This window comes from Puma concolor, chromosome C1, assembly GCF_028749965.1.
Source record: "Puma concolor isolate L17-30 chromosome C1, mPumCon1.1.hap2, whole genome shotgun sequence".
NCBI classification, from domain to species: Eukaryota; Metazoa; Chordata; class Mammalia; order Carnivora; family Felidae; genus Puma; species Puma concolor.
In genome coordinates, this window is record NC_141674.1 from 7,974,139 (window position 1) to 8,256,817 (window position 282,679).

The 282,679-nt window shown below is 50.0% G+C and overlaps 7 protein-coding genes across 13 annotated transcripts; 3 read left to right on the forward strand and 4 right to left on the reverse strand.

Annotated features, from left to right (window-relative positions):
* Window positions 1-21,206: 21,206 nt before the first annotated feature.
* On the forward strand, window positions 21,207-34,670 carry TARDBP (TAR DNA binding protein). 5 transcript variants are annotated; one of them, XR_015254471.1, is made up of 8 exons: window positions 21,213-21,480; window positions 22,450-22,701; window positions 24,608-24,771; window positions 25,885-26,025; window positions 27,040-27,210; window positions 27,588-27,714; window positions 28,674-28,813; window positions 29,547-34,670. XR_015254471.1 is itself a non-coding variant. In XM_025934818.2 (7 exons), exons 2-7 carry the CDS (start codon window positions 22,464-22,466, stop codon window positions 28,727-28,729), a joined length of 897 nt encoding a protein of 298 aa, XP_025790603.1. In that variant the 5' UTR covers window positions 21,213-21,480; window positions 22,450-22,463; the 3' UTR covers window positions 28,730-29,526. The 5 variants fall into 5 exon arrangements, 2 of the variants coding, with proteins under 2 accessions (XP_086571797.1, XP_025790603.1); XR_015254472.1 differs by having other exon boundaries at window positions 30,598-34,670; XR_015254470.1 differs by lacking the exon at window positions 29,547-34,670 and adding an exon at window positions 29,348-29,526.
* MASP2 (MBL associated serine protease 2) lies at window positions 28,548-45,589 on the reverse strand. 2 transcript variants are annotated; one of them, XM_086715669.1, is made up of 10 exons: window positions 45,073-45,589; window positions 44,703-44,880; window positions 43,860-43,991; window positions 41,742-41,938; window positions 41,521-41,668; window positions 38,458-38,576; window positions 36,776-36,854; window positions 34,893-35,027; window positions 34,317-34,391; window positions 28,548-33,045 (listed from the first exon to the last, which is right to left on the reverse strand). In XM_086715669.1, exons 1-10 carry the CDS (start codon window positions 45,415-45,417, stop codon window positions 32,282-32,284), a joined length of 2,172 nt encoding a protein of 723 aa, XP_086571795.1. In that variant the 5' UTR covers window positions 45,418-45,589; the 3' UTR covers window positions 28,548-32,281. The 2 variants fall into 2 exon arrangements, with proteins under 2 accessions (XP_086571795.1, XP_086571796.1); XM_086715670.1 differs by lacking the exon at window positions 28,548-33,045 and having other exon boundaries at window positions 33,760-34,391; window positions 45,073-45,563.
* Window positions 45,590-50,471: 4,882 nt separating this feature from the next.
* SRM (spermidine synthase) lies at window positions 50,472-54,531 on the reverse strand. Its single transcript, XM_086715672.1, has 8 exons — window positions 54,274-54,531; window positions 53,548-53,668; window positions 52,938-53,030; window positions 51,960-52,113; window positions 51,332-51,415; window positions 51,094-51,239; window positions 50,887-51,009; window positions 50,472-50,780 (listed from the first exon to the last, which is right to left on the reverse strand). The coding sequence occupies exons 1-8, from the start codon at window positions 54,438-54,440 to the stop codon at window positions 50,760-50,762; spliced, it is 909 nt and encodes a 302-aa protein (XP_086571798.1). The 5' UTR covers window positions 54,441-54,531; the 3' UTR covers window positions 50,472-50,759.
* A 4,807-nt stretch (window positions 54,532-59,338) lies between these two features.
* EXOSC10 (exosome component 10) lies at window positions 59,339-84,176 on the reverse strand. 2 transcript variants are annotated; one of them, XM_086715673.1, is made up of 25 exons: window positions 84,020-84,176; window positions 81,316-81,452; window positions 79,024-79,147; window positions 77,375-77,479; window positions 76,920-77,085; window positions 76,428-76,542; window positions 74,555-74,630; window positions 74,239-74,349; window positions 73,896-74,039; window positions 73,180-73,370; window positions 72,018-72,174; window positions 71,715-71,863; window positions 71,482-71,532; window positions 70,722-70,833; window positions 68,876-68,926; window positions 68,618-68,696; window positions 68,422-68,531; window positions 66,594-66,689; window positions 66,199-66,273; window positions 63,800-63,887; window positions 62,638-62,711; window positions 61,941-62,112; window positions 61,119-61,180; window positions 60,136-60,212; window positions 59,339-59,476 (listed from the first exon to the last, which is right to left on the reverse strand). In XM_086715673.1, the coding sequence occupies exons 1-25, from the start codon at window positions 84,128-84,130 to the stop codon at window positions 59,446-59,448; spliced, it is 2,664 nt and encodes an 887-aa protein (XP_086571799.1). In that variant the 5' UTR covers window positions 84,131-84,176; the 3' UTR covers window positions 59,339-59,445. The 2 variants fall into 2 exon arrangements, with proteins under 2 accessions (XP_086571799.1, XP_086571800.1); XM_086715674.1 differs by lacking the exon at window positions 81,316-81,452 and having other exon boundaries at window positions 84,020-84,160.
* A 3,036-nt stretch (window positions 84,177-87,212) lies between these two features.
* Window positions 87,213-222,283, reverse strand: MTOR (mechanistic target of rapamycin kinase). Its single transcript, XM_086715675.1, has 58 exons — window positions 222,128-222,283; window positions 219,758-219,933; window positions 218,901-219,009; window positions 217,966-218,198; window positions 216,271-216,471; window positions 214,927-215,061; window positions 207,044-207,319; window positions 206,853-206,961; window positions 203,897-204,083; window positions 203,078-203,206; window positions 202,120-202,364; window positions 200,830-201,045; window positions 200,324-200,529; window positions 192,671-192,793; window positions 191,971-192,060; window positions 191,762-191,854; window positions 190,941-191,075; window positions 190,570-190,699; window positions 189,013-189,263; window positions 177,927-178,013; window positions 175,215-175,382; window positions 174,623-174,735; window positions 174,131-174,293; window positions 172,914-173,006; window positions 172,054-172,200; window positions 166,423-166,565; window positions 163,655-163,817; window positions 163,403-163,548; window positions 131,524-131,599; window positions 128,430-128,569; window positions 121,989-122,089; window positions 120,036-120,151; window positions 118,504-118,581; window positions 118,189-118,296; window positions 114,475-114,600; window positions 114,217-114,348; window positions 109,832-109,947; window positions 108,748-108,865; window positions 106,263-106,514; window positions 105,516-105,616; window positions 104,768-104,864; window positions 104,420-104,518; window positions 104,008-104,130; window positions 103,468-103,650; window positions 102,925-103,059; window positions 102,538-102,712; window positions 100,888-101,023; window positions 99,952-100,099; window positions 99,197-99,319; window positions 97,494-97,576; window positions 96,294-96,366; window positions 95,693-95,767; window positions 95,179-95,314; window positions 93,684-93,749; window positions 91,595-91,675; window positions 91,236-91,316; window positions 88,850-88,955; window positions 87,213-88,157 (listed from the first exon to the last, which is right to left on the reverse strand). The coding sequence occupies exons 2-58, from the start codon at window positions 219,917-219,919 to the stop codon at window positions 88,142-88,144; spliced, it is 7,653 nt and encodes a 2,550-aa protein (XP_086571801.1). The 5' UTR covers window positions 219,920-219,933; window positions 222,128-222,283; the 3' UTR covers window positions 87,213-88,141.
* On the forward strand, window positions 149,964-156,141 carry ANGPTL7 (angiopoietin like 7). The gene is made up of 5 exons (XM_025934828.2): window positions 149,964-150,627; window positions 153,039-153,139; window positions 153,717-153,911; window positions 154,573-154,771; window positions 154,986-156,141. The coding sequence occupies exons 1-5, from the start codon at window positions 150,258-150,260 to the stop codon at window positions 155,153-155,155; spliced, it is 1,035 nt and encodes a 344-aa protein (XP_025790613.1). The 5' UTR covers window positions 149,964-150,257; the 3' UTR covers window positions 155,156-156,141.
* A 4,139-nt stretch (window positions 222,284-226,422) lies between the features above and the next one.
* UBIAD1 (UbiA prenyltransferase domain containing 1) lies at window positions 226,423-236,489 on the forward strand. The gene is made up of 2 exons (XM_086715676.1): window positions 226,423-227,027; window positions 234,045-236,489. The coding sequence occupies exons 1-2, from the start codon at window positions 226,502-226,504 to the stop codon at window positions 234,530-234,532; spliced, it is 1,014 nt and encodes a 337-aa protein (XP_086571802.1). The 5' UTR covers window positions 226,423-226,501; the 3' UTR covers window positions 234,533-236,489.
* The last annotated feature ends 46,190 nt before the right edge of the window (window positions 236,490-282,679 follow it).

Consider the following 282,679-nt stretch of genomic DNA (forward strand, 5'->3'; position numbering starts at 1 on the left):
GGAATGTTGAAATGAATTTGCAAATAGATCCGAAACTGGCTTCTTCCTTATTCTGCAGAAGGGGATGGAAGTCAATTGAACCGCCCCGATGCCATTGATTTGCCTGTCCAAAGACAAGAATCACTTGCATTGCCATAGGAGATCTACATCTTATCACACTAAAATAGCTCTGAGTCAATAGCATCAGGGGAATCAGCAGGAAGGGTGTCCTATAAACAATACAGTTTTCTACTGGAGGCATGCGATAACTTTTGGGTTTTTGGTTTTTTTTTTTTTTTTTTTTTTTTTTTGCTTATTCCACATTGTCTCACGTCAGGTAAAACATCACTGAGAAGTGACATTTGAGACAAGATGGTCTTCCAAAGAGTTCCATGCAGATATTTGGGGAAGGGCATCACCAGCAGAGGGAACAGCAGGTGTAGAGCAGGGAATGAGTTTGGTGTGTTTAAGCAACTAAAAGATCAGCCGGCCTGGAGCCAGTGACAGGGGCAAGTGGTGGCCACAAGGTGGGAAGAACAGGCAAGGAGCAGAGCCACAGAGCACAGAGATTTTAAGAATGAAGGGAAGCCCTAGAGAGATCTGAGCAAGGAAGGAACAGGATCTCACTTACGTTTTAAGAGAATCTTTCTGGGGGCTCCTGGGTGGCGCAGCCGGTTAAGCATCCAACTTTGGTTCAGATCATGGTCTCACAGTTCGTGGGTTCGAGCCTCGCGGCGGGCTCTGTGCTGACAGCTCAGAGCCTGGAGCCTGCTTCGAATTCTGTGTCTCCCTCTCTCTCTGCCCCTCTCCCGCTCGCGCTCTGTCTATCTCTCTTTCTCTCCCTCAAAAATAAACATTTAAATAATTTTAAAATAATAAGTAAAAGAATCTTCCTGGGGGGGGCGCCTGGGTGGCTCAGTCGGTTGGGCGTCCGACTTCGGCTCAGGTCATGATCTCGAGGTCTGTGAGTTCGAGCCCCACGTCGGGCTCTGGGCTGAGAGCTCAGAGCCTGGAGCCTGTTTCGGATTCTGTGTCTCCCTCTCTCTCTGACCCTCCCCTGCTCATGCTGTGTCTCTCTCTGTCTCAAAAAATAAATAAATGTTAAAAAAAAAAATTTAAATAAAAGAATCTTCCTGGGGACACCTGAGTGGCTCAGTCAGTTAAGCATCCGACTTCAGCTCAGGTCATGATCTCATAGGTCGTGAGTTCAAGCCCCGCGTCGGGCTCTGTGCTGACAGCTCAGAGCCTGGAGCTGCTTTGGATTCTGTGTCTCCCTCTCTCTCTACCTCTCCCCTGCTCATGTTCTGTCTCTCTCCGTCTCTCTCCCAAAAATAAATAAACATTAAAAAAAAATTTTTTTTAAAGAATCTCTCTGGTTGCTGAGGCAGTAGCTATTTAAAAATGACTGTAGGCAAGAGCCTGAACTTCTCAGGAAGATGTTTCCTTTGGGGGAGTGTAGGAAAGGATCTTGGACCCAGAAGCTGGAAAGAAGAAAGACTGACAACAGCAGGAGAAGTAGGAGGGTAGGAGCAGTGAGAAAGCTCCCTCCTCCTGGTGAGAATACATTGGTTCAACCACTTATGGACCCTCATAGAATCTACTAAAACGGAACCTCTCCAGCGTCTGATCTGCAGCAGAAATGCAAGCACATGGGCATCAAAGGACATGCACAAGATTGTTCGCCACAGCATTTATTTCCTGAAACTGGGAACTGCTCAAATGCCCATCAGTAGTAGAGTGGATACTGCGGTCTCTTCATCCATTTCATCCAACGGACTCCTATGAGGCGATAGAAAGCAGTGAGAGACTGATGAGTGTATACAACACAGATAAACCTCAGAAACATTTTGCCGAGTGAAAGAAACCAGACGTTGAAGCATACGTGCTCTTTGGTGACACGTATCAGAGGTTTAAAAATACACACAACTAGCCCTTGGGTTTGGAAATCTGGACAGTAGTTACCTTCGGGAAGAAGGCAAGAGGAATCAATGGTTGGAAGGAGCCCAAGAAGGGCTTCCAAGGAGCGAATGTCCTATTTCCTATCCTAGGTTGTGGTTCTAAGAAGGTTCTCTTCGGGACAATGATTTGAGCCATACCATAGAGCTGAGGAGAAAAACAGTGAAAGCTTAGAAGTGGATCCCCCAAACTACGAGGTTTCTTCAGTAGAAAACTGGGTGTTGTCTAGGAATTGGAATTATTTTATTCTATGCAGCTCTCATCATCTTTGAGCTATTTTACAACTCAGTTGTTGACTCTTGGGAATAATGCAAATGATTCTTCTTTTCTTTTTTTTTTTTTTTAATTTCTTTTTTCAACGTTTTTTATTTATTTTTGGGACAGAGAGAGACAGAGCATGAACGGGGGAGGGGCAGAGAGAGAGGGAGACACAGAATCGGAAACAGGCTCCAGGCTCCGAGCCATCAGCCCAGAGCCCGACGCGGGGCTCGAACTCCCGGACTGCGAGATCGTGACCTGGCTGAAGTCGGACGCTCAACCGACTGCGCCACCCAGGCGCCCCTCTTCTTTTCTTTTTTAAGAGAGAGTGCATGCGCGCAAACATGAGTGGGGTAGGGGCAGAGAGAGAGAGAGAGAGAGAGAGAGGAAGAGAGAGAATCTTAAGCAGGCTCCGTGCCTAGCTTAGAGCCCGACGTGGGGCTTGATCCCATGACCACCATGAGATCATGACCTGAGCTGAAATCAAGAGTCGGACGTGAACACACTCAACCAGCTGAGCCACCCAGGTGCTCCTGCAAATAATTCCCGTCCAGAAAAATATACACTGTGTCAGACAGAGTGACAGTTGGCTCTGGACTGTGGATGTTGACCAATGTTGTATCTGTGAGGCTGATCTGTCCTGACTGCCTTCAAACCGATGGTAACATGGTACCCGCTCCTCATTCGTTAATGAATTGAATAAAATCCCTGACACATGGGGGCACCTGGGTGGCTCAGCCGGTTAAGTGGCCGACTTCAGCTCAAGTCACGATCTCGCAGTTCGTGGGTTCGAGCCCCGCATCGGGCTCTGTGCTGGCAGCTCGGAGCCTGGAGCCTGCTTCGGACTCCGTGTCTCCCTCTCTCTCTGCCTCTTCCCCGCTCACGCCCTGTCTCTCTCTCTGTCTCCATGTCTCTCTCTCTCTCTCTGCCCCTCCCCCACTTGTGCACACACTCTCTCTCTCTCTCTCTCTCTCAAAAATCAGTAATTAAACATGTAAAAATTTTAAAAAGTTTGTTTAAATCCCTGACACATGTTTATTTCATATTTGTATGAAAGTCATACTTACAGCCTTCTTTAAAATTTCTCCTTTAACAAGGTCTCTATCTTCCCCCCCCCCGTAGGAGTGTTAGATTCCCATTTACAAAAAGTGAATAAAACAAGTTACATTCAAAAAGGCAGGAAACATCACCATGGTTCTGTGCAAGGCAGTTACCCTCCGGTCCTTCAGTTCCTGGGTGGGACAGGGGGCCGGGCTAACTGCCAGGAGTGGGGCTGGCAAAGAATGACAGGTGATGTCCCCAGCCTGGAATCTGAGCAGAGGGCAGAGTCCCTCTCCTAGGAGGCGGGCCGGCCCTGCTCTTCAGGCGACTCCTGAGGCTGAACCTGCTGCGGGCCTTCCTTCGGTTCCCCGCAGCGGGAAGCGCTATTATTATTCGATTAATTCGCAAAACAAAGACCTGGCTGGGGCAATTGGGCTTGAAGTGAGGTTCTCCAAGGGCGAGCAAATCTGACACCAGGGCAGAGAAAGAAACCGGGGGAAGGAGAGGTGGCTGTCCCTGACATTTAGCAGCCATCCTCCCTGGGGGAGATTCCTACCTCTGCCCTTACATAAAGGAAGGCTGCGCAAAATCGAGCTTGCAGGAGGCCACGGGCGCCTCCTTCCCTAGCTGCTCTGATTCTCCTCCTCGAGCTTCTGACCCCGCCGAGGATTGACAAACGGTTAGGAGGAAGGGGTGAGTTGTGGGCTTTGCCCCCTGGCTTCTGCAACCCAGCGGAGGCAGCCCCTGACCTTGCCCGTCCCAGCCTTGGAGTGGAACCACATTCCATCCTACAGCTGAGCACCCTTGTTGGGCGTTCTTGAGAAGCAGATGGGATCCAGGATCTGCAGGAAGGAGCAAAGGGACAGCGCCCAGGCCTCCTCCCAGCTGGCCCTTCCCTGCCCGCACCTCCTGTGCCTTCATTGTCATCAGACTTACCAACCTCACCCACCGGAGACCAAAACCCTGCTGCGATTGCCACCGTCCCCCCCCCTCCCCAGGGCCCCACCCCCCTCAGAGAGTGGCAACCATCAACTATTGTTGACAATTCGAGCCCTTGGAGACCTCGCTCCTGATTCCCGGCTCCCCTGAAGGAGCTTTTCAAAGTCTTTCTTTCTTTCTTTCTTTCTTTCTTTCTTTCTTTCTTTCTTTCTAAATGTTTATTTTTTTATTTTTGAGAGTGAGAGAGAGACAGAGCATGAACGGGGAGGGGCAGAGAGAGAGAGGGAGACACAGAATCCGAAGCAGGCTCCAGGCTCCCAGCTGTCAGCGCAAAGCCCCAAGCGGGGCTCGAAAGCACAAGCTATGAGATCATGACCTGAGCAGAAGTCGGAGGCTTAACCGACTGAGCCACTCAGGCGCCCCTCCTTTTTTGTTTTTTTAATGTTTACTTATTTTTTGAGAGAGAGAGAGAGAGAGAGAGAGAGAGAGAGAGAGAGCTCTCGTGCTAGTGGGGGAGGAGCAGAGAGAGAGAGAGGGATAGAAGATCCCTCCAAATCTTTCTTAAAAAGGGGATGTCAGGGGCGCCTGGGTGGCTCAGTCGGTTGAGCACCTGACTTCAGCTCAGGTCATGGTCTCGCAGTTCATGAGTTCAAGGCCCACGTTGGGCTCAAAGAAAAAAAAAAGGATGTCAGCAGGGGAAAACAGGCAACAATTCTGTTGCAAAGGAAATTGAGATTTTCTCTGTATCCTTACCATTTGGTAGCTCATGACCACAAGCCCATCATTTGAAAACTCCTTGAAATCAAGCATCTTTTGGCCAACTCGAACCCTAATTTGTCTTAAGAACCCCTCCAAGAAACACAAGGAGTGCTGTTTCCTTCGTGTTCTGGGAGGCAGGTGCACCTGAGAAAGCCCGCCTCTTCCCAAAGCACCCCCAGACCTCATCCAGCCTCACACATTTGGGCCCCTCTCCCCACTATGAAAAAGGAGACAAGAGGCCCCAAATGGAGTCATTTGTGCAGCAAAGCAAGGCTTAATTCCTCATCTAATTTCTGTTCCCGACCTTCCTCAGAAACCTTTAACCAGCCAGCCTGGAATTTCCTGGCCAGCACTAGGAAATGACGGACAGACCGCCCCTCAGGACGTGGGCCTCGCCTAAATGCCTTCTCTGCTAAGGAGTTCCTCTTTTCTGTTCCCTCTCGGCCTTAAAAGCCTTTCCTTTCCTTCCGTTCCACGGGGCTCCTTTGCATTTGCTAGATGGGTGCTGCCGATTTCGTGAATCACTGAATGAGGCCAATTTGATCTTTGGATTTACTCAGATGAATTTTGGTTTTTTTTTAACACCACTTAGACGTGAGGCTTCAGGCCTCTGATGGAAAATATTTGGCCTCTGCTCCAAGGCCTGTGGGGATTTTCAGCACTCCCCTGGCTTTTCCCAATTCCCACAGGGACCAAGGAAGACCTTTCTGGATGACCTAGTTAAGAGACACTTCGCAGACAACTGCTGGGGGCCCTCCAATCCTCAGGCTTGGCCACTCTCTTCTGCCCTGGACGGATTTAAGAAACAGAGCCAAGAGCACAAAGGTCAGCCTCTTCTTTTCCCCTCCAGTGCAGATCTCAAGGGTCACTGTGGCACCAGAAACCACGGGTGGAAGCCACCGTATCTCAACCCTTCCCTGCCCGCTTTGGTGACATCAGCTGCTTCAGCCCTGGGAGCCCCAAGTGAAAGATGCTAAGATTCCCCGGAAAGGCAAGGCCTCCCCCTCAGCTTGAAGGAGAAGGTTGTGCAGGGAGGAGAAAAAATTCCCTCTACTTCTTAGGGTCCCTGGCCACACTAGGGTCCACACATCAAACCACCGACAGAGACGGATCGTAGGAGAAAACACACACGTTAATATAAGTTTTACGGGACACGGGAGCCTTCCTAAGGAAATGAAGACCTGGAAAAAATGGTTAAACCTGAGAGTTTGTATGCTAGGTTGGATGAAGAGAGGGCAGTCGTGGAAAGATATTACAGGCAAAGGGGTGTGCGTGCAAGATAGAGAACTGGGGGAGACCTGGCAAGGCCCGTTCGCTCAGATCCCTCTCAGTGTCCCTCTGTCTCAGGGGTAAGGATGTTCCTTTTTTCCAGGCATACAGAGGACCCCTCTCTCTCAATGGTTCTGTGACCTGCTTCAGGAGAAGGTCAGAGTGTCTCCTGCCTCTGGCATTTTCTCACTCCTTTACAGTATTCAATACGCCAGAGTGCCACGTTTTAGGGGAGCATGATGTCCTGAGCCCTGCCAGCTGTCTCCAGGCCAAATGAAGAAAAGAAAAGAAACTCAGAAGCCACGTATAACTTGAGGAACAGTCGTGTTCTCTTGACCCAGCTTCCCAGAAACCTCCCCAGGGCCCTTCCCGGTGGAGGTCAGAGGTCGCTGAGAGCAGACACACAAGCCAGCTGAGGCTTAGAGGGTTTCGGAGAGAATGAATGGAGAATTTCTGAATAAAGCAGCTGAGGCGAGAGAAATCATGAACAGAGGAGGGAAATGAACTGACTTGAGGTTTTTAAGGGGTCACTCTGGCTGCCGGGTTGAGAATGGCCTAGAAGTGGGTGAGGGAAGAGGGAAGGAGACCAGCTGAGAACATCCTAACACCCCCCATCCAGGAGACAGGTGTTTCCCCATCCCCAACCCCGAATACACCTGGTCCTTCCTGCCTCAATCTATGCTCTGCTCTCCCACCCCCACCCCCCGCCCTTGGCAAGACTCACTCAGCGGAGTGAGTGTTCTCCAAGCTTTCCAAGACTAACAGCATGTGCCTGGATCTTGTTGTTGGATCTTTTTGTTTTTTTCAGTTTATTTATTTTGAGACAGAGAGAGTGTGAGCAAGCAGGGAGGGACAGAGAAAGAAAGAGAGAGAGAATCCCAAACAGGCTCTGCTCCGGCAACTCGGAGCCCAATGCGGGGCTCGAACTCACAAACTGTGAGATCACGACCGGAGCTGAAACCGAGATTTGGACGCTTAACCGCCTGAGCCACCCAGGCGCCCCTGTTGTTGGATAGTTTTAAGCATGTGATGCTTTAGCCTCGCAAAGCAAGGCTGCAAACAAGACTGGGAAGAAGAAGAAGGAGAAGGAGAAGGAGAAGGAGAAGGAGAAGGAGAAGGAGAAGAACCAGACCAGAAATTGGGAGACGCATCTTGGTCCCAGTTCTGCTGCCGATGAGCTTGGGCAAATCCTTTCCACATCTGCTGTTACGGGCTGAGCTGTGTCCTTCTGAAATCCGTAGGTTGGGGTCCTAATCCTCAGTACTTCAGAACGTAACCTTATTCAGAGGTGAGGCCTTTCCGGAAGTCATTAAGTTCAAATGAGGTCGATAGGGTGGACCCTGATCTAGTCTGACCGGTGTCCTTTTATGAGGAATTAGGAACCAGACACACGCGGAGGAAAGATCGCGTGAAGACACAGGGAGAAGACGACCCACAAGCTTGGGAGAGAGGCCTCAGGCGAAAGCAACTTTCCAGACCCCCTGATCCCGGACCTCCAGCCTCCGGACTGTAAGAAAATCCACTTCCGCTGTTGAAGCTGCCTAGTCTGTGGTACGTTGTCATGGCTGCCCCAGCAGACAAGTGCACCTGTAAAGTGACGACTTAGGACCCTTTGGCTCCTGATGTCCCTTGCAAGTCAAAAATATATGTCTCGATTCTAACTGTGCCCATTTCATCTGTACCTGTAGCTTCTCCCCGCCCCCTCCCCCGCACCCCAAGAGTTGGCATCGTTGAAAAGTCCAGGACCGGGGCGCCTGGGTGGCTCAGTCGGTTAAGCGTCTGACTTCAGCTCAGGTCACGATCTCGCGGTCCGTGAGTTCGAGCCCCGCGTCGGGCTCTGGGCTGATGGCTCAGAGCCTGCAGCCTGCTTCCGATTCTGTGTCTCCCTCTCTCTCTGCCCCTCCCCCGTTCGTGCTCTGTCTCTCTCTGTCTCAAAAATAAATAAACGTTAAAAATTAAAAAAACCAAAAAAGAAAAGTCCAGGACCTTCAAATCCCAGCAGAGTGCTGGGCACGCCGTAGCTTTCAAAAAACACTGAATGAATGAAGAAAAGTAGCAAGAGGGCAGAAACAGTAGGGAGGGAAGCGAAATAGAGGGGACCTTTGACAGACACTTGACAGGGCCTGGCACATAGTAAGCACTTGTCAAACGGGGACCCGCAAATCCTCAGGCGTGGCCACTCTCTTCTGCCCTGGACGGATTTATCCAGAAACGGAACCAAGAGCACAAAGGTTAGCCTCTTCTTTTCCCCTCCAGTGCAGATGTCAAACCCATTCCTCCTACACACACGTACCCCTACACACATAGCTGCACACTCCTCTGCACACCCTTACGCAAACCTGAAGCACACCCTCACACACACAAGCGCACAGACAAGTCTCCTGTGTTGGAGAGGCTTAGATTCACCCGGCTCTTTTCAGTGGGGCTCAAATTGCATTTCTCCATTTGGGAAAAGTCACATTTTCGAAACTGCTTTTACTCGATACACCGGAAGCCCCGGGATTGGCTGAACCACAGCCCCTGCACGGTTTCACCGCAGTTTTATTTACGAACACCCTCCCTCTCTTGCAAATGAGAAATTGCGAAATCCTTTTAAAACTAAGGGCCCTTCTACCTACTAACTAAGCCGGTTTTTCAAAAGCAGAAACCACTGACCCACTCATGGGTTTCTTTTGATATTTAGAGGTCAAAGATTAATAAAATATATTTAACTCCCATTGCCAAGCTTCCAAGGCTTTTTAAATGTGCCCATCTCAGTGAGATCTGGCATCATCGTCACCACTTTATAGATGTGGAAACTGACATTTAACCAATTATCAGGCTTGCTGAAAAGCTCCCTGATTAGTCCCTTAGAAAACACACACAGCACCCTGGGAACCAGGAAATGAATGGTCAACTAGTTGTGATGCAGAAACAGAACTTTCTTCTTTGCTCTATTAGAAGGAGTGATTTAATCCATTCTAGGAAACAGTTAGTTCCCTCTCCTCCTGGAACAGAATGCAAATCTTTGACTCTCCTTCCCTCTCCAAGGGGGCAGCCCGTTTTCTGCTGCTGGAAATCATCATTTATTGAGTACCTCCAGAGCCAGGCCCCGTTCTGAGACCTAGAGCATCTAATTTGGGGATTCTTACCCCAGGGTCCACCCCAAGGCATATACAGAGTCTGGGGGTTCTTGAATTTGGGTGGGGAAAAAAATTACTTCTTTATTTTCACTAACTTCTAACTGGAATTTAGCATTTGCTTCTGTTATGAAGGTAGGCAATACGCCAGAGCGTTGTTGTAACTCTGTCCCCAACAGAAATCCCCGATAGTTTGTTTTGTTTTATTTTGAACTAGGCTTCACGCTCTTTGAGAAGCCCAGCACGGGGCTTGAACTCACGACCCTGAGATCAAGACCTGAGCTGAGATCAAGAGTTGGATGTTTGACTGAGCCCACCCAGCACACCTATATGCTTTTTTTTTAATGTTTATTTATTTTTGAGAGAGAGAGAGAGAGAGAGAGAGAGCGTGAGCTGGGGAGGGACAGAGAGAGAGAGGGAGACACAGAATCCGAAGCAGGCTCCAGGCTCTGAGCTGTCAGCACAGAGCCCGACATGGGACTCAAACTCACAAACCACGAGATCATGACCTGAGTTGACTGAGACACCCAGGCGCCCCCACTATGTGCTTTTTAAAATGTTATTTAGAGAAAGGGTCCATAGGTTTCACCAACCATAGAAGGGATCCATATGTAACACACAAAAGATGAAGAAGCCCCATGAGACAGACAGACAGAAGGATGGGCTCAGAGAAGTTAAAACACTTGCCCAAGGTCACCCAGCAGGGATTCGAGCCCAGCTCAGTCAGACACCAGAGCCCGTTAATATGGTATGACTTCCCTTTCAGTGAGACGACTTCAACTCTGGTTTCAATGGGCATTCAGGGTCTTTCCGGATGGGCCCTGAAGGGAACAAACATATCTTACATCCCAGCACAGAAGCCCCAGGCATGGGTCAGCATTTGTAGGAAGAAGGTCAAGCCTGTTCTCCACTCCCACTTCTTGGGCAGTACCCATTGGGTCTGGGTCTTTACTCGGCCTCTTTCAGACCCCCTAGTGAGGATCCCAGGACAAGGAGCCCCAAACGGACCCCTGGATGCCTCCTACGGCACCCGAGCCCCCAGATCTGGGACAGTGGGGAGTGAGCATCCGATTATAGCCCCAAGCCTGTGAGCATATGGCTGGAATACCCTTCTTCTTTTTTTCTCTTTTCAAAATTGTTTTAATGTTTATTTATTTTTTATTTATTAAAAAAATTTTTTAGGGGCGCCTGGGTGGCGCAGTCGGTTAAGCGTCCGACTTCAGCCAGGTCACGATCTCGCGGTCCGGGAGTTCGAGCCCCGCGTCAGGCTCTGGGCTGATGGCTCAGAGCCTGGAGCCTGTTTCAGATTCTGTGTCTTCCTCTCTCTCTGCCCCTCCCCCGTTCATGCTCTGTCTCTCTCTGTCCCAAAAATAAATAAACGTTGAAAAAAAATTAAACAAAAAAAATTTTTAATGTTTATTTATTTTGACAGAGAGAGAGAGAGAGAGACAGAGCATGAGTGGGGGAGGGTCAGAGAGAGAAGGAGACACAGAATCCGAAGCAGGCTCCGGGCTCCCAGCTGTCATCACAGAGCCCGACACGGGGCTCGAACTCACAGACTGCGAGATCATGACCTGAGCTGAAGTTGACGCTCAACCGACTGAGCCACCCAGGCGCCCCAATGTTTATTTATTTTTGAGACAATGCGAGAAACAGAGTGCAAGCAGCAGAGGGGCAGAGAGAGGGAGACACAGAATCTGAAGCGGGCTCCGGGCTCTGAGCTGTCAGCCCAGAGCCTGATGCGGGGCTCGAACTCACGAACCGTGAGGTCATGACCTGAGCCGAAGTCGGACGCTTAACTGACTGAGCCACTCAGGCACCCCTGGAATACCCTTCTTACGTGACAGCTGGACGAGAGCAGTGATCCCAAACCCCACATGAAACCATGCTTTCCAACAATCGTGTTTTACTCCCGACCTAAACTTTCGGGTCCTGTAATGCCTTTCGTCTAGCAACATCTCCCTCAGAAAAAAGCCAAGTACCCAGATTATTCACACTGTCATGGGAGATCCTCTGGAAAATGCTAAACTCTCTGACATCACCGCATAATGACACTTTTTCCCTTTCTCATGAGCACTGACAGGGTTAGAAATAGTAGCTAATACTGACTGGCACCTTTTACGTGCCAAGCACTTTGCTTCTCCAGCAATCCCATGCGGCAGTGGCCATCACTAACCCCACTTTACAGAGCAGGAAGTAGAGGCCCAGAGCATTTTGTGATTGGCCAGAAGTCACAGGGCTGGTGAGAGGTTTGCACTTTGACCCCAAGCGGTCCGCATGAAGCACTTCATGCCAAGACCTGTATGTCCCCTTTCTAGAACACAAGCCTCAAGCTGCGACTTCCTCAGGGAGGAAGGCACCTAAACGCCTGGGAGTTTCTCTGTTAAAACATTTTTTCCCCCCGCTTTGTTTAGAAAATATGCCAGTTGCAGAAGAAGAAGATACACTCGTTGGATTTCAAGAAGCAAATGAACAGGAGTCGAGAGCCCAGATTCTAGAAATACTCAAATTCACTAGAGATCAGAGAAATGCAAATGAAAACGACATTAGGAGAGAGCATTTTATACTCATCAGAATGGCAAAAATTAGGAAGGTGGAAATTAAGGGTGGAGTGTTGGCAACGCTGTGCAGAGTCAGGAGATCAAAATGCTGAGAGCCACAACCAGTCAGGGGTGGAGTTCACGTCCTACCCTGGCATTTCTTTTTTCTTCTTCTTCTTCTTCTTCTTCTTCTTCTTTATTTACTTATTTTGAGAGGAGGGATGGGCAGAGAGAGGGAGAGAGAGAATCCCAAGCAGGGTCTGTGCTGTTAGTGCAGAGCCCGGTGCAGGGCTCGATCTCACGAACCGCGAGATCATGACCTGAGCTGAAATCAAGAGTCGGACACTCGACCGACTGAGCCGCCCAGGCGCCCCGCCCCCACCTTGGCATTTCTGTGCCTGTCTCTTCATCTGGCAAACGGAGGTGACATTGCCTACTTCACACCCTCGCGTTGTGAGGGTCCCAACGCTGTTGACACCAGGTGATGAGAAGGGCACCCGAGCGGGGTAAGGGCCCCATGAATACAGCACTGGCCACCGTAAGCTCCCAGAGGGCAAGGACTTTTCTCTGCTCGTTTGCTGTATACCCACTGCCCAGAATAATCACATGTTCTGTAAGTGAAGTGCTCGGTTAATATTTGTTGCATAAATGATGCGTGTGACTGGTCTAGAGAGAGGAATAGCTTGATGGAATGTCAAATAGTGAAAAGAGAAAAACAAAAGGAAAATCTTGGAAATTGTTAACAGCACAGAAGAAAGGAAAATGAAGTGTGCAGCCACGGCATGAGCCAACTGTCTCACCTCGATGTAGCTCAGGGAGGTTTGTGACGGGGAAGCCAGGGGGCAAGCCAGAGGCTCACAGGGGAATGAACCAGTAAGATGAGGGGGTCACACGACAGAAGACCGCAGCAGTTAGAAGCTGTCACTCAGAGCACGGCTTGGCAAGCCTTTTTGTAAAAGGCCGGATAGTAAATATCTTGGGCTTTTCAGAGCATAGAGTCTCTGTTGCTTTAGGCTTTAGATGATATACAAATGGACGGGTGGACACTGAAATGTGAATTTCATGTAGTTTGTGTATGTCACAAAACACTATTCTTCGTTTGATTTTTTTTCTTTCCTCGACCATTTAAGAACCTTAGTTTGCAAGCTATACCCAAACTGTCGTGGCCCAGATCTGGCCCTAGTTTGCTGAGAGTTGTGTATCCAACGACACAGCAAATTCTAAAAAATGCGATGAACAAAGCCAGTGATCTCAGGCAGGATGACAGCTGGAGAGAGATGACCACACATCCTGTTTTTCCAGGGATAGACTAGTTTACCCCAAGTCGTCCCAGAAATTAACAGCTTCTTTTTCACTCTCAAAAGTCCCAGATGGGATGATGAATTACATGCATGCCTCCACTCCATTAAACCCTCATTTGTTTTGGAGTGCTTGGGTGGCTCGGTCATTTGAGCAGCCGACTTCGGCTCGGGTCACGATCTCATGGTTCGTGAGTTCGAGCCCCTTGTCGGTCTCTGTGCTGACAGCTCAGAGCCTGGGACCCGCTTCGGATTCTGTGTCTCCCTCTCTCTCTCTGTCTCTGTCTCCCACTCACACACACACTCTCTCTCTCTCTCTCTCTCTGAAAAATAAACATTTAAAAAATTTAAAATAAAAAAAAACACATTATTTGTTTTATATAAGTTAAAACATATGTTAAATCTGCACCCTAACATCTCAAGCAGGGGTCAGCAATTATTTTCCCTGTAACGGGCTGGATAGTATATATTTTAGGCCTTGTGCCATAAAGCCGATGCAGCATGAGAACAGCTATAGACAAGATATAAATGAACGAATGTGAGCGTGTACCCCTAAAACTTACTGATGGACAATTTGCGTATCATAAAATAGTCTTCTTCTTTTGATTTTGTTTCAACGAATGAAATATGTGAAAACCATTTTTAGCTTGTGTGTCTTACAAAATCTGCCAACAGGCTGTAGTTTGCTGACCCTTGGTCAGGAATAACACCTCACACCTGGTAGGCACTGCATAAGTGGCTTGCTTTGCTGAGTACACTCACTGAACAACCATGCATATCCTGCAAGGACCGGTGCATGATTTAAGGTGCAGGCGGCAAACACCAGTGTGAATGTCCTGGGGCAGGGTGAGAGGGGCTAGGGATTAGGAATACGTGGGGAAAATAAATAAGAGAAATGGGGAAGAAATGGGGAAGAAGTGAGATGCGGGGCAATGGTGGATCATGAACTGAGAAGGTTGGTAAACCCAGCTCCACTTCTAAGGCCCAGAAAGAAAAAGAGGAAAAGAAAAAGAAGTGAGGGGTCCGGAGCCGGACAACCTAGAGTTGAAACCCTGGTGCTGCCTTGACTATCTGGTGATCTTGAATAAGTTTAACCTCTCAGCGGCTCTTTGCAACTCAAATACAACTAAATACAGTACGTACTTCCTAGAGACGTTGGAAGGATTCCATGAACCCACGCACATAAAGTGCGCAGAACAGTGTCAGGCACTTAGTAAAGGGTCAATAAATGTTATGATGTTGTGGTTGTTTTCTATAAAGAATAGAGAAAAGGGGTGCCTGCGTGGCTCAGTTGGTTAAGCATCTGACGCTTGGTTTCAGCTCAGGTCGTGATCTCACGGTCGCGGGATCGGGCTTCACGCCGGGGCTCTGCACTGACAGTGAGGTGCCTGCTTAGGGTTCTCTCTCCCTCTCCCTGCCCCTCCCCCTGCTTGTGCTCTCTTTCTCTCTCTCAAAATAAATAAACTTAAGAAGAAGAAGAAGAAGAAGAAGAAGAAGAAGAAGAAGAAGAAGGAGAGGAAGAAGGGAGAAAAACTTGTTCCAGAGGATGGACAAAATGGAGTCAGAACAAAAATCCCCTGCGAAATACTCCAGAAGTTCCCAGAAGTTGGGCTGGGGACTCTGAGCAAAGACTCTGTGGAGGAAACCTCTAACATGAAAGACAAGACCAAAACAAACAAACAGAAAATAATTATCCTGATGAAACAGACATAATGCTGAGTGCACGAAAACATCAAGGAAACTATCATTAGCGTCTTCCGAGAGTTAAATAAAAACGTCAGTTCTGTGCAACAACAGTTGCTGTCATTGAGGAGCAATCAAACAATGAGAAAGATCTTTTGGAAAACAAAAATATAGATGCTGAACATTTTTTTTTTTTTGAGCCAATAGAAGGATTGAAGGTAGGGTTGGAGAAATTCCACAGAAGGTAGAACAAAAAGGAAAATTTGCACAATAGAAGAAGAAATACCTTTTTAATGGTGGGACATTGCAGGAGATTCGATAGCTAGCTAATAGAAATTCCAGAAAAGAGAACCAAGAAAGGAGTAGGGAAGTAATTGTCAAAGTAATACTACAACAAACGTTTCCAGGACTGAAGAACAAGAGAATCTAGAATGAAAAGCTCTCCATGTGCCCAGAACAGTGAACAAAAAAAAGATCTCCAGGAAAACAAAGTCACCATCTTGAATTTCAGGCTACGAATAATAAGGAGAAGATTATAAATGATTCCAGAAAGAACACACAGAGTACGTGAATGACCAAGAACGCAATAGACTGCTCAAAAGCAACAAGAGAAGCTGGAGGGCGGTGGGGAAAAATGTCTTCAAACATGTCAACCTAAAATTAAAAGTGTCTTTCAACCTAAAATCCTGTTGCAACTGACTACCAGTCAAGTGTGAACATGGAATAAAGCCATTTTCAAACATGTAAGGAAGTCCCAGGATGACAGCTGAAACAAGGTCCAGAAAGGAGGGCTGAAGTCTCCAAGAAATTTTTAAAAATGTAAATTATCTGATAGATTTGACTGTAAGGAAAACCTTGAGAAGTTTATACATCTTTTGGAGAGTGTAGGGGGAGATTTGGATGTTCAAAGAGTACGAAACAAATGAAAAAAAACCCAGGCAATTATTAACGCCAGGGAAAAGAAAAAGTTGCACAAGAAAGGATACTTCTTGGCTCAGTATTGAATGAAATGTATTTAGTTATAATAAGGAAAACATTGAATGTGTACTTAACTAAAAATTGTGAGGGCGCCTGGGTGGCTCAGTCGGTTAAGCATCCGACTTCGGCTCAGGTCACGATCTCACAGTTCTTGAGTTCAAGCCCCGCGTCTGCTATCAGCGCAGAGCCTGCTTCAGATCCTCTGTCCCCCACCCCCACCCTTCCCCCACTTATTCTCTCTTTCTCATTCTCTCTCAAAAATAAATAAACATTAAAAATCAATCAATCAGGGGCACCTGGGTGGCTCAGTCGGTTAAGTGTCTGACTTCGGCTCAGGTCATGATCTCACGGTTCGTGAGTTCAAGCCCCGCGTCGGGCTCTGCGCTAACAGCTTCACATTCTGTGTCTCCCTCTCTCTCTCTGCCCCTTCCCTGCTCATGCTGTGTCTCTCTCTGTCTCAAAAATAAATAAACATTAAAAAAAATTTTTTTTTAATCAATCAATAAAAATAAAATTGTGATATTTTAAGAGGATGGAGGAAATGATAAAGGAGCATGTGTGAGATGAAAACCTTCACTGATAGTAATAGGAAATCAACAAAATCATCTCTAAAGTGGATACATCAAAGTATCGTAGAATAGATTTATTATTTAAGTATGTATAAGTATAACTATGGGGAAAATCAGTTTTTTGTTTTGGGTATTTTTGCACTAATTGGCTGTTCACAAAAAATAATTTCGAAAGTCTAAGACCTCAGTCAAACAGGGGAGGCATATCTTGACTTTGGCAGGTTCTAAGATACTGAAATTAAAAGGAAAGTCAATCATAATGAAACTGAAATAGCTTGCAACAATATTGTTATTTTACCTTTCAGAAATGCTCGTGACAACCAAAGTAGCAATAAGTACACCTAAGGTCCAGATTCTAGTTTCTAAATGCCTTTTCTCACAAAAAGGAATCAGGGCTCTTTAGAGGAATTCATTCATTCCAGGTGAACCTGGAACATCTTGTACCAGAAACAAGAGCATGCTTAAAGACTAATGGAGACGCGTTCAAAGGACCCGAAGCTAGTTGAAAGGGTTTCCCCGGCCATCATCAGGACAATCTGATCATTAAAACCACTAATGACTGTAACTTATTGTAAAACATTGAATAAATAAAATCCAAGAGTTCATAGTGACTATCAAAAGAGAGAGAGAGAGAGAGAGAGAGGTGGGGGGCACCTGACTGGTTCTGTTGGTGGAGCATGTGACTCTTGACCTCAGAATTGTGAGTTCAAGCCCCACATTGAATGCAGAGATTGCTTAAAAAATAAAATCTTTAGGGGTGCCTGACGATCGAAGTCAGTCGATCGTCTGACTTCTTATAGTTTGTGAGTTCAGGCCCCAAGTCAGGCTCTGTGCTGATGGCTCAGAGCCTGGAGCCTGCTTCGGATTCTGTGTCTCCCTCTCTCTCTGCCCCTCCCCTGCTCATGCTCTGTTTCTCTCTGTCTCAAAAATAAATAAAAACATTTAGAAAAAAAATTTTTTTAATTTGCCATTTTGCAACCCCAACAAAGTGACTGAATCAGGCAACTATCACCAGTGGATGCAAAACCATGAAGTGAAAGGTTGTAGGCAAACAGGATATTTGCCTGTGTCAAAGTATCACCCAGAGATTACTTGCAAATTGCAAAGACAGAAAATATGTTTTTCCGGGAGGGATGTGGTGGTCATACTCTTAACCAAGAGATCAAATTTAGCATCACCGAAAATAAGACAACCAGGCATAATGTGTTCCTGATGGGGCGCAATGGAACATACGTAGCTTTACTCACAAAGTGTTCAGGCCATTATGTCTAACCTAAATGTGATCTCAGGAAAAATAGGGGAGAGAGGAATGAGCTAAGTAATGCCATGAGGAACCAATCTAATGAATCCAAAATGCACCACCTTCTACAAACTATCTGGCCAGATATCTTCCAAAAGTCAGTATCTTGGATGGGGAGATTATTCTCGATTTAAAATGACTAAAGCATGGGGCGCCTGGGTTGCTCAGTGGGTTAAGCGTCTGACTTCGGCTCAGGTCATGATCTCGCTGTTCATGTTTTCGAGTCCGCGTTGGGCTCTGTGCTGACAGCTCAGAGCCTGGAGCCTGCTTGGCATTCTGTGTCTCCCTCTCTCTCTGCCCCTCCCCTCCCAAAGATAAACATTAAAAAAATTAAAAAGACTAACGAACACAATAACCAAATGCAATGCATGCAACTTAACTGGATCCTGATTCAAGAAAACAACTGTAAAAGACATTTAGGGGAATAATTGTGGAAATTTGAATACGGACTGGATACAAGGTGCTATTAGGAAATCATTGTCAATTTTCTTGGGTGTGATAGCAGCATTGTGATTATGTAGAAAAATGTCCTTGTTCTTAGGTGATGCAGGTTGAAGTATTGAAGAGTGAAATGTCACAACAACTTCAACCTACTTTGAAATGGTCCAGCAAAAAATGGAGAGCTAGCTAGCTAGCTAAACAAATAGGGCAAAATGGTAATGATCCTTGCATCTGGGCGGTGACTATGCTAAAACTCATTGTAAGTTTGCTTCAATTATTTCTAGTTTCACATTTTTTGAAAGAAAATTTTCTTAAATGTTTATCTAGTTAAATTGAGAGAGAGAGCATGTGGGTGAGCAGGGGAGGGGCAGAGAGAGAGAGGGAGAGAGAGAATCCCAATTAGGCTCTGCGCTGTCAGCACATAGCCTGACACAGGGCTCAAACTCACGAACCAGGAGATCATGACCTGAGCTGAAATCAAGAGTCAGATGCTCAAGTGAAGGAGCCACCCGGGCGCCCCTATTCTCACAACTTTATCGTAAGTTTTCAATGATTTCAGAGGGGGCAACTGGATGGCTCAGTCGGAGGAGCATGAACTCTTGATGTCCAGGTCGCGAGTTCGAGCCCCACGTGGGGTGTAGAGATTCCATCCATGTACACTTAAAAAAATATATTTTGGAGTAAAAAATTTTAGAAAAATCTAAGTCAGACCTAGACCAGTTGGAGGTGCGGCTTCCAATTTAGGGACCTAAAAACACCAGGACTAAGTAAACCTTGACAAAGTTGCCCTTATTTAAATACTTGTATTGTCTTAGTTCTTTCAGCGTTCAGGAATGTATGTACACTTTCTGGAGCTGGCAGAGCTGGGAATCTAGGGGAGACACAGCCAAGTGACTAGAGTGAAAACTGGGGCCCTTTCCCAGACATTCTGGTTCTCCGCCTAGTGTCCTTTCTTTCCAGTTGAGATTCCTCATCCTTGTGCTTGGAAGCTAGCACCCCAAAGAGCTATTGGGGAGCCCCTCGGTCCCTCAGCATCTGCCTAGCACTGGCACCGGTGTCCTTTATGTCCTCTGGGATTGTTTCCCAACTACTCTCTGTCCCAGCCCCCACCTGGATTGTAGACCACTCCATGCAGGCTGTGGCTGGCTTTCATTTTCCTCGTGTGTCTTTACACTGTAATTTTGGCACAGTGCTGGATGAGCCGTGAGAGCTCGGTATATCCTTTCTGATCCAGTATCTTCAGAAAGCATTTAATAAATGCTCAGAAGAGAGGAGATGGGTAAGAACAGGAATGTCTGGCCTTCTAACAAATCCTCAGGCTTAATGTGTGCAGGATATGAACAAACAAACCAACAAACCAAGGGAGCTTACGAAACACATTTCAGGGTGCCTGGGTGGCTCAGGTGGTTAAGCCTCTGACTCCTGGTTTCGGCTCAGGTCACGATCCCATGGTTGATGAGTTTAAACCCCACGTCGGGCCCCGCACTGATGGTGCCGGAGCCTGCTTGGGCTTCTCCCTCTCCCTCTCTCTCTGCCCCTCCCACACTCTCTCAGACTAAATAAATAAAATAAAATAAAACACACACACATTTCAAACAAGTAGAATGTTTGATATGATCATCGCTGTAAAGCTGAAGCTCAGAGATGAATTGCAATTAAGAGCAGAAGGATCCCACACTGTCCAGCCTCCCTCTGGCCTTATCGATTCTCTTCCTGAAGGAGCATTTGCCCTCTTCAAGACGGTGTTCACTGGTCTTCTCAACTGGCCGCGAAACTTCTGGGGGGAGGGACGGCTTTTGTGGTTTTGTCCCTGCTTGACTTTTCTCCAGTTTCTGCATACCCTGCTCCACCCCCCTATGGCTGGCATCCAGGGCCCACAGAGCTGCCCACACTAAATGCCTCAGTCTCAATCATGGCACAGAGAGTGGGCCAGGCTGGAGGATGGAACACAGCTTCAGGGTCTGACAGAACGGGGGAGAGCAATTTACGGCCTGGATGACATATATGGGCAAGTGTGTGACCTCAGGCAAGTCACTTGGCCTCCGAGCCTCAGTTTCTTCTTCTGCAAAACGGGAATAATAAAACTAACTTCTCTCCCCAAATGACTGGGTGGATGAGTTTAGATGACTCAGGCCTCTGCGCTTTATCTGGTGCTGCAAAACGTTAGTGACCATCAGGAGCCACATGCCCAGCTCTGCCGTCCTGTGTGTAGGGCCGCCTCTGGGTGTCTGTCTGCCCCCACCCTCTCTTCCCTTATCCCTGCGAATTGATTCACGCATAATCTGATTAACATGAACAGCAGGCATCAGGACTGGCAGGTCTTGACATTTACTCCCTAGGAAGCTTCAAGGGGGTGGCCGTGGAGCTCCTCCAGCCCGGAGCCAGACTGCCTGGGTTCAAATCCCAGTTCCACCAGTTACTGGCCCTGTGAGCTTGGGCAAGGTGTGTCCTAATGTAGACAAAGTACAGTATTATCATCAGAGGCCTGGAGCTGGAATATTTTAGCATTAGGGTTAGAGTTCAAATCCCAGGTCCACCATTTACTACCCGAGGGACTCTATGCAAGACAGTTAATTTCTCTGTGCCTCAGTTTCCTCCTCATCGGCACAGGCGAATAGAATCAATAGTACCTACCACACACAAGACTGTAGGGGCAATCGGAAATGTGAGTACGTGGAAAACACCTGGCACATAGTAGGCTCCATCATTTGACTATTTCAAACAAGGTCATTCTTTTCAGGTGTGGAGATCGGCTAGGGGAGGGAGGAGTGGATGCACTTGGCTGGCTTTATAGACAAAGGGGGCTGGGCTCCCGGGCTCGCTCAGGCCTCCAGAAGGTCAACCGGACCGGGGATCCAGCTCCCAGCTCCGGTCTGGCCCCGCCCCGCCCCACCTGGCGTCTCCCGGCCCCGCCCCGCCACTCCTAGCCCTGCCCCTGCGCTAGTCTCGCGCACTTTGAAAGTGCGCGAGCTCGGCCGAGACCCGGGGCCGACGGTTGGCCGGGCGAAGCCATTTGTTACGCTACGTGGGGGGAGCTAACAGCCTACGCCTCCATATTTTTGTCAACTTTTAGCCTCTCAGGCTCAGGTGCTGGTTTTACTGTCGCCTTTAAGTCCGCTCTGTTTGCTCAGCCTCCCGGAAGGGAGCTGTGCCGCTCTGGGGAGAAGGTCGTTGTGCCTCGGTGCGGCGTCCTTCCCCTCCCGACGGGGAGCCGGTGGGAGAGGACGACGGCCGGCGGGGGGAGGAGGCGGCCCTAGCGCCATTTTGTGGGAGCGAAGCGGTAGCTGGGCTGCTCCTGGAACCGTCGCTGCTTCGGGTTCCCTGTCGGGCTTCCTAGCAGCGGCCTAACAGGTGAGTCGCGGCCGCTTCTCACCGAGGACGCCCTGGGGGTCTCGGCCTCCGCACGCCGCGGCCCGTGGCGGACGCAGCGGCTTCCGCCCCCGCCCGGGGAAGGGAGCTGTGGGGCCGGGTCCGCCTGGTCCTGCCCGAGCGGGCTCGCGCGGGCGCGACGTTAGGGGCCTGGCGCTGGGTGGCAGCCGGCGCCGAAGCCGGGACGCTGGGCCTGCGGTGCCGTGCAGCCCGGGGCGGAGCTTCAGGGCCCTGGCAGGGCTCTGTGCTTTCGGCGCTTCGCAAAGCGCCGGGGGACGCCGCCAGCCTGGGCCCTGTGCCCCTGCGTCTGGTCCTCGGGCCGCGCCGAAAAACCCCTCCCTCGGCCGCCACGCGCTGGCTTGTGGGAGGTGGCGGCCCGCGTCGCGAAGGACCTGTTGTCTCTGTCCTTGCCCGAGTGTGGGGAGCCCCCGGAAGTCCCACAGTGAGGAACAGGGAGGAACTTTTCTTCCTGCTCTCTTCACCTGGCTCGCTGCCGCTGTTTCTTAAGACACAGCTTCTGCATCTGGTTTTTAGGGACATCAGCTTTCATTCCCACACACGTCTCAGCCCCCAGGATGATTATTTACTTCTTTCTGGCAGCGTATATCAGGGCCGTAATAAATAACTGCTTGTTTGGTATCCTCTCCGGATGTTCCCCCGCCCCAGTAACCACCTTGCCACCTGCGACTGACTGTTTTCAGTTGAGCATCTGATGCCTAGTAGGCACGCGGCAAGTGTTTATAGCAGGACTGAAATAGCAAGGCATCGTGTTTTGTTAAGAATCACTGGCCTTGCCTTTGCCTCGTTTCGGTGGTAACCCGCGCGTGTAAGAGCCCAAACAGCAGAGATGTCCCCGGAACAGGGACGTGGTGGTGGTGTTAACCAGGTGATGATAAGGAAACAATTACTCTGACTCGAGTGTCGGTCATTAATGGTTCTTTTTCCTTTAAGAAAACTAAGAGAAGATGTCTGAATATATTCGGGTAACCGAAGATGAGAACGACGAGCCCATTGAAATACCATCAGAAGACGACGGGACGGTGCTGCTGTCCACGGTTACAGCCCAGTTTCCAGGGGCCTGTGGGCTGCGCTACCGGAATCCAGTGTCTCAGTGTATGAGAGGCGTCCGGTTGGTGGAAGGAATTCTGCATGCTCCCGAAGCCGGCTGGGGAAATCTGGTATATGTTGTCAACTATCCCAAAGGTTCGTTGCCGTTTGGCTTTGCAACGCTCAAGCGTTTGTTTCTCATTCTAAGTCCGATCATGGCCTCGTTTCACGGCGGAACATCTCCTATAACCCAAGTGTTTCTTTAAATGTTACTGTTAGCTGCTAGTCCTAATTAGTGAAAATTGGAAATACAGAAGTTTTTTGAGAGAGAAAACTGTGTATTATGTGAACAGATGCTGCCAAGTTAATGCCAAATTTAAGGAACCGCTGAGAATGCTTTGCAGTAATCAGCCTCTTGTAAATAGATTCTTTTCAGGTGCCCTGATGTTTTGCTTTGGTTTTTGGTCCTTGCAGGCTTCCATCAGTCATTCAGTTGATCTGATGTTTTTGCCCCTTAAATCGATGGCTGTAACCCAAATCTGAATTAGTGCAACTATAATTTGGGGTTTTGGTCTTATTCTCACTGCCCCTTATCACTGATGTTCTAAATCAAAAAAAAGGAAATATGAAGGAATGGTGCCAAGGAAGTAGGTACATTTCAGCAGAAGGGATTTGCTGTAGTTGATCTCTTTTGTTAAAACGCGATACCAACACAGTATCATTTTTGATTAGTATGCAAGACTTTGACTTACACTTTGAGAACATTTTTAACAGCAGCTTGGGTTTTTTTTTGTTTGTTTTTTGTTTTTCGTATGCTGTTTTTCGAGCCATTGGCTATAGATTAATATTTACCCAAATTTAAAATGTCATGTAAGGGCACCTGGGTGGCTCAGTTGGTTAAGTTCTTGATTTTGCTTCAGGTCATGATATTGCAGTTCTCAAGATCGAGCCTCGTGTAGGGCTCTGCGCTGACAATGAGGGGCCTGCTTGAGATATGCCCTCCCTCCCTCTCCCCTCCCCATGCTCGCTCTCAAAGTAAACAAACATTAAAAAATAAAATGCCATTTAGATGATAACGTGTCAATACAGGTTCATCGGTTGTAACAAATGTCCCATACTGGTTTGGGGGGTTATTGATAATGGGGAGAAGCTATCCATGTGTGAAGGTAAAGGGGGTGTGTGGGAAGTCTCTGCCATCCTTTCAGTTTTGCTGGGAACCTGAAGCTGCTCTAAAAAATAGTCTTTCTAAAAATCTCACTTAGTTCCTTTCCTCTTCCAAATACTGAGGATTTTTGTTTGCTTTAATGTTAGTTTATTTTTGAGAGAGCAAGAGCGAGAGTGGGGGAGAGGCAGAGAGGGAGACACGATCCCAGAAGCAGGCTCCAAGCTGTCGGCACAGAGCCTGACAACATGTGGCTCTAACTCAAACAGATCATGACCTGAGCCAAAGTCAGACGCCTAACCGACTGAGCCGCCCAGGTGCCCCCCAAATACTGGTCTTGAAAAATAACCTAAGATTTTGGTTTTTGTTACAAAATCAATGTGAGTTCACTGTTGAAAGTTTATAAAAGAAAGAAAAAGAAATTTGAAATTACCCTTAAAATCCACAGCTGGAGATAAAAGTTGATTGTGTTTTGGTCCGAAACTTTTAACTTACAGGCATTAAGGTAAGCAGATATGTTTAGTAGGCATAAAGATATTACAGCACTGTTTTTTAACCTGTTTTTTTTCCTTCTTAGTGTGTTTTAAAGTCCAAAATGAAGTAGAATTAGTTTTGTTTTGATGTGCCTTTTGAGAGGAGAGAACAAACCATTGTAATCTTGAGATCCTGCAAAACCAGAGGTGGGAGGGAGTCCCTGCATTCGCACCAGAAAAGCCCTTCAGCCACTTATTCAGTCCCTCCTTCTGTCTTTGAGAGCTGATGTCACTCCTTGCCAAAAGTTTTCAGTATCTTATTGTTCTTAGAATCTTTTTGCTTGTCGTTGTTAGGTGTAGGAGTTAATACGTCCTAAGAAGTGTTAAATGGGGAGTTCACTGAGAGATTTCTGCTCCTTTTGTTCAGATAACAAAAGAAAAATGGACGAGACGGATGCTTCTTCAGCAGTGAAAGTGAAAAGAGCTGTCCAGAAAACATCTGATTTAATAGTGTTGGGTCTCCCGTGGAAAACGACTGAACAGGATCTAAAAGAATATTTTAGTACCTTTGGAGAGGTTCTTATGGTTCAGGTGAACTTTGATTTCATTTGACAGTTTTTCTTCTCCAGTGAATTCTTTTCCTCAAATTCCTGCAGTTTAGTGACACTGCCCTTCATGTTCAGCAGATGGTATCTTTAACATTTGTTACATGCATGCATAGGGGATGCCGAAATGGTTCGGGTGCCTGGCGGGGTTAGTTGGTGGAGTGTGTGACTCTTGATGTCAAGCCCCATGTTGGGTCTAGAGCTCACTTAAAAAATTTGGGTTATACTCTTTCCCTTTATGCATATATTCTATATTAACTTAGATTGTTGGGAGATTAAAAAAAACTTTTTAAGTTTATTTACTTTGAGAAGAGAGCGTGAGTAGGGGAGGGAAAGAGAGGGAGAGAGAACCCCACGCAGGTGTGGACCCTGATGCAGGGGTTAAACTCAGGACCCTGAGATCATGATCTAAACTGAAATCAAAAGCCAGGCAACCAATTGAGCCACCCTGGGTCCCTAAAAAAACACCTATTTTTTTTTTAAAAGGGGGAGCCACCTGGCTGGCTCAGTTGGAGGTGCGTGCAGCTCTTGATTTCCGTGTCGTGAGTTCAAGTCCCATGTTGGGTGTAGAGATTACTAAAATAACTTTTAAAGAAAGATAAAAACACATTTCCTCTTTTTCCAATTTAAGAATGTAAACATTAGAGGGGTGCCTAGGTGACTTAGTTGGTTAGGCATCTGACTTCAGCTCAGGTCATGATCTCACTGTTCGTGAGTTTGAGCCCTGCGTCGTTCTCTCGCTGTCAGGACAGAGCTGGCTTTAGATTCTCTGTCTCCCACTCTCTGTGCAGGCACGTGTTCTCTCTCTTCCTCTCTCTCAAAAATAAGTAGTTTAAAAAAAAACGTAAATGTTAGATCTGATTTATCTTTGCATTGTAAACCAAGTTGTTAAAATTCTGTTTCATAACATGATTATTAACATGATCTGGATTCAACATTTACTCTCCTGTTGTTTTTACTTCAAGAATAACTTGGTTTAAATTTTAATTAAGCAACTCCATCCGAGTGAAGCCATTCAAATTACCAAGGAACTCTGATTTGGGTGTGTGTGAGTGTGTGAGATTTTAGTAAATTTCAGTGATTTTTTTTTTCCCCCTAGGTCAAGAAAGATCTCAAAACTGGTCATTCAAAGGGGTTTGGTTTTGTTCGTTTTACGGAATATGAAACCCAGGTGAAAGTAATGTCACAGCGACATATGATAGACGGACGATGGTGTGACTGTAAACTTCCTAATTCTAAGGTACTTTACTCTTTTTTCCTCTGCTTTGGGAATTTTGCTTTGGGAATTTCCTCTGCTTTGGGAATTTTTGTCAAATTTTGACAAAACTCCCTTAGAAGACACTGTAGAATAATAGTAAATGTACTTGGAAAAGGTAGTGGCGGGTATATTCCTGAAACATTTTGTCTCGTTAAAGCCTTAGGACCTTAATGCATGCTGAATGTTTTATGTTTGTTTGAAATACTTAGTTTATTACCTCTCTTACTAAAACTTCGTTCATTTTATTCTTTTTTTTTTCTGTTATTTCTGGTGAGTGAACAGTTTCTTACGTGGTTACGTGTTAAAGCACAAAGACAGTGAGAACACATTAATCTTGTCACAAAGGCCTAATTTGTTCCTAGCAAGCAAGACTTATTTGGAGAGTTACCATCTTTGCTAGGGCGTTCCTCAGTCATTGACTTTGCTTAATCCAAATAAACCTTTTTGAACTTGAAACCTTAAGACTTTGGAGGCACCTAGCTGGCTCAGTCTGTCGGGCGTGCAACTCTGGATCTTCGGGTTATGCGTCTAGGCCTCGTGTTGGGTGTAGGGATTACTTAAAAATAAAATCTTTAAAAAATAAAATGTTACTCTTCACTGAAGCATTAAAGAGAAGTGCTAATACAGAAGAATGTATCTCCTTTTTTTTTTTTAATTTTTTTTTTCAACATTTATTTATTTTTGGGACAGAGAGAGACAGAGCATGAACGGGGGAGGGGCAGAGAGAGAGGGAGACACAGAATCCGAAACAGGCTCCAGGCTCTGAGCTGTCAGCACAGAGCCCGACGCGGGGCTCGAACTCACGGACCGCAAGATCGTGACCTGGCTGAAGTCGGACGCTTAACCGACTGCGTCACCCAGGCGCCCCAGTATCTCCTTTTTAATGACTAATCGCATATAAAAGGCAGATTGCTGTCGTTACATCCTCTATCATGATGCTCTTTTCATAGCTCCTAAAACATTTCTCATGTTTTTCTTCCCTTTCGATTTGACCAGCAAAGCCCAGATGAGCCTTTGAGAAGCAGGAAGGTGTTTGTTGGGCGCTGTACAGAGGACATGACCGCTGATGAGCTGCAGCAGTTTTTTTGCCAGTATGGAGAAGTGGTAGACGTCTTCATTCCCAAACCGTTCAGGGCTTTTGCCTTCGTGACGTTTGCAGACGATCAGGTACTTTTTTCTTTAATGATAGTCCTCTGACTGGGTAATTTGTCGTGAAGATTTCCCATCCCGCTGATTGCCGTCCTCAGCTGAGCTTTCTCACCTTGTAAGCTTTGGGATATGTATGGGTCTAGATAGTCGTCGTAAACCCTTTAGGTATTTTTTCAGGATGTGGCGCTTAAGTGGGAGTGTTTTATATCTTTTGAAAGTAAGCTGAAAAAGTCCGTGCTGCTGTTACTACAGCCAAAGTCCATTTTACGGGTTTAAATGAAATGAGCTTATTTTTCCTCCCGCGTAGACACTGGCTTGAAATCTAAGTTGATTGCTACTCTGGTGCATGAGTCAATGGTTTAATTTCCTTTATTTACATCCCCTATTTCTTATAGGTTGCCCAGTCTCTTTGTGGAGAGGACTTGATCATTAAAGGAATCAGCGTCCATATATCCAATGCTGAACCTAAGCACAATAGCAATAGACAGTTAGAAAGAAGTGGAAGATTTGGTGGTAATCCAGGTGGCTTTGGGAATCAGGGTGGTTTTGGTAACAGTCGAGGGGGTGGAGCTGGTTTGGGAAACAATCAAGGTAGTAATATGGGTGGGGGGATGAACTTTGGCGCTTTTAGCATTAATCCGGCAATGATGGCGGCTGCCCAGGCGGCACTGCAGAGCAGCTGGGGCATGATGGGCATGTTAGCCAGTCAGCAGAACCAGTCAGGCCCATCGGGTAATAACCAAAGCCAAGGCAACATGCAGAGGGAGCCAAATCAGGCCTTTGGTTCTGGAAATAACTCCTATAGTGGTTCTAATTCAGGTGCAGCGATCGGTTGGGGATCCGCATCAAATGCAGGGTCAGGCAGCGGTTTTAACGGAGGCTTTGGCTCAAGCATGGATTCTAAATCTTCGGGCTGGGGAATGTAGACGGTGGGGTTGGTAGAGACTGGTGGGAATTCAAATTTTTCTAAACACATGGTAAGTATATTGTAAAATACATATGTACCGAGAATTTTCAGAATTGGTCTGTTCAGTGTGGAGTATATTCAGCAGTATTTTTGACATTTTTCTTTAGAAAAAGAGGAAAAGCTAAAGGAATTTTATAAGTTTTGTTACATAAAGGGTTGAAATATTGAGTGTTTGAAAGTGAACTGCTGTTTGCCTGATTGGTTAAAAAAAACAAAAAACCCAACACACTACAATTGATATCAAAAGGTTTCTCCTGTAATATTTTATCCCTGGACTTGTCAAGTGAATTCTTTGCATGTTCAAAATGGAAACCATTGATTAGAACTACATTCTTTTCTCCTTGTTTTAATTTGAACCCCACCATATGAATTTTTTTCCGTAGGAAAATCTCCTTTTTTGGAGATCATGGTGTCACAGTGTTTGGTTCTTTTGTTTTCGTTTTTGTTTTTTTTTAACACTTGTCTCCCTTCATATGCAAAAGTACAATATGAAGCCTTCATTTAATCTCTGCAGTTCATCTCATTTCAAATGTTTATGGAAGAAGCACTTCATTGAAAGTAGTGCTGTAAATATTCTGCCATAGGAATACTTCCGTCTACATGCTCTCTCATTCAAGACTTCGTCATCACACTGCACAGGCTGCGTCTTTGACGGTGGGTGTCCCATTTTTATCCGCTACTCTTTATTTCATGGAGTCGTATCAACGCTATGAACGCAAGGCTGTGATATGGAACCAGAAGGCTGTTTGAACTTTTGAAACCTTGTGTGGGATTGATGGTGGTGCCGAGGCATGAAAGGCTAGTATGAGCGAGGAAAGGAGAGAGCGCGTGCAGAGACTTGGTGGTGCATAATGGATATTTTTTAACTTGGCGAGATGTGTCTCTCAATCCTGTGGCTTTGGTGCGAGAGTGTGCAGAGAGCAATGATAGCAAATAACGTACGAATGTTTTTTGCATTCAAAGGACATCCACATCTGTTGGAAGACTTTAAGTGAGTTTTGTTCTTAGATAACCCCGTTAGTTGGATGTGTTAAGTGAAACGATACTTGTATTTCCCCTCCCCTTTTGTCAACTGCTGTGAATGCTGTATGGTGTGTGTTCTCTTCTGTTCCTGATCTGTAAGTGTGGTCCTGTGAACTGAAGCTGGTGGGTTGAGAACATGGACTGAGCTTGTGGTGTGCTTTGCAGGAGTACTTGGAAGCAGAGTTCACCAGTGAGCTCGGGGTGTCGCCACGAAGGGTGGAAGTTCTAATGTCTGTCAGCTACCCATAAGAATGCTGTTTGATGCAGTTCTGTGTCCTGTGCTTGGATGCTTTTTATAAGAGTTGTCAATGTTGGAAATTCTTAAATAAAACTGATTTAAATAATATGTGTCTTTGTTTTGCAGCCCTGAATGCAAAGAATTCATAGCAGTTAATTCCCCTTTTTTGACCCTTTTGAGATGGAACTTTCATAAAGTTTCTTGGCAGTAGTTTATTTTGCTTCAAATAAACTTATTTGAAAAGTTGTCTCAAGTCAAATGGATTCATCACCTGTCATGCATTGACACCTGATACCCAGACTTAATTGCTATGTTCTTGCATTGTCCAAAGTGAAAAGTTTTTTTTTTTCTTTTTAAACCTAGTTTTTAATAAGTCTGGGTGACCGCACCTAAAATGGTAAGCAGTACCCTCCAGTTTTTTTATTAGTGCCTCTGTGCATTTGGGTGATGTTCTATTTACATGGCCTGTATGAATCTCCATTGGGAATCATGCCTTCTAAAAATATTCTTATTTGGGGGGAGTGGGAAAAACAACGTTGATTATCTTCAAATGCTTTGTAGCAAAGCATAGCAGTTGGAAAGGAGGGCATTTCAGCACCTTTCTAGTTTGGGATTTGAAAAGTGGAATTAATTGCAGTAGGGATAAAGTAGAAGAAACCACAAATTTATCTTGTGCCTGAAATCCATTACAAAGCCTGATAGCTTTAAGAACTAGCAGGGTGGGATGTCTGTCTGAAAGTGTTAAGTGAAATGGGCTTTGTCCTCCACAGGTGGGGGAATAGAGTAACGTTGAATGAAATCGTTGATAGAAAACTCAGATTAGACTCTCACGGCTCATTGTGCAGTATGTAAAAGCAATAATCTATGATTCTCTGTTGTACTTTTTATGTAACTGCTGTGAGAGTTGAGCTTGTTTTCTGATGGAAGAATGTTAACATTTTTGTGTCGGTAGCTTACCTGATGCCCTTCTCTAATTAGATGATGATAACTAGGTTTGTCATTTTTCAAGTTACGTGTTTTAAGCTTTTAGAAATGAAGTCGTCCTTTAGACTTGTGATCGCCACGTTGTTTCGTTACTCAGTTTCCTCTGTAAAAGGATCTTGCATTGTTTTAATTTTTTTCTGCATCTCCATTGCATGATTTCCAAACCCTGTACCATCTGAATTTTGCATTTTAGCACTTGCACTGTTACTCAGCAGCAGTAACTTGGTAACACTTAAAATGGTATTCGGGGACCTCCAAAGACTAAACTGACAAGCCTTCAAGGAGCCCAGGGGTAAGTTCACTTGTCAATGGCATGGTTTTAATCCCTTACTTGCACTTGTTGTGAATCTAGTTTCCGGTCTTAGAAGGCTTTCAATGTGCAGCAGCCTTCTGTTAACAATGTTTGTGGTACTAGTAGCTGTGGGTATTTAATTCTACCCTTAAAATTAAAAAAAAAAGAAAGAAAGAAATGAAGTCTAGAAGTAAAACTATTTGGCAAAGATTTGTTTTTAAAATTAAGTCTTATTTGGTCATCTCAATGCATTCATTCTTAAAACTTTTTTGAACCAGTTGAATAAAAAATTTGTTGCCACCACAGTTTAGTGTCTGGAGTCTTACTGGAAAAATTCAATTTCTTTTTTATATGTGACAAAGGTGATGGAAAGTTACTTTGGAAAAGTCTCAAGAAGTTCCCCTTTAATATGCACAAAAGGAATCAGGCAGAAACTCAAAATGAATTTTTACATGAGTGGTAAATATTTGGCTAGGATGAAACTCTTTGTGAAGTGTTAGCTATTAAAACTTGAAAGAGGAATAGCCAGCCGAAATGACCTGAGGTCTTTAAGGTTAGGTGAGCTTAAATTGTGTCCTTAGGGAAAGTATCTTAACCGCTTGATAATTCCAAAGATGTATGTGATAATTAGAATGATTCGTTGTTGAGTGCCAGGAGAGTAGCTCTTCGTTGTGTATGAGTTCTGTACTCAGCTCTTGTGATTTGTGATCTGTTGTTTTCAGTATGCCCAAGGATTTTCGTGTTCATTGTGAGAATTAAAAAAAACTACAGACTTACCTATGCTATGGCCACTTAGTTCTGATGTCGTAGTTCTTCTTAAGGAATTGCCACATTTGATTCAGCTGTCTTCTGAATTTGAACATTATTTAGGTTATTATTTCCAAGTGCCGGGAACATCCTCACAGCTGAATTAAATTCTTAGCGTTGGCGTTACTAGGTCAAAGACTGCGTGCTTTCAGGGCTTTTCAGATACATTGCCAAGTTGTCCTTTAGAAAACCTGTGTTGTCTTTGACAATGTGAAATGGTGCTGTTCTGTGTTTTTCTTGTCTGCCAGTTGGATAAGTGAAAAATTATATCTCGCCAGTTGATGGCATTGGTTTTGCACATGGGAATCAGTCAATACCTAACCCGAAGTATTGATGTTTCCGTTTTATCTACAAAATCACGATTCTAGGTTATCCCTGAACCAGTACTGCTATAATATATAAAGCTCTGTTAGAGATCAAGAACAAGTCCCCAGACAATGGAAGAGTTGTCAGAGAACATGAACGGGCAATTTATAGAAATGCAGATACCTGGTGCAGATACTGCACTTTGTAAGTCATGAAATGCAGATTTAACTGGTGATATTCTGTGGGATTGGCACAGGTGATCTCACTTGCCTGTGTCCCCTCGAATCCAGCAGGAAGCGGTGAGAAGCCCCAAGGGAGGGGCACCTGTGGTGGCCTTCTTCCCCGAAGTTTGCTTTTGGTTTTGGCGGTAGGGCAGTAACTGCCATGTTAATGTCTCTCGGGTCACGTTGCTGCTACGGTCTTTTAAAGGGGTTTCTAAAAAGAATCCTTTTCTGATTGAAGACACAACAAATTAAAAGTTATTAATTATGTTCTTGATCCAGGGAATATAGTTAACAACTTTTGTGTAGACCCCATACTGGTTTGCTTCCCCACAATTCATGGAACCCCAGGACACTATTCCTCCCACAAACCATGTCTGTGTCTCGTTATCTAGAAACACTAATGCCCCTCCACTGTCCCCTTTGCAGCTGTCCTTGCCCCCGCCTTCTAAGCCAGCGCAAAGCATGTTTTCTGTCACCCTTCCCCCTGGATAGGGCTGCTTTTCATATGCAGCGGTACATTTCTGGTGATCGACAGTTGGAATGTCAACAAACATTAGACTTCTGGCAAGAAAACCCCTTTGGGTTAATCCCCATCCAGACACGGTTCCAATGTCATTTGTCCTCATGAAGGATTCGGCTTCTTTTCGTGGCAAACAGATAGGCAAGATGTTGCTATTGATTACAACTCTGTTCTTCAACTTAATCAGTGCTATGTCGTTATCAAAGCCAGCATCATGAGTATAGCCTTCATGTATAAAAATGGCCTCGGCCCAGGCTTGTGTATAATGAGCTGACAGTCTCTTCAGGGCACCCATTCTGATCTCTAAGGAGGAGGCATCTTCTTTTTGCTCATACACGGCGTGAGCTGCTGTGAGGATCCAGTTGTCCTGTAGGAGTGCGCCTGCAGCCGTAGTTCGACCTAGTAATAGGACTTGCCAGGGAAAATCGCCAAGCTTTGCGTTTTGCCCTCCATATATACGCCCTCTTACGGTGCGAGTTGATATTCCACAAACTAGGGAAAGAAGCAGATATATAGAGCCTTTATAGAAACCCAGTGGTGTTTTTTTTCCGTAATCATTCCCACTTTGGAATTGTATCTATTTATATTAATCATCCAAAACTATCATCGGGTGAATTGGTGGGTGTCCACCCACACAGGCAAGTGAGACTGCTTTAAAACGGCACAGTTCGAACCTGAGGAGGAAACCTTTTGGTATTAGCATTAGCTCCTCAGAAAATGAGGTGTATGAAAATTAGCTTTTAGAAACTAATTTGTTTTACTGAAATAATTTGGCCTACACGATAGGGAGTATTAATAGGGCAGACAGGAATTGTCTGGGCTGATGTACTGGGGTGATGTGATTACAAATCCAGTGAAAGGAAATAACCTTTTCATTGCTTCTGTTTTCCTGCTTGTAAAATGGGGTATTTACCCTGTAGTTCTGGGAAAGCAGGAACTAAGGTCACTGTTGCAGGATTTGCAAAATCACTTTCGCCTTTGAACATTTAAACGTTTTGCAAATCAGAATGTTGGCAGTTGTAGCCAGGAACCTTCAGGTTCGGAAATTACTATTTTAGTCTAGTTGGTTCTTCCAAACTAAATTTTCCTGTGTGTATTGCTAACTAAATACACTCATTAATGTAGCAAATATGTCTCCTGTTGTGGCAGAATACTTGCACTAAAACGTACAAATGTTGTGTCAGCTAAGATGTAGTTTTTTTAAGAAAACTAATTTAAGCCAGATAACGCAGGAGTAATGAATACATTATTACCTTTCTGATTTTTTTTTTTTTTTAATCGCTGTACTCAACTACATCTTCAGAGCCAATTCTGGCAAAAAAAAATTTTTTTTTGGGTACTATTCAAAAGGCAGATTGCATTAATGTTTAAAAACTAGATGTCGTTGAAAACAGTTGCTTAGGGAAATGAGTTATTAGCTTTGGGTTTTAATAGTTTCACAGAGAAGAAAAAGTTAACTCCACAGCAGGACTTGTGTTTATAAATGTAAATGGTTCAAGATAATTCTTAAAATCGTTTCATTTTTTACGCTCGCCTAGTTGTGAAGTCAAAAATAGTCCAATGACTGACGTGCAGTCGGCACCTAGCAGCCCCTCCGCATGGAAAGGGGAGAGTGAGAACGTGTTATCTGGAAATAATAACTTGGTGTAAGAGCCAAGTGCTGAGGTTCCATTTCTGCCCAACACCAGCCAGAGCTCCGCTCGCCTCCCGCCCAGCTGTACTTTCCATCAATTACGCGTCTCTTGTGTAAATGTATCCATTACCAGGCTCACAGACTGGGAGCGATTTTTCTCCTTTGGAGCTCGTCCAGAATCCATCAGCCCCACACACATATTTACCTGCAAATCATTGGAAAAGCAAAAATGTTTAACTGCATGGAGAAGGTGGTTGTCATTTGCTTGAATAGCCCCTTGAAGAATGTTGATTCTGGAGCATCATCGGGAAAGAGAGGTGTCTGAATAACCATTTTACATGATTTCATAAATAGGAGGTCTCTGCATTAACCATGTTTGCTCGCAAAGTGGAAACCTTTTAGATGTGTAACTTGAATATGTATCAAGATCTCAAGTGCTTAATGATAAGGTTTTGACTTGTTAAATTAAACCATTTGGAATATATTGTGTGTTTGTAGTAGTCATTTACTAGATAAGATCTGTTTTCAGATTCTTGCAAATTGACATTAAAGTCACTTGAGCTGTAATACTTCACTTAGCGGGTGGGGGTAGTGCCTTTTAATCTTCCCTGCAACCTTAGCCAAAAATGTTGGCTAAAGTTTATTTTCACATCCCGAGGGTTTAGGTTCCAAATCACTCACCCCCAACTTTGAGCACTTTGCTTACCATCCTCCGATCTCATCGTGTAGAAGATCTCGTTACAGCGGTATTGAATCTCCGCCTTGTATGTGGTCACTTCGGGACCTGTGACGTACTGCACTTGGCCGTTGGGTAAATCTTCCGGCGGGCCACAATCCACAACTGGTAAAGGGAGAGGGAGGAGTCAGGTCGCACTAACCTGATTTGTGTCCAGCGCTGACCGCGAGAGGCCAGACGGGCAGGTGGCTGTGCTGCCGGGCGCTGTGGCCCGAAGCTCCCCCTGTGTGGGAACAACGCTGACCCTCTTAACTGAAAATGGATAGGTCGGCCTTACTGTGATCGTAAAGCATCGCCTTCCTCCTGTTCCGACCTGAACGGCTAGATTGCGGTGAGGCCCCTGGGGTGGGAGCCGCACGGTGCTTTCCAGAAGGAAGGGGTTTGAAGCCACCTGGGGCTCCTTAGTGCCCGTGCCCTAACTTCTGACGGAAATTCTGGGGCCAAAGGGCCTCAAGGAAGGAAGAACGGGGCACGGCCCACGCGTCCCTGGAGAGCAGTACTCCGTTTGCAGTTTGGCCCTGAGAGTCAACAATAGGACGGAGGACTTGGTTTGTGCTAAGGCTCCTGGTCCCAAATTAACTTTTTAGGAGATCTGGAAGTCCTAGTACCTTGAATTTGCATTAGAATGCTCACCCGTTAGGACACGAGTGTGATTAGGACACGAGTGGGAACGATCTACCCAGGTTCGGAGATGAAGTGATAGGCCAGAAGCCCTACTTCACGCAGGAGGTCGAAAACTCGACACTGGACGTTCTTTCTCCGAACATTTAGAGCTTACACTGAGATAGCAACTTAGCCGTGAGCCTGGTTCTGTGCCGAGTGCTCCTCTGATTCTCCGCAGAGAGGTGCCCACGGCTACCTGGCTTCATTAAAGTGGCCGCGCTGGGGTTCCGAGCCGGACTCCCAGCTCCCAACGCTCCCGTGGTGCCGGCTCTCCTGCTTTGGAACTAAGCATTGGTAGTCTCGGTGGTGGGGCTGAAGCTACGAAGTGAAAGTGTTTCAATTGCCTGTGAATTCTGTGGGAACCCTTGCACAAAATGTGCACAAATACATTTACAGGGGCGCTGACCACAGCAGTGGATGTATTCGGAAAGACCTGGGCACAGCACACAGGCCGTGGCGGGGGTGCCACGCAGCCACTAACGAGGGCGTGATTCTCCTAACCCTTGGGTTGACGTGGAAAGAGAGCCCAACAACACGGGGGAGTCCGTGCGATCAGAGCGAGTCTCCTTTTGCTTAAAGAGTGTGGACTAGTGAGATACGTTAGGATACACACACAGCATGGGAGCTAAAGCACGTGAAGGCACGGACCTGCAAACTCTCAGGGGTCGTTTGGGGACGTGGGCAAAAGAGGCTCTCGCTGTAGGTTTCTGTAAACTTAGGTTTTCGACTTAACTTGCATTTTATCGCTGGGAAAACAACTTACGATGTGATTCCTAACTCACAGGCTGGTAAGTACACCCTCGCTCCAGTTTGGTGTGTATGTGGCCGCGCAGTGACCCCCGTCCCTACAGTATGGTGGCCTGTACCTGTGCACACGTGTGAGAGCGTGTGTGACCGCGGGCGTGTTCTAACAGTGGGATCGCGGGCCTTAAAGTGCCATTTTCTCTTTCCCATCCTGCACGGAGATTTCATACTTGGAAAAAACAGTTTTAAAGATTACGCTTGTCCAAAGGCGATAACTTTTTTCCTAGTGGCTTGGTTCCCGTTTAACCTGTAAGAGCGCCCGGAGAGGCCGGGGAGGAGGAGCAGGTTTGGAACCCGGTCCCCGAGAAGCGGACCATTTCAGAAGAGACCGGAAGCAGGCACGGGCGGCAGAGGCCGCGCGGGGATCTGGGGTCACGGGGCCTTACTGCTGCACTGCGGCATCAGCTTGTCCCAGGATCCGTCTTTCTGGCACACGGCAGCAAATGACCTGAGGGGCAGACGACCCTAAAGAAGAAGCCGGAAAGGGTTGCGTTACTCGTTTGTATCGGGACCCCACTCCCCGAAGCTCGGCTCCCGCAGCAGTGCCGGGGCGGGGGGGGGGGGGGGTGGTCAGGGGGTGCCGCACCCACGTGACCAGCCACACCCCCGACTCTGCCTCGGTGCCCATGCGCGCTGGCTGGCGGCCGACAGCTCTGCCCGTTGTGTCGCCGATGCCGCAGACCTCCTCTCCCTCTCTAAGAGAGGTGTTGGCGCTGCAGGGATCAAATGGTGACCTCTGCGGCAACTGCGGAATACTTTTCGCTCTCCACTGCAATCCAGGAACCCAACACATCCAGTGCCTGCTGCCTTTTCACCAGTTCTTTACATAAAGGGCCAAAGGGCGGTGGCCGAACTTCGGGGAAGGCCAGCCGTCTCCCGCGTGGAGCGAATGTGCCCGGAGTTTTCTAGCCTTGTGGCCATCAGCTGGGGGGGACAGTTACTAAAAATACTTTCCTAGGCCTCGCCTGTGCGTTCTCAGTGATCGCTAGAATGGTTTGCAGAGAACGTGTCTGACTTACTGAAACGTTATTTTAAAGTTGGAAGTGAAAGATCACTTGGGCAGAGCAGAAGAAGCCTTTATGCTTTCAAGGAAGCAGGAGGGTTTTTTGTTCGTTCTTTTTCCCTTCCACCCCCCCACCCACCCCCCAGCAGAAACTGAAGAGGTTTGCAGTCCCAGGAGCTGCGGGCCAAGACCCTGGCCGGGAACTTTGCAAGGTGGGAAAAGTGCCGGGTTTTGTTTTGCTTCTTTTGGACTCACTCCTCCGCAGGACTGGACTGAATAGCTAACTATCGTTTCCGTGTTATTACTTTGTACCGCTGGGATTCAGTGACAATTTTGAAGAACATAAAGAGGACGTGTTAATCTCTTACCTGTGCCCCTGAAGCAACACAGTAAGCATTTTTAAAAAAATTATCCTCCCTCACCCTTCACAGAGGTCACTATTTATAACTTTGCAGAATGTACCGTTTCCTAGTGCCGTTTAATCTTTGGTGCGCCCGGGACTTGTGGCACGGAAAGGTCGTCACGTGACCGGGGGCGGGGCCTAATTTAATGCCAGGTGGTAGCCCGGGCCTCTCGAGCTGCCATAGGGTGTGAACAGGGAAAAAATCCATTTTAATCACCAGCTTCGGAGAAGAAAAGGGCTTCGTCTTTTCTTCCTTTTTTTTTTAAAGTTTATTTTGCTTATTTTGAGAGAGAGGGTGGGAGGGGCAGAGACAGAGAGGGAGAGACAGAAACCCAAGCATGCTCCGCATGGAGCCCGCTGTGGGGCTCAAACCCAGAAACCGTGAGATCACCGCCTGAACCGAAATCAACAATCCGGGGCTTAACTGAGCAGCCCCAGGTGCCCCTTAGAGCTTTTTGCATAAAGAACGAAAGAATTCTCCATAGACCTCTGTCTTCTAGGCCAGCTTATCTCTTTGAATGTTAGTGGCTAATCGTGGGCCAAAGAAAGCCCCGTGCTGACCACAGCTATTTCTCCACTTGCACCCATCTGCCGATACGAATATGTAGCCACGTAAAAACCGGTCATGATCCTGCTGCGCTTGGAGCTCTGTGCTAACTTACCTGCAGGAGCTCGTACCCAGTCTCGCAGAAGACGGCGAAGCGGTCTTTCAGGACGTACTGGGCTTGCACAGGCGCGAGGCGGCCATTAGGTGGAGCCACCGGACCAGGGCAAGGCCGAGCTGCGCGGGGAGGGGGGGGGGGGGGTTGGAAACCGGGTTTAGGGGTTTTGATGCGGCCTCTCGAAGGCCAGTCTGAATGCAGCCATTTCAAGGTCTTGATTTCATAGCCGGAACACTTAACACACAGAGCTCGCCACAAGTGGGGTAGACCGCTTCAGAGTTCAAACCAGAGGCCAGATGACCCTGTGGGGCGCGTATTGCACCGATCGGGATTAGTAGCCGCGCCTGGGCCTCCCGGAAAGCGGCGTTGCCGAGCCGGGAACCCGGGGGGCGTCTGCTCTGCCCCGGGGACCTTACAGTCCCTGCCGCAAACCAAGAGAGAGTGTCGCTTGGAGGAAAAGAGCTAGACCCGCATTCGCAGCAATTACTTTTAGCCTCTCTGGGCCTCCGATTCCTCTAGGGGTCGTGAGGGCCGGATGTAAAGGCTAGTGCCTTGCTGAGCGCTGGGCCAGAGTGGGTGCGGGTGACCGCCCACAACAGCCCGGAGACACCTGGGGTTCCGATCCCCACCGGCACTCAGGGAGCCTGTGCTTCCCCCTCGCCAGCACGTGCTCACAGCGCTCAGCCCCCTCCCCCCCCCCCCCCCCCCCGGGACACTGCCTTCCACTCCGGCCCCCAAACCCCAGCCTGGTGTCACCCTCCGCTTCCCCTCTGCCACGCCAGTGGTTTGCTAAGTCTCCCCAGCAGCTGGTCTCCGTGCCCTGGGGTGGCTCTCAGTCCCTTGCTGTCCCAGAGCCCTGCGCACCTCCCACCCCCCCACCCCTCCCCCGGTCTCCAGGGACGACCCTGGTGGCTGCCCGGCACCCAGGCCAGAGCCCTGCTCCGCTCTGCCTTGGCCCTTCACCCACCAGCCCCGCAAACCTGACTCCCCCTTTGAGTTGCTCTGAAAGCAGCACTTCTGTTGAAGATGTGTTATGACTCTGACCTACAGGAGAATGAATGAACCGGGGACAAACCAATCGGTCTCCTAGCTCCGGTCTCCCTCCTCCCGACCAGTCTCGCCCCTTCTCACGTTTCTAACCGAGGTGGCCCAAGGGTCAATCTTTTCTAATCCAGTTTCCTCGTTTAAAAAATGACTCCAATCCCCATCATCCCAATTATCACTTCCTCCAAGCCACACCCTGTGCTCAGCGCCTTCCCTGCATCAGCCCAGGAAGGAACGCCTTTTGAAGGAGACATCGTTCTTAATTGGGACGACTGGGACATTACGGCTCAGAAAAGTTATGTGAGAGGTTCGGCGTCACATAGCCAGGCAACAGGTTCGTGCCCGGACACACACCTAGGCAGCCTGACACCAAAGCCTGCACTCTGATTTCCTGGATGGGTGGGTGGTTGGAGAGAAGGATGGATGGATGGATGGATGGATGGGTGGATGGGTGGATGGAAGGAAGGCAGGCACTGAGGATGGAGGGAAGGAGGGAGACATACTCTTTCCCCTAAGAGAAGGTGATCTTGCCTGGAACAATCTTTTCTTTTCTTTTGCTTATAACTGTCTTGCCCCCTCTTTCTTCCTATGTTTGTACACCCCCCTTCAGAGCTCCCCTCCACTTGGTAGATGGGATGCTGCCCAAATCATGAATCATTTAATAGAACCGATTAGATCTTCACATTCGCTCAGTGGGATCTCGTTTTCTGGTTTTGATGGCTGGACGTGAGGGGTGGTGCAAGAGGGCACCCCAAGATATGACTCTTTAGCATAAGGATTGTTTTGAGCTGGTTATTTCCAGACATTGCAGACACAGGAGAGGCTCTGAGAACAGAGTCGAAGTTTTCCTTTTGTCAGGGAACTTTATGTTTACAAAAGACACGTCCATTTTGTAAGCGTGTCCCCCTCTCTGCCCTAGAAGAAGGATGAATACGTCACTAGAAAACTCATCACCGGAGAAGGCAGGGTCTTAAATCTGTATTACGGACCTTACTTTCATTTACCATACTTTTCCTGGTCACACCACCTGCCGGTAACTGGCTCCCCGCCCCCCTCTCTTTTCTCTTTAGCTGAAGATGTTATCGAAGCCTGAGTTCTAAGTCCCCATTGTCCCCTGGGTAATCTCCCACGTGTGCATGAGACGTACCTGTTAACAAACTTGTTTGATTTTCTCTTGTTAATCTGTCTTTTGGTCCCAGCTAAGAATTTAGGAGGGAATTATTTTTTCCTCTCTTACAGAGGAAGGAGGGCTGGTCGGGTGGATGGAAGAGGGAGGGACAGGAGGAGGGGTGAGGAGAGGGATGGACACGTGGGCGGATGGCATTTCCTCTTGGGGTACCATTGTCTCTCACAGGCCATCCCCCCCACCCCCAAGCCTGCTTTGTCTTCTGGTGGAATTTGGGACATACTGTCCCAAACTACAGCACCTTGGCATGTTGAATATCTTTTTAAACTGAAGGAGTTTGAGAAAACAGAAACAGGGAGATCCCTCAGACCTCTGCTCCCCGGCCCTTTGTCATTGTCACAGTCAGAAGACCCTCATGTACTGTCATGTGACAGGTGGCCTCCTTGTGCCGGGAGGGAAGGAGGATCCTTATCTCTAAAGACAAAGGGAGCCAAGAAGAATCCAAATAAACAGGCCTAAGTCCTCCTCCCGGCCCCCCACCCCCCACCGAGTCTACCGCACTGACCTTAACGTGTCATTTTTTTCCCGTGACCATCCATCCACCTTTCTGCAAACCCGGCACAAAAGTACACAGGCCTGTTTCTTTGGGTCTTTCTTTCCTTATGACGTCTCCCATGTAGAACTTCCGTGAAAGAAATCTGGACGTGTTTCTCCTGTTGATCTGTCTTTATCAGTTTACTTTTCAGACCCAGCCAGGGACCCTAAGAGGGTCAAGGAAAACTTTTTCTCCCCCTACACTTCCCAGGCCCAGCTAGGAAAAGTCCCATCCCGTGTGGCTCCTTGACTCTCCCGAAACAGCTTCCTGCTGGGATCTGAGACCCACTGGCCCTCACCTGTGCTGGTGTAGTGGATCTTCCAGCCCGTGTGGTCCCCCGACCGATCCGTGACAAAGGTGATGGTCACCGCGTTGCTTTTTGTTTCAATCCTGCTGGGCAACGTCGTCCCGCAAAATGGGCCATATTCCTCTTTGTCTGTTTGAATCTGAAGGCAAAAAGGGCCCTGTCACCTCAGGACCTGCCAGAGCCAGATGAGGTCCAAATCCCGGGAACCTGACCTTGAGGGAGTCGTAGGGGCACAGGGTTTCAGGGTGCGTCTCCACGTCGAAGGACCCCACGAAGTCCAGGATGATGCTGAACCCCTCCTCCAGGTGGATGCTGTAGGAGCAACTGGACAGTTTGGGGTACGGCTGTGGGTATTCAGGGCTGCTGAGCACCCCCGACCGGCCGGTGAAGACCTGACCTGAACACAGGGCTGAGAGAGGGGGTGTTCCTGTGAGCCGGGGCACAGGCAGCCTGGCTCCGCCCCGTCCGGCTGTCCTCACTGCGGTCCGGCCCGGGGCCCCGCGCAGGCCCGCCCCACAGACACCTCCTCGGACCGAACACCCCACCCCAGTGGTGAAGGGACAATCTGGAGTTTCTCGGGCTTCCTGGCTTTGGCTGAAACAGGTGACACCCGGATGTACATCCTCCAGGCCCCACTCACACCCCTGGGGCTCCTGGGCCAGAGTCACAACCCCGGGGGGTAAAGAAGTGAGCGAGGTCACCGGCGGGGTTGGGGGGGGACAGAGGGGGGTGGAGACGGGGGGGGTGGTGAGGGATCCCTTCCTTATCTACCCCTGACCCCAGCAACTCCCAAGTTCATCCACCACGGGGCTCCCGCCCACACCCGGCCCGGAGCAGTCCAGCCTTCCTTGGTTCCCCACGGGGAACAGCGGGGCCTTCTCTTTTCCACTTCCCCTCCCACCCTGGGCCTGGGCTCTGCCCCAGGGGGGTTGGTTGAGGAAAGTTCAAGTTCACACTGATCAAGCGTGTCTGGTGCCCTTTCCCCACTGGGCCAGCTGATTGTGCACTTGCTGAGGGAGCGTCTATACCAGCCATGGGAGGTGTCCGACCACCCCTGCCCCAGGCTGTAGACAGGGGGTGTGGGCATTTGAGCCAGGAGATTTCCAGAACTGAGGAGTCCCAGCACGGCCTTCCTTGCTCTGTGTGGCTGCTCCCCAGGGGCAGAGGGAACAGCCCCTGGGTTTGGGGGACCAGACCCCCCATCAACACAATCTCGCCGGGCCTCTGTGCTCGGGGTCAGGCTCCCCCAGCCCAGCACACGTGGGACAGGAGCCATCCTCTGAACAGGAGCTGGTCTCAGGATGCTCCCAGCTCAGCCCCTGGGGACCTAGTGGGGCGTAGAGAGAGCTCGGTTTCCCTGTGTGAACTCAGGCCAGCCCTCGCCCCTCTCTGGGCCTCAGTGCCCCACCTTCCAAATGGATTGGGGGCTGCTGAGTAAGCCTTTCTATCAAAGAGGCCCGTGGCCCGTGGAGGGGACTCCCACTGACCGAGGTGCCTCCAGGCCTTGATGAGGGTAGGGAGAGAGGGGAGGCGGCCAGGGTGCACACCACAGCCCTCTCCCCACAGGGCCCCCCAAGAGACACGAAGCAGAAGTAGAGGTGGAGGCAGGTTTATTGTTAGGTCCGGGGATGGGGCGGTCAGGGGGGCTGCAGCAATCTCGGCCCGACCCAGACCGGAGCCGGAGGTGAGGCTAGGGGCTCTGCTCTGGAAGAGAGAACAGAGAGACAGGGAGAGACACTGGGAGAGAGACACTGAACAGGGGGAGGCGGGGTCAGCACTGAGGCTGGGGGCCGCCCTCTCGCCAGGACACCCCCGGGTTTCCTGCCGTCTGGCCACCTGGCGCCTGGCAGGAGTTCAGAGGGGGCGGGCAGTAGAGGCCGAAGGGGCTGGCCTGCTGGGAACCAGCCGCTTTGAGCACGCCCTGTCCACACTGGGAAGTTTTGTGCAGGGAAGCTTGTGTGAGCCAGGCCCGCGTCCCCCACTCTTCCCATCTGGGGGCCCAGGGCGGCTGTATGGGGGCGGGGGATGCCCGGAGCCCAGACGGGATACACGGTGGGGGCCTAACACATGCGATTTAAGGGAACGGGCTGAGGACCAATGGCCGAGCCGAGGGCAGAGGGAACGTGAGTGGATGGGACACACGGCAGGAGGGGACAGAAGATCAAAGGTGGGCCGGCGGCCTGCTAGAAGTGCCCAGTGGGCCAAGGCCAGGGGTCCCCCCGGAGCCCCGGGCAGAGCGGCTATGGCCTTGAGGAGCTGGCTGTATCCTGGGCCAAGGTGGGGGCTGGGCTGGGCGCCGTGTCCGCCCCGCCCCCACGGCCACAGCTCACCTGAGCACGTGCGCTTGTTGCGGTGGAGAACGTAGCCCGCGCGGCAGGAACAGTAGAAGCCACCCAGGTGGTTGTGGCAGTGGTGGTCGCAAGGAGGCGCCTCTCCTGGGGGCACCTGGCACTCGTCGATGTCTGGGGGAGGAGCGGGCCAGGCGGGTGGTCAGAGGGAAGGAGAGGAGGCCGATCTGGGGCCTCACGGCTGAGCCGAGAGGAGTCCCCTCATGTCTCGAAGAGGCTGGTGCCTGGCCAAGCATGTTCTAGGCCCAGGGGCACCGTAACGTCCCCGGGACGCTTGGAGGTAGACATCAGCACCACCTTCTCCAAACCAGGGACAGGTGAAGCATCCTGCTCCGAGTCACCCAGCTAGCGGGTGATCGGTCGAACCCACCGAGCAGGTTCCGCCAAACCCCGCTGCACCCTCCTGGGGAGCACAGAGAGGTTGAGCCACGTGCCCAAGGTCACACAGCGGACCCCCTCCACCCCGGAGCCGCCATGCGAAATCAAGGGTCAGGCTCGAGGCCCGCGCACAAGTACAGTGTTCCGGGCCGTCCGTTCTCGGCGGAGTAAGTGGGCTCCCTGGGCCCTTGCACCACAGGGGGGGCTGTGGGCATGTCCCTGGCTCAGCACCGTCAGGCTCAGTCGGAGGGCGGAAGGCATGGCTGTCACTGATATTTGCACCGGGGATGGTGTTGGACTGATCTGCGGACTTCTCTCCCGCTGGCTTGGCAGGAATCCAGCCTCGGGGAGGTGAGGAGGCTGAAGGGAGAGCTGGCCTGGCCCAAGACAGAGTCGCCCCCGGCCCGCAGATGGGCCCTCCCCCGCCCCCACCTCCTCTCGGCTCACCCTCTGCCGCATAGAAGGCCTCAAAGCCCGTGAAGGGCTTCTCGTTGGAGTAGTCGGAGTGGAAGGTGACATCCAGGCTGGAGGCCGGCGAGTAGAAAGTGTCGTTGCCGGGGGCCCGCTCCGTGTCTGTGCTCTCCTGCCCGCACAGCGTGGCCAGCACCTTGGTCCCTGAGCTCAGCTGTAGGGTCGGGGTCACAGGGAGGGAGGGCAAGACGCAAGGCCCGCCGTCTCTCCGTTCCTCCTTCCCTCCCTCGGAGGCCAGACCCCGCTCCCACGTGTCCCTGCCCAGCCACCCCCCGACCACGGGGCCCCTTCGTCGGGAGCCCCCAGCCCCCGAGAGGGTCCGGGTCACCCCCCGCTCCGTCGGCACCTTGACAAAGTCATACTCGCAGAGGTAGGAGAGCTCCAGGTGGAAATGGGTGAAGTAGAGGCCCAGGCGGTAGCCGGGGGGAGCCCTCAGGGTCCAGCGCTGGTCCTGGTTGTTGCCATACTCCCCGGGGAAGCCAGGAGACGCCAGGCGCCCGAACACGGGCTCGGGCCACTGCGGGCCCTGGGGTGCGGCTGCCGAGCCCCACAGCAGGCCCAGGAAGATCAGCAGCAGCCTGAGGGCGGCGGCACGGGGGTGGGTGAGGGCCCGGAGGCCTGTCCTCACCCCTCGCCCCTGCGGGGGAGGCTGGGGGGGGGGGGTGGTGGTCCACTCACCTCGTGCACCCATCCAGCTGACCAGGCCGGATCTGGAGCCTCATGGTCTCACCTTTGATCTGTTTGTCCAGTGCCCGGCCCTGCCCCCAGCCTCCCTGACCCTGGGATTCTGGGAATTGACCCCGTGACTCCTGCTTGCCCCAGCTTTCCGGCAGGGAGGACAGGACGCTCCAGGAGCCAGGAATTGCACCTGGATGACAGATGGCCCTGGAATGAATCTTGGCTCCGTCCCTCACCCTTAACTTCTGTGTTTCCTCCTAAGGCCGGAGGGGGGCCTCCGTGACAACGATGGCTTCTGGACGGAGGTGGGGGATGCATTTATGTTTGCTCCCTCCTGAAACCCTATGCAAGATGGGAGAGAGAGGTTTCTTAAATGTCTTTTATTTTTGAGAGAGAGAGACTGCAAGTGAGGGAAGGGCAGAGAGAGAAGGGGTGGGCAGAGGATCCGAAGCGGGCTCCACAGGGACAGCAGAGAGCAGCCCAATGTGGGGCTCAGACGCACTAATGGTGAGATCGTGACCTGAGCTGAAGTCAGACGCCAACTGGCTGAGCCACCCAGGCGCCCCGGGAAGAGAATTTTTAAAAACACATGAATGTATGAGGACGGAGGCTATGGGAGAGGAGGCAGCGTTCCCATTTTGGAAGCTGGGGAAGTGGACAGGTGAAAATAACCCTCTAGAAAGCAACTCTAAATCGGCAACGGAAGGGGAAATCGGCTTGGGGATTGGCGGCACTGAGTCCTTCTGGAAGCATTAAGAAGCTAGCCAATCCCAGGATGCCTGGGGGGCTCAGTCGGTTGAGTGCCCGACTCTTGGTTTCAGCGCAGGTCATGACTCCAGTGTCATGAGAGCGAACCCCGTGTCGGGCTCTGCACAGTCCTCTGCCAGACTAAAGCTTGGGGGTACGATACGGCTGAGATGTGTGTTACTCTGTGGCCAGGCCCTAAGGGACGCTGCAACTTCTGTCTGGCTCTTTTTGGGATCAGTTGCTCTGGGGGAGGCCAGCTGCCATGTTGTGAGGCCACTCAGTATCCCTATGGGGGCCACATGGGGGAGGAACTGAGGCCTCCTAGCAACCACTGGCGTAATTTGCTGGTCACCCATCAAATCACCAAGATGGTGAGGGACCCGTCTTGGAGGTTGATCCTCCGGTTCCAGTTAAGGCCAGGTGACTGGCCGACGGCTTTGCCGCAAACTTACGGAGGAGTCTAGACTGCACCAGCTAGCTAAGCCACTCCCAAATTCCTGACCTGCAGAAAAGCATTTCAATCTGCCACCTCTGAGGTACTTTTCAACACAGCAAGAGATAATCCATAAAAATGGAAAAGAGCAAATCTCAAAATGCTAAAGGGAGATGATTTCCAACATAGAATTCTATACCTATCCAAATTCTATGCCCATCAGTCAAGCAGTGGAACAGGGACATTTCATGTGTGTCAGATTTTTCAAGCATCCCCTGTCCCCTTTCTCAGAAAGTTACTAGGGAATATGCTCCACCAAGACCAGGGAGTAAACCATGAAACGGGAAGGCATGAGGTCCAGGAGACAAGACTTCTGATAGGGAGTTCCACCAGGGGTGGTCCAAGGCTCAGGGGCAGTCAGAACACTTGTTGAGTTTAAACATTAAAACTTTTTTTCAGGGGTGCCTGGGTGGCTCAGTCGGTTAAGCATCCGGCTTTGGCTCAGGTCACAATCTCACGGTTCATGAGTTCAAGCCCCTCATTGGGCTCTGTGTTGACAGCTGGGAGCCTGGAGGCTGCTTGAGATTCTGTGTCTCCCTTTCTCTCCTCCCCTCCCCCACTCACACTCTATGTGTCTCTCTCTCTCTCAAAAATAAATATACGTTAACAAAAAAACCCCACTTTTTCAGTAGTTATTGTTTCTCAAAAGAGTGCTATGTACTTTCTGGTATAAATCATAATGAACAAATGCATATTAGGTATGTTAATATTTCCTGTTACTGAACATTCCATTGAACATAATCATGAATGAACTATAAATTATAATGGGGCAGTTACTAGGGTCTCATAGCAAAAAACTGGTTAGCATTCTGTCCAGACCCTCATGAAGTATATTGAGTCCAAAGATCTTAAAAAGAGCTCTCAAGATTTGGTAAAAAGTTCGGGGCTGAACTGGCGATGAATTTATTAAAAATTAAGACAATGTGAGGGGCGCCTGGGTGGCTCAGTCTGTTAAGCGTCAACTCTTGATTTCAGCTCAGGTCACGGTCTCACAATTTGTGAGTTCAAGACCTGCACAGGGCTCTTCACGGACAGCGTGGAGCCTGCATGGGATTTTCTCTCTCCCTCTCCCTTTCTGCCCCTCCCCTGCTAATGTGAGAACACACACACACACTCTCTCTCTCTCTCAAAATAAACTTAAAAGAAATTTAAGCAGATGTGAAACACCCCCAGGGGAAGTGAGGTGTGCAGATGAAGTTGGTCTCCTGTCCCAGCCGAGAGTGACGTTTATAGAGCTGTACTGGCACCCGTGCTGAATGTGGCCCCAAGATGATCGTTTAGTTGTTGAGAGTGTGGCTGGGTCAGGGAAGGGAAAAACGAAATCCTCAGCTTCCCTAGTGGAAAGTCAACAGATTATGACTGAAGCTGCCACGCTGAGAGGCTCCAGGATGCTCCAGACGTGAAGGCAAAGACCAGAAGCCTTGGCTGAAGAGGTACACGTGGCTGCCTCTGCGAGAAGTGCAGTGGCCGAGGAGGCCCGCTATTTTCCTTCCAAATGGTCCACCTACTGGAATCCTTACACCGGAGCAGGGCTAGTTTTGATAAATAAGTAAACTTCAAAGCTACGGGGTGCCTGGCCGGCTCAGTCAGTAGAGCATGTGACTCTTGATCTCAGGGTCACGAGTTCAAGCCCCGTGTTGGGCATAGAGCTTAAAAAAAACAAAAAACCCCAAACTCAAACAAACAAAAACAACAAACGAAAAAACAAAACCCCAAAACGTCTTTAACCGCCATGCCACAGAGGGGGCGTTTGTGGCCCTCTCCGGCATTTCTGGGGCCTCGGGGCTCAGGCCACGTCTGCACTGAATGCCCCCCTTCTGCTTTGGCCCATTAGTCTGTGTCTACATCACACCCACCTCGATGTGGGGCCCAGTGCTAGTCCCTAACTAACGTGCACCCCTTCAAGGAGGCTTTATTAAAAGTTGGGTAAGTGGAGGGATTTACGCTGTGGACAACTTCAACGTCCAGGAAAGGCATTCTTGTTTCCCGATGGCCTCCCTCTTTCTACACCTTGGGGCCTCCTCTCCTCTTTCTCTGTCCTGATAGGCGATCCTGATTGTCACCTACTCAGCAAGCACTGTGTCACCTACACCCCTTAATAAGCCCGTCATGGGTAAGGGCTATGAATGCTCCCATTTTACAGGCAGGGTAAGCAAGTCAGGAGCAGAGTGGTTCAAAGCCACAGAGCCAGCAGGAGGCAGGGTTGAGATTCAGATCCAAGTCCAGAGCCCCTGCCAGCAGCATCCCTCGGGTTAACCTTGGGACAGACCTTCCTGGAGTCTGGTAAGATGGGCTGGGGCAGGAGGCGCCCTGAGAGCAGAGGCCCGGTGATGTCCCTGCTGGGGCCCGAGGGTGCTTGGGCTGAGCTGCAGAGGCATGTGGGGCGGGCAGAGTGGAGTGGCTCTCAGAAGGCCAGGTGCCTGGTACCCCCCACCGTGTGCTGACTAGATGTGTGGCCCTGGGCAGCATCCGCCTCTCCTGGGCACAGTACCTTACAGGCAGCTGTGAAGGTTTAAGGAACGAAGACCTGTGCTGGGTCAGGGCTTTGTAATTGGCCACCGCATCTTCTTTTAACTGACACTCTGCCTTGCGGCCCAGACTTGTCGTGACGCCACCCGGCCTCCCTGGGAGTGGGGAGACCTGGGGGAACAACGCCCATCCCCAAGCCTGGGTTTCTGGCAAAGTTAGCGATCAGGTGTCAGAAGGTGGTCCGGGTCCAGTGAGGGTGTGGGGTTGGGGTGCGTGGAGCCCAGAGCAGGGAAGTGACCTGCCTGCGGCCACTCAAGGAATTATCTGTGCAGCTGGAGGCTTGCTCCCCAACCCCGTGATGACTGCAGTTCCAAGCCCCTGAAACTGTCGGGTCTGGGGTAGCTGCCCAGGGCAGGTGCAGGTCAGGGGGGTGTTCTGGCATCCTTCCTCCCTGCTGGAGCCACTCCCTTGTCACCGCCCTGCCAAGTCCCCTTCCAGGTCAACTCATCCTCTGGCAGTGCCTCTGTCGAGGGCGGAGAAGGCGGTTGGTGAGTTCGGCTTTTCCAAGGAGCAGGGCTCTTTCCTGTAGACCCTGAGATGGGGGTGGGCTGGAGGCCTCCCCCCTGAACCTGCACCGTGTTGTGGCTTCTCTCGTACCAGCAGAGCCTCAGTGCAGGTCATCGGGAAGGGTAAGGTGCCTGGGGCAGAGGATGGAGGTTCAGCACCTTGGAGAGGGGACAGTCCTGCGCCCACAGTCCTGGTATAGCCACCCACACCTGTTTTCTCAAGCTCTCTCAACGCTCGGGGGAACTTCTGGGAATTGACCACAGCACACTCACGGGTTGGCAGGCAGGATCGGAACCTAAGTCTGAATCCTGAGCCACGTTAGGGCACCTGATGTGTTTACACAGGCCCAAGTAACCGGACCCCAAGCATGCCCCAGCCAGCTGCCTGGAGTCATCTCCAGCTTCCCCACCCCGATCCCCAGGATGGCACCTGACAAGCCTGTGAGTGACCCAAATTCTTCTGAGACGACAAAGCCTCCGAATGGCCCCGCCATGATCTTGTCAGCCCCACAGCCCCGGCCCCAGGGGTCTGTCACCTCTGTCCTTGTGGTGTTCACTGAAGGAATGACTAAGGCAGTGTCTCAGGACAGGACAGATGCGGGCCCAGTTTGATAACTGCTGTGTCCCCCGGTGCCTGAGGTCGAGGGCCAGTCCAAGGCTACACAGGGAGGGCGTGGGGCAGACACCTAGAGGCCCGACACTGGGGCCGCCTTGGAGCCTGCTACACAGGAGTGTCCAACCGTGGCTGAGGTGGCGCCCGCCTGGGCCCACTCAAGATCGGGGGACACACGATTCAGACTTTGTTATAAATACACGTGTTTGGTGAGTGAGGGTGACAGAAGGCGGAGAAGGTGCCATACACAGCTGCCATAGGCTTGGAGGCTGAACGCCACATTGAGAGAGACAGACAGTCCGCCCAGCGGCGCAGGCTGGGCAGCATTCCGGGGCCTGTAACACTTGCTTGGTGGGCGCGCCGGTGGGGCAGGGTCGGGGGGGTCCTGTCCAGGGCTTGTCACACCCAGGCGCCCCGGAGGCTCCCTGGACTGAGGTCCTGGGCAGCACGGGCGGCGGTACCTGGGCTCAGCTCACGTCATTCAGGGCCTGGGGGGACAGAAGGCCTCGTCAGGGGAGTGCTGGGTCACGTGGGGGCTCAGGAGGACCCTCGGGAGGCCCCAGGCCCCCCTGCCCGGTCCTGCCAGCGGCTCACCTTACGGGCAAACTCGGGCAGGACGAAGGCTGCCTGGTGCACGTCGGAGTTGTAGTATTTCAGCTGCATCTGTTCAACCTGCTTCCGTGTCAGCTGCTGCACGGGCTTCCGGAAGTTGGTGCCCTGGGGGCGGGGGACGGGGGCGTCAGGGAAGCGCCTTCGTGCCCACCTGCCCCCCTCCTAGCCCCAGGAGGGAGCGCAGCTCACCGGATTTTTGCTGCACAGCATGAAGCCTATCTGGCCGCTGGGGTAGGTGGGGATACTGCAGTAAGCGTAGGCCACCACAGGGAAGAGCGACTTGCAGAACTGTCGCATCTCCTTGATGAGGTCCAGGTGCAGCCACTGGCACTCACCTGTGGAGAGAGCAGGGCAGTATCAGCGCCGGCAGGCAGCGCCCCCCAACACTGGAGGACCCCCGCCCCGCCCCCGACGCCGGCCTGCTCACCCTGGCAGCAGAGGACGCCATCATCCTTGAGAGCCGTTTTCATGAGCTGGTAATAGGATTCCTTGAAGAGACTCTCCGCAGGGCCTGCAGTGGTGGGGACAAGGGACAATGGCTGAGACCTCCTGAGCCTGGCTCTGGCAAGTACCACCACTGCCCCTTTACACGTTCACAGCTGCCAAGGGGGCAGGGCCGGGATTTCAGCCCAGGTCTGTGGATTCAGAAACCAACCACAAAGAGAGTGCTTTTGAGGAGCGCAAGGATCCATTGTCCGCCTGAGGAGGGCTCCATGTTTTCGTCCCATTCCTGGGCAGGGAGGTGGGGGGTTCTCATTGCCATTTTGTTGGGGGACTCTCCACCCTGGGCCCTGGGTTGAGACTAGATCCCTGCCCTGATGCTGGCCTATTAAGACCAGAGAAGAGGCTGAAGAAGAAACTTAGGCCTCAGTGGGCCAAGACCAGAGCCCCACCCTCCTCTAGGAAACCAACCTGTGAACTTTGGGCAACAGCGTGGTCTGCCTCTGCTGAGCCAGGGCTGGGTTGGGGAGGTAGCAACCAAGACAGGAAAGACACAGGACCCCCGCCTCTGGACAGTGGCTGCCAGGGGGGCCCAAGGCCCATCCCTCGCTTACCCATGGGGTCTGAGGAGTCAGTGATGATGACATCGAAGGCATCCTGGTTCTGTTTCATGAACTCAAAACCGTCACCCACGTGTAGGGTCAACTTGGAACTGGAGTAGCCCACGGCCATGCCCGGCAGGAACTTCTTAGAGACCCGAATGACGTCCTGAGGAGGGAGGAGGGACCGGGCTCTGCCGTGGGGGTTGGAGGCCCTCCAGCAGTCCCTCTAATCGCCCGGTCACTTGGGCAAGCCATTCATTTTGTGGAAACCCGGCTTCCACATCTGTAAGATGGGGGGCACTCTGGTACCTCCCTCTCAGTCATGGCAGGATGGCTCCTCCCTGCTCCCCGGCCCACATCCCACTGTCCCTGTTCTCTGTCCCCAGACCAAACTGTCCCTTCTGAGTGACTTTCTTGCTATCTCAGAGGGAGGCGAGTCCAACCTCCTCCAGGAGGACCTTCCCCTGCCTCCACGTGGCCAACTGTTTTCCATCCGAGCCTCAGCTGAAATCTACCTCCTCGGGAGGCCTGCGCTGACCAGCCTTCACCCGTGAGCTCTGAGCCTACCTTTTCCTTTCACCCCCGGCTCCCACCACGCCTTCACCAGATCACCCTCTTAAGTCTCTTCCTCCCTGGAAGACAGACTCCAAGGGGGTGGGGACTGGACGGGTCCATTCACCACTGTGCCCCAGCATCTAGGACGATGGCTGCTGCGTACTAGATGCTCATTAAAAACAAGCTGAGCGTAAAGGGTAAACGCACGCACGAGTAGTTGGAACGCTCCTGGATCTTGACTTGAAAACCAGCTTAATCTTACTAAGAGCCAGCATTGAGGCACACTTATTACGTGCAAGGCCCTTTACTACCCAGATCTTCTACTGAATCCTCCCAACGAAGAAAGAGGCTGAGCAAGGTTAAGCAACTTGCCCAAGGGAACACAGCCAAGTCCCAGGGCGGAGCTGGGACTTGACCCCAGAGCCCAACACTCACCTCATCAATCTCACACTGGACCACGGACTCCACAGAGGAATGCTTCAACACCTCCCGCAGGACACCCCCGTCCCCACCCCCGATGATCAGCACCTAGGAGCGGGAGGAACAGTCAGAAGCAGGGCATCAGCTGAGCATCAGCCTCACCAAACAGGCTCCAGCAGGACTCAGCGGCCTGCGCCCGCACGGGGCAGATACGCTCACGCAAAACCATCTGAACAGGGTAGGTTTCTCAACCCCGCTGATGCACAGACCTTATTATTTCATCTGCTACTCTCAGCAACGCTGTCCTGCCTCAGGAACCTGGCACGAGGCGTCCCCTTTTCCTGGAAACTCCTCCCAGGGCTGCTGCTTCTTAAGCTTCGGGCCTCAGTGAGAAGGGTTTGCTCCTCAGAGGCTGTGTCAGCCCCCACCCTGTGAAGTGGGCCGGCCGCCACCCCCACCCAACTTACTCCCCTTGTGCTTTGCTAACACTTTCTGACAACCATTTAGGAAGCAGCTGGGCCGAGCATGGCCACATCCATGCGCGTCGGGGCCTCCCGCACTGTTCTGCGGGACACTGAGCAGTGGGCTTCCTGTGTGGGGGCTGAACCTTGCCGAGCGGGGGTACCTTGCGTGGGTTGGGGTGGCTGCAGAGGGGCAGGTTGGCTATCATCTCCTGGTAGGAGAACTCGTCCCTCTCTGTGCACTGGATGACGCCGTCCAACACCAGAACGTTGCCGTAGCTCTTACTGAAGGCAGGAGTGACAGTTAGGGACCTGGGTCCCCTGCAGTGGGGGCGATGTGCCCCCACTCGCCCTGGGTGAGAAGGATCTCCCCCGACCTGCCAAGGGGTCCCAGGGGGGAGTACTGGGGATGACACGTGGCGAAGCTGGGCAGGCAGGCAGGCCCGCCGGGTGGGGGGTGGGGGTGGACTCAGGGTCCCGGCTCTGACGTGTCCGGGACTGACACGTGGAGCTCGGCGCGTGGGGTCGGCGCAGACTCCGACTCCCTCCCCGCGGAAGAGGACCGCCCCAAACGGCGGCCCCCCGGCCCAGGGAGACGGGGAGCAGGGTGGGGAGGGCATCGCGGCAGGGGACGGGACCGCGGGAGGGGACAGGCCTAGTTCTTCAGAACTTCTGACAGTTTTGCATGGGGAGGGGCGGGGGGAGAGACGGCCGGGGGCGGGGGGCGAAGTAAAGGGCGCAAGGCAGGGGTCGGGCAGGAAGAAGGGTGGTCGGGACCGAGATTCGGGCAGGAGGAATCCCGGCTGGCTCCGGAGCAGCGGGCGGCGGGCGGTCTGGGCTGAGGGCCGCCGCAGGCGCTCGGTGGCGCGGGGCCGGGTGGGCGGTGGTACCTGCGGAAGACAAGGATATCCTGGTACCGCGAGCGCTGGTGGTGTAGCAGCTGCTCCACCTGCAGCGACAGGGCCTGGCCTGGCCACAGGCTGCACGTCTCGCGGAACCAGCCCTCGCGGATGTCAGCGGGGCCGAAGGCGGTGGGGCCGTCGGGGCCGGGCTCCATGGCGGGCGGGCGGGCTGCGCGGGGCGCGGGCCCGGGACTGCAGGCCGCGCGGAGCCGCAGCACAACGGGACCAGCTCCGCCCGCCGCCCGTGAGGCAACCTAACCCGGCCGGCGGGGCGGGGCCTGCCGGCAGGGGCGTAACCCAAACTCGCCAATGGCGCCGCGGGTACGGGAGCGCGGCGGCCCGGAGGCACCGCCCCCACCGGCGCTCAGAGCGCGCTCATTGGCTGCCGGCCCTCAGCGCGGTGTCAGTGGCTGGACGCGCTGTCCGTCGGCGGCAGCAGGGTAGTGCGGCCCGCTCCGAGGGGCCACGTGGGGACGGGCCCGGGCGGACGGGCCCAGGCAGCGGGGAGGGTTCCGGCTCTGGGGGAGCCGGGCCGGCGGCGGGGGTCGGGTCCGCGTCCGTCCCCGGGCCCCGCGCTGGCCGGGCGGTGCAGGCCCCCGGGCCCCGCCCCTTCTCCGGGGTCCGGGAGGCGCCGGGGGCCGCAGGGAGGGAGCGAGGGGGCGCCCCGGCGCGGGAGGGGAGACCGGAGCGGGCGTCTCGGGCCGGGCGCGGACCCTCCGAGCGCTGGGACGAGCGGACTGCCCGCCTGAGCCTTCGGTCTGCAGAAGCGGGAGCGGGCGGCTACACTGCAAGGCGCAGAGTTACGTTGTTGAGCCAGGGCGGACGAGGAGAGTGTAGCTCTCGCCGTGTCCCCAAATTTGGCTCCTTGTTGGACGGAAAGTGTGGCTTGTCGCCAGGCGCACTGTTGTTGTTGTTGTTTTACTTGAAAAGGACCGACTTAGCTCCCTGACTTAAGCGAGATCTAGCCATTTTCTCTCCGATTCTCCTCCGACCCATGAGCCGTGTGGCTGGCTGCTGGATAAGGCGTCTTCTTCGAAACGAGTTTCTAAATTTACGAGCAATGTCCCGTTAGAGGCCAACCCACGTATATTCAGCACCAAATAAGACTGGCACGCGACTTTTTAAATTTGTCTTTTTATTTTTTCAAACAAACTGGGCTTTGCTCTTTGAAGGGGTGGGCGGGAACGTGCTGTTTTTAGGAAAATGTCAAGGAACTTATCTGAATCACATTAAGCATGCTAATTACCAAATATTACATGCTAATTGCTCTACACGCATAGGTCTTTGCACGCCAAGGAAGGGAGCTGAAGCTGGTGTAAAACTACCGGTGGCATGAGAGGGATGTCTTTTGACTGACGTTTTGCGGCCTCCCCTCGGAGGTGGGAAGCATGTTCTCTGTAACCTCAGATGAGTAACAGGCTGGTGTTTACCAGCTGGTGCAAGCCTCAAGCCTTACAGCAACAACGTATCTTGGTTGGCTTTAAGCTCCTTTTACAGGGAAGGTGAGCCAAGACAAAAGAATTGCTAGGAGACGTCTCATACAAAGCTGTTTCAGGACACGAGGTCATTCAGTAGAGGGTCGCACAGCAGGTAAGATTCGGTCAACCCCTCTGTCCAGTTACCACAGGCTTGCCTGCGTTCAGTCCTGTACTGGGGTCATGGCATTTGCCTCACAGCCTGTACAACCTCCGTCAAGACATTTGCACCTCTGAGCTCTGATCGCTTGTTTACTTCTGTGCCCCGAGGCAGACTGTAAGCTCCATGAGACTAGAGCTGGCAGCACTGGGTAACAGGCTGAGTTGATGCTGGCGGCCTGGGCCCTAGTCCAGGCCCCTCGTAGTCAGCTGTCGCGGCTTTCTTCCAGGGACTGCACAGCTGAGACCAGACAGGGGCCCTGGCATTCCTGGGGCACTGCAAGGTCAGGATGTGGGGGGAGTGGAAGATCAAGTCCATCCCATGCCCCCTGGGAGCTGAACAAAGCTGCTCCCAGCATGCGTATCCTCACAAGAGAAGGAACATAAATGACATCTTATGGCCTCCTGTAGAGGAAGTGAAACCACGGTCTCCGCCTCAACACCAACAGGGAATGGGATCTCTGGGATGGTGTGTATAAGCAGTAGCTCAAACCTTCCAAGTTCAAAGAAGACAAAGGCCCTGAATAAAATACAGGCAGAAAAGTCCCTAGATGTACAGGACCATGATCCATCCCATAAATGCCACTCGACTTCAGATCACGAGGAGGAAACGCAGTGGTTCTGCCAGAAGTGGCCATATTGTGGAGCCCAGTTATTTAAAGCAGGCGGGGAAAACCAGGATGGAGGCAACCAAGGTATAGCATGAAATGTTTCCCCGAATTCAGACCAACGTGCATTTAAGATTCCGTTGTCACGTGTCACTGTCTAGCGGGTCAACTATCCCAACCTGTTAAAGTGTAGATAATATGTAAAAGGGGGGAGAGGGGAGAGGACAGAGGTGGGCGACTGGCCACTGTCCAAGGTGGAGCTTCAGGGGGACCGCCGTGGGAAAGGTATGTGTGTCTGTCACCGGAGACTTTTAGCAGCTAGCACCTGAGGCATGTTTTAGGCACTGTGTTCGGCCAGGCTGACAGCTGTGGCCATGAGTGGGAATGAATTTGGCCACCGCATGGTATTACTTGGTGAAGATGTTTATGGCAAGCTGACCAAAGTGCCATAAAGAGCAGCATGCCTCCTTGAGTGAAGAGCCCTCCTCATAGATCCTCTCTCCGCCGCCAGCCCGCTGACCCTGCAACCTCACTCCTCCAGAGCCCAGGCGCAGTCCTCCGCGATTCCAAATCACCGAGCCTTTCCTCCGCAGGCTTACCCATCCTCCCACGGCCTTGGGGATCCACGTGCTGCCCCCATGGCTTGACACATCAGTGAATGGAAATAGAGCTGTTCTCCAAACATCCCCAAGGTTCAGGTCTCCATCCCGTGGCTCAGGAGTCCTGGACTTGTGGTTTCAGGGCCCGGCCAAGTTTCAAAAAACCCATCTGGGGACTGACGTTCAGGTTTTGCCAGCTCTTTCTTTTGCAAGGAATGACACTTAAAAAGACCTCAACTAGTACTACTGTTCATGGTCCCCATCTTTTTAGAAAACAAACGCACCAAAAACCATTGCCACAAAGACAAAACTAATAAAGATAATTTCCAAGTAAAGGACAAGGAATCGTTTTAGCCACGGAAGAAGCTGAACACATGGTCTTTGTTGTTCTCATTTCCCCCTTGGCCTGCGTGCGGGAAGCCCACTGCGGCCCGCTAAGCGAGGCCTGGGGCCCACCGCCCCGCTTACCGTGGTGGTCCTCTGACTCAGGCCACTGTGACAATCACCCGGAGAGTTTGCCGAGCCCGGCTCCCGAGGCCGCAGCTCCAGCCTGGTTGGCAGCTGTGGGGTGGAGCCTGGGTTTCTTTGTATTACAAGGTTCTCTGGACTTTCTCCCTTCCTCTTCCAGGTCCGACCCAAATGTGCCTTTCACGAAGTCTCCTCGGGCCATCCTCAGTAGAAAATGATTGCTCACTCTTAAAAATTCCCATCTGTCCATTTTTTAATCGCAGGGACTCTGAGATTTGGGGGGAGACTGCTTATTGTGCCTCACTGTCCATTCTCTCCAAACTGCATCAGAATCCTGGACTTTTAGGGGCACGTGGGCACGGAAATGACTTTCCCAGTAGCCCTTGCTGTGGCATGTGACCATAGGCCGGCCAATGGGAAGTGGAAACGGGCAACTTCCACGTAAAGGGAGGTGGGTGTGCATCTCCCACTCCTTCCAGCTGAATGGAATGCAGATGTGATGGATGGAGCCATGGCAGGTCCCCGTAACCCATGCGGTGGAAGCCCTACGTTCCTGTTGAGGATGGCAGCGCCACACTTAAGTGCCAGAGGGAGGACTGCAAAGTTGTCCCACTAGCTCTGGACCAACTAGGACTGAGGAGAGAGGAAAAAAACATCTGCTTTGCTAAGCCACCGACAGTTTGGCTTTCCTGTTGGTTGCGACCGTTCCAGTCCTGACTAGGCCAAATATCAGCCCATTTTGGGCCTGGGCTGTTCTTCGCTGTTCTGCCTGACTGGCTGCTCCCTGGCAGTGCGCCTGCTTTGGCTTCACGGCCCCTCAGGGGGTCGCACACAGCCAGCCCTCTCGATGATCTCTGGGAAGAATTTCTATGAAAATATGTTCTTTAAGTAGTTGCGAAAACAAAAATGATGGTATATTTTGTGCCTTCTTGGCTTAATATCCCATCTCGATATTAAAATCAAATGGAATTCTGAAGAAGTTCAATGCTCCATTATTAAGAAGAACATAAAAATGCAAATATACATGTTCAATAATGGTGCTTAACTAGAATGAATTTTGGAATGAGAAAAGATAGAAACTTTAAAGGTGAAAAACTGCAGAAGCATAAATCCAAGTTTGGAAATGAACACACACATAGTAGAAAGCCTTTCTACCAAAGCGTGAAAGCTTATCTCTGTGTGGTAGGATTACAGATGATATAATTGTTCTCTTTTCCTCATTTCCTACAGTGAACATGCTATTACTTTTTTAATTGGGGAAGTTAAAAAAAAAAAAGGGGGGGGGGGGGGAGACAGGTACAGGGAAGAGACCGGGCCCTCTAGAGGCCACAGTTGGCTCTAAAGCTGTACCAGCCGCCCCCCACCCCTGCTCCACCCCGCCCCCTCACCCCCCACCCCCACCCCCCACCCTGGCCCCATGGGGTCTTTACCATTTGGCTTTCACTGGCATGACTGGAAGGCATGTGAAGGAGGGAGCACGGCTCATGGAACCCTCTTAAAATGGAGAGTCGATGCTCCATGAACAGGGTGCTCTGTGTTTTGTGGGTGCTGCCCTTTTCTGAGTCATAGGAGATTCTCCTGTGTTCTCTCTCAGGAATGATTCTGGACTTCTCCAGAAATCACAGTGTCCTCAAGGGCACGCTTACCCACAGACAGCCGGAGACGGTGATCTGAACAGGGTGGGATCTGTCCTCTCCTGCCGGAACTGTGGTGGCAGCAAAGGAAAAGTCAGGAACCCGCTTCCTTCCAGTAAGAATTATTTTTAATGGTTTAAAAATGAGTCTGTACAAAACCAGCACCACCGTCTGGTGCTTCCGGTCCGCTGGGGAATTCCAGGGGTCTCTTCCAGCGCTATCTCTTTGGCCAGCTGTGCCTGAGACCTCTGCGGAGACAATATGAAAACAAGAGTTACTTCTTCCAGTTTGGCTGGAGAGCTGCTCTCAGCTGTTCATAAAACCTTGCAAACCTTAATGCACAACCGGGGGAGCCTGGTTTGTTGGGGGGGGGGGGGGCGGTGGTCCTGGACAACTGAGCTTGGCAGTAGGGTGCCCCCCGACCCTGGCAGACGAGAGCGGGCTGGGGCAGTGCCCTGGGGCCCAACGAGGGTGGCTGTGCTGGCTAAGATCTAAAGGCAGATTCCCTCATCAGGCCACCCCCCAGGGGTGAGTCCTCTGGTTTCAGGGTCTGTCCTGAGGATAAGCGTTTCAGGTTCTTAACTAAAATTTTCTTAAATGACAACCCACATTTACTTCACTGATTTTTTTCCCCCCCATTCCTCAGAATTGGGCTGATCTAGGAAAATTCCAAGCCTATCTGCTCGGAGGTGACCCCGAGGCAGCTGCATGGCGATAGGTGGTGAGTGACAGGAATCTGAGTCTGGGACACAGTAACAGCACTCGGCAGTCCCTTCCCCTCCTCCCAGCTCGGCTTTCCTAGAGTGACCGGGAGGGATCTGCTCCAGTGAGGCTCTCTGGGTCTTTCCAGCTGAGACCTCTGAGCCGCTGCTGGGTTTGCGGGGCCACGCCGGCCTTGGCCACATACCTGTCTGGCTTTCCGCTTGGAAAGGACATGCTTTTGTTTCCCACCGACTGTTTAAGTTTTTTGGGTATGCCGCATTTCTGAAAAGATAAAAAGAAAAAAAAAAAAAAATCACTTCGGCTGAGTGATAACCTGACGGCAGGAGACACAGGAAACAGCTCAGAAGGCCCTCCCGAGACACCAGCGCCGCTGGTTTTCTCTCCACTGGACGTTTCTGGGTGCTCTGAAGAAAAGGCCGTCCGGATGAGCTACTAAAGGGACAGGAGGGCTCCACACGGGCCTCAGCCTCCGCGTGCAAGTTTTCGGCCACTTTTGGCTCCGACTGGCACCAACACCCACGGGGGCGAATGCAGGCTTGTGCCGGCACAGAAAGGAGTGTCTGTGGCCTGCGGCTGTGATTCCCATGGTAGCAAACCGCATGCCAGCCTTTACGGCCTCTTTAAAAAAAGCTGTTTTTTTTTTCTTTTTCTTTTTATTGCTGGAAGAGCTGACGGGTATTGTCCGGACTTGGGAAGGGATGAGGTGAGGGCAAAGATATGCAAAGGAAGATGACTGATGATTCCTAGCTGGGCCCTCTTCCCAGCAGTGGAAGAGGAAAAAAAAAAAAAAAAAAGCACCACGAGCACGTGAGAATTCTCAAGCAGATTTCTATTTTTCATGTAAAAATTTTTTTATTTTAGAGAGAGTGTGTGTAAGTGGGGGAGAGGGGCAGAGGGAGGCAGGCAGAAAGAGAGGGAGGGAATCTTAAGCAGGCTCCACGCTCAATGCAGAGCCTGACGCGGGGCTCGATCCCACGACCCTGGGATCACGACCCGAGCTGAAGTCAAGAGTCGCATGCTTAACCGACTGAGCCACCCAGGTGCCCTGTCTTTCCTTTTTTCTTTTTTTTTATTAGCTGTATCTTGTGTTTTGTTTTTTAATTTTCAATCAAAATATAGCTGACATACACAATCTTACTAGTTTTCGGTGTCAAATACATGTCTTACCTTGCCAGATGGCATCTGCTTATTTGGATCAAACTGAGAGGAAGGTTTCGATTTGCTGTTTCCTGGAAGGTAAGAGAAGAGAGACGCCAGTGATCACGTACAGGAGTTAGTACACCCAATGGGCGGACTCCTGGGTGGGTGCCCGGTGTTCAGGAAGGGTGGGGCTGTCAGCCTGCTGACCCCTTTACGAGGTGGGCCGATGGCTGACACATTTCCACGTGTCACGCTCCCAGTACAGAAGGACAGCCCGAACACTCGCTTCTCACAGATCTATTCTCGGCTCAGGGCAGGTGGCTACAGCACTGGCTCTTTTTCCACCGAGGAGACCCGTTCTAGTCTGCGTGCTGGTCAGATGCCACTGTCGGGAACTTGGGCTCTGAGGTGACAATCCTGCGCTACCTTCTCTCTTCAAAGGGACGTGGTGCCAAGGAGGCTGCTCTAGAGTCAGGAACGCCGCCTGCAGCCCCTCCAACGTACACGGACTCTGACGGGCCAAGGAACCGCAGAGCACCTCACGGGCGTCAGGTTTCTTCAGTAAACTCCTTACCATGTTTGTGTGTCTGAGAAAATGTGTTTCTGGGCACAAGCTACAGTGAGGAAAGACCACGCGTGCCATCTCGCTCAGCTGCCAGAGAGGCCCCGGCAAGTAAGGCCCAGCACGGGAGGGCGGCGCTTTCTGTCCGGGCGCTGCAGGCTCCTAGGGCGCCGCTGCCTTGTCCCTCTCGGGCTTAGCCGGTGCCTAGGGCACACTTTCTTCGTGCTACAGTTCCTCCCCCCTAAGGCGGCCAGACATTCCTTAAAGGGCACCAGTCCCGGCCTCACCAGCAAAAGCCTTGAAATCCGACTTGCTGTAGTCGTAAGGGGTAAAATCTTTTTCTGGCAGATCTGGGTCTTTTGGCTTCTTAGAAGTTTTGAGTCGTTTCTTCTCTTGTTTCTGCTCTGTGGTCCTCGGGCCACTTGTCGTTCGCTCTCTCTTCTTGGCGGCGCTTTCTAGCTGTAGAGGGAAGGAAGGCGGGGGTGGGTGAGAAGACGGACGGTCCCACTAGGGACTCCGCCGCTGTGCTGGCAACTGGAAGGGGAGTGCGGGCCGTGAGTCTGGGCAGGGCTAGGGCCACGTGGAACAAATCCCTCGCTGGAGAATGACGGCGGGTCACTGAGGAAAGATGGGCTATGCGCTCTGGAGGGCTCTGGCGGGGTGGAGAACGAAATACATACTAGGGCAGAGCAGGACGGTAAACAGGCTTGGCTGTTAGAAGCTTCAGCACCTTATCTACTACTAGAGTCAGGGGTACGGTCTGTTGAGCGTAAATTCAACAGAGGAAATCATCTAAGAGGAATTACGGTATAAGCTTTTTCGAGGGGAAATAAGGCAGGCGCTGACTTGACAAGCCAAAATGGACGGGGAAGACATAGCATTTAATTTGAACCACAGGACAAGCCCTCCTGCCATTCAAGGAAAATCCTGGCCACAACCAGGGGCATCGGGTTTCCTAAAAGAAAGAGAAGGGCCGGCACGTACGGCAGCCTGCTGTCGGACGGACACGGCCTGTTCCGCTGTTGCTTTGTACTCTTCCCTGGCCTGGTCCCGGGCGGCTGCAAGAGAGAGCACTGTCTGTGGAGCTGCTGCCTCCGGCAGCCAAGCCTCCTTCCTCATCCGGCTGCCCCGGCTGCCGGGGCCGCCACAGCCAGGGCGCCCTCCCTGCTCCCCAGCCTCCCGCACCGGCCCCTCTCCCCCAGGCTCGGAAGAACGGCTGCCTTGAGGCTCAGGCCCGGCTGCTCTGCCCACACTCTCAATCTGACGGCCCACCTGCCCCTCTCCTGAGAGCCCAAGCCAGACGTCCACCACCTACGTGACTCCTCCCTGAGGACGTTTCGGATGGACCTCAACCACAGCACATCGAGGACCAGAACGAAACCCAAATCGGCGTCCTGTGCGCTCTTACTCTGTTGCTGGCCACCCTCGTCTTTCTAATCACTCAGGCCCAAACCTTCTGGCGTCCACGGCTCCCTTCCTCCTCTCACGTGCCTCACCCGACTCGTCACGAAGTGCTGTCAGTGTCCCCACCGGAAACGTCGGCTTCCAGCCGCTCGTCCCCTCACCTGGGTTACCACCCTGTCTCCTACCTGGGCTCCCACTCCTGCCCTCTCCACTGGGCCCTCCGTGGCCCCTGAAGATCAGTGCAGGTCACTGCTCCGCTCAGACCCTCCAGAGCTTCCCAGTCCGCTGGGAGTATAAGCCGTGTCCTCACGCCAGCCCTTCCTGCTCTCCTCCCCTCAGCCGCGCTGGCTTCCCGGCCTCTCTCTGTGCGCGCCCGACAAGCGACCGCCTCGGGGCCTTGGACTTGTGGGGCTTCCCCTGGAAGCAGCCCGTCTTTGCTCAGTGTCACATTGATTAGACTGCCTTCACCAAACGCCACACGGAAGCAGCCACCACTCCCCCGTGCCCGCCCCCAAGCACCTCCTACCCCTCTCCCCGCGGAAGTGTCTCTGGCCATCTGAAAGGACAAACGTTCACGGTAGGCTGTCCACTGTCCCCCAGGAAAAGGCAAGCCCCGCAGGCAGGGGCCGTGCCGTTCTGTTTGCTGCCATACGGGCACTTTGTTGAACAAACAGAATGATGTCCAAGGCCTGTTCTTTGACAGACACACTGACGGGCTGACTTACAAGGAAGTGAGCGCTACCTGTTTGCTCCGCTGCCTTCTCCTTGGCAATTTCTTTAGATTCTTTGCGTACCTGCACCTGGCTCGCCAGCTTCCAATGGTTGCTGATCTACAATGAAAACAAACAAGACAAAAACGCTCCGAAACTCAGCCACCTAGGAACGCTGTATTTTTTTAATGGGGTGATACCGGACATGCTAACCTAACAACTACACACGTTCTAAGTCAGAAGTTCCAAATCTGATGACACACACACAAAAAAATCCATTTTATTTATAAAATCTTTATCAAGAAGGACAAAGGGCAACTGTATTGCAGGCACTGAGCCGGATGCTTTCCCGTCCGTTGTCTCATTCAATCCCTTCTAATAATCCCCGGGACAAAGGCATTATCATCACCCCCACTTTGAGATGGGAAATAGGTTCAGAGAAGCTAAATAACTCGTCTGAGGGCACACGGTTAGCAAATGGTGGAGCTGGGATTCAAGGCAGGACTTCTCAGGGCCGTTTGCTTCTGTATGAACATTTGCCTGCGGGTCGCATCTCGCGGACATTAGACAGAAGCACGGTAAGGGACATACAGTTGCCGAATGGGCCACAACTGGTGGGGGAAGAGGGGGAGAAGGCATAAGATCCACCTGACTCCCCATTTCTAAAGGCAGGAGGCTAACCACCAGCGACAGGGCAGGGGCCCGTCAGGTTTCTGGCCTGACCCTTGGTGCCTAACGAAAGAGCGGGAGGCAGACGGAGCCAGGCCGTCCATCTGACTGGAGCAGGAACTTCCTGCAGGAAGGAAGAAGGCTTTTAACAGACAATTAACAACGCTGGCTCCCAGGAACATCTCTTGGGGCTCCAGGGAAGGTATTTCCTTATTCCTCATTATGCTATTAAAAACAAACCAAACAACAGAAGACAGAGTGTTTTAAAATTTAAGCTGTCATCTATAAGAGCCTTAAAGTAATATTCATATATAAAATGCATCAAGCTGATCCACAAAGAACTTATCAAACTCAACACCCAAAAACCAAATAATCCAGTGAAGAAATGGGCAAAAGATATTAATAGACACTTCTCCAAAGAAGACATCCAGATGGCCAACCGACACATGAAAAAATGCTCAACTTCACTCATCATCAGGGAAACACATATCAAAGCCACAGTGAGATACCACCTCACCCCTGTCAAGATGGCTAATGTTAACAACTCAGGCAACAACAGATGTTGGCGAGGATGCAGAGAGAGAGGATCTCTTTTGCCTTGTTGGTGGGAATGCAAACTGGTGCAGCCACTCTGGGAAACAGTATGGAGGTTCCTCAAAAAATTAAAAATCAAACTACCCTACGACCCAGCAATTGCACTACTAGGTATTTATCCAAGGGATACAGGTGTGCTCTTTCGAAGGGACACATGCACCCCCATGTTTATAGCAGTGCTGTCGACAATAGCCAAAGGATGGAAAGAGCCCAAATGTCCATCGACGGATGAATGGATAAAGAAGATGTGGTATATATATACAATGGAGTATTACTCGGCAATCAGAAAGAATGACATCTTGCCATTTGCAGCTATGTGGATGGAACTGGAGGGTATTATGCTAAGCGAAATTAGTCAGAGAAAGACAAATATCATATGACTTCACTCATATGAGGACTTTAAGAGACAAAACAGATGAACATAAGGGAAGGGAAGCAAAAATAATATAAAAACAGGGAAGGGGACAAAACAGAAGAGACTCTTAAATATGGAGAACAAACAGAGGGTTACTGGAGGGGGTGTGGGGGGGGGGATGGGCTAAATGGGTCAGGGGCATTGAGGAATCTACCCTGAAATCGTTGTACTATATGCTGACTAACTTGGATGTAAATTAAAAAAAAAAAAAAAAAAAAAAGGAAAAAAGGCATCAAGCTGTACACCTAACATCTGTGCACTTTGTGACATATAAATTAAACTTCAATTAAAACCAAAAGCCTCAGGGCACCTGGGTGGCTCAGTCGGTTAAGCGTCCGACTTCGGCTCAGGTCATGATCTCACCGTCCGTGAGTTCGAGCCCTGCGTTGGGCTCTGTGCTGATGGCTCAGAGCCTGGAGCCTGCTTCAGACTCTGTGTCTCCCTCTCTCTCTGCCCCTCCCCTGCTCATGCTCTGTCTCTCTGTCTCAAATTAAAAAACAAAAACAAAAACAATAACAAAAATTAAAAAAAACCCCGAAAGCGTCTTTCTTAAAAGGTTCCCAAATGCTTCTGAAAGTCAGAATAAAGTTCTCGCCCCTCTCTCTAGAAACTATGCTTATATGTATTTATATGTAAAGCGTTTTCTGTATTCAGGAGGTTCAAGATGGGCTTAAGACAAGGGCTAGTTCAGATAATTAAGAAGTCTCCTTTTCCTAGAAAGTCACTCTTGGAAAGGATGGTGAGTCCACTTACTTCATAGATTTTTGATGACGGATCAAACTTCGCTGCCTGAGAAACGTGAGCGCGGCGTTCGAAAGAAGGCAGAAACTGGAGGGACGGAAACAGTCGTGTTAAAGGCGGTCAGGAACTGGACGGGGGGTTTCGGTTGGTGTCAGCATGGGAGGCCTCGTTCAGAGCATCAGCCGAGCCATAGCTCACTGGCATTTGAGCGAGGTATCCTTGCCGGTTTCATCTGAGAAGATCCCGACTCCATCCCAACCTGGACACCAGGGACAACGGACACACTGGATTCAGGGGCTCCCTCTTTCCTGGGCTGTCGGCCTCTTTTCCAGGCAAAAGGCCCCTACAGCGGCAGAAACCTCTGCCTGTTCCGTCAGCCCTCAACTAGATGCACAACGCTTACTTACCATCCTAAATGGATTTTCAAAGGACTCCATTATGTTCTGGGCTTTCTTCTGTGCAACTGTTAGTGGGCCCTTTCCACTCTCTTCAGCACTAGGTTCCTGCAGGGACAAACAGAAAACGATCAACTCGTCACCGTCATCATTTTGTGGCAATACGATACAAGCAACGGCATAATCGTAACAGTAATAAGAATACTGGCTAATTTTTTAGGGCTCTCGTCTGCAGAAAGCACTGTAATAGCCTGTAATAGCACACAGTGGGGTGTACTTAACATCTATTTATTAAACCAATGAACTCTCACTGTGTCCTTACAGACTATTAAAGTATGTGGTATTATTCTCCCCATCTTACAGATGAGGAAACTGAGGCACAGAGAGGCTAGGTCTTCCAGACCCTGACGGCTAACAGCGGCACAATGAGGACTTTAAACTTAGGTCCATCTGGCTCTAGAACTCGAGGTTGTAACCGGACACTCACAAATGAAAAAAATTACACACTTTTGCGGGGAATCAGGACAATTCTGCACCAGGGTGTTGCTTCCAACTGGGTTCAGCATGCATGCTATCCTTCCGCGTGCTCTGTGGTAGCAGTCTTGCCACCCAGGGCACAGAGACACAACGGTCTGTTAAGTACAGCGCTTCCGTGTTCACACGGCCCCAAGTTCACGCTCGGATTTGTAGCTGCTGAGTCACCTTGATGACTCAGTTAAAGCGCCCAGATTTCTCTGGTCACGAGTTACTGAAGCCAGACCCAATCTAAGTTTATGTGATTAAGTGAGAAAGTTAACTCTCAGGCACCACGTCTCGCAGGCGGCATTTTGTCTCCCTGGCTGCGGCCTCGCGCTCCGGGGTGATTCTGGAATCTACGGAACCACCCAGCTGTTTCTCACGTGAACACCTGCTAAGCTCGATCCTCGTCTTTGTCCAAACGGATCAGACGCTTGCCTCTCTTTCTTTCTGGAAATTCTGAATTTTTCCTCTACCACCTCTGTTGTTGGCAGTATTCAGTCTTACCTGTGTATTTTCCCTTCATCCTGGTCATTTTGGTATCTACCTATCTTGACCAACAACCACACCGTTCATCCTCCCTTTGCAAACAGCCTGAAATTCCAGTACTGGCAGAAACACCCACTAGGGAGGACAGACCGGGACAGGCCCCGTCACAACCCAGTGCGTATTCCGGGAACACGGCCTGACCCAGGTTGGCCACACTCGGTCCCATACTGGACGGGGTCACGACCTACCACGACTCAGCCCCTCTTTGGGAGGGGAAACACCTATCTCCCCGTTTCCCAGTGCCCTCATATCCTGCCCTTCGCTTTCCTTAATCGGCCAGCGTAGAGAAACGGGTTTCAAAGCCGCCTCTTTTGCACCCAGAGCACACGCGGATGGCACCGGGGCGTGCTGGGGCGCAATGAGCAGCGCATTACGCTCCCGAGAGTGCTCAGCCGGCCCCTTCCGGGACTCAGGCCGAGCCGCCTCCACTGTGGCTGTTGGGAAGGTCGAGCCGCCTCCACTGTGGCTGTCGGGAAGGTCCTGCTTACCGATCGCCGTGGCCCACGCCCTCCTCCCCGCCAGGCGTTAGCGCTCTCGTCAAGGTGTTAACCCTTCCTCGAGGATCTCTTCACACAGAGCTCAGGAGACAATCCTCCGCCCATCTCTCACAGACTGCTTAGCAGATCTGTCTCCACGCCTGTCCCCTCCGGCCTGGGTTTTACTTTTGGCATTAGCGTCCACAGTGGATGCGACGCTCCAGGCACACAGCCTGTCTGATAAAGCCAACAAATCCCTGCCGGTCTACATCACCTCACCGGCGAGTCCCACTACTCACGTTAAATAACGTGATGACAGCGGTAGCGATCAGGCAGTTGGTCTCTGGAGGGGCGTCCTCTTCTCTTTGGTCAGGGAAGAGGCTTGCCTGTTTCTGCACGGGCACGGGCCCTACAGGGATGGAAGTCAGTAAGGTCAAAGCCTAGCGGACAGCGTGCAAGGCAGTTTCCAGGACATTCCAGAGGCCTCTACGTTACCGTCGCTTGCGACGACAGGGTAGCCATCTGAAGGGGCGTGGGAGCAGTCGTGGGGTCCAAAGAGAACATTCTCCAATCTCTGTGTCAGAAAGAAACCGACAGGCCTCATGAAAGCCTTGCAAGCGTGCAGCAGCTTTTCACTACCGTGCTGGGGCCTGCCTCGGACAGGGAGGTTTGTCCTGCACCGGCTCTGACTGGTGTTTCCCCCCCCCCACCCCACCCGCCCACTGGAAAGAGAGGACAGATGCAGGACCATACCTCGGGACTGGGCAGCGGGCTGGTCTTTTTCACGCCGGTTGCCACTTCAGACTGAGGAGGAAAAATAAAAAGCATCTGAGGAAAGGTACGCCAGTGGGGCGCCCGCAAGTGTTTCCCTGGCATAGACTGTGCCCTTCACTAGACTGTCGTTCACGAGCCCAGAGATTTTCTTTTGTCCTTCATCCCTTACAGCGCCTGGCGATATGATCAGTTGGTACTCGGTAATTATCTGTTGAACGAAAGAATGAAAGCCTTTCTCATGGCAAGGGACGACGCAGCAGATTTGCAAGAGCTTGAAAGAGATTCTTGTCTAGAGACCAGGGTTTCTCTTTCCCTGGACAAGCTGTAGAGCCAACAAAGGAAACTTTAACATGAGGACTGAGATGTGTATATCTTTACACATCCTAAAGGAATTGATTTTAAGTCTTTCTGGGTCAATAATCTTTCAAAAAAATTACAAATACGGTTTACCATATACCAATATTACTACTGAGGCAACACCGTTAAAAATTGTCCCCTCCTAGCTCGGAGCCTGGAGCCTGCTTCAGATTCTGTGTCTCCCTCGAGAGGAGGGGAGGGGAATGTGCCCCTCCTCTGTTCACGTTCTGTCTCTCTCTCTCTCTCTCTCTCTCTCAAAAATAAAGATTAAAAAAAAAACTGCCCCCCCCCCCAAATACAAACCAAGACACGTAAATCTATCTGAACATGCTGTAGCATCGACACAGGCATGTGCACACACACACACACACACACACACACACATCCACCACGTGCCCGCATCCGGGCGCCACGTGTGTGGAGATGCAGGTAACCGGACTTTCGGCTGGCTAGCCTGCCTTCGCCTGAGTTTGTCGAAAGTTTGGCATCTCCTTCACAAAAATCAGCTCTTCCTGAATTCCCCATTTCTATCCGAGGCCCTCCTATTTTCCCAGTCACCTAGGCTTTATATTTGGAGTGAGTTGTCCTAGACTCCACTTCCACTATCCCCAGATCCACAGTCTGAGAACACGCCGGGGTACTTCGCCCGGTGCTCAAACAAAATGGCAGTCGCTTTCATCGTCTGTTACTAATTCCCATCGACCTTTCTTCTGATGGCGCTTCTTGTTCGTGTCCCTTTCCTTCCATTTCTGGGACCGCCAAACTCACAAGACATTATCACTTCACATCTTGGACCCCTGCCAGGCTTCCAAAACATGCTCCCTGGACTGAGACCCTCAATCCATTTTTTTTTAAGTTTATTTATTTAACTAATCGCTACACCCAATGTGGGGCTCAAACTCACAACCCTGAGATCGAGAGTCGCACGCCCCTCCGAGCCAGCCAGGCGCTGTGACCCCCAATCCATTTTATTCCACCAGGTTAACTGCCTCCCAACAACAGCTAACTGGCCCAGTCATTAGACATTACTTGCTGTCGACTTATTGAAGACAGGATCATAAAATAACAAAGATGAGCTTTAGCTTTTCACTGTCATCAAGAAGACATGTCTACTGGCTTTCCTAGCCCCTATTATTTTCTTGGGGTTAAAAAAAATTTTTTTTTAATTTTTATTTATTTTGGGGGGGCAGAGTGTGAGCGGGGGAGGGGCAGAGAGAGAGGGAGACACAGAATCTGAAGCAGGCTCCAAGCTCCGAGCTGTCAGCATAGAGCCTGACGCAGGGCTTGAACTCACAGGCTGCGAGATCATGACCTGAGCCGAAGGTGGACGCTGAACTGCCTGAGCCACCCAGGCGCCCCTCCTGGGGTTTCTCTTTAGCATGGAGACCAGATCATGTATGGGGAAGACCACAGGTGCCAGCAGACAGAGCCTGGTGAGCTGAGAACCTTTGGCAGCGAAGCTTCTTACCTTCAGCAGGGGCATCTCCCGAGCCTGCTGGATCAAGAGGTGCATCTCATTGATCTGCTGCCGTACGAGGGGTGGAACAGGGTTGCAGCAAGCTATGATGCCCTGGGGTTCCCTGAAGACAAGGAAGGACAAACTCATCACTCCAGGACACGGCCCTCCGAGGCTTCCAGACAAGCACGGTGATCAGGGAAGCCCGAGTGCTACGGCTGAGGGGAAGACCAGGGAGACGAGCTCCTAGCAGGGGGCAGTCGGGGCCAGCCGCTTCCGCATGTGCTCTCTGCTGCGGCAAGCTTGGAGGAGGTGGCCCCTGCAGCCTGCCTCCGGCTAACAGGGAGAGCTGGAGAGGGGCACCACAGCCCTGCCGAGCCGTTGCACTGCAACGGGGTCAACAGGAGATCACGAATTTGGATTCTCTGTGTACGCTTCAATGAACATCATACGGCATTCAAAGCCCCAAGATTCCAAATTACAGAGGAGAGCATCTGTGACACTTTCCTCCCTTCAGAGTGGGTACTGGAGGCTCAGACTCACAGCGGATCCGATCTGAGGCGTAACCATTGAAAACGGCTGCAGTTCAGAAGCTTTAGTTCCTACTGGGCAGTCCAAGGGAGGAAATTCTGAATCCTTGGACTCGTGAACTTCCTTAGAGCACTCATTTTTTCTGAGTCAACAGCACTGGGGTAATAACTATCAGAGAGGCTGATTTTTGAAGGATAAAATTTCTCTGTTGAGAAACATATTTATCAGTTCTCAGACTCACTTGGGCAGTTCTTCAGCTATCTTTAGCATCATGTGGTTTGGCAGGACGTATCTAGAACAAAACACACAGTGGTAGCACGTTAAATTCGGCCAGCGAGCCCCATTAAAAGGCTACAACCTGGGAGGGGAAAACGTAACCCACTTTCAGGGTGAAAAGAAAAGAGCCCATTATTTCCTTGTTACCCGAGCTGCTCAGTCTAGGAGCAAATACTAAAAGAACGTCTAATCCCTTACCCGTAACTTTCATCTTCCCTACGAGCTGTTTTATCCCTCCAGGCAAACAGCAGCTGAAAGGCTGTCAGCTGCTGTGTGTTGAGATGCTTCTTCTGCTTCCTATACAGTTCGAGGTAGGATTCGTCCGTGAAGATAGGTTTGATGAATTTCTGCAATGTATTACAGAACATTCAGGATCAATGGGAATCAGAATTGTGCCCTGGGGTCTTGAAAACGTTTGGCTCTTTTCCTCTGTGTAAAAGAACAAAGCAAAGCACGAGGACCCGGCCCGAGATAGGGTGGCCGTGACCGGTGACACTGTACCTTGAGGCAGATGTCCCTGCTCCGCTGCCACACCACCTGCAGCTGCACGGGCTGCTGGTTGCCTCGCTCCCACAGCTCCAGCCTCATTTTATCATAAATGTAAAGCAGGTAATGGGTGTCATCTCGGGCGTAGTTGAGCATTTCCTCAGGCAGAGGTCTAGAATTGCAACAGAGGCAATAATTTTGCTGGTTTCTGCCCCGGGTGTGGCAATGTAAGCTATGTGCTCTGAGGGTGCTAATAAGACTTTGGCTCCTTTTAGTATCACAGCCAATACTCCAGTTATAGCGACATTTCCTACATCTTAACAGGACAAGCCACTGTCTCCACGGTTGGGGACAAAGGGCAGCAGGTAACGATGTGGTTGAAAATAGAGACCCTGGGATCCCGAGTTTGAATCTTAGCTCTCAACACCTGTCCTCGGACAAGTCACTGGGCTCACTTTCCTCACCTGGGAAATGAAGGCCGGCACCTCACAGGCTGCTGTGGGGACCACCCAGCACAACATCCCCGAAGCTCTTAGCTCAGTGCTTGGCACATGGCAAGGGTTAAATAACAGGTAGTGGCTTTCAGGCTTTGTCAGTTTTCATCTTCTATCTGGGCTTTGTTAGATCCTCTTTGGAAGTTCTGGTGTGCACAACTGGAGGAAAGCTCATTGGAGGAGGCTGCAAACAACAGCTGCAAACTCAGGAAGCCGGCCACCTGACAGTGATCGAGCTGAGCCCAAACCCCGGAAAGTGTGGCAGGACTCCACCAAAATCTTACACTCTAGTAAATACTCATTATAAGGTGCGATCACCTACATACCTTAGAATTCTTTCAGACCTATGGGAATTCACCACATACATGCACACACGCACGCACCCATCCCGACTGCAGAGATCTGAGTTTCAAACGAGAGACTGGCAGGGATATAGACACGAACACGACACACCTCTTCCAACCTCTATTCCCGAGAAGCATGGTGTGATAGCCCTACACACACTCCACGTGGTCACCCTAAAACTTCCAGCTGTGCTGGAAACAGCTGGAAGAAAGACCAGCGACATTCAACTCAAGGTTTGGCTAACGTCACAGTCTGAACAAAGGTCTGCGGGGACGAGACGCTGATGGGCACCCATGCTTCCTGCGCCATCAGCATTTCCTCGTTAAGCACAAACTGACCGTATCCTCCAATCAGCCAGCTGAAACTGTTTGTTGGATTCCACGTTGCAGTAGAGTTTCAGCAGATGGTCCAGCGAGTGCCTGCCCAGGTTAAGAAGGCGTGCTGCCTGATGGGTGTCGAACATGTTCACTACATACAACCCAAAGTCTTTCTGTAGCCATTCTATGTCTGAATCAGCACCGTGGAAGACCTGAAAACAAAGCCGGAGTCAGGGGGTACAATGTGCACGAGGCCACTTGTGCCCCGAAACACACTCTACCTCTAGGGGATTATAACTCTGGAATTAGAAGCCAGAAGGCAGATTCAGATGGGTTCAGTTTTAAACGCTTCTTTTAATTTGGACCGACAGCCTTCTACACTCCTAATGGCACACTCTTCAAGTCTGAAACTGCTAACAGCCAGTGATTCTGAGAAAACAGCTCCACTAGCTTCAAGGATAGTCATTAAGTCTGCAGGATCCTGATGGCATGGGCTCACTGCAGGAATCCTTAACATGATGTACCGTCGCCCCGGGTGGTAACGAGCTGTAAGCTGTATCTTAGGCTGTTCTAATTGGGGCTTAGAAACAAAAGCAGTTTAGCGTGGGGGATCCGAGTGCAGGAAATTACAATGATTTCTCTCCACGTCACCAGGTCTACGTTGAAATAATGAAACAGTAAAACGAAAGCACTTAAATCCTGCGCTCATGCGCCGGGGCTGGAAAAGGCTGGCTGACCTTAACGATGGCGGGGTCTGTGAGGCTCTCATTGAGAATGTACATGTCACTTCGGAGCTCCAGGGTGTCGACAATGAAGTCTTCTGTTCGGGTGGAGATCTGCATCAGGCAGGTCAGCCCCAGGAAGCTCCTGTAGGAGTGGTGCTAAAACCCGGAAAGGGGAGAACAGGGAAAAATGATTTTGCTAGGCTTTCCTTTACGGATTTTAGGAGGCCAGCTATAAAAGTTACAAGGCTGATTGGTCTTTGCCAAAAAATAGATCTGTTGGTATTAATTTTATACTCCTCAAGTAGGTGCACTCATAGAGGATGTAAAATTTCACTCAAGGTCATTCACAACTTACCTCTAAGTCTACCGCAAACTCCTGACAAGTCAAGAGCTTCTCATTGAGCTCCACCAGTTCGTCCAGGGAGGATACAAAATGGCAGGGTGTTTCTCCCACAGGCCTATATAACTGGAGCATGAACGCACAGGTAGGAAGAGAGAGGAACGTTACGAATCATCCTTCGCTAAAGCACAAAATGAATTAGGAGTTCAAGAAATGACTCAAAGTTGCAACCTTCCACTTTAAAAGATATTTAAAGAAAGCCAAGATTGCATTGATTGGATTTTTCCTGGGCTACCTGGCCATCATCCATAAACTCAGTTTGGATGCTAACCTGGGGTTCTGGCTTTTGAAGGACTGAATCTGGTGGAGTGAAGTGATCTAGTTCATACTGATAAGGATGTGCGAACCTGAATAAACAAAACAAAAAGAAAAGTCCTTTTGAGGAGTTTTGTGATTCAAGGAAGAACAACTGCTTTAATCCAATTTGTAAAGACAAATGAGCAAAGAACACTGTGAAAATATCTTCTCTCTATAAAAAGCACCATTATTTCAGTGAGAATTCAAGGGCATCAAAAAAAAAAAAATCATGTCATACTGGTTCACCCTTATAATGTGATTAATTAAAAATCTACTGATTCATGGGGCACCTGGGTGGCTCAGTCGGTTAAGCGTCCAACTCTTAATTTTGGCTCAGATCATGATCTCAAGGTTCATGGGTTCGAGCTCCACACTGGGCTCTGCGCTGATAGTGTGGAATCTACTTGGGATTCTCTCTCTCTCCTCTCTCTCTTTCCCTTTCTCTCCCTCCCTCACCCTCTCCCCCTCCCCCTCTCTCTCCCCACTCTCTGCCTCTCCCCTGCTTGCATTCTCTGTGTCTCAAAATAAATAAACTTAAAAAAAAAATCTCATTTATAAAAACCTGAACTCTTATTTCAAAACACTGTATGACTGCCACTGTGGATGATAAAAAAAATGTGCAATGTAGAATTCTCTCCTGTGGAGAGAGAGAGGGAATGGGGCAGGTATCTCAATTGGTCATATGCTAAAGGCTCTATTTTTTGTTTTTCTGTCATCTACGTGCATAAAAACCCTAAATCTCTGAGTTCCTTGAGGGCAGGGCCATGAGTCATCACCTTTATTCCTTTGCACCTGCCTGTGGCCTCATGGTGCAGAGCTGGGGCCGAGGGCATGCCGCTAGGGCAGACTCCAGCTATATGTGAGAAAAAGACCAACACCAGCAAAGTCATTACCACCTTTTTCTTTCATACGGAAGGCAAGGTACCTTTGTCTATTTTAAGCAGTTAATTATTCTTTTTTAAATTTTAATTAATTTTTAAAAGTTTATTTATTTCAAGAGAGTGAGAAACAGAGAGTGTGTATGTGAGTAGGGGAGGGGCAGAGAGAGAGGAAGAGAGAGAGAGAGAATCCAAAGCAGGCTCCGTGCTGTCAGTGTAGTGCGGGGCTTGAACCCATGAACTGGGAGATCATGACATGAGCAAAAATCAATAGTCAGATGCTTAATCGACTGGGCTGCCCAGGCACCCCTACGCAGTTTTTTGCAGATGCTTACACTGCCAGTGAAAAATGCCGTCTCCCTACTGACTTTATTAGTGGGCCCCTATCTCATGCCTGGTGAGAAAGGCAGAATGTCAGAGAGGAAGGACAGTTTTTTTTTAACATTTATTTTTTTGAGAGAGAGAGACAGGGCATGAGCAGGGGAGGGGCAGAGAAAGAGGGAGACACAGAACCCGAAGCAGGCTCCAGGCTCTGAGCTGTCAGCACAGAGCCCGACGAAGGGCTCGAACCCATGAACCATGAGATCGTGGCCTAAGCCGAAGTCGGATGCTTAACTGACTAAGCCACCCAGGTGCCCCTAGAGGAAGGACAGTTTTAAGAAAACTGGAGGTTTCGAGTTCTGGTTTTGTGGGAAGTCAGCATCTCTCGGTGGGGGTGGTGGGGGTGAGAGTGAATGCTACCTCTGAGGACTGGTGACGGTTACCCAAGATGTCACCTGTGCAGGCCCTCTGTGAACACCAGCAGGAGGTTTGACCAAAGAGATCCACTGTTAGGATAGTGATAACAATCACCCATGCTTCAGATTCTCTGTTTACACGGATATATTTTACAAGAGTGAAGCCGAGTGAGAATGTGGCATAAAGGCAATAATCACTCACGGCAGAAAATCCTGACAGCCAAATACTCACATGTCCTGCTCCACCTGCTGGGTTCTCTGCTGATGGATGAAATCAGCCAGGGCAGGGGGGACATCCAAGTCCTCTGGACGATCCTGTGGGCGTTCCCTCCTTTCTTTAGAGAGTGCTAGAGACCCAAGGAGCAACGAAAACATCATCCCAGGGTGTCTGGGTGGCTCAGTCAGTTAAGCATCCAACTTCGGCTTAGGTCATGATCTCACAGTTCATGAGTGCGAGCCCCACATTGGGCTCTGTTCTGACAGCATGGAGCCTGGAGCCTGTTTCAGATTCTGTGTCTCCTACCCTCTCTGACCCTCCCCACTCGCACTCTGTCTCTCTCTCTCAAAAAGAAACATTAAAAAACAAAAACAAAAATGCCATCACAAAAGGGGTGAATATATTCACATCTTGTCTAGTTTAGGAGGGGTTAGCTGGCTCCTTCCAAGACTGGGAGGCGGGGGGAGACTTTTCCCGCTTTCTTTAGGCAGAGCCTGCATGACTTACCCTGAGGGAGGGGTTTCTGAGCGTTGGGCTTGATGAAGATCTTAGGAAGAAATGGTGTGTTGGAGTTGTCGATCCTTTCTCGGAATTTAAGCTGAGGCCGGGCGATGTTTTTGGCATGAAGCAACCGGAAAGTTTCAGATTTTGTTTTTTTGCTATATTCTCCTGCCTACGATAACAAATACAAATAGCTTATAACGCCGCAACTCATCGATGAGAAATATAAATCCCATTTCTGCCTTCCAAAAGCATTCATTTGAGAGTGTATGTTGTGGATTAGGTTGCAGGGTGCAAAGGAGAGAAGAGGTAATTAGGTTGTGCCTGTCCATGAGAACAAGTTGGGCAGTGGCCAGTTCTGTGTCCAATGAATCAGAACAGAAATGCAGACTTGCACGGCCAGGGGCCCTATTGTAAAGCTGGCATTAGAAGCTCTAGTCCATCTGAAAAGCCTCCCTCACCTTGCGGTTCCAGCTGGACACTATTGTCTTGGGGACCTGTAATCCTGCAGGGAGGACGGGCTGTTGGTTCTTATTCACACCTGAAGCTTCATCCAGTAAAATACCCTAGGGGCAAGAGACAACAGTTCAGGGTCAACAGGTTAATTATTTGACATTCTTAAGAAATACATTCAGGGGCGCCTGGCTGCGTCAGTGGGTTAAGCGTCTGACTCTCGGTTTCAGCTCAGGTCATGGACTCATGGTTTGTGAGTTCCAGCCCTGCACTGGGCTCTGTGCTGACAGTGCGGAGCCTGCTTTGAATTCTCTTTCTCCCTCTCTCTCTGCCCCTTCCCCACTTGCTCTCTCTGTCCCTCTTTCAAAATAAATAAATAAACTTAAAAAAAAAAAGAAATATATTCAAAGAATCATGCGTGGGAACATATATAAACACACACAAGAAAGTCAGCCCAAATAATTAAAACATTATTTGCTCAAAGACAGGGCAGTAATTGACCACTCCCAACCCTTGATCAGTTCCCTTGACAGCTCTCAGTTGAACTGAAAATTAAAACATGATTGAACAGTGTGATCTGGCCCACCAAAAGAATTAAAAAGACCCTAGACTGTAGCTATTAAACAGGGAAGGATGGTACTCAGAGGGAGAATGGAGGGTGTTTTGATCCATTCTGCCCCATTGAAGCAGACGTAGGGTATCAGTCTGGGCATCCAGATGACAAACGGTAGCATGGCCGGACTTGAAATCATAAAATATGAGAACTGCTGAAGGACCCGTGGACATTGAGACTATGAGAGGGATGACTTCACAGGACAGGAGTGTGTGATTTAAATATCTGCAGGGCCGTCACATGGTTAAGGGTTCAATTTGTTTTGGACGATCTCTGTGTATTTCTGTAAATAACTCTGCTGTAGAATTGGGCCTAAGTAGACAGTAAGCCAGATCATATGATCCACATCTCCTTCTAATCATGCAAATCAGGCTGTTTAGCAGATAGTAGATAACAGTAAAAAAAAAAAGACTCAATTTTGGTTAGGCTCTGTACCCAGAAGCCTCTTCTCTCGCAACGCAAATAGGACTTGCAAACCTGGAACGTGGATTTCTTAATAGGCCTCCACTGAGCAGTGATAGGTTGAAGTAACTTATTTGAAGACAACTGTGTTATCTTTGGGGAAAAAAGGCCAACTGTGAGGAAGGGAATGTCATTGGAACAAGAAATGCTAAATTTCTGGGGCGTCTGGGTGGCTCAGCTAGTTAAGCAGCTGACTCTTGATTTTGACTCAGGTTATGATCTCATGGTCGTGAGACCGAGCCCCACGCTGGACTCTGTGCTGAGTGTAAAGCCTGTTTGGGATCCTCTCTCTCTCTCTCTCTCTCTCTCTCTCCCCCAACGCTCTCAAAATAAATAAACACTTAAAAAAAAAAAAAAAGAAATGCTAAATTTCCTTTTCATTTCCTCAGATGCTGGGGTTTCTTTTCATATTTTAATAATACAAAAGTTCCTCATTTGTTAATTATCTTTTTTTTTTTTTTAAAGATTTAATTTTTAAGTAATCTCTATGCCCAACATGGAGCTCCAACTCATGACCCTGAGACCAAGCCAGCCACGTGCCCCCATTTGTTAATTATCTTAAGAGTAGGGTGAAACACTCACCACTCTTTCCAGAATGACGTCATTGGTATCGACCAGCAAATCAAACTTGTCCTCCAACTCTGTCACTTTACTTCGGTCCTTAATGTTGCTTCGACACCCGTGGTATTGCATTACTCTGCTCATGCTAAAAGAACAGGAAAACCAAGGTTAGTTTGTATACCTTTATTCATTTGTTCCCAGTCTGAGAGAAAGCTTGAAAGGCTTGGCTTAGACTGTTCCCGATACTTTGTGATCAAACTAATAGTATTTGCACCCTTATAGCAAAGTTGTGTGGCCTTGGGCAATTCCCTAAATCTCACTCAGACTCACGTTCCTCACCTGTCAATTGAAGGGATGGAAGAAATTACTGAAAGCTTCCTTTAAATTCTAAAGAATGCATCATACTATGTAAATAATACACTCCGCATTCATTGCTTTATCATGAAATCTAAAAGAGATTCTCTAACTGTCACATGACAGTTAAACAAAAACACTGTTTGTGTACTGTCTGTCCTCATACTCTTATTAAAAAGCTAATCCTCACGTCCCTGCAAGCTGTATGAGAGACTCTTGGATCTAGGCTTTCAAGTCCCATGTTATTCAAAAAGATTCACATATAGTGCAAGAGTCAATATGTTTTTTAAAAGTTAAACTCAAAAGGTACCAAATAACATTTCCCTAATCAAAATCCATTGTCTTGGGGGACCTGGGTGGCTTAGTCAGTTGAGCACCTGACTCTTGATTTCAGCTCAGGTCATGATCCCAGGTGGTGGGATCAAGCCCTGCATCAGGGTCCACTCTGAGCATGGAGTCTGCTTATGATTCTCTCTCACTCTCTCTCTCCCTCTGCCCCTCTCCTCCGCTCACTCTCTCTCTAAAATAAATAAAATTGGGGCACCTGGGAGGCTCAGTCAGTGAAGCCTCTGACTCTTGGTTTTGGCTCAGGTCATGGTCTCATGGGTTTGCAGGATTGAGCCCCACGTCAGGCTCTGTGCTGATAGCAGTGCGGAACCTGCTCAAAATCCTCTCTCTCTCTCTCATCTGCCCCTCCCCTGCATGTGCACACACTCTTCCTCAAAATAAATAAACATTAAACAAAATAATAAAAAAATGAAATAGATGAGAAAAATCCACTCTTTAAAAAAATTTATTTTATTTTATTTTTTTTCAACGTTTTTTATTTATTTTTGGGACAGAGAGAGACAAATCATGAACGGGGGAGGGGCAGAGAGAGAGGGAGACACAGAATCAGAAACAGGCTCCAGGCTCCGAGCCATCAGCCCAGAGCCTGACGCGGGGCTCGAACTCACGGACCGCGAGATCGTGACCTGGCTGAAGTCGGACGCTTAACCGACTGCGCCACCCAGGCGCCCCAAAATTTATTTTTTTAATGTTAAAATTTTTTTTAAAATTTTATTTAAAACATTTTTTTGTTTATTTATTTATTTTGAGAGAGACAGAGAGAGCATGCAGGGGAGGGGCAGAGAGAGAGGGAGAGAGAGAATCCCAAGCAGGTTCTGCACTGTCAGCGTAGAGCCTGATGTGGGGCTCGAACTCATGAACTGCAAGATTACGACCTGAGCTGAAACCAAGAGTTGGATGTTTAACTGAGCCACCCAAGTGCCCCTAAAAAAATTTTTTTTAAATGTTTACTTATTTTTGAGAGAGAGAGAGAGAGAGAGAGAGAGAGCGCGCGCACAAGTCGGGGAGGAGAAGAGACAGACACAAAATTGAAGTAGGCTCCAGGCTGTGAGCTGTCAACACAGAGCCCGACACAAGACTTGAACTCAAACTGTGAGATCATGATCTGAGCTGAAGTCGGACACCCAACCCACTGAGCCACCCAGGCGCCCCTATTTTTTTTTTTAAGTTTATTTATTTATTTATTTTGAGAGAGAGAGAGTGCATGAGTAGGGGAGGGGCAGAGAGAGAGGGAGAGAGAGAATCCCAAGCAGACCCCATGCTGTCAACGTGGAGCCCAATACGGTGCTCGATTGTGTGATCAGTGAGATCATGACCTAAGTCTAAACGAAGAGTCAGACACTTAACTGAGTGAGCCACCTAGGCGCTCCAAGGGTTTTATTTTTTTTAAGTAATCTCTACATCCAACGTGGGGCTGGAATTCACAACCCCAAGATCAAGAGTCACATGTTTTACCGACTAAACCGCCCAGGTGCCCCCACTGTCTCATTTTTATATGTTATAGGTCTTGATAGCACAGAAAAATGTGATTAAGATCAAACTAATCTAGGAAAAATTATCGTCTTCTTTATATTCATTATTCTCACTGTAATAAAATAATAGAGTACTCACCACTGAAGCAGCCTGTCTCCCTGTGTTTCACAAAATGCCTGGAAACCAGGAAAACTTCGGTAGAAATCATACTCATCGCCAAACTGTGGTAGGCCCCCAGATGCCTTGGTGACTGCCACCACTGACCCAAGAGCAAACTGTCAAAAACCAGAAAAAAAGCATTTTTTGTTTAAAGTTTATTCATTTATTTTGAGAGACAGCGTGTGTGCATGCATGCAAAGCAGTAGGGGAGGGGCAGAGCGAGACAGAGAGAGAGAGAGAGAGAGAGAGAGAGAGGGAGGGAGGGAGGGAGGGAGGGAGAATCCCAAGCAAGCTCTGCACTGTTAGCACAGAGCCCGTTCTGGGGCTCAATCCCATAAACCGTGAGATCATGACCTGAGCCGAGATCAAGAGTCAGACGCTTAACTGACTAAGCCACCCACGCACCCCAAAACAAGCATTTTATCTATCTATCTATTTATTATAACAAGCATATTTTAAACACGGGTCCCCATTCATTCAAAAGCTCATTTTTCTCAGGGCGCCTGGGTGGCTCAGTCAGTTAAGCGTCCGACTTCAGCTCAGGTCATGATCTCGCGGTCCATGAGTTCGAGCTCCGCGTCGGGCTCTGTGCTGACAGCTCAGAGCCTGGAGCCTGCTTCGGATTCTGTGTCTCCCTCTCTCTCTGCCCCTCTCATGCTCATGCTCTGTCTCTCTCTCTCTGTCTCTCTCTCTCTCTCAATAATAAATAAATGTTAAAATAGGGGCGTCTGGGTGGCTCAGTCGGTTAGGCGGCCGACTTCGGCTCAGGTCATGATCTCACGGTCCGTGGGTTCGAGCCCCACATCGGGCTCTGGGCTGATGGCTCAGAGCCTGGAGCCTGTTTCAGATTCTGTGTCTCCCTCTCTCTCTGACCCTCCCCCGTTCATGCTCTCTCTCTGTCTCAAAAATAAATAAAACGTTAAAAAAAATTTTTTTAAAAAGCTCATTTTTCTCAAGATTTACTATATACAATACATTGTGCTAGATGATGCATCTTCACACATTCAACAAATATTCATTTAGTGCTGATTTTACCTCAGGAACCAAGTTTTGGAGCTTACATTCTTGGGAGAGTGGGCGAGAAAGATTTAAATACATACAAGACTAATATTCAAAATGGCCTGGGTTTGGGGACGCCTGGGTGGCTCAGCCGGTTAAGCGTCCGACTTAGGATCAGGTCATGATCTCACGGTTCGTGAGTTCGAGCCCTGAGTCGGGCTCCCTACTGTCAGTGCAGAGCCTGCTTCAGATCCTCTGTCTCCCTCTCTGTCTGCCCCTCCCCTGTGCTCTCACTCTCTCAAAAATAAACAAACATTAAAAAAACAAATGGCCTCGGTTTGAATCTTGGCTCTGCTACCTATCAGCTGTGATCTTGGGTAAGTTGTTTAATTTATCTGGACCTTAGTTTTCTCCTCTGAAAAAGAGGCATAATAAAAGTGCGAGCCCCATAGAGCTGTTGTAAGGATTAAATGAGCTAATGAAATCAGAAATGGTAGTGCTTGGTAAGCACCTAAGTGCTACCATTATTACCACTCAAATTCAGGTCCATGAACTTTCTATGGGAATTGACTTCCATGTTTCCATTTAGGCAAGCATCTAAAACATAAGAACATTCTAGATCCTTTCACTGACCAAAGTATAACCATCACTGCCCACGACTGGACTTGTGTTTATGTTCCAGTTAGTGCCAAGTGGTTCTTTATTTTAATTGTGGTGCGATCATGAGAAAAAAAACCTGAAGTGCTGTGATAAAGAAATCATGGTTGGTAACATGAAGGCCAAACGACACCACTGTGAGTTGTGTAACCAATGGTTCCAGTTGGGGTGGGCGGGGGGGGGCTGGGAGAGAAAGGAGGTGGGACACATGGTAGCTGGTGAGCATGAACGCCACCCAATCAGGACCATGGCTAGTGGTCCAGGAACTATCCCAGCGAAACAAATGAATTAATAATGACATCTGCTAATGATGATCCACCTAGGTGAGTGGAGGTTGGGGGAATACACGGTGCTAATTTACAAATTATTTTAGTTTTGTGGATTTGTAAGAGTTATGCACGAGGCATAATTACACCTACTTTTGTTTGTTCATGTTTAAAAAGCATTACACAAATAATTTAGATGAACCCTCTCTGTGTTCCTCCAAGGAGGCAATGGTAAATGTTCTAAGGCACCCAGAGGAGGCTGAGTTGGTGGCAGCTGTTACAGGTGACATTAAACCCAGGGTCTGGGATTATATAGGACTGCACCGCATAAGAGGAAAGGAGGATCATCCCGGCCGCGGGAGAGGAGGATGCCCATGCGGCGTAAAGCAGCCGAGCCCCTCCGGGGAGTTGGTCAGGTGGCTCAGGCCCGGGCGGGGACGAGGGCCCGAGGGCTGGGGACATCAGGGTGACAAGGAAGCCCTTCCCAAGACGCTGACACGGCTCTCCACACCCGAGGCTGCATGGGCTCAATGTGAGAACGAGGGTCCTGGGAAGCGGGGCGTCCCTCAGTGTTCGCGTGCGATCACCGCCCGGGAAGGGAAGTGAAAGACTGTGCCCGGCTCGGACAGCGGCCTCTCGATCCCTACCCGGGGCCGGCAGCAGCGCGCGTGCGGCCGGCTGGGCGGCCGCCGACTGGATCCGGGCCTACCTCTGGCCGACTTCGGGCGGCTCCCGATGCCCCAGAGGCACAGCAAACTTACCTTCACGAAGCTGTCCGCGTCCGGGAAGCCCGGAAGCACCATCTCCCCGTCGGGTTTGGCCGCGCTAGTGGCCGACTGGGTCTTGGGCTCCCGGGGGCTGGGAGGCGCCATTTTTCCCAGCCTGCACGGCTCTTCTCGCGAGAGCGCCTCGGGTCGACGCGACGTGCGCGCACTACGCACGCGCAAAGTTCGTCTTCTCGGGGGACGTGCTGGCTGGGAGTGTGAGTTGCTTTTCGTCCCTGAGCGCCGCGGCGGGGGAGTTTACGTTTTCTCTTTAACCTCTTATCGTATCTTCTTGATAACCTTGTGTTTTACGGTGGGACCCGGGGGATCCAAGTATCCTCATTTAAGGCCAGCTCCTCGCAAGCTCGTCCCGTGCCCGCTTCACCCGCTTGGTCGTGTCTCCTGTAATGATGCCCTTTCTCCGCACAGCTGTGAGCCACCCAGGCTTCCTTGTAATGATGCCCTTTCTCATTCCTAACGGCCTACACGTGTGCTGGCATCCCTGCGACAGAGACACAAAACATCGCCGCACACCTCCTTCCAACAGCCGTCACGTTTCTCTTGCCCTTTTTAGGTAAACTACTGGGGAAGGCGTTTTGCTGCCACACGGGCGGGCCCTCCAACTCTCTTGACCTCCTCCAATCAGTCATTCCCCCCCATCTGCACCGCTGGAAGCACTCTTGCTGAGGCACATATGGGGAACTCACACATTTGTTAAGTGAACCTGGGAAGAGGGGCTTTTGTTCGGAGGGAGGCAGTTTTGGCAGCCCAGGAGATGGTTCGGAAGGTTAGTGGGGTGTAGCCTTTCTCCTAAGTTCAGGGGTGGCACACCTTTAACAATTCATTTGGCTTAGTCAGTGTTCAGTAAACATTAACAGATCCCATTATTCAGACTGCCCTATTAACAGGAATATCCTATTAAGAGAACACTCGTTTTCACTCTCCCCCCTCCCCACCGGCAGGGTACCCTGGCAGAACAAAGACCTAGCCTGGGTCATTTTTTTTTTTTTTTTAAACGTTTACTTATTTTTGGGACAGAGAGAGACAGAACATGAACGGGGGAGGGGCAGAGAGAGAGAGGGAGACACAGAATCGGAAACAGGCTCCAGGCTCTGAGCCATCAGTTCAGAGCCTGACGCGGGGCTCGAACTCACGGACTGCGAGATCGTGACCTGGCTGAAGTCGGACGCTTAACCGACTGCGCCACCCAGGCGCCCCTAGCCTGGGTCATTTTAACAACAAATGTTTTCGAGCACTTATTCCGTGTGGCTCAACCTAATACCACATTTCAGGCTGTGCTGTGTGCTTTACATGTATTATCTCGTCCTCAAAACAACCTTATGGGCTAGATCATACTGTTCTCCATACCGTCAGAGGAGGAAGCAAGCATAGATTGAATAACTGCACAAAGGTAGTTTGAGGTGGAGTTGAGATTTGAAACTAGGCAATTTGACACCACAGCCTTAGTTTTTTCAAACTACTTTACATGCCTCCCAGAGTTTTAAGACCTAACCTACAGGAAGGTACCAGGGCTTGCAAGGATCCTGAAAGTCCTTTGCTACATGCCTCCCTTCACACAGGGTTACGTGAAACCATCAGGGATGGATAGGTTAATTATGACTGTCCTTAAAGGTTTCCATCAGCTCACCTTCCTTGGGTCATTCATCTCAACAGAGTTGGAAGTTTTTGTTTAGATACAACCTGAAACCTGTTAGATTCACTAAAGATCTTAATCCCGGTGACTCATGTCCAAAGAGTATGTCTTTTCCATTGATAGCCACCATTTTCCCGAGTCCATTCATTCCCATACCCTTTATCTTTCACAGAAATGGTAATGTCACTGTAGTCCCTGATAGTGATTTCACGTAGAACCAAGAAAGTTATGGTGCCCGTATTTTCTGGAGCAGAATAGTTGATGCGTGGCGTAGAGTGACTATAGAAAAATCTAAGACAGGTATGAGGCTTTCTAACTGGGGGGGTTAAAATAGTATCAATATTTAAACTCATCTTTGCTTTAATACAGGAGTCCTCCAACAAATGTGTACGGAGCACCACTGTGGTCCAGGTCTCTGGCAGGTTTGGGGGATACAAAGTCTTATAAGAAATGGCTCCTGGCCTTGCAATTCTCATGCTTTCCCTAATACAGGTTCTCTGAACAGCGTTTATGACTCAGTATTTCAAACTGGGTAGCTGCGGCCCATGGGAATTTAGAAATAGGAAATTTACTTGAACTGAAAATGCTGTTCTTCGGAAGAACTCCTTAGGCATGCTCTCTCTAGAGGACTCTCTATATAGTGCTTGGCAGCTCCATGTAGAGTTCTCTCCTTCCCATTATTGTACGCCTCTTTAATAGGTCGTGTGGCTTCTAGTTTTCTCTTTACCCGTTTGACACTGGTTATGTTTTATTTTTTATTTTTTAAGTAGGCTTCACGCCCAATGTGGGGCTGGAGCTCATGACCCTGAGATCAAGAGGCGGATGCTCTACCGACTTAGCCAGCCATGCGCCCTGATCTGTTTTAAACACTACTCAGATTCTACTTCTGTTTTAGAACTTCCCATGGTTCCCTTTTGTTTCCAGTGTCAGGTTCAAACTCCTTGCTGTTGAATTGTGAGGCAGGCCACGGTCTGCCCCACACTCTACTTTTTAGCCTCCTTTTCGTTGCTATTATTCCTTTTGTTCTCCAGTGACCACTCAGCCAGATGTGCTGAACTGTGAGGTCCGACTGGGTGAAACTGCCGTTTTACATATCAAAAATGGTCTAAGACTTGCAATTCAATACAGTTCAAGTTCACACTTGCCATTCCTGCAGGATACTGTACTTTCAGACCGCTTTTCCGCAGAATGTCTTCACTTGCTTCATCTGATAAGCTCCCACTTATCCTTTAAAACCCATGGCAGATGTCCCCTCTCCATGAGGCTTTCCTGGCTCACCCGGTGGAATTAGTGCCCCCAGCAGAGGCTCACACCCTGGATGTGATTCTTCTCCCCACTTAGCTTGGCGGGAGTTACCAGTCCACTCCTACACGATGCTGACCCGCCTTGTCTGGCCTGTGAACATCCCAAGGAAGGGGACCATGTCACGAAGATCCCACATCCTGCATAGCCCTTAGTGCCACGTGCATAATGCTGACTATTGGAGGACTACCCGCTTCCTTTATGAACTTGTAATTATGAAAAGACACTCCTACATGTTTTTAAAATTCGGATGTCGTTTATTGGCACAAAAATTATTCAGATACAACATGGTGTCTAGAATGGCTACACTTGATACTTTGTGCATTTACTTTAATATTTCCTTTGCTCAGAATTCCCAGCGGGTACCAGACCTTCCCTCTCTGTGTTGAGCACCTCCACGACGGCATTTCTATTTCCAAGCCCTTGCTCTAAACACAGAGCGTTCGGACTTCACTGACAACATCCCAAAACCGTGCTGGGGAAGGCCACTGTGGGCCACCCTACCGCACCACAATCTCTGTGCATTTGCTCAGCTAAGGCCACCCAGCGACTGGAAGAAACCCCTCCTAGCGCTGGGGCCTTGGATTGAAGTGAGTTAAGTCGCGGCATCACGAGTGAGGCAGAAGACAGGCGCTTGCCACCCATTTTGGCCCATCTTACAAATGTTGTTGCCGTCCGCGGACCAGTGAGGTAACGGGATGGGTGGAAGTGACCAAGTCAGCTCCTCCCGATTTCTAACACGTGTCCTCCATGGCCTGAGGCTTCCTGACTGTGCAGAGTTTGCCATGTCCTTATCGGGAAGGACAAGGAGGCCATTCTTCCATCAGCAATGCTTATGATGAGTTCTCTTGTGAGTTAAGTCAAAACCCGTATTTCTAAGTTATGGATCTTCTGTTCCCCCAAATCAATGGCTTGATTTATGTAGTATTTCTGTGTTTACTGTCCTGGGAACCAAATCAAGCCTTGTGTTTCTGACAATATATTCTTCAACAGCAGCTAGAAAGTTGGTTCAAACCAACGTTTAATATACAGTAGTTCTTTTCATTTACATTTCAAGATATTTAACAAAGTCGAACTTCCTGGCCATGGTTGCGGTTTAGTGGAAGCATATCCAAAGTACAAAAGCCTCAAGAGAAACGCTGTGGGCCCTTCTGGGCCTCGGGTTACCAAAAAGGACACCTAGGAAGACAGAGAGAAAAGGAATATTTTAATAATTTGGGCTTTTTCAGGGCTTTACACAGATACACTGAAAGTGGAGAGACCAAGGTCTGACAACCCCTGGGGACATTCCTTGAGATCTCCCACAACTAATTGTGTCAGACACACTCATCATTTCCAGTCAAGGGCTGATGCCTGCTGCGGTCCCAGAAGGACACTTCGCCATCCCCCTCCCTCTCAAGTTTCTATCTTCAAACGTGCCTCCGGCAATTCATCAGAGCAGACCCCAGCGTGGTCCTTGAGGTTACAGTCCCAGAGCATTAATTAGTCTTTGCGTCTCCTGCTCTGTCACTGCTCTGGCTTCTTTTCTGTGGCCCTTCCCTCCATCTTTGAATTGACAGCAAAAAATCCAAAAAGAACCTCTCTCCCCACCCCTAAGGAAAGGGGGACTCACCTACTTTTCTAAACCACTTTTTAATGTAATTTTATTTCGGTGTTTGCCTTCCAAGTAGGCACCCGTGTTTCTCAAGTGGCTCCCTTTCTAGAACTGTGAGTGCACACGGTGAATACCAACTTTTAAAGAGATCTGACACTACGATTACCCTTTATGGATAACCCCCCCGACCCCAGGGTTTCTGCAGCTCTGGGACTGGGGCACAGGACGGGGCCCCACTGGCTGGTTTTAGCACAGGCGCTCCGGCACGCCCACTCACCAGCCGATGTAGCACTGGCATAGGTTTTCATGGGATGTTGCTTGCTTGATCAGCAGCTCAACTTGAGTGGGGACATCCAGGGTTTCGTCATGAGAAAAGTCCCGACCTAGGACAAGAGAAACAAAAACAGCTCTTGTGCACTTGGTTTTCAGCTCCGTCCTTGCCCCGGGGTCGGCTGACCTGTCTGTGCAGCCTGTATCAGGTTCTCCTTGCCTGTGAGTATGAAGGCTACGCGGTGGCTGGATTTTAAATTCACCTCCATGAGACATGAATACACACCAGTCTCCTCCTCCAGACAGAGACTGGGTGTGAAGAGGGTAAGGGTAAAGGTCTGCGGTTGGCTGAGCCCAGTGGTGATGCAGGTCTGGCTGATGGGTCTGCGGAGATTCCTTTATCTGTTGCCATCTTCAGGCAAGTGGACGGGAAACCCTTCCCCCCTTTCAATCCTATAACCTCCGTTGTTGAGCCTTTGCTCCCACGGGCCGGCTTGCCTCCGTCATAAACCAGAACAGGCACTCGTGGCCGGCCGATGAAGCCTCTGGTGAACGTGCCTGTCCACCTCCCCGAGGGCTCAAGATGGTCGAGCTGGCTTTTCACCGCTGGCTTCTCACTGCCAGCACGTGCCCTCGGCTCCTCCTTTACAAGTTAATTCATTCACTGAGCTCATAGTTTCGGACCCCTGATGTGTCAGGCAGCGCTCGAGGCGCTGGATTTGCTGGACACGAGCTCTCTCCTCATTGCTGCTACCGTCTGGAGGCACCTCTCCTCCCGCTGAAGGCGAAGTTCCTCTGCACTCGGATCCCAAGGCCTCCCGGTGCCTAGGGGGGCTTCGCACGGTCACTCGCCCTCCTTCCCTGTCTTTAAATTTTGTAAACTAGGTCCTCTTGCCCATTAAAGAACAAAGGGCTCCCGCCCAACTACTCCCTCTGCAGCCAGGGACCCTCCGGTCCCTGCACAGCCAGCTTCTCACACTTTTGATACTTGTCTCCCTTGTCTGGCTTCTCTCCCCAAGTTCACATCCTCTTCAACCCCTTTGGTCTGGCTGCCAGCCTTGTCGCACTCTCAGAAGGCTGCCAGTGACTCGGGGCTTCCTGGGTGCCTCCCATCCTCACGCCCCATCATTATCAGTCCCTTGGATTTTGCCTCCTGAAGTTCTAGAGGCCACCTCAGTCTAGTCAACTGTCCAGCCGTCACTTCGGCACCTGCTTCCTTCCTCCATGCAGCCTCCACATGGCAGGACAGGCAGGATTCCCCAGGGTAAACCCAGCGGACCATTCCCGCCTCTCCACCCCACTTCAAGACCTCAGGGCCTTCCCACTGCCCTGAGAATGGAGAACGAAAACGCAAGGCCCCGCGTGACCCCGCCCCAGCCCCCTCAGAGCGAAACATTTTGCGCTGTGCTCCTCCCGTGTCGCTCTCTGCGGCAGTCACACTTGTCGGCTTTCAGACCATTTTTCTTGCCAGCTTCCTTCCCACCACGGGGCCCTTGCATGTGCCATTTCCCTTACCTAGAACAGTCTGCCTCTAATTACGTCCTTCTTCAGGTGTTAGCTCAAGGGCTGTTTGCCTAGGGAAGCTTTCCTGAACACCAGCACTTAGATTTCCCCATTACCGGCATCACAGCCCAAGCCCTTTCTTGCACCTGACACAGTGTCTCCTTTAGACGTTGACCCCACGAGGGCAGGAAATCCAGCTGCTTTTACCAGCACAGTTTCTTCAGCATCTAGCGCTTGTAGGCGCTCAATAAATAAATACAACTTGACCACAACACGTCTGTGCCAGCCCCTCATGCTAAGGCTTGGCATCCCATGTCTCACTTGAGCCCCGCCGCCTTCTGAGAGAGGCGCTGTCGTCATCTTCCAGACGAGCAGACAGGGAGGCCCAGGAGTCACACAGGATGCGGCAGAGCTGGGGTCTTCGGTCCCCCGTGACCACTGCCCCCCCACCCCCACCCCATCATACCCCCTGGTCTGTATGACACGTCTCGTTTTCAAAAGTATGCATTTCTCTCCCTCCACGCTCTCCACTCCGTTAACAGCCACCAAAGTGCAGGAAGGCAGTGAATCAGAGTGGTCAGATTTGCTCCAGTATCAAGCCAGGATGAGAAAAAAAATTTTTTCCTGAATTTGGCGGACTTTGGATCTAAAAGGACTGTACCCACCTCTGTCTGTTAAAATGAGATTAACGTCTGCTTACAGTGGGTTTATTGGTCTTTAGAGAATCAGAGAGGGTCCTTAACAGATACAGCCTCAGAGACCCTCCAGTGAGCTGCAGAGTCCAAGTTTAGGCGCCAACACCACCGGGAAGAGGCTGACCACCCACTCGAGGACAGAGAAATCTCTCAAGATTCTATGTTCCTTTTAAGCGAACGCACGCACACACTCACCAGTGAGCTTGTCTCGAACCCGGTTGATAATCTGAATGGCTTTCTTATTTAGGGCCTCTGGTTTCACCAAACCGTCTCCAACTGGAATACACAAAAGTAGAAATAACAGTAGGATTGGATCATCTCAACAGTCTCAACAGACGCCCCTGTTTTTCTCAAATATTCACTTTTGTAAGTGTTGGGTAATTCTCCCTCTGTGTCTGTCTTTGTGCTCGGAATATAAAGAGGAATTCACAGAGCGCTGTCTGCTCAAAGGCAGTTTTGTTGCCTCGCCCTGTTGGCCCCTCTCATGGCACAACACAGCCGCTGTGCTCTTCATGAGCCGGTCCTCGGTGCAGTTCCTCGGACGTTGCACTTACTGAAGGAATGAATGGACTCTGGCACCGTGGTCCCTGTTTTCTTATGCGCGGGTTCCCCAAGCTCCACACCGTCCAAAATTTCTAGGAGGAAAAAGAATCGACTGGCAGAACATTCCACCACCAAGAAACCACTGTTTCAAGTGTTAGCTCTACTTCTCCACACACCACCTCCCCTTTCAAGCTCGCCCTGCTACCTCTGAGGGGAAAGGAGAGGAAGAAGGGTCACTATGGATTTGAAAGATCTTACGTCTCCAAACACGAACTTTCAAGCAAACGGCCTTTATAAGATGTTCTGACGTAGAGAACAGGAGCGGGAATGAAAGCCCTGTTGATAAGACCTGTTTGGCTCGACAAAATCTGATGATATAAAAAACACGAGCTTTCCCTGGGTCACGCTCATGACCCGCGTGTTATTCTTTGAAGGAATCTATATGCCATTTCTGGGCAGAAAAAGTCCTCAGGCTTTAGGGTCACTCTCCACCAATTGTGGCCTTCAGGAGAAAAGAGTCTGGAAGCAGGAGTATGAGGTTATTTGCACGTTGCCCTTGCACACCACAGGCCTTCAAAATGAAGCGAGTAGTCGTGATACTTCTATGAAACTTCACTTTTAAGCCCCATGACACCAGCCAGGTCCACCACTCTCTGGTGCCACCGGAACCAGCTGTCCTAATTCCCCGTAGGCAGCACAGAGGAGTCACGCGATAATGTACGAACGAGGTGGACCCTGAGCACGAAAGTCTCACATACCTTGGACAAGACCAGTCACCCGCACAAAGTATCCCAGACACCGCAGGTAATCCCGGCATCATTCACAAATCCTGTCGCAGTGTCCGCGGTAGAGTCCGCACCGGTTCACAGATTGCACCATAGCCCAGGACCTCAATGTCCTGCCCAGAACACCCTCTTCCCTCCCACTCGTCTGAAATGGCCAGCCTAAATCGCACTGACCCGGGACCTCCCTTCTCGACTGCAGTTCAGAGTGGTAGGTCCTTGCTCTCAGCCCCACAGCCTCTCCTCTGAACCAAACTGCAAACCGTGAGCTGCGGGACCACACGGCGGTGGGGGGGGGGGGGGGGGGAATGACAGTTCTCTGATCAGTTCGTGGACTATACATGTTGATCGATTCTGTGATGTGATTCTATGCTTCTTTAAGGTAATCTCTGTATGTCACATTCTTTTTGCACCCTTAAACATTATTTGGCTTAGCTAAGTAACAAGTTGCAAATGTTCCATAGGTATTTGTAGAGAATATTTACCTTTTTTTACACCCCAACAGTATTTCCAAGGTGCGAACTATGTAGGATGTTGTTAGATGTTACGGGGGAAACTGGGGAGGAGGGACGGGGAAGGTGAAACAAAGTTAACCCGCTTTACTCTTAAGACTTTTGAGAGGTTCACACGAACCCCGTTCTGGCTCTTGAAGGGCATTATCTTCCAGGGACCCTGTTCTGTGGACACACCCTTGACAGCAGTGTTTCCTGTGGCTTCCCCACCCCTCAGACAGCAGTGTGAGTACACTTCCAGTAGCTTCCTGGGTCTTCAGCCCGCAGTGCGAATACACTTCCCGTGAGTACACTTCCTGTGGTTTTCCTCAGGCGACAGTGTGAATACGCGTCCGCTGCTATTTCCAAGCTACTAACAATTCTCTAGGCCCGTGGACACAGCTAATAATTATCCCAATCCAGACAGCGTTCAAGGGCATATACTGGCTAATATTCAGACATACTTTCAATTGTGTTTACAGATAGATTAAGACTGGAAAGTTTGATCAAAATTTCTGAGCCTCAGGTACCCACCCCATCCTGAGAGGCATTAAATAAAAAAAAAAAGTGTGCTCAGTAAATATTTCTAGACTAACTTTCTGAAGTTACATAAATGCCCATTAGACGATATTTTAGCAGTGACACAACTTCTGCATGACCGTATCACTGGTAAGAGCCTCTGGAAACACATGCTTCCTTCCTTCATATTCAGCATCCATTACCGCTTTCCATCATGCCTCCTAATGGCAAGAACAAAGCTCACCCCGTTTGAGACAAACTCTGCACAAAAGGGACAGAATCTGCAATCTCCCATGGGATGCACCCACCTACTGACTGGCCAGCAGAGTAGGAATCTGTCCTTGTTCGGGACCGCTTGTTGCCTTTGGTATTTGCTGGGGAAAGAAATAAGGAGAGGATAAAAAGTGCTTCCAGCTGTCACTTGAAAGACATTTGGTTGAGACGATGTTTTCTTACAACCATAAAAATAGAATTTTTCGAAAAGCTAGAGCGTTGGGGAGAACGCAGGATGGATCCCTCAGGAGTCGGCAGGTGAATGTGAGCATGGGTGTCCAGTCCTGTGGGACGCGCTATGTCACGGAGCTGAATGTAGATGCTGGGGACCAGATAACAGAGGGTGAAAACAGGGTTTGTTGGCAGTGGTAGAGACACCTGTGTTAGTCACCCCCTTCTAAGGAGGAGGAACAAGGGGAGACGGAGAGGTTGCTGCCCTAGGTCACAACTGCCTGTGTCCCCTGTCAAGATGCCCGCTTGCTACTCTATATGAAATGCAAACAGACAGAAATCACTAGGGTACTTAATTTATCCTGAATTTATTTATTTATTTATTTATTTATTTATTCATTCATTCATTCATTCATAATGGATGTCTTATTTTTATATATTTTTTAATGTTTATTTTTGAGAGAGAGAGAGAGAGACAGTGTGAGCAGGGGGAGGGGCAGAGAGAGAGGGAGACCCAGAATCTGAAGTGGGCTCCTGGCTCTGAGCTGTCAACACAGAGCCAGACGCAGGGCTCGAACTCACGAACTGCGAGATCATGACCTGAGCTGAAGTCAGATGCTTGACTGACTGAGCCACCCAGGCACCCCTAAATGGATTTTGTTTTTTACGTTTATTTATTTTTGAGAGAGAGAGAGAGAGAGAGAGAGAGAGCAAGCAAGCGGGGTGGCGGGGGGTGGCAGGGAGGGGATGGGGAGCAGAGAAAGAGAGTGAGAATCCCAAGCAGGCTCCGCACTGAGAACACAGAGCCTGACTCGGGGCTCGATCTCAAGAATCACGACTATGACCTGAGCTGAAATCAAGAGTCAGACGCTTAACAAAATGAGCCACGCAGGCGCCCCTTAATTAATATTTAAATTGATGATTGGTGTTTTCTGTTCTACTTAGAAAAACAAACAAAAAAAACCCCTTGAAATTCATTTCCAGCCACCAGAACAGCTCTGTAAAAATACAATGCAATAGGGGTGCCTGGGTGGCTCAGTCGGTTGAGCGTCCGACTTCGGCTCAGGTCATGATCTCACAGTCGATGAGCTCGAGCCCCGCATCGGGCTCTGTGCTGACAGCTCAGAGCCTGGAGCCTGCTTCAGATTCTGTCTCCCTCTCTCTGACCCTCTCCCATTCACGCTCTGTCTCTCTCTCTGTCTCAAAAATAAACATTAAAAAAAAAAAATACAATGCGATAGCCCAGTAATACACCTCAGGCTCCAGGCTGGCAGGGGAAAGATCAGTGAAATGGAACACATCAGATGTTCCCGTCTGGAGGGTGTGGGTTCCAGCTCCCAGACATTTGCTCATACTCACTGTCCATCAGCCTCCAGTTCAGCAAGGGGTCATAGACAAAGGCTTCCAGCACGGCCATGACACTATCCTTGTGTTCCCGAAGCACTTCCATCACTGTGTGGCACGTGATTCTATAGTTGCCATCCAGACCAGTAACCTGCAGGACCAGAGCCATTCGCCACAGAAGTCGCTGGTACCAGCCCCACCCCTGAAGGCCCCACAAGCAGAAGCAAGTCAAGAGGGTCTGCTCCCCACACTTAGGAAGCAGACACAGGCCATTACTGATGTAGCAGGATGGGAAGGTGTTCGGAGCAAGGGGTGGGGTCAGGCCTGTGGCTCGTAGGAGACAAGGTCTGACGTGAAGCATCTCAAAGATGGATCGTTTCTAACACAAGGAAGATACCAGGAAACCACCGCAGAAGCCACCCAGGTCCTTCAGGGGACTGATGAGATCTAACAAGCAAGTCTGCTTCAGAGCGGGTCCTGACCACACCAGCCCCCATTGCAAAGTAGCTCGTTCCCAATGCCCACTCACCTCCATAGCATTGGTCAGCATTCTGGTTAGTCTAAATGGAATCTTCTCTGGGAATTTCTCCCTGGTCATAGCAACCTGTGGGGAAAAGAGAGAAAAACCAAGTCTGATGGTTCAATTGTTTTCTTTAGAAGAAGCCAGGCGAAGGCAGACGGCTTTTCTTTGTACTGATTTGAATTAGGGCGCAGAGATGAAGTAGCTTGAGTTTAGCGAGGGGACTTGTCACAGGGATTTAAAAGACAACCAGAGAGAGAGAGAGAGAGAGAGAGAGAGAGAGAGACAAAGGGATAGAGGGGAAAAAAGAAAAAGGACAAGCGTGCATCATGCCAGGCCTTTGACCGGCAGGCTGTGTCGGGAAGGAGGATTCCTCCACTTGAGAGGGTGTGTGAACAGCTTTGCTTGCCTCCAGAGAAGTCAGAGACCAACTACAGCAAGTATCAATGAGCACTGATTTTGTTTCTTAGATTGACTTTCTGTTGCTTTGGTAGGAGAGGCAGGAGTCAGGATAAGCATTTTGGGCTTAAATTTGCTGGAATGGTCAGAGGGTGGAAAGTGGTCATCTGGAAAGGAAAGCTTTATGTGGTGTTTGAGAACACATGGTCACCTCAAAGCAGTCCCCAAAGTCAATGTGCAGGATCTTCCCGCTCAGCCGGTCCAGCATTAAGTTGGATGGGTGTCTGTGAAACAGGAGAGAGACCGGGGAGAGGTCACTAGAGCAGCACTGATGAATAAATCAACAAGGATGTAGATATTCCAGGCCCTGTCCACAGGCCAAAGCCAGCCCCCGCCTGCCTCTGTAAACAAAGTTCTACTGGACACACCCGTGCTGACTGGTCACGTTTTGTCTCAAGCTGCTTTTGTGCTACAATAGCAGACATGAGTAGCTGTGAGACGTCATATGGCCAGCAAAGACTAAATTATTTCTAATCTGGCCCTTTACAGGGAAAGTTTGCTGATCCCTGCGCTCCAGGTCTGAAACGAAGGCTTATCTATGTGAATCCCAAGTTGCTTTCCCAAGGTCTTTGGTCACAAGATAAATCATTCCTGGTGGTGCTGGCATCTCAGAGTGACAAGGCTCTATCAATACCCCTCAGCATCTATCACAGGGTCTCACCTCTGAATTCTCCTGGTTCTTTTCAAAAACAAGAATTTATTATTTTTGTGGGAAAAAATTATTTTACTCTCAAATAATTGCACAAGACATGAGCCCAAGAGAGAGTAGATACCAGAGAACTAGTTTTTCAAAGACTTCTGGTGAGTCAATTTCTGAATATTCCTTAACTACTTTTTCAGTCAGTATATTTGGATACAATTTCTTATGTAGAACTTCCAGAAGGATCTATTTTGGTTGGTTTCATTTACAGAAATAGAATTATTTATCTCAGCACAGAGGTGACTGATAAACGTTTACTGAATCAATACAACCAATCAAGACTGTTCTTTGTCTTTTAAGTAAGGTCTGCACCCACTGTGGGGCTTGAATTTGCAACCCTGAGATCAAGAGTCACGCACCCTACTGACTGAGCCAGCCAGGTGCCCTTGTACGTGGCTTTAAATATATCAAACCAACCTATGGAGAAAGCAGTACCCTAGGACTAAGCTTTCTCTTCTCTTTAGTTTGTTGTGTGGCTGTTGTGTGGATAATAAATTGGGACCTAAGGCTGATGCTGCAAACGAGGGCCTGGGGTACAAAATACAAATATTTACTAGATGGTCATAAACCTTACTAGAAAACAAAAGGAAACTGTTTAAGAAAGGTACAATGTAGAAAAAACACTAAAAAAACCAAATTAAGTTTGCTCACCTATCTCCTAGGCCCAAAATATACCCGACCATGGACATGACCGCTAAAGAGCGGGTGTAGTTGGTTCTTCGGTCAAACCACACCTGGAACACAGGGGCACACTTGAACCAAGGCTCTGGAAGCTAACTAGCTTCAACATAATTATACCTCAATCAGTTGCTTTTTAATATTTCATCGGTAACTCATTAATAACATAAAATAGAATAAAAAATCTCATTTATTATTATAACAATGAAGTATGCTTGGAATAAACTTAGAGATGTTCAGAACCCAGATGAATAGAAAAAATTAACCTTTGCTTTGGAATATAAAGACCTGAGTAGACGAAAATATCCATGTAAGACAGAAAAAATATAATAACCTCCCAAATTATTTGATACATTTAATGTAATTCCACTAAAAATTCAGCGGTACTTTTCCGGGGGGAGTGTGACAAAATGATCCCAAAATTTATCTGGAAGAAGAAAAAAATTAAAATAGCCAATGAGAAAAGACTTTATACTAATAGTTGTATTAATAGTATGGTACTTGAAATACAGTATGGTACTTGAGAATAGGCTTTGGAAATAAAGATCAATGAAATAAAACAGAAGCCCTAGAGAGAAATCCAATGGCACAGACAAAAATTTTTGTATAATAAAAATTAATTCTCTTAAAAGTAGGGAAAGGATGCATTATTTGCTGAATACTACGGTGTTGGCTAATCATCTTAAAGAAACAAAATTTAAGGGGTGCCTGGGTGGCTCAGCTCAGTTGGTTAAGTGTCTGACTTCACCTCAGGTCATGAACTTGAGGTTCATGGGGTTGAGCCCTGCTTCGGGCTCCACGCTTTTAGTGTGGAACCTTCTTGGGACTCTCTCTCTCTCTCTCTCTCTCTCTGCCCCTCCCCACCTGCACGTGCTCACTCTCTTCGTCTCAAAATAAACAAACTTAAAAAAAAAATTTTTAATCTTACTCTTAAATTTTGAACTGGGTCGAGGATTTATATATTTTAAAATGTTTATTTATTTATTTTTGAGAGAGAGGAAGACAGTGTGCGAGCAGGGGTGGGACACAGAGGGAGGGAGAGACAGAATCCCAAGCAGACTCTGCACTGTCAGCACAGAGCCTGATGTGAGGGCTTGGTCTCACGAACCATGAGATCACGAGCTGAGCCAAAGTCAAGAAACAAGACACTTAAGCAACTGAGCCACCCAGGCGCCCCTGGGTTGAGGATTTAAATGGATAAATAAATCTTAGAATCAGTACAAGAAAATAAATGTAAAAAGACACATAACCTTGAGGTGGGGATGGCCTTTCTAAATGTAAGGCCAAAGGTAGAAACTTCAAAGAAAAGGATAAAAAACCTGGTAACTTCTAACTTTCAAAAGAGTTTGCGTATCAAAAACGAAACAAAAATCCCAAACCAGGAAACATACCATTAACAAAATTAAAAAACCAAATGGACAGGAAATTTATACCGTACGTGAAAAAGATGTAACAGCCTTAACGTAAAGAACTCAAATTCTATTGCAAGAAATGGGAGAAGCGTTAAGTTACTAAATCTCTATCTGCTAAGCTGCACGGCTCACCCATTTAATTGCTGCTAGAAAAAACCGCACATAATCTAGAATCGTTACAAAGACGAGCCCGCCAGCACACGTGAAGGAACAAGAAGGCCATCCCCGACAAGCAAGTGGGCCAGAGGGCGTGGCGTGTCGTACCTCGGAGCTGGGGCTTTTCAGCCATAGCAGCTTGGCCAGGTCATCCCCGGCCGTGTTATTGACGGCGTGCTCGAACACCTCCACCTTCTGCATCAGCGTCAGATGGTCGTAGTCCGGAGCCATCTGCATCAGGACACAACCATTCTGAGAGCGGCCCCAGACTAGCAGCTTGGACTCAGGAAGAAACAAGGCTCTGGGCCCGGGCAGAGCTGGGTGCTAGTTTCACCACCCCGGCCCAAAGGAAGAGGAAGGAAGAACAGTGCAGAAGGCAAAAGGGTGTGGCCCCTCAAACCCAATGACCACAGGGGAACTGCCAGGGCCTGAGGATAAAACATCAGGCCCCACCCTGAGTACAGGCCTGCTGGTGGGGATGACAGCAGTGCGGGCGTCAAGGTTCCGGGTAACAAACGAGTCTCTTTCTTACTACTTACGCATCCACTAGACATTTCCCCACAGGGCCAGTGCCCTGTATACATTAGGTGTTCAGAAGATACACACTGCCCGATAAACGATCCCGTCCAGTCTCACCTGGAATGACCGAAACCTAATTTCTGGGCTTTAGGGTCCTTCTGTTTCTTAGAGGTAATCTGCTGTAGGACTCACTTCATTAAAACTTCTTCCGTAGCTAATTCTCCTCAATAGACTTTTCGGTGATATACAAACACCGAAGAACAAGTGCAGCTTTGCCTAAATTTCTCAACTTGTGAGTTATGTCCAGACGTGAAAGCGCTGGGCTTGCCAGCCTCATCACGTACCCGCAACATGATGCGATGCTCGATGTTGAGAAGGATCTTCTTTTTCTCTCTGTAGTCCCGGATGAGGGCGTGCAGTGTGTCGCAGTGGGGGACCCAGCCGATGAGGCCCGAGTTGGTTGATAAGGGGATGACGGCGTATCTCTGGATGCTGGCACCCACAGGAAAGGAGGGTTATCGGACAGTAAAAAGAGTGCATCTTTGACCCGCTCGCAACACACGTAAATGGGCCGAACGAAGTCCCCTGCACAGGGCTGTCGTGAGGTGTGCAACGAGGGCCCTTCCCAGAAGGATATGGTTGTGGATGGGGACGGGATCAGCCTCCTCAACCTGCCTGACAACCTCCCTGCTTCGGGGGAGCGGCCCAGTGATTCTCAGCCGAAAACAGCCTCACCACTTAACATCCGTGTTCTTTTTTTTTTTTTTTTCAACGTTTTTTATTTATTTTTGGGACAGAGAGAGACAGAGCATGAACGGGCGAGGGGCAGAGAGAGAGGGAGACACAGAATCGGAAACAGGCTCCAGGCTCCGAGCTGTCAGCCCAGAGCCTGACGCGGGGCTCGAACTCCCGGACCGCGAGATTGTGACCTGGCTGAAGTCGGACGCTTAACCGACTGCGCCACCCAGGCGCCCCAACATCCGTGTTCTTAACAGGAAGAGGACGGAGAGCAGGGTGGACAGGGAAGGTCAAACACACCAAATGTATAGCATCTCTAGTCTAGTGGCCACGGGTTGTTCTATTCCGGACCCTTTGGCATTGTCACAGGCATTTCCCGTGCAAGCACGTTAAAAATACGAATTCTTCTCTGTGTTTGCCACCTTGGCTGTTGAGGACTTCCTGTCCGGGTACATAGTTCTATAACTGATTTCGTGAAGGGACGTAAGGAGACCCTAGAAGACCTGTCACTACGGTGCCCCCCCGCCCCATGTCCTGAATACCTGAGGTTCTTGCGAAGAGACGTGGGGTCGTTGGCCAGGAGGGTGTTCACCAGGCCGAAGAGCTGCATCACTCGCTCGTCCTGCCGCAGGTCCTCGTGGCCCTTCAGGAGGAAAACAAACTCATGCCCGTTGCTGCCTGTGAGGAATGGTGGGAGCAGTTAGCACAGACCGGCCCCGGACTCACGAGCTCCTACAGACTCTGCAGACCCAACCCAGTCACACTTCCCCCAAACACGAAAAAACGCCCTGGACCTCATGAAAAGAATGGCGCTAGTTTTGATGGTCTCCCAGTGAAAAATGAAAAATGGTCTCAAATGAAAAATAAAATTCTAAAAAGCTCTGTCTCTGAGGATCAGGAAGGACTCTGCACAGAGATGGTCACTCCGGACGTTCCCTCACAACCCACTCTCCGCCCTTCTCTGGTGTGCTTGGGCCCTGTGAAGCCTGACCCCTAGAGACCTCATCACCCAGGCTCCCGGTTGGGCTGGGACCATGGCAGGAGGTCAGAGGGTGGGAAGAGGGAGAGGCCCAAGGGTTTGCCCCTGACGAGCGGCCAGGCTCCAGTTCTAGAAACAGCCGTGTTCCCTCCGTCTGGGCTACAGCTTCTGGTGAATGGCCCCCTTTCCCAGGTCACATGCCCTTGACGGGCTCCTTGCCCTCTCGGGTCTGGAGGGTGGGGGCAAGTCACAGCTTCTCACTGTTGGCTCTCTTAACCCTGTCACACCCTGGACACGGGTCCTTCATCCAAGTCTCTAATGAGACACCGTGGAGAACCTGAGTGACACACAATTTAGTACAGGAGACGCCAGCCCACGGACACAATCACTTGTGTACCACGACTAACTGGTGGTGAATAACTACTGCATTTAAAAAGCACGAGCCTTTCTGAGGCGCCTGGGTGGCTCAGTGGGTTGAGTGTCCAACTTCAGCTCAAGTCACGATCTCACGGTTCAGGAGTTCGCGACCCGCATGGGGCTCGCCGGTGTCAGTTCGGAGCCGGCTTCGGATCCTCCGTCCCCAACCCCCCTCTGCATGCGTGTGCACTCTCTCTCTCTCTCTCTCAAAAATGAATAAGCCTTTATTAAATAAATAATTAGCACGAGCCTTTTGAAAGGTGAGAACCCTCAAAGGACCACCAGAGCATCCAGGCGTCCTGCAACTACGCGAGGTGACAGAGCTGCCCGTGAGAACTCGTTTCTACCTCGGTTGTTCCTTTTACACAACCATCTCCCACAGAGAGAGACTGTGACGGTAAGAGAATATTCAAGAGCCCGGGAGCACTTTCTCTAGCCCTGCTCGTCCCCTGCCACACCTGCATCCAGGCTCCTCTTTGCTGGCCTGGTCAGTCCCCTACAGCCGCCCCCCCACCCCCACGTCCCCACGCCGAACACCTTTACGGTTCCCTCCACCTGTCCCGCTGCAGGGCCGTCCGGCTTCAGGTAAGCGAGCACGTGATATGAACGCAGTGGGAGTCCTGAGGAGGACGTAATAAGGAGCCCGCTTGCCCTCTGTTTCTCTCTCAATAAGCAGGAGCGAGGTGTCGCATATGAAAGTGGGTGGTGTCAACGGTAGGCGGTAATTTCAGAAAAGGGGAGGGGTTCGGCCAGGGTGGGAGGGAGACGCAGGTGGCGGGAGCACAGGGGTCCTTACCCATGAGGGTCAACTTCCGGGGCCGCTGCTTGGAGGTGATGACCTGTAGAGACGGCGCTATGGACTGAATGCGGATGATCGGCTGGTGGGGGTCGTATGTTCCCGGCACGGCCAATTCAAGGTCCCGGCACATCAGAAGTTTGGGGGAAACATACTGCAGTTCTAAGGATGTGAGCTGTAAATAATTAACCACAGGATTTAGTTTTCTACCTCCAGGGAGGAATTTCAATGCCATTTAGGTAGTTTTCGATGGACTGCTGATAGCAATGACTTGTCTGCAGACAGAAGTGCAACCAGATGCTTCAGAGTTAGCGTTAGAACGTTCATAAAAAGTAAGACACACAGGACTCTACCGACAGTCCACCCCGCCAGAACCTGGAGACCCACCTGAGGCAGCTGCTTTGAGATTCGTCTGAACACGTGATAGTAGAGGTCCCAGGCTTGAGTGAGGTCCTTCACGTTTCCCGATTTCATGTACTTCCTGCACCACTCTTGGGCCTCCATTAAGTCTCGCCCATATGCCTGAGCGGGGAAGTGGGGGAGGGACGCGAGCTGTCAAGGTGCGGACTAGGCCGCGGGCTGAACCCCCAAGCCCAGACAGCGGAGCCGCTCGGGCACACGCTGTGGCCGGATGGCTCCGGCCCCTGGCAAGGCGTAGCTCTCCGGTCCTGGAGGCCCCAATCCCAGGACGGCTTATGGGCAAAGTAAGGTCAGAGGAGAGGCGAGATGACCTCGGGAAGAATCTTGTGGTTTTTTGGTTAAAATCTGGGGAGGGTTCCCATAAGTTAGTGACAACTGAACTTGTGCTGGTGTTTTTATATTGTGACCTCAGTTCGGAGAACACTGTATTCAAGTCAGCAGAAAGGCCAGAGGGAAAGGGGTCTGGTAGCGGCTTTGGGTCACGTCGTGTCGCACTTTCTGATCCCATACCTGATTAAAAGACGTTTCCTTCAGAGTCTGGGGGCCCCGTTCCATCATTGCATGCAGGGGCTCCAACACCTCAAACATGCCTTTCACGTTCCTCTCCCCAAAGTATAAACGAGACGCTTCTTCCAGGCCTTCGTGCCACATCTCGTGCCAGAGGATGGCCACGCGGATCAGTTCCTCACTCACCTGGACCAAAGAGGGGAAAGAGACAAGCGCCGAGGATGAGCTAACCTCGGAAAGGCCTGTCTTGGGGGTGCCTGGGCGGCTCAGTCGGTTGAGCGTCTGACTGTTGATCTTGGCTCGGGTCACGAAGCCCTGCCTTGGGCTCCATGCTGAGTGCGGAGCCTGCCTGAGATTCTCCTTCTCCCTCTCTGCCCCTCCCCTGCTCATGTTCTCGCCCTCTCTTAAAAAAAAAAAAGGCATGTCTTGGAGAGACCGGAGGTACTCCTTTCAGCAGCACTGTTGTGAGGAAGAAACCATCTCCCTCAAGACCTCTGGCTAGGTGGTGGGGTCCACGAAGGCCCACACGGACTCCTGACTCACCATCATGGCCTGCTGGACCAGGGTGTTACTGTGCTCACACATGTTCTTCAGAATCTTGTTGGCTGCGTTGTGGCGGGCCGTGGTGGTGGACTTGGAGGCCACGGTCAGGGGATAGATGAGGGCCTGAGGCAGACACAGAAGGAACATTCGCAAACTCTGACTTTCAGGAGGACAAGAGAAATGGCTGTCAGCGCTCCTGTGAGTCCACCAGGCGGGGGCGCTGCTCAGTCTCGGGGCGGGTGGGGGGCTCTTTGTCTTTGGGAAGGCCCCGGGCCTGGGACCTCCAGCTGGACGGGTGGGATGCCTGGCTCCCAGTTCCTGCACTTGCGTCTCTAGAGCAGTTTTGGGAGAGGCTGAGCACCAGGTCAAAAGGCCAGCTGTTCGAGGAGAAACCGCCCAGGCGCTCACGTACCTGGGGGTGGTACCGGCCAATGTCGGTGAGAAGCTGGTGGATGAGGCGTCCCACCAAGGGCCTGGGCGTATCAATTCTTGCAATGAGCTGAGGTATGACCTGGTATTCAGAAAGACCCGGAATGCAGCACGTGAGACACAGAAACAACTAGTTATTCTCCTGGGCAACGACCAGCTCTTACAACTTGTCACGGTAGATGCTGGGAAGCTCTGAAACGGTTCGTTCCCTTCAGTCCTCTGGGAGAAACTAAAGAAACTGTGGCTCGACCCCTACCTCTTTACCACTGTTGACTGAACACGCGCGACTCCGGGAGGAGGCAGACCAGGAGTGAGTCCGACCCTGCCTTACCTGTAACCACGTGTCAATCTGGATCGCCTTCACCCCCTCCACCAAGGCTTCGTTCACGTCCGGCCAGTGACCGTAATCAAACCACAGGGTGAGGACTCTGGAAACAAAACATGAGAAAGTCATAGAAAACTTAGTCTCCCAGCTTGTGCGTGTGTGTGTTTTAACCTTCAAGGCTCTTGAGGAAAGAATTAACTGGCAGGGCCTCAAATCGGTGGCTCCCCAGTGTTTGGTCTCGGGACCGCCTGGGAGGGTGGGTGGTGATGGCCGTTTAGAACTGGGCTCACACGAGGAGGGGCATCCCAAGTGAATGCTTATTTTATCCCAGATAAAATCCCAGAGGGATCGGCACGGTGCAAGCTCGGAAATCGGACAGATGAGCCCAGGGCTAATCACGGATAATCTTTGCACGTATAGAAAATCACCTGTAGAACAGTGTCAACGGGCTAAATGTGGGACTTAGCTGCCCCTTGTCACCTATGGTCTCCGGACTGGCCGGTCTGTGCCATGTTTAGGCCTTCCTAAGTGGCCTCTAAAAGCCGAGGGCATTTCGGCACTCGGGCTTCCTCCCGACAGAACACAGCACACGGAGTGCTCCCAGGCCACTCCTCCTCCTGGGTCTTGGCAGGGGGAGGCCTGTCAGCAGTTCCCCTTGGACACACCCATCAGGGTGGGGCGGGGGAGGGGACCTCTGTGTCATTCCGTGTCCCGCAGAGGCTCACGCAGCCTAGCAGGGCCCGCCCTTCGATACCTCAGCGTGTCCTGGAGGTTGTTGCCTCGCGACAAGGAGATAGAACGGAAGAAGCCCTGGACGGCAGGGACGGTGTACATCAAGAGGGTTTTGGACAAATCCTGTTGGAACACACATTCTTGCCTTAGCGTTCCCATCCGTAAGAGGGGCCTAGCAGCATCCCAACAGTATCTACCTCAAGGAGTGGTTACCAAGTTAAATCAGTTAATGCATGACGAGCCTCTGGACTAGTACCTGCACACAGCAAGCACTCAATAAATGGCAACTGTGTCACAATCGCTATCATCTTGGGCTAACAGTGGCTTCCTGAGCAGGGTGGCAGGAGGAGGGGCGCGGAGTCTGAACACGCTGCTCTCTGAACTGACAGCCTGGAGGGAGGCGGGGCGCGGGGGGGAAAGGCGAAGGCAGAGGACGGATCCCGTCAGCCTCTGTCCTCAAGTGGACCCGCAGATGTGCACGGCCACCCACGCGCGCAGGTGCAGGGCTTTCAGGGAATGAGCTCATTCTCATGGGAAGAACGACAAGAAACTCAATCTTCAGCTTTGGGGCCATAGCAACGCCTCAAATACAAATACGAGCACAAGGGCACCATCTCAAACAATGGCGGATGGCAAATGAGCAACATCGTCTAGTCGTACGTGGCACTTCGGGGTGAAGCCCGGGTTCGTGAGGGCCCTGACAACACCCCACTCCTCAGAGCGCCTGCTGCCTGGGTCTGTCCTCGGTGAGGGAGGAAGGGAAGGGTACCTCAGTGACCTTCTTCTGCAGAGGGGACGGGGTGGGGCTGTTCTCGGTGCTCTCGGCCTCACTCTCGCTGTTGCTGCCCTCGGTGCTGGTGGCCGTGGCGGTGGCGGTGGCCGCTGTGGTGGCAGCAGTGGTCGTGCTGGTGACGTTGGCCCCGCTGGCGTGACGCAGCTTCTTCTTCTCGTCGCGGGCTTGGTTCTGATGTTTGTAATGCAGCACAGCTTCGAAGTTCATCACTGCCCACGCGTGCCAGGCCTGGGTGTGGCGAGAGTCGAGGATGAGGAGGCCTGAGTGCCAAGGGGCTGCCCTTCCCTCTCAGTGGCCAGCAGAGCAAAACTGCACTTCACTGAAACACTGGGGAATGGGGCCTTTTACTAGACGCAGCCCGATTCCTTCATTTTGCGGGGCCCTTACCGTACCAGCACTGTGGCGAGTGCTGCGGGGGAGGGGCGCCCCAGGAGAGGCAAGCCGGGTCCTCACCTCAGGGCGCTTCTGGTCTGGTGAGGGGCCCAGCAACCCAACGACAGGCGAACGTGGGGGGGGGGGGGCAAGGAGAGACGGGCAGTGGGCAGGCCAGGGCAAGCTTCACAGAGGGGAGGGATTTAGGGGAGGGCTTGAAGAGCAGCCTTCAACAGACAAGGCAGGGACAAGAGGCCAGCAGCAGGGACTTCCTGGCCTGGGGAGGTCAGGGACGAAGATGCGGGGTGGCCAGCATAGGGCGATTCACAGGAAACAAACAGACCTGATTGGAGTGCAGGTACGCAGGAGGACGGTGAGGGGAGGGTTAGAGAAGCAGCGGGGTCAGATTATGGACGGGTTGACATATTAGGTCAAGGAGGTCCCATTTCATTCTAGGTTTGGAAGATTCCCTTGGCAGCTGGTATATGAAACAGCTTATTTAAGACAGCAGAGACTTAGTGGTGCAAGTCTTGACCAGGTTCCAGGCCAGTGGGAAGGGAAGCACATCAAGAGCACGTATGGGGGCCGGCATTCCGCCATCCGGCTCTCCCATCCGGCCAGGGCGTGCAGCCTGTCAGAGAGCCGATGCGCCATGACTGTTTGCTGGGAGAAGCCTTTGGTGCTTATTTTGGTAAAGGACGAACTATCCACCCCGTGCCATGTTCAAGGACGGTACAGCACTGCCTGGTGTAGACAGCAGGAGGCACGCTTTGATTTGGGGGCCTTGTGAGTGAGTTTGCAGTGGTGGCAGGGCATCAAATAATCCACTAAGAGTTGGACTTTCTGTATAATCAGGCAGTTCCTTTGCATCCCTTGCTAGAAACCTTTCTTTAACATAAATGTCTCCATTTTTCCACCTAAGCAGAGTAGGTTGACCACAATTGACCTTTATTTGATGAGTAACAATTCTACATGACCCAGACTCAGTTTCCCAATACCTTCATTTAGTCAACAGATCACTCCTCTATATCCACTGCATGACGGGCACTGAGCCAGGGGACGCGGTGAGCAACACGGAACCAGTCTCTGCACACCGATGGGACCACACCATGGGCAGTAAGACAGCATAGACCCCAAAGGACTCATACGAGGGAAAAACTTAAATTCCTGGAGTCCGTTTTTTTCCCCTCATGACTCGTTTCTTTTCTCATCTGGTTAGGAGATAGTTCTACTTGGTAAGGTTCCGGCTAGTCAAGGGTTTACTGGCTATATTTTCCAGGGTAGGACTGAAGCTGTTCTAGATAGGGTAATTGCTGCTGCTACCACGAAACAGGCATTTTTCCGATCAGAATGAAGCATGCTTAAATCAGGATAAGATTTTTACTGTGGATGCTTCTGTGTCTTCAGATGCGCCTTTTGATCCCAGAGGGATTAAATCACAAAGTATCAACAAGTTAAAGAAATACTGGAAAGAAGTGATGACATCTGTTATACCATGCCGCCATTACCAGGAGGTCCCTGAGGAAGGTCTAAAAACTCAGGGTATGTGCTCTCCTCAAAGATGTGTTCTTCCAAAAATCCCTCCTCTACCGGTCAACCACATCTTTGATACATTTTCTAATTTTGTTTATCTTCCTGAAAAGTCTCCTATGCCGTAACAGGATGTTACCCAGAGCTTTCCAATACAAATAAGAGAAAGTCAAGTTCTTAGATGAGGACCAGGCAGGGATGGAAATCAGGAAGAAGCCGGGAAGGAGCGGATGACCCAAGGGAAGACAGAGTTCCAGAGATGAACTGTGTGTCCAGATGCTCGTAGGAAAACAATCCGCTAAGAGTCTAGAAGACAACAGCATTCCCCAGAGCCACACACGTAATAACGGTGCAGTAAAGTATCTCGCAGATAAAAGATTCGATCAATCTTTCTGTATCGATTAAGCTCGTAAGGGGCCTCTGGCAGTCCAACAAGCAAATGCCCAGAATCGGACCGGCACCACGAGGCTCTGCCGTAAAGCACAAGCGCTTGGGACGCCGGGAGCCGGGCTCTGCCCCGGAGGAGGCGGGGCTGGGACACGGCCGGGGCCGCGGTTACCTTGTACCAGCCGCGGTCGTGCTCCGTGGCGGCGCTGTAGTACTGCAGCACTTTGGGGATGGTGCTCTCATTGATGCCCTGCAGGTTCAGCTGCCACTCCCCGAGTTTCAGGAAACACCTGGAAACAGAGAAACAGGCCCCCGTGTCGCCGTGCCCGCACACCAGCCCTCGCCCTCCACCTCCACCAGGGAGGACAACTGATTGTGTCAGGGGGGCACGAAAGCCTCCCGGACAGTCATGCTTGCTCTCGGGAAGCGACGTGGTAGAACCATCAGAATTCTCAACCGCACAGGAGGGAAAAAAACGGGCTTCGGGGATGCGTATTTTACGTATCGTCTCTTTCCCTTGACGTGTCCTTCAATGCTAGCATAAACCAGTACCTGGGATGGGCAGGTCTGTATGGACCTGTCCACCCCCATGTCAGTGTTTGGTGGGAGTTGGCTGTTGAGTAACTTTCCTGATCGACTGCTCCTGGCTTCCCCCTCACTTCTCCCTTCTCCTCCATTTATAATGAATGATACGATACATATCAAAATATTACACATATACCAATAACACTAAGAGCCAACATTAACTGATTGCTACTCCATTCCAGGTACGGCTCTAAATCGTTGCCATGTTTGTTCTATTAACCCTCATATCACCTCATACCACCCTCACAAATAGGAGCTCTCATTATCCCCTTTATAAATGGTGGGGAAACTGAGGCACAGAGTGGTTAAGTCATGCATCTGAAGTCACACAGCAAGGTAGCGGTGTATCTGGCGTTTGCAAACGAGGAGTCTAACTCTACACTTGATCTTAGCCGAGAGGCCGAGAAGCGATAAGGAGTCCAACTCTAAAGCCAGACACCAGGAGGTGGGACCACAGCACGTGGATGCTCTCGGGCTGCTGAATCCTGGGAAAACAGCAGCAGGGGCTCTGGAGCGGCATGATTCGATGGCCGCCCGGGGTCCCTCCTGGAAAGAGCCGGGTCAGCAACTGGTGGCCCACGGAGCCCTGAGCACTCCCCCTCCCCGTGCTGCAGAGGCGGCTGGCGTTGGTGGGACCGGAGCACGACCGGCCCCGGCCCGGAGGGCCTCACCTGGCCATAAGCTTGTGCAGCTCCTGCTTGTGCTGCTGGTCCTCGCTGGCGATGGCGTGCTGGGCTTGCTGCTGCATGGTCTGCACAAAGTGCTGCATGTGCTGGAAGGCATCGATCTGGAGCAGGACACAGGCACAGGGAGCTGCTTGGTGGGGGCCCAGCCTCAGGGGCAAGACACTCCTGTTCATCAAACGGGTGCGTGAGCCAACCCCCCCCCTCCCAGGGGGACACCCCGGAGCGGTGGTGAAGGGTCCCCCAAGGTCAGGGGAGCAGGGCGTGATGCTGGGAGATGGTTAGGCTTTTCAAAAAGATTCGTAGTTTTCCACCTCGAGCCTTAGCTCCCCTTGGTTAACTGCAGTACTATTTTCCTAAGTCTGGGAAAAGCTACGGCCCGGCCACCCCAAAATAACAATTCATATGAGGTAATCTGAAATGACCGCTTATTTCGCTATCAACACACTGCCCCGGGGCAAACCAGGCTTATGGGGAGCTATTTGGGGCCCGTAAAACTTTAGTTTTGTTTAAAACACTCTGGTACCTTGGGACACTCCAGTGGGGCAAAAACTGTGGTTTAAAAAACCCGATAGAACCCTCAGTGCCCGACTGAGAATACAGAGGTGGCGTAGAAGCCCCTCATACGTGCAGGTGAAATGGGGGGTGGGGGGAGACACCAGCCGAGCAGACGTCCAGTTGAATGGGGTAGCTTAGGAGCAAAATGCTCACAGCAGCCTCAGTCAGATCTATTTACACCATGGGGTTTTATACCAACAAGGCACCTGGGCTAGGAACGGGATGCCGAGTGAGGGAAGAGTGGAGGGAGACACGGAGCCAGAGACCTGGGAATAAGTTACAAGCCGTCTGTAGAAGCCCACATGTCCACACACACCAGTATCTTAATAAACGGGGTCCAGGGGCGCCTGGGTGGCTCAGTCGGTTAAGCGTCCGACTCTTGGTTTCGGCTCAGGTCGTGAGCTCACGGGTCGTGACTTCAAGCCCCGTGCCCGGCTCTGCACCGGCGGTGGCATGGAGCATGCTTGTGGTTCTTTCCCTCCCTCTTTCTCTACCTCGCTCTTTCTCTCCCTCTCAAAATAAATAAATACATAAATGGGGTCCATATGCTCTTCAAAGGGCTTCACGGGTGGAGACAGAGCATATGGACACAAACATTCCAACGGAAAAAAATGGTGGAATCTAAACCCACCAACACAGTGAGGGGAAACGCTACGTGAGAGGATGTGAAAAAGAGGCTACGAGTCCTTTCCTGTAGAAGGGGGGGGGCAGGAAAAGCTAACGTTTTAAATAAATAAGGTCAAAGCGGTCTTCTTCCGTGTTTTTAAAACACAGAAGCAGGTCAGCGGTGACAGTCTTGAAGGAAAAATAAAACTCCCTGGCTTGGGGGCAGAGACCAACCTCAGACACTTTTCAACGTAAGGAATTAATTGGCGTCAACGGGATGTGCTCACCCCAGAGCCAGAATGACGTGACAAACGATTTATCAGGCAGCTAATCCGTGCGGGGGGACATTGCAGACACACAGATGTTCAACAGTTAACAAGACAACTGTCCCCCTCAGACAGCTAGCTGCCTTCATAGGGTCCCATTACTCACCACTGGCTTTGAAAAATGAACTACGTTAGCATCCCACACCTGGGAAGTGATAAATGTTCTTTTAGTTTTTCTACAAGAAACTGCACTGACCAGACTTAGAGCTGATTAAAAAGAAGAAGAAAAAAAAAAAGAATTGAGAGGCAGCAGTAAAAAGATCAATCGGGGGGGCTCCTGGGTGGCTCAGTCGGTTAAGCGGCTGACTTTGGCTCAGGTCATGATCTGGCGGTCCGTGAGTTCGAGCCCCGCGTCGGGCTCTGTGCGGACAGCTCAGAGCCTGAAGCCTGTTTCAGATTCTGTGTCTCCCTCTCTCTCTCTGTCCCTTCCCCGTTCATGCTCTGTCTCTCTCTGTCTCAAAAATAAATAAACGTTTAAAAAAAAAAAAAAAGATCGGGAGAAAGGTGGCTGACTGATAACTCAGTGTGATGAGCGTGTCCATCAGGTAAGAACTACACCAGGAATGGGGCGCCTGGGTGGCGCAGTCAGTTAAGCGTCCGACTTCAGCCAGGTCACGATCTCGTGGTCCGGGAGTTCGAGCCCCGCGTCGGGCTCTGGGCTGATGGCTCAGAGCCTGGAGCCTGTTTCCGATTCTGTGTCTCCCTCTCTCTCTGCCCCTCCCCCGTTCATGCTCTCTCTCTGTCCCAAAAATAAATAAACGTTGAGAACTACACCAGGAACGCTGAGGTCAGGGCTGTTTGGAGCCCATGAGCTCTGTGTCACTGACAGTCCAGACACACAGGTTAGAGACTTTTGGGGAGGCTCAATAAGGCACTGAACAAAAAATAAATTGCCCAAACCGGGGAGGACTGGGTATTACTTTGGATTTGAAGCTCAGTATAAAGTCAATTTATCCCACTCGGGAGAATCTATATCCTTCTCCTCTGTGGCATGGAGGCAATTTATTTTCAAGGAATTGAAAATGTTCTATTAAAATCCCTCTTGGCTCTGCCCCTGGGAAGCGAGGAGAGAAAAACTGATTTTCTCTCTCTCTGACGGATGAGGGACCGGCCACTCAGAGGAAGGGGTTTCTCTCATGCCCAGAGTTTAAGCTGCACATCATACTCTTGGCTCCTGGATGCCTGAGTGGTTTGTGGGCAAGACGGACAAGCTCAGCTTAGCGAAATGTCATGGAAGGACCGGCCTGTCTCTAGATTCCGGGAAGCGGCTCACCTAGGAAAACACGGTACGTTCACCTACTGCCTGACGCCTTCCTGCAAAGCCGACGCTGCTTTTCTCAAACTCTTTCTGCCTTATGCAGGGCAGAACACAACAGTTTACTGAATTGTTTCTAGTGGCAGGAAAGCAGAGCTCAGAGAAGAAAAGCACCTTGTTCAACAGCACAGTTATTACTAAGCACTTGGTTTTCTTTGAGTAGCTCCCGAATGTCTGTGAAGGCAGAACATCTCTAGCTCTGGGCTTGAAGTTCGAGCCCCTAACTTGAAAGAGGTTTCTCAATTTCTAATCCATGTCGTTTTATGGGCTCCCACCAGAATGTGGGCTCCCAAGAAGAGGCTGTGATGTGTGGAGAAGCCGGGCTGTGGTCCCATGTTGAAAGAAGCCACTCCTTGGTTGAGACATCAGCCAAGAGGCTCCCGCTGCCTGCCTTCGGCAAGACGTTCAAAGACTTGGAGGCTGCACGTAGGAAGGCAACCGGACTATATTCAGATCCAGTACCTTCTGTTTTTCTCATCTGCCTGGAGGAGGTCAGGCTTTGAATCGGAACCGCTCTGGCCTGGGAAGCTTGCAGAGCCTTGCAACCACACCAAAGCAAACCAGACCCCAATGAACAACAGGAGGAAACACCCCCCCCTTCCCCGCCCCCGACCATACGAGTAGGGAATGCAGCTCGGGTCGATACGACTGAAGCGCACCCCTGTCAAAGACCAGCACTGGGCTCCAGGGCTCCCGATCCCACTCTGGGCGGCGTTTGTCGTCAGAGTCGACCATCCGAAAAGAAGGCAGTTTCCAGACACAGTCCTAGATTTCCCTAAGCATGCCTCCCACTGAGACACGGCTGCTATGTTATGGCATCTTTCCACGGCCACGGCCGCAGTGCAGACCCCTCTCACGACGGGTCCCAATGCGGGGACCACAGTGACGAGAGAGGGAGAGCTGGGACGCCCTCTCTGTCTGGTAAGGAGGATGAGGAGCCAAAGCGGATGCTGATTTTGCCTCTGGGGCCAACTTTTTGTTAATCATCGCCATCATCCAGGAAGACGGTTTCAAAAAAATAAAACCAAAGCCCCCGCCAGGAGCCGCATCTAATTCCCTGTCGGGGGAAGGCCCTGCCTGTAACTGAAGTAAGAGGAATTCTACGCTGGCTCCAAGGTGGCGCTCCCGACTGGATTCAACATTACACTCGGTGTGGCTGCTTCTGAATCCCAAGCGATGATAGGACAGGAGACGAGAAGTCTGAAAACGCAAACTGGTCTTGTGAAATTTCCCGTCTGTGCTCTCACAGATAGGCTGCCCTTTCAGTATTGAATAGCCCACCTTCTCCTGGGGGGGGGGGGGGGCGTCAGAAATTCAGCTTTCTCTATGTTCTAGCATGCTCTATGTAATATAATTGATTACACTCATTGGTTCGATCAACTGTATACGTGCACGTCCTCGAATATGATTCACTTTTGAAATCGGGCCAAATAGCTTCCTACCAGGAGCTAACTCCCTGACGTGGTGGTTTGGATGCTGTTCCCCTTTGGGCCCCGAGGCAGTGACAAGCCGATTAGTGAGCATCCTGGAGCGACGCGGTCTACTGCTGGACAGAATCGGACACAGACCTTGCGAGCACTCTTCCACATGTTTTTCATGTAGGCGTAGGTCACCTGAGGGTGAACTGTTGGCAGAGGATGGTCAAGTTGCCGAGACGGATCAACTCCCAGGAGCAACACCAAGGTCTTATGAGCAAGAGCCTTAAAACCAAGAGAGGTCAGGTTATAAACAGAACGGGACCTTGGTCAGGTTATAAACAGAACGGGACCGGGAGCGCCGTGCCCTCCTCAGCCTCCCACCCTGTCCTGGTGGTGGGGGTGACTCACCAGCCTGCCACTCTTGCCACACAGGCTGGCATACTTGAGCCAGGTCCTCATGTCCTCGTGGGGGCTGACCACGAGGGAGCGCACCATCAGGATTTTCTGCCAGTCCTCCACGATGCGCTGGCAGCCCTGGAACATTCGGGGGTGAGAGTTAGGTAGGTCTCCTGCTGTCGCTTAATCCCCGACAAGCAACAGCAAAACCCACCTTGAGCCAAAGAAAAGAAACTCATTTTTACAACCTCAACTTTCTCAAGGGAAGGGTACTGCGAAGAAAACAAGAAAACAAAACACTTCTTAGGAACCTCTCAAAATCTGAGGACTAGGGGAGTATGGACTCTGGTGCTTGGATCCTGGCCCTGCCACTTACCATCGATGTGACGCTGTGCAAGTCACTTAGCTGGTAAAAGGGAGTAAAGGCAGTACCAACTTCATAGGGCTATGATGAGGGTGACAGGAGTTAAATTATTTAAACTGCTTTTCTGGGTTGTAAATAATGCATCTTTAACTTTGATTTTTTTTTTTTTTTTTTTTTTTGCTTCAGTTTCTCTGGATGAAGTGGACTATCACTGACAAACGCAATGTTAAAATGTATCATGCAGGGGCTCCTGGGTGGCTCAGTCGGTTGAGCGTCCGACTTCGGCTCGGGTCACTATCTCGTGGTCCGTGAGTTCGAGCCCCACGTCGGGCTCTGTGCTGACAGCTCAGAGCCTGGAGCCTGCTTCAGATTCTGTGTCTCCCTCTCTCTCTGCCCCTCCCCTGCTCGTGCTCTCTCTCTGTCTCAAAAATAATAAATAAAAACATTAAAAAAAAATGTATCATTCAGGGGCTCCTGGTTGGCTCAGTTGGAGAAGCTTGTGACTCTTGATCTCGGGGTCATTAGTTCAAGCCCTGTGTTGGGTGTAGAGATTACTTAAAGATAAAATCTTTTTAAAAATGTATCATTCAAGATTTGAAAGATGAATTAAGTACAAAAGAAGTTTAAACAATTAAAATTTCACATGACGTTGCTCATAAATTGGTGGCATAAATAGTCCTGAAGTTATTAATCCCAATTAAAGATAGGAAAGGTGATGAGGAATCTGAAAAACCGAACCAGACTTGTGACCAGTTATTTATTGACACCTAAACCTTCATGAAAACTTGCCTAGATTCTTTCCTCTTCATTTTCATTTGTCCCAGAGCAAAAACTGCACGGAGAAGGAAAAGTGCCTCATTTGTTCACATCTATACATTCCTTTTAAAAAAAATTTTTTTTTCAACGTTTTTATTTATTTTTGGGAGAGAGACAGAGCATGAACGGGGGAGGGTCAGAGAGAGAGGGAGACACAGAATCGGAAACAGGTTCCAGGCTCTGAGCCATCAGCCCAGAGCCTGACGCGGGGCTCGAACTCACGGACCGCGAGATCGTGACCTGGCTGAAGTCGGACGCTTAACCGACTGCGCCACCCAGGCGCCCCTATACATTCCTTTTAATGACAATAGAGTGGGGGCACCTGGGTGGCTCAGTCGATTATGCGTCCGACTTCGGCTCAGGTCATGATCTCAGGAGCTCGAGCCCCGCGTCGGGCTCTGTGCTGACAGCTTGGAGCCTGGAGCCTGCTTTCAGATTCTGTGTCTCCCTCTCTCTCTTTGCCCCTCCCCTACTCATGCTCTTGGGCTCTCTCTCTCGAAAAAAAAATAAAAGTAATAATAAAAAAATAGAATGAATTCATCATTATTAAAAGGGGTAGGCTAATTTTATATCAAAAACTTCTGAGGGAGAGCGGGCCTCTCCTCTTCCTCACTGTAAGAAGTCAGGCTCAGAGACAGACCTGCAGGGGAGCAGAGCTCCTGAGACCTGTCACTCCTTTGGTGAATTCATCCATTCAAAAGGCAAATCGAACCAAATGAACCATCCCTCCATGGAGGCGATTCTGAGAGTCCAGCAGCAATGGCCACAGGCTTTTAAGTGTAACAGGATCCAGAGTGAACTTAAATGCAGAACTCAAGGCACATGAGGCTGACCTCTCATGCTCCCCACTGGGGACCTCTCATGCTCCGCAGCTCTCATGCTGGTGGGGGATCTCAACGGAAATGACCTGATCACAAAATGGCGGCCTTCCAGCTGAGGCGGCTTATCAAGTGCTTTGACGACAAGCCATCCATGAGAGCCAAATTTCTGCCACAAACTTAATGCTTTATTTTCAGGCCTTGGACCGTGTCTTTCCGTCCCATTAAGTGTGGCAACAGTGATTTGGAAAGTTATAAAAACAGAAAAAAGTACATCGAGTGACTGTTTTGGGAACTTCTCACCATCCACTAGTTTCTTCCAGGTGCTGAAATGATCAGGCCCCCTGTGAGCCAGAAAGCATCTTGCTGTCTCAAGGTAGGAAAGTCACGAAGGCCTCCAATGACGACAGTGTTTTGGACACGGTAAAGTCAAGCACGGGTTTCCCCTCTCCAAGACTCATTTACTCCACCCCCGTCCGGGTCTCTATTTGGACAAGGTCTCCCTTGTCAGAATGGCAAAAGATTCATCAGATCTCTGATGTGGAAACTCTTTACCCCATTACAGACACTTAAAGAAAACCGGGGTGTGTCCAAGGCAGGTGGGAAATGCTTGCTCTGTGGAATTCTTTTCTGGTGGCCAGTAGACAATTTTCCGTCAAAACATTCACTGGGCATTTCATAATTGCTAATAAAACATCTGAAAGAACTGCATGTGCTCACTGCAGAGCGTAAGTGACTGCATTCACACACGATCTCTGCCTCCTGCTCTCCCCTCGCCAGCGGAATGTGCCCAAAGCTCCCCAGACAGGAATGCAGCCTGGAGTGAAAAGGTTTTATCACAGCCCACTGAGGAGGGGCCTGGAGCAGAATCTGGAAATAGGTATGGATGGGCCAAGAGGAACTGTCTAAAACCGTGGGGGGGGGGGGGGGGACGACGGACGAGTGGCTTCTGGAGCGGTGAAGGCTTTTTCTCCTTTGCAAATGAACTTGCCCTCCTACCAAAGCAAGGAATGGGAGAGCTGTCCTTTCCAAGAACACTTAAGACTGCTGACTCCCACATCTGGAACGGACTGCTCCTCACGCTTCAAACGATCAGAATGTACAATGAAAACACTGATGCAGGACTTGGAGAAGTTCCTCCGTGAGGGAAACTTCAGAGTCAGAAGAGAGACTGTGGACGACTATGGCCTGAGGAACTGTACATGGCAGGGGTCGGTCAATCGAAGCATCAGGTAACCCCGGTTAAAAAGCTGGATGTGGGTGGCCAGTAAGTGGATTCAGAGCAGTGGTTCTCAGTGTTGGCCACACACTGGAAACATCTGGGGAGGCTGAAGAGATACTGATCCTGGGTCTGTCCCCAGAAATTTGGATTTATTTAGTCTGGGAAGCGGCCTAGGTATCCGGACTTGAAAATCTCTGCAGGTCATTCTGTCATGCAGCTGAAGTGGAGAACCACTGAATCCGGGATTAAGATTCTCAGCAAGTTGTCTAGAAGTGGCACTTATTAAAGACGTTTTCTTGCACTCCTCGAAAAGGGTAAGAGGAGGCTGAGAATTGGTCATTCTCTCACACCTAAGGGCTTAGGTGCCCAGACTTTGAGCACTTTGCCTTGAATGCAGCCCCAGCCTCTGTGAGGAGGCAGGGAGCACATGGCGAGCCAGAGCGGGGGGCGGGGGGGGGGGGGGGTGAGAGTGGGCGGGCTACCCCGGGGCTTTCTACCAGCCTCACCTGCAGTCTCTCCCACCAGATCTGGCGGATGATCTCCCGTCGCTCGGGGACGAGTTTGTACTGGATAACCTCCTCCAGCTCGGAGAGCATGTGGCAAGAAACCATGGCCTGATGGAAGCAAATCACATTCCAACTTAATACGGCATGAACAATCCACAGCCAGGATTCATTTCAATCATTCCTTCTGGCGACAGGGTATCTGCTGAGAACACACAGGCATGTTCTCAGCGGCCTGTGAGTCCTCACTGGCCCGCGCTGATAAAAGAACTGAAATGAGCCTTTAAAACGACACTGTGCAGAGTGCTCGACACTCACCCCATATGCCCGACTGTAGCTCTCTCCTGCCATAGCAGTTAGCTCTGCATCCAGCAGGTCCCTGGCTTTGTCGATACACTAGAAGAGAAACAGAGAAGCCTGGAACTGAGCCATGGGCTCGGGAGCCGAGTGTGGTCTTAGGCTTCCTAACTAGTTGGAGCTTATCCGTTTCACTTAAATTCTAGTGATGGAGAGAAAAGTTCACTGAAGAAGGAAAGAAGCCTTTTACCAGATTTGCAAGGCTAAAGAAGAGCATTATCCAATTTCCCAGAAAAGACAGAACGTATGGCAACCAAAAGCTTAACATCCCGAATCCTAGGTAACAAGGGAAGGAAAAGGTATGCTGAGAATCACTGTGTTCTCAGGACGTCAGGGTGGCCCAGTCGGTTGAGCGTCCGACCTCGGCTCAGGTCATGATCTCACAGCTCGTGGGTCCGAGCCCCACATCGGGTTCTGTGCTGATAGCTCAGAGCCCGGAGCCTGCTGTGGATCCTGTGTCTCCCTCTCTCTCTCTGTCCCTCCCCTGTTTGCGCTCAGTCTCTCTCAAAAATAAATGATAAACATTAAGTAAAAAAAAAAAAAAGAAAAAAAGAAAAGAATCACTGTGTTCTCCTGTCTCAAGACAACAGCTTGCAGACCTGCCTTCTTTCATCTTTTCCTTGCTGGACGTATTTGTGAAACTAAACTGTGCAAACCCTTAGTAGCTCCAGGTGGCCATCACTGGCTTCTAAGCGTCTTGTCCTCATGCAGGAGTGCCGTGGCTCCTGGCAGAGGAATGTCCAGACCTGTCCATGTCACAGGCACTTCTGTGCCTGTGAAACGACGGCCCAGGCCTCAGTTCTCATCATGTAAGCCCGAGCTCAGGGGATGGCCCCAGGACTGTGGTTTGAGTCTTGTGTTTCCTCAACTCAAGACCCCGCATGCAAAGCTTTTCCTTTCTCGAATATTTGAGCTTCGTTACTGTGCCCCCATCCCTTGGGCGCTCGGGTCATTTACCCCAGCACCTCACCCAAGACAGCCTGGTGCCTGTTAGGATGTGACCACTTTGTTCTTTTATCCCGTGAGCCAGCACAGGGTTCTCAAATACAGAGCTCCCTTTCCCAGGCCATCGCTATGTGACACGCCTGAACAGCCGAAGAACCTGGAGACTGACCTCTGCAGACGGGGCTGCTGCTTCCCAAACCCTCTTCGGGTGAGACACACAACCCTTCTGTACTACAAGGGACGCTGCTAAAGCAGAGCGATCAGAGAGTGCAGTGCTGACCCGAGAAGCGAATTCCAAAACCACGTAAATGGCAAATTCCAGAACACCTCTGTCCTGCTTAGGGCAGAAAGTGGCCCTGGCTGATGTGCTGGCAGTCTTCTTGCGAGTCTTATGCTCCAAAGCCTAGATTCTGATGTGCTCACGGAGCCGAACCCCAGAGCGGAAGAACATTAGCCCATTTCCACAGGGGCCGCGTGCCTCGCAACTGACGGGGCACGACTAATTACCTTTCCTTTGCTAGACGGTCTGAGTACACGTAGGCTTTTACCTGTTGCGCCAAGGAGAAGAGGTCCTGATGTAGTGCCAGCACGGCTCTATAAAATGCCCCATCGTGGGTGTCCCGAGGGATCATACAGGTATATTCCTCCATGCTGTCCCACTGACCTACACACACACACACACACACACACACACACACACACACACACACACACACAGAAAGAGAGAGAGAGAGGAAAGCATTAGGGTGGTCAGCTTGCTAGGATGCTAAGGTAGCGGCTCAAATTGGCCTTGTACCTGGCATTTAGCTTGGGGTTCGAACGAGACGGGCTCGTGCCTGATGTATCAAAATCCTGCAGAGACTCTATACCCTACAGGGTTGAGCGAGCCAGTGTAACAAACAAAGCCACATCTGTCTTCCAAACACAGGACTCCACTGCTGCCCCAGGGAGCTCCGTGAAAGATGGGAGAAACCCAGTGAGTGCAAAGCCTACCTGTCAAGAGGCTTTAACGTAGCACCTCATTAGCCTAGAGGACTCTCTCAGGCTTCCCTAGGTGACACGGGATGGCTTTCTTCCCTACTAGCAAAGCAGCTCGCAGTTCAACGGTACATTGGAAATTACATTTTCCCCTCAACGACTGAAAGAGGCCATTACCCAGACAGGGGGCAGGATTAGACAAAGAGTTCGCCCGCCTCACTCTGGCACTACCTGTGCCTCAGGAGGGAGGAGTTAAATATTTTAAGAGGTTCTGTTATAACAGAAAGATGGGCTGGGTCACAGCACAGTGGTCTCCGGATCAGGGCACAGACCGGGGAAAGGGCTACATCCAGAAAGAGACATTGACTTCCCCTGACGGGGGGGGGGGGGGCACGCATCAGATGCCAGCGTTTCCGAGCCCATCTGCAGAAACGCTATTAGCCTCATTAGCTGCAGACTGCAGGGCAGCCGATTTTACAAGGCATTTTCCTGCCTTTCACTCCAGACCATCGACTCATTCATTCTCGGTGCCTCTGGGCAAAAGCAAATGGCAAACGATGACTCCTCAGGAAGCACTTTGTTTTTGAAAAATGTCCTGGATCCAGCCCAGAGCTCATGAATGGAAAGGATATAAGCTCCGTGACTCAAGAGGGATGGAATGGAGGTAGAGGGTTATGTAACCTTCCTCTGGACTCCACAGGTGAAGCTTTTCACTTGGGGCGTCCTGTGGCTTCTGTCCCCGCTTATTGAGAACATCTCTGGACCAGACATTGGTAATCTCAGCTGGGGCCCGGTGTCAGATATCTACACTTGTCTGTGGGGACTGAAAGGAGATTTCTGCCTTAAAATACTCAGGGAGTAAGGGGGGTATCAGGCAGCAAGGAGGAGAACAGAAAATACAGAACTGTGAAAATGTTTATAAGTGCTGGAGAAGGTGAGGGCGTATGGGAGTTCGTTATACTATTCTCTTCACTTTTATATGTGTTAGGAAAGTTCTAGAATAACAGTTAAGAAATAAAAGGAGACAGACAGCTGTCTTCTCTCTTTATTCCTGCTAGGGGTAAAGACATGATGGGTGGAGCTCCAGCAGCCATCCTGGATCATGAGGTGGACTGGAAAATGGAGGTCCCACACAAAGTGGAAGATATGGAGAGAGGCTAATGGCAATGGAGCCAGACACTGGGTTGGAAATTTCTACTTCTAGATATCATTCGTAAGAGAGAAAAATAAACCAGTAATTTGTTTAGAATAAACAAAACCTCACTAAATATGTCAGTTTTGATGCTGGCTGGCTGGTTTTCTTGGCTTCCCTGGCGAGGGCCATTTTTACCTGTGTCTACCAAGTCAGTCACGGTCATCAGGTAGAACGGACGGGTGGGAGAGACAGACGTGGGTACAGGCTCTTTGACACTTCTGTGGACCTCACGTTTCTACCTGTAACCACAGCTGCCTTGATTTTTGAATGCGGGCCCCCAGCCACCCCCTCCCTGCCCCGACGGGGGTGCCTGGGAGGGAAGCCTCACCTAAGCCCCAGGCAGCTGCAGCGGCCATCCGGGCCATCTTGGCTTGGGTCTCATCGTTAACCAGGGTCCACTTCTCACAGCACTGCTGGTGGAGCTGCCCCCTGAAGGAAGAGAACCAGACAGTTGTGTTACCCGAAACCACTTCCACAACCTGTGCGTCATCCTCTCTGGCCCCCTGGGTGAGCTGAGGCCTGCCGTGAACCGGGAGCCTTCAAATAAAAAGCACCCTTGACTGGGTCCTAAGATATAGGAGAAGTGGTCGGTGACTTCTTTCTACGGCCTGGTGGCTCACCATTTGTCGGCGGATGACTTTATCGAGGCTGGGGACTGTGTCTAACTCTGGGATCGGAGATGTACTGGCATCCTGCCCCCTTCATAAACACTAAGTAGCTTCTTTCCTAGGCCAGTGAATTTTGGGCTCTTTCCCCTTAGCGGGCCTACAGAGAAAGCAATCTGAAGAGACACAGCGACATCTGGACATTCATCTTGGGCTCAAAGGTTTAGGGAGAACGGGCTCTTGAAAGTGTGATACAAACGGCTGTGGTCTGAAATGAGACGCAACTGAAATCCATCAGCACGGGACGAAGGCTCAACCGTGGTCACGCCCACCAGAAACCCAGATGCTCGTTCCCAGATTTTATACAACTGCTGTTCACGTGGGGAAGGACTATGAGATTCCGAGATCTGAATGGTGCTCAAGAGACTTCAATCCACCAAGAGGGCAGAAGGCCTCTCGAGAAGCGAGACGTCCCGTTGACTTCTGACACTGTTGCCTTCCCATGTTCCCCTCCTGAATGAATGGATGTCAAACCTTGCTGGTGGGTGGACAGGACCCTCTGTTTTCCTGTCAGCTTCAAGACTCAGTTAGGAGACTCTAATCCTTCACGCTTTCCGCAAGAGACGCTGCAACATTTTTTTTTTTTTTTTTTTTAGGATGTTCTAACTCGGTCTTGGCAGTGGAGTCAAGAGAAAAGGTACAAGTTCCAAGTGGCCCAGATCAGAAGCTGTGTGGGACATGAGCTACACGGTGTGTGGTAAAGAATGCTGAAGCCAGTCAGTTCTGCAGGGCTCTAGGCTGAGCTCACCGAGAAGCGGACTAGCGACCACCGCTAGGACAACTGCTCAGGGCCGTGATCCAGCACGGTGGCACAGCCGTCATTGACCTCTCTGGCACACGATCAAGAGAGCCGGGGCCACGACATTCTAGTTCAGTACACAGCTAGGATCAAAAAGAGGAGGAAGGGGAGTGGGCCGCCTCCGTGCCCTAGGCACTCACTGAAGCTCGGTGACGGGAGCAGGATGGAGGTCGCTGTTGGCTTCCTGCCATCCACCCCCAAAACCTTCACCACTGGGCCCTGTAAGGGGCGACCTTTGAGCAGCAGTTCTCAAACTGTCTGTGCATCACAATCCCCCGGAGGGTCCTTCCTTCAAATAGATTGGTGGGCGTCACTCCCTGAGCCTGACTCAGGAGGCGTGCACTGGGGCCTAAGAAGGTCCACGTCTAACAAGTTTCTAGGTGATACTGACGCTGCGGCCCCGTGTCTGAGAATCACGGACTCAGCGGCAGATTTTTGTTGGGGTCCTGCCTAGACGTCGGGGAGGAAGCTGCCTGGTCTCTGAACGGTTCTTCTAACCCTAGATTTCAAATCTGTATAGCTGGGGGCCACAGGCAACTCAGCACCCTCCAGTCTTGTCAGGACCACCCAGCTCTGTGCCGTAGGTCTGCGGACCCAGCTGTGCTTTTCCTCTAGAGGCAGGGAGCGAGTTCAGTGTGAAACACCACAAACTGTGACCTGAAAAGACACAGCAGGGAGCAGGGGCCCCCGACGGCAGACATGGGCACCGCCTCCAGCCCGTGGCCTGTGTTAATAGCTGCCAGCACACACAGAGGGGGGTTCCTCTCCCATCAGCATTTGTCACAAACAAAAATGCAGAATACACTGAATCTTAACGTTCCAAGGCAAGGGGAGAACAAAATCAAATGCATAAGAAAATATGAGTCTGTGTGTGGGGCAAACAGTATGATCTGTTTTCTGATACCACTCACGGCACTCCAGGGAGAACTGGGTAAAACGCCTGTCCTCCAAGACTTTGGCCTTCCCACTGAGCACAGGGGCGGAAAGCTCGCAAAATGTTCTTTCATTTGAACACCTAAGTGGCTGACGGCCTCTGATCTCGCTCCTGAGCAATCTGTTCTCTAGGACCCAAGGGCCTGTGAAGGAGTGGCTAGGGAGAGGGCTTACTCACACTCACCCTGGCAGCAGGTGTGGCTGTGTGTGCCATGGGGCTGGGCTGGGGGGACTAGCTCTTGCACTTAGCTTCCTGGGGCAGACGAGCAAGGGGAAGGGGTAGGTTCTTAGCTCACTGGTAACCCCTGGTCACTGCTGACGCCACCTCTGCGGGCGTGTTCAGGATACATACTCGAAGCGAAAGCTGCTTAGAAATCGCACGTTCGATAGAACTGACCGAACAAACCATGTGAGAACCCTGCAGGTGATCAGGAAAAGGATTCTGCTTCATTCATCTCTTTTAAAATCTCTTTCAGCTGGCCGCGTTCCTAAATCCCCTGGTCAGCATCACCAGCTACTTACACTTTATAGGTAATTATGGAACTGGAACGAATCCAAGAGAGCAGAGGCAAATGGGACCCAGCCCCGCCACGGCAGGAGACCTGGATCACTTAGCTCTTGGGACCCCGCAGGCAGGCTGTGTCAACTTCCCCGAGTGTCACAGGGGATTGGACAGAATCACAACGAAAGCCTCTTCAATATATCCAAGCTACCCCTACATAACCAACGTAAGAAAGTGCTCGTCTCGAATTCCTAAAGTGAGAAGGGGGCTGGAAACGGTCTTGAGAAGGAAGAAACAGTACGGATGGACTTTGAAAGGGGGGCAGAGTTTCATAAAGTGGAAAAAGGAGCAGAGGAGGAAGTGGGTACACTTCAGGAAACTGAATCGACAAACGCAGAGGAAACAAATTCTGTGGAGTTTGAAGAGCAAGGTTTGGCCAGAGCTCGGATTATGAGGTAAAGTTCACTGAGAAACGGGCTGGGGTCACAACACAAAAGACTTGGATGCTAGGCTGTGACACTTACATATAAATTCAAGGGCAAAATGGAGACGCTAAAACATTTTAGGAATTGGTTAGAGTTGAATTTTAAGAATGTTTACACCTTGTTTTTTTTTTTTTTTAATCTTTCTCTTAATAGCATGGTTGTATGATAACCAATTTGAGAGTGGAAAAAATTGTTTTTGAAATAACGTGGCTAGTTTTCAACATACTACTCTTGCTTTAGATCAGTACCGTCCAATAGAAGGTTTCTAGAGTGATGGAAATGTTCTCGATCTGCACTGTCCAATGCACCAGCCATCAGCTGCATGTGGCTGAGTACTTGAAATGTGACCAGTGTGACTTGAATCATTAATTTTATTTAATTTTAAATAGCCACACTTGGCTAGTGGCTACAGCAGTTTTGGATACCTGTCGGACATGAAAAACTAAAAAAAACCTTAGTTGTACAAACTAATGAGGCAGATTTGATAGGCTATGCTTCCTCATTTATTGAGGTGAATGACTCATTAGGAGAATGCTAATTATGGAAATAAATAATAACATTTCAATCTCCCTAATAATGGCTAAACCAGACAAACCAATTTCAAGCAATTTTAGACTATTATCTGCATATATGTGATCCAATGCCTAAGGCTAAAATCATTGACATTAAATTTTCATGCAGTACAATTAGATCTTTTGTCTTAGGAATACAGTAATAACTTTATATTAAGAAGTAAAAATAGCCATCGTTTGCCAAAGAATATCTATAATTAGGTACAGAAAGAATGTGTAGTGGGAGAGCGTTCTGCGTTCTTCTTAGAAGACTTCCTTTGATTTTTCTCCAATAATATTCTTTAAACTGCCCAAGGTATAACATTTCAGAACAATCTAAATTTGCCTATTTAGACAGACTGAGATTTCCTAATAATGACAAAATGGAATACCGTGAGGCCCTTGAGAAAACGAGACAGCACTTCAGGGAGTGACGGGAGAGTGGCTTACACGCGTTAAGTGAAAAAACAAGGTGCAAAGAGGTGTGCAGAATTCACCATCATAATGTACGTGGTGCACCGACGCGGACCGTCACCGGGAGTCTCCACAAGGACCCGGCCTCGGCGCCTGCGGGTCTGGGTGGCTGCGGGACGGGGAGAAGACTTGGTTTGCACAGTTCCGTCACTGTTTTGTACTAGTGGATTCCGTACCATGGTGTATTTAACCTTTTCAAAAATGTAATGCTTTAAAAATAAAAACTGATTACAAGAACATAGAGTAAAAAAAAAAAAAAAACGTCCTTCAGGGACAGAGGCTGCCAATGCAGATCCAAACGCGAGGGTGCGGGCCTGTGGAACTTCCCCCAGACAGCTCCTTGGAGGCCTGGTTTCAGGGGAACCTTAGGCTTTGGGATGATCTGACCTCTGAGGAGCTCTGGGGGTGTTCCAGCTTCCCTTTATTCTGGAAGCTAAAACTGTAATTTCTTCCGTCCTCACTTCCACACCTAATCAGACTCCAAATCCTGTCAACACCGCCTCCTAAACACCTTGGGATCCAGCCCCCTCCCTCTCCCCCTTCTCCCCTTGGGTGCCCTCTGAACAGGCCCTTCCAACCCTTCTCTGGTCTCCCTTCGATCCACTCTCTTAATTTGCTCTGAAAGGTTCTGTGTATAATGCAAACCTGCCAGTCACGGCCCTCCAACTCCTCGGAGGGCCGTAGCCTTAACTCCTCACGTGGTATACACCCCACGCCACCTGGCCCCTGGCGACCTCTTCTGCCTCCCCGTTACCTCTCCACATCACACTTGACCCTCCGAGCCACACTGAACTTTCAGAACACTGAACATACTGTGTTAACTCCTCACTACACACGTTCAAGTTAGGTATCACTTCCTCCTGGAAGCCTTCCAAACGCTTCTACGCCTGGATTAGGGCCCCTTCTATTTCCCACAGCCCCCTGCACTTCCTCTTTATTACTGTATTCACTCTGTACTACTGTAGCCCAGTTACCTGGCCTGTGAGCTCTGGGAAGGCAGGGGCTGTGTCGCCTGGTTCGCTGCTGCGTCCTTGGGACCTGGCACAGACACTGGCCATGAATAGGTGCTCAGTAATTACTGGCTGAATGGGTACATAGGGGCCTTCCGGTCTCCTGTCTCAGACAAAGTCTGGATAATCCACTCGTGGGGAAGCAGCATGGCATTTCAACTATTTAAAACTATTGTTACAGTATTTCAGCATTGTGACACCTGGGGGGGCTCAGTCGGTTCAGTGTCTGACTCTTGATTTCGGCTCAGGTTGTGATCTCACGGTTCGTGAGGTTGAGCACCACGCCGGACTCTGTGCTGAGAGTGCGGAGCCTGCTTGGGATTCTCTCTCTCTCTCCCTCTCTCAAAATAATAAACATTAAAAAAATAGCATCTCACCACTGTACTGTGGCCTTTTGTTCCAACTATTTAAAAAAACTGCACACGGGGGCGCCTGGGTGGCTCAGCCGGTTGAGCATCTGGCTTCGGCTCAGGTCATGATCTCACGGTTATGGGTTTGAGCCCCGCATCAGGCTCTGTGCTGACAGCTCAGAGCCTGGAGCCTGCTTTGGATTCTGTGTCTCCCTCTCTCTCTGCTCCTCCCCCGCTCATGCTCTGTCTCTGTCTCTCTCTCTCTCTCCTTCAAAAATGAATAAAAACATTAAAAAAAAAATTTTTTTAAACCTGCACTAGATGCTGGGAAACAGAATAGGGACCATTTTTCCTTCAATGTCCCCCCAAAAATCCCCAGACCAAGACCTCGGCAAGTGTTTGCAGCTAAACTCCCCATTCCCCTTCAGTGTCCCCAAGTCTTAGTCCTCCTTTCAGGGGGCAGGGCAAGGCCATCCTGCTCCCTCCAGTGGTTAAAGTCGTCTGCTCAGACCACCGTCACTGTACTCTCCGGCTTTAATGACTATCTGCGATATGCTTGTCTCACGAGCCTCCTGATGGAGGGAGGCCTTATTTTCTGTGCCTCTTTTATGTCTGGGGCCTGACAGAGTGCCGGGCACGTAGTAAGCATTCAATATAGATGCAGCATCTGAAGAGGGCGGTAACTCGTTCTTCTCTTCCAAAATCATTAGCAAGAACTAATAAAGAAAAGGCTGCACAGTAAGAACGTGAGGTCTGCATAGTCAAGGTCAAGAGGCAGACGGGAAGGAGCAGGTGTAGATCCTAACAGCTCACCCAAGCCCGCCCTGTCCTCGAGGACTTACAAAGTCTAGGTCTGAAAAAAAACCTCCAAACACCCAAGGTCTAGATGATCCCTGGGAAGATGCCCAGTGAAACAAAGAGGAGTGTCTTGGGTGAGAACTCTGCATGGGGGAAGCCCTCCAAATCCGAAACCCCAGAGAGGACGTCCCCGGCGGCTCACCATTCCCCCAAGGCCTCGAGGCAGCGCATGCGACCCAGCATGAGCTCTGGGTCATCCTTGTTGGTGTCCATCTTCTTGTCGTAGGCCACGAGCGCATCCTCCCACTCGTGCAGCTTCTCGTACCAGGTGGCCTGGATCTCCTGCCAGGTGGGAAAGAGAGAAGACTGCTGTCGCATGGAGAGCCGGAGAGCAAATTAAAATTGCACGTTTTAAACCCCACACTGCCTTTCCTAAGGTGCTAGATGCTTCCCCCGTCACCGTATGTCCTGGCTTTGGTGGAAAAGAACTTCAGCGTATCTGGAGGCAGCTTGGGTGGCGGTGCGAACACAGGTGCCTTGGCACACTGATGGAGTGACCCTGTGATAACCTGACAGCAGATGGCGGGACATGTCCCCGTGCCCCGTCACGTCCTGCCCAGACGCAGGGGCCACCAGAGCCCCGGCAGGTGGGGATGCGATGACAGGGGAGATCCTTTGGGACAGCAGGAGGCCCCGACCAGAGCTCCTGCAAGGATGCCAAGGCCTCGGTCCACTGGAGTGCGGGCCGCGGGCCACCGGACCGGGAGCTGCTTTCCTGATGGGGCCGGAAAGACCAGGCATATTTGCACATTTGCTGGAGGAAAATAACTCGAATTTTTAAAAGCTCCTGATTCTCTGCATTTCTTAATGCGTTTTTAAACTTTCAGGAAATACTGATTTAAAATACGATAGAGCGCCACCACTTAAAATTCTTTGGAAAACCTTTCCTCCCTTCTTCGACTCCTGCATCCAATGTTCCCTCCTGCTCAGCGCCTGGCAGGTCCGCCAGTGTCGGGGGCCAGAGGATGGTTTCCATTACCCGGGCAGATGGTGCGCCACGCTGGAATTCAGTGCTGGCCACGTGAGGAAGAGGGGCCACAGGCTAAAAGGGGCAGACTCTGGCTCTCCAAATGGTCAGGGGACAGACCGCTTCCCGAGACGTCTTGGCCTGCAGCCCCCGCCCGCCCCCCCCCACCTCAGTCTGTCTTCTGGGCTTCTTCCTCACCAGCGTAGTGAACGGCTACTTCTCTACAGGCCAGGGCAGTGGCTCTCCAGGGATTTCGCTAACAACAAGAGGAGTCTGCAGCGGATTCTGTACGATACGATCCAGGGCCCACCCGTGCTTCCCCCCATTGCCCTCCTTTCCTTTCTGAATAAAAGTCTTATTTGAGTGGTTTTATTTGAGTAGCCGACCGCTACTCTGCTAAGCTCTCTGAAAGGACCTTTTCTTCTCGAACCTCCGTAAGGAGGTCATTTCTATTTTCAGTCGTTAACTCGTGCCAACTTCCCCTCGGCGGTTCTTGGCACAGCCGATCCCCTCGGCCGCCCCTGCACGAATTCCGCTGCCCGACAGCCCTCTGCCCTGTGTCGGTGCACAGGAGGGTTCACCCAAACCGGCCCGTCTGGCTCTGCAGAAGGGAAAACTACTTAAACTTCATTTTCCGAGGCTGTTTAGAAGGATGAGAGAAAACTTAGAAGCGTGGCTGTAAAGACAGCGTTAAAATGAAAAACGCTAAAATTGGGAAGTAAATGATTTCTACCCCAGCGGGAAAGAGGAAGGGGGCCGGTGACCAGCGGATGGCACACGCTAGGCGCAGACAAGCAGAAAGCAGAGGCAGCGGCATATGGAGCAGGTCAGGCAGGGGGCAGGATATTTTGAATTGCAATAGGTTGCAGAAACTGTAAGGTTTAAGCAATGAATCACACGAAATTCTAATGAGATTGCTGTTACATAAATTGTGCTGAGAAAGCGCAGGTTCTGCCAAGAAAAGCCAAACCATTGTCAGGCTTAATACACTTCAGCTCCCTATATAACAGAAAATCCACCACGGGTTTAGCAACAATCCTGGACCTAATGGCCACCTTTAGAACCTGGAGACAGAGGAACTTGCACGTAAGGCTGGCGCTCTGAGCCGCTGGGTATTAGCTAGCTGCTGGCAGGTCACCCGAATGCCAGATGGTCATGGGAGCTTCGTTTCTATCGCCCTGACTGCGGCCCAAGCTCTAGGGAGAGCAAAGGAGGAGAATGAATGTCTTTGAGAGACTACGTTAAGTGCCCCCTCTGCAATCAAGGATTGAGGCAAAGGTAGAGACGTTGTCCCTTCTGTCCTGTCATCTGGACAGATGCTGTCTTGGTCTAGTTACAGATAGGTGCTCAAGATGGCAAAATACTCCCTGCAAAGTTCCAGTCCAATTGACTAGCCCCTGTGTGAGGCAAAAGCCTATGAAGCGGCCATGGATTTCTTCACTCTAACACACTGGGCTCTCGATCACGGCAAACCTGAGTAAGTGACCCACGCGACTAACAAAAGGTTCCTCATCAAATGCACGGACCCAGAACATCTTGACCTTCCCGGAAGTCAATGCCGAGCTGATTAAGTCAATGCTTTATATATGGTTAGGTAGTTACCAAAGCACCCTCCCCGGACCACAGAGGGTAATGGAAACATTTTAATATTGATAAGGCAAAGATGGCAGGAGAGAAGGAGCTATGTGAGCAATAATGAAATGGAACAATTCCTTAACAGGAGGTATAAATTACAGTACATTTTTTTCTGGAGCACTGGCCATGGTTTCTTCTGAGGTATGTACCGAGTGAGCGTTAATCGTGGGCCGGTGGCGATGCCAGCCGCCACAGATGACACAAAATAACTCAGGTCAGGGTTAAATGGATGATGCCAGACTGCCTGGGTTCAAGTCCTGGCTCGGCCAGTGATTCGCTGTCAGATCAGGTGAGGTTGCTGTTCTGCTGGGACCACCGGCTCCCTTCCTGTAGGATGGGGTCACGATTGCACCTCTACTCATCGGGCTGTCGTGAGGACCGAATGAGATGGCGTACACAAAGTACGCAGCGAAGGGTCGGGCACGTGCCAAGAGGCTGATGCACACCAGCTATTACTATATATCAGGTTCCGTCCTCCCGACCTATATTCAATTTGAATGTAATCCATACAGCCGCTGTCTCCTTCATCCTTACGGTACAGCAAAGTCAGATGTCAGCAATTGGGAAAAGAACAGGAAAGTAACTTCCTCCAGGGGGTGGCTGAGTGCCTCCCTAGCCAGGTCTCTGCACTTACCAGCTCTCCGAAGTGTTTCATGGCATATTCTAATACCCCGGCAGCTGCCTCTGGCTGTTGTAGCTTATTATTAATGCTGGGGAGACAAAAGGAAGAGGGGGTTACACTCAACATGTCAGAGAGTGGGAGGCGTGGGGGTCGGGGCGGGTAGATGGCTCATCAGCCCACTGGAGACAGGTCTTGCAGAGAAGGTGACTGTCTGTTATCACCCAGCAAGCTCAGTCTGAATGACTTCTTCTAAGGAACGATTTCATCTCGACCCCACACTCCTGGTTTTGAGGGGGCAGCGTCTGGTAGACAGGAAGCCTCACCGGCTCTGGGGCCCTTTCTCCAACCAGCACGGACTGGCTTCCTCTCAGATACTGTCAGTCAGGCACCTTGTGTCTGTTTTCTAAAAACTAGAAGCCCTGGGTCCGTATTTGGCCCTGTCGTTGAACACGACCAGATGAGGTCCCTCTGAACTTTGAACTCTTACTTCCGCTCATCAGTTGCCTCCAGGAATCAGAATGATCAAAGTCAATAAAAACCATCAGGCTCTGTGGGTGACACAGAAGTGGCACGGAGGCTGGGTCATCCACGTTAATGACAGAGCACCCCAGGGACTGTGGCTGTGCAACCATCTTGACTGCTCCCCCGATAGCCCATTTCCTTCCAAGATGGACGCTTCCTTAGTCCCTCTTCGAGGACCACCCCCTCCCTCTGCAGTGGGCAGCCAGGGACCTCATCCAGGGTCACTTGCCTGGCGGAACGATGCTTTTCACTAGCGACACGCTACTCTGCTGTCATCTGTGGGCAGCATGTGGCCACTGGGACCGACTGGGGGACTGTAACGAACATACTGGGACAACTAGGCGGTAGGCTGGCGGTGGGTGCCTGGCGCTGGCTAACCAGGGAGGCTGTAGAGAGGCCCCGGAAGTTGGACAGCAGCAGGGCCGAGACCCTTGTTCCGACGGGAACATACACGAAAGGGGAAACGGAGGGGCGCCTGGGTGGCGCAGTCGGTTAAGCGTCCGACTTCAGCCAGGTCACGATCTCGCGGTCCGTGAGTTCGAGCCCCACATCAGGCTCTGGGCTGATGGCTCAGGGCCTGGAGCCTGTTTCCGATTCTGTGTCTCCCTCTCTCTCTGCCCCTCCACCGTTCATGCTCTGTCTCTCTCTGTCCCAAAAATAAATAAAAAACGTTGAAAAAAAAAAAAAAAAGAAAGGGGAAACGGAAACTAAGCCAACACTGACCGTAAGCTGGAGTTACAGAAGGACGGAAACGAGGGACGAAGCAGGCCTGAGAAACTCATAGGACAGCAGTTTCTTTATCTGTTCACAGGTGGGGAGCAAACGATGTCAGTCCAACTTGGGAGTCTAGACTGTTTAACGAGCAAGGGATCCAGTTTATTGCCCTAAGTACAAACTGTCTACTTGACTAGAATTAATTTTTAAGTGGTTTTGGGAAACTCCAGGATTTGGGTGGAATATGGTAATAATATGGCAAGAGATTGCTGGTATAAATATTATTTTTAAAAATTCAAATTCCACCACATTTATTCCAATAAAACCAAGAGGGAACTGCCCACAATCTGTCAAACTAGAGAAGTTAACATTTGTGAAAGTAATGATCTAATGCCTCATGTTTACAAAGCACATTTCAAATCATCTTTCCAACCTATCACTGCTTTAACCTCATGCATCCCTGAGAGAGTGGAAAGGAAAGGTATTACCAGTCTTGTTTCCTGGGGAGACTCAGGCCTGAAAGGGTAGCAATGTTCCCCGAGGTCCACAATGAATGGGGAGAGTCTCCATATGATCTGAAGCAATTTTATGACTCTCCTTTGTTAAGGTGAGGATGGGGAGGGGGGAGGGGGGCCGCTTGGGATTTGGAGTCAGAGAGTTTGGGTTTACATTTCTGGAGGTCCAATCCTGCCACCTATAAGCTGTACGACCATAAGCAAGTTCCCTTTTTTGAGTTTTAAGCTTCTCATCTATAAAATGGGCCTAATACCACTCCTTTCAAGCTTCCTCAGGGAACAAAATGAAATAATGGGTATGAAATTACTAAGCAGGTCCTGGTAAATGCTCCCTCCCTCATTTGGTTTTATCTAAGAATAAAGGTTGCTAGAAACATAGCTGTATGCTTGTGTACAGAAAAAACACTCATCTAAGGTTGAGACTCGAGCCAGCACTAAGAAATCATCAACTCATCCTGAAGACAACTATTTGAGTAGGGTGCCCAGGCTCTAGGCCCTGCAACTGGAGGGGAGAGTCACCATACAGATGTCTCTCTCCTTTATTTACAGCAGACAGGTGACCTCAGGTGGCATCTACTGGGCAGACCCATCGGCACTTCTGTGCTGCTCCTAAGCAATGAGCCAGAAGGTTCTCCATATAAGTCAGTCCGCTGCAGGACTCAGAAACATTCAAAGAGAAGCGATAACACCATGGTTTCTTTCCAGAAGTCCTATGAGATTTAAAAAAAAAATTTTGTGTATATATGAATGTATGTATATATTTACTTAAACAATTTTTTAAAGTTTATTTACTTAGTTTGAGAGAGAAGAAAGAGAGTGAGAGTGGGTCAGGAGCAGAGAGAGAGAGGGGAGAGAGAATCCCAGGCAGGCTCCATGCTGTCAGCACACAGCCTGACTGGGGGCTTGATCTCATGAACTATGAGATCATGCGTGACCTGGGCCACAATCAAGCGATGGCTGCTCAACTGACTGAGCTACTCAGTGCCCCTGTTTATTTTTTTTTAAGTAAGCTCTATGCCCAATGTGGGGCTTGAACTCACCACCCCAAGATCAAGAGTCACACGTTCTACCAACGGAGCCAGGCAGGCACCCCATGTGAGTTTTTCTAATAAGCTCACTCACACAGGGTTAGGTGAATTGTATTAATATCACTCTTAACTGTATCCATACAGCTTTGTGATTATCTAGTTCCCCGAACCCAAACACAGATTTTGGAAGCTTAAGAAGACATGGAAAAAAAAAAAAAAAAAAAAAAAAAAAAAGCCAATGTATCTTCTATAATGAAACATGTAATATGCCATATGTAAATACGTATAATTACATAGTCTGTATATTCTTTTTGGTTCCAGTGTGGATTCTGGGATGGCCGTGGCAGAGATATTAACTACTCTGGTGAGGAAGACAATGCGTTCCTTGCCTAAAGCAAAAGAAGTTAACTCTAAGAATCACACATAAAAATCCAGGAGTTCCAATAAATGTCTTCCGATCTTGCGTTCTGGAGCATATGCTATTTTCAAGAGCAAATTACAAACACTGGCAAAGTTTGCCTCACTTGGGACACAGCCAACACAAAAACGGAAGCAAGCAAAGCCTCGTCCCACCCCATTCTCCCACTCATTATGCCTAAAAAGGAAAGCTTTACAACAAGCTGATCAAAATCAGGAAGTAATAATGACTAGGAACCAGACGAGAAATACGAATTTTACCTTAACATTGCTATGGCTTTGACATCCCTCATCAAAGGAGAGACTGACTTAGCTTTGCAAATTAAAAACAAAACAACCCCCCCTCCCCCCACCAAAACTCATCGTATGGCCCCTACTCCTTCAAGGGGAAGTCCAAATAAGTCCCCTACCTGTAGAATACAGACAGAGGTGCTGGGCTCGCTTGGGGGAACCACCGACCAGGACTTTAGAACCTGCCAGAAAACTGGGGGTTGTACCTTGAGATTCTGTCCAACAGTAAGGATGATCACTGGAAAATTACAGCTTTGACTAAATGGACTAAGACACAGCCATGAAAAATAACCGGGATCAGCCTGAGGAAAGGGTCCCTTACTAAATCCTCGGTCTCTGGATTGAGGACCTGAAGGAAAGGAGGAGACGGTGCGCACCTACGGGCGACCGTTCAGAGTAAATATTTTGAGTTGACCGGCCGCTATCCCCATTTATTCTTTTCTCCTCCCTGTTCCCTCTTTATTTTCCTGACTACGCTTCCCTCCTCTTTCCTTCCATGGAGTCTTCCGCGCACGCTACGAGGCTGCTGGAGAATGCAGCTGTGAACGCGGAGAGGAGGTTCTGGTGAGGGAAGGAAACAAAACTCTTGGTGATACAAGAGTCTGTCATCGTTTGGGACCTTAATTTTTTCTCCTTCTGCCATGACTTCTGGCATTCCACTGTGGGAGGCAACGTATTAGAACAACAACAAAAAGAGACCTAAATTTACCGAGCGCTTACTGTGTGTACCAGCCACGGGGCTTACTGCTTTTATGTGTTATCTCATGAAGTAGGCGCTAATATTAATATTCCCATTTTACACACGAACAAGCTGTGGCCCAGGTCACAGGGTCCTGTGCCATTAAAAATGATCTTAAAAAATTGTTTTTTAATGTTTATTTATTTTTGAGACAGAGAGAGACAGACCATGAGTAGGGGAGGGGCGGAGAGAGGGGGAGACAGAATCTGCAACAGGCTCCAGGCTCCGAGCTGTCGGCACAGCATCCAATGCGGGGCTCGAACTCACCGACCGCGAGATTGTGACCTGAGCTGAAGCTGGATGCTTAACCAACTGAGCCACCCAGATGCCCCTAAAAAGGATCTTAAGTTGGGGCCTTAAGATGGCTCAGTCGGTTGAGCGGCTGACCCTTGATTTCGGCTCAGGTCACGCATGATCTCACAGTTCATGAGATCAAGCCCCGAGTCGGGCTCTGACTGACCGCACAGAGCCTGCTCGGGATTCTCACTCTCCTCTCTCTCTGCTCCTCCTTGCCTGCATGCATGTGCTTTCTCTCAGAATAAGTAAACTTAAAAAAATTTAAAAAATAAAGAGCATCTTAATTAATAACTAAGAGTGCACTGTAGCTCTGCAACGGGAGGGACAGCGCCTCAGCCTTCCCCTCTTGGATCAGCAGGCGTGCATAAATGCTTGTACAAGGAAGGAAAGCAAGCACCGGGTGGGGGGTGCTCCCTATAACCCGCCACGCAGGAGAAAGCAGCCCTACCAAGCTTTCGTTTTAATTTCCTCATGGACGCTGTGGCTGACCGCCCCTCTGACCCCGAAGCTCCCATCCCGTCTCTTTCCTTTCCGAAGCTGCGGGTATGCCTTGACGCTTCCCGACAAAACAGCCAGCCAGGTCGCCACCGTGGGCTTTTTCCAAGGCAGCGTGTCCGAGGCTGCTGGGCTTACAGACACAGCCCAGGCTACAAAGTGTGGGCTGCCTAAGTCTCTGTAGTCAAGTGCCCAGTCTCCTGCCTACTTGGGTGACACAGGGCTGTCCTCTGAAACAGTCCCCTTTAAAAAAAAAAATGTTGGGGCGCCTGGGTGGCTCAGTCGGTTAAGCGTCCGACTTCAGCCAGGTCACGATCTCACGGTCCGTGAGTTCGAGCCCCGCGTCGGGCTCTGGGCTGATGGCTCGGAGCCTGGAGCCTGCTTTGGATTCTGTGTCTCCCTCTCTCTCTGCCCCTCCCCCGTTCATGCTCTGTCTCTCTCTGTCCCAAAAATAAATAAACGTTGAAAAATAAAAAAAAATCTTTAAAAAAAAAATGTTTTTTTAAAATGTTTATTTATTTTTGACAGAGAGAGAGAGACAGAGCATGGGCAGGGGGCAGGGGGCAGAGAGAGAGGGAGACGCAGAATCCGAAGCAGGCTCCAGGCTCCGAGCTGTCAGCACAGAGCCCGATGCGGGGCCCGAACTCACAGACTGTGAGATCATGACCTGAGCCGAAGTCGGGACAATCAACCGACTGAGCCACCCAGGCGCCCTGAAATAGTCCCCTTTTAATAAAACTCAGATGTGGTTTTATGAGACTGAAGGGAGAGGCTCTATGTTTGGCTTGTGGGGAGAAATCACCTTCACTCAAAGCCCCCTTAACGAGGAACTCTTGTTTCATGGGGCAGCTGGGAGTTTTCTATCATCCGTTCTATAAACGCTCCCTTGTGTGCCCCTCAGTCGCTCCGTGTTACTGCTGGAGGCTTAAAAGGGCAAACTGTTCCAAACCCCACAACAAAGAAGCGCTTAACGACACAAACCAGACCCCACGGACATCAGTCCAGGTGACAAGATCTGACCGCAAACAAGCTGAGAGAGGTGGAGGTTCGGCAGCAACGTGCCCACGAGAACAGTGCAGAAGGACAGGCTGACGAATTTCCTGTCTCCTCTCGACAGGGGCTGAGGCCACAGGAACACAGAGCTTTGCCAGCTGGTGGAGGCCCAATCGGCAGGGGTCTATCTGCATTCTGCTCTGTCTTCCAGTGGGAGCAGCCGGTTGAGATCTTACAGGCACGGATCTACAGAGCAAACAGAAATGCCCTGTCCACGTGATCATCCTGGAGCCCACAACTGAACCTGGCGTTAGAAAGCCCGTGAAGAGACAGACAAGAAGACAGCAAGGTAGGACAGCAAGAGGGGGAGAGGCAATTCTACCGACATTCACTTTCACTCATTCCCCACCCCAAGACTTAATTTTTATTAAGGGAAGTGGAGTTGAGAGCTAGAAACTGGGAAAATTCTTGGCAATTGAGGGAGACACTTTCTAGAGTTGTGCCAAATTAACAAATAAGGACGAGACCAGAGTGCCTCCATGCCTTCCGTGGCAAACACCTTAAACCATGTATCTTCTCTCCCTGCTATCTGAGAATTCTTCTCCAGAAGCAGGGGAAGCGGGTCAGGAGGGCCAGTGGTTCAGACGTGAAGGAGATTCTCTCGCCACCTCGGCAGATGCCCCGTCAAGAGCGATGGTGGAAGAGCTAGTGCTGGCGGGAGGGCCTGCTTACTTCTCCATGGCTCTCCCTCTCGAGCTTCTCCTCAGTGCTTTTCCCGTGCAGGTGACGACCAGCCCCACGAGGATGAAACTGACCGAAAGGGTCAGTCACTAAGTCACTAGCTGCTCGGGGTCTTAATGCTGACCCTTACTGCATAGCAGTAAGACGGTCTCTGGCTTGGCATCCAAATGCCACTCCTACCACCTGAAGAATCCTCAAAGGGTTTGGCTTGTGGGAAGAAATCCCAAAGCGTTCTCAAAGTCATTGCTCCCCACGCTTCTGGATTGATGTCAAATCCCAAGTGGCTTGGCCTGATAACTAATTCCTTCTGGGATGACTCCTTTGGTTATTGACCTCATCTCTTAGCCTCGCTGCCTCAGCGACCTTCAGGCTATTAAGAACAAAGCCCGAGGGGCGTCTGGGTGGCTCAGTCGGTTGGTTGTCCGACTTCGGCTCAGGTCATGATCTCACGGTTCATGGGTTCGAGCCCCTCGTCGGGCTCTGTGCTGACAGCTTGGAGCCTGGAGCCTGCTTCGGATTCTGTGTCTCCCTCCTTCTCTGCACCTCCCCTGCTTGTCCTCTCTCTGTATCTATCTCAAAAATAGACATTTAAAAAAAAAAAATTAAGAAAAAAAAGGACGCAGCCCAAGCCTGTTGGAAAGTCAGTCAAATAAGGAGCATCTGCGGTCACATCTGGGGGACCGCTTAGGCTTTCCTAGCGCTCCCATCAGGAATTTAGGAGAACGTTATGCACTCGCTTCCCAAATGGCTCCGGGCCTTCTTTCTCCTGTCTATTTCTAGTGCAGACCACAGTCTGTGTTTTATTTGGTGCCCAGTCAAGTAAGAATTCTCCGAATTCCCTTAGCGCCAGGCTGCGGACACATGCAACACAGCTGACTGGGGACCTTGGCAGGTCCAACCGAGGAGCTCCTGACCAGCCAAGATGAGGCCAAGGGGGACACGGCTTTACATCCTTACCACCTACATCGAGCAGTCCCTCCTGCTTCTCTTGTAGAGGCAGAGCTGCTTCAGACCATTCCCTGTCCCTTCTCCCAGCACCGAGGCTTAGCTCTGTGTGCCAAGCGTGATCCCCGCACAGAGCCAGGGAGATCTGCGGCCGGCCGGGCCCCGTGTCTTTATCAGGCAGTTCCCCCGGGACTCTGGGAGCAGCAGGGTAGACTGGGGAACCCAAGGGTGTGGCAGCCTCTTTCTGAAGAGGTTAAGTGAAGACAGAAGGCCACATGAGGGCATCTGAACTGTGACATGGACAAAGGCCGTGAGGACGATTTAAACTCAGGCAGCAGGAAAGCGCAGGCAGGCTGGTTGGCCTCCGTCGCCCACGGACAGCTAGGTCAGGTGATGACGATAGCACCTGTGGCTCTGTTAGGGTCAAACTTCCCTTTTCTGCTCTAGGAACTCAGGAAAAGTCACTTTAGTCCTTTTTTTACATATTCACAGACAGGAGGCTGGCCTCATTAGAAGGTTTCAAAGCTGGGACATTCGGTGTCCCTGGTGCTCTAGGGCACCTGAGGCATCCAGGTAAAGAAGATTTGATGCGGAAGAAGCGGCCTGCCTTGGACAGTCAATGGGTTCCCGACGTCTCAGTCCAGAGTGGCTTAAGGGTAAAGAGCTCTTTTTTTTTTTTAATTTTTTTTTTTTCAACGTTTTTTTTTTATTTATTTTTTGGACAGAGAGAGACAGAGCATGAACGGGGGAGGGGCAGAGAGAGAGGGAGACACAGAATCGGAAACAGGCTCCAGGCTCTGAGCCATCAGCCCAGAGCCCGACGCGGGGCTCGAACTCACGGACCGCGAGATCGTGACCTGGCTGAAATCGGCCGCTTAACCGACTGCGCCACCCAGGCGCCCCAAGGGTAAAGAGCTCTTACTTGGTCTCCACCCTTTCCTTCGGTCACAGTTTAAATGGCGTGTCGGTCACGATACTTGGAGGACATGCTAACCCTGCATGTGAGAAAGTGGGAGATGTCAAGAGGAAAAAAGAACACTAACAGCTGTGTTAGGGACAGATTAGGGACAGGGGAGACAAAAAATCCTATCTTTCCAAGATTGGAGAGGGGAGGTGTATCTTCTTGTTAAACTCCACTGCAATTCAACCACTTTTCAAAATACTGTTTTCACCTACGCATATTCTATATAAACAGGTATGTGTTTTATACACAGCAGTGAGCAGAGCATTCGTACAATTTTGTATGTTGCTTTTGCACGTAACACGGGCGTTTCCCACTCGATCCAGTCTTGGCAATTACTTTTAAACAGCTCCACCATTTCGTCCTGCCTGTGGCTCCCAGGCCTGTGATCGGTCTCACGGGGGCACCTTCTTGGCTGGTGGGCGGGCAGCACTCGCGTTAGATTCCCGACCTCCAGGCACGCCGCTCAGGAGCACACATTCGGCGCTCTCGCACGCGCAGTAAGTGATCTGTCCGGCAGAAGTCTGCAAGGCCCGCTCTGGGAATCCAAGCCCCGAAGATGAAGACAGCGCTGAGTGACAAGCCCGGAAGGCTGTCCCATTTTACACATCACCTCCAGGCAGCCCCTGGCTGGACGCGGGGCCCAGGTGCCCTAGCACAACCCGGCATAAGGCACGGAGAGGCCACAGAGCCCCAGAGTGTCAAAGCACACGATTTGTGCCGGCCGGGTTTCCAACCCAGGGGCCCGTCAGAGGCGCGCTGTAAAAATGATGAATGGCTGTCACATTTCCAAGGCTCCGGCTGATTTAGGGAGCCATTGGCAGACACATCACTCCCAGCATGTCGGCCAGTTAATTACTTCCAACTTTATCTTTCTTGTCAACACTTCTTGACAAATTGGCCATTATCTTTTTATTCTACAACAACGAGCACTGCTCCTTTTCTGGCGATGCCTGGAGGTTTTTCTCCTTTCCGCTTCTTCGTACCCAGAGTGGATTGAAGAGCTCTGAGAGAGCCGATTAGAAAGAGGAGCTGTCAGGAAGAGGACAAAAGCGGCGAGGGCTGCTAGAGTGAACCCAAGGCTCATTATCAAATGTCTTCACTCAAAGCAGAGTTGATGTTTTGGGTAAAATACTGATTTCCTGGCTTCCCGATGTCCGAGAGCTCTGCCTCAGTCTCTCGCGGGGACGAAGTTGGGACACAGAAAGGTAAATGAGCTGGCGTCTGCTGATCTGGCAGTGCTGAGCCCTTCTCCCCACCTAACTGGGTACGTGGACGTGAGGTGGCCCTCCGCTCCCCTGAGAGGCCACATTGTAGAAACACTGATGCCCATTCTGGAGTCAGGGAAGAGGGAAAAATAAACCTACTTCTTGGTAAGGCCAAGCCAGTAGAAGATGAGCATGACACGCTATAAACGGGCCACCGAGATTCAAAGTCTATGAGACGACCAAAAGTATTTGGAGAGACCAATGGTGTCACCACCAATACGTTTCGCCATCACTGCACGGACGTTGTCAGGGGTGGCCATGGGGCAGAACCCAACCCCTACTGTACTCCGCCAGTTGTAAGACACACACTTTAACATCTCTGAATCATGATATGGCATATAATTCAAGGCTTGAGAGCGCTGTGACGTGGTTTAGTTGCCAGCAGTAACCCCCGCCCCGCCCCGCCCCAGAAGTACATAAAAATCAGAAGCAGCGTCTCTAACTCACCATTTACTGGTCCCATTAAACCTCGAGGCGTTCTGGCGGGTGAGCTACGTACAGTGGAAGGGCAGGCATTTACTACTGAACTACCACGAGCTTCTCCCTTTGGGATGGTCTTGGGCTGCAGTGAAAGACCCTGTGTCCTTTTGGTTCAGCTTTAGGGGAAACCCCGGGATTCTTCCCTTCGTACGGCTCTCTGTGGACGGCCGGCTTTCTACACTGACAGGCAGCTTCCCTGGGGTTTCTGAGGTGCTCTATAAAGACAGGCTGTCGTCCAGTGAACCTGTAGAAAGTCTTCAGAACAGCCAGAGATACATTTATGCTCTCCTGGCGACTGGTGAGAGACCTGACCTCTTGGGTACGGCTGGATGTTAAGAGGGCACTAAGGCAAAAGACGGGCCCGGGAAGATACAATCTGCGTTTGTGCTCTGGCTGCACGGGGGTTTCCTCTGTCCATCCACTCTCCCCTGTGTGGAGCTGCCCTACAAGGGGTACAGATTCCTAGAGGCACATTGCACTTTTGAAGTCAGCATGAGCCCAGAGGTTTGGAATGTGTTTTTGTCGAGAAGTGAGGAGCTTTGAGCAAATCCTCACCCCTCTGGCCAGAGTGCTTTTTCTTCCAGCAGAGGTAGGGGAAAAGAACACGACTCTGTAACTTTTCTGGAAGCCAGGAAACAACTGTGAAAGCAGGACTCATACTTCCAAGCAACACAGCGGTGACACCCTGGGAACATGTGTTTAGAATTAAGACAGAGTGGGTTTTATTCACCCCTCTAGCCCCTCGCCGGTAAACGGCAAAGCACAGTCACGCTTGCCATTAATTGGTTGCTCAGGCACAACTGGCACAATTTCTCGAACGTTCTCAAAGAATCACAGTCCCCTTTTCCCATCAGTGCTGCCTATGTCAGGGCGGCAGAGGTCCGGCCCGAAGGGAAGCTCTGGGGATCCCAGGGCACCTGGGTACGAACGTGTGATCCTATCCTGCACTTCTGACGGGGTCTTGTCTCCGGCTGAGAGTGACTTTCTGCTATTGCAACGTAATGGGTATTTCATCCCCTTTTGGGGACAGCAAGATCTGTCAGGTTCCCGGATAAGTTCTGGCGAACACAGCTGCCCCGAGATGTGGCTGTTTTTACGGGGACATGCGACTTCATTCTGCCTTCGATGTCAGCTGTTGCGTGTGGCCCCTCAGGCCACGGTGATGGTGAACAAACAGGCTGATGCAGGCGGAAGTGATCAGATAGGCCATTTACCCAGGCCTCTGGAATAAAGTGGAGCGGGACAAAACCTTGCCCCAAATGCTCTGTGGTCCTTCTGTTGGTCTTCATACGTAAAGAAAGAGGAGGGAGACACAAATCGATGGTTTCCAGGGAGACAAAGGGATTACACAGTGAGGATGCTGCCCCCGGTTATTAAAATACAAGGTTGAGCCAGATGATCTCAGTGTTTCCAGTTCCCACTTCCTTTGATTCTGTGTCTAAGACCTACAGAAGGAAAATGGACTCAGAGCAGGACAGAACGCAGGGGCCAATGACGAAGACCTCATGGTGACAAAGTACCGCCAATGACCATGGATAGAGACTCTGAGTCTCCACAACAGATGTTTTAGGTGAAGAGAACCTTCTGCTGGGGATTCATTCTTTCACTTGACGAGTTCCAAATAAGGAGCTCTTTGGTCTCAGTCTGGTGCCAAGAGATAGATGTTAGAGCTACCGTGGTAAATACGACAGACGAGGTCTTTGCTTTCGCAGAGCTTATGGGCTGGTGAAACAGATATACCAAAAAAAAAAAAAAAAAAAACAAAAACGAAAACAAAAACAAAACAAACAAACCAAAAAACCCTGAAATAAATGCTGTGAAGGTAAACACCAAGAAGAAAACAGAGCACCTAGATGGAGACTAACGTGGGGGGGGGCGGGTGCTTAGTGTAGACTCGGAAGGGCAGGGAGGGCTTTTCTAATGAGATGATAACTGCATACCTAACCAGTAATACTTAATATTTGCTGGACATTGACTATGTGTCCGTCACTAACCTGTATCATGTGCACTATCGATTTTTGAATCAACTTCCTAGTTGAAGTGTAACACACATATAGAAAGGTGCACACAGTGTGCAGCTTGATAAATCGCGGAGTGAAGATACCCTTGTAAATACCACCCAGAGCGAGAAACAGAACACAACACGCTGCCAGGGTCCCAGAAACACTGAGCCTTGTCCTGACCGCGGCTCCCCTCCTCATCTCTAGAGGCAACGACTATCTGACCTCTGACGCAACTGGTTAGTTTTGCCGGTTTTTTTTTTTTTTTAGTTTAGTTATTTACATCAAAAGAGACAGAGAGAGCACGAGCAGAGGAGGGGCACAGAGAGAGAGAGAGAGAGAGAGAGAGAGAGAGAGAGAGAGAGAATCCCAGGCAGCTTCTGAGCTGTCAGTGCAGAGCCTGATGTGGGGCTTGAACTCACGAAACCGTAAGATCATGACCTAAGCCAAGATCAAGAGTCGGATGCTTAACTGACTGAGCCACCCAGGCGCCCCACAGTTTTGCCATGTTTTAAACCTCACCTGATGCTCAACACGATGTCTGGGACATACGTCCATGTTGCTATGTGCCACCAACATGCCACGGTCGTTCTTCCTTCTAGTGCTGAAGACTCATTCACTCTATGAATATATCACAAAGTATCCATCTTCCCGCTGACGGGCATGTAGGTGGCTGTCAGCTCTTGGCCGTACGAGTGCTGTCCCTACACACGTTCTTGTACTGGGTTTGGTGCAAGGGTGCTGGTGTTTCTGTTGGGACCCTACCAAGAAGTAGCACCTTTGGGTTACAGGGTGTGTTCTGCTTTTGAGGACACAGACAAATTGCTCCCCAGAGTGGTTTCAGCAATTGACATTTCCACCGGAAATATCTGAAAAGCCCAATGGCTCCACATCCTTGTCAACACTTGGTACTGTCCGTGTTTCCCATTGCAGTGTGCGTGTATTGGCGGCATGGGAGAGTTTTGATTTGAATTTCCATAATGACTAAGGAGCTTGAGCAGCTTTTCGTATGTTTATTGGCCTTGTGGAGATCTTCTTTTGTGAAATAAGTGCCTTGTGACATCTCTTGCCAATCTTTAAGTTGGCTACCTTTTTCAAAGTTGTTTGAGAAGAGTTGTATGTATACTCTGGATGCAATAAACACAAAGATATCTATTGGAGATAATCTTCCTCCCTTTTCCCTCTCTTCGTGGTGTCTTCTAATGAACAGAGATGACTCCTTCTATTGCATTTGATAATGTTTTCTTGTATGGTTAGTGCTCTTTGTATCTTTGCTTACCCCCAAGATGCCGAAGATAATATCCTATGTTATCTTCTAGAAGCTTTGGTTTTACCTTCCACATGTGGAACGGAAGCCTCCTCTGAACTTGAAGTTTTATGTGTGGTGTGAGGTAAGGGTCAAGAGTCCTCTTCTCCCCGTAAGGCTACCTAGCTGACCTGGAAGAACTTGCCGAAAAAGACTGTGCTTTCCTCAGTGTTCCATGGTGCCACCTTGTCAAAAATCAAGTGTCTACACACATGCGTGTGTTTCCAGACATTTGATTCCGCTCCATTTATCTGTGAGTTTAGCCTTGTGCCACCACTACACTGCCTTTAATCACTTACAGTAGCTTTATGATAAATATTGATTTCTCGTAGTTTAATTCCTCCAAATTTATTTATCTTATTCAGAAATGCCTTCACTATTTTTATTGTTTATTTTATGATTATCTTTTAAGTGTTTATTTTATTTTTGAGAGAGAGAGAGAGAAAGACAGAGGATCTGAAGCGGGCTCTGAGCCAATAGCAGAGAGCCTGATGTGGGGTTCAAACTCACAAATGGTGAGATCATGTCCTGAGCTGAAGTCAGATGCTTAACCAACTGAGCCACCCAGGTGCCCTGCCTTAACTATTTTTAATCCTTTGCTTTATGGAACCAGAAATCCTGTGAGGTAAAGTAGTTAGGATTTGCATCACCACTGCACAGATCTGTAAACTCAGAGAAATAATTTGCCCAGGGTCATGGAACTACCAATGATGGGAAGGGATTAGAACCCAGATTTGTCTGATTCTAGACCCAACTATTTCAAGTCCTTCATATACCGCCTCCTTAATCTTCAAGCCAGATGATCCCTTCGGGGCATTTAATATGAACGCATTACAATTTCAAGAAATTCCGATGTTCTAGGCCGTCCCATTTCCAGTTAAAAATCTTGTGGGGCAAGTACAAAAAGCCCCTTTCCCGGTGAGACTCAGGAAAACAGAGCAACAAGGGTAAGGAGCTGCTTAGATTCCTTCCAGAGACTTGTCTGTCTTCAGAGTAGCAATCACGCCCCTCACGTGGACTCCTCGGGGCCCTCAGGCCTGGCTCCCCTCCACCTCTCTGGCTTTACTGTCCTCCGTCCCTGACTCTTAAGCCACACTCAACTACTTACGTCCTCCTACTAAGCCAAGGTCTTTCACAAAGCTAGACCTTGCTCAGAATGCCCACCTCCCACCCCTGGCTACCTCCTCCTTTCTCTGTGAAACCTGGGTATCACTCCCCTTGGGAGGCCTTCCGGACCTCATCTGAATTGGGCACTCCTCCTCCTCTGTGTCCCTCTCCTAGCATGTCACTCTGTCCCAGAGCTCAGCTGCCTGTTTCTCCAACTGGACGGTGAGGCAATTGAGGCTGGGCCGGCATTGTTAACGGTGCTCTGCAATTTACACACTGGCTAACAGAACAGACGTTTGCTACAAAGTCTGAGCACAGAGACAGACTCTCTTGCTAGGTGCTGTCGTGAAACAATAGACTCTAGAAGGAAGCACAAGAGAAACGATTTCTAACACGTCCAGAATGCACTCTGGTACAAGTGGCAGATCAGGAGACTTAGGGAAGAGATGGATGTGCCTCCTGGGGTGGGTGGCATTTAAATGAGGCAGAAATAGGACTGAGCGACAGGAGTGTCAGGTATTGGGGCACGTGGGTGTGGCTCAGTCGGTTAAGCGTCCGACTTCAGCTCAGGACATGATCTCGCGGTTCGTGAGTTCGAGCCCCGCGTCGGGCTCTGTGCTAACAGCACGGAGCCTGGAGTCGGCAACCTGCTTCAGATTGTGTCTCCCGTCTCCCCCCTCTCTGTCCCTTCCCTGTTCGCACTCTGTCTCTCTCTCAAAAATAAATAAACATTAAAAAAAAAAAAAGGAAGAAGAAGCGTCGGGTATTAAATGGCCGCATACAGTAAGGCAAAGCCGTGACTCACTAAGACTTTAGGAGAAGTAAAATATCCCCATAAAGAACACTATTAAACTAACAACAAGGCAGGCAGGTTCTTCTGAGATGTACTCACGCCACAAACTGAGAGTCCGGTTCTAAGGGTAGCTGTTTCCCTCACCAACTGTGCAAGTGGTGGTTTAAGGGCAGGCAGGGGCAGGAATATATTAGCAAAGGAGGAGGCTCTCCAATCGGGACGTTTTCGAGACAATGCGACATGACGCTCCATTTGCGTGGAAGGAGAGACCACCTCTAGGTCTTACCCAAGCTCTGTAATCCTCAGGCTGCTGGAGGCTTCCCGTCCTTGGTGCCAGCCCAAGGCAGTACGGCCCAGACTGTGAAGTCTCTGAGAACTTCCAGGCTAAGTAAAAGCTCACTGGCTTTTTCTCGTTAAGACTATAAATTTGATTTTCACAAACATCTTCCCCAGGAACACCAAGCTGAGCCTCTTTCACCAGCAGCAAAATAGAGAAAAGGAAAAACTGCAAGATGTCCAACACAGGCTTTCCTTATTTTCTCAGTTAATTCCCATTTTTATGGTCACTTTATCCACTGAAGGGCAGAGAAGGTAAAAGCCTCTTGGAGAAGGGAAAACTGGTCTCGTCCTCCACATTCTTCCTGGTTTTTTTCACTGGCTTAGCTGTACTCAAAACAAGGGCTTACTTTTCTTTCTTTCAGAAACGCAGAATCTAGGACATCGCAGGGTTGTGGATGTATGCAGGATTGATAATCTTCCGGCATGGGAAACACTCTTAATTGGCTATTTGTTTTTTAATCGGGAGGGCTATTGACATTTGGGCAGCTTAGGTGATTTAAGAAAATCTTCAAATAAGGAAAGCTTCTGTCTCTAACTTGTACCTCATGTTAGAAATAGGCTTTCAGCAAACAAATGTCAGAGAGTAGGCATTCATGCTAACAGCTAGGTGCTTCTGATCCAAACCTATGAACCCCCAGAAGGGATTGCTACATGGGCTGCAAATACAAATGACTGATTCACTTTCTGCCCAGATATGAAAATCTATTCGTAACAATTTCCTGTTTGGGCCAGGGAAGTGGCCACTGGGAAGAACAAACAGAAAGTTGGCTGGGAATCCATAAAGCTCCACTGATCCTTTCTCTCTCACGTTGCTGCGGGGGGAGCACCAGGACGGCAGGGTCACAAAGGATGCTCCACATGCCTGTGTGGCACAGGGCAAAAGCTCAGTGTCAGCTGATGGCTGGGAGATCGACGTGAAGATCCTCACCGGGTTCAGGAGGCCGTTGGATGCGGATGGTTGGGGCTGGGTTCGTGTTAGCGAAATGAACTCCATGTGGCCGAGACCGCAGTGCCCAGCTGGGCTGGGTATTTGCGAAATAAGAGCGGGGACTGGCTGCCAATTCTAAACAGGCTCTTCTGAGAGGAATGGCAAGCTGCTGTGGGGGGCCAGCCACACCCTCACCCCTCAGTAGGCAAGGGGACCCTGGGACACCTGAGCCACAACCGCTTAGTGATTTAAAGGGGGGGAGAAAACCTGCTTGGTAACTCTAGCTGCTGAACAGAAATGACTTTCTGAAGCCAGAAGTGCCACCTGTAAAGGGACTCCGGGGGTCACGGCAGGGAAGGAGGGCTGTCGGGCACCAGGCTTGTGTGTGAAGGACCCACATGGAACAGCAACAGGACGAGGTCTGCCTCGGTGGCTCCGTAACATGGAAGAAGAAAGAGCACGTTCCCAAGACAGAGGCAGTTGCTGCTTAAGGATGGAGAGGCCTCTGTATTCGTTCTCAGTGAAAAGCTCATTTTAAGTATTTAAGGTTTGCCGAAGCCCCAGGTTTTTCCCATTTGTTTTCAAAGGAGTAGTGCCCTTCCGTTCCAATACATGAGAAGTGACAGCATGCCTATTTTCAGGGACGTACATCAGATATAGAGAAGAGCTTCAGATTTGCAAACTGTGTTGTACAGGAAGAGGGACATAAGACTGTCGATATGGGTTAGGTGACAGAGATTCTTTTCCCTATGATTTAATGTACGTTCCAAGTTTTGAATCACAGGCCAAGGATGGGCCTGTTCTCCGCTGTGCCTACAGACGGACGGAAGTACATCGGCATGACCGTGCCAGGACCGTGTCCGGCACTCCTGAGTTTTTGTCCCTGCCGTCCTCTCCGACACCTCCTTGTCAAATGCCACGTGCGAGGAGCCAATACGGGCCCACTTGTGGAAGAAGGAAGTACGTAAGAAGAAAGATGACTGAGCAAATCCTGTGGATACAAACCACAAAGCCTTTTTTTGCTTCCTAAGATGCTAACTCTTTCTATTTCTAGAGCCCTTCTAAGTTGGAGATTTTCCACCGTGACAGTGTTAGATCTAGGCGGAACGAGGGTTTTGTAAAACATCATTCTCTGAGTGATGATCAGAGAAAGGAATAACCAGCCTTGTTAAGAGCACACTCATCAGGATGCCAAAATATACCAGATCCTCATATAAACAGCATGGATTACATTAACAGGCCTCCCTGGGTGAGCGGGAGTCGTATTCCCAATTCTCTTTGCCTACCTTACGCTCACCCCACGGTTATGTAACCTTTAGAACGGAATTTGGAAATTCTTCCGACCCTGCCCTGCTCGCTGATAGAGCTGAGCCAGTGGCTGGCAGGGGCATAATCTACCAGGCGAAATTGGAAACACACAAATTCATAGTCCTCTTGTCCCAGCCCAGAGACTGTGCAGGCAAGGAAAGAAAGACTCGCCCCTGTGTCCCTCCTCCCCTCTGGCCTAAGTTTACGCTGACTTCACCCAACAGGCACCTGACCCTCCCAGATGAGCTGGGAGGGGCTAAGGCACCATGCACGGCCACAGTGGGGGTGGAGGTGCAGGCAGCAAACAATATTTAAGATGCTGAGTTTGTAGAGCGTTCAGGCTTGGGAAGAAAGGTACAGGGAGCCCAGTTAGGCTGCACTTTTAAACCCAAGCTTTGAGAAAGGCTAAGAAAGAGCAAGGGAGGACAGAAAGCAACAGGGTGGTGAGCCCATCCGGAGTGAAAGTGCACAGTTGTAATTTGCTGCAGCTTTGCAGACCTCAGCCGGGCATATCCAGATCCCCCAAAGGAAGATCCTTCCCCACCCAGGCCCACGAAAGATGCTGAAAAAGACTCTCTCAGCTATGACCTGGCTCTGCATTTTCATCACGGCCTTTGTCAGCCACCCAGCGTGGCCACAGAAGCCCCCGAAGCGCAAGACACCCGCGCAGCTCAAGGCGGCCGCCTGCTGTGAGGAGGCGAAGGAGCTCAGGGCCCAGATTGCCAATCTGAGCAGTCTGCTGAGCGAACTGAGCGAGAAGCAGGAGAGGGACTGGGTCAGCGTGGTCATGCAGGTGATGGAGCTGGAGAGCAGCACCAAGCGCATGGAGTCACGGCTCACAGACGCGGAGAGCAAGTACTCGGAAATGAACAACCAGATTGACATTATGCAGCTACAGGCAGCACAGACTGTCACCCAGACCTCGGCAGGTAAGGAGAACGTGTCCTCACGCTACTTGCCACCTTCTCGTTCAAACACCGGAGCGTCTCTGTGTGGCATGGTTTCTAGATGGCTTGGCCATCAGAATGATGACTGGGGGGTTCTTTGGGGGTGTATTTTCCTGGGTACGTGCCACCGGCTCTAATGTTCTGTAAATTTCTGTCAATTTCCCCAATGTCTGCACAGTCTCTTTACTCACACCATGATTCAGCATAAGGAAGGTATGAATCCCCATCCCGGAGCGCACAGGGACAACGTGGTTTGCCCAGAGTCACATCGCAAGCCTTAGAAACAGGGTTTAAGTCTCCCTGATGGGTTCGCTTCCTCACCCAGAGCCGACAGGCTGTACCCACAGTCCTAAGGAAGCAGGATTGAGCACCAAAACTGTAACATCTATCGTTGTAGGAACCAAGTTTTGCCAAAAACAGTTCTCCTGTGTCCCTAAGATTTAGTGGAATGGGCATTAATGGGTTTTTGTGTCCTGTCTCTGCAAACCTGACTCTGCCCACTGGCTCAGAATTAGGTATAGATGCTGCCTAGAGCCAGAAGAAGAATTCCTTTGGGTCAGGAAGGAGAGGCTCGAGGTTCCTCACTTCTGAGATTTCTATTTTCCCCCAGGATCTCAAATAAAATTCTCCCATTATAGCAAATAAGAAAATGCAATGCTGAAATCTGGATTTTTGGAAGCCCCCCACGTAAGATACATCCAATGCTTTCTTTCTTAAAATAACTTCTGGTTTCTAGTTAGGTTGGCTCAGACCGGCTAAGGTGAATTTATTGCTCAGAGAGAAGAAACTGGGGTTTCTGAGATCATCAGGAAATCGTTACTTGTCAGGCGAATATCCTACAGATATGTCATTTATTACTGATGTAAAAACTTTCGGTCACATCATAGACCAAGTCAAGAAATAGAAGAGAGTGAGTCACTGATGACTCTCAGTTCAAACGGAGAAAAAGCTGTAACGTGAAATAAGCTTAAATGGCCCGTTACCCAATAAACCACCATGTGAAAATCACTTCCTAAGCATGTACTTCCTGCCCCTCAGTGTGGGACTAGAAAGGTATCCTCAGGACATTTTCCAGACAAGCGCGTCCCGATTTGGCCTGGCGCGGCAGAGCAGGCCAGGCGGGACTCTGATTGTGCCGCCTCCTACTCCTCCAACTGGGGTTTTCTCCCCTCCCAGCAGGGAGCTTCTTGGGGGTCAAAGGCAGCTCTCCTGCTGGGCCTCCTACTCTTCTTGCCCAGGACATCCTTCCTCCGTTTTCTTCTCGATTGCCAGCTGCGGGGTCACCTTTAGACTCTCTAAGCAGGTAGCTCATCGGAGAAAGCAGTAAGTTGACGCTCTCCTCAGTAACAGAAAATGAAGGACGCTGATGGTGAAGGCACACATCTCCCCCTCCCTCAATGTGCTCTGCCTGGGACAGTTCCTGGTGGCAGTGAGCGTCTCTCGAAGGGCTCTTCTCGAAGGCCCAGCGCAGGGGCCTCCGAGAAAAGAACCCCAGAGACAGGGGACAGGAAGCGTCTCCTGGACAGCAAGAGTTCCCGCTCTTTGAATCCCATCAGGAAAGGCGGTTTCTTTGATATTTGAGACCTGGAGACAAAATCTGGCACAAGGCTGTAGCCCCAAGATGGCCAAGGAAGCGTTTAAATCAACCCCAGGGTGAACACCAGCCTGTTCGATGCTCTGGTTTGCTTGTTTTAATAATGCTGCCAGGGGAGGCCTCCATGGGTTCCTCAGGGTGTTTGCACTTCCGTTTGAGGAATGAGCAGGTGTTAGACGAAGCAGCGGGGGGCGCGGTGGGGGGGGTGGTTCGGGGAAGAAGATGTTAAATTGATCTCCCTTAATTAGGGTCCTTGTAGGCAATCTAGACAAAAATAGCCATTCTCAAAGGTAGAAATAGCCATTCCCTCTGAAAAACCACCCCCACCCCCAAATAAACCAAGAAAACAACAAAGTCAGACCCTATGAGATGCTCATAACGTACATGGTAAGAGAGGCTAGCGGTCCCAGAAGTGGAATTTATTAAACAGGCGCATCTATTACGTGGCCCTCGCACACTGTAATGTCCCCAGAGATCGTGGCCTAGAAGAACAGAACATAGCAGGATGATCTGTTTCAGAGTTAACCTGAAACCACCTGTTTGATGGTCCCATTGATGCTGCTATCCAGGTGAGGGCTTCCCCACCACCAATGAAGCCAAAAGACACCTCCTTTTGGTCTCCCAATGGCCACACCCCTCCAAAACCCAGATCCTGCCTAGTAATGAACACTCGTGTGAATTGCGTGGTAGAAATGAGATCTCAGTTTTTAAACTTTCAATGGAGACGGAGCACGAATGCCCACCTGCCGTGGAGCCCCTGGGTTTGGATGCTCACTCCTGCGGTTTGCTCCTATTACAGACGCCATCTATGACTGCTCGTCCCTCTACCAGAAGAACTACCGCATCTCTGGGGTGTACAAGCTTCCTCCCGATGACTTTCTGGGCAGCCCTGAGCTGGAGGTGAGGTCACCAGAGCCCACGGCCCAGGTGCTACCATCGGTCCTCTGCCCCCTCACAGGGCTGGGGGCAACAGGACTAACCATGGTCTAGAGAATGGGAAACTCAAGACAGAGAATCAGACACACCGAGTACCAGAGAGCTATCCACACACACACTCAGTTTGTGGGGGGGGGACCCCTCCCCCGGCATCTCTTTTGCCCCTTCAAATCATTACTGACCAAACACCAAATCTTCCGACACAGACAATTCTATAACCTCCACCCGACTTGTTGACATCTCTTGCCACGACCCAGAGCAGTTATTCTTGGGGGAAGGAGATGAGAGAGAACACGTAGAGAGCACACATGGATTTTCTTCTCTTCCAACCATACGTGCGCTTGCCCCCCTCCTCAATTTTGACAATTCTTCCTTAGCAAGCCACTGCCCCACTCCTGCTCGCTGACACTGGGGTAGAGTCGTAGTGAGCCCGCACACATCCACTGGCCCTGCGGCAATGGGAGGGAGGCGACGAGGCCCGCCCTCGGGCTCCTCTGCCTGCCTCTGTGGGTCCCTGACCAGAGCATCCTCTCTGCCACAGGTGTTCTGTGACATGGAGACGTCAGGCGGCGGCTGGACCACCATCCAGAGACGAAAGAGTGGCCTCGTCTCCTTCTTCCGGGACTGGAAGCAGTACAAGCAGGGCTTTGGCAGCATCCGTGGGGACTTCTGGCTGGGCAACGAACACATCCACCGGCTCTCCAGACGGCCAACCCGGCTGCGTGTGGAGATGGAGGTGAGCACAAGGCCCCTAGGACTGGAGCAGGTGCCACACACAACTGTGCACGACTCTGGGGGCGCCCTTTCCACTCTTACTGACTACAGGCTTGTGTGCTTATTACGGCGGTTTTCCTGCAGGCTGTAGTGCAGTTGAGAAGAGAGTTTTTCCTATTTGCTCCCAAAAGCGAGGCTGCAGATACACAAGAGGCTGGACTCGGGCCAGAGCGGGGGGATCCAACAGTCAGCTGTGCTGACACACTACAGTCCCCACTCGGGCCTGGGGCTTGAGCTCCTCTATGTGCAAACCTTATCGACACTGACTGGTGACGGTCGTGAAGGGAATGGAGGCCCCGCTACCTTCTCCAGTGACTCTGAGTGGGACACAGAGAGACACACACCCACACCTCACAGACAGAGAGGGACAGGAAGGATGCAGAAAGAGGGGCTAATCCAGGCCAGATGGTGACTCAGGAGCGAGCCTTGCTCTGGGACTCTTGTTTTGTGACTCCCAAGCCTAGTGTGGTAGCTAGAGGCAAACAAGTGATAAAGCCTCGCTGGGCCCCCGCGCAAACAGACAGATGGACGTGTGGCTGCGAGCCGAGAGAGGGAAGGCCGGTGGCGTGGCGGGAAACACAGCCCCCGCGCTGCTTCTCTAAGGTCCACCTGCTCCCCAACAGGACTGGGAGGGCAACCTGCGCCACGCCGAGTACAGCCGCTTTGCTCTGGGCAACGAACTGAACAGCTACCGCCTCTTCCTGGGGAACTACAGCGGCAACGTGGGGAACGATGCCCTCCTCTACCACAACAACACGGCCTTCAGCACCAAGGACAAGGACAACGACAACTGCCTGGACAAGTGTGCACAGCTCCGCAAAGGTGAGGTGGGGGGGCTCGGGGGCTGGTCCCAGCGGGGAAGGACCAATTTAAAGCCGGATTTAGAGCCGCATGGCCCGGCGTTCTGGCTTTGGCACTTCTGACTGCGGAGCTACGGTTCAAACGGCAGCTCCGCCAAGCCTCCTGTCCCGTGTGTCCGCCGTTTCCGAGGCGGGGACGAACCGGGCTCACGGCCCCGATCTCTCTCTTGGGCCAGGTGGGTACTGGTACAACTGCTGCACAGACTCCAACCTCAACGGGGTCTACTACCGCCTCGGGGACCACAACAAGCACCTGGACGGCATCACGTGGTACGGCTGGCACGGCTCGAGCTACTCCCTCAGGCGCGTGGAGATGAAAATCCGCCCGGAAGACTTCCAGCCCTGAGTGCAGGCCTGCCCGGGGGGGGGGGGGGGGGCACGGCCAGGGAAATGGGGACAATCGGAGGCTGCGTGAGGGCAGGGAAGGGGAGGAAGGGAGTGGAGAAAGGGTAGGGACGGAAAATGGCCTAGAATCTCCAACGAGAGTCTGTCTCTAGGGAGCACAATAAAACTGAGAGGACAAGGACGTTACATAAATGGGATGAATTATTTAAACACGATGGGCCATCACACAACTTCCCAGGGGCCTGGCCCGAGTGGGCTCTCTGTGCCTGTGATCCCTGACATATTCACTCAAAGCCTCTCCTTTCCACTTGATTTTTCTGTGAAAGAAAAGTAATTGTGACATCACTGTATCTATTTAGTTGAAGGTCTAGGTTATGTGAGGGGAGAAAATAGACCCCTTTACTAAAAAGAATCATGTGATTTTGATCTTCAAGGAGAGGCCCTGGGTGATGGAGGAAGGCATAAAAGAGAGGAGTGGCGGGGGAAAGAAGTTTCGGGTTTTAAATCCAATCCAATGAAATTACCTTCGGTCTACACATTTTTTCTTTAAAGGCAAAAATTATTCTGCTGGCAGTGGATTGACCCAGGAGGGATCTCCAGGGTCCCGGGCCTGACGGCAGGCCTCTGCCCCCTCCCTGCTCAACGTCAATCAGGGTGCAGTGTGCTGAAAGGCAGAAGTGGGTCTAGTGGCGGCTGGGGAGTTCCAGTAGGAGGTGGGGAAAGTCCCTCGTGGATGCTTCACAAAACTGCCTTAAGATATTCAGTCAATACAGATATATTGGTTTTTATTTTTTACTTTGTAAGAAAAGGGCTCAAAGAGCTTCCTCTTTTGCCTATAAAAGTGGCTGCAAAATGAAGGTAGATGACACTATGGTTAATGATTCATGCTGTTCATAAGCATTTTGCTTTGTAAAAATACAACACTGTAGGATGTTGTGAACATCTGAAGTTTCCTTTTCCTTCCACAATAAATTCTTTTAAAACGTGCTGGTTTTTAAATTACCACCATTACCATTCAGAGCAAGGTAAAAAGCTTAAGGGAAAGACCAGAGGGTGAGCAGTGAGAAAGAGACTGATTTTGTTACAGTCTTTAGGGAAGCCAAAAAGTGAAAAGGCAGGGGCCGACAAGGGCAGCAGCCGCGGGGAGAGGTCGGATCTAGCCACCTAATCACCACGGAGCCCAATGCCACCGCCTGGCTTCAAAATACTTTGCAAACCAACACTCCTACTTTCTTTCTCCTTGAGCAAACTAACACAGAGAGGGGGCATGTCTTCAGCCGTAACAGATGCTAAATTCATTTTGAGTGGTAGGAAGTCATTTTTCCTTGCCAAAAAGAACCATTCCCTTGAGCCAGTCAGTGTAAGGTGAGCCATTACTCCTACTCAGTGTTCCCTATTGTACCTATAGTTCTTGGGCTGCTGGGAGCCTATTTAATCTTAAAAACAAGAACGCGGGGATTTTCCAAGGAACAGAGTGAGCACAGAAGAGGTGCGCTGCAGCAGGGCATTCCCCAGGACAGGCATTCAAACAAACTCCCCGAGGCAGGCGGGGAGTCTGAGGTGCCAGCAGCCGGCGCAATACTGCCTGGAAAGTGAGGATAAAAAGATCAGGGGGTTAAGAGAAGAGCAGGAAAAGCGTAAACGCCTCTGGCAGAAGTAGCTAATAATTCTCTCTCTCATCTCCTCTAACCCCACAACTAAAAAAACATCTGAAGCTCTAGGCACCAAAGGCTAAAATCAATAAGTGGGCTCACCTAGAACTAAAAAGCTTCTGCACAGCAAAGAAGCAATACGTTGAAAAGACAACCTGCAGTATGGGAGAAATGATTTGCCATCTATAGCCCCTCGTGAGGAGTTAATATCAAAATATATAAAGGAATCATACGACTTAATAGCAAAAAAGTAAATATTCCCAATTAAAAAACGGGCAAAGGTCCTGAATAGACATTTTCCCAAAGAAGACATTCGTGGAATGGCCAATAGGTACGTGAAAAGGTTTTCAACATCACTCATCATCAGGGAAATGCAAACCATCCAATGAGGTATCTTCTCATACCAGGTATGATGGCTGTTATCAAAAAGGCAAGAGACAGCAAGTGTTGATGAGGATGTGGAAAATAGGAAACCCTTGTACATCGTTGGTGGGAATGCAGATGGGGAGATTTTTAAAAATAAAATTACCATATGATCCTGAAATTCCACTTCTGGGTACATATGCAAAGGAAAGGAAATTAGTATCTTGAAAAGATGTCCGTATTCCCATGTCCACTGCAGCATTATTCACAATGGCCAAGACATGGAAACAGCCTAGGTGTCTGGTGACAGATGAGTAGATAAAGACACACACACACACACACACACACACACACACACACACACACACACAGGAATATCATTCAGCCATATAAAAGAAGGAAACTGCCATTTATGATGACATGGATGAATCTGGAGGGCATTATGCTAAGTGAAATAAGATAGAAAAAGAAAAATACCATATGGTATCCCTTACATGTGGAATCTAAAAAAACAAAACAAAATGAAACAAAAACCATAACCCCCACCTGATTCCACAGAAAGAACAGAACCATGGTTGCCAGGGGGTGCAGAGAGCTGGGGAAATGGGGAGACAGGTTGAAGGGCATAAACTTTCCACTGTAAGATGAGTAGATTCCAAGGATCTCATGCACGACATGGGGACTATAGTCAGTGTTGCACATTTTAAAGTTGCTCAGAGTGGGTTTTAAGTGTCCTTATCACACACACACACGAGTTAACGATGTGAGGTGATGGATGTGTTAATGATCTTGAGCTTGATAAGCATTCCATAATGTGTATCAAGTTATCATGTTGTACATTTTATTTTATTATTATTATTTTTAAGTGTTTATTTATTTGGGGGGGGAGAGAGAGAGAGACAGAGAGAGAGAATCCCAAGCAGGCTCCATGCTGTCAGCACAGAGCTGGATGCGGGACTCAATCCCATGAACCGTGAGATCATGACCTGAGCCAAAACCAAGAGTCGGATGCTTAACCGACTGAACCGCCCAGGCACCTGCCTTCATGTTGTACATTTTCAATATATACAATTATATTTATTAATTATTCCTTAACAAAGTTGGGGTGCAAAGCATCTACACCGTCCTAATCCAAACCTATAGTTGCTAAAACTTACTCCTATTTTTACATGTACACAATTGCGTAAACAGAAGTGTAAATTTTTCGTGACAATGTTAATGTTGGAGGACGCCTCCAGCCACTTAACCTACGGTGCAGATTCTGACCAGGACCACCACTTTCCAAGCACGTCTCCGGGTGCAGCCAGAGGACAGACACCAAGGATTCAGAGAGGAGCCAACACAGTCTCTGGCCCTAAAGAGGACAGAATCACCAGGAACCAAAGGAGAACTCAGTGTCACCCCAGAAAGTAAAGCACATTCTGTTTCATCCTCCACGAGGTATGCTGCTGCACGGCCACCATGGAAGTGCCGGCCCGTTTTTGGTCTTAATTCTGCTAATCTCAGTCAGAAAATTCTTAAAAAATGGGATTACTTGCTAGGGGTTGGGCAGTGATGAAAGCATCCAGCTTGGATCAGACACTTTCTTCTACTTTGGGTGAGAAGCAGGTCCTGTGGACTGAATGTGTGTGTCCCCCCCAAATCCTACGTTGAAGTCAATTCCCAATGTATTCGGAAGCAGGGCCTTTGGTAGGGGATTAGGTCACGAGGGTGGGGTGGCTCACGGATGCAATTAGGGCCCTTATGAAAGAGACCCCAGAGAGCTTGAGCTCTGCTTTCAGCCACGTGAGGACACAGTGAGAAGGTGGCAACGTGGCAACCTGGAAGAGGGTGCCACCAGTGCCCAACCGTGCTGCTCCCTGATTGTGGGCTGCCCAGCCTCCAGAGCCGTGAGAAGTCAAAGCTGATTAAGCCCCCTGGGCCATGGCATTTTGTTACAGCGGCCCGAATGGACTGAAACAGGAAACTGGTACCAAGATGCGGGGTGCTGCTGTACCAAACACCTAGAAATGATGAAGTGGCTCTGGAACAGGGTGATGGGCAGAGGCTGGGAGAGTTTTGGGCTGCGTGCTAGAGAAAGCCCAGACTACCGTGAATGGACTCTCAAAGGCAAATTCTGGTGAAAGCTCAGAAAGAAAAAAAAGAGAAACACAGAGAACGCTTCCGTCTTCTTAGAGAACATGCATAGTTGTGAACAGAATGGTGATAGAAATAGGATGGTAAAGGCCATTCTGACGAGTTCTCCGACGGAAAGGAAGACGCGTTATCGGGGAATAGAGAAAAGGCAATCCTTGTTATAAAGTGGCAAAAATTTTGCCTGAGTTGTGGTCAACGCCGTAGTGTTTGGTGGAAGGCAGAACTTGTGAATGATGACCCTGGGTATTAGCTGAGGAGATTTCTAGGCAAACTGAGGAGGAGTGGCTTGGTTCTTCCTGACTGCTTAGAGTAAAATGAGAGAGGAGAGAAGCAACAGCGAAAAAGGACCCGGGACTTAAAGATTTGGGAAATTCTCAGCCTATCTCTACTGTGAGAAATGAGTGCGTGCATTTGGGGAGAGCACGAAGGGCATGGCCACGTGAGGCTTTGCTCAGGGGACTGGGTGTCATGAACCATGGACCTAATCAGCTACGCCGGCAGGAAAACTACCACACTGAACAGACGGGCAAAGAGACAGGAGGGAATGAAGGAAGGCTGTTGAACTTCCTGGATTTTACAGGACGGGACTGTGGAGCTATTTGGCTGTGAACAAGAAGAGAATGATCCTGAAGTTGATTCAGAGATCAGCAGGGCTGCCTGCTTGTTTTCAAACAGGAGGACCATTGCCTTGCTTTTAACAGGCCCGTGAACTCTGCCCAAAGCTGTGGGGGTAGAGCCACCACTGGGCTGTCTAGCCGGCGGAGCTGTGGGGCCAGGACCTCTGCCCAGCAGGTCCAGAAGGCAGACCGTTACCCAGAGGGCTTGGAGAGCAGAGAATCCAGCCAAAAGCGATTACTCCGGAGATCTCATGAAGTTTGCCTTGCGTGGGACCTGTCACCCTTTCCTTCTTCCCCGTGTCTCTTGGAATGGGGATGGCTCTCCTGTTACTGCCCCATCAGTGTATTCTGGAAGCATGTAACTTGTTTGTTTTCACAGGTTCGCAGCCAGAGACAAATTTTGCCTCAGGATGAACTGTACCTAGATTCTCCAGTCTATCCCTGATTTAGATGATATTTAGATGAGACTTTAGAGCTGATCCTGGAATGGGTTGACTTTGGGGCTGTTGTGATGGAATGGATGGATTTTGCATTTAAGAAGGACATGCATTTTGGGGGCCAGGAGAGGAATGCTGTGGACTGAAATGTTTATGTCTCCCCAAATTCCTGTGTTGAAGGCTAACTCCCAGTGTGATGGGATTGGGAAGTAGGGTCTTTGGGAGGTGATCAGGCCATGACGGTAGAGCCCTCACAAACGGGATTAGGGCCCTCATAAAAAAAAACAGCCTGGGGGCTCAGTCGGTTGAGCATCCAACTCTTGGTGCTGGCTCAGGTCATGATCTCATGGTTTGTGAGTTCAAGCCCTGTGCTGGGCTGTGTGCTTTCAGCACAGAGCCTGTTGGGGATTCTTGCTCTCCCTCTCTCTCTGCCTCTCCCCTGCTCACGCATTCTCTCTTCCTCTCAAAATAAAAATAGACATTAAAAAAAAAAAAAAAAGCCCAAAGAGCTTGTTCTCTGCTTTTTGCCACTTGAGCACACAGAGAGAAGTCGTCCGTGGGGCAACCTGGAAGAGGGTGCTCGCCAGAACCCAACTGTGCTGGCATCCTGACCTTAGACTTCCCAGCTTCCAGAACTGTGAAAAGTGTTTCTTGTTTAAGCCCCCCGTCTATGGCAATTTGTTACAGTGGCCCCCTGAGTCAGCAGGCACTAGACCTTAACCTAATGCTACAGGCTAACCAAGTAAAAGCCGGTGTGTGTGTATGTTTACAAATAATTCAATACCATTTAATCCTCTGTTCCCTTATGAAGCAATTATACTTACTGATATATACAAGCTTTGAGGAGATGGGAGTAGTTTATAATGTCTCACTGTGAGCCTGGTTTGAGGATTACATGTGAGATTTAATTTGTCCTGGAGTAAATAGTAGAAACGTCAAGAAGTAGGAAGTCAGACCAGTAGCAAGAGAACAGTACTGTTAGCACAGCACAGCTTTTAAATACAAAAACAAAAACTAAGGAACAGCTGTGCAAAGACATTTTTGTGAACAGGTAACCTGATTGTTTCAAAGAGAATTTAAGGCAGTCGACTCAAAGATATATACCAGAATAACCTTTAAGAAAGGGCACAAACAGTGAAGGGAAAGAGCAGGAAAGACAAAATAAAGCTGGGAGGAGAGAGGGCAGCAGACAAAAGAGGTCGAGGGTCTGTAGTCTGTTAGAGGTCAAGTTAGAGTCTATTAGAGGTGGGCCAGGACCCGAGCTGTGAGCTCCCCGGCAGCCACGGCGAGGAAGGGAGTTCAATCTATCACTGAGGAGCCGTGTCTCCAACACGGAACCCAAGCAGTAACTCAGGGACACGCAACCACCAGCAGTGGGACCCCTGGGAGGGGTTTCCACGAGGCTCAGCTAGAGGACTGGGGTGGTGCTGGGCGCACATTCTCTAACAGCACCTTTGCCTAAGCCTGTTTCTTAAAACTTTCTGTGGGGACAACGATGGCAGAACATTGCCATGGTGCATAGGAAGTGCAGTTTTCAGTGGGAAAAGCGGCCAGTGGAAACAAAAGTGATGTTATGGGAAGATGGGAGGCGGCACTGTGAACTCGGCTCAGTCAGGCCGGGACAAAACCAGAGCTCAGAGCACTGGCTTCATCTGGGAGCACAGGTTTCTATTTGTCTGTGTTCTTAAAGTCAAGATCAGTCTGCAGGGATTTCTGAGGACTCATTTCCAGTTATACTGGCATAAGAAGTTAATGACTTTCTTGGACACTTTTCCAGGCCTCTGACTATACCTTCCTGTTACAAATCCATATACACACTAATGCTTCTGTGATTGTTTCAAATACGGAGAAAGACCTGGGGTGGCACCAGGGAGGTTTCAGAGAGCTGTCAAACAGAGAAAGCTCAGCAAGGAAATTGACACGCAAAACTGGTTCTTTGACACTGAGGTTATTATATTCAGTTGCCAGATTTTCTATCAGTTATCAAGGAAGACAATATTACCAAAGCCGGGGGGGGTGGGGTGGGGGGAGAAATGCAGGTTTTCACATCTGCTGGACCTAATCTGAAATGGAAGCCGACCCCAGAGGATGGCATGTTTATATCTGTTGGTATGTGATATCGTAGAAATCAATGGTCTCTCCAAGTTCACTTCACTTGGACAAAAACATGACTCTCTTGCCTTTGGTCACTTTTTAAGGTGTTTAAAGGAATACTCAGCATTGACTCAAAAGCAGGCCTGGCAGGGAAGCTGGCTATTTGATTATTCTCTCAAATGAAGGAAGCATCACACACAGCAGACTGTTTCAGCCACAAAGGAGGTACTTATTAGCTGGGTGATTTTCCCCTAAACTATCTGTAGTGAAATAATCAACCGTGTTAGCATTTACATGAAGATAATTAGATCCCAGAGTTAATATTCTCTGATAATCATTAGGGGAAGTGAACAGTTCTCTGGGAGCTGGAGCTAACATTTGAGGCTGCTTCTAATTTCGTAACAGCAGAAAATTTATTAAACAACCTATTTTTGTCCATGCCCAGAAGACTCAAAACTGTCTTACGAGAGAATTCATGACCAAACCAGGGGAAAAGATCACTGAGTCTCAGACTTCGCTCTGCCTCTTAGATTCACAGAACCCCAGAGGAGGAAGACTCGGGCAGCAAAACCCCAGTGGCCCTTGGGGCAGTGGAGCCAGTACTTTACTCCCACCAGAGAGGGCGATGGAACCCCCGTGTCAAATCTATCGCTCCTAGGCTGCTACTGCCCCGGAATCGCTTCTGGACTGATTTCCCTGGGACAAGCAGGCCCAGGTTGGAAAACAACGGAAGCCCATGTGCTGAGGGTTAACAGAAGTGACAATTACAGCTCCGACAGCAGGGAGAGCCGTCTGCAACCACATCGCATTTAAACGTGCTGGCCGGACCGGGCGGCCGATTTCACGGAGCAGAAGTCTCCGGGTGACGGCGGTGATTTGGTACCAGGCGGCAGAGGGGAGAGAGGTCGTTTCAGATGAAGGTGGCAATTAAAAAGGGTTTCGAGCCTACCTGATGAGAGACTCTAGGATGGCAGGGGTGGGACCTTTCTGGAACTCCAGCTCTTTGTAGTGTAGTGCTTTGGCATATGCTCGGCACTTGGCGGCCCTCTCGCCCAGCAGGACGATGCCGTTGTCGTCTCTCAGTGGCAGGGGGCCCTAGGGCAGAACAGAACCCACAGCGTAGGAGCGCGGCGGCCGGGCCACTTCTCCCTCCCACCTGGCTCCTGTCGGGCTCCATCTGGACAACGGCGGAGCATCTCACCTTGTCACTGTGTTCCATGAATTCAGCCAAGTTTAAGAGAGTTTGCGTGACTTCGGCGATGTCCTGCGAGGTGAGGGCCAGCTCGATGCTCCTGATGAGTTCATCCTGCTGGTCTTCGTTCAGTTCAGACCAGCAGGACACAAACGCGGCGTTGAAAAGATCCCTGAAGGCGGAGAGAGCAGAAAAAGATGTTGGCAATGCCTCTCGTGCCTCTGCCTGGTGCCATCAAGTCACACCCGTCAATCTACTCCCGGTGTCACTGACTTTGCTGGGACACACAGACAGGTGCTGTCCATCAGAACTTGCTGGAAACGCTCTGTATCTGTCTGATACGGTAGCCACTGGCCACTGAGTACCTGAACCGTGGTGAAGTGTGCCTGAGGAACGGAATTTTAAGTTCTGTTTAATTTTAATTCCGTTCGTGCAAGCACACGTGGCCAGTGACTCCTGTATTTACAGCGCAGGCACAGACGCTGTGCGCACAGCAAGCCGTGTGGGGGTGCAAGGGGCAATAGCCTGTCTCACAGGCACGTTTCTTAGCAGAGTTCGCATTTTTTCTCTTCAGTGGGCGGGGGAACGAACAGAAAGGGGACTTCCAGCACAGAAGTTGGCATTAGCCGACTCAGAATATGATCATCTCCAAAGGATTCTTGGGATCCTTCTCAGGTAATGTCCAAATTCCTATGATCGGAAGCGGCAGAGGCAGCACCTGTGACTGCTTTTCAAAACACGACCAGAACCCTTAGCTGAATGGTCACAGACACAAAACAGGACTTAAGAAACTAGAAGCGTTAGCGAATAGAATCCCGAAGGATCCCCTACGCCAACCTCACCACTGGAGACCTGGAACCAGAGGTGTCATTTCTAACATCACTACGACTACTTTAAATCATCAAAGCATCACACGAACAGACATATTTGCCGTGCCCGACGACATCTGAACTTTAATCCCATGCCCTTTTGTGGTGAATGTTGGGGGAAGGGGCTTGGAAACTATAAGATATGCTTATAATGGATGGGTTGAGCATTTCATGCCTCTACATATGCTTTTTATTACACATTAAAAAAGGTTAAACCAGACCAAGTATCTAATTTTGGAATCTTCTGGAAAAAACAAAATGTGAAATTCAAAGGATAACACGAAGACCAAAAGAAGTCCCGTGTAAATTAAGAAATAAACTTTCTGACCTACATCCAAGGCCAAATGCACACAGTTGGCACTACAGTGATAAACGCATACGTGCACGTTTTATCACAAGCCTCTTTTGGATGACGTTGTGTTTGAACATGACCTGGGGCAGAAGAGAGATACGCTCCATCAGCTGAGCATGTGAAATCTGCACACTGTGCGACCAGGGAAATCCTAGGAACTATTTTTAAAGCATAAAAAATAGCATTTTATGCCCCATTATAAATAATTATCCGTCATAGAAAAATCTGGAAAACAGAAAAACATTAATAAAAATACTCCTTAGGCCTTCCTACTTAATCACTGCTGTATTACTTTCTAATCTCTTCCCTCTGTACAAGTGTTTTTAATAGTTGAAATCACACGCACCATCATGTATTCCATTTCGTTCGTTTACATTATACTGTAAATCTTTTACATGCAGTGAAACTTTTTATAAACCAAATCTTCAATGGCTGAGACTTATTATTTAAAACAGTATTTTTTTATGGCAAATTCTATTTCTCAAAGATGGCTGCCACAGTCTCTCTTCTTCCACATGTTCTCCTAGAATCTTCCTACTCTCCTGTCGATGGACAGCATAATCTCCTCCCCTTGAATGTGAGTGGGCTTCTGTGACTGCCTTGAACTACAGAGTGTGGCAGAAGTGACACTGTGTGACTTCCAAGGCCACGTCATAAAAATATCATACACTTCTGCCTTGTTCCCTTGGGGACATTCAGTCTTGAACCCGCCAGTATTCTGTGAATGATCCCCACAGAATGAGCCACACGGAGAGGAACCAAGGCTCCTAGCCAGAGCAGTTCCCACTCAAAAGCTCCAACGGGGCGCCTAGGGGGCTCAATCGATTAAGTGTCCGACTTGGGCTCAGGTCATGATCTGACGGTTCGTGGGTTCGAGCCCCACATCGGGCTCTTTGCTGACAGCTCGGGCCTGGAGCCTGCTTCGGTCTCTGTCTCTCCCCCTCTCTCTGCTCCTTCCCAACTCATGCTCTGTCTCTGTCTCTCTCTCTCTCTCTCTCTCTCTCTCTCTCAAAAATAAACATTAAAAAAAAAAAGAAAAAAAAAGCCCCAACCTGCCAGACGTGTGGATGAGCCACCTTGAAAGTGGGTCCTCTGACCCCCGGACAAACAGCCCCACTGACACTGAAGCAGAGACGAGCTGTCCCCACAGGTCACGTCCAAACTGCAGATTCATGAGCAAAACGAATGACTGTCGTCGTTTAAGACCAGTAAGTTCTGGGGTTATGTGTAATGCAGCAGTAAAGAATTAGAGTATCATTATTATCGGAAAGCAGTTAGAGTAAACCGTTACATCGTTGTTTTCAGAGTTGTAAAGGACGTTGTAATTAAAATTCTGGACCTAAATCTCAGCAAGGTTAAGATGGGTGCTTTTCCTGTGACATGAGCTTGTTCAATTTGCCTTTTTATTTTTTTCCACCACGCGTTGGCAAAATTAAAAATACTAGCCCCTTTTACTGCTACCGCTGATAAAAGGGAACTTATATATGGTTTTCTCTGTGCTGAGTCTCTTGATCCCACACTGAAGCGGGGGAGGAGGGCGGCCGGCCACGACATACCTGGCCATCGGGTTGTAGGCCTGAGCCAGGGCCCAGCACGAGCGCAGGGAAGGTGAAGACGAGTCCTTCAGGAGCTCCAGACTCAGCCGCCTCAGCCATTCTAGCCAGTCATCTTTGGAGACCCTTCTGGCAGCTCCCCAGGCCTGCAATCCCCAGGCGACAACGGAAAACCATCAGCTTCAAGGGCCAGTTGTGAAGAGCCCTCATCTATTTAATGATTATTCTGTCTTTGATTTATGAAGTCGTTACCTCCCGTGACCAAATTCCCTCAGAGCGCAAATACAAAAGAGTAACATCTAATTAGCAGCCATAAAACAAAAGCGGCAACCTTTGGAATATAGCACGATAAAGAAAAAGACTGTTTTACAACTCATTTGTGCCGGACCCTACCTCTATCAGCAAAGCCAACAGCTCTACAGACCCATGATGGATGGGGCCGTCACACGCAGGGTGCGTTCAACAAAGCCTAACGGCCCCTGCAGTGTGTGATGGGCCCTGGGCCCTCTGCATGAGGACACTGGCCCACCTGACAGCAGAGGGTCACACAGGGAGAGGGAAAACGCTCAGGTTCACGCTACCGTGAACCACGTTACGATTGGGCGAGCCTGAGCCCAGGGCGCACGGCACTGTGGTGGAATGGGACAGAAGGAATAGAACAGATCCAATTTTTACTTTCTGATCTATTCCCTCCAACTTTCCTCAAGACTCTGAGCATTCCAGGCACAAAGGGTTATGACCAGGGGAAGCTCAGGGAGTGGGGCGGGAAGGTCCAGCCTCTGGAGCTCGGCAGCTTGAGCTCAAACGGCTGTTATCTAACTCACTGGCTGTCTGACCTCGGGCAAGTTACTTCTCTGTGCCTGTTTCCTCACTTGTAAAATGAGGGCAATAGGTCCCACCTCATAGGGTGTTTTAAGGATTAATTAGGTTGAATATGTGTAAGAGATTTATACCAGTGCTTGGCACAAAGTTAGCGCTCCTGTGAGCACCTGTAACTGCGAAGTCAGGCACACCAGTGGGAATCCTGGATCCGCCACTCGGCAGGTGTAGCACTCTGGGCAAATTACTTGTGTTGCATCTAAGCCTCAGTCTTCTGCATCAAGGGATAAAATACCTAAAGTGCCCGGCTGGAAGGGAAGAGCAAAAAATGATTGCTATTATTATCAAAATGACATTTCTTTAAACTGGCCTAACCCAATTTTTACAACATACCCTTAAAAAATTTTTATGTTATTTTTTTGAAAGAGAGAGAGAAAAAGAGAGAGAGAGAGAGAGAGTGCAAGCTGGGGAGGGGCAGAGAGAGAGAGAGGGAAAGAGACATCCCAAGCAGGCTCCACGCCATCAGTGCGCAGCCTAACATGGGGCTTGATCCCACAAATCTCAAAATCATGACCTGAGCCCAAGTCAAGAGCTGGACACTTAAATGAGCTTGCCACCCAGGCACCCCCAAAATATATTCTTAGAAGATTTTCCAGGGGCACCTGGGTGGCTCAGTCGGTTGAGCGTCTGATGTCGGCTCAGGTCATCATCTCATGGCTCGGGAGTTCGAGCCCCGCGTCGGGCTCTGTGCTGACAGCTAGGAGCCTGGAGCCTGCTTCAGATTCTGTGTCTTCCTCTTCCTCTGCCCCTCCCCCACTCATGCTCTGTGTCTCTCTCTCTCTCTATCAAAAATAAACATTCAAGGGGCGCCTGGGTGGCTCAGTCGGTTAAGCGTCCGACTTCGGCTCAGGTCACGATCTCATGGGTTGTGAGTTCGAGCCCCGTGTCGGGCTCTGGGCTGACAGCTCAGAGCCTGGAGCCTGCTTCGGATTCTGTGTCTCCCTCTCTCTGCCCCTCCCCTGTTCACACTCTGTCTTTGTCTCTCGCAAAAATAAATAAACACTAAAAATTAAAAAAAAACAAACACATTAAAAAAAAATTTAATAAAAAAAAAAAAAAAAGATTTTCTGGCAGAACAGACACATGGATCTTCCCTAAACTAGGGAAACTGAGTAAACTAGAGCAGAGGTTCTCAAGCGAAATTGTCCAGGGAATGAAAGACATCCCCATGTGCTACACCACCTAACCATCAACAACTCAACCTCTCACTTCCCTGGGGTCACCTGGAGACCTGCAGTGGCTTCTGATGAGTTATCAGTGGGTGACATCATATAAACTATTATTTTATGTCAGAAACTAAAAGAGAGATGTTACGAGACAAACTGAAAAACAACGTGCATGATTCTCAATGATCGTACAATGAGAACCCTGAACCCGGAAGAAGACTGACACTACTTACTTGACTTTTAGACCTTGTTCTATTGAACAAAATGGGAGCATCAAGTTCTTTTCTATCCAGAGGCTTGTGGCTTCCTCCCTACACAAAAGATCTCTGGACAGCTGCTCTGCAGTGCATGGCATTTAAAAAAATTTTTTTTTAATGTGTATTTATTTTTTTTGAGAGAGAGAGAGAGAGAGAGAGAAAGACAAAGTAGGAGCGAAGGAGGGGCAGAGAGAGGCGGAGACACAGAATCCGAAGCAGGCTCCAGGCTCCGAGCTGTCAGCACAGAGCCTGATATGGGGCTCGAGCTCATGAACTGCAAGATCATGACCTGAGCTGAAGTTGGACACCCAACCAACTGAGCCACCCAGGTGCCTCCCCTCCAAAAAATTTTTAAATGTTTTTATTTATTTTTTTAGAAAGAGACAGAGTATGAACAGGGGAGGGGCAGAGAAAGACAGGGAGACACAGAATCCAAAGCAGGCCCCAGACTCTGAGCCCGAGGCGGGGCTTGAACTCATGAATCACAAGATCATGACTTAAGCTGAAGTCAGATGCTTAACTGACTGAGCCATTCAGGCACCCTCCCCCTTCAAATTCTTTTTTTTAATGTTTATTTATTTTCGACAGGGGATGGAGGGGAAGAGGGAAGGAGACAGAGGATCTGAAGCGAGGATCCGTGCTGGCAGCAGAGAGCCCGATGTGGGGCTCGAACCCACAAACCGTGAGATCATGACCTGAGCCCAAGTTGGATGCTGCACCCACTGAGCCATCCAGGCGCCCCTTCGGTGCATGGCATTTTAAAAGCTGAGGACATACAAAAGGGAGGATCACTAATGTCTTTTCCCTCCAATGACGTGAAGTCGAGCCTGGGTAAGGCGGAGGTGATTCAGCACGGTGGTTAAGAGACTTGACTCTGTAGTCACGACACCCAGGTCAAATCCTGGCTCCACCACTACCAGCTGACGTTGGATAAATTACTTAACCTTTCAGGGCCTCAACATCCATGTCTGTACGGTGGTGACAGCAATGACAGCACCTAACTCATAGGGTGAAGGTTAAATGAGTCAATGTACATAAAGTGCTCGCACCAGTGCCTGACACGTTGAAAGCACTCAACAAATGTCGGTAGTTATTATTGCTATCGTTCTGGTTAGCGTTTGAGAAATGGTAGCAACTGAGTGCTTGGAAAGCTTAGCTTCACGGACAACTGCGCAATCTAGCAGACAGGCCAAGTCCCCCATATGGGCCTTTCATTGAAAACATAACCCACTCTTGCTTCTCTGGGGTCTGTAGTAACTGTTGACACCTGCCACCGTCCCTCTGCCGCCACCCGCCGTGGACTGCCTCAGCCGGTGACGCTGGCGCATGTTGAGAGGACATCAACTCATTCATTTAGAACGTAAGCCCAGACAGCCTCTCCTATGACAGTAAAGCTGCTGAAAATCCTGGCGGGCATCCTAGAGGCATGTACGAATGGTTTTTCTATCTCTGGTCCCGTGTAACTCCTCTATTAGCACAGCCAGTAGAAAGATGGCCGAGGTGGCGCACTGTCGCTCTGAAAGCGGCTGAAAGCAGGGGCCGCGCTGACCCCGAGCGCTCGGCACGCGAGTACGGGGAAGCACAAACGGGTCTGAGAGTCCGCGCCGGAGATCCTGCTGAGGGCTTCTGGACTGGCTCTGTTCTCTCAGGTGAGATAAACTAGAGGCTCTTTCTTCCTTCTGTTTGGCAAGGGGGACGCTTTTTCTCCAAGTCTTGGGTAGCAAGCAAGCCTTCCTGGAAGCAAACTAGACTACTGGGGAATTTCCTAAAATAGCCTGAACAAAGCTCTAAGAGAAGGTGGACAGCTGCCTGCTTGGAAGGACATTCTGAACCCAGGCGGGCTGAAAACACATCTGGGTGGAAATGTGCATCTGGCCTCTTTGCCCGGCCCCTCCCTGAAGTGTGAGGTGTCAGCAGGGTGGCCTCGACAACCGCCCGGGAGTGCCGGGTGACTGGTGACCTTTTCCTTCTCCTGGAGTCCCGGGCTAGCAGGACACACTCCACAGAGGGACAGCAGTGTCATGCCTGCCCCAGGGGTCTTTCACCACCTCCCTCTCGGATCATCCAATGTTTCTCAGCAGGGGTCACTTTATAGCTGGCTGTGCGGGTGCAGAAGCCTGGCTCAACAGTCAGTGATAGGCCTCAGTGGTCCCAAGCTGTGTGTCAACACACACACACACACACACACACACACACACACACACACACACACACACGTGTTCAAATCGTTACGGGCTGGGCCAAAAGCAGAGAACAGGGCAGCTGGGACTCAATCCTGCCCAGTTCTTTATCTCGGTCCATGCCACACTTGAAGGGCAGCTGCTGTGGGGCAACTGCTAATGAATGAAGACTCCTATGATGGTGAAGTCCAAACAGGGACTGCTTACAGTCTCCAGAAGCACTGACACTAATACAAAACGTGGGAAATAAGCAACCCGGTGTATGTATTTAAAAGTCAGGAATGTCACGATTACTCTGCTCTGATCGACTGGTGATGCTTTGAACCCGCCTATTTTTTAAGTGGATGGCTGGTGGCATATATGGTGAGACTACTGGTTATATCCCAGGCTTTTGTCAGCACAGAGAATTCGATATTTGTCTGCAAAGATCTAAAGGATCTTGCTGGGGGTGTCTGGGTGACTCAGTCAGTTAAGTGTCTGACTTCGGCTCAGGTCACGATCTCATGGTTTATGAGTTTGAGCCCCGCATCAGGCTCTGTACTGACAGCATGGAGCCTGCTTGGAATTCTCACTCCAGGCCCCTTCCCTGCTCGCTCTCGCTCTCACTCAAAACTAAAATGAAACGTTAAAAAAAGAAAAAGCTTGCTACTCAAAATGTGGTCCGTGGACCAGCAGCAGTGGCCTTACATAGGACTCTGGTAGAAATGCAGAACGTAGGCCTGACCTTGGACCGCCTGAGTCTGAGCAAGTATCTTCCACCAGCTGCCAGCATTCGGCGAGCCCTGTGAGTCTCGGGAGGCCGAGAAGCCCCGCTTTAAAGGGCCTGCATCAGTCTCGGTGCTAACTAAGGAGCTCACTGGTTTTGTTCCAGTCATGTAAGAGATGAGAACGTTACTCACAACGAAGGACTCTATCAAAGCTCCAAGGAAGTTTAGAACTTTGTTCTACATTTACCCTCTATTAAAAAAATGTGTAATTTGGACACCTAGGGACAGACAAAATGACCTAAGTTCATGGTACCTAGAGTTTCAGAAAAACGCTTGGGCTGGTCTTTGGTTGTTTTACGCTGGTGGCAGCAAGAGCTAAGAGTTCTAGACAAGAGAGAAGAGCAGGCCTCTCCTTGCCAAGTCCCCCCAGAAAGCATGGACTTGCCTTTTGAAGGTTGATGGTGCTGACATGCAGTTTCTTCATGGGTCCTGTTTCTACCGGCCCACTGGCCAACGCATCCCCTTGGCCACTCCTCAGCATTCGATGCTGGTAAATCAAAGGGTCCTCTTCTTCATCAGCAAGGGTGTATCCCTGCAACCAGAGATTCACAGAAAAACCCTGCAGCTCCTCCCAGTTTGGAAAACACCCTTAATTAAACCCCAGGAAGGTCCCACCTTCTGGAAACATCAGGACCTCAACAAGAAGGAAAAAGTTAACGCATGGACAAAACGAACCACGGGTCGGCTATACTCCCTACTGCAGACCCATCTCCTCTGGTCACTCTTGGCCACACTGACCGCACGGACTCCGTAGTATGAGCCACGCAGCTGGCGAAGCCCCAACAACTGGGGGCAGTGATCAAAGGGACAAAGTGTCAGGAGCAGGGGTGGCAAACAGTCCCTTGCCTGGCTTTGCTTGGCCCTACAGCCAAGAAGAGTTTCCTCATTTTCCGATGGTTGGGAAAAAGAACAAACAAAGGAAGATGAGGATTTCGCGTAACACACGCAAGCTGCTAGAGAAGCACGCTATGGTGACCGCAAGCAAAAGCGCACCGGCAGGTGGCCGGGCTCATTCCCGTCCACACGCGGACAGCCACTTGCGAGCCGGGGCGGCAGGGCAGAATCATTGCATCAGAGCCCAGGTCGCCTAGAGAGCCGAGCAAAACTGGCTATCTTTACAGAAATGGGCTGCCCGTCGCCGGTTCGGAACTAAAAAGCTAGATGTGCTCCCACAGCTAAGACCACGTGAATACCAACGGGAAAAGACAACGGGGGACTCCGAAACAGAAAGAAAGTGCAGTTCACCTTGACGATTCTGCAGATGAGGACGTCATAGCGCTGATGGTTGATTCGGTGTCGTACCAGGACTTTATTCACCATTGGAATGAAAATTTGGTACTGAGAGAGAAGAGGGAAGAGGTCAGAGATGCCACTCCGAAGAGTGGGAAGCAGAGAAAGGATTATTACCACCACTATGTTATAGCTAGTTCTTTTGGGTTTGGGGTGGCTTGGTGTTATTCAGAAGAATCATTTCTCTCTGTCTCTTTCACACACGCACACACGCACTACATTGCTAGTCCCCAGCATCTTCCATCTGGGCTCCTGCGATGGCCTCTGTGCTCTCTCTGCTCCCCCGCTTGGCCTAGTCTGTTCTTCCACACGGCGCTGAGTGTAATCAGCTCAGATCACAGTATCCCTGTGCTCCAGAGCCTGCAAAGACTTCTAGACTTGCCTAGGGTAAAAGCCAGAGTACGTATTATGACCCACGGTAGTGATGTGCAAATTCTGATGAGCAGCAGAATAACCTGGAGGGTTTATGAAACCAGGGACTGCCAGGCTCCACAGGCAGTTTCTGGCTCAGGTCTGGGCAGAGGCCCGAGAATCTGCATTTCTAACAGACTGCTGGCAACTGACACTGACACTGTCTGTCCAGGGACATCTGAGAACCGCTGGCCTATTGCATCTCTGTGCCCCACTGCCTTATCTCTATGACCTGAACTCCAAGGCCTTTCCCCTGAAGCTCACTCCTCTGAAGACACATGCCTTTCTGTGATTCTGTAGACCCTTCAAGCATGCTGCCTCCTCACACCTTTGCATTTGCCACTCCTTCTGCTGGGATCCAACCCTGTGGGCTCACTCGGATTTTGATGTTTACATCTCTGCTCAAACGTCAACTCAGGAGAGAGGCCTTCGCAGTCTACCCTAAATACACAGCATCCCTCCCCCACTGACACTCTATGCTCTTATGAGACAGGCTGTGCTTATTAGCTTTGCCTCACTGGAATCTAAGCTCCATGAGAACAAGGACACCATTCTGTTTACTGCGTTACCCCCGGAACAGCACTTAGCCCACAGAGGTGGCTCAAGAAATATTTGCTAAACAGATGAACAAAAAAAGCAAACAACTTTCAGTTCTCTGACAGTTGCTGAGACCTACAGACTAACATATAGAGACCTTCAGAGAGAAGGTCATCTTCCCAAAGCCGGGAGAAGAGCACGTTCACACAGGGGTGCGGCCTCACCTTCTTCCCCAGCTGAAAGACAAGCGAAGACAACGTGTCCATGGCCGTGGGACGCAGTTCCGGGCTCTGGTCCAGGGTTCGAACGATCGGGTGAATGATCCGGGAGGCGTAGTCAGTGAAGTCCAAGGACTCTGTGAGGCGGTCTACCGTCTCTAACGCTGCCCTGCAATTGTTAACAGACAGTAGCTGCTAACATACGGTCCTAAAGTGCGAGTAGTGGCTGAGGGTTATCTTAACAGCACCAAACAGGAAGGAATGGCCTCTCCGGTATCACATGACATGGATCCAACATATATCCCAGTGGGATGGGGACAGCTAAGATTTCCATCAACCTGGGACATTTCTAAGCTAAAATAAAGGGAGCTGAGGTATCAACAACAACAACAACAAATGGAAAGATGGCCTGGGAACTTAAGAAAAGGACATTTTCAACAGAACATGAAAGGCTTAACTGCGGTTAGTGATGGTTAGTCCCAAAGGGCAGGTGCGTACTTGCGGGACGGCAGGGGGACTTCAGGGGCATCAAACAGCTTCACGATAGGAGGCAACAGCAAGTGCAAATAGTCGTCCAGGTTGGCGCCGAACAGCTGGATGGCAGCCAGCAGCTGCGAGAGGGAGCAGAAGGCTGGTGATGAACAAACACAGGCAGGCGCCACGCATCTAAGCACACGGAGGGGGGTGACGGTTTAGGTAACTCCAAATTCTGTGGGGACTCGAAAGGCCTTCAGTAAGTGGTCTTGAACTACATTCTTTTGGTAGCACTTCCCCCCTCTTTCATTTTGCTTAGGGACTGTTTTGCTTTCTCTGAGCTTATTTCAACTGATAAGGAATCAGCTGGTAGACAACAGAGAAAACTGGTGTGGGATAAAACATTCACCACGAATAAGCCATGAAAGGAGACAAAACACAAGGATAATCGAGGGAGGACTGTAAACATCCTGTTAACTGCACGCCTCGGGAACCAGCGTTCTTTCGGATGGAGCATCACCCTGTCACTCAGAGCAGGGTCTCGGCTCTTAGCTGATCATCCCCGGACTGTGAGGGACGCTGGCAATCTCTCTAGAGGACGCCCTCATGGACTCACCTTGATGGAGACGATGCGGCCTGGGCTGTTGTCATGCATGAAGACACGTAGCATGTGTGGGATCAGCTGAGGCAGATAGAGCTTAAATTCGCCCCCAAGAGCTACCACGATTTGCTCAATGAGAAGAATGATCGTGCTCTGGATCGAGGTGTTCATGACCCAGAATTCCTATAAAGAGGGAAGAGACAGAAAAGCAAAGCCAGGCGCCCTTCTGCCGAAACATGAACCAAGGAACTGAGATGGTCCAAAAAGAAGGAAATACGCAGTGAGCGCGGTCTGCCCCGTGACAGACCCCTTGCCTAACCCTCCTCTCCCCGGGCTTCTTTGTAGCCCCTGTCACGGTCACAGTGCGCAAATTAAACCGCCTTTCCCTGAATGCAACCAGGCTGCTTTGCTCTTCTGTGCTTTGCCTGTGTTCTTTGCCTAGAACTCCTAAGACCGCTAAGCTCCCGTGGTCTTTCTAGCCCCGGCTCAAGCCTCACTTCCACGAAGGCTTTCTCGCTCTCCTCCCATTACACGCTTTGGGTCCCTCTGCCCTCCTCTTTTCTAGCACCTGTAATACTTAATTTTCTTTGCCACCTTCCCTCTACTAGACTGTAAACTAATCAAGGGCAAGAAGCCCCTCTGAGCCATCTCTGTTTCCCCAGAATCTAGCACAGCACCCGGCAGAGTCCAGCCACCTGAACACGTTGACACAGTGAATGAGTGACTAGGCTTACATCACTCGAGGGGCCCCCAGGTCACCCAGGGTGGATTCTTTACTTTGGGTACCACCTGGTCTCTACCAGGGGTAACTCCAGTGTTAACAAGGTTTCCTGCCCCTTCTGGATCTAGACTTTGCTACACGACACCTGCCATTTGTCCCACATCATTTTCAGGCCTGGATGATGCCACAAAAGGAGCGCTTTTTCTATACCCAGAGAGTCATGTTCCATATAAGTTACTAAAAACTTGGCTGATCGGCCACAGATCCTGCCTTGGTACCCCAAAATTGGTCTGAGTTTCTGACTCCAGGAAAAGCTGTCATTTCAAGTCAACTCAAAAAGAGAGCTGCCTACTACCTTGCCTAAAACCTCTGGAGAGGGAGACTTAATGATGACAGAAGTTGAACTGATGATGGCAACACACACATATTAATACTTTAGGGCCCCCAAATAATTCAGGAAAGTCAAAGGGGGAAAAAGAGAGAGAGAGAGAGAGAGAGAGCGCGCTCCTCAGAAGAAGGACTTTATAGAAGCCTAAAGTATTTTTACTACAACTTTGAAAAAATCCTAATAGTTCAGAAAGTAAAAACCATACTAAAAGATGCTGGTAAAACTTGTATTTCTCTCTGCTCGGAGAGAGAAGTATTCTCTCTGAAAAAGCTATTTTCTCTAGACCAAAACCTCTGCCGAAGAAACACCACAGATTTTATGACCTCCACGGTTTGTCTGATGCTCGCTCACTTGGACCGCACTGTGCCTTCTTCAGAGAAAGCCCACCCACCTTTCTGCTGCGCTACTATGGGCTTCTCTACCTCGAAGAAACCAGGCAGCCCGCCCAGGGATCACTGTTAACAGAGACTGTTCTCGTCCCAGGCTCGGGGCGCTCATGAAAATGCCCAGGATCAACAGAAAGGAAGAGCCCTGGACTACCTTATCTGTCTTGGAGGAAATGAAAGCTGCATTTTGCAGGTGTGAGGCTCCCTGTGTTTTGGGCCCAAGTCTTTTTTTGGGGACTAGGTCCCCGATGAGTCCAGTTTCAAACCACGAGTACAAACCACGAGTACACACGGCTGCGTCCTGGGACCCTCCCCCCCGGCCATCCGCCTGCTCTCCAGCACTCTGCTCAACTTCCTTGTATGAAGGCCTCTGTGGCAGGAGTCGGGGAGCAAGAGTGGTTTTAATTATTTATACAGACAGGAGATTTTTCAGCTCTGAGACCCAGTTTCTGGGAAGTTCCAGTTTTGAAGTCAGCCACTTTGATTTCAGTCCTGCTGCTTCCTCCAAGCTAACTACAAAGAGCTGGCATAGAAGAACAGAAATCGGGGATGAATTGTCTTCCAATTCTTTGAGGGCACAGCCATCTCGGCAAAGCAAGTCCCCCAGCAGAGACATTTAAATGATACAGAACAGCAGGAAGCAGGCCTCCTCCTCAAACGGGAAAACGACATCGCCACCGATGGGGAGTCCTCTGCACCTGCTTAAAGCAGGTTATAAAACCTGGGATGTGAGCCTTTCCTCCGGTGCTGCTACAGTCAGAAGGTGGCATTTATGCTCTTAAAGGCAGTGGGGGAAAGCCTCGCCTTCTTCCTCAGTGCCTGCCAGGAGTTCATCGTATTTAATAGCCCTATGAAAACCCAATCCTCCAACCTCTCTTAAGGCCATGGTTTTATGGGCCGTAAGAAGGAGGGCTTTCCTGGGAACAATAGAGCACTGTTGTGATAGTAAAGTGAAATTGCTTTGTTGTGTGTGAGGCAAGAAACTCGAGAGTTTATTTCTGGCAGAACAATGACTTCAGTCTCCCTCCCCTGTTCTCGGGTGCCACAGCCTCTGAGGGGGTACCCCCTCCCCGTCAACGCCCACTGGGGAACCGGGCCCCGCTTTTTATCCTCGGGCTGGAACAGCTCTCCGGAGACCCATGCCACAAACTGCCCATGTTATCCAAATCTGCCTCCGAACGTTCCTTGACCCAGACACTGATGAACTGGCCAAAACATTAACTTCTACTTACTCTCATGAGGGTGACTATTTCATCCATGTAAGGTCTGATGTGGCTCTTCACAAAGGACACCAGCATCCCCAGCTGCTGGAACAGAAACTGGAATGGAGAAGAGGTCAGCAAGTTGGCATCAGGAAGGACGTAGAACTCCCAGGCTTACCCTAAGTCCGTGGGAACAAACGAAGACAACTATGGGATTGGTTTCCACACCATTCTATGCACTGAGAGTAAGTCTAAGAAAAAAAAACCCAGAACCGAAAATTTTGGTGGTGACAGTGGTTGGGGCTAAAAACAACTGTCAGGTGGCTTCATACCCCAGGTGAGCTAGTTACTGCACAGCAGGTGCCCTGGGGCCACGTTGGCTTTTGTGAGCCATGATGCTACCTATTAGCTCTATGACCTTCATTTACCTTCTCTGCGCCCAGCTTCTTTGGTTGGAAAAAGCAGGTAACAGGCCACTTGTCTCCGAGGTTTATTTTAAGTTAAATGGGATAATACCTGGATGTGAATACTATTAAGTGCTCCATGAACACCAGCTATCACTGAAAGACTTCTGGAGTTACTAAAGACTTAAAAACGGACATGAAATTTGTAATCAAATGTAAATGTGTCTTGTCTTTTCAGTTCTAATTCACTACCACTTACTTTCTAAAAATACAGCTAACTATTATGGTTCATTTATAGTAATTAATTAATTAGGTCTTAATTCATTAGTTAGCAGTGTAACTCTAAGAAACTTTGAACCAAAACAGTAAGCAAACAGGGGGAGGGATGAGATAGGGAGACCTGTTCAGGTTGATACGGTACAAAAGTTAAGAAGAGGTGCCTTCTGCTAAAACAAGCTGGGAATGAAAAGACTGGGGGAAAGGCAACCTCTGCTACTAAAGAGGTCTTTAGGGCATAGTTTTTATCTTGTTAGGATCTTCAGATAGTGCTACGTGTCAATATTCAGTAGCGAATCATATTCTAAATGTCCCTCCCCAAAAGATTTTTATAGCCCTCTATGCCTTTGCCTCCCCCATTAATAAGGACAATTTAGTGTGAACATACATATTTTCACTCTTTCCACATTTGGAAACTTGAGTAAGTTGGGGATAAATAAAAAGTGTTGTTTCAAATAGTGAGCAACGGACTTACGGACTCATTATCTGATGAGGAGAGACTGACAGGACAGACAGGGTTGGGCTCGAGGGGAGTGTGGACGCATTCTCTAACCACAAGGACACCAATGGATTCTAAGCAGTTACAATCTGCTCACCACATGGCACAGTTCCGATTCAACTCAGGACGGCCGTTCCTGCCTATCTCTTGGGTGCCTCCTCATTGAATCGCTGACAGTTTTTGTGAAATGTTCTCTATAAAAGGACATTCCAGAGATCAAGGGACGGGGGACTCTAAGTATAATGGTTTTTTAGTTAAATTTTTGTTATGGCAAACCTGACAAAAGGTAGAAAATCAAAGCTGGAGGAAGAGCAGGGCGCTGGGGATGGCAGGGCAGAAAGGACAAAGTGTCCTGATCCTTGCTGTCATTTCATATTAGGTGTAACGGGGACGCCTCTCTGTGGCTGTCATCTGCAGCAGCCACACAAGGGTACCCACACACGAGTGTCCCCTCCACAGCAGCCACCTCATTTCTTCTCCTGTAGATTCTCTCATGCGATTTGTCTTCTCTTTTCCCCCTGAACGTTAGTATTTTAAAAGAACATATAGTGTTGTTCTGAAAATATGGTGGGTTAGATATCCTTACTATGAAAAGCCTAAAGATAATGCACAAAAGGTAATAAATATTGTTATTATACTAAGAGAATTGAAACCTGTCACAGAAAGCCAGACCTTCAGAGGGCTACACAGTAAGAGAAATGGTGACCCTTCCACCCCTAAAGCTGTCCAATGGCAAAAGGAGACAAAGACATCTGTCAGCCTTGATGTGACATCTAGGTAGGAAAAAAGTCTCCCCCAAGAGCTTGTAATTTCAGTTCATTTTCATATGAGTTTAGATATGGGTTATTTGGACCATCTCTGTGGACTGAGAAACTCTAAGCCAAGAAATTAACTTAAGGTTCTCTTGGATCATAGGGCAGAAGCAAATGTAAATCTGGAGAGATGCGACCTCAGAGCCAGGGAATGCCAGTGGGCTAGGATGTGCGATCCAAAATTATAAAACACATAAGGACAGGCCACTCAGAGCATGACTCAGCAGAAACAATAAGTAGCAGGATCAGACCCATCAAGGATTTTATACATATTGGAATTATTGGATAAAAATATAAAACAGATCTGTTTAAAATGCTTAAATTCTCACATTTATTTATGTGAGAATTTAGGGCACCTGGGTTAAGCATCTGACTTCGGCTCAGGTCATGATCTCCTGGTTCACGAGTTTGAACCCCGTGTCAGGCTCTGTGCGGACAGCTCAGAGCCTGGAGCCTGCTTCAGATTCTGTGTCTCCCTCTCTCTCTCTGCCCCTCCCCTACTGGTGCTCCCTCTCTGTCTCTCAAAAATAAATAAGCATTATATATATATAGTTGAACCTAAAAACTCAAGGACAGGTCCAAAGACACAGTTGAGGAATTCATGAACAGAAACAGGAAGTGAAGAAATATCTAGAAGGGAATCTCAGAGAGATAAAGATGAAAAATACAGAGAAGAAACTAACAGACATTAAGGACAAAGTGAGAAGCACTACAGGTTGCAACGAATTCTGCAAGGAAAAAATCGAAGGGTGGAATCCTCATATTCGGGAAGTCCACAAATCCCAAAGAGGATGCAAGAAAGCAATCCGTATCTATACACACAATAGTGGAGCTTCAGGGCAACAAACACAATGAGAAGATCTGAAACAGACACTGAGAAAAGTGAGGTTAAGTGAAAAGGAATCATGATTTCTCAACAAAAGAAATGAGAAAACGTGGGATCTTATCTACAGTTGCAGAACCCACAATCGTATTCTCAGCTAAGTAAGGATTTTAAAAGAGGGTGAAATAAAAATGGTTTCAGATAAAACAGAAACAGAGAGTTTACTCTGATGGATGCTCACAAGAGGAATGTGCCTTGGCTCTACAGAAGGATAATGATGCTAGGAGGAAGCACTGAGGTGGGAGATAGAATAAGGAGAAGTGAGTTGGCAAGTGTCTCTGCACACAACAGCGATAACGTTTAGTTTGGTGGTAGAAAAAAAAGGGATACTTCATAATAACATAGTCTGAGCAATCGTTCTAAGTTTTGTATGTTATTCTGGGGAAGGACAGAGATACGGATTCATTTTTAAAATTAGGTATTAAAATTAGGCATGTGAGGCAAAATCGCAAGGGTAGAGAAAGATAACACGAATCCATCCTGTACACGGGGACATATTCCAAAGAGTTCAAAGATCTAAGTGTAAAAAATGAGGGGGCACCTGGCTGGCTCAGTCACAGGAGCACGTGACTGTTGATCTCAGGGTTGTGAGGTCACACCCCACACTGGGTGTAGAGATTACTAAAAAAAAAAACAAATAAAAAGCTTTTTAAAAATGTAAAAAATGAGGCCAATCAAGTACAAAAAGAGGTAAAAATTATATGCACACACAGCTTTTTGCTACAGGATTATTTGAAGTATCAAAAGAGTGGAAAAAACGTAAAATACATCCACAGGGATGGGTTAAATGGCGGGGGGATATCCACAGAGTGGAGCGCCATCACCTCTCAAGGAAAGAAGGAAAGATAAATTTAAAAACTAACCAAAACGGTTACCTCAGGGAGTGGGAGTGCAAGTTGGTGCAGCCACTCTGGAAAACAGTATGAGGTTCCTCAAAAAACTAAAAATAGAACTACCCTACGACCCAGCCATTGTACTACTAGGTGTTTATCCACGGGATACAGGTGTGCTGTTTCGAAGGGACACATGCACCCCCATGTTTCTAGCAGCACTATTGACAATAGCCAAAGGATGGAAAGAGCCCAGATGTCCATCGATGGATGATGGATAAAGGAGATGGGGTATAGATACACAATGGAGTATTACTCGGCAATCAAAAAGAATGAAATCTCGCATTTACAACTACGTGGATGGAACTGGAGGCTATTATGCTAAGTGAAATTAGTCAGAGAAAGACAAAAATCATATGACTTCATTCATATGAGGACTTTAAGAGACAAAACAGATGGACAGAAGGGAAGGGAAGCAAAAATAACAAAAAAACAGGGAGGGGGACAAAACATAAGAGAGTCTTAAATATGGAGAACAAACTGAGGGTTGCTGGAGGGGTTGTGGGAGGGGGATGGGCTAAATGGGGAAGAGGCACTAAGGAAGCTACTCCTGAAATCATTGTTGCACTATAGGCTAACTAATTTGGATGTAAATTAAAAAAAATAAAATAATTAAAAAAAATAATAAAAATAAAATAAAATGTAAAGAAACATTAAAAAATAAAAATAATAAAAAATTAACCACCAGTAGAGAAGATTTAATAATACATGATCGAACATTAAAAAAAAAAACCAACCAAAACCCGGTTACCTCAGGGGGAAGTGCGGTAGGTAGAACAATGGTACGCCACAGATGTCCATGCCCCAATCCCCAGAACCTACCAATACATGACAAAGGGGACTTCAGAAGAGGTGATTAAGGTTCAGGACTTTGACATGTGGAGATTATCCAGGTGTGGCAAATCTAATCAAAGGCGTCCTTACCTTAAAAGCAGAGAACCTTTCCTGGCAGTGGGCAGAGAGAAAGATCTGACAGCAGAAGAAGGGTCAGGGAGATGCAATGTTGCTGACTCTGAAGGTGGAGGCAGATGGCAAAGGAACGTGGGAAGCCTCTAGAAGCTAGAAGAAGAAGACGGATTCTCCCCTACAGCCTCCAGAAAGGAATGTGGCCTCAATGGCACCCTGATTTTAGCTCAGTATGACCTCTGTCAGACGTATGACCTACAGAGCCATAAGATAATAAATTTGTGTCGTTTGAAGCAATGAAGTTGGCGGTGATCTGTTATAGCAGCAATAGGAAATGGCAGAGGAAGGAAGAAACACGGAATAGGGATGCGGAGAGAAGTTAGACTTCACTGAACATATTTTATAGTTTTGGCCCTGGAACCATGTTAATGTCTTACATAATCAGAATGAACCTCAAAGTTAAATCAGAAAACCTAGTTAAATTGGAAAAACCTCAAAGAAATTTCTAAAAATTGAAAACAAGCAGAAACAATTTAACTATAAATCAAGTTGGTTGGACAATCACTCAAAGAATTTCAAACAACTTTAAGCACAGCATTTTAAGGGGTGCCTGGGTGATGCAGTTGGTTGGGTGTCTGACTTTGGCTCAGGCCACAATCGTGTAGTTCATGAGTTGGAGCCTCGAGTCAGGCTCTGTGCTGACAGCTCAGAGCCCAGAGCCTGCTTCAGATTCTTTGCCCCCTCTCTCTCTGCCCCTCCCCTGCTCATGCTCTGTCTCTCTGTCTCTGTCTCTGTCTTAGAAATAAACATAAAAAAAAATTTTTTTTAAATAAAAAACAAACACATCATTTTGGTGTATATCTCCAAAAGGACACAGCCTAAGAACAACAAAAAATTGCAAAAAACCTTGAACTGCATTCAGTAATCTTACTGTTATTACTAATTCTGGTCATTTGCTATTTACATGTATATAAGATACATGTAGGTATGTATTTTGCAAGATAAAGCAAGTAATTATAGAAATGTCAGAACCAAGGAACCAAGTTTTTCAGTGTGAGAAACAAGTATAAAATCAAAGTAAAAACTCTTAAAACTTAAATATGCATTGGTTAATTTTCCTCTTTCTAAAAATTACTTATTTCTAGGTCTGTTCACTGAAATGGCTGAGAATAATGATATGTCAGTAGCAATGAGCACCCTAGCACACAAACTGCAGTTTCTAAGTACCATCTCTCACTTAAAGAAACCATAGCTCTGGGGACGCTTGGGTGGCTCAGTCAGTAAAGTGTCTGACTCTTGACTTTAGCTCATGTCATGATCTCACAGTTCAAGGGATTGAGCCCCATGTCAGGCTCTACACTGACAGTGTGGAGCCTGCTTGGGATTCTCTCTCTGCTCCTTCCCCACTCATGTGTACATGCTCTTTTTCTCTCTGTCTCTCAAAATAAATAAATAAACTTAAAAAGAAAAAAAAAAAGGAAAAAAGAAACCATAGCTCCTTGAAAGTGGCCATGACAAGGCTTGAGTGAAATGTACTTGATAAGCTCAATATATCTTTTTTTTTTTTTTTTTTTTTTTTTTTGCCAGAAAGCAAGAAAGCGATCAAAGACCAAGACCACTGGCAATGTAAAAAGAACACAACAGCCACGTCGAGTGGGATAATTAGATCGTGAGAAAAAACAGTGCCTTCAATGAACAGAACACACACACACACACACACACACACACACACACGCACGCACACACACACACACACGTTGATACTGATACTCCAAAAACAACAGGGGTCGTGGGGTGGTGCCTGAGTCACCTTGGAGAGGTTGCAAAGGACTTGATTCATTACTCTGAAAAACTAATAAAACAATCGTGCATTTATTTTGCCCTTCCTGCATGAACTATACTTCAAATTAACTAAATAGTTGATAACATAAAGTTCTTTATAGATAATTGCTAGCTAATAAATCCAGAAGGGGTAACAGAATTAGAAACCACCGTTTTCCAGTTGCCAATGAAATAATGGTTCTACAAAACAATCTTCAATGAGCACTAAAAGGATTAGGAGAAAAGCTGATGGGGAAGACAGGATCACAGTACCTGAGCCCATCGATTACCCTTTATATCACTAGAAGTGGATCATTTAGAAAAGACTTGCTTACTAACTGTTGAAATAGGAGGTATGCGGTACCCCCTAGGAACTATTTCTCACCAAAAGGAACCTGAATCTAACTAAGCATCTAAATCTAACCAGTTTACAAGAAGTTAAAAGACATCTTGAAGATATTATCAGCCAAATCCAGAATGGGAAATTCTATAGGAAAAATGACCTGTTTCCTTCACAAATAAATGGTATGAAAAAAAAGTGGGGTAAAAAGGGGGACAGAAAGACAATTGGATATATCAGCTGAATGCCACGTGCAGGCCTTATCTGGATTATGATTTAAATAAACCAAATGTAAAAATACATTTTTAAGACAAACAAGGAGGGGGCCTGGCTGGGTTCAGCTGGTGAAGCGTCTGACTCTTGAGGTCAGCTCAGGTCTTGATCTCGGGGGTCATGAGTTCAAGCCCTGTGTTGGCCTCTGCACTGGGTGTGATACTTGAAAAGAAAAGAAAAGAAAAGAAAAGAAAAGAAAAGAAAAAGACAAACAAGGACATTTGAAGAAGGCTTCATATTAGAAGATACTAAGGAATTATTTTTAATTTTGTAGGTCTTGTAATTTTGGTTATATGGGGGAAAAGCTTTTTATTGGTGAAACAGTACGATACCTAGAATTTGCTTTGAAATACCCCAGAAAAAATGTTTGTGTGTGGGGGGGGAAGAGATTGGTGGGGGTGGTAGTAATAAGATGAAACCAAACTGACAGAGTGCTAATAATTATTAATGAGTATGGGAATTTGATAGAAGTTGTCCGCTTTTGTTTACAACTGAAATATCCCATTATAGATCATTTATTAAAATTAAAGGTGGCCAACAAGTAGAGGGCAAAAGACAAGAAAATGAAAGCTTAAATCAAGCCCCAAAAAGACAGAAAATAAAGAAAATAAACAAACAGATAAAGCACTAGATCAGATGGTGGAAATAAGCCCAAATTTACGAGCAATCACAATAAACGTAATTGGACTGAATGCAAAGATTTTCAAACTAGGTTAAAGGGATAACCTAGCTGCATTATTATACATATCATGATCATGAGTGACCCATCTAAAGCAAAAAGTCCTTAAGACAATTAAAAGTAAAAAGATAATAAAAGACATCCTCCCTCCCTCCAAAAAAAAAGATGGTGTAGCTATATTAAAATTAGGCAAAATAAATTTTAAGGTATTATTAAAGATATAAAGAGTCATTGCAAAATGATAAAAGATTCGACTTATCAGGAAGATACGATTTTAAATTTGAACATACCTATAATATATCCCCCCAAGTACATACAACAGAACTGACTAAACTATGAGAAATTAATAAAGCCAGCATTGTAAAGGGAGATTTTTATCTCACTTCTCTCAGTAATGGACAGATTAGGCAGACAAAAAATTAACAAGAATACAAAAGACTTGAACGCAGCAAGTAGTAAGTTCAAATCTAATGACACACGTGGAACCTTGTGGATAACGTTAGCAAATACACACTATTCCCAAGCATGGAGGAAACATTTATCGAAAATGGACCAAGCATTAGACTATTAGGGCGGTTTCAGCAAACATCAAGGAATCACAAACCCAATGCAATTAAGTCAGAAGTAGATATCCAAAGAAGAAATCTGAAATCCTGTAAATCTGCAAATTAAAATATCCATTTCTGGATAACTCAGGGACGCAAGAAGAAAGCATAGGAAACATTAAAAACACTTCCTCTGAGCAATAATAGCATTACATTATTATTTAGCTAGAAAGAAGGAGTAAACTACCGATCCACGATGAACTCAAAAGGATCACGTAAAGAAGCTAGACACACAAAACCACATATGATTCTAATTCTATGAAATGTGCACAGAAGGCAAACCTACAGACAGAAAGTAAATAAAATGAGTAATTTCCTAGAAAAATGTGACCAAAACTGTTTTAACAAGCAACAGAAAAGATAAACAGATCTTTGAACCTATAGTAAAAAAAAAAAAAAAATAGTAACAATTACAGGCAAATTCCACTCAGGATTGCTGATGTAAAAAAATCTCAATTAAGTAGTAGATATAAAGTCAATGTATTAAAAAAATACATCATAACCAAGTTGGTTTTAGAACAAGACTTCAAGAATACTTCAACATTAGAACATATCCATAAATTCAACATATGAACACCCTGAAAGAGGCAAAAATATGCGATCATCACGCCAGACAAATAAAAGGCAGTTGATAAATCCAATACCTGTTCGTGATAAAAACTTTAGCAAATTAAGAACGCAAGGGAACATTTATAACCCTTTCAAAGCTAATTACCAAAAACCTACAGCAAACATTATATTCAGCAGTGGAATCTTTACAGCTGTCCCACTGAAATCAGGAACACGGTGAAAGATTTCCACTTTGACTGAGCTAATCAACATTGGGTTGAAGGTCCTGGATATACAATGAGAAAAGCAATAACTAACTGGTTTACAGACTAAAACAAAAAACTAGAATTATCTTCCTTCCTTTCTTCCTTCTCTTGTTTTTTTAAGTTTGAGAGAGAGAAAGCATACATGCGCTAGAACAAGTGCGAGCGGGGCGGGGCAGGGCAGAGAAAAAAATCCCAAGCAGGCTCCACGCTGTCAGCACAGAGCCCGATGTGGGGCTAGAATTCACAAGCCACGAGATCGTGACCTGAGCTGAAATCAAGAGTTGGATGCTTAACCAACTGAGCCACCCAGGCCCCCCTATCTTTCTCTTTTTGTACACTGTATGATTATCTAGAGTGAAAAGCTAGCTGATTAGAATTAGTAAGAGTTCAATGAGGTTGAACACATAAAAATAAACTGCACTTCTCTCCTCCAGGCACAAAGTTAGAAAATATACTTTCTAAAAAGATACTATTTCCTCCAAATGTACATCAAGTTGAATATATAATCACAGAGAGAAAAACTGATAAGAAAAATTAATTCAAGTATCTTTATAACATAGTACTCTGGGGTGCCTGGGTGGCTCGGTTGGTTCAGCATCCGACTCTTAGTCTCAGGGTCGTGAGTTCAAGCCCCACACTGGATGCAGAATTTACTTTAAAAAAAAAAATTAAAGGGGCGCCTGGATGGCTCTGTTGGTTAAGCGTCCGACTTCGGCTCAGGTCATGATCTCACAGCTCGTGGGTCTGAGCCCCTCATCGGGCTCTGTGCTGACAACCTGCTGGAGCCTGCTTTGGATTCTGTCTCCCTCTCTCTCTGCTCCTTCTCGCTCATGCTCTGTCTCTCTCCTTCAAAAATAAATAAACATAAAAAAAAAATCAAAAACATTAAAAAAAAAAAGCCCCCTTAAACTTTATTTAGCAGGTTTGTTGTCAGTAGTGGCATACGTATAATAATCACAGAACCACTCTGCAGGTTCTGTGGTTCAGAGAAAGGAAAGAGAACAAAAGGGAGCTATGGGGAAGGAAAGGGGAAAATTCTACCTAACAGGAATGTGCCAGCTGTTAAAAGTAGAAGAAATGGTAGAACTAGAAAGTCCTTACTTTGCAATCAGTGTGACAACGGATTCAGGCAAGGATCACCTGTGAATAGCCACGGGGTAAAAGGTAGTCAGGGAACAGGACAGTCCTAGTCTCGAAGTATCACCCCACAGATTACTCGATGGCTCACGAAAAAGGCAGCTTTACAATGGAGAGATCTGACAGATGCCAATTTAACCGTGTGCTCAAACTCATGATCAACACTAATGGGAGAAGCTGACATTATGAGATCTGATAAGAACGTCACCTCTGCAGTATTCTCACTAAAAATGATGGACTTAGGGGTGCCTGGGAGGCTCAGTCGGTTGAGTGTCCGACTCTTGATTTGGGCTCAGGTCATGATCTCACAGTCGTGGGATCGAGCCCCACCTCGGGCTCTGCATGGATAGCGCAGAGCATGCTTGAGATTCTCTCTGTCTCTCTGTCTCTGTCTCTGTCTCTCTCTGCCCCTCCCCTGCTCTTTCTCTCTCAAAATAAATAAACATTAAAACAACAACCACAAAAATGATGGACTTAAATCTAATCATGAGAAAGCAACCAGAAGTCCACAGTGTGGAACATTCTTCCCAACAAATGCACTGAACTCTAGACACACACACACCCACCCACCCATTCATCACCATTCTGAGGGGATAACCCAGGAAACCGGGCCGAGCCAACCGCACCTGTTCCGTCAAGTGTGAGGAGGGAGGACAGGTGCTCAGCTCAACAGCCAGCAGAGGGCAGCAACAGGAAGCTGATATGCAAATAATCTGCCTCAGCGGACCAGCTAGGACTCAGGCGGAGGGAGCAGGGGTAGGGTTTTAGCTACTTACCTCCCGGATGGCCCCGTCACAGACGCGAATGACGTTGAGGAACGTGGGCATGACCTGGGGCAGGAACTGCACACACTTGAGGCCCAGGGACTTGAAGATGAAGGTGATGGCCTGGACTACCATGGTGTGATGGTGCGAGAGGGACTGGTCCCGGAAGATCCGCATCAGCGCCACCATGGACACGGCAGGGTAGAACTCGTCCAGGGGCAGGTTGCCCATGTTGACCAGCATCTCGCTGGTGCTGTAGTCAGCTAGGACAGAACGACGGCAACAGTCACAAGCTATACGTGCGTGATGTGACTCCGACTTGGAGTAGAGCCTGGCGTGCCACCAACAGCCCAAGCGCCATCGGCGTTCACGGGGAGGACAGAGAACATCAGGACCCAATGAATAGGCTGTCACCATTAAGGCTTCTAAGAGTTTCTGGCTTTTCTCTGACCCCAACTACAGAAGCCTAGAATGGTACATGATAGGTTTTCCTTAAATTGCTCTGTTTAACTTAGCTTCTTATCATTACAAGTGACAACTCTGAAGTTGAAACCGTCAGTAAAAATAATCATACCCCCTAAATGAAAGTCAAGGCCAACTCCCCAGTTACCCCCAAATTAGGCCAGCATCTGTTCAGTAGCTGCTCAGTCCCTTTAGGGACTTCAGAGAAGGGGGTGGCAAATGCCACCAGACCTGAACAGCAAGGATCTCAAAGACTGGGTGAGGGGAGGCTGAACCGTACACTGAGGAGGGTAAGAACTCAGTGGGTCAAGAGGCTGGACAGGCACTGCTGAGTAAGGACAAAACCCGCAGGGACCCGGCCCCCACTCTGCTGAGTCACGGGTCTGACAGGGTGCTATCATAGGTACACTTCTCTAACACACAGAAGAATACATTGGAAGCAACAAGGTTCCTTCCATAGAGTTTGGAAACAAATTATTTGGGGAAAACAACATTTTGCTGGAAGGGCTGGGAGAGCCACTGCTGGATTTTCACTCTTTCGGAAATAAGTCCGCCCTAGAAGAATCTGCTGTAACCCCATACCCTACCCAATCTCTCAGGCTACTTGTCAACAGACAGAGGGGCTCCAGAGCCAGACCAGTTGATGGAAAAAACAGCCCTGGATTCTGATAGCTACTAGTTTGTCTATGCCCCCGAGCCTGGCCTCAGATTTCCCTACCGATTAAAACAGAGAGGATAAATTCTACCCTCTTGCTCCTTGGGCACCAGGAGAATAGAAAATATCAAAGAAGGACTAACAAAGAACAACAGATGAACAGAGGTGAGGGGGTGATGATTCACATCTCTCTCATCAGCACCAAAAAGCGGGTACAGGCTTAGCCTGTTGACCCTTGGCAAAGAGTCTGGACACATGTAAGGATTCCAGACACATTGGGAAGCAGCATCCCTATTGCGGTTTAAGACAAAACTCAACTTTCCACTCAAAAGTCATGAAGTGAGCCAACGTGCTGTCATTTGTTAACCAGCCCAAGGCTCTTTCCAAACACAGCCAGCAAGCGCTTCGTGAGGCAGAATGTGATAAGTCTCTCATCAGTCCCCTCAACTTACAGGAATCCTGACTTGACTTGGATTCTGACAGGCTAACAGCAGAAGCGTCGCGGGACTGGTCAATCATGCCAATGTTCACTTTGTGCTTGTAGGGATCCAGGGCCCCCAAAAGTCCTAACACACGGATAGCCTGGGTGGGGAGGGGGAGGGGAAGAAGAAAACATTCATCACAATATCCGATGACCATAGCTTTGATGTGTATTCCTCTCGATGCTCCATGATACCCAGTTCATACCTGAATGGCCAGCTATGAGAACGAAACAGGAGGACAGGACATCTAACCAACATGCTCTCAAGAGCGTGTTAATGCCACAATCTCTCTCCATTCTTCCAGCAAAATCTTTAAAGACCGAGTGTGCCATGTGCCCTACCTCTCTCCGTGTACCCTGGTTCTGCTCAGTCTTCAGAAAATTCAGCAGGACCTCAAGCAAAGTGGGGTACTTCCTGTAGGGCTCCACCACATAGCCAGTGCTGGCCACCAACTGTCCCAGGGTCCACAGAGCCACCTGGACAAGGAACAGATCGTGTGGTCGGTCGAGTCAGTAGGAGAAAGCATGGTCTGTACTCTTCCTTAAATAATTACAGCGAAGTATTAGAGGCTTTTCCAAGAAAAAATGTTTCCAGTAGAGTTCTGTTAACCGCCAACAGAAATCCTTGAGAGTTCGGGCATAAAAACAAGGCCACAAACCGATGCCAACGATCACTGGATACAGAAGAGCCCCATCTTCCTCAAAGGAAACACACAGTCCTTCCACATCCTGAATGATTAATGGGAGAAATCGAGCTTCGAGGGAAATTAAGACTGTTCTTAATGTTAGTCACCTAATGGCCTCAGTGGCCAAAGTGAAGCCAGGACTGGGGGTGGGGGTGGGGGTGGGGGCTGCTGAAGCGCGGCTTTTGCTTCCCCAGCCACAGGCCCAGGCTTTCCTTTTCCTTCTGGGGGCCGGGGCTCTGATACATGACCTGGATTTTTCTTTGAGCTGCTACTTCCTCAAAGTTGTCTCCAGGTCAGGATGACAACGAATCCTGGTTCCATATCTTCCTTCCCTTTACTCAGCAGATACTTCTGAGTACCTACTGTGTGCCGAGCTCTGGGTCGGGCACTGGCTGGGGGCAGTGAGTGACTAAGACAGACAAGGGCCCAGGCCTCCCAGGCGCCTGTCCTGCTCAGTCCAGAAAGAGCAGTACTCACCTGCCTTTTGGCCAACAGGGAGGAGTCCTGGAGCATGTCCATGATGATAATAAAGAGTTCATCAACCCATTTCCTCATTTCTAGGCCACTGACCTACAAAACGAAAAAGACCGCGGTAGAGAAGATTAGAAATTACGGCCTTATTTTGATTTCCTCAGAGGCTAAACAGTATTCTTTCCATCCTGTGGAAAAAGTGGTTGTCCCCTTACCTGAGCCAACTCTCCTATTGTGGCCAAGACATTATTGATCACACCTGGGTTTGGATCAGGGTCTGGATCTTTCAGTTTCAATATTAAAGCCTATGAAAAGAAGGTATGAGAAAATGAATGCAGGACAGCATCTACCAGGAACCTTTCTTTTACATAAGTAAAATTCACCCAAGAGACCATTTCAGTCACAGATAAATTACTTCTAGGCTTTACAAATCCAGGATTTCTCTGGAATGTGGATTCTAAAACTTTTCTGAGCCCAGTCTGACATACGAGAGAGCTGGGAAGTGCCATGATTTAAAAACGTTTCCCATGCCTCCTCAAATGATACCTGTGTGATCATCTGCCCAGATGCACATAAGTTCTGAAAGATTTCACATGCCTCTAAACGCATTCAGATTTTAAAGCTCATTTTTTCTTCATTTTGAAGGAACAATTTTATGCCACTATTTACCTACTTCTTTCCAGGCACATTTGATGATGTGCTGGAACCATCATTTCTTATCTCTTATAAAGAGAGCCCTTTCCTGCAATTGGTGGGATTTTTGTAGTTCTTTCGCTGAGAAGGGCCTGACGTGGCCCTCGTCCCCGAGCCTGGGGCCAAAGAACTTCTCTACTGAAACACTCCCATCGTCCCGAATGAGCTGACATAAGATCACCTGGCGAGAAAGTGCCAGTCTCTCTAGCTATTGTGGGTTACCTTCAGAATGGGCTCCATGTAGGGGCGGATGAGCCGGGGGGCATTGGAGACCAAGTGGCCCAGCATGCGGGCACTCTGTTCTTTGATTCTCCCGATGCCGCTGTGCTCCAGCTCTGTCAAAATCTGGAGGGAAGAAAGGTCCGTATGATAGAGGAAATTCTAGAGAGGAACGGTGTGTCAAAGGGGAAAGGTGGCAGGGAACCAGAGGAAGGAACCAGAACTCCACTATGGATCAAGTGGTTGCTAGATATTCCACAAAGGCAAACAGTGGGACACAGCAGTGGTGGGAAGAGAGACGGTCTGAAACCAGTCCCAGCTCCCACGGTCACGATCGTCCCCGAGCAGAGCTGTGACAGTGCAGCACAGTCACAGGAGACTGAGAAAACCACCAGGGACAGTATGAGCAGGGGTCTGCAGAAATAAGGATTGAAGTGGGGCATCTGGGTGACTCAGGTGGTTGAGCATCCAACTTTGGCTCAGGTCATAATCTTGCAGTTTGTAGGTTCGAGCCCTACAGTGATCCTCTGTCTCCTTTTCTCTCTGTCCCTCCCCTGCTCACACTTTATTTCCCTCTCTTCCTCAAAAATAAATAAACATTAAAAAAGAGAGAGAGAGAGAGAGAGAAAGAAATAAGGTATGAAGGAAGGGCTCTCTTTGAGAAAAATCTCCATCCAGACAGCAAATCACTAAGAGGGCTTATAACTAATGACAAAACAATCTAAGAACAGTCAGAATAGCTATGATGTTGAAAGAAATATTAATACTCAGTAGTGGTTTCAGGCACATCTAAACCCCAACAGTGAGGGATTATATCAATAGATTCCCCTTGGACCTTTATGAACAGAAATAACATGTTTGTTCTGACATCCTTAAAACACCTGCAAATCAGCACGTTCTACTCATAGTGACTTCATAGAAACAACTTAATATAGACAGACTTCTGGTGAGCTGAAGTTGCCAGAAGGAAATCTCTGAACCATGAGAACAGTGCATGTTAACTCAGCTACCCAGAGGAGGAGTGTACAATTTCACATTATATCTTGTCTCCGGTTATTGATTTAATAATCCTGACTTTCTGGATCCCCCTGGCAGCCTGTTTTTCCCCTGTCACAGCAGACAGCTGTGAGAGAGGATGGACAGGGATGCTGAGAAAGGACCCACGTGAGCAAGGAGACGCAGGCGGGGAGAAAATGCTTGCCCGTGAGGAGAGCACAACTCTCGCGGGCGGCAAGGGCCACTTCAAAGATCCCCGATTCATTTCCAGAGCCAGAGAGCATTGCTGTGCCCCCACAATACCCAATGCCCTCTCTGGTGATCAAGGCATCAGAAAAAGGCCAAAGCACATTTAGGTAATGTCCCTTATTATCAAGGCATGAAAATGTCCAATTCACCTTGGGAAGGTCTGTATATGCACTTGAAAACAATTAGAAATTTTGGTGTTACCAGGGCTGAGCTCAGTACATGGTAAATTTATTCAATAGTGCTTCACATTCCAGTATCAGAAAAATGAGATAGCTTATTGTAACCTTCCAGAAGACACAGGCCATGCCTGGCTTGTTCATTAATAGGTTTCCAGCACCCAGTAGAACCTGAAACATAGCAGGTGCTCAACACATCTACTGACTGAACATACTGATATTCTCATTAGGAGATATTTCTGTTTCAAGCTTCTTTAGCAGGATTTGGGCTGGTAGGTTCAACAATGATTTCTTTTCCTTCCCTAAACCTTAGAGATTATATATATATATATATAATATATATATATATTATATATGTATATATATTATATATGTATATATAATATATATATATTATATATATATAAATTTTTTTTAATGTTTATTTTTGAGAGAGAGACAGAGTGTGAGCAGGGGAGTGGCAGAGACAGAGGGAGACACAGAATCTAAAGCAGACTCCAGGCTCTGAGCTGTCAGCACAGAGCCCGACGCAGGGCTCGAACTCACAGACTGTGAGATCATGACCTGAGCTGAAGTCAGACACTTAACTGACTGAGCCACCCAGGCGCCCCAGGTATATTTTTTTTATGTTTATTTTAATTTATTTTGAGAGAGAGACAGAGAGCATGAGCGGAAGAGGGACAGAGAGAGACACACAGAATCTGAACCAGGATCCAGGCTTTGAGCTGTCAGTACAGAGCCTGACATGGGGCTCGAACCCACGAACCACAAGATCACGGCCTGAGCTGAAATTGGACGCTTAACCAACTGAGCCACCCAGGTGCCCCATAAAACCTTAGGTATTTTAAAAAGACTTAAAGTGATGGACACTCCTCACACAGGGCAGCAGTTGAAGAAATAAACCATTAGGCTAAACACAGAAGTGCCGGCAGCATATTGATGGATCTTGTTTTTTTAATCCATTCTGCTACCCTATGTCTCATTTGAGACCTAAGGACACCTGCAGATTGAAAGTGAGGGCATGAAGAACCATCTATCGTGCTAACGGAAGTCAAAAGAAAGCCAAAGTAGCCATACTTATATCAGACAAACCATATTTTAAAACAAAGACTGTAACAAGAGATGAACAAGGGCATTATTATCATAATTAAGGGATCTATCCATCAAGAAGATCTAACAATTGTAAATATTTATGTCGCCAACTTGGAAGCACCCAAACATATAAATCAATTAATCACACATGTAAACAAACTCATTAATAATCATACCATTATAGAAGTCTTTAATACCCTACTTACAGCAGTGGACAAGTCAACCAAGCAGAGAATCAACAAGGAAACAATGGCTTTGAATGACACACTGGACCAGATGGACTCATATTCAGACATTTTGTCCTAAAGCAGCAGAATACACATTCTTCTCGAGTACACATGGAACATTCTCCAGAATAGATCACATACTAGGTCACAAATCAGCCCTCAAGAGGTACAAGAAGACTGAGATCACACCATGCATATTTTCAGATCACAACACTATGAAACTTGAAACCAACCACCAGGAAAAATTTGGAAAGCCCTCAAATACATGGAGGTTAAAGAACATCTTACTAGGAAAAAAAAAAGAGGTTAGAGTGGGAGAGAGCCAAAGCATAAGAGACTGTTGAGAACTGAGAGCAAACTGAGGGTTGATGGGGGGTGGGAGGGAGGAGAGGGTGGGTGATGGGTATTGAGGAGGGCACCTTTTGGGATGAGCACTGGGTGTTGTATGGAAACCAATTTGACAATAAATTTCATATATAAATTAAAAAAAAAAAAAAAAAAAAAAGAACATCCTACTAAAGAATGGGTTAACCAGGAAGTTAAAGACGAAATTACAAAATACATGGAAGCAAATGAAAATGAAAACACGACAGTCCAAACCCTTTGGGATGCAGCAAAGGCAGCCCTAAGAGGGAAGGAAATACATTGCCATTCAGACCTATCTCAAAAGCAAGAAAGGTCCCAAATACACAGCCTGACCTTACACCTAAAGGAGCTAGAAAAGGAGCAGCAAATAAAGCCCAAAGCCAGCAGCAGAAGAAAAATAATAAAAGTGAGAGCAGTGATATAGAAACAAAAAACCACAGGAGAACAGATCAACGGAACTAAAACCTGGTTTTTTGAAAGGATAAACAAAACTGATAACCCCCTAGTGAGACTTCTCAAAAAAGAGGACCCAAATAGATAAATAAAATCACGAATGAAAGAGGAGAGATCACGACCGACACCACAGAAATACAAACAATTATAAGAGAATATTACGAAAAATTATATGCCAACAAACTGGACAATCTGGAAGGGATGGACAAATTCCTTAACACTCACACACTACCAAGACACAAACAGGAAGAAATAGAAAATTTGAACAGGCCCATAACCAGCACAGAAATTGAATCAGTTATCAAAAATCTCCCAAGAAACAAGAGTCCTGGGCCAGATGGCTTCTCAGGGGAATTCTACCAGACATTTAAGGCAGAGTTAATACCTACTCTTCTCAAACTGTCCCAAAAAATAGAAATGGAAGGAAAGCTTCCTAACTTATTCTATGAAGCCAGCATTACCTTGATTCCAAAGCCAGAGACCTCATTGAAAAGGAGAATTACAGGCCAATATCCCTGATGAACACGGATGAAAAAATTCTCAACAAGATATTAGTAAATCGAACTCAACAGTACATTGAAAGAACTATTTACCATGATTAAGTGGGATTTATTCCTGGGCTGCAGGACTGCTTTAATACTCATAAATCAATCAATGTGATACACCATGTTAATAAAAGAAAGGATAAGAACCATATGATCTTTTCAATAGATGCAGAAAAGGCATTTGACAAAATACAGCACCCTTTCTTGATAAAAACCCTTAAGAAAGTAGGGGTCGAAGGAACATGAGTCATCATAAAAGCCATATATGAAAGACTCACAGCTAATATCATCCTCAATGGGGAAAAACTGAGAGCTCTCCCGCTAAGGTCAGGAACACGACAGGGATGTCCACTCTCACCACTGTTGTTCAACACCGTGCCAGAAGCCCTGGCCTCAGCAATCAGACAACAAGAAGAAATAAAAGGCATACAAATTGCCAAAGAAGAAGTCAAACATTCACTCTTCACAGATGACATGATACCCTAATGTGGAAAACCCAAAAGAGTCTACCAAAATACTACTGGAACTGATACATGAATTCAGCAAAGTCGCAGCATATAAAAACCAACGTACAGAAATTGGTTGCACTTCTATACAACACAACAAAGCAGCAGAAAAAGAAATCCAGGAATCGATCCCATTTACAATAGCACCAAAAATACCGTTAAGATGCCTAGGAATAACCAAGGAGGTAAAAGGTCTGTATGCTGAAAACTATAGAAAGCTTATGAAAGAAACTGAAGAAGACGCCAAGAAATGAAAACACATTCCATGCTCACGGACTGGAAAAACAAATATTGTTGAGATGCGTATGCTACTGAAAGCAATCTACATATTTAACACAATTCCTATCAAAATAATACCAGCATTTTTCACAGAACTAGAACCAACAATCCTAAAATTTGTATGGAACCAGAAAAGACTCCGAACAGCCAAAGTAACGTTGAAAAAGAAAACCAAAGCTGGAGGCATCACAACCCCGGACTTCAAGGAGCATTACAAAGCTGTAATCATCGAGACAGTATGGTACTGGCACACAAAGAGACACACAGATCAGTGGAACAGAATACAGAACCCAGATATGGACCCACAAACGTATGGCCAACTAATCTTCAACAAAGCAGGAAACAGTATCCAGTGGAAAACAGACGGTCTCTTCAGTAAATGGTGCTGGGAAAACCGGACGACGACATGCAGAAGAATGAACCTGGACCACTTTCTTAAACCAGACACACAAACTCAAAATGGATGAAAGACCTAAATGTGAGATAAGAAACCATAAACATCCTACAGGAGAAAACAGGCAGCAACCTCTTTGACCTTGGCTGCAGCAACTTCTTACTAGACGTGTCTCCAGAGGCAAGGGAAATAAAAGCAAAAATGAACTATTGGGACCTCGTCAAGATAAAAAGCTTCTGCACGGTGAAGGAAACAGTCAACAAAACTAAAAGGCAACGGATGGAATGGGAGAAGATATTTGCAAATGCCGTATCAGATAAAGGGCTACTATCCAAAATCGATAAAGAACTTATCATACTCAACGCCCAAAAAACAATCCAGTGAAGAAATGGGCAGAAGACATGAACAGACACTTGTCCAAAGACATCCAGATGGCCAACAGACAATTGAAAAGATGCTCAACATTACTCATCATCAGGAAAATACAAATCAAAACCACAACGAGATACCACCTCACACTTGTCAGAATGGCTAATATTAACAACTCAGGAAACAACAGATGTTGGCGAGGATCCGGAGAAAGGGGAACCCTTTTGCACTGCTGGTGGGAACACAAACTGGTGCAGCAACTCTGGAAAACAGTATGGAGGTACCTCAAAAAATTAAAAATAGAACTACCCTGCGACCCAGCAACTGCACTACTAGGTATTTATCCAAAGGATACAAAGACGCTGATTCAAAGGGGCACATGCACCCCGATGTTTATAGCAGCACTATCAATAACAGCCAAAGTATGAGAAAAGCCCAAATGTCCATCAAGTGATGAATGGATAAAGAAAATGGGGAGAATGTGTGAGCGCGTGCACACGCACACACACACACGCACTGGAATGCTACTCGACAATCAAAAAGAATGCAATCTTGCCATTTGCGACCACATGGATGGAACTAGAATGTGTTATGCTAAGTGAAATTCGTCAGTCACAGGAAGACAAATATATGATTTCACTTATATGTGGATGAACATAGGGAAGGGAAGGGAAGGGAAGGGAAGGGAAGGGAAGGGAAGGGAAGGGAAGGGAAGGGAAGGGAAGGGAAATTAAGATAAATACAGAGAGGGAGGGAAACCATAAGAGACTCTTAAATGTTGGAGGGGAGGTGGTAGGGGGATGGGCTAAATGGGTGATGGGCACTAAGGAGGGCACTTCTTGGGATGAGCACTGAGTGTCATATGGAGGTGATGAATCACTGGGTTCTACTCCTGAAACCAATACTACATTTTATGTTATCTAACTTGAATTTAAATAAATTAAAAATAAAAATAAAAACAGAAGTGCCAACATAATATAATCCTCTAATTTGTTGACTGATACAACTTACACTCACTTTAGCTAGGACAGACTGTGAATACGTGACATTTGTTTCGGATGAAAGTTACACGTTAATGGATTTTCTGTGTTTAAGTTTTTACGTGTTAGGAAAAGTATCTGTTTCGAAAGAAACCATGGGAGATTCAGGAAGCAGAGGGGGGCGTAGGGACAAGGTGGAGTCAGGGGACAGGAAAGGACTGGGCGAGCCACACTGAGACCCAGAAGAGGTGGGTGGAAATCACTCAAGGCAAGAAGGACTGGACCATGGGCCCCTAACCAGGAGGCCAGAGAGTTTATGCGGCTAGGTGGAGACAAAAACTGAGGAGTCAGGTTTTAGTAGGAATTGCAAATCCTGGGGCACCAGGCTGGCTCAGTCGGTGGAGCATGCGACTCTTGACCTTGGGGTTGTGAGTTCAAGCTCCACACCGGGCCCACTTAAAAAAAAAAAAAAGTCCCAACAGATGGAGCAGCAAGGCCAACCTAAATCTACCTCTGGCTCCAGTCCAGCAGCTTGGCTTGGCATCTGACGTTATTTAAGAACGAAAGCCACGGACCACAGGCCGGGGGCAACGACTATGAGAAGCAGAGTTGGAACCACTGTCATCCTGGGCCTCTGTGCCTGACCTGGTGGGAGCAGGAGAGCAGGGGGACAGAGAGGTGCTAGCAAAACTGACACCATCGGCAGCAGACTGAGCCAAACGTGCCAAGAAGCGGGATCTCCGGTGACTTGCCAGGAAGAAGAAAAGAGCTGCCTGCAGACGAGGTTCGCCGGGGATAAGAGGCCCCTGGAGTCGTGCCGCTGGGGGTAAGAGGCTCATGAGGCGATCAGCCCTGAACTGTAACTGCCAAGCTGGGAAAACAGGGACTCTTGGAGCCAAATGTGGCTTTTACCAGGCATCTTGACCTTTCTCCCCTTCCTTGTCCTCATCTCTCTTTCCCCAAATGGCTCTCACAATGACAGTCCCTTCCAGACTGCCACTAGGTGTGACTGTCACCCCATTACCTGGATGAGCATCTTGCGCAGGAAGGGCATGACGAAGGCCGGGTTCATGCTACTGAGCCGGCCCACCGTGCAGATGGCCAGCTCCCGGATCTCAAACACCTGGTCGTTCAGGGCCACAAACAGGGCCTGCAAGTTCTCTGCCTGGGCCAGGTGTGCATCAAAGCGCTCATCCAGAGATGCCAAGACGCAGTAGCGGATGTCGGGGTCTGCAAGAGCAATCGAGCCTTGGAATGCCTCTTCAATGCCGTCATCCTCTGGTCCTTTCCCAGTTTCCACCCCCACTGCCCCCGGCCTCGTCTAACCTGTCATTCTTTGCTCACAGGAGCAAAGACAACAGGATTAAAGACAGATCGTTTTACGCCACCTGGCTGGAGTAGCCAAGCCTAACGCTTTGGCAGAGAAAGAGCCGGCCATCACCTCCCTGAGGGCACGCCATGAGAGTGGCTAATTCCCGGTGCCCCGAGTGTCCCAACTCCCCCAGACTGCTCCTGTCTCATGAACCTCACCAGGATCTGTGATCCCGACCACGAGCAGTTTGCTGAGCACGTCTGCCACCACTTGCACCGCAGTCTGGCTAACGACGTGCGCGTGGCCGCTGATGAGGTGGACGGAGGGCGTGAGCAGGCGGGAGCAGGTGCGGGCGGCTTCCATGCGGATCTCCTTGTGCTCGCTGTTTAGGAAATGATCCGCACAGTGGCGGACAAACTGGGTCAGAGAGTGGCCTGGATACAAAGGCAGAGAGAAGACAAAATAAACACCGCTGCTCTGGACGGCAGGCCTACAACTTGCTGGCTGCGTTTTTCATTTCATGGCGATGAATTCAGTTTTCAACAAGATATTGACCCAGAACTCTTCTCTTAAAAAGGTAACAAGTGGGTTTCGAATCAGCAGAGGCAGAAGGAAAGCAGAGGAGCTGGGAGACAGAAAAAGGGCATTCCCCCCATCCACCCCCCCATCCTAATCTTTTCTTTATTCCCTTCAAAGGATGAATTATTTCGTTTTATTCTGACCCAAACCTTTCTTTATGTTCCCAGAGAGTAAAACAATTCTTGATCAAATTTACCTTGTCTATTTTAGTTCCCAGATTTGAATAGCAAAAGAGAGTCTGATGTTGGCTGGGTGTAAATATAGCTACTTTCTATTCATTAGAAATATATTATGCTGGGTGTTAATCAAGGCAAGTGAAGAAGCTACAGGAGGGAAACCACAGATGGCTGTAAGCATTCAGACCGCACACTTAGGCTTTTTGTACTTGCTTGTTTCCCTGCAGTCTTGAGCAACCACCTACATGATCTTAAATTTCAAAAGTATCCCTTTTTCTCTCCTGAAACAGATCTCCCTAGGGGCATTAATGTGGGTTTATCTGCAGCTTAGAACTCTAAACCGAACTACACAGGACGCCACAGCTGAAAATCATACTGCCGTAGGAACGGAAACACCTTAAAGCCTCTGGCTTAGACATTTTAAAGCATTAAACGCCATCTCCGCTTCATGGATGTGGGGGGATGGGGTGGGGCTCCATCTCTGACTTTCTCGTCTCTCTGAAGCATTCATTCCTTGGATCAATGCAGAATTTCCCTGAACGCCATCTGCCCCCAAACTCAGGGTGGGACAGAGAAACAAAGAGTACGAATTAACAAAGCATGCAAAGAGCCCAGAAGGCTGAGCCGCTACCCGATCAGCTACCTGGTCTCCAGATCCCCAGCCAAGACCCGGCAATGCTAGGTGCCCTTGTTCTTTCCTCGGGGTTCCCAGCAACACTCCGTGTCTTGGTAAGAGCTGGAGCAATTTCTTACCTTCAAACTCAAAGCTGCCGAGAGTTCGCAGGGCAAGAGTAATGCTGCCCACGTCGCTGGCCTCAGGGAGGGCTGTGAGGCCAGGGGAAGCCAGCTGATGGGCCAGGCCCTTGGGCATGCCCGGGTGCCGGAGGGGTTTGTGCATAAGGACCAGGGACAGCATCTTCAGTAGCCCGTCCTGGATGTCCTTCTTCAGCTGTGGAATCTGACGGCTCAGGTCGTACAGCACAGCAGTGAGGGCAGGGCTGAGGGGAAGGAAACCAGGCGTGTATGGTGCTGGACAAGACATCTGTCTGTTCTTGACAAGAAACAGCCCTTCTCGTCCAGCAAGGGGTTAGGCCCATCACCGCTTGGTCTTTAAAGTAGAAAGGATACTACAAACTAGGATAAATGACCGGAACTCTGTTGGCCTGGTCAGAGGTTTCAGATCAATCTACGAATTTCTGGTCTTTGCCAGAGAGGAACTTGCTTAATATAATTTAGCCCCTGCAGAAGACCAAGTCTCGATTAAAAATCAGGGAAGCAAACGGAGAGCATCGTCCTTATTTTACAGAGAAAGAGAACTAATGCAAGGAAAGCCAGGCCATTTCCCAACGATAACATAAATAGCTGCAAACATCGGTCGGGCACTTCTTATACACAAAGTGGTGTGCCGAGAGTGGCTATTTCATGAACTCCTTCACTTAACCTCCATGACAACCCTAGACAACAGGAGCTGCTATCGTGCCCCCTTTTCAGGTGAGAAAATGGAGGCTCGGAGAAGTTAAGTAACCGGGTCGGGATCACACAGCTAACTAGAGATGAAACCAGGATTCAAAACTAGCCCGTGTTTAGCGCGAGCTGTCCCGCCTACCCAATCTCACACGCAAACACCCACACCTCGCTTTCAGCACCACCCCGAAACCGCGGTTCGAGTCTCATACTCCCCGAGACGGGAGCTCAGGTTTCCGACACCCACCTCAGTCCCACTGCCAGCATGGGCTCCAGCAGCTCCTTGATATCCTGCTGGATGCCTGGCCCCATTGCCCGGGCCAGCATGCTGATGCAAGTGAACACTGTGGCATCCACCTGCATTGCCTTCTGTCTCCTGCAGAGGACCGAAAGAGTGAGTGAGTGGCCACTTGAGACACAATGACATTCTGTGATGCCCCACCTCAAAATCGCCTTGGGGCGAGGAGGGCAGGTTACCCAGGCAGGGCCACAACTCGTTGGTGTGCCGGTCATCTCCTGCCCAATTCTAGGGGGCCCACCACACCCTAGTCACCACACATTTGAATCTACAACAGCCCAGCAGATGGCAGTCACGTGTCTTGAGGAAGGGGCCCCTTTCCTGAATTGGCACAAAAGGCACCATGTGGCTTAGCCCGGTGCTGGCCAAGGTACCTATTCAGGAAGCGAACTGAACAATGTGTACATCAGGGACCAGGGTGCAGAGCACAGCCACCGGACGGAAAGAAATTCTCCCCGCAACGAGAAGGCTGGGCTCTAGAATGGGGAGGCTTATCCCTTCACCAGGCCAATCTACTTATACGTACATATATACATATGCACACACACACACACACACACACACACACACACACACACACACACGTATATCACTTAGTTTGAAAAAGGTTGGAACTCAACTGAGGAAGGGTTGTTCTTTGTATGACTTGCTACACCCTGGTGGTTAATGATGCAGAGAATGGGCTTGAGCTCCATGGAAACTGGGATAGAGCATCCTTCCTCCCCAACCAAATGGGGCGGAGGGTGAAATCCTAATAGAGACACTTACTTATGGGCAAAGTCCTTTGGGGGTAGGGCTGCTCGGATGATGTCCAGCACACGAGGCAAATAGACCTTGAACTCAGATCTCACAGCCACAGAAAGGAGCCCCAGGGCTTGGAAGGCTGCTGTCCGTTCCTTCTCCTTCTTGACACAGCTCAAGACGTGGTTCATGGTATCTTGGAGGTACTGGGTATCTGATCACAAAAAAGACAAGGCATATGGCTCAAGGTCAGGGTTGGTGTATGTACCAAAGGTCAGAGTTCCTATAAAACACTTACATTTAGGAATAAATTAAGACAGCCGCCTGGAAAGATGTAAAGAAGAATTAAGAGGATGTATTAACCAGTCTTGATAATCGCTTGCTAATCACTCCTCAGATACATCTTTTGGAAATATTAGAAATGTAAGATTTTTTTTTCCCCTTTAATTAAAAAAAAAAAAAAAAAAAACCACCAAAAACTTAAAAGAGCCTCTGAAACAATAACATGGCACGATCGTCCCCATTAGTGCTATATTTTGAGGGAACGACTACATGCTCTTACGAAGTGTATGTTAAATCTTGCTTAAAAACAAAGAGAATCATCTAAACGATTTTATATTATGTTGAAATTTAAAGTACTGTTGGATACTGTTTGCAATAAACAGGCCATTCTATTCAGCTTAGGCCTGGAAATCACTTTGCTATTACCCAGAGATTTCTGTTATAGTTATATTTAATAGAACAAGATTTAGTCTGTAATTTGGGAAGCCACAAGTGTATTTTCATTAAGTTTACATCAGCCAATGTGCACGGGTAGGCGATTCTTGGGCAATTTAAGCCAAAGTGTTATTACTCCTCTGAAGGTTGGAATTTCCTGATTTTTGCCTCTCTCTATTTCTTCCCTTCCATCTTGCTGGCCTCAAGTCCGTGCACCCGCAGAATATACACGGCAGCAGAGAAGGCAAGACCGCGCATCCATCAGAAAGTGAGGGGTGCTGAGGGCCACAGCTCATTTAGGAGGCAGTGAGCTGAAGTCCCAGACAGCACATATGCCTCCCTGCATTTATTGTGACGAGAAAGATCGTCTCTCGTGGCTCTCGTGGTCAAATGACACCGAAGCATGCTGGGGCTTGAAAATCACATCACGTCATCCAGGAAGACGGGACTTCTGGACGGGAACAGCATCTCAGCAGGAAGGGAGCTTAAATCAAGAGGGTGATTTCCTTTGCCAGATTTAGCACCCTAAGAGATTAAGGGATCTGATATTGTGAGAGAGCCCAGCCCAATCTTAGGGCATTTTTGACAGGTCCAGAGCTTCCGTCATCAGGAAGTTTAAGCGGCGACGTCCAAACTGTAGGCTCTAAAAATGTGGCACTTTCCCAATGAGGCTCCATGGATGGAGGCTGCCCAGGCTGAACATCAACGACACGCTTTAGTATATTATTTAATAAAACAACAAAAACCCACATCAAAAGAATAAACCTAGGGGCCCTCTGAGCCTCTGTATCCTGCTGCTAGGCGGTCCTTTGAACTTACTGGGGTAACTGCTTCCACAACATGACAGACTTTGATCAAATTTGGCCTAGTTATTACTTTCTTTTGAACCAGAGACTTTCACACCACAATTATTTAAAGCTCTACTGAACAGGGGCATGTCTGGTCATTAAAGAAGAGAGTAGCTGCTGGGTACCAGGTGGGAAAAACGGAAAACTGAAAAAAATATGGGCAAGTTTCATGATATCATTTCTCTCTGGTTCATTGATTTTATGTGGCTAATTGTCTTGTCCTTCCTCAACACCTTCTATTCTCACACGCAGCATATTTAACACCTCACCAACTATACTTTTTTCCTATTTCATCTGGACTGGGGAGTGTGAAATGAGTCTGTGTGCTAGAGGATGGTGTCTGTGGAGGGTCAGGCTGACCTTCCACTTCCACTCCTGGCTCTCATTTGGTCCTGAACGCTTATTAAGCACAGGCGACGGGCACCACAGTGAAGTGCAAAGAGACGTCCGAGACGGCGGCTCTGCACTCAGCAAGCAGGGAGGTAAGATGAGGATATTAAGTATGAACAGGCAACCAGAGTATTATTCTAATTTTTCCCTTTACCTTACTTCTAAGACGGATCTGAGGAGGCAGAGGAGGCAGTAATAACAGAATAATGGTTTCCACTTATGGGGGCCTACTCTGTGCCAGGCATTTAGAGCAGGTGTTTAGGCATTAACACGATTCACCTTGTGAGGCAAGAATTGTTGTTATTCCGCCTCTACGGGTCAGGAAGTGGAGGCCTGGGAAGGTCAGATAACCTGTCTGAAACCTCACGGTGAAGGACAGAAGCAGGATTCATCCCAGGTCTGACGCCAAAGTCTTTCCACGGCAGGAGGCTATCGAGGAAGGGGGAAGAGCACTTCCGGCCGGAGTAGCCCAGGAAGGCCCAAGGGAGAAGCCAGCATCTGGGCGGGGGCAGCTCTGGGAGCCGGGGATTCTTGCTGCCCAGTGAAAACAGGGCAGGAATACAGGAGCCCTCAGGCCATCATCCCCGAAACCTGCCTCTGAAACCTCCAGTCCTTCCTCCCCGTGAGCGGTGAGGCAGTGGGTGACCACGCCAGGGGCAGAAGCAGGGCGGTCACCACATCCTCCCCGCCCCACAGAGGGGCTGCTGCAGAGTAGCTCAACCCAAACTGCCCTTCCTTCGGTCCCTCTGACGTCCGTCATGAACTTGTTGGCTTTCACACGCACGAAGTCGCTTGGCTCCAGGACTGCCTCTCTGCCTACACACTCTGGTCCTTCCCGTGTCGGCTGCCTCAGACACTTGTGGAAACCCTACGCCGGGCCCCACTGAAATCAGACGTGAGGCAGAGAAACCAGAGACTAGCCCCTTAGTTGTTGCTTCCAATGACAGGCAGATGTAACTTTCTGGAATCACTTCCGTGTGATTTCCCTTAAACAGGTAATGATATGACGTGTCCACGGACATCCTCACCTGTGAAGGCAGAAGGTCGAAATGCAGCCAAGCGGGGCAACAAATTAAGGATTGTCATTTGGATCAGCGAGTTCTTGCTATTCCTGCATTTCAGCACCCACTGGCACACCTGAGACAGGAGAACACAGGGTTGGCCACGGAAAGGGAGCACGGGGCTTGGGAGAGGAGGGGGCAGGCCTCTCGCCACCTACCTGATCGAATTTCTCCTCCATCAGGTCTCTGCAACACCGGCTCTCCACCAGCGTGGACTTCGCTGGGCTGGGGGAAGCCCCGAAACCCATGAGGCCTTGGTGAGAGCTGTACCCCAGCAGTCCCACCAAGGCGTTGGACTGCGGGGGCTGGCCAGCCTGGAAGCTGGTGAAGGGGGTGATGTGGCGAGGTTTCGTCCCGAAGCCCATGAGGTCTTTGCAGTACTTGTCATGGACCAGCTGCTGCTGCGTGATTTCTTCCATTTCTTCTCTCAGGCGCTGCACGTGGGGAGGGAGATGACCTTTACTCACAAGTGCCACCTGCCAAGCCCCTGTGGGGTCTACACAGCAACTCCTCTGCCCAACCCTGCAGGGGAACTATTTGCCAAGTGGAGGGAGCCCACTCTTCATCTTTAGGAGTTGGATTCCCCCAGAACCTTGCAGGGGGCCTGGTTTTGTTCTAACTTAGGCAGAAGAGCACCACCTACTGAACAACGAAGAAGCGGCAGGGGGCTGGCCGCCAAGGACCCCTCCCCTGGTTTGGGAAAGCTGAGTTGCAGACCTGAGGTCACAGCGATGAGGTCACCCTCTGGCGAGGGTGACAGGGTGACAGGGTGCTGGGAGGCCCCACGCCAGGGTCCCATTGAGGACATGCTACTCTCCTTGTCGCCGGAAACCCAGGTAGAAACAACTAAGGCAAGTTACTTTCTCAGAATCTGAAGAATTCCATGGGCAGCACGGACTAAATGGACTGGCTGAGAATTCACACCTATTTCCTAGCCAAACGGCTGCTTAAAAACAGTCCAAACTGAGAAGCACAGGAAACAATTTCTCAACTTGCACACTATTCTCGACACAGGTATTTTCGCTTCTCAGACATCTTCTCCACTCTCCTTGTCAAGGTCACCAAGGACTCTCAGTCTGCTAAATCGGATGCTCAATTCTCAGCCTTCACCCTATTTGCCTCGGATACAGCATTTGATCCAACTTAATAGTCCCTCCTCTTCGAAAACTTTCTTCCCTTGGCTTCTTGGATCCCGAGCTTTCCTGGGTCTCCTCTCCTCCTCACGCCGCGGGTCTCCCCTGCTTGCTCCTCACCTCCTGACCTCAGGTCCCCAGCACCCCCCTTCTCTGACGCTGGTATGCTGCTGGGGAACCTGAAATCACAGCTATGTGCTGACGGCTCCCCAAATCTGGGTCTCCGCCCAGATCCCCCCAGAACAACTCAGTTCTCTGCTCAGAAGCCCAACAGGTGTCTGAAACACGTTCAAAAGCAAACTCCTGACCTTCTACCCCAAAACGCACTGCTCCTTCCACCTAAGTTCTCCTGACTCAGCAAATGCCACCCTAACCTTCCGGTCACTCAGTACAAAAACCTGGACTCCTCTCTCCCTCACTGACCCCCAAATTTCAAATTCAAGAATCCAGCCCCTCCTTGTGCCTGCACGGTTCCCGCTAGGGTGCAAGCCGCCAAAGTCCTCTGCTAAGGCTGCCGCAGTTCCCTCCCAAATAGACCTCCTGGCATCACCCCTTGCCTCGCGGATAATCCCGCTCAACATGTAGCCACAGCGATCCTTCTGAAACGTGCGTTTCAGCTAGCAGCTAACAGCTTCCCATTTCCCACACACGGTCCGTAGGGTGGCTCCCGAGACCCTACACGATGTGCCCCTTACCTCATCCCAGGTATTCCTCTGACCCCATCTCCCGCCACCTCCCTCCTGTCACACAGCTCGGTCGCAGTGGTGATCTCGCTCCCGGCCAAAGGCAGCGTGCTGCCGCCATGAGGCCTTCACGCCTGCAGAGCCAGCTGTCTAGAATGCTCCCCCCAGATATGTATTTGTATGGCTTGCTGTCTTACGTCCTTCACAATTGTGCTCAAACATCACAGGAGCGTGAACTGCACTGGTCCACTTATATGCGGATTTTTTTCCCCATAAAGACAGTGCAGGGTTATAAATGTATTTTCTCTTTTTCCTATGATTTCCTTAACGCCATTTTCTTTCCTCTAGATTACTTTATTGTAAGAATACCGTATATTATGTGTATAACATACAAAATATGTGTTAATTGACTGTTTATGTTATCGGTAAGGCTTCATTGGTAGCTAAGTTTTGGGGGAGCCAAAAGTTATATGTGGATTTTCAACTGTGTGTGCGTTGGGGGGGGGGGGGGGCTTGATGCCTTAACCCCCACATGTTCAAAGGTCAATCGTATATATTTTCACTTATTTGTGTCTTGTCTCTCCCCGCTAGAATATAATGTTTTGTCCACTGCTGCATTATTCTAGCTCTGAGGACTTGGTGTAGCTGGCTCACAGTGGGTGCTCAGCTCAAACTTGTTCAATGAATGAACAATGACAAAATTATGATACCTTACATTTGGATAATTCTTTAGGATTTATAAAGTACCACCACAAGTACTATTTTTAAAATTTTTTAAAAATATTTATTTTTGAGAGAGAGAGTGCAAGCAGGGGAGGGCAGAGAGAGAGGGAGACACAGAACCCAAAGCAGGTGCCGGGCTCCGAGCTGTCAGCACAGAGCCCGACTCTGTGGGGCTCGAACTCACGAACCACGAGACCATGACCTGAGTGAGCCGAAGTCGGACGCTCAACCGACTGGGCCACCCAGGCGTCGCACAAGTACTATTCATTTATTCTATTTAGGTGACACTGTTCTGTTTTCCTAGGAGAAAACAAAGATCCTCGGGCTGTACGTGCTCATCCATGGGAAGCCCCATGTTATAGTTAGACGGGAAATCTCTGAGGGCTACCATTTATGGAATGCCTACTCTATCAGATGATGTGTTAGGCACTTCGTGTAGATGGCCCACCCTTGATCAACGTAGAGGTTAGGGGCACAGACACCCTGTGAGGTCAAAAATCCATGTGTGACTTTTGATTCCCCCCAAACTTAACTGCTAATAGCCTTCTGTTAACTGGAAATCTTACAAATAAGAACAGTTAATCAGGACATACTTTGTGTATGGATTACACGCTGTATTCTTACCATGAAGAAAGCTAGAGAAAAGAAAATGTTATTAAGAGAATCACGAGGAAGAGAAAAATCTATTTACAGCCCCGTCCTGTATTTCTCTATACTGTAAGTTTATGTTGTCTGTTTATGAGATGAATCATCTGTCAGCACCCACGTGAACATTATCTGCTATGAAGCAGAACAATGTGGATGTTACATGCATTACTAACACCAGATAGCAAAAATGAAAAGATGTGAGAAAGAAATTCGTGTTTACTTATAGGTATAATGATTCAGGCACTAATAATGAAGCAGCAGCAAGAAGACTGCATCACGGTAGCTTAGTGTAATCAATACGATTGCTTCAAGGTAGCCTCGCCTATGCTCTGACGAATGAGTCGTTACCAAGTTTTTATGGCGCACAGTATTACAGTCATATTCACATTACAGTGCTGGAAACGCTGATACATTTTTTTAAAAACCACGTACCTGTGATAGGTTGATACACACTTTCTCCAATTACCAGAGAGAGACACGAACTCTACTGTATGGTGACGTAATTCTTTGAAAGTAAAGTTATAAAACAGTAAGAAAACCAACATGCTATTAACTTCACAGTAAATCTCACTCACCTAACGCCCACACGGGAATAGGCGGTCCACTGCCACACGAGTCTTGCACACGATGTCTGACACGATGAATGGTCAGGCGATCAGGATACAAAAACATCTCGTACCGTTCTTGCCATACGGTCAATAGATTGTCACACGAAGACCCACAGAGTTCATCAACTCTATGGCACGATGATGATTTACCATTCACTAAATGGAAGTGGCTCATCGTAAGGGTCCTTATCCTGGTTAGTCTCCTGGTGAGTAGGCTAAAGCAGAGGAGGGGTCGGCTTGAGGCCTCAGGGGTGGCAGAGGGGGAAGGGGAGGCTGGAGACACGGTGCAGCGCTCTGTGTAACTTTACAGAAATACGTTGTAGTTTGTCTGACTTCTTTGCTTTTCCATTTCTCTAACAATGTTTGTTTTTTTTTTAATGTTTATTTTGAGAAGGGCAGGGGAGGGGAAGAGAGAGGAGAGAGAGAATCCCAAGCTCTATGCTGACAGCACAGAGCCTGACGTGAGGCTCGATCTCACGAACTGTGATGACCTGAGCTGAAATCAAGAGTCGGATGCTCAACCGACTGAGCCACCCAGGCGCCTTCTCTAACAGTGTTTTTATACGGTACCAATCTTTCTTCCACTGTCTCCTTCAGTTTCAGTACCTGTATCAGAAAAAGATCCAGGTCATAAAAGAAGTCACAAGCAGTCTTGAGTAACTCGAACCCTTCTGCCGGACTGCAGTGTCAATCGGTTTCCTGGCACCGTTTTCCCAAGGTCTTCGTCGTCCGGAACTGGTTCAGAAATGCTCGTCTCCCTCAAGCCGTCTTCTGTTAATTCCTCTGGTGTGGTGTCTGTTAGCTCTTGAATTTCTCCAAGATCCATATCACCTTTCAGCGCCCATCTTTTGGGCCACCTCCACGTTCTTTCACTCTCTTTCATGGTTTCCTTGATCGGCTTTGTCCTAAGTCCTGTGAAGTCATGCACGACATCTGGCCACAGTTCTCTCCGGCAGGAATTTACTGGTCCAGGCTTGATGGCATTTGTGGCTTCTACAACCAAAATGGATTTTCAGCGATGGAATCCTTCTAGACTTTCTATCAGGGTTCTCTTCAAAGTGTTGACAATCCTTTTCATAAAGTACCATGTGTAACGAGGCTTAGAGGTCATGACCCTGGCCCAGAAGCTGAAATAGAGATGTTGTGTTTGGGGGCAGTCAACCCCTTCGATGCCTCTAGTATTGAACTCATGGGGTTCTGGGTGGCCAGGGGCATTGGCTCATATGGCAAGAACTGTACAAGGCGACGCTTTACCGGCAAGGTCCTTCTTGACTTCAGAGACAAAGCATCAAGGGAACCAATCCAGAAAAAGGGCTCTTGTGTCCAGACCTTCTTGTTTTACAAACAGAAGACTGGCAGCTGGTGTTTACCTCTTCCCTTCAAAGCTCGAGGGCTAGCGGCTTTATAGATAAGGGCCGTCCTGATTGTAAACTGGACCGTATTGCACAATGGCAGGATTATCCTGCCCCTTCCTGCCTCAAATCCTGGTGCTCGCTTCTCTTCCTAATAAATGTCCTCTGTGGCATTTTTTTTCCAGAGCAGGGCACTTTCGTCTGCATTAAAAACACGTTCAGGCAGATACCCTTTCTCCTCAGTGATTTTCTTTTACAGCCTCTGGGAACTCATCTACTGCCTCTCGGTCAGCAGAAGCTACTTCTCCTGTTATCTTCACTTATTTTTTTTTTTTTAAGTCAAACCTGTTTCCAAACTCATCAAACCATCTTTTGCTGGCATCCGATTCTCCGGTGCTAGGTCCTTCACCTTCCGTTTGCTCTACGTTGCCATATAATGACTTTGCTTTTTCTCAAATCACATTAGAGTCTTTAAGTATGCCTTCCTTAAGGCAATCCTGAACCCACATAAAAGCTACATTTACCATATGCGATCAAAAGATACTTCACAAGGGGCACCTGGGTGGCTCAGTCGGTTAAGCGTCTGACTTCGGCTCAGGTCATGATCTCGCGGTCTGTGGGTTCGAGCCCCGCGTCGGGCTCTGTGCTGACAGCTCGGAGTCTGGAGCCTGCTTTGGACTCTGTGTCTCCCTCTCTCTCTGCCCCTCCCTCACTTGCGCTCTGTCTCTCTCCATCAAAAATAAATAAATGTAAAAGCTATTTCTCAAAAAGTGCAAGAGATTTGCGCCTGTAGGCACAGCTGTGGCAACAGCTTCACGCTTCAGCGTCCTTTTCTTTTTTTGCAACGGTGGATTAAATGCTGGATTCATTTATCCTGAAACGGTGGGCAGTCACAGCTGCGGACCTCAAGCTGTGGTACGTCTCAAGCAAGGCAACGTTTTCTTACAATATCATGACTTTGCTTCTTGGGAGAACTTTGCCAGTGGCACTTCACATGGGTTCCACAGAATTATTCAAGGTTTTTTTACAGTATCGCACTGAACACGACGAAAAACACACGAGGACGGAGACAGATCGACAGATCGCTTTTGCGACACGCGGCTTACTGGAGGGGTGAACTGGGCACACGGAGATGATCAGCCTCGCACAGTGTTTTAACCAGACATTCCCAACACTTGAGCTCATTGCAGCAGCAACAGAGGTGGCTACGAAATTACTACAGTCGGTACGGTTGTACTACAGTTAATTTTATGCGGTTAGGATTTAATATTGTACCTTCGTGTTTGTTCACATTTCTCTCGACTGCAAACGGCACCAGGTGTAGTCTGTGAATGCTCGTGTGCATAAGTTTAGGTAACGTGTAACTCTAACAAGAGATTTGTGTATATTTTACGATGGTCAATAATAAGACTACGATCTACATCTATGTTACGCCTTCGTGACATACTTAGCTTCTTAATTTCTAGGCTATGAGGTTCCCATCTGTGAGTTTTTTCGAACGGTCACAAACCTCCCAAAAAGTTTTCCAGTATGTGTACCGAAAACAACCCACCTAGAAGTGGACCCATGCAGTTCAAACCTGTGTTGTTCAAGGGTCAAGTGTACTTGGAAACCTCCCAGGAGCCCAGTGAGGTGGAGATCCCCGTTAACAGCAAGGAAAAATGAGGCTAAAGGAAGTAAAATAATGTACCCAAGTCACACAGTGTACACATGAATGGGGACTCCTGAGCTCTCCGTACAGTGTAGCCCAGGCCGCCCGCATCTACAGCACAGCCATCACCAAATGATCATCCGGTCTATTAAAGCAAGAAGCCCTGGGGCAAAATTCCACACCAACTCGCTCCCCGTAGGAAGACCCGTGGATGGGGCTCTACTCCCAAACGTATCCCGAATCCAGTGTCAGTGGATTGACACTGAATCCACCTCTCAGTGTGTGCACTGCCAACCCCAGGGAAGCCACCACCATCACTTGCCCAGACTACTCCAGTAGCCTCCCACGGTAGCCAGGAGAACAGAATCAACTACAAGGAGTGCAGCTGACAACGGCCCCGGCCACGACTCTAAAAATATCACGTTTGTGCCAAGGCCACATTTGCCACGGGCTGCCTCTAGCCAACGCAGGATGCAGGAGGAATGCTGAGGCAGGGCTCCCGGGGGGGGGGGGGGGGGGGGCCATGGTGGCCGGAAGCCCCCCGTGGTGGCTTTGCGCGGTAGCCTAGCACGCTCCTGTCACTTTCCTTTGCTGTCTCATGGCTGCTGATGGCTAGCCGGCCTCTCCCTGCTCCCTCCACGTCCCCCGCCCCCACCATAAGTTGTTTCCCTGACAAAAGTCCTTGCACTTTTAAACACAACCCCCTAACGAGTCTCCTGCTTTCATTCCCGCCACTGTACGAGCTTTCCCCCGCACCAGTAGCCAATGATTATTAAAAATGGAGGCCCTCACCCCGCTCCCCTGGGCACGCATCTCCAACGCTTATGAGAATAAGAGCCAGTGTTGACCGCGACCCTGAGGCCTAAGAATTTGACCCTTTCCCCAACCTCCCTTCCTCTCCGTGCCCCAACCACATTTCCCTTTTTTCTGTTCCCTGAATTTGCCAAACTCTCTCCCACCTCAAAGCCTCTTCCTGGAACACCACCATGCAGCACAAAGCTCGCTCCTCCACATCATGAGGGTCTCAGTTGAAACAGCACCACCCCAGAGAGGAAGTCCCCTCCCACTGCTACCCTCCAACCCGTTATTTCACAGGACTTGGCGCCTTCTGAAGTGACCTCATCGACTTGCTTATTTCCTGGTTCCCTTATAAAACGTCCTCTGTAAGGACAAGGATCTCGCCTTGTCTTGTTCACAGAACGGCATGTGGGAAGCCAGACTCCCTTCTGACATGCTTCCTCACCTCTCCCTCCATGCTGCTGATTCGGACCAACTCGTTGAGGATCAGCAAGGCTCCATGGATGCGATCATCCCGATTCATGCCCTTCTCCTTGGCCAACGTCTCATCAAACCCCTTCTCTGCTTCTTCAAACGTGTGCTATTAGAGACACGGGACGTGTTAATTACCCCATGTCCAAAGGGAGAAAGACCACCAGCCCGCCCCTTCTGCATGGGGGACCCTGAGGTGTTACCATGCCTGCTCAGTGGCTTGTGCCAGCAACATCAACGATAGGGATTCACCAAGCTCTCTCGTTTCATTTAGCTTCAACGTGCACCGTACCATGAGGCAGAGGCCACGACCATCCCCATTTAACAGATAAAAACCAGAGGCTCAAGGAAATTAAGTGACTTGTCCAACGTCACATAGCAAAGCCAACCCTAGAACCCAGGTCTCCAATGCCACGTTTAGGAATCTCTTTGTAGTATCAGCTCTTAGTTAAGTGTTCTCAGCAGCAGCAACTGGCACAGGGCTCGTGACATTAGACGAGAGAGACCTGGCACTTCTTAAATTAGTATCATCGTGTGTCGCTGCTTCTCAGACACCCATTTTTCTATATTTTCACAGCTCTGAGAGGAGAGCTCTTATAACTGGTGATGAGACGGCAGTAAGTCATAGTTTTACTGTATCACGTTTTCATTCATCCTCAGTGGCACGTAAAATAATGGTGTGGCCACCAACAGATCTTTGCATTAATGAAATCCAATGAGATAAGTACTGACTCATACTGAGCTTAAGAAACCACTTGCAACCAACACAAAAGTGACATCTGCTCTGTGGCGAGGGCCCTGTTGCGGCCCTTAGGCCAGGTGGTGCTGTATATAAACGTGCTGTGGGGCGCCTGGGTGGCTCAGTCGGTAAAGCCTCTGACTTCGGCTCAGGTCATGATCTCCCAGCTCGCGGGTTTGAGCCCCGCGTCGGGCTCTACACTGACAGCTCGGAGCCTAGGGCCTGCTTCCGATTCTGTGTCTCCCTCTCTCTCTGCCTCTCCCCTGCTCGTGCTCTCAAAAATAAATAAACATTTTTTTTTTTTTAATTTTTTTTTTTCAACGTTTATTTATTTTTGGGATAGAGAGAGACAGAGCATGAACGGGGGAGGGGCAGAGAGAGAGGGAGACACAGAATCGGAAACAGGCTCCAGGCTCTGAGCCATCAGCCCAGAGCCCGACGCGGGGCTCGAACTCACGGACCGCGAGATCGTGACCTGGCTGAAGTCGGACGCCTAACCGACTGCGCCACCCAGGCGCCCCAATAAGCATTTTTTTAAAATGTGCTTTGCAGGCGAATGCAACGGAACCATCTCCTCACCCTGTACCACTGAGGCTTCTGCATCTCCTTCGGCTCACGCTGGGTGGTGAGAATCAAACAGGCACGAAGGGCGGCCACAGCTCCCTCCCGGATGGCCTGTTTGGGGTCCCACACGGCCACAAAAATGTTGTCAAAGAAGGGCTGCACTTGCTGGAAGAAGAAGGTGGGGACGCTGATAGCCAGCTCGCGGAGAACCAGAACCTGGGGGAGAAAAGCACACAGAGGACCCTCGTCTGTATCAGAGAGTTTCGTCCCATCAGGATGCAGCTTCTTGCCACCCTGGAGCCTGTGTGTATATACATCAGGAAAGGAGCAGACTCGTCCTCTCTTCTAGCTGGGAAGCTCTGGGGACATAGGAATAAAAGAAAAATTGATCGAAAATCTCAGTGTTCATTATCCTAGGGTGTTTACAAACACAGGATTCTCATAATGTTAGAACATGAGCTCTGGAAGGGAGACATGTTTACGCTTTGCATTCTGTCCCAACGACCACCTAAAACCATCCCTGGAGCACAGCGGTATTTGACAAACATTTATTTATTTTTTAAACGTTTATTTACTTTGAGAAAGAGAGAAAAGCACAAGCGGGGTGGGAAAGAGAGAGAATCCCAAGCAGGCTCCGCACTGCCAGCGCGGAGCCCAACGCGGGGCTCGAGCTCAGGAACTGTGAGGTCACGACCCGAGCTGAAATCCAGAGTGGGACGCTTAACCAAATGAGCCGCCCGGGCGCCCCTTGATAAACGTTTATTAAATGAGTTAATAATCCCGTTCAATATTTAATTTTGCTATATGTCCATCTGACAGTGGAAGAAACTGAAGGTCAGAGGTTGGCCCGAGTTTCAGAGTTAGGAAGGACAAAGCCGCCTTGAAGCAGTGTCCACATGGCTGTCCCTCCCCCAGTACCAGGGTCCCTCCTCGTGGTACTGGGCTCCTGAAGACAGAGCCGACAGGAAAGGATCCAAATGATGCCCCACCACGTTCATTCCCAGATTCTCAAGGACAGACTTCTCCCTCATCTCGCGGCCTGGAAGCCGGTCCCTCAAACCAGGCTTTTTTCAGGGCCGAGCCTCAAAAAAGCAGTGGGGATGCACCACGAGAGGATGAGAGGCTCCCATTCCCCCAACTGCAGAAGAGCCAATGAGGAAAGAGGGAGTTTGGGCCAGGTGCCCACCAATCAACAAATGCCTAGAAAATAAACAAGAAAGGCCAGAAAGGAGGCAGACCACCACTCCCACTGCCCCCGCTCCTCTCCTCCTCCTAGTATTTCTGTGTTCCCATAGGACAGCAGAGAGACCTTGACAGAAACACTGACAGGATCACACAGATAGGACAGCTGTCTGGGGCTTTAGGAGCCTTTTGGCTTGTGATTTCGTCTGCCTGTGGCCAAGCGGGGAGCCTTCTGCTCAGGAGGCAGTTTTGAGTCTAGGAAATCAGAGGTCCAGACAGCACCGCACTCAGGGCTGTGCCTATTGGGCAGCGGAAGAGAACTTCCAAGTTTCCTCTTTGGGTACGGAGCTTGGGGCAAAAAGAGAGAGGGATTCAGGACAGAACCGAAGGCCCCTAAGAAGCACAGCGCCTCTGCCTGGAGCGTCCCCTCACCGCCTGCCTTTCAGGGACCCGAGCACGTGGTGCGGAGGACCCCGACAGGGCCCCCTTGCTCCCCGGCCGGCTGCATCCCTCCCCGCGGGCACTCACGGCTGCGTGTCTCCGGCCCTCGTTGCGGTCAGCGCCCAGCCACTCCAAGGCTCGCTTCACCTCGAACTCCACATACTCAGCTGTGAAAGTGTCGCCTGCCATGGCAAGGCGGCCAATGGCCTTGGATGCCATCTCCATGACAACTGGGTCATTAGAGGGGAGGAGGTTCCGAAGATAGTTAGCAAATCTGCCGATACGGGTGGCATTCCCGCCTTCCACTCCTATGAGGCTGGCTGGGAAAGACAGGAAGACAAAAGGTGAGGATGGGCACGTCCGGTCCCGGAGAGCGCGCGGCCCTGGCAGGAAGGCTGGCGCGTGACCCCTTCCTGCTGCTTTGAGTACCAAGCGCAACTTCCAGGTGGGAAGGATGCAGACAGTATTTTCATTTTAAGCAGCAGGTTTGACATCTGTGCCAGAACTACTTACATAAAGCAAAACAACCTTGTTTTAGGACACGTAATTTGTTTTCCCAAGAAGAAAAGGAGTAAAACGGAGAATGAATAATAATGCACCAGACCGGTCCCTGGGATATGAAAATGACATGCTTTGTATCACTGTACCCCAACTTCGCCTTTCCATTCGTGAGCCCCGCTACGCCGAACTGCCCGACAGGGAAACCAGAGCCTGCAATGAGCCACGCGGGGTGGGGGGAAGAAAGCTGGCTTGCAGTCTCAGCTCAGGCACCACCTGGTCCTACGAAAGTTGCGTAATGGTTCTGAGACTCTGTATCTGAAGACATCAGCTGTGCCACCATCCCAGGACCGTTGCTAAGATTAATGCCTGAATAAGTACGCTGAAAGCCACAGGGCTCCTTAAAATTTCATGAAACGGGTAGGAACTCAGCATCTAGTAAGCAGCGGACGCAGGTGCAGTGGACACAGAGGTGACCGCCCTTCATTCCCAGTTGTCCCCGTCACCAGAGGCCCTGCCCTTACCTATGGCCAAGATGCCACCTTTCCTTTCATTGGCATCCGAGCTGGAAACCAGTTCAAAAATGTGATGGTTCAGCTGATCATAGAAGCGAGTAGACTCCTCTTGACTCATCTGCGGAAGAAGATGTACTCAGAACAACTTCTAATGTCTCCCTGATGCTGGGGGCGGGGTGGCTCCCAAAGGTCAGGACTGAGAGGTGGCCAGCAGATCTGGCTCACGCCGAAGAGGACAGAACTACTGCCCACGTTTATAGCTGTAAACTGTTGAGCAGATGAACCCACAGCTCATTTGTATGTGGAACAAATGCCTGTTGAGTATCTACCCCATGGCAGGCCACATCCTGGGGTTACAAGGATGAGCAAGAGACACCGTCCAGACATCAAGCATGCTCTCTCTCTAGAAAGCCCCAGGCTACCAGCTCCTCAAACCCAGCCCGACTACGGTTATCAGATAGAAAGAACTGAAGGTCTGGAATATGGTGGGAAAAGACAGAAAGAAAGAAAAGAAAGAAAGAAAGAAAAGAAAGAAAGAAAGAAAGAAAGAAAGAAAGAAAGAAAGAAAGAAAGAAAGAAAAGAAAGAGAAAGAAAGAAAGAAAGAAAGAAAGAAAGAAAGAAAGAAAGAAAGAAAGAAAAAGAAAAGGAAAGAAAAGGAAAGAAAGAAAAGGAAAGGAGGAAGGAAGCACAGCATAGGAAATGCCACAGAAATGTGTAGCCACTATAAAGGAACCGGCGCACCCTACAGACAGGAAAAATTGGATGTCTTTGTTTTCCAAATCCTCACTCAGCCGTCAGAAGGAATCGAAACCAGTGCCGGTGCATTGAGGCCCAATACTCCACGACAAAGCCCAGAAGCCCTGACCTCTCGAAGCTCCATGGTGACATAGTGCTGGAGCTCCTTGGCAGCTTTGGCCCTGGTCTCCTCATTCCGGCTCTTCAGGCCGCTGGCAAACTGCTGCAGGACGCTCACGTTGCTGGACGTGGTGGTGGCTGTGGTGGCGGTGGCAGGTCCGGTTCCCAGCATCTTGACCTGAGGTTCTTTGGAGAGAAACTTCCCTCAATATTTTGCATAACAAACTATGGTGTCATGAATATATTTATGGTGCCCGTTCCTCAACATGGATCTCCTCTCTGCCCATTGTCGGGGGGCGGGGGGGGATCCTAAAAAGGTTGGGAGACCTCACGGAGGAATGTAGAGAAAGCCTTGATTCATTCCACAATGACTGGTGTTTAAAACAGGTGGGGGGGGGGCGCCTGGGTGGTTCTGTCGGTTAAGCGTCCGATTCATGATTTCAGCTTTGGGTCTTGATCTCGCGGGTTCAAGCCCCACATCGGGCTCTGTGCTGACAGTGTGGAGCCTGCTTGGGATTCTCTTCCTGCCTCAGAATAAATAAATAGACTTAAAAAAAAAAAAAAAAGAGGCAGTGTAGCAGATAGGGTTAAACTGTGGGCTCTGAAGCCAGACTACCTGGGTTCGAATCCAGTCCAAAATTATGTATTAAATTACAGATTAAGTGAGTTAATAAATGTTAAAAAGTGCTTCAGTGCCAGGCACACAGTGAGTTCTTTTTTTTTTCCCAACTTTTTTTTTTTTTTTTTAATTTATTTTTTTCGGACAGAGAGAGACAGAGCATGAACGGGGGAGGGGCAGAGAGAGAGGGAGACACAGAATCGGAAACAGGCTCTAGGCCCTGAGCCATCAGCCCAGAGCCTGATGCGGGGCTCGAACTCACGGACCGCGAGACCGTGACCTGGCAGAAGTCGGACGCTCAACCGACTGCGCCACCCAGCCGCCCCTGTGAGTTCTTAATAACCGTTAGCTGTTATTACCATGACCAGCACCAAAATCAAGAGTCAGTTGCTTCTCCAACCGAGCCACCCGGTTGCCCCCATAAATGTAATTTTAAATCTCCTGGCAACTATATCAAAAAGACGCAAAAGGAAACAGATGAAATTAATACATTTCTTAAATCTAATAGATGCAAAATATCATTTCAACATGTTACCAACATAAAAATTACTGATGTACTTTCTGTTCTCTTTTTGTACTGTGCATTTTCCACTCAGGGCAACCTCAACTTCAACTAGTCACATTTCAGATGCTCTAAGCCACCTGTGGCTGGTGGTTATGATATTGGACAGTGCAGTTCTCTTAAGTACCAGTACTTGGAATGTGAGCTAAAAGAGACTGATTCATTCCTGAGATCACTCATTCGTTCCTCAATTATATACTGTCCCTCCTCTCAGTTGAGCTTACAGTCTAGAGGGAAATACAAATAATCAGGCAACCACCATAAAGTGGCCATAACAGGGCTCAGCCCAGACTGCTGCGGGAGGAACACATATACCAGTCCAAGGTATGTCCACATTATATTAGAACACCAATTTTTCCAAAATTCTTATTTTTGAAATTATCTGTGAGATGCAGAGAAAAAAAAAATTAGGGAATAATTCGTTTTGTAAGGCTTTTAAGTACTTCAATGCCAAGAAAAAGGCTGCAGAAGGAAATGTCATCCTTCAGGGGAGAGGAAACCCAAGGATCCCTGATGAGAAAACTAGGAAGGGGTGTGTGCCCCGCCTCTGCGATGAGGGGGAGGGAGGCTGGCAAGGAATTCTCATTCTCAGGAAGAAACCAGAGTATCTTCACAGGGTCTAAGGCCCACAGGCCCATCTGCTCCAGGCAGAATTCAACTAAAATACTTGTAAGTCCAATATCCTAAGAGTCTTGGTGACGGCTGGCAGAAGTTAAAGTTGGGGTGGCTGAAACTGGAGATGGGGGTGGGGAGGGCAGAGAGGATGAAACCCCAGGATGGAACCCAGCTCAGTTCTGGGGACTGGGTCCTTGAGAGGTCCCCAGGATGCAGTGCATGGGGTACACACGGACGTTGCTCCTCTCTGAGGACAACCTGTAGGTGGCTCGGAAGATGGGGTGACTGCGGGGCATGGAGACCCAAAGGCGTCCGGCGGTACCGGAGCTGATGGGCCGCCCTTCGACGCGCCAGGGACACACGGCAGGCTGAAGGGTCCGGGGGTCTCCTGGGGGTCCGGAAGGAGGTGGGTGCTGCCTCGCCGGGTGGGGGTCAAGGACTCAGACGGCGCCCAAGTCCGTAGGGACCTCACGGACCAGACGGGCGACTTCCCGGCACCCCCCCTCCCCCCCAACGGACCAGGCTGACCCTGGGTCTGGAGATTCCTCCACCTTAGAGGGGTCGGTGCCAGGCCCCAGACTCACCGCGCGGCTTCGGCCAAGGCCTCGGCTGCCGCCACCTGTGCGGGTACCGCCGCTTCAGGCCCCCGGCCCCACCACCCGCCTTCCCCGCTGTCCTCTAAGCCGGGCGGGAGGGAGGGCGGACTCCTAGCGCTGAGGACCAATCGCCAGGCGCAAGGAGAAGATGGACTGGAAGGCAGACCAATAGAAATGAAGGAGAAGTGAGGCCTGGGACCCGGCTTCTCTAGGGGGCGGGGACTGTTCAAATAGACAAACCACGCGGCCAGTGGCAGACGAAAGGAGGCTTAAAAGAGGACTGCGTCCACTTGGGAGAACCAATCGTTCGTGAGTTGATTTCTGCCACTTCCACGCGCACATCCGGTGCATCGCTACTATTATTCCCCGCTGCATCGACACTGTGGCCGTCCGGATCCTGGTGTGTGGGTACCGCTGTAACCAGGGTGTGAGCGACGTGGTGCCCTGTCTTTAAGAGAGCAAAGATGTAGAACTTTGGGACCAGCGCTAATTATGCACCCGTGATTTCTCTTCTTTGAAATGCAATGTGCGTTTAAAAGCGTTTTCAGTTAGAATTTCCCAGTTTTCCAAAATTACCTAGCTCACAAGATCATTCCCATAACCAAGTTTTAACTGAATGACCTACTCCTAAATAAATACTTTTAAAGCAACATCACTTAAAAACATCCAGGGGCTCCTGGGTAGTTCAGGGGGTAGAGCCTGTGACTCTTGATCTAGGATCCTGAGTTCAAGCCCCACATTGGATGTGGAGCTTACTTTTAAAAATTAAAATAATTAATTAAAAACATCTTTTCAGGGGCGCCTGGGTGGCGCAGTGGGTTAAGCGTCCGACTTCAGCCAGGTCACGATCTCGCGGTCCGTGAGTTCGAGCCCCGCGTCGGGCTCTGGGCTGACGGCTCAGAGCCTGGAGCCTGTTTCCGATTCTGTGTCTCCCTCTCTCTCTGCCCCTCCCCCGTTCATGCTCTGTCTCTCTCTGTCCCAAAAATAAATAAACGTTGAAAAAAAATAAATAAAAAATAAAAACATCTTTTCAAACAATCAATGGCAAAAATGGCATTTGACGGCATTGGGCTCCTCGCTGACAGTGCGGAACCTGCTTGGGATTCTCTCTCTGCTCCCTCCCTGCTTGTGTAGGTGCGCGCGCTCTCTCTCTCTCTCTTTCTCAAAATAAACATTTTTAAAAATACAAGCTGTAAAACAATAGAAGTATAATATAACCCCTTATAAAGCATTTATATATTTCTTATGTGTCTATTCAGGGCGGGGGTGGGGGAGGGATATGCAACTAAGATGCAATGAAATACGGAGAGGGCATATTTTTTCCTTTATCCATTACCATCAATTACTCGTGTAATAAAAAGAAGTGTCTAAAATACCATATGACCTCACTCATTTGTGGAATTTAAGAAGCAAAACAGATAAACATATGGAAAGAAGGAGAGAGAGAGAGGGAAACAAATCATAAGAGACTCTTTAGGATAGAGAACAAACTGAGGGTTGATGGAGGAAGGTGGATGGGGGATGGGCTAAATGGGTGATGGGTAGTAAGGAGGGCACTTGCAATGAGCCTTGGGTGTTGTATGCTAAGTGATAAATCACTAAATTCTACTCCTGAAAACAATATTATATGATATGTTAACTAGAATTTAGATAAAAATTTGAAAGGAAAGAAAGAAGTGTCCATTGTAGATATTTAAGTTTCCAGAAGTTCTGAAATGCCAAATTAAAGAGGTTTGGCAATATTCTGTGGCTAACAAAACACGTTGGCGGATTCTCTTTTTATACGTACTCTTATTTTCCCTTTTTGTTACTATCTGTACTGTTCTGCACTTTTAACAATTTTAGTAGATCTTGGAGATGTTTTTTAGTTTATAGAAAGCTCCCTTGTTCTTTTGTTATTATATAGGTACATAGTATTTCATCACATGGATGTATGGTAATTTATTTTTCCAGTCCTCTGTTGATGGACACTTGTATTCTTGCTATTACTAATGATGCAGCAAAGAATGCTTTTGTACATATATAATATTTCCCCTGGAAGCTATACCAAATAAATACCCAGAAATCAGATTACAGCGTCAGAGGGTAAATGCATGTATAATCGACAGACATTGCCATATTGTTCTTATAAGGGAGGTACTAATTTTCATTTCCACCCGTAACATATGAGATTTTTGCCACCCTAAGTTGTGATAAGGCCCTGTTTTCTAATTAACAATGACATGGTTTTATAACAACAGTAAGCAATACATATGTAGGTCTCTTTTCAGTTTACAAAGAGCTTTCTTATCATGTTAAAATGGTAAGTAATATTTATTGAGCACTTACAAAGTATCAGGCATTTTGGTAGACATTATAAAGTAGTGGTTAAAAGCAGCTTGGAGTCTAACTGAATCTGAAACTTTGCTCCAACATTTATAGCTATACGACCAGGTACTTAATCTCTTTATACCTATTTATTTATCATAAAACCAAAGAGATTATAATGCACTTACCTCCGTAAGTAGTGTGGTGGGGTTAAATGCTAACATATGTAAAGTACCTAAAACCCTCTATGACGCATGTGAGCAGTCAATAAATTCTATCACTGTTATTCTTGAACATTGAGGCATTCAACATTCTTGAACTGGGAGGCATGTTGTATATTGTTCAGACTTTACACGTGAGTAAACTGAGATAGAGAGGGATTAGGTTATAGAATTGGTAAACGATGGAGCCAGGGTTTTGATATATCTGCTTCTTCCTCTTGTCCAACTTGACATCAGAGGACACTTGGGTCTGGCCAGCATCACAGGTATGTGCTAGGTAGTAGAGATGTAAATATTTAACAACCAGCTAGCTGATAAGGTGGGGGTGGGGGGAGGGACATGTTGGTATGTTTGTATGTACAAGGGCTGGCTTTGGGGCTGTGTGAGGTTGTATTGCTCTTAATGAAACTCTTAATGCTTTTTGACCAAGGGGCTGCACATTTTTATTTTGCACTAGGCACCAAAATTATGGAGTCTGTCCCGCATCCATATATGCTACGTGCATATTATAACTGTCACCAATATAAAGGATGTATCTAGCATGTAACTTCTAAGTCATAATAAAATACACAATGCCTTTCATTGCAAATTCCATATGGCCAATTGATTCTAACAGGATGCGTCTTTTGGATATCATATAGCCTCCCAAGCTGGGAGAGATGAGTGGTAGCCCGTCATTATACCATATTTCCACAATGCGATAGACAACAGACAAAAGAAACAAATGGTAACATGGAGTGAGATAATTGGGAAGTAATGAGTTTTGTTAACTTTGTTTTAAATATAATTTATCTAATTGTAAGTTTGTACAATTTAATTTTTAATCATGGCTGTGCTTAATGACGGGCTCAGAAAATTCCTGAAAATTTAACAGTTGGCTCCCTCCAGCCAGAATGAGCTAAGGCTATGGCCCATAAGCTTCCAGAAGGCGGGCAATGAAGAGCCAAAGCTGGCCACCAGACAGAGTGGGGAGGAAGACGGTTATTTGCATGAATAAGTGAGTCACCTAGAGTATGGATAAAAAGGCAGGCAGGACAGTACATGGCAAATGGTAATCGTTCACAATAAAAAGCGGGAATTATTGCCGTGGTGATTATTACTAGAGCTAATAATTTCTTAGTATCATTTCCCATTTCAGAGCTTCGTTTCCCATTTAAAAAGTGGGAGGTAATTCTACCTGTTTCATTGCCCTCAATGCCCTCCCTGATTTTTGTCCATTTTGTTCACTGCTGCCTAGCATAGTAAGTGCTCAATAAATACTTGTTGAATGAAAAAAATGAGTGAGTCCTATTTTGGTGAATGGAAGCTCTAGGTAAGTCGTAAAGCGACACGCGGTCGAGGTCGTTCCTGTGATGCTGAGGCTGTTTCCTGCGAGTCTGGGGGTAGCTGAGGACCTCGGACCCCCGGCGGGAGAGGGGCTTGGCCGCGGCGTCGCCGCTCCGCCCCGGCCCGCCAGGCTCCGCCCCCGGCCCCGCCCCGGCCCCGGCCCAGCCAGCACGGGCCCGGCCCGCGCGGTCGGTCCCTGTTTCCGGGCGGGCCTTCGGAGGCTGGCGCACAAGATGGCGGCTCCAGTATCTTAAGGCGCGTGGCCGCAGTTCGGCCTTGGGCTCTAGCCGCGGACTGAGGTCCAGAGACAGGTTTCGCCCAGGTGACAGGAGGTCGGGGCGGTGCCGTCGGGCCTCGTGGGCTGCCTGGTCGGCTCGGTGCTGCCCCCGGGGCCCGCCGCCTCCCCAGCCTTGCCCGGTCCGGCCGCCCCGCCCCTCTTCGCCGCTGAGCGGTAGCTGTGCCGTGGGTGGCTCACTATTAACTTTGACTTCAGCCACGCGCAGCTTCCATGGCGGCCTCTCACGGTCCGGGGGAGATTAACATACAGGCGGGAGAGACGGCCAAGATCGGGGACAGGGACCTGCTGGGGAACGACTGTCCGGAGCAGGACAGGCTTCCCCAACGCTCCTGGAGGCAGAAATGCGCCTCCTACGTGCTGGCCCTGCGGCCTTGGAGCTTCAGTGCCTCACTTACCCCGGTGGCCTTGGGCAGTGCCCTGGCCTACAGATCCCAGGGCGTCCTGGATCCCAGGCTGCTGGTGGGTTGTGCCGTGGCCGTCCTTGCCGTGCACGGGGCTGGCAATTTGGTCAACACTTACTATGACTTTTCCAAGGGCATTGACCACAAAAAGAGTGATGACAGGACCCTGGTGGACCGAATCTTGGAGCCCCAGGATGTTGTCCGGTTTGGAGTCTTCCTCTACACTCTGGGCTGTGTCTGTGCCGCTTGTCTCTACTACCTGTCCCCTCTGAAACTGGAGCACTTGGCTCTCATCTACTTTGGAGGCCTGTCTGGCTCCTTTCTCTACACGGGAGGTAAGAATTGGCCTGTTTTCCTGGCTGCATGTACGGGAAACTGCTGATTTGCATCGGAGTTTCAGGGCTGGAGAAGAGGTTCCAAAGGTTCTTCTCTGAGTTAGGCCATTTATGTGAAACCTGTAACGTGTAGGTCATGTGGACTTTTTGAAAACAGTAGTGACTTGAGAAGATCCCAGCTTGGCTTATGGATGGTAGGAATCACAGAATCACGTGTATGTAAATTTTTCTATTTGGTTTTCTTTCGATGGTCGTATCTTAGGAGGCCACGGTTTCAAATTTTAGAGGAATTAAATTTGAAGAACTCAGAATTATACAGCTAATTACTGGCAACTGGTTTGCTGTGTAACTCCTTGCAACAGGCTGATTAAGGTAGTGATGGGCAGGTGGTCAAGTCCTACGTATTGAGCACCTATTATGTGCCAAGCACTGTTCTGTGTGAACCCAGGAGTCGCAGATCCCTGCCCTTGTGGAAGTTATTTCATAGATCTTGAGGAGACCTGGAAAATAAAAATAATAAATTATATTTAGGATGACCAACGTCCTGGTTTGCTCAGGACTTGAGGTGGTTCCCAAGATGCTGGACTTTTGGTGTTGAAATCGGGAAAGTTCCAGGTAAGCCCCGATGAGTTGGTACCCTGGTCATCGTATATGAAAATATTATTAGTGCTATGGGGAAAATATAAGGAGGGCAAGGAAGGAGGGCATAGCTGACTGTTTGAAGTAGTTTGATCAGGGTAGGCCTCATCAAAAAGGTAATGTGAGCACAGATAGAAGGAAGTTGGCTAAGCATGTATCTAGAGGAAGGATGTTTCAGATCTTGGAATAGCAGTTACCAAAGGCCTTAAGGCAGGAGTGTGCTTAAAAGTTTAAGGAACCACCAAGAGTCCAGTATTGAGTGAGGGAGTGAGTAAAAAGGTAAAACCAGAGAGAAGTATGTTTGGGGAGGCAGAGAAGCACAGATTATGGAGACCTTCATGTTTTAAAAGAATCAGTCTGGGTGCGGTATTGAGAATGGGTAAAGGTGAGTAGGCAAGGACGGAGGCAAAAAGGTGAGGCTGTTCGGCAATCCAGGCAAGAGAGGTTTGGTGGCCTGGATCAGGGTGGTAGTGGAGAAGGGAGGACGTAGTCAGATTCTGAATATATTTGGATATATTTGGAAGGTGAACAGGGTTTGCTGATGGATGAGATACAAGGCAGGAGAGAGACAGGGGAATTCAACATAACTCAGAGGTTTGCGCCTGAGCACTTGAAATGATGGACTTGATGTCAAGGGAGCTAGAGAAGGGTGAAGACAGGTTTGGGGGGGGGGGAGAAAACTGGGAGACTGGCTTGGGACATCTTAATGTATTAGATCTCCAAGTGGAGATGTCAGATGGCTGGCCGGATATAAGCACCTGAGTTCCAAGGAGAAGCCTAAACTGCAGATGCAGATATTTGGGAGTCTCTGGCACAGAGATAAAGTTGTGTGACTGCATGAGATCACCAGAGGAAAGAGTGGTGATAGAGACCATGGAGACCAGGACTGCGACCTGGGGCACTCTGATGTGAAGAGGGGGAGAGAAGAAGGAAGGGGTGGGGGAGAGTATGACAGAGCAGCCAGCTGTGAACAGCACTGTGAAGGAAATCAGTAGGGTGCTGTGGTAGAATGTGCATGGGGCGGTGGTGAAGAGGCCCTTGAAGGATAAGGAGCAAGCTACAGGGCAGAGTAACTGGGTCTGATTTGGGAGCGAGTCCTTCGGGGCTGGAGGAGTAGTGCGTGCTAATGCCCTGGGGTCAGGGAGAGCTCAGCATGCTTTAGGATCCATGAAAGGCCAGTGTGATTGAGAGGGAGAGCGAGGTACTGTTGGGGAGGCCACTCAGGGCTGGATCATTCTGGCCTCACAGGGCCTCTGGCTCCCCTGCTAGTTAGTTGTTGCTTACTCCCAGCCTCCAGCTTCAGTCCTTGGACCCCTTTCCTCTAACTCCATCCACTCTCCGGCTGCTTTTAGCCAGTCTCATGGCTTCATTTGCCATCTGTTAACCTGGTGACTCTCAAAGGTGTTCCTCTGTTCCCGATTTCTCCACTCAACCCCAGACTCGCCTAACTTCTCCCTCAGTAGCCTCTCCCCAAGATCTCACAGGCATCTCAAGCCCGTTGTGTCTGAAACCAAAGCCCTGATCGCCCCTAAGAATCCTGTCCTCCTCCCCACCTCTCCGCATCTCATTCCGTGGCAGCTTCTTCCTTCCAGTTCTTCAGGCTAAAAGTCATGGGCATCATCCTTGGCCCTTCCTTCTCCCATCCAGTCCATCAGCAAATCCTGTTGACTCCACTTTCAAAATGCATTTGGGATCTGGCTGCCTCCCACCACCTCCGGCCACCGCTGTCATCTCCTCAAAAATGGCAGCAGGTTCTTATCAATATGCCTTTCAGGGTGCTCCCAAATCAGAGCTGGAGTAGTCCTGTGAAAACATAAGGCAGCTACATCAGTCCTCTGCTCAGAATTTTCTAATGGCTCCCATCTTGTTCAGAGGAAAGGCCGGGGTCCTCACAGTGACCCCCAGGACAGTGCATTATCTGTTCGCCCTCTCCCCTCCCTCCAGCTCTCTGACCTGCCCCCTTCTTTCTTCCTGCTCGTCATGCTCCAGCCACACTGTCCTCTTGGCTCTTTCTGGTACAGGCAGGACATGCTATACCTTTGTAGATGCTTTTCCTTGGCTTGGAACCCCCTTACTCCTTCTGTCTGCTGGAATCGCTTTCTGACCTCCTCCACCCATTTGCTCACATGTCTGCTGTTTTGTGAGGCTTTACTTTCTACCCTGTTTAAAATTACAATACAAAGTTTTTGCAGCAGGTAAAAATAAAATACAGTAAAGTAAAATAAAAGGGCCTGCACACACACACACACACACACACACACACACACACACACACCCTGTGTTTTCCCCCAAAGTACCTTTCCTATTTTCTATTTTCCTTCACAGCACATACTACTCCTTTTAAAAAATTTTTATTTATTTTTTTATTTTAGAGAGCATGAGCAGGGGAGGGGACAGAGAGAGAGAGAGAGGGAGAGAATCTTAAGCAGGCTCCACGCTCAGTGCAGAGCCCAGAGTAGGGCTCGATCCCACGACCCTGGGATCGTGACCTGAGCTGAAATCAAGAGTCAGACGCTCAACCGACTGAGCCACCTAGACGCCCCACAGTTCATACTACTTCTAACCTACCAGACTTTGTTAATTGTCTTCCCCTTAAAACTGTAAGCTCCCTGGGATTAGGGATTTGGATCTCTGTTCTTTCTGAACGCGTGGCGCCCAGAACACTGCCTGGCATATGCTCAGTACTTAATATCCATTGAATGAACAAATGGGGAGACACTGAAAAGTATTGAGCATATTATGTAATGATATGATTTATGGGTTTTTTTTTTAAACCATTGACGTTTATTGATATAATTTGCTTACCGTGAAATGCATAGATCTCAAGTGTTACTGTTTGATGAATTTCGACAAATGCAGGCAGTTGTATAACCCACACCCTGTCATGATACAGAACATTTCCGTGACTCAAAAACTTACTTCTCCGTCAATTTCCACTCTCCCCAACCCTATCCAGAGGCCACCACTATTTGATTTCTTTCACATAGATTGTTTTGCCTGGTCTGGAACCTTGTATAAGTGGAATCACTCAGTATGAATCCTTGTGCCTGGTGTCTTTGCTCAGCGTGGTGGTCTTGAGTAGTTCCTTTTTAAGTGCTGAGTAGTATCTATCCATTGTGTGGACATACCACAATTTGTTTATCCTTTCTCCTGTTCAGAGACATTTGGATTGTGTCCCTACTTTGGCTTTTATGCCTGAGCATTCATGTTTAAGCCTTCCTGTGAATATTTGTTTTCATTTTCCTTGGATGAATGCCTAGGAATGGAATGCTGGGGTCATAGGGTAGATGAATGTTGAACTTTATGGGAAGCTGCCAAAGCATTTTCTTTTCTTTTTTTTTTTTAAGTAGGCTTTATGCCCGCTGGGGAGCCCGACGTGGGGCTTGAACTCATGACCACCCACCCCCAACCCCACCCCGAGATGAAGACCTGAGCCTCATGAGATCTAGAGTCGGGACACTTAACCGACTGAGCCACCCAGACGCCCTGCCAAAGCGTTTTCTAAAGTGGTTGTACTATTACTTACATTCCCACTGGCAATGTTTAAGAGTTCCATTTACTCCACGTCCTTGCCAACATTTTGATTTATGTTCTAACAAATTCATTCTGGCCGCTGTGTGGAGAACTTATCCAGTCTTTCACTGTGTTGGCTCGTTTGGAAAATGGTGGTGGGAAGTTCCGAGGTGGGCCGCATTCTGAAGCAGGTGGAGCGCGTGAGCCCTGGGCCATACGTCCGTCCAACTCTTAGGAAGCAGCTTTCTCCCCAAGGGCTCTATCGTTTTCTTGTGTCAGATAACCTCAAGAAGGCTACCAGACCTGTCTCAGCTCTCGAGTGGGTTTGTGGTTGGTTTTTGTGTGGGACCTGTTCAAGGTGGGGGCCTATCTTTGCAGGCCTAGGTTTCATTTCATGTTGCTCACATCACTTTTGCCCGGTGATCGAAGGGGATGTTCTTGGGTAATCTAGCCAGCTGTCAAGGCTGTAGAGCTGTTGTGTTTTCTTCCGTAGCTACAGCCCTGACATCTACCTGGAGAGCTGGGCATGTAAGCAAAAGACGAGTGGGCAGCTGGTGGAGAAGCATGCCGGGTCCCTGCTGGGAGCCTTCCTGCCTGGCATCTTCCTTGGGCAGAGGTTGTTCCCTCAACGTGTGGGATTCTGCAGGAGACATTGATTGGCTAACTTAGTACAGGAGCCAGTGCTCTGCTTGAGAGAACCTCCTCCCGGAGGGCATGTCCTCAGAGGACTTCCCACAACACTGCTTGGGGAGTGCGGAATTCGTTTGCTGCATGTTGGCGGGTACCGGGGGCCACGGCTATGACAACACTTCCCTGGGGACGCTTCAGTCTAAAGAACCAAGGGTGGTCATTTAGCACCAAAGCACCCCGACTAAATGGAGGCGTTAGCTAATACTGTGGTGGCAGTCATCTTGCAATATATGAACGTAGGAAGTCTACACGTCGTAGACCTTACGCTTTCGCTGTGTTCTAGGCCAGTTTTCTTTCAAGAAAGCTGGAAGAGAAACAGCTGCAAAGAAGCCCAGCTACCAGTGTGAAGGTGATCTTGGGCTGAACCCATTCTTTGGCTGCCCTGGCCTTAGGTCATCTGCAGACCACCGTCCCTTATCGTTTTCGGCTGGTTAAAATGCGGTTGATGACCCAGTACTTTTCTTTGTCTCCTGATCCTGAGGCCACGCGTTGGAAGCTTGGTTAGATCGGGAGGTTTCCCAAGCTTCTGTGTGTGTGTGTGTGTGTGTGTGTGTGTGTGTGTGTGTGTGTACCATACCCCACCCACTCCATGCTGCCTCCCTCTGAGTGGGTCATTTTCCTTAACCTCAGCCCCAGCTCCAGGTGCTTGTTACTGTAGCTCTGTGTTCAGCCTTTGTGCCCACGTTGGGGAGCGAGCTGTGAACAAGCCAGACACCAGGCCCTGCCCTCATGGAACTTCTGGTTTGAGGGGAGGATGCAGACTGAGTAATTAGAACCACGATGAACTTTATGAAGGGGGAAATCTGGGGTGCCCTGGGAGCATATTGCAGGGGGACCGGCTGTGGCCTAGCGGGTGAGGAGGGGCTGTCTTGAGGAATGGTCTTTAAGGTCTTGAAGGGTGAGTAGGAGTCTGCCAGGCAAAGGCGGGGTGGCGTGCCTGAAGGCCTTGGGGAACCGACAGAAGTATGAGTGGAGGAGGAGGGGAGCTTAAGGTGAGGTGGGGAGGAGGGAGGCGGGGCCAGAGGTGTGCCGGTGAAGGATCCCGAGGACAGCTTATGATAAGGGTTTTGAGGTGTATGTTGGAGGAAGGGCATGGTCAGATTATGTATTTTTTAAAATGTTTATTTATTTATTTTGAGAGAGAGCAAGCAAGGGAGGGGCAGAGCGGGGGGGAGAGAGAGAGAGAGAGGGAGAGAATCCCAAGCAGGCTCTGCCCTGATAGCTCAGAGTTTGACCTCATGAACTGTGAATTTATGATCTGAGCTGAAATCAAGGGTCAGATGCTTAACCAACTGAGCCACCCAGGTGCCTCAGGTCAGTATTTTGGAAGGACCCCTCTGGCTGCCCGTGAAGATTAGATCTGGGGGGGGGGTGGGGTCATAAGCATGGCTGTCACCATGTTCCAGGCATAGGATGACCATGACTCCTCTTTGGAGATGGGAGTGAGGCCAGATGGAGTGTGGCATCGCTGGAGAAAACTGGGCAGGTTCTGACGAAGTGGTTTAGACAGGATTTGAAGCAGGTTGGCAGTCCAGGAGGAGTTCACGGGGCAGGGGGAGGATTTAGTTTGAACTTCGTGGGGGAAGAGGAGCTGGGGGGAGTTAGTTTGGACTTCACGGGAACCAGAGAAGGGAAGCAGCATGGGAGCCTCGTCTTAGCCGTTTTACTCGTTATGTGGACGAAGGTTTCTTTATGTGGAGTTTGGGCACCATCAGATTTCACTGAGATTCGCTGCGGGTTTTCTAAACTAGAGGCTGTGGAAGAAGGAGGGAGAAAAGTAAGAGACTGGGATGGGCCTTCTGTGAGGCACTGACCGACGGAAGCGATGTCTCGCACAGGCCGGCGAAGGGAGAGAGAAACCAAAGTGGCCCGTGAGACCATTTAGATCCTCCATGGGCTCCCCCGTTGAATCGCGTGTGGTGGGAGCCCACTGCTGTTTGTTGTAGGACTTTGCTGGGGGACAGTAGGAAGGAGAGCGTGGGGACGACCCGAAGCCCAACTGGGTGCTAAGAGAGGAGTGTTCCCTGCCCCTCTGTGTCACTGGAGACAACCTCAGGTGTGCTCCGGAGAGCAGGGAGCTTGCCGACTGCCTGTGGTCTCTGAGAACCCCCTGCTCCCGGCCATCCGTTTCCAGCCCTGGATCTCACACCTCCTCTCTGGGTCTTCTGGCCGTAGGAATCGGATTCAAGTACGTGGCCCTGGGAGACCTCGTCATCCTCATCACTTTCGGCCCGCTGGCCGTGATGTTCGCCTACGCCGTCCAGGTGGGGTCCCTGGCGGTCTTCCCCCTGGTCTACGCCATCCCCCTCGCCCTCAGCACCGAGGCCATTCTCCACTCCAACAACACCAGGGACATGGAATCCGACAGGGAGGCCGGCATCGTGACGCTCGCCATCCTCATCGGCCCCACCTTCTCCTACATGCTCTACAACACGCTGCTCTTCCTGCCCTACCTGATCTTCAGCATCCTGGCCACACGCTGCAGCATCAGCCTGGCCCTGCCCCTGCTCACCATTCCCATGGCCTTCTCCCTGGAGAGACAGTTCCGGAGCCAGGCTTTCAACAAACTGCCCCAGAGGACTGCCAAACTCAACCTCCTGCTGGGGCTCTTCTACGTCTTTGGCATCGTCCTGGCCCCAGCGGGCAGTCTGCCCAAACTCTGAGGGTCCCGGGAGCCCTCCCCACCCCCGTCCGTGCCCCCTCATCTTAGAGTGTGTTTGTCGAAGGCAGAGAATCACAGGAGGGAGGCTGATTTGGCAGTGAGGGGCCTAAGGATGGCTTCTGAACTCCCACCTTTTTTCTAATTATTATGCTTTTAAAGATAAGGTTTGTTTTTGTATTATTCCGTTTGACGATGACTCTTGGAACCACTCGTATCAGAAGGTGAACTGGAAGCATGGCCCTTGTTTTATTTATAATTTCCACTAGGGGGTGCTGTTGGGTCACTTTAAAGTGGATTCAAAGGCCCTGAGACTTTTTGAAGGAGCCAGGTTGGCCTCAGGTCCTGAAGAGCCCTTGTAACTGGGCTCCTCCTTGCTCCATTGACACGCAGCCAGCTTCCTCCCGGTATGCTGGTCTTGCAGGATGCGCTGGCGATCGGTGCTGGGCCCCGGGACCCAGGAGCATCCATCTCTTACCCTGAGCCCTTGCGTCCTAAAATACTGCTTGAGAGAGAGTCCCTCGTTAGCAGTCCAGCGTGGCTCCCAGCTTTGTGCCTGGGTTGTGTGTCAGGCGCGTTTGTCCTTCGTCTCCCCTTTCACTTATTGCCACAGCTGAGTGTCCTGCAGCAAGATAGTCAAGCTGAGGGCTGGGAAAGGAAAAAACAAAAAACAAAAACCCACCCTGGAGGCAGCTGAGAAAATCATTCTGCTTTTGGATAGAATTTGGTGGGGCAGCTGTTTTCCCTGTATAGAATCTACTGGAATGACTCCAGCCCTTTCAGTAGCTATTAGGAGCCCTGAAATTGTAGAGGCACCGTCCTGGCGGACTCCTTAAAGCCCACAAGGTCGCCTCTTCCCCCACCTATTGCCTTTCCCGATGCTCCCCTGTGCCCACCCCCCATTTCTGTCCAGTTCCCATTTGTGCGTCTCCTGTCCGTGCAGCCTGACTGTTTGGGTAGCAGCTTAGCAGCTGAGTTGAGGACAGTTGTCACTTTCCACAGAGCCCCAGGGAAATCAGCTCTTCCCTGAACGAATAAGCTGACAGACACAGTCCTGACCCTGTTCAGCCGGAAGAAAGGCCCTGCCGGAGAAGGAACCGTGTCTTCGTCTTTGAAGACAGATGAGCAGCATTGACCCCGCTGCTCCCAAAGGCTTCAGTGGCCTTGTGCAGAGATCATTTGTGCCCAGGATGGGGGAATTCCAGTGCTGCTTTTCACTTCATTGCCAGCAAAGTGTAATTTCTGGGCTACAGTTGCCCAGTTGCATTTGGTCCAAGACTGAAATAGATTGAGACCGTCATCATCATGCTTTTCCGTTGTGATTACAGCAGCCTTTCAGATAGGTGATTCAGGGGCCCGGCCTGCCAAAAATGACAAGAATTAGCTCTTCACCCTTAAAGTCAGGCTGATTATGAGTTGGTTCCTTAAGATTGGTCAGTCTACTTGGGAAAAAACATACTTGGAAATTGCAAACGTTCCTCCAAAATTAAAGGTGGTTTGACTGCAGAGCTCCGGAATCCTCGAATGGTGGTTAGAGCCCAGTGACAAGAGAAGGAAGGATGGCCCTCCTCTCCTGCCATTCTTCCCAGCACCACTCTCGTTTTGACGCCAGGCCTGTGGCATTTTGGTGCTCATAGGGGTCCTGCCTTCAAAGATAGGCTCTCGTGGCATCTCTTCAGAGCAGGCCATTCTCACACAGGGCTCACTCCGGTGGCCGCAGGACCAGAGCTCCCTGTATCCCCAGACCAGACCCACCTTTGCAAGCACATGTGTCGGGAGGTGACATCCGGCCTCTGCACTGCATCATGGTACAGATTTTAACGCGTATTTTTTTATATAAATGTTTCTAAAAGGCCGGATTTGGTGCCAGGTTTTATATACAGGTCACCATAATTTGTATTACACCCCCTGATTCAATGAAGGTTTTCTTTAGACTTGTTAATAAAAACAATGTCTTATCAGTTGTCTCTGCTTTTCTCCTACTTCCTGTCTTGCTGTGAACTGATTCATGAATCTCAGGAGGACAGCGCAGGAACACCGGGCCATTCGGCGGGGGTGCGGGTGCGGCGCCTGGCCTCCGCCGACGAATCTGGATAGGGGTTTGGCCAGATTTGAGGGGCCTTTAGGAAAGACGGGAGGGACCGCTTAGAACCAGCCGGGCCAGGTCATCCTCACTTCCTCTGTCCTGTCCTGCATTCGTTTTCTGTTTCCTTGGTAGGGTCGCTGCGCTGATGGATGGAGAACATGTAGTTGATAGAGGACATTTGGGTTTCAGCTGGCATTTGACAATGTGTCCCTAGGAACAGAGCAGAGATATGCAGACCGGATACCAGTCTAGTCAGAGGAATTTGTGGGAGACGGAACACACTGCAGGGAGAGAGCTGGCTGATGAGGGCGTCCTGTCAAGGGGCAAGCCCATGTGAGCCTGCCCTCTGCCCTCCACCCTCCAGCCGGCCGGATCCAACACCTGTCAATGACTGGAATTAGCCTAAATCGCAGGCTTTTTTAAACCTTGGAGGAAGAGCTTAGAAAATGGCTGACCATTAGGATTCTCATAAATCGAAAGGCTGCTTTGATGGGTCAAAGGAGAAAATTCGCATGAATAAGTCTACTTGGGTCCCCAAATCAACTCGTGTGATGTCAGAAGGGGGAGATCTGTGGCGCGGCAGCAGTAGATGTGGTGAGTGTGAATTTTATCAACGACCCTGGGATACAATATCCCGTGCCTTTATTTCTGTGAGTCAGATTTATTCTGCTTCCCAGAGGGGTGGCTGGAAATTCAACCTCAGTCACCTGTTGGGCCCACTCCCATCCCTCTGGGATCACCCAGGACTCCTGGGTCTCGGGTGGGGGGAGCAGGAGGCCAGGGGTGTTGGCTGGGCGGGAAGCACCTGTTCGCACCACAATCTAATAAGTCCACCTCCCCTGTTCAAAGCACTTCCTGCGTCTCCAGCCGTTGCAGGACCTTTGCCCAAAATCCCAACCTGGGGACTCCATGCTGGCTTCTTCTGGAGTGGGGCAATGAAGTACATCACATGTTATTAATTTTTCCGTTGGTCCTGTGTTCAAACCAACACACCAAAATCGGAGCCTGTTACCTGGCCCGAAGGTCAGTTTGAGTCAGTAATGAGTTCTGACTTCCGTCAAGGTTAATGTGATCCGAGGCAAATTAATAGGCGATTAGTGTCCAGAACAAGGAAAAGTGCAGGCCCTGCCATCCCTGTGTTGTTGGATTCTATATAGGGGGCTGGGTCCGTTTCTGAGCTCTTTTCCTTTCTTGTTTGTTTATTTTTATTCTTGATAGTCAATCTGGGGATGGGTCAAAAACATGCCATGGTTAGAATACACTTGGATCTCAGCAAGGCATTTGGCAATACGGTATGAAATGAGAAATGGATGAAAATGCAGTCAGAGGAACTTTATTTCTGTGTGCACGTGTGTGTGTGTGTGCACGTGCGTGTGTGTTTTCACGCTGGTAACAGCTGCAGCAGAGATCTTATGTCCCCGGTATGGGAACTGCATTTTGAAGATAATGATTAACAGACTGGATCTTGTCCCGAAAGCAATGGGCACACTGGCCAGGACACTTAGAACAATGTCGGCATGTCAAGGAGACTAACCAGAGGGGTGTGTGTGTGGTGTGTGTGTGTGTGTGTGTGTGTGTGTGACTTCAAAGGTCAAACCTAGGACCAATGGATAGAAGTTAACATGGCCCCAAGTTTAAGCTCTTAGGTCAGGAAGAACTTTCCAGCCATTAGAGAAATTGGCAGGTGGGATATTCAAAACATCACAGTAGTAGTGAGCTCCCTGTGACGAGAGGCATTCAAGTGAAGGATGGCTTGTCAGAAACATTGAAGCAAAGCCTTGGATGTCAGAGGGGTGGACAAGAAGACCTTAAGGGTCTCCCAATCCTGGGATAGAGTGGTTCTGTTTTTCTGGGATTTTCTCTCAAACCTGCTCCCAGGGGTTGGAAGGACAGAGGACAAGAAATATGTCACCACTTCCTCTCTGTGCTGTCAGATTGTTGTCTGTGTGCCTATTTTAGCAGGCACAGCTGTGATTAATGTTCCTCTTTTTAGAGACTATACACACACGCACACACATACGTGCGCGCGCACACACGCACACAAAGAGTTGATTTTGCCCTTGAAGTGGAGTGGATGACAGCTCTGTTCCTCCGAGCCTCGCAGACCACTCTGCTGCTAATGGACTGTCAGCCTCTTTCATTCCGGGCTCGACTGTGTGCCGGCTGGTGTAAAAGCAGCGCCTCTGGCAAGAACCTGGCACTTGGGTCTCAGCCAGTTGACATTTGTGATTTGCCCTTCTTCAAATCGGTACAGCCCTCCCACCGTGAGTAACTGAGCCAGGATGCCAAAGGGTGGTATAAACCAGGTCAGGTCCCCTGCCTGCAGAGGTGACAAGGGCTGAGCCCGGGCTCTTCAGGAGCGCCTGCAGGTGGTTCCTCAGTGGGGGAAAGGCTAGAATTGCAAGGCACGGACCCCTTCAGTGCCCCCGACCCACTGGACACCCGGAGAGCTCTGGGAGGGTGTTGATCACACGATGTCAATGACGTTTGGGACAGAAAGGGAAGTTGGTCTGGGGGCGCACTGTGATGCTAATATATCCAGAGAGGCAGCCCTCTGTGCTGTGTGACTCAAGGGGCACCCCAAGTCCCCACCCCCACCCTCCTGCCATATCCTTGTCTCTCTGTCCCCCAGCCAGCCTCAGCATTATTCCCATTAGGGTCATGGTGGGTTTAACAGGGAAGCCCGGGGGCTGGCCCTGGTGCCTTTGGGGGCATGTCAACATGACTGCTGTCCGTCTCCCCCAGTAGGTGGCAGGACTGGTGCACAAGGACCTGTTTTACTTACTGTCTAAGGTAGCACTTCAGATCCAGCTCGCCTTCTTGGCGCCCGGACGCCTCCAAATGAATGTTTGCTGAGTGACTGAGTGAATGACAATAATAAAGCTATCACTTTATTAGGTGATAGCTAGTTAGCTTTATTAGGTGTGTGTCAGGCATTGTTCTGAAAGCGAAAATACATTCTTTTAATGCTCAGGACAACCCCACGAATGGAGTATTAAGGTCCCTTTTTCAGAAGAGAGGAAACTGAGCCTCAGGGACTTGATTAAATTCTCTCAGGGTCATCCAAGTAGTAAGTGAAGGAAGCACAATTCAAACCTTGGGCTCTTTCAGGGCAAGGTCTGCCCCTCATGCCTGTCATGTGTGTCTTGTGTGGCCTTGTACGCAGCACCTTGTACACGGGGCTCAGCCAGTTGGTCTACTCTTGGTAGTGGTGGTGTCAGGGGAGCAGACAAGGCTGAAGGTGGGGGTGCCAGAGAAGGGCGCTTCGGAAGCATCAAAGAGGGACGAGCCTTCGTAATTTCCCTGGCCTCGCCACTGCTCGTCGGTGCTGGAACCACTCCCAAGGGTGAGTGATGGGGCCGGCTGCAGGCCCACAGAGGTGGCCTGGGGCCCTGGCAGGTGGTTCCCATCATGGAGGGACCGCCACCTCCTGGCTGCGGGTGCCCCAGGGAGGGAGGCACACAGAGAGCCTGAGGCTGGCAGAAGAGACGAACTGTTGAAGGTTGAGGAGGCGCCATGGGCTGGGCACTGGCCTCTAAACTTCAAGGTGAGCGCCTCCCTGCATCCCCCACCCCTGCCCAGGCCCTCAGCCCTGCACCCTCCAACGCCTCCAGGGGGCCGACTCTACAGGGACGGTAATTAAGCAGCTTGTCAAACCTGCTCTGGTCAGTCTCATCCCCCACAGTGACACGGGAAGGTCCGTTCAGGTTACATTTCTACTCCTGCGCCCACCAGCCTACGTTCATTTTCTCTGTTCCTTGCAGTCCCCACCCAGCCGCTGACTCAGAGTGCCCACGTCAGGAATGTGGGTCACTCTGCTTCCTGAGAGTGTGGCTGGCTGCCAAGTGGAGGGAGGGGTGGGGGAGACCGAAGGAGCCCCTCCTTACCTTCAGAGTGAGCAGCCCCCGGAGCTGATGGTCCTACAGTGCTGGGGATACAGAAGACGCAGTGGGAGGAGGCTGAGTGAGGCGTGTCACCTAAAGAATAAACACTGGCCACCACGGTGCCCTGAGGGTAGAGAAGGGGGTGCTAGATGGAGCTAATCATCGAGGCTTCCAGGAAGGCTTCTGGGAAGAGGTGGCCATGAGGGTGATTATTTCCTTGGAAGCTGAGGTGCTGGTGGACCCCGGCTGGAGAAAGTCCCTTGACCGCTGCCCGCGAGTTTGGGTGAAGCTTCATCAGCCTCTCAATGAGGCAGGTGTGCTAAGGGCCATGACACCACCACCAAGGTCAAAGCCAGAAGGATGAAAAACCCTGACACCTCCTTGCTGAGAAACAAACAGGAGGGGACGGTGGGGCATTTAATCAGCCAGGGCTGCCAATACCTAATCAAGATGAATGGCCTTGAGAGATGAAGCCCAGGAACAGCCCTGTGTTAGGAGATGGGAGACCGCACTAGGGCCCCTGGAAGGCCGGATTCCAGAGAGATGCCAACGGGGTTGGAGGTCACCACTGTCACCAACTGTCACCAATCAGGGCTTTCCGGTTGACGCTTCTCTGGCCGAGGACCTTTACTGAGCCTGCTCTGGGCCGGCTGTGTCTCAGGACTGATGATAAATGGGGCGCCCCCCTCCCTGCTCTTTAAGGACTCAGGTGAGCGGGTGAAGACAGCACACGTGGATAAGTTATTCTCATGCTGTCGCAGGTGCCATAATAGGGGCCCAAAGGGTGTGGGGGGGAATGAGGGTGGCAGAGATTAATTGCTCCAGACCCGGAACACCAGTTCATTGTTGACGCGAACCTTTTTCGCTCGGGCTTCTGACCGCTGGTCTTCTCTGGCGCCACCTGTAGGCGGCTGCGGGGCAAGCCAGTCACTCACAATTAATTGAGCGCCTACAAACTGTGTTACACCCTGGGCTAGGCTCTGGGGGACAGACCCAGTCCTGTCCTCAGGAATTGCCCAATCCCAGAGGAAAGACAGACAAACAGGCGCTCCTTGTATCACTCGTGGAGTCTGGCGGCACTGAGTTTAGTCAAGTCCAGGCTGTATCGCTTGCCTACCAGGCGTGCTCAGCCACGCTATGTAACCCCTTTAAGGGGGTCCTTTCCCCCAAATGTACCGTGGAGAGAGGTAACATCTCTCCTTGAGCTCCCGTCAAAGTTCAACAAGGGAAGAACATCCAGGAAATATCTGAAGTCTGTTTTACCAGGGTCGCCATTAAATTACAAACATTTGCTCATGTGTAAGTGTGTGCGAATGTGTGTGTGCACTTGTGTACGTGGGGGGGGGGGGGGAGGATACCTGCCCTCTGCCCCCTCACCAACAGGGTAGTTATTATTCTGGGTATTCAGGAAGAACCGAGAATTAATGGAACCTGATGCAATGAGCGACACCTTGTAAAACAATCTCAATTACCAGATAACCAATCTCCGTGCAGTTCCAGAGAGGATAGAAAGAGGCCACGGGGGCTGTGAGCAAATGAGAGCCCAGAATTGCGGGCAGAGGCAGGGAGATGGAACCGTCCGTTATCTTGCCAGCTCAGAACAGAGGTTAGGCGCAGGGGCGGGCTGCTGTGCTGAGAAGAGACATTCTTTCTCCAAGAAGGGGCGAGGCGGGGATGGTGAAGAGCAAAGATAACCGAGTTAGTCAAGTGGGGAAGCGGGCTGTGTAGTCTGTGACCCCCGGGCCATCGGGTGGCGGCAGCTCAGCGTGCTTAGGCAGCGCTGGGACACCTGCTTCCCCAGGAGGGGCCGGCCCCCTGGAGAAGCCGGGCCCTGCCTTGGAACCTCCACTGGCTGCCTGGCGGACCGTTATATTATTCTCCAGCCCCTTCCCGGGCTCTGTGGGGAGGGTGTCCTCGCATTCGCGTCCTGGGGTGTGTCCCGAGATGGAGAAGTTGAAGGAGAGGTGGGGGTAACAGCAGACCGTTCACCCCGCCTGACCGTGGCCAGAGTGAGAGTCTCCCTCCTCCGAGTCCAGGAAGCTGGGTGGCATTCACCAAGGCCCTTCTCCATGCACCTCTCAGCCCGCCCTCCCCCCCCCCCCCCCCCCCCCGCAGCCCTGAGAGGTGTGGCCTCAGCTGGCTCCACAGGCTGAACGGTTCCGTGACTTGTTCAAGGTCACAAGGCCATGGAATGGCAGACCCGCCTTGGTGCTTCTCTGACTCTGAATGTGGCTCTCGTTTGGTTAAAAATCTCATTTTCAAAACTTTCGCGTGAAGGGGGGGGACAACACAGGATGGTTTTTTTTTTTTTTAATAAATCTCATTTTGAATTTAAATCTCTTTAAAAATGTTGAAAGAACCACAGCTGCCTGTCTGTCGTCTTCCCTCCCCTTCTCCTTCCGGCCTCTCCCCTCGCTTCCCTCCCCTCACCGGCTGCCCTGAGCTCCCCCTGCACATGCCGGCCACCCTGGGTGCTGGAGGAGAGATAGGAGAGGTAGGGTCAAGGGGCCTGGCAGAGGGAGGGGAGGGTCTCGGGGTTCCCACTGTTTGGCAAGGGGCTGGATGATTCTGTGCGTGGTGCTGTCTGACCCCAGAGATTATCTCCGCCATCCCTCCCATCGGGAGCAGATGCATGGCTCCCGCGAATTCGGGAGGCATCATCTTCACGCCGGACAATATCATCTAAGGAGACCCACACTGCAGGGTCTCACCAGCCTTGTTCTCCGCCCTTTTGCTGTCTGACCCGGGAGAGGCTCACATAACGTGTGTTCTCGCCTTTGAGAGTTATGGCGACTCCACGATGGAGTTAAAACGGTTCCGATTTTGTAGCTGAGGCAGCCGAGGCTCCTGCGGCAGGATTAAGCACCTTGCTCCCGATGTCCCCGGGCAGATACAGCCACCCGAGGTGGCAGAGCCAGTGGCCCAGCCAGGATTGGAAGGCAGGTCCTGTGACTCCGAGTCCAGTGCTCTCCCCAACCATGCCGCCAACCTCGATCCCAGCCTCTAGAAGGCAGGGGTGGCTTTGGAGGATTGTGGCTTCCAGGTTGCTCCTGAAACGCCCACGTCAGAGACAAAACGCAAGTAGAGCGGCAGGCCTGACCCTGCGGAGAGCGGGGGAGCGGCGATGGCTCCCCGGGTGGGGATAACAAACAGGCGAGGAGCTGCTGATTGGGAGATAATCTCTGAGAAATGATCAAGTGCCAGTTGCTTCCGCAGCTGCAGGTCTGCATCTGGGCCCAGTGCTGACGTGAGCTCCACCCCCAGATCCGCATTGTCACTGCTTGTTGGAAAAACAGATGTTATTGTCCTCTGTTCCCATCCCTTTGTCCCTAATAGGCACTTAAGTGCAGGAGGGGGAACGGAGAAACGGGGACAGAATCTGCGTCTATTTCAGGCTCTTTCCGGAAGCTTGCACTTCGGTGGGATTTGCTGCTTGGGGTAGAATGGGTGCACGGAAGGACCTCCTCTCCCTGCCCTGAGTGCCCAGGGCTAGCAGGTGCTGAGGACTGGTTCTGGGAGGGGGTGACTCCATGTCTCCCAGGTGCCCTGCTTGGACTGGACCTTTGGCTGACGTTAGGCAAAGGGCCACCCCTGGCCTTCTGCCTTGACTCCCAGAATTTGGGAGGTTGGATAAGGTCAAGGGCTGATGGGATCAAGGTCTTGAGTCCTATTCTTATTTGGGATTCATTCGTTCGTTTGTTCATTCATTCATTCATTCATTCATTCATCTATTCATTCACTGACCTGCTGCTGAGCACATTTCTTCAGTTTAACCCAAGCTCTGACAGCAGCATGCTGCTTTGCGGGTAAAAACTTCTCGTGGGAGAACAGGACATCCTCTTGCATCAGGCCACCGTGGCTCTGACTTAATGGGAGCTCAGAGGCTCTGCTGCACAGAAATTGCTCTGCAGCAACCTGCCCGGTGCCTTGAATCCCACCATCAGTCAGTCTTCTGGATGAAGGCATTGTATTTCCCAAAGGGCCCTGCCGAAACACAAGTGCATAACTGAGGAGGGCTCACAGAGGGGGAAAAAAAGACCTGCCCGTCACCAGGGATGGAGAGACACAGAAGAAGAGAGATGTCCAGCCTCTGGGCTGTTGCCCTGGGAGGGCAGCCTGAGGGGCTGTGTGAGAAAATTAAGGACGCGGGGGAGCAGTTCCTAGAGGGATCGGGTCCTGCGTGTCACTGGCTGCCCAGCTCTGCTCAGACCCACGATGTAAGACTAAGGAGTCTTACGCCAAAGTAAGTCTTACACTTACTAAAGAGTGAGGGGAAACTTTGTATGCTCTGCTGACCCTCAAACCTCAGAAGCTCAGAGATGGGGCCACGTCAGTGGGGTAGCAGGGGCAGAGACGGGGTAGAGGTGGACGCATGCCCCTACTGCCTTGCCTCTGGCCATCTCTGTTCTGTGCCCGTCTCCTCTCCCAGCTGGGGCCAGGGGCTGATTGCAGGTGAGCTCAGGCCCCCAGCCGGCCACTTCCCTGGGCCATCCCGATGAGTTTGATGAAAGAAGAGAGAACGTCATCACTGATGGGGGTGCGGGAGACCCTGTCCTGCCACACCCCCTTTACCTGATGGGTGTTAGGCCTCTAATTAACTGGGGAGGTGCCCACGAGGCAGAGATGCCCTCTGTAACCTCTTACTACTTAATATTCCAAACCTATTTCACCTCCCTGTAGCAGAACTTCTAAAAAAGTCACATAATTAAAGCACGTTAGAATTCGTTTGAAATGGTTTCCATAAAGACAGTTATTATCTAGTGATGATTCTAGGTGAGTGCGTGAGCTTACAGAATACCAGAGCTGAGGGAGGGCTCGCCCCCTCGCCCCACTTTGTTCTCCAGGAATCTCTCAGGAAGGGCCTTTGGAATGTTTCTTAATGCCCTCCGGCCCCTCCCCACCTCACTGCCTTCCACAGCAGCGTGAATACACCATCCACCATCCAGCAGCTTGCCCCCAACCCCTGAGTGATAAGGGGTTGGATGAGGAACATCGTTCAGGAGAAAATGGAAGGAATCTGGCCAGAGTCCCCAAAGACTTGCTTACCTCTGGTGGCTCTTTATGCCTCCCCCAGACTCCTCTGCCCCCCTACACACTTATCCCTATCCATCCCTTCCCCTTTTCTCAGATCTGGTGTGGCAAAACGGGTGCTCTCTGGAGCACAGGGTTTTGTCATAGGGACAACACTCAAAAGGCTTAATATGGAGAGGAAACCTGGGAAGTTGGAAAACCATCTCCTTGTCCCCAACCAGGGACTCCTGATCCAAAAGCCCTGAAGGCAGTGACCGTGCCTTAGTCATTTCCCATGTCTGGGACTTGGGCTGGGCAGATGGGCCTCTTTAAGGCATGTTCCCTTTGAATATACTTTTTTTTTTAATTTATTTTTAAAGCTTATTTATTTTGAGAGAGAGAGAGAGAGAGAGAGAGAGAGAGAGAGGCAGGAGGAGGGGCAGAGAGAGAGGGAGAGAGAGAATCCCAAGCAGGCTCTTCACTGTCATCACAGAGTCTGACATGGGGCTGCATCCCAGGAAGCGTGAGATCATGACCTGAGCCGACACCAAGAGCCAGTGGCTTAGCCAACTGAGCCACCCAGACACCCAGAGGTAGTAGAAAGCAGTGGATACTCCATGATTGGCTTTGACTTGGATTTGGGATGAGCGCATGATATGCAACATGCACTTGTTTGCAAAAGATTTTTTTAAAGTTTATTCTCTTTACTTTTGAGAGAGAGAGGCAGAGAGAGAGAATCTCAAGTTAACAGTGAGGAGCCCGATGCGGGGCTTGGACTTGCAAACTGTGAGACCATGACCTGAGCTGAAATCAAGAGTTGGACTCTCAACCAACTGAGCCACCCAGGCGCCCCTGCAAAAGATTTGACTCTGTAAGTGTGTGTGCTGTTGCTAATATTAAAATTAGTTGGCAATTTCTGAATACATACTACTCAGCTTTGGGGTGAAATAGTCTAGAAGCTTCCAGGTGGCAGTGAAGTCAGACTGAGGCAGAAGTAAGAATTTGACATAGGTTATCTCCTCCCTCCACCTCTTGTCCCTTGACTCAGTGTCTGATGTGGTTGCTGTCAGGTTGCTGAAATGCACATTTCTCTCCCGCTTTGATGGGTACCAATGTCAGGTCTTGAATGAAAGCCACCTCCTCTTGGTATGAAGGATGAGAAAGACACTGCCCATTGGAGGAGGGCGCTAGGGGCTGCTTCCAGATTGATGACTATGGTGCCCTGTATGCAACAAGCCCCCCTTCTCCCCGTGGCACGCCCGTTTGCAATGTGCCTACTCTCCAGTCTTCTTGTCAAGAGGCAGAGTCTCTTTCCCATCCCCTTGAACCTGGGTTGGTCTTTGACTTCCTTTGGCCAATACAATATGGTGGACGTAATGCTTCCCAGCCTAGTCTCTGACAGGCCTTGCAGCTTTTGCCCTCCTCCACGGGGGACTACCCTGAGGCCGCCAGGTGAAGGAGTCAGACCCAGCCTCCTGAAGGGTGAGAAGCCACATGAAGTGGAGATGAACTATCGCAGCTGAGGTCCCCAGACCATCCAGCTGACAAGCCAGCACCAACCACCAGATGTGTGTGCGAGGCCAGTTTTAGGCCCTCTGGCCATCCCAGCCACCAGCTGATTGAACACGAGGGAGTCCGAGAAGAAGCAGCCCAAGACACCCACAGAATCACAAGCAAATAAACAGTTATTCTAAGCCACTAAGTTTTGGGGTGGTTTGTCACACAGCAATTCATCACTGATACAGTTACTGACACCCTTGCCTGAGTACCCACTGGCCAATGCCAGCACCCTAGGGGACAGGACTGTGCCTTCAAATGCTTTGTCCATTCTTCCATCTAGAAGCCCCGGAAGCAACTTTTTTGCCTCAAATTTGTTTCTTTGCTCATCCCCACCAGTTTCCGGGCCTGACACAGCAGTGTCCATTGCTCTTTATTAGTTTAATATATGTTGAAGCTTCCAAATAGATGCTAGGGCCCAGGTGGAACAGATGAAATGTGACTAAGTTCTGGGGGATGATTGATAATGAGTAGGGACTGGAAAATCAATTGTGTTAATTCCTAGTCTGTCACTGGGACTGAGAATTAATGAGAAAATCTGTCTAACTTAATGGTATTTACACATTATACAGAGTGTGATAAAATTGTCGGCAGGTGCTGCCTGGCATTCCAATTACACACGGCCTGCACAGCCTGAGGGGCAGGCGGGTCTGAGCTGCCCAAGACCTGGGCTGGGCGTATGGAGACTCGCCCCAACGGCCACACTAAACTCTGAGTAGATCCCAGACCCCTGCGTGGATCTCAGTGGCCTTTCTGGTCCCTGCCATTTGGGGGTGTCCAACTGGCAGTGTCTCTGGGATTTGCCGGAGGGTACATTTACAGGGCTGCTTTGAAGGTAAGCACTCCAGAAGCCACATGCGCAGTTGGACAATGGCCAAGGGTGGGCTCAGTCCTATGGGCTGGCATGATTTGAGAGACACAGATGATCCTCCTGACCCACCTGACCCCTTCCCCATGGAAGGTCAGCACCAGTCCTGCCCTATATACCACATCCACATGACAAGTCACTTTTGGAAGACACCTTGAAAAGCCTCATGGAAAGTGACGGGAGAGTCTTCTTTGGTGTCTGAGTGTTTGCTTCCTGAAATTCTGTCCTGACCAGGGCTGTCCATGGAGGTGTCCCCGAGAACCCTCAATTCCTGGTATTCACACCCTTGTGTGGCCTTCTTTCATACTGAATAGGACTGATCCGAGGATCCAGTAAGATAATGCAGACATGGCTGCATGTGACTTCTTTTTTTGTTTGTTTTAATTATTTTTCAACGTTTATTTATTTCTGAGAGGCAGAAAGAGATAGGATGTGAGCAGGGGAGGGGCAGGGAGAGAGGGAGACACAGAATCCAAAACAGGCTCCAGGCTGTCAGCACAGAGCCCCATGTGAGGCTCGAACCCATGGACCACGAGATCATGACCTGAGCCGAAGTCAGACGCTTAACTGACTGAACCACCCAGGCGCCCCTGCATGTGATTTCTGAAGCCAGTTCATAAAAATGGCGGCAGCTTTTGCCTCGCTCTCTCTCATCGCTCACTCTGGGGAAGGCACCACCATGGGGGGAGGAACTGAGGCCTCCTGAGGCCAACAACGAGCACGTGGGAGTGAGCCATCTTGGAAGCAGGTCCTCCAGCCCCGCTCAAGCCTTCAGATGACCACAGCCCCGGCTGATGTCTTGACTGCAACTTCCAGAGAGACCCCGAGTGAGCTTGCTCCTGAATCCCTGACCCCCGGAAATGGGGAGGGATCATAGTATAGATATTTGTTATTGTTTTAAGCTGCCAGGTTTGGGGGTACTCTGTTGTGCAGCCATGGATAATAATACTGGTGGGAGGGAGATGGTGGGAGGTGGGAGGGAGAATAATACAGGTGGGGGGGGCAGCACCAGGGGTCTCCATGTGGGGTGTGGAGCTGAGGGACGACCGGATTTTTATTCAAGTGAAACCTACTTGTGTGTTTCACTGCTTCCCATACCCTGCCTTTCCCATCCCGAGCCTTGAATACGCTACTCTCTCTCGGTGACTCGAGGGCTGGGGTGGGGTCCCAGCCCTTCTCACCACCAGAGCTGGCGGCCAGCCAGCTGTCTAATAGAGCGATCACAGCAGTGCTTGCAGGGGAGGCTCTGCAGAGCACAGGGAGCCCTGTAGATTTCAATCCCTTCCCTGTTTAATCTTTCCTTCACTTCCTTTGGTTCACATGTTTCCACATGCACTGCAGAGTTTCAAAAGATAAGCCCCACAACCAGACATGGCAATCCACCCTGCTGTCCCTCCAGCGGGAGCAGAATTCAGCCAAGCAGGAAGCTACAGACTCTCCAGTTCTGGGAGCTCGAGAAGCCTGCAGGAGTCAGGGACCTGGGAACCTCCACTTCAGGCTGTCACTTCCTTTGGCCTCTGTCTCGGACCTTCTCAAATCCCATCAGCCCCCCCTGGATGGGCTGGGAGCTGCGTACCCCTGGAGGGGTTGGTCAGCCTGATGCCATGAGGCCTAATGGTCAAGGGCAGGGGTCTTTGAAGTCAGATAGGCCTGAGAGTAAATCTCAGCTCTGCCACTTCCTGCCGTGTGGCTTCAGACAAATGACTTTTTTCTCTGGCATTCGATTTCGCTGGGCACTCAATAAGTAGGAATGGCCAGCCGTGAGACTTGAGTCTGCAGGTGACCCCTCCCCGATCTCAGTGCCCCCCCGCCCCCCGCCCCGGCCTTCGTCTCGCTCAGCAGGTGAGCAAGACAACTCTCCTGCCTCCGAGCACCGGCCAGGCTGGGATGCTGTGTGACATAAGGACATTAAGCAATCCTTCAGGCCAAAGAATCCCCACATAACAAATTCATTCTGTGTAATAAAGAACTTGGCTGCACCCCTGTTCTGAACGTTTGAGATCCGAATTGCTGCCTTGGAACTTCAGAGACGGAGGAAGAAGAAATGAGCTCAGGGTCTCTGGGAAAAGACCTTTAAACCTGTTTTGGAAATCAGACTTGTCTGACTGCGACACATCTCCCCTCCAGGTTTGGATGAAGGGAAGGGACTCTGGAGGGCTGCCTGTGGGGGCACAGGGAACAGTGGGTAAGGAAGGACAAGGTTCAGGAAAGGAGGGTGACAGGGACACACACATGCCCTCCTCCTGCCTTCATATGGCTTCCTGCCCAAGGCTGCCTTTGACGCTTGCTCTTTCGTTCATTTACTCACTCAACATCCTGACATGGAGCACCCCTGGCTGCCAGTGAACAGGCAGGAAGGGCCAGGTTGATTAACGAAAGGTGAGTTCTAAATCCCAGAGTTTATGGAACCAATCCTTGCAGCTCAGCCCCCACTCAGGAGTCCATGAAAGTAGACGTTATCACGGGGGTACCAACAAAGGGTGACAAAAACGGTCCACGCGAGACTGGGAAGGCTGTCACAGAAGAGGGCATGTTTGAGCTGGGTCTCGCAGGCTGAGCAGGAGTTCCTCTCGGGAGGAAAAAGAAAGTGAGGAGGAAGGGGTGGAGATGAGAAGAGCAGAAAGGGCATTCCAGGCAGAGAAAGCAGCCTATTCAAGGCACAGAGGTGGGGAGAGCATGGTGTTTTTGAAAACAGCAGAACACAGCAGTGGTCTTCACTTAAAGTGCGTGGAGAAGGTACACGGGGATGTCTTCTCTCAGCTCCACACCCCAGGTGGAGATCCCTGGTGCTGCCTGCCCATCTCCCTCCTACCTGACACAGAGTCACCTCTGTGAGTGACCATCACCTCACAACAGAGTACCCCCAAACCTGGAAGCTTAAAATAATGACAAATATCCACACCTGAGATCCCTCCCAGTTTCTGCGGGTCAGGATTTCAGGAGCAAGCTCCCTCGGGGTCTCTCTTGAGGTTGCAGTCAGGAGGTCAGCCTGGGCTGTGGTCATCTGAAGGCTTGACCGGGGCTGGAAGACCGTTTCCGAGATGGCTCACTCCCGTGTGCTGGTTATTGGCCTCAGGAGGCCTCAGTTCCTCCCCCCATGGTGGTGGCTTCCCCCAGAGTGAGTGATCTGAAAGAGAATGAGGCAGGAGCTGCCATGGTTTTTGGGAACCGGCCTCAGAAGTCACAGTCAATCATGAAGGCTGGCAGCTTCCTCTACACTCCAGACAAGCACTGCTGACGGCATGGCTACTGGGGGTCCCTGGGGCGGTTGTCCCTGCCCCCCAGAGTGGCCAGCCCCTAAAGATTGTGATGTAGGTGTGCCCATGACTCTGTTTGGGAAATCTTGACATGAGTACCTGCAGTCAGGAAGGCAGACCCTTGCCGCACACCCACTTGAAACTCTGTCACCATCCTGTGTTTCCCCACACACCTCACCCTCTGCTTGCCGCACCCCTGCCTTGCTTTATCTTTCATACCAAAGGACGATGCTATTGGAGCACAATTGGAGCACGGGGGAAGCAACGACCCCAGCTTTATGGAGTACTGACTGTGTGTTAGGTGAGTACTGAGCACAGGAAAGGGGCTAACCTCTTACAGCCTCTCTGTGGGGTTGCTGTGTCCCCATTTTACAGATGAGAAAACTGAAGCACAGAGAGGGTAAGTAGGCTTGCCCAAAGCCACCCAGCCCTTAAGTGGCAGAGCTGGGTTCTACCTCCACAGCCCATCCTGCTCACCTTATATTTATTGCATCTGTGAAGCCACGGTTCATCAGACAGAGGTGGGGGTTCACAGTGCAGCGAGAGAGACGGAGGTTAGACATCGAGAAGGTTCTCCAGGCCCCGAGGCCTCAGAGTAGCTTTGTCCCCTGTGTTCAGAAAACGGATCTTCCAGACTCTAGGGAGCACTGAGGCAGCAGCCAGGCCAAAGGGCTATGGCCTTTTTTTTTTTTTTAATTTGTAAGAATTGTGGTAAAATAGGGGCGCCTGGGTGGCTCAGTCGGTTAAGCATCTGACTCTTGATTTCAGCTCGGGTCATGATCTCACAGTTTGTGGGTTCGAGCCCTGCATCGGGCTCTGCACTGGTAGTGTGGAGCCAGCTTGGGATTCTCTCTCCGCCCCTCCCCTGCTGGTGCTCTATCTCAAAATAAATAAATAAACTTAAAACATTGTGGTAAAATACACATAATATAAAATTTACCATTTTAACCATTTTTTAAGAATACAGTTAGTGCGTTCACATTGTAGGCACCGTCCATCCCCAGGACGTCTCTGTGACACCTTGAGGTCTCTGCTGGTCCCCAGTTCTCCTGCCAACCTGGCCCCCTTCCCTCCCCGCTGCCGGGGCTGGGACCAGCGGAGGCAAGAGCAGACTCTGCTCTTTAGAGGGGAGGATTAAAATGATCCACCTCTGGGGCGCCTGGGTGGCTCAGTCGGTTGAGGATCCGACTTCGGCTCAGGTCATGATCTCGCGGTTCGTGAGTTCGAGCCCCGCGTCGGGCTCTGTGCTGACAGCTCAGAGCCTGGAGCCTGTTTCGGATCCTGTGTCTCACTCTCTCTCTGCCCCTCTCCCGCTCATGCTCTCTCTCTCTCTCTCTCTCTCTCTCTCTCAAAAATAAACATAAAAAAATAAAATAAAAATAAAAAAAATAAAATGATCCACCTCTGAGGTCTGCTCTCTGCTTCAAAGGCCCGCAGCCGCAGCACGGATGATGGGCTGTAACGTGGCATGAAAGGGAGTTTATCTATAGTACCGGGAGCTCGGTAACTCATAAACCTTTCATTAGTTTTACATCGATGACGGCTCAAGTCCTCGGAAGTAGACTTCGGCTGGAAGATAGATGTCTCTATAAATCATCATCTCTGAAAATTAGGGAAATCGAGGGAGCCTTTTTATAGGATTTCCCGGCCGCTCACTTGCATTCCTGCCCCCTTTCCGAGCTGACGTTGGATTCCAGCCTCATGCCCTCAGACGGAAAACATGATCGGAGGCTCGGAGAAGGGACTAGAAAGGGCACCAAACCGCCCTCCCTTCTCCTGGGCCACCTCCAAGCGTGCAGGCTGCAATTCTGCTCCTATATGGGCTGTCTTATTATCTACAGAGAGGCTCAGGGAAGGAGCTTTCTGGAGGGTGTTTCTGTGAGAGAAAGAAATCAAGCAGCAGCAGGGGAGCAGACAGAGGAGCTTGAAAAGCTAGCTCTCACCAGAAATGGGAAAGAAGAGGGGAGTCCTTTGCTTGCTGATGAGAACAAGAGTGATGAGAACTGCACTTCGAGCCGGGTCTGTCACGGAGACAATCACCAGTGTGTTTTAGGTATTATTGGGAACGTTTCTTATCTGCTATGGACTGTATTAGCGATGTATTATCATTACCCGCCCACTTTACGGATAAGGAAACCGAGGCCTAGAGAGGCCAAGCGACCTGCCAAAAATGACACGGCCGAAAGTGGCAGGGCTCGGGCCTGACCCCCTGCCTTACACGGCTGCTCCTCATCCTCAGGGCCGCCTCTCTTGGGCTTGACTTTAACAATGCCACCTTCCCCTCTCTCAGTCTGATTCTTCATCTCCCAAATAGAGAATCAGCTTCATGTCCCCCAGACGTGAAGTAGGAGGCGAGCCAGCCGGGAAGCTCAAAGCTTGGAGCTCTCCCGAAGGATAAACTTCCTCCAAAGGCAGGGAAAGCTGTTCGTTTCTGGATGATGTCCACACCTCTGATTCATGGTGTCTTCGCCATGTCTCATGGAGACTTGGTGAATGTGCCCACTTTACAGATGGGGAAATTCAGCCCCGCCCTCCCTCTCTCCCCTTTGCCGTTTCAATCACACAGTTAGTAAATGGCCGAGGCCGGCTAGAAGCGGGTCCTGGCTTATCCTGTGGTGTCAGAGGCGGGCGGACCCCTCAGCCACCACAAATGGGCTCTGTGGAAGGCCATGTCTCCAGCCAGGGTGTCAGGGCATCGGTCCCCTCTGCTCCTTCTCATCCAGGGAGGGGTCGTCTTCCCAGTGGGTTCCCTTCTGTTTTGCTCGGCCGCAGCCTCAGATGCTCCTGTCCCCACATCCCACTCCGCCCCGGGCTGCCCTAAACGTTCAGACAGACTAATTACAAGAAACAGCAGAGAAGCTATGGCAGAGAAGCGGGCGGGTGATTTGATGGACTGGGTGGGCCTCAGGACACCTGGTGTTTGCCAGGTGCCGTTAGGTTCCCAACAAGGTTCAATTTCCTTTCCTCTCCCCGGCTCTTGCCCCTGCAAGCTGAGCAGTGATGGAACGAGGGAGGGAGACAGAGGGGAGGCGTTGTGGTCTCTGCTGTGTGCTGGCTGCAGAGCAAGAAGGCTCCCAGCAAGTAGTGTCCCAGGAGGACTTTTGTTCAGAAATAATATGCATGAGGATTTATTTCCTCATTGCTGGGCTTCCAGCTAAGGGCCGGCTTGTTTCCGCTTGGCCCGGGCAGGAGAACTCCCCTAAAGGTTTCAGCGAAGCAGCCAAAGAGTCGGATTCAACTAGCATTAACTGAGCACCTACTGTGTGCGAAGCCCTGCACCCATGGCTTTATTTACGCCACGGAACCTTCGGAGCCACCTTCTGCGTTTGGGATTCTTGTTCCCATTCTACAGATGGGGAAGGCGACTTCTTCAAGAGTCCGTAGTTAGTAATAACACTAGTAGCTGACATTTACTTTCTACGTGGACTTGTCATGAGCCAGTTACACTCAACGAGCTCCACCCCTTTAACTCATGCATCCCAACAGCCCTGGGAAGTAGGTACTACTATTATTCCCATTTTGTGGATGAGGAATCTAAAGTCCGGTGAGATCGAGTAATCGCCTCAGGTAACAGAAGTTGTAAGCGATGGAGCTGGGGTCCAAATTCGGGCCAGCCAGCACCAGGGACCACGTGGCAGAGCTAGAAATCCCATCCAGTTCTTTGGCTCATGACCCGGTTCCTAAATACCACAGTTATTCTTGGCTTGGTGCCCTTCCCGTCCATGCGGAAGGATGGGGTTTGAGGGACTGTATCCACATACCTAAAGATCTCAGCAATTGTAAGGCCAAAACTCGGAAGGACGTCTTGCTCGGGACATTTCAGTAGCAAGTTATAGAAACCCGACTTAAGAGGGGCTTTTTTGATTCCAGTGACTGGGGAGTCCAGGGGTGGATCCAGGGATCAAATGACATCATCAGGGCTCAGTCTATCTGCCTCTGGACCTCATTCACCAGCAGTGATCTCTTCTGTCCTCGTGGTAGGGAGGTGGGTGGGGGGGCTGCATATGCTGGCAGTGTGGGCACGGCTCCAAGGCTCCCAGCTAAGAGGCTGAGCGGGAGCTGAAATATACCCGACACTCTGCTTGCCAAGCTCTGTCTCCTGATATACAAAGCAGTGTTGGCCCAGAGGGGCACTTTTCCTTGTTCTTCCGCCAGGAGGACTCACCTATTCCTTTTTTTTTTTTTTTTTTAAGTTTATTTACTTTGAGAGGGACAGAGAGAGTGTGAGCGGGGGAGGGGCAGAGGGATAGAGAGAGAGAATCCCAAGCAGGCTCCATCCACACTATCAGTGCAGAGCCCCATGTGGGACCCGAACTCACAAACCGTGAGATCATGACCTGAGCCGAAATCAAGAGCCAGACGCTTAACCGACTGAGCCACCCAGGTGCCCCTCAGCTATTCCTAATACATGTAAGATGTGTATAGACCATGGGTAATCCTGACCCGTTCTCTTGGGGTCCGGGACCAGGTGCACACCAGCACTCCCACACCCCCACTTGGCAACTCTATCAGATCCATACACTTAGTGAATATTCATGGAGCCCCTACCATGGGACACTTACTAATTTCCTTCAAACGTTCTGCCCTCTGGCAGCTTACATTCTGGTAAGGGATCCAATTGGCTTTGCTTGGGTCACATGACCAGACTTGGACCAATCACTATTGCCCAGGGCACTTGATTGACAGCCTCACCGGGACCACCTAGAACCTGGGTGGTTGCTCCGAGGAGATCGGAAGATTAGGCTGCAGAGGTAACTGACATCCATTGAACTGTGGGGTCCCAGGAAAGTCTTGGTCCTTCTCTTCTTTGGCCAGTAACTTTCCCACCTGCATGGGGAGATGCTATCCCTAAAGGGCTCAGCCATCCGCCTATCACAGGTGAAAAGTTCCTCAGGTCTTGCTCAGAAAGGTCATGGGTCAGGACTGTTTACCCAACATCATGGTGGGCGTGGCTTTCAGTTTGGGGAAGAAGAAAAATGATGGCGCCTAGGGGATTGTCTGGAGGGTGTCCATGTCAAGGATCAGGGCCTAAATGGGGTTCCCAGTTCAGTTGTCTGTGGGTTGGTGGGGGGTTTACTGGGTCTGATGAACATGGAGTACTAGTTATGTGGCAGGAGCTTCACCTGCTCTGTCTCATGTAAGATCCGCACCTGCCAGGGAGGCATCGTCGTCCCATTTTGCTGGTGAAGAAACTGAGGCTCAGAGAGGTAAGGTAACAGAAATAGGTTCACTCTGCTGTGCTGGCTCCAAAGGCCCCCCACTGAGCCCACAGAGACACTCCTCAAGCAGAGGGCGCCCTCCCCACACCACCTCTCACATGACCTCTTGAAGACGGGGTTTCAGCTCCTGGTCCCTGCCTCTCCTTCTCCAGCCCACCCACTCCTAGAGGCTCAGCAAACCCTCCTGCAGCTCCACCTTGTACCATCTCCCCTGCTCCCACTTACATCTGGGCGGCATCTTCTGGGTTCCTGAGCACTTTCTTGTGCTCTCACCATCAAAGGGCGAACATCATCCATTCCCGGAGGCTACCTCCTCCTCCCAGGTGGCCCATCCCAGGCACAAGGTCAAACCCTAGCTGAATCACATGGCCTGTCTGCCGCTAGAGGGAGCCCCCAGCGTGGCCTTGTGGCTTTCTGGGGGGCTGAGGGGTGGGGCCCTGTAGAGGGCGCTGGGGATGTCTTTTGCCAAGAGTCTCATGGAGACTGGGGTGTCCCGACAGGATGATCCCTCTGGAGACCAAGAGGCTCTGGTCTGTGGGCTCAGCATCTCCACGATTAAAGAATAAGTCTGGGGAGATGCGAAGAGCTGGAAATGGAGCCCCGGCGGCCAGAGCTGTGGCCTCAGGCTCTGCCTCCCCTCCTCTGTCCGCTGCTGCTGCTCACATTTACTGGAAGCCAGAAGAGAGCACGTAAGACTCAGCAGCCCATCAGCGGCTTTGGTGTTCCTCATTCATTGATTCACTGACTCATTCATTCAGAAAATATTTGAGCACCTCTACGTGGGAAGCCTGGGCTAGGCCTTGGAGATACAGACCATGGTGAGCCAGACACAGCCTCTGCTGTCATGGAGCAGTTAGTCTTGTTGGGGGGGCGCGTAAGGGAGAGATGCATAAACAAGCCATTGTAGGGGCGCCTGGGTGGCTCAGTGGGTTAAGCGTCCGACTCTTGGTTTCAGTGCAGGTCATGATCTCACGGTTTGTGAGTTCAAGCCCCGCATCTGATTCTACACTGACAGTGCAGAGCTTCCTTGGGATTCTGTCTCCCTCTCCCTCTGCCCCTCCCCTGCTTGCTCTCTATCCCTCTCTAAAATCAATCAATAAATCAATCCATAAATAAAATGGAAAATAAAAGATAAATAGACTTAAAAGCCCCCAAGCAATTGTAGTGTTGTATGTTACTTAACATACACTCCAGGTACACACAGGACGTACTTAACCTCTACCGTGGGGGACAGGAAGGCTTCTCAGGGAAAAGATGACCTCTAAGCTGAGACCCAAAAGAGCCGAGAATTAGCTAGGCAAAATGAAAGTGTCGCAAGCAGTGTGATCAGTTTGTACAAATGCATGCACACACGCATGTATCCATCCAACAAATACTTTTCTAGCACCTACTATGCACCAGGGACTCTTCTAGATGCTGGGGCTGGCTATAGTGGTGAGCCAGGCAAACAGTGTCCCAACATCAGGGTGCGTATGTGCTGGTGGAACATAGCCTCCAAAGAGGCCACAGGGACATATGCACCCCGATGTTTATAGCAACACATGGACAATAGCCAAAGTATGGAAAGAGCCCAAATGTCCATCGATGGATGAATGGATAAAGAAGATGTGGTATATATATACAAGAGAGTATTATTTGGCAATCAAAAAGAATGAAATCTTGCCATTTGAAGCTATGTGGCTGGAACTAGAGGGTATTATGCGAAGTGAAATTAGTCAGAGAAAGACAAATATCATATGACTTCACTCATATGAGGACTTTAAGATATAAAACAGATGAACATAAGGGAAGGGAGGCAAAAGTAATATAAAAACAGGGAGGGGGACTTAAATATGGAGAACAAACAGAGGGTTACTGGAGGGGGTGTGGGAGGGGGGATGGGCTAAATGGGTCAGGGGCACTAAGGAATCTACTCCTGAAATCATTGTTGCACCATATGCTAACTAACTTGGATGTAAATTAAAACAAAAAACAAAACAAAACAAAACACAGACGCACCTTAAAGTCACCAAGTTGTGCACGTTAAATATGTATAGTTTTTGTATATCAATCATTCGTCAATAAAGATGCTAAAAAAAAAAAAAAAAAGAGGCCATAGGGAACCATGTGGAAGAGACAGGGGCCTCTCCCCTTTTCAGAGTACTCTGGGCCTCAGTCTCCATTCTCTTCCTGATGAGCCTTGCGACTAGCCCCCAAGCCTTCCCTTGACGGTCAGATGTAGGGATGTCACCCAGTCCATGGGGGAGGGCGCACCTGTGCCAACGTAGCAATAGCCCGGACGGAGGCCTGCTGAGCGGTTCTGCTAATTACAGTGATGAATGGGTTTAATTTACTTGGAAGAGTAATGTGCTGTCACTCTATTGTCAGAGATCAGCCCCAGTGTCTGCTCCCTCCCCTCTCCCCGACAGGTGCCTGCCCAAGCTCTTGTAGCTTCCCCACTGGTGGCCCAGGCCCTTTCCTGCTCATCACCGTGTCCGCTTGGGACATGTCTGCTGCCTCCTCTGGTGGCAAGGGGAGTAGAATTCTTAATCTTTTTTTTTTTTTAATGTTTATGTATTTATTTTGAGAGAAAGAGAGAGAGAGAGAGAGAGAGAGAGAAGGGGAGGGGCAGAGAGAAAGGGAGAGAGAGAATCCCAAGCAGGCTCTATACCACCAACGCAGAGCTTGAAGCAGGGCTCGAACCCACGAGCCACGAGATCGTGACCTGGGCCAAGATGAAGGGTTGGATGCTTAACCAACTGAGCCACCCAGGCACCCCAAGTAGGGGGAGAATCCTTATGTGTCTCCACTGCAGAGAGTTGTGGAGCCACAGCTCATTGGGAAGGGTAGACCTTCCCATGTCCTGGGTCACCACTGCACGGGCCGAGAGCCCCCATCTCCTGTTGCCGCCACACCTCCCACCCCTCTATCTCATCTCCTAGATGAAGCCATTTTATGCGGTTCCCTGTTTCACGGCCACCTTCCGGCTCTAGGGCATGAATGCTGGAGGACAGGGAGCTTCTCAGGTGCTCTGTTTGTTGAATGAATGCGTGAATGTGTGCATTCATGAAAGGTCCATGAGAACCTCACCACCCCCCCACCCCCACCCCATGTGCCTCAGGCCTTGTAACAGGATGACTTTGGATCCTGGCGCTTTCCTTCTCCAGATCTTGTGTGTCTCCCTTCTCAGCTCTACTCCCAGGTGACGTCTGTAGGCAACGGGGGCCCAGACTCTTCATTCTGCAACCTTAGCGATGTAAGACCACACAGCACGGAAGCTGAACGGAAGTCGAAGCCTGGTGATCTGAGCCCATTGTGGGTGGAGCAAGGACATCAGGACCAGAATGTGCCGCCCTACAGCCAGAGAAGCCCAGGTGCCCACTTCTAGAGGATGGTTTCGAGCCTCCCGCTTGGGCTTCCTTTGACTGCTACCATTTTTACAGCCATCCCGGGAGGGGCAAAGCTTCCTTGTGATCAACAGACCGTCTTCTCCTGCTGTCTGGCCTGACTCCCCACCTCTGCACCCGACACCGCTCTGCAGCATCGCGTCTGAGTGGGGAGCTAGGAGGGGGCTGTCTTCTCAGAGCCAACCTAGCAGCTTTCTCCTACTTTCCAGGCCAATCCGGAGACCATGTTCAGGTCTCCTGGTTCCTCCAGGCCCAAGGACCGTTATTGTCAAGACTGTCCTAGCCTCGGGTCAGTGGTGTCAGCCTAGCCCCTCCCCTCCCCCCCACCCCCATCCCCACCCCCACCCCAGGGCAGCTGGGACAAGCAGCTGAGTGGATGGCCTTGGTCAGGGGAGAAGGGAGTGGTGTTTGTTTTGTTCGTTCATTGCCACGCTTGCCTGCCCGAGTAGGCAGCTGGCTGGCAGGATGCTCTAGGGAGACCTTCCCTCGGCTTAGCCAGGCATGACTGGTGCCGGGAGCCCGGCAGGGTTTGGTGGGGATAGGGCTGTGTTTCCATCTGCTCTCCCTGTGGGTGCAAGAGACCTCCCCCGCCAATCCTTCTGCCCAGTTAGAACTGGACAGAGGCAGCAAGGCGGCAGGTGGGGGGGGGGAGGGTTGTGGCCAGCCTGAAAGAGAGAACACCTCCTCCCGGGAGGGAAGCCAGTCAGAAGACCTGGATGTCATCTGGGAGGGGTAGCCTCAGCTCTGCCACTAGCAGTCTGCGATGGAGGCAGGTCACGTCCTGCTTGGCCTCAGTCCCTCCATCTGTAATATAGGAGGAAAAGGTCTCTTCTAGTTCCGGGATTCACCATCTATAATTCCTGCCCCAAGACACAGCTGGGAAGGGAGCAGGGTGGACCCCTGACCCCTCGTGGGACGTCCAGCACTGGCCAGAAGCGCGGCCACCAGAGCCGGCACCTGCTGACCGGCTAGCTCCCTGCAGACGTGGGAACAGCTGGGTCCCAGCAGACGAGAGGCCACGTCGATAATTGACTCCTGCCATGGAGGGAGCTTGCCCGGCCTCATCAGTATGCAGTGCCCGTGCAGAGTGCTTAAGAAAAACTTATTAATTTCCCCTCCACAAAGACTGAGGGCTCGGCAGTAATCACAGTATCAAGTCGTAATATAAAAAAAAAAAAAAAAAAAAAAAAAAATCCCTCCATTGAAAATAGCAGTTGGGACTCTGGAGAGTTCAACAGGAAAAGATTGTATTAAGATAAAGGAGATGATAGCCGAGCAGACATTAAAGGTTGTCATTGTCTGGTAAATCACATCAGGGAGGCCCCAGGACTGCTGTATCCCAGTGAGAGAGTGAAGACCTGTGCTCCTGACCCGGCTACACATCCCCCACCCCCAACTGGCCCACCTCTCCCCCACCTCCTTCCTGCCCTCAGGCTTTGGGGCAAATGCAGGAATCTCCTGTCCCTGTGAGCGGCAACTGGCCTGAGTACCCTCATTCGGGGCAGAGGGAGGGACAGGCTGCAGATTCTGGAGGCTAGATCTCTAGCCTGACAGTGGGGATTCTGGAACATTTGTCAGTGGCAGAGGGGCCTGGGAGAAAGGGACTGTTTCTGGGTCACCTGTCCGGTTGGCATGTTCCTTGTGGGGACAGGAGTACCAGGGCCTGAACCCCCTGGACATTGCCCTGACTTGCCTACTAGACGGAGGCTGATTCAGAGAGGGTGTTTCCGACCTGCCAAGGGGGAGGCCCATCCTGGTGGAAAAGTCCAAAGAATTCTAGTAAGGAGTTATCAGGATGAAGCCACACACAGCGAGGTGCCAGATGACCATTGCCCTCTGGGGCTCTCAGCAAGTAGTGATTGGCTGGGTGGGGTGCAGGGCAGAGCCAGGGGGTGGGGGGGTCCTTGCTCTTTGACATTTTCACTTGGCCAAATGAGAGGTTGTGCGGGCTCTAAAAATGTAGTCTGAGCTGAAAGTTACACTGGACTCAGAACAAGAAGTTTCCGGGTGTCAGCGGTTGGGAGTCCACCTGGAAGAGTGGAGTCATGATGGGCTTCCCCTGTCGTTACTGAGGGGACATTCGAATGTGAGGTCAAGAGGACAGACTCCTTGGCGTTGAGTTCTGGCTCTGCTATGTATTAGCTGTTCGTCCGTGGGCAAGTTATTCAATCTCTCTGTGCATCAACTTCCTTATCTGTAGAATGGTGGTAACAGTATCTACCTTGTAGGGTTGTGATGAGGGTTATCATACATGAAGAGCTCTATATAAAAATCTGCTCTTATCCCTCAGCCGTCCTTGCCTAAGGTCACATAGTCAGCAGGTGGCCAAAGCACATCACTGGACCACCTCCCGCCCATCACCTTCTTTCCACAAGCCACTTCTGGAGGAGTCCAGCGTGGTGGCCAAGAGCTTGGGCTTCGAAGCCCAGAACGCTCAGGGTTCAAATCTTGGCCTCAGCTCAGGCAAGTGACATTACTTCTCACACTCTCAGCTTCCTCTCCTACAGAGAAGGAGGGTGGCCAAGGCAGGCAGCTTCCCTGGGGTCTCTGCCTGTGGATGTCAAGCCCAGAAGGGCAGGGTCCCCCACTCTCATCCCTCCAGGTGGCATCCGTCCCTCTGCAGCCGCGAAGCCGTGGGCACCAGGGACTGTTCTGGAGTTGCCCTGAAGTTTAACGAGGCTGAGCCGAGAGGGCCAGGCGTATTAAGTGTGATGGGGTTGTGTGGAGATTAATGTGAGGCTGGGTGAAATAGCTAAGGCAGTCCTTTTCCCAGTTAATATGCACACTTAAGGAACGATTTGAGAGTGTGAAAACATTTAAAAGGAATGCTAATTTCAGCAGGAGAGAGGACAAATTCTGGGGAGAGGGATGCAGAAGGGTGGAGCTGGGGTAGAGGTGTGGGGGGGGGGTGTCCTGCTCAGAATTCAGCCCTGCGGGGTGTTTCTCTGAGGGCCTCTCTGTGCCCACCCGTCCCTAGGAACACAGGCCTAGGAAGGCCCAGAGCAGAAACTGGGGTGCATGGGGTGACTCTGGACCTAGGTCTGGGCTCTGCTGGGCTGGTAACTTGTGGAAGTAGGGGTCCTTGTCTGCCCTGTGAAGAATAGGAACAAAGTCAAGGTGGAGGGGCAGAGTCAAGGTAAGGGCCTGGGAGGGCTTCCTGGAGCAGGTGTTGTTGGACTGAGCCCTAAAAGAGGGGTTAGGAGGAGGAGGTGGGACCTTTTGGATGTTGGACTGTTCATCCAGGAGATCCCGGTGGGATGGGGCAGCCCAAATGCAAGGTAAGATCCAGGCTTCTTCAGGCTTATGTCCAGGCTCTAGAAGGGTCCTCATGAACGAGTTAGAAGGAGGCCAAGGAGTAGCCTTTTCTTCCTCAGGGGAACTCTCTCTCTGGAGCCTCTGGATGGGAAATGGGGATTCTCTGTTCCCACATCCTACAAATGTCACATGCCCTCTCAGCCCCGGGGGCTGGACACAGTACTTACCCCCATGTCCCCCACCCCCCACCAGGGTTGACCCTTCCTTCCAGAGGCTCATCCTTTAAGCACTAAATGTGTGTCACCCAGGACCTTTCAGGGACCCCAGAGCTCTGAGACCGCAGCCCATCCCATCCACTAGTCCCGCTTAAGGGTGGAGTGAGCCCATCCCCCAGCCTCTGGTTCCTGCCACGCCTACCAGAGACCTGAGCGCTGAGCAGGTAGTGCTTGCAAAGCTGCTCGGATGAAAAACCTCTCTAAGTGCCCAGTGTGGTTATTAATAACGTCTCTCGGCTCCGAATGCCTCTTTAATTCCTCTGCTTAAACCACTCAGGAATCCATAACACTTGCCCCTTAGCCTGTGGTTATTCTACTCTCTTAATGGCCTTTTATGGAGGGACCTTATTGAAAGCTTTTCCCTAGCTTGAGTAAATCATGTCCTCTGGGTAATCCTTGCCTGCAATTTTATTAACTTCTTATGAGAGGTCAGGGGGACCAGAAGGAGGCCAGTGTTTCCTCCGTGTTCTGTCCCGTCCAGTCTCAGCACTGTCCCTTACCTGGCTGGGGGCCTCACAGAGGAGGTATTTGGGGCCAGACCTTGGAGATCAAGAATGCCAATGACCCTCCCTCCTGTACTCTCATCGGTCAGTCTTTCTACGTGGGTAGGGGCTGGGAGGCCAGGAAGCATGAGCTGGGCACAGGGGGAAGCAGGGCCAGGCACCAGGAAGGGCGGTACTCACATCAGTGTCCTGGTCCATCAGTCACCTGCTGTATCAGTCACCTGGCACGTTGTCTACCTGGTGCGTTAGTCACGAGGCACATTAGTTACCTGGTGCATCAGACGTTTGGTGAGCACTAGATTGGACAGGAGGGGTGAGGAAGCAGAACCAGAGAAGGGCACTGAGGCCCCAAATTGGGAACTGCAAAGGGTAAAGGACCACACGAATGCAAGGTGTTAATAATAGGGAAAATTGTGTGCAGGGGGAGGGGGAATATATGGGAACCCTCTGTGCTTTCTCCTCCATATTTCTATAAGTCCCGAGCTGCTCTAAAAAATAAAGTCTGTCTTTTTTTTTTTTTTTTTTTTTTGAAAAAAAGCAAAGGAGTCTTCAGGAAACGGAGATGCCTAGAAACGATCAGGGGTCTCCCTGGGAGTCTGGGATGATTTTCAAGGTGCCTGTGTGCCTCTCTCTTGCCCCAGGGGGGAGGGAAGAGGGGAGTCGGGGAGGGCTGGGAGAGGGGAAGAGGATAGAAGCAGGGCTGAGGCGGGACTGGGTGTTGGGGGGGGGGAGGAGGGGTTTCTCAGGGGAGCCTGAATTCACCTCTCCTGTCTGTTCCTTGGGCCGGAAGCAGGGGCGCTCACAGAAGAGGACCATCCCAGGTCGGTATCCAGCTGTCCCTTCTTGTTCCAACTCTGAACCCCGCAAAGATGCCAGCCCCTCCCCTCTGGTCTGGTAGAAGGCCAGGGCAGCCACCGGGCCAGCTCCGAAGCTCTGTTGGACTTTCTCCCCGCCCAGAGGGTTATAAACCATCATTATGACTGCAGCAAAAGTGTGGCTAGAGGAAGTGGGGGAAGGGCAGGAGGCAGGGCTGAATCCCACTTTGGGAGGGGGCCCGTGTCTTCGTCCAGCTGTCCCCAGGAAGGATCTCAGAGGGGTTTCCAGCCCTCGATGATCAGGGGCAACAGAGGTCTTGCGAATTCTATCTGGAGCCTAGAGAGACGGATTCCTCCTGGGCGGCTCAGTGAGGAGCCACTGTTCGTGTCCCATTGTCTGGGCCCAGACGGTTGGCCATCAGAGGAGGGGTCTGGGAGTCCCCTGTCCTTCTCCAACTCCGGGAAGTAGGGTGAGCACCAGACTTGAGGGTCAGGAGCCGGGCTATTCCTGCCTGCCCGTAAGAGGGGCCAGTTCTGAGATCCAGCCTGTGGCAGGAGAGAAAGCCGGCTCCAGCTGTCCCTTGGCCCTGCTTTGGCCGGCTCTGGGCTTGGAGCCGAAGGCCCATTCTGATGCCCTCACCCTCTCTCTGAGTCCCTAGCAATAGTGGCTGGCGGGCACTGGCACTTAGCACGTGCCAGGCTGTGCGTCAAGGGCTTCCCACGTGTGATTTCAGCCTCGCAACCACCTTCTCTAGATAGGCCCCCTCCTCCTGACGGTCACCCGTTGCTTCACCCCTCCTCTCCGCCCCTTCGCGCAGATCCCAAGTCCCGGTAGTAATTGTTGCCTTGTTGCCTGTCTTCCCCTCGGAGACTGTAAATTCCCCTTGTTGGCTGCAGCATCCCCAGCATCCGCGCTAAGTGCTCGCACATAGTAGGTGCTCACTAAATATTTGCTGAATCACTGAAGGACCTAATTAAGTGAAAAGGCGCAGCGAGGTAAGTCATTTTCTCAGGGTCACCCAGCTTGTATCTGGTGGAGCTGGAATTCACACGGGCCGTGGACGTCTGCAGCCTGCGGACGACGCGGTGTGGAGTACCTACGTGCTCCCCCACTGCTGCCGGGAGGAAGCGGGAGTCCCAGGCCCAACACAGAAGCCAAGAATAACTCGTACCCTGTGCCTTCATTCTCCTCTGCAAAATGGGCTGAACTTCCCGGAGGTGCTAGGAGCGGAGGTGGAGTCTCCCCGGAGCTGGTCCCCCTCTCCTTCCCTCCAGGTAACCGGAGATGTGGCTTCATGACCCAGCTGGGGGTGGGAGCGAGCTTCAGGCTGGGGAGGCAGAGGAACAGAGGGGGGCACAGCCACCGGACGGCTGGCTCCCACACTTGTCATCCTTGCTGGGAGAGGAGGGAGTGGCAGAGGCCAAGAACGTCTCGGCCAGCTCAGCCTGTGAGCTATGCCCTGAATCCGAGGCATCTCCGGTCCCCTCCCCGCTGGTGGGTCCCCCACCTTGTCGCATCTGTAGAGCCCAGCTAGCCTCCTCCTCCCCCGTGACCCAGAGTGATCTCAGGAGGACAAAACTCTGAAAACTCCCAGTGGCTTCCCATTCTGCCTACAAAACAAAAATCCAAAATCCTCTTCTTCGTGTCCGGGACCTGATCTGGCCCCTGCTTCCTTCTCCAACTTCTCATCCCGTGACCCCTCCCCCACCCACCTGCCACATGGGCCCTTACTTGCCCTCTCTGCACCTTTGCCCTTGCCCTGCCCTCTGCCCGGCACACGCTGTCTTCAGATCCTCTCAAGGCTGGCTGCCTGTCATCACTTAGGTCTCGGCACAAATGCCGCCTCCTGGGAGAGCTCTCTCTTAACCCCCTTGTTGAAAGCAGCTTCAGGCGCTCCAATCTGCTTTCCCTTTCATTCATTTACTTGTAGTTTACTCACTTCCTGTCTGTCTCCTCCCCTGGAATGTCAGCTCCCCGAGGGCAGAGACTGTGTCTGTTTGCTCTGACCCAGAGGCCTAGACCGGTTGATGCTCACAGTTGATGCTCAATAAATGTTTGTTGAATGAATGAATGAAACTTTCACCTCTGGTGGGAGGCTTCTCTGGGGCATCCCTGCTGGGCGGCTCAGCTCCCTCCTGCCCCAAGGCCTTGATATGCCAATACTGGGAGATGCGGAAGGGGGAGCGGGGCTGGAGCTCCCAGCCGGAGTGCTGCCCCCATGGGTGCTGAGTGCTCCAAGCCAGACGAATGCACCTGCAGCGGGAAGCCTATTAATAATGGCAGTAGCACATGTCAGGAGGCCGTGGGGAAGGAGGCAGCTGTGACAGAGAGGGGATAATCCCTCCACTCCCACACCCGTCAGACACACAGGCCGGGCAGGCTACCAATGGGGAACTGCCACCATATTTTCTAGAAGGCAAGACTATCCCTTTTTTATTGGGGCTGGCTGGTTGGTACCTGGGTGGGCGGCTGATGCTGTGGACAGCCCATCCAGGGAGAGTTCTGCCCCAGCGGGGTGGACCCCACAAACCAGCCGGGGAGAGGCAGAGGGATGCCCCCTTCCCATCTCTGTCCTTGGCCGACCCGGCCTCCATGGAGGCCTCAGCTGAGAAGGGAGGAGTCTGGGCCCTGGGACCGGGGAGGGTGAACTTCGCCCAGACTCCTCTTGACGTCTACCTCTGGGGGTGGAATTGAGGGACAGAAACCAAGCTGAGTATGGGAGGGAGGAGAAGGAGAAGGGGAGACAGGAAGATTGCAGTCGGCTCGGTGGCAGTTGGGGTGCGGGTGAGAAGGCCTGGTTCAGACCCTACCCGGCACCTGCCTTAGCTCTAGCCCCGGAGGGGGTGTCGGGGTGGGGGGGACTCTGAGGAGCCAGCAGTGCTGCTGACAGAGGCAGAGCTGAGCTGTTCTCTCCCGACAAGAGCCCTTGTCACAGTTATTTTAAGGGGAAACACCTGTCACCTCCTGAGACACCTTCTGTCCCCAGCAGACAGTAGCTCCCAGCACCTGCGAAATAGGGGTGCTGCGGACAGCCCCGCCCCCACCTGAGGCTCTGACTTCTCACACTGACCCAGATGCCTTGACGGGATCCCTCAGTGGTCCAATCTGTGGCCCCTCTGGTCCCCCCTCCATTGTCTGCCTAGAGCCCCTGCCCCCACCTGTATCGCTCGCCGAGCCCCTCCTCATGGCCAGCTTAGTCCGTCTTTAGACCCAGCCCCTGCCTCTCACTGGGCCTGGGGCCACCCAGCCCTGTCCCTTCTCTGAGCCCTGATCCCCCATCCTGAGTCCTGTGGCCCTAGACACGTCTACACTTCCACGACCAAGGGTCTTGGAAAATCCTTCAGGTGCCCTCAGAAGCCCCAGCCTCCCCATCCAAACAGCCTCTGAGCAAACCCACTGAGACCATGCCCACAGCCCAGCCCTGTCCCTCAAGCCCAGACAGGCCCTCCCCCCAGCACTGTGTGCCAGGACCTCCCACTGCCAGGGGCAGCCTGGAGTTGGCAGGGAGACCTGCTCCTTCTGTCCTAAGCTGATAGGGAATGTCATTATTAGCAGGTTCCTAACTGGGCCACACTTTCTGGCTGTGGGGACAGCTTGTGCCCTGTGCCAGAGAAACATCACACTGCTTACACCTCACTCCCTGGGGTGGTGCCTGAGACTCCCAGCATGTGCTCGTGAAATGCCCTGGTCCTCTGGTTCCTTCCAGCCACCTCTCTCCGTTGTTCCCCTCTGCTGGGTTGGGGTATGGCTGTGTTGGGGTGTCACCAAGGGGCCTTAAGCATTATTCGCAGCCCTCAGTCCCCTTCCATCCATTGAGAGGTCTTCTCTGAGTCTCTCTGCTGGCGACCGTGTCTTCACCCAACCCTGGGATAGTGTCCGTGACCTTATAACCGGGAATTACCATTATCCTTGTTGTCAGCCCTGGAAACAGTGATTCAGAGACGTCAAGCCACTTGCCTAAGGTCACAGAGCTAAACGCTGGCAGAGCCATGACTAGGATATAGGTTGGGGTGGCTCCGGCCTGGGTCCTTGGGGCTCATATTGCCCCATATCTGACTGGGGGGACCTGTATAGGCATTTCTAGGTGGCAAAGCCTCGATCAGAGGTGCAGGGGAGAAGCTGGGTGGGGTCAGATACTGTAATCTCCTCCCTCATGACCTAATCACCTCCCAGAGGCCTCACCCCCTAATACTATCACATAGGGGATTATTTCGACATATGAATTTTGGGGGGACACATTCAGTCTATAGCATATAGTGTACGTAGTATATATAAGGTGCATATGTAGTGCATGTATATGATTATTGTGTATATAATGCATATGTAGTCCAGTCCATATATATGATTAGTGTATATAATGCTCAGCGGTGATGCCCCTCCTGCCTGGTTCCTGGGGGCCGTTTCCGCACAAAGGAGGTATGCTGCCCTCCCTGCCAGAACCACTAGACCCCACGGAAGCAGGTGGAAACTTTGCCTCTTATTCAGGCTAATTTGTTATTGAAACAATTTGAATCAGCTTCAAAGTAAGTTAAATGAGCAGAGATCGCCTTTCCCAGTCCCATAAATCAAGGAGGGTACAAAGGAAGTGGGAAACAAAGAGATCACAGAAGCCTGAAAACAGATGGGCTTGCGTGGCCCCGAGTTCCCGCCCGAGGAGAGGGGCAGGTTTCTGGGCCAACACGGTGCACCGGGAACAAAGCCTTTTCTTCCTCCGACTGAAGAGGCTGGTCCGGAAAGCCATTCCTCCTCCTGCTTCTGTGGTTGCGGGGGAGAAGCCGGCGTCACCGTGGTGCGGGCGGGTGTAAGTCGGGGGGCCCTTGTCCTTCTCCGCAGGCAGTGGGACATGTCCAGAGTGCCTTCCTGCCTGCTGGGGTTCTGGGACTCTGAGGGGCAGGGGGGACATCCCCCTGGTGGGTGGTTTGGGGGTGGCCGGAGGGTGTCTGGTTCCTCGATGCCTGTGAGGAGATGTGAATTTTTGAGCCTGGTTTGGAGGCCCGGCGGGCTAAGAAGACTGCTCAGTGCTGGTCTATTGTGCTCTGTGTCGCTGCGTGTGTGTGTGCGTGTGTGTGCGTGCGCGTGAGTTCCTAAGCATTCAGCGGGGCCTGGCCTGGAATACCAGATCCACTCCCGATGAAAGGGAGCTTCTGGCTGCCTGCTCTGTTTGCCCTAAGCAGGGGTGCTGCCTCCTCTTTGGGCCAGGCTGCCTGCTGCAGGGGGAGATGGCGGGGGTCGGGGGGGGGCTCCCTCTTCTGTAGCAACTCTTGGCTGGGAGACCCCATGTCCCACTCCCTAGGCTGCCTGAACTCACTACCCAGGACCAGTTCGGAGCACCTGTGGCCGGTGCCTGTTAGAGACGCAGGCCAGTGCCAGCTGAGGGAGGGGGACCAAAGACAAGAGCGAGACCCAGGGGGACACACCAGGAGGGGGGAAGTAGGGAGAGACACCCTCAAGGGGTAGAAAGTGCCAGGTGCCGAGAGGCTGACTGAGAGAGTAGCTCCTAGGGGAGTAAGATCGCTCGAGAGGGACACAGAAGGAGGCCCCGAAGTATCGAGCAAGAAAAATCTAAGGTGAGGGAGGCCAGCAACAAACTGGGAAGCTGCCAAAAAGACAGGAACCAGGGAGTGAGGGACAGAGCAGGGACAGAGTGGCCTTGGCTGGGGCTGGCGGGGGGACAGGTAACTGTGGCCTCACTGGGGCTTCCTACACTGAGAGCTTGTGGGGAAGCCTAGTGCTAGGTTGTGATTTCTTTTCTTTTCTTTAAAATTTTTTTTAATGTTTATTTTTTGAGAGAGAGAGAGAGAGAGAGAGAGAGAGAGAGAGAGAGAGCGCACTAGTGGGGGAGGGGCAGAGAGAGAGGGAGACACAGAATCCAAAGCAGGCTCCGGGCTCTGAGCTGTCAGCACAGAGCTGGACGTGGGGCTCAAACTCACAAACCGTGAGATCATGACTGGATCAGATGCTTAACCTTGACCGACTGAGCCACACAGGCGCCCTTAGGTTGTGATTTCAACCAGGGCCTGGGGTTGTCTGCGGAGAAACAAACTCCACTAAACGCCTCTCACCCTCTCACCGGGTGCCATCTTCATTTCGCTTTTGTCTTTGGAAGAAAGAGAATTAGAAACTCCCTAGGTGGGTTTCTGCGCTAACTTTCACGCCACACCCCCCTTCTGTCTTCATTGTTCTCGGCTCTGAGCTTCTTTGTCCCCCAGCTACAGCCCAGCAGAGCAGTGGCCTCTCGGACCCTGCCTTTCCAGCTATGGCTAAGTCTCCACCCTATGGGCATCTGGGGTGTCTGGGTCTCTGCCCCCTCACCCCACACCCCTCCTCTCCCCCATGCTCCTGATGACCCCTGAGTCCCCTGTGGGCCTCCTCTCCCTGTCCCACTCACCTCAGCCTGATGGTGGCTGCTCTTGACCCTTGCTTCTCCCCCCTGTCTTCTGGCACAGCCTACAGATCGACGGAGCCCATAAATCGCCATGGTGGGCGGGGCCCCCAAGGGCTGATGCGGCACCAGCTTGGGGGGCTGAGGTTCTCGGGGGTGCGGTGACCTGCTGGGGCACAGAGCCCGGGGCTTCTCTCCCAAGGGAACACTTTGGTGGTGGCGCCTTGTTGGATGCTGGAAGCTGGCCTTGCCCAGCTCTGTAGAAGGTGGGACGAGAAGAAATAGGTCAAATATGAAGCGAAGGGGATTTAGGTGAGACTGACAGAAGAATTTACCGCAGTGAGGATTATCATTCATTGGCCAGGGGAGACCAGGGAAATGGTGAACTTCCTTAGCAAGGAGTTTATAAAATTTGGGAAGAGTCTGTCCGGTGATTTAGATATAGCGTCGCCTAAAGACAGGGGGGTGGAGTAAATGGCCCACCCAACACAGAAAGCTTCGCTTGGTGGGAGGGGACACCGGGGGGGGGGTCAGAAGACCTCGATTCCGGGCTCCTGAGGGCACGGAGCAAGGACACAGCCAGCACGGCATCAGGTCCTGGCTTCCCCGCTGACCCCCTGTGTGCTTTGGGCAGTCACCCCCTCCCCGGGCTGGTGTTCATCTGTAAAGTGGGGACAGGACTTCATACAGTTGCTGTGAGGTTAAAGGACAGTGTATGTAAAGTGCTCTGCACAGTGCTCGGCCCAGACAACTCTCTAGAAAGTTCTCTTTAGAAAGCTATGATTAATTGGGCAAATCCTCAAACTTTATAAGCCTCATTTTCTTCATCCATAAAATTGAATGTCTAACTCTCGCTCACTCATTCAGTGCACGTCTACTGAGCCCCTGCTGTGTGTCAGACCCTGTTCTAGGCACCGGAGATAGAGAAATGCGCACAACAGGCACGATTCCTAACCTCATGGAGCTAATATTCTAATGGGGGTGGGGGATGACAGACAAGAAACAGATATATGTACTATGGGAAAGTGAGACAGGATGAGGGTGATAGGGAGTGATGGGGTGGGAGAGGCTGTTTTATAAAAGGGGACCAGGACAGGCTGCTCTGATAAGGCAACACCTGGAACAGACCTGCGGGAAGTGAGGGAGTGGGTGGCAGAGACAGGATTAGGGTTAGGGCAAGAGGGACAGTGTGGTTGGAGCGGAGCAGAGGAGAAGAATCCACCGAGAAAACAGAGCCCACTGTAACGACTTCACCTACTGCCCCGAGGAAATGCCACACTCTTGCAGCATTTCTTTTTAAAGTTTACTTATTTTGAGAGAGAGGAGAGAAATGGGAGGGGCAGAGAGAGAGGGAGAGAGAGAGGGAAGTCCAAGCAGGCTCTTCACCATTAGCGCAGAGCCTGACGCGGGGCTTGAACTCGTGAACCGTGAGATCATGACCTGAGCGGAGACCAAGAGTCGGCTGCTTAACTGACTGAGCCACTCGGGCCACACCAGTATCTCCGGCAGAATTTTGACTGTGGCGATCACCCGCAACAGGGAGCCCTTTGGTTCCAACGTCCTGGAGAAATTGAATTTCTTGCTTCTCCTACTTATTTGGGACCGGGAGACCAGCAAGTCCGAGGCTCCCTCCCCTGCTTGCCACCGCTGGTTTGTGGCCTGTAGAACGTATGGCTTTTTAGTAACAATTAAAAATAACTAAATTCTTTATTGCCGTAAGCGAGGGAGGGCTTTAATGCCTTCAACCTTGTCCCAGCTGGCGGCTTCACCTTCGGTTTGTAGATGCGGCAACGAGGCTCTGGAAGGTTCTGTGCTTGCCGGAGGTCATACAGCCCATATGGTGTGGAAGAGAGGGATCTCACTGACCGCTGATTTCTGAGCAGCTTTGTAAATGTGTATCTTTCAAAGTCACACGCGTGCACGCACGCATGCACACACATACTGAGAACCCCCAAGCCCAGAGGGACATAATCACAGGGTCCCTCCCTTAAAGGCCACCCATCACCAAAGGTATCAAAAATGCTGAGAAAGCGAACACATGGCCTGAGCACCACCGTCTCCCAGGCTACAGCTGTGGCGAACATCCCTAATCAATCACAGGGCTCTTCCTGTTGAGCTCAGGTGCAGCCTCGGAATTCTGGAAAGCCACCACGGGGTTGGTTCATTAAAGGGAACGTATTTGCCATTTGGGGGCAGGGGGTGGGAAACAGCAATGGCCTAATCTCTGGACTTGGGACTCCATTCCTTGAACGCCTGGCAGCTTTCTCTGCCTGCTTTATAAACTGACCACAAGTCTAGTGTGTGAGAGACAGAATCAGGGCAGCCTCCGAGGGAGACTGGGCTTTCCAGCTCCGGGATGGCAGGGGTGGGGGGGGGGGTGGGGGTTGGGGGTGGGGGCTGCCCTCCCCAAAGGTGTTCAGAGCAGCTGGGGCTGTTGGAATCCCTCCTGGGATTTGTTCCAGCTGTCAGACATGGATCAGGCTTGGGATTGGTGAGCCCAGACAAGAGTACCTGCTGTTTAATGAGCTGGAGACAGAAGTGGCTTCTGCAAGCGAGTCCTTTCCTTGGCTCAGGTGTGCAGATCAGATGCGAAACCGGGAGCGCTGCCTCTCCAAGCGCGGTAACCAGAGGGAAATGAGCGATGCTGATCTGACAGAGGAGAATAAGGACGGGGAGGGGGTGGGGGGGGTGGGGGAGGAGCAGGGATGGAGACATGGGGGAGACTGGGGAGAGGCCTTTGGCCAGAGCTGCAGGCTCCCCAACTCCTAATGGTGTTTCACAGGGGATCCATTTCATCATGGGCTCCTGGAGGCCCATGTTTCTGTTCCCGGGGCCCTTGTTTCTGGGGTCTGTTGAGAGAACGGGAAAGGCAGAGGAATGAAGTAGAGACAGACTGGATTCAAATCCTTGTCCTCCGGTCACTTGCCTCAGTTTCCCCATTTGCAAAATGGGCTCCATAAAGGCTCTCAGCCTTTCCCCACCTTGCCACCTTCTGCAACTGAGCGTTTGGTAGGTGCTCAGACCTGGCGTTTGACCTTTAACTGTGGGGTATCTCCCTCAGTTGGATCTGAACTCAGCGGCGGGGGCGGGGGGAAGTGGTGGGTTTATTTATTAGGACCCGTTAATCCTTAACAATTCCCACCCCGTGAGCTTGGGGTGAGGATGGAAAAACATGATGGGATATGCTACAGCCATCTATATATCTCTGTCTCTGTTTCTACCATCATCTCTCTGTATCATCGTCCACGTGTATCTACGTCGTCTGTGCATACCCGCTGTAGGCATCACTGTCGCCAGCGTCGACACCACCTGTACACCTTAGGACCCAGCACAGACCAGCGCTCAGCATCATTTCATTTCGTGGGTCCTTCCCTTCCAGGCTCTTCCTCTGCGGGAGGGGCCGGGAAGGGCCAGAGGACATTCCACTGCCTTCCTGGAAGAATGGAGCCACTTAACCGAGAGCAGGGACAAAGGCAGTAGCTTCCCCCTCCCCCCCACCACTCTGCAGCTGGGATTTGGAATGAGTGAGGTCAGGAGATGGTTTTAACTTAACCCTGCTCTTGCCACAACAGCAAGGGGCCGGGGGCTGGGGGCTCTGACGGAAGGGATGGGATGACACAGTCTCCAAGAAAGTCAGGGAACCAGGGCGAACTCCAGTCGCTCTGCCAACTGTCTCCCAGTATTGATGAAGGGCGGCTCTGCACCAGGCATGGCGCCATGTGAGCCAGGCTAGGTGCCGGCTGTCCAGTGCTCACGGGTACGACACTCCTGACAATACGAATCACGAGGATTCTACTGGTCCACGCTTCCTCATAGAGACTTTTGGGGCGAGACGCATCTCAGGTCTGACGAGTTTCCAGATTTTAGAAATGTAATGTCCTATGTATTATGGCACGCCCCAGCATCTTCGTATTTCTGCAGCAAAATGCGTAGGAATCGTTCCAGCAAGTGGATAAAGACCTTAAGTACTTCCAAGGTCAGTTCAGTTCAGGTTCTGCTGACAAATGAGTTTTGAAAAGCTTTTTGGTTTTCAGAACTTAGGGGTTGTCGGAATTGCGGAGAGAGCAAGAGGGCCTGTCCACTTACTGGGTCCTGGGCAGGCGCCGGGCCAAGCACTCTCGCTGGATGAATGCATTAAAATCCTCCTACCGGAGCCTATGAGGCTGGTCTTGTTTGTATTATTCCAGGTTCACAGAAGAAGACATCCATACGTTTCCACTCATATGTGGATCTTGAGAAACTTAACAGAAGACCATGGGGGAGGGGAAGGGGAAGGAAAAAAAAAGTTACACACAGAGAGGGAGGGAGGCAAACCATAAGGGACTCTTGAATACAGAGAACAAACGGAGGGCGGATGGGGGGTGGGGGAGAGGGGAAAGTGGGTGACCAGCGTTGAGGAGGGCGCCTGTTGGGATGAGCACTGGGTGTTGTAGGGAAACCAATTGGACAATAAATTATATTAAAAGAAGAAGACATCCAGGCACAGAGAGGTTAAATAACCCGGCTAAGGACACACAGCCAGTGGCAGAGCTTGGGCTCGAACTGAGGTCTGTGGGGAGCCAATGCCTGCCATCGCCCTGGAGTTTACAACCCTGCGTGTGCCAGGACAGGGGGTTGTTAACAAGGAGATCCTTAAAACCAGATGGAACAAGTGCTGGGGAGTCCGGGTCCCCGGGCCCTGAGAAGGGGCCTAGCCTAGCTTGGGGGGTTAGGGAAGATAACTCAGAGGAGCTGGCATCTACAGGGGGAGACCTGAGGGGTGGGTAGGCACTAGCAGGGCATCGGTGGGAAAGGGAAAAGTGTTTCAAGCAAAAGGAACAGCATAAACAACAGGAAAGCATGCATCGAAAGTCAGAGAATGAAAAGGAGTTGCAGCCTGGAATGGGAGCTGGGGGCGGGGCTGAGAGGTAAGGGCCAGCCTCTTGCGGGCCTGGGGGCCACGCTGTCCCCCCTCCCCCGGCGGGGCCCCAAGATGGGCAGAGATCCGGCCCCCCCCCCCCACTCTTTGGATCAGGACAACTGGAAACACACAGGGGCTCTCACGTGCAGCAGGCTCCTCGAGGGGCCCGGGGGCGGGTCTCACTGGCACACACGGCGAGGAGGATTCCCCATCTTTCCCCTAGAACCTCCTGGTTAGCCGCGGCTGGCGAGGCCATCCAGGGGACACCTCCTCCCTCCAAGTGACAGGCGACAGGCCGGGGGCTGGGCTCCAGCCCTTAGCAGGTGGGCAAACCCTCTGGGCGCTGCGAACACGCAGGCTGCCTCCCTCCCCGCCTGACAGCTGAAGTCTTTATTACGACGGGTTTTATTTGGGGGCGTGCGTGAGCGTGTGTGTGTGAGTGTGCGCGCAGTGCTGTGCATCTGCGGCCGGGGCGGCAGCCCACAGCCCCGCGAACGTGGCTCATGAATATTCCACGGGCGCTGTGCGCCACTCTTTGCACTCATCGATTATTTATACATGAAATAACGAAAGCTTCATAAATAATGAAAGAGCCCGCGTCCCCGCTGCCACTTCCGCTTCCCTCCGCCTGACCCAGGTGAGGACGTGGGCTCCGCAAGGGATTGGCATCCACGCGCCGAGCGGCCTTGGCATCCACAGCCACCCTCCCCCCGCCAGAATCCAAGTCCTTCTTAGGAAGGAGGCGTGTGGGGCACAGGAGTGTGTGCGCGTGCGTGCGCGTGTGTGCTTTACGTGTGTGTGCTCGCGTGCACGCCCGGGGAGGGGACTCTACACACGGGGCAGGGCAGCTGGGTTGTCTGCACGGTAGACTCTACGGAAAGGCTGCAATCAACAGAAAGGCCTTGTTTTATGTAAAACATGAGCAGGGAACACATCAGATACATCCTAGTCAAATTCAATTCCAACCTCCCCTCTGGGGCTGTAATCCTGGAGTGTCATTCGGGAGGGGAGATGGCTTTGTAAGTTCTTAGCGAACACTTGAGGACAGAGTCACCCAGCAACTGCCATCTTTCAGGCTTACCACCTCCCTTTCTCCGACCTACGGCCACCTTTGAAAGCAGGTGTAACGAAGGTGCCACTTTGCAGAGACGGTGAGGTTTAGTGCTTTGCCCGAAGTTGCAGAACTGGGAGAGCCTGGGCCTGTCCAAAGTTCCAGCCTTTCCATAGCTTTGCAATGAGGGACTGGTCTATTGTCTGGCTAGCCCTGGGCCGGGCACGGACACCCACGTCCTGAATGGGAGCGCGTTTTCTCCTTGAACGTGGAAAGGGGGAAGTGCGTGGACTGTATGGATTGGGACAGTGACTACAAAAAGCTCTAAATATGGTAGGGCATTCTTATTCCTGGTTGAATAGAATCACTAGCTTAACATTTTTTTTTGAATTAAACTTGTTAGGTTTTTTTTAAGTTTTTTTTATTTCGAGAGCAAGAGAGAGAGGAGGAGGGGCAGAGAGAGAGGGAGAGAGAAAGAACCCCAAGCAGGCTCTGCACTCTCAGTACAGAGCCCAACCCGGGGCTCAACCTCATGAACTGTGACATCATGACCTGAGCTGAAATTGAGCCAGGTGCTTTACTGACTGAGCCACCCAGGCGCCCCTAAACTTTTTGTTTTGACATAACCGTAGATTTGTAAGCAGTGGTGAGAAATAATGCACAGAGGTCCTGTGTTCCCTTCCCCAGTTTGTCCCAGTGTTAACATATTTCAAAATTGTGGCGTAATATCACGCCAGGAAATTGACATTAATATAATCTACCAACCTGAGATTTCTTCACTTTCACATGTACTAATTTGTGTGTGTTTATTCAATATTATCACACATAGAGGTTTTCATAGCCGCCTCCAGTCAAGACCCAGAACGGTTCCATTGGCACAAAGGCCCCACGTCGCCCTTTTATAATGACATCGACCCAACCCCATCACCTCCCCGCCCCCCCCCCCACACCCAACCTCATCCCTGACCCTTGGCAACCACTGATCTGTTCTCTGTCTCTATAATTTTGGAGAAATTTGGAGAACGTTATATAAATGGAATCATATGGTGTATAACCTTTTGGGATTGCCTTTTTTTCACTTGGCATAATTCTCTGAAAATCTATGCTAGCTATTACGTGTGTCACTAGTCTGCTCCTTTTTATTGCTGGGCATCATTCCACAGTATGGATGTACCACGGTTTGTTTTGTGAAGAATGTCTGGGTGGCTTCCAGTTTGGGGCTATTGCATATAAAGCTGCTATTAGGGAAGCTTTTTAAAATGTCAGCCAACAGACACCTCCCTTGAAGGCTCTGACTCAAATGAGGGTGGGTCTAGGGTAGGACCTGGGATTGTGTGAAAATGTGCAGTCAGCCACTGTTGAGGGTGGGGCGTGAATGTATTGTTATGGGAACAGAGTTTGGTTTCCGTAGCGTCCTCAGCCTGCCTCTAAAGTGCAAAACAAAAATATTTTTGTCAAAATAAAAATATATACCCTGTACGAGCGGCTCCAGATTTCTCTGGGATTACGTCTGTCTTCTTTGCGTGTGAGTCGAAGAGACAGCTTGGGTTTGGGGAGAAAGTTCTGGTTGGGATTTCGGAGGATGTGGCATCTCACTGCTCTCCATAGTGTGCCTTTTATCTCACTGCTGACTCCCTATGGGCCTCAGTTTCTCCTGCTAACTGGGCACCGTATTTCGCTCCCACGGCTATCTACGGTGGAAGAAAGCAGCTGTTGCTATGAAATTCTTGGGGTCCCCTCCACAGAAAGAACTGGGGGATTGTGAGCTTTCATCTCTTAGCTGCCTGAGGGTTAGAAAGCCTGGGAGCTTCCGGGGAGCAGCAGGTCCCTGCTGCCTGTGTCCCTGTAGCCTAGAGAAAAGACAACTTTGGGGTGAACTAATGAGGCCAAATTTTCACACCCCTTCCTCCCTCCACCCCTCCCATCCTCCCTATTCTGCATGACGGCCCCGTGGCCCCCTTCTGCCACTCCCCTTGGCCCCTCCTTGGGAAGGGGAGTCGGCCCCTCTCTCTGCTTCCAGACCAAGGCTGGAATTATTTAATGCCAAATCAGTAAAAGTGTCAGCAGCTTGCAGCTTAACCGCTGAGAGGAATGATTCATCACCCCGTGCCACGCACCGAGTATTTCCGCCCCATCCCCACGGCCCACCCCTCAAGAGAAAGGAGATAAAATTACTGTCATTGCTTTTTATGGTACATATAATCGGGTGGCAACATGGAGACTCGACTCATCTCAAAGTCATTTACAATGAATTATTCATTTGGCCGAAGACGTCTTCAATTGGAGGGGGAAATAGTCTGCCTACTCTGGCTTCAGCTGCCCTCTCCATCGCTAGGGAGGGAGTCCTGGGCCTGGAGGACCCAAATTCCCCTTGGTATCCTCTGGCCCTCAGAATCCTGGAGTGTGGGGCTGGGGGAAAGCAGGGGAGGGCGTCTAAGCTGCAGGAACCCTCTTACCTAATCTATTTCTGGACGATTCCTCTGGGGGTCCAGAAATGTCTTTCTCTCTCGCTGCTCACAGGGGACCATGGGTCCTTGTTCACATCCCTCCCACCCTCCCCTCTCCCTTTCCTCCCTCCCTCTTCTCTCTTCCTTCTTTGTTTCCGTCTATAGAGATTTGTTAAGTCATTATTGATATGTGTCACATCAGTCAGGATATGGTAGCTTATGGTGCTATAACAAACATCCTCCTGATTTCAGTGACGTAAGATCACAAGGCATATTTTTCACTTAAGTTACTTGTCACCACAGACCATCTGGGGTTCTGCTCGGTGTCATCCTCCTTTTGGGAAACAGGCCGGTGGAGCAGCCACTATCTTGAACGTCACCGTCACACGGACCGTCTCTTAAAGCATCCGCTCAGAAATGACACATATCACGTCCACCCCCGTCTCATGGGCCAAAACAAGTCACATGGCCACACCTAACCTCAAGGGGGTTAGGAAAGTGTCACTTTACCGTGTGCCCTGACGCGGACAGAAAAGGAATATTTGTGAACGCCCCGATGACGATCTCACAGGCACTGCATCGGCCCAGAAGACAACAATCAAAGGGACATAGTCTTTCCTCTCGATGACCTCATGGTCTAGCGCAGGAGGCAGATGGAAGAGGCAGATGCCCAGTCACTGGTCCTCCAGGGGGCTCAGTGCCAGGAAAGAGGTCTTCTGGGAATTCACAGCAGCAGAGTGATACAGGATCCGGCATCAGGTGGTCTGACCCCCTGGGGCTCTTTGCTTACGGACGAGGGGGTTCATTTTCCTGAGCCTCACTTTCTTCCTCCTTCCTTTGGGGATGACGATGATGCTACAGTCACACTCTCTACAAGGGGCGGTTGTGGGAAATGCATGAGGTAATGTCTGTAAAAACCTTTGGAAGGTGAGGTACCTGCACTGTTTGCTATGAATTCATTGACACTGTTTTAGAATAACAACACGGTGTTGTTTCCCGTGGGGACATTCCGTTCCTGAGCACGGCCCCCACACTCTGTGCCTCTGAATCCGGGTGTAACGGTGGTGGGTCTGGCTCGCTGGGAGCTCTCCAAGGGGCTGCCCCAGCCCTATGAAGACGGAGCGATTACCCCAGAAAGCTCTCGTGTGGGCTGGGGTTGGGGGCTGCCTCCCGGCAGGAGAGGCTTTAGGCTGAACAGCAACTCGAGGACGGTGAGCCTGGAGGTCACCTCGTGGGCTCCACTGCTAGTAAGTTCCCAAGGCCCAGCCGCGGCTGCCCCTGAGCCCCGGACTCTGGGACATTTTTTTCCCATCTATGTCACACATTTATCGAGTGCTGGCGTGTGCAAGCATTGTGCTGGAGCTGAAAAAAGCAGCAAGTGATGAGACAGACCAGCTCTCTGTTCTCCTGGTGCTTACATTCCAGAGAGGGAACAGATCATTTTTGTGGTGGACACGGTTGGTTGACCAGATGCCCCTGGCACCCCTGTTGCCATTTCTGCATGTGATTCCCTCACCCTCTGCACACATTGCTTCTAAGGCCAGCTTGCCCCTGCGACTCTCTTCAGAGGTCTGCCCCTGGGCTATCTGAGCTGGTGTGCCCACGTGGGCAGGGACCTGGAAGCGTCTGGAGTTCATGTTTCCCCAGAGGTAGCCTTCAGCCAATGATCAGTGAGTGTCAGAGAATCAAAGTCCTGCTCCCTTGCCTTGAGCTGGGACAACCCCTGAGACGTGATTTCCGTTCCAGACCTCTCCTGTATAGCTTCTCTGTCCGGCTTTCCTGTTCCCTTATCAGTCCCTTTAAGGACGTTTTCTTAAATCACTAGCACACAAATCTCCATCTCAAGGCTTGTTTCTGGGGGAGCCTCACTTAAGACACCTACCTGAAACCCTTCCTTCCTCAGTGGACTGATCATCAGTTTTGTTCTGGGGTCCTTTCCTCCACATCCCCATGTCAGTCAGTGTAAATACCAGTTAGTCTGACCAAACTCACCTCCTTCTCCCTTGCCCTGGGTTGGGTTAACAGGAAGCAGGTGACCTAGATGTGGCCCAGGACACATGATGGGGTATCCACTGGGGGCTTCCTGGAATGGCTTTCTTTCTTCTTTCTTTCTTTCTTTCTTCCTTCCTTCCTTCCTTCCTTCCTTCCTTCCTTCCTTCCTTTCCCTTCCTTTCTCTTTCTTTCTCTTTTTCTTTCTTTCTCTTTTTCTTTCTTTCTTTCTTTCCTTCTTTCTTTTTTCCTCTTCCTTCCTTTCTCTTTCTTTTTCTTTGTCTCTTTCTTTCTTTCCTTATTTCTTTCTTTTTTGAGAGAGAGAGAGCACACACGGTTGCAGGAATAGGGAAGGGGCAGAGGGAGAGGGAGAGAGAGAATATCAAGCAAGCTCCATGCCTGGCACAGAGCCTGAAGTAAGGCTCGATCTCATGACTTCAGTGAGATCATGACTTGAGCTGAAGTCAGGAGTCGAACGCTTAACTGGCTGAGCCCCTTGGGCACCCCATGGAATGGTGTTCTCAAAATGAGAAACAGAAGATGAATCCACTTTCCCTACTGGATACACTGCATGTGATGGCTGGAACCCTGGTGGCCACACTGAGGAAGCTAGACAGACACACTGGCATTGGCCCAGGTCCAAGGTGAAAGGCACCGGTGTCTGGAGGACGCCAGCAAAACTCAGAATTCATCCTACTTCATTCAGAATGTCTTGTTCTGTAAAATGAAAAACCCCCTATTTGGTGAAGCCACTTCAAGTGGGGTCTGCTCTTATTTGCAAGTGACAACATCCCAGTGGGTACAATTTTAGATGGTATTAAGTTGCTGTGCAAAGTGGATCCTCTCCAGGTCTGTATTTTTTCTGTCAGACGGTTTCCATCACGTATCCCAGGTTTGGGATAAATTACACAACATCACATGGCATGGGTTAAGGAATAGGCTTATTGGAAAAAGAGCAAACTAGCAAGTCAGGGCCAACAGGCAAAAAGAAGTGAAGGCATGGGGTCAGATGCTAGCAGGGAGGACAGCAGGTCGGCTGGGAAAGTAGGCATCATATCATTCTGTCTATATGCAATACTTCTCTCTCTCTCTCTCTGTAAATCTTGTTTCCTTCTTTGCTATGGCTGCCAGGCAGCCCAGAGCGAAATTTGTGGCACCTCTCACATATCGTTAGGACCTAATAGCCTGCATGTTTGTGTTCTTCCCCAGCCTGGCATTCTCTTCTTTCCCCTTTGCTCCATGCTCCTCAGTCATTGGTTTTATTCC

Excerpts from the sequence above, each read along its gene's own strand:
- TARDBP (XM_086715671.1), top strand. The coding sequence starts at position 22,464 with ATGTCTGAATATATTCGGGTAACCGAAGATGAGAACGACGAGCCCATT. Across the intron at positions 22,702-24,607 it reads TGTTGTCAACTATCCCAAAG|ATAACAAAAGAAAAATGGAC; the intron begins GTTCGTTGCCGT and ends CCTTTTGTTCAG. Across the intron at positions 26,026-27,039 it reads GTAAACTTCCTAATTCTAAG|CAAAGCCCAGATGAGCCTTT; the intron begins GTACTTTACTCT and ends CGATTTGACCAG.
- MASP2 (XM_086715669.1), bottom strand. The coding sequence starts at position 45,417 with ATGGGTGCACGAGGTGAGTGGACCACCACCCCCCCCCCCCAGCCTCCC. Across the intron at positions 44,881-45,072 it reads GCGAGTATGACTTTGTCAAG|CTGAGCTCAGGGACCAAGGT; the intron begins GTGCCGACGGAG and ends CCGACCCTACAG. Across the intron at positions 34,392-34,892 it reads CACGATGAGATCGGAGGATG|GTAAATATGTGTGTGGGGCT; the intron begins GTAAGCAAAGTG and ends AATGATTTGCAG.
- SRM (XM_086715672.1), bottom strand. The coding sequence starts at position 54,440 with ATGGAGCCCGGCCCCGACGGCCCCACCGCCTTCGGCCCCGCTGACATC. Across the intron at positions 53,031-53,547 it reads GCCACCCCAACCCACGCAAG|GTGCTGATCATCGGGGGTGG; the intron begins GTACCCCCGCTC and ends TCCCGCTCCTAG. Across the intron at positions 51,240-51,331 it reads TGGCGTCCTCTGCTGCCAGG|GTGAGTGCCAGTGGCTGCAC; the intron begins GTGAGCAGGCCG and ends CTCTCTCCACAG.
- EXOSC10 (XM_086715673.1), bottom strand. The coding sequence starts at position 84,130 with ATGGCGCCTCCCAGCCCCCGGGAGCCCAAGACCCAGTCGGCCACTAGC. Across the intron at positions 77,086-77,374 it reads TGTCCAGCTGGAACCGCAAG|GCAGGAGAATATAGCAAAAA; the intron begins GTGAGGGAGGCT and ends TTGTTATCGTAG. Across the intron at positions 62,113-62,637 it reads CCGTCCGACAGCAGGCTGCC|CTAGAAAGCGCCGCCAAGAA; the intron begins GTACGTGCCGGC and ends TTCCCTCTACAG.
- ANGPTL7 (XM_025934828.2), top strand. The coding sequence starts at position 150,258 with ATGCTGAAAAAGACTCTCTCAGCTATGACCTGGCTCTGCATTTTCATC. Across the intron at positions 153,912-154,572 it reads GGCTGCGTGTGGAGATGGAG|GACTGGGAGGGCAACCTGCG; the intron begins GTGAGCACAAGG and ends GCTCCCCAACAG. Across the intron at positions 154,772-154,985 it reads GTGTGCACAGCTCCGCAAAG|GTGGGTACTGGTACAACTGC; the intron begins GTGAGGTGGGGG and ends CTCTTGGGCCAG.
- MTOR (XM_086715675.1), bottom strand. The coding sequence starts at position 219,919 with ATGCTGGGAACCGGACCTGCCACCGCCACCACAGCCACCACCACGTCC. Across the intron at positions 202,365-203,077 it reads ATGCTGGCAGTGGGACTGAG|CCCTGCCCTCACTGCTGTGC; the intron begins GTGGGTGTCGGA and ends CCTTCCCCTCAG. Across the intron at positions 192,061-192,670 it reads ACATGGAGCCCATTCTGAAG|GCTTTAATATTGAAACTGAA; the intron begins GTAACCCACAAT and ends TTCTTTTCATAG.
- UBIAD1 (XM_086715676.1), top strand. The coding sequence starts at position 226,502 with ATGGCGGCCTCTCACGGTCCGGGGGAGATTAACATACAGGCGGGAGAG. Across the intron at positions 227,028-234,044 it reads CTCCTTTCTCTACACGGGAG|GAATCGGATTCAAGTACGTG; the intron begins GTAAGAATTGGC and ends TTCTGGCCGTAG.